The sequence below is a fragment of the Bufo bufo genome, chromosome 1 (assembly GCF_905171765.1).
Source record: "Bufo bufo chromosome 1, aBufBuf1.1, whole genome shotgun sequence".
Lineage (NCBI taxonomy): Eukaryota > Metazoa > Chordata > Amphibia > Anura > Bufonidae > Bufo > Bufo bufo.
Window position 1 is genome coordinate 20,180,648 of NC_053389.1, and position 274,357 is coordinate 20,455,004.

Consider the following 274,357-nt stretch of genomic DNA (forward strand, 5'->3'; position numbering starts at 1 on the left):
CTGCTCTATTTGGGGCCTGCACCTGTTTAAACCAATGTGTGAGAAAAGAAACCCCAAAGGTCACCTAGCTCATTATCGAGTGTGAAAGAGACATTCATTTGTAGCAAAGGAAGTTGATCATTATGAGTCAAAACGACTTACTAGATATTCGTACTGATCTAGAAGTAGTGATGGAATATCTCTCCAAGTTGCCGAAACATCTGAAGCATTGCTGGAGATCCGCCAAATTCATACCAGATTTTCAGTAATTTACACAAGTCACTTCCCCAAATGTCTGATACAGGAAAGAGATCCGAGCCTCATTGTGCTGCCTTCTGAGATATCAAGATAAGAGAAATTTCATGTAAGTAACTAAGAAATGTGGTATTCTGTCTTACTTTAAATATATTTTCAGCTGCATCCCCCTCCCCTTTCCCCACCTCTCCTCTCCTCTCTGTCTTCTTTTTAGTGTTTTTCTTAATTTGAGGTTTTCTGTAAACCAAGGCTGTGTCTGAATATTTACAATGAGAGTGCCAATAAGGGGAATGACAGGCAGCTAGAAGATACATGACAAACTGGGATATCTTTTCATGTCCTACTTATTTATATGAAGCATAAACACACAGATACTGTAGGTACAGTAGGTACGCTTCCATGTCACAATAGCAGCAGAGTCTTACTAGTCACAAATATTACTGACCTTATGGTGTTCATCCTCCTCAGGAGTTACAGCACTTACCATCAGTACACCTATTGCTGATACTTGCAGTGGTGCTAATTACTTAACTTCTATCAAAACTTTAATGTACAAATTAAGAACAAGAGGAATATTATTTTATTATGTATGGCGTTGCATGGAAATTTCACTGCTTGCAGCCTATTCCTCATCGATTTTGATACAAAAGGAGGCACCCATGAGGTAGAAAGCACGTTTTCTCAATTTTAGGGCAGTTGCAAGGGTTAAGGTGTTCTGATGAGCTGGACAGGAGATTATACTCCACCCCTATAAGTACTTAGAATCGGGTGGCAACATTAAAGTTGGATATTCTTGCACTGAGACCGGAGAGCAAGTGCATGCACAAAACTGAACGAAAACCACAATGTGATGTGAAAGCCCCTTTGCTCTGTTAAACCCCGTAGGCCGAGTTTACATCAGCGCTCAGCCTTTCCGTTTTCCTGCTCCATTATAGGAGCAGGAGAACGGAAAGGACAGCTTTGGCACACATCTGAGCAGAACAGAGCCTATGGGCCCCGTAGACTATAATGGGGTCCGTAAGATTACCACTCAGAGGTAGATTTTTGAAGCGGAGAAAAAAGTCCTACATGCGTTCGGCTCAGTTAAGTGCCGAGTCCGTCCTTTTCATTCTCCTGCTCCTACAACGTAGCAGGAAAACGGAGAGGCTGAACGCTAATGTGAACTCAGCCTTAGATGCTACAGTCACTATTTCAGAAGTGGATGGCTCCAATTAGAGAAGATGCAGTGTAACTGCACTGTAAACACATGATGCTAATGCTGCATGAATGGATCACCTGAGAGGCCCAGGAATGCTGATAAAAGGTGCGGACAGGCTGCAGCTGCCGAGCATACGGAGAAGTTCTAGTGGGGGGCTGAAGCAAAATTATTTTACCGGGGCTTTCCATCACACCAAATGCAGAATGATTATGAAAGTTACCAGGACAATGCGACATCTTCTGTAGTGTTGAGCGCGAATATTCGAATATCGAATTTTGTTAGCGTATATCGTCACTTCGTTAATTCGCGGATATTTCGAATATTCGTTTTTTGTTTTTTTTGTTATATTTTTTTTTCCCCTAAAGTTGTTCTTACCTGTCCTTAGTATTCCTGACTTCCTGGCTGCTCCAGTCAGTGCCTGTTGCCGCTTCTGACGACTTCCGCGCTCATGCAGCGTCCCCATCACGTACTGTCGGATTTGAGAATTACGTTGAAATCGCAATTCAATTAATACAAGTTATAATAATCGAATTGCGATTTCAACTTGGACCTGGTTTACTATGTTTAGCTTGATAGAATTAGCGAATATGACGAATGTATTCGTCATATTCCTCTAAACGAAGATAACAAAGTATTCTCCATCTTCGTTTTAGCTCCATATTCGTCAACTTCGCTAATTCTAGCAATCAAATAGGAAAGTTGACTATAGAGACAGCTAAGTATAGAGTAAGTATAGAGACAGCTGTTTTTAATTCGCTATGCGATTATATTATTATTATTTTTTTTATAAATAGAATAATTATAATAATTATCAAGTATTATAATTATTCAATTTTTTTTTTAAAAAGCAGTAATATAATCGCATAGCGAATTAAACACAGCTGTCACTATAGTCAACTTTAATATTTAATTGCTAGAATTAGCGAAGTTGATGAATATGGAGCTAAAACGAAGATGGAGAATACTTTGTTATCTTCGTTTTGAGGAATATGACGAATACATTTGTCATATTCGTCATCTTCGCTAATTCTAGATATCAAACCAATAGGAAAGTAGCCTTAAGTTAAAATCGCAATCGCGATTATTTAAATCGCATAATAATCGCAATAACTAAAATAATGACGAATATTCGATTTCGACGAATATTAAACGAATATTCTATTGAATATTTGCAAATTTCATCGAAATCGAATATGGCACCTGCCGCTCATCCCTAATCTTCTGTCTCGTCTTAATATGGTGATGGCTTATCCAGGCACAGTACTGTAGTAGGTGGACTGGACATAGACCCAACAGGGACATTTCCTGGTGGGATGATGCTCAGGTGCCTGCCCAGGCCTTTCTCACTGCCGCTGGCCAAGAACATATTGATTTTAGGGTCTCAGTCATCATTTTTTTTTTTTTTCAGGGCAATTTTCTATGATTGCATTTTACTCATATTGGGCTTAATTTTTTTTTTCCGATTGATCTTTAAAAAAATATTCAGCAGCTTTGTCATAAAGGGTTAACTTCTGTCTTACTGTGGGATTTTTTTTTTTACTTTGTGCTGGTCAGCTAATAGCCTTAATCGCTAAGTTCTAATAGCTTTAATTTAATTTAAGACACATTCTTATCAGTAAGATTAGAACTGAGCTATAATGAGTGTTTGTAAGGTCAGAGATCAGAGATAGGGAGCCGTCAGCTGAGATGCTTGATGAAACACAGTAAAATCACAGAGCATGCTACTAGAGAACCTCAAGGCTGTGCAGAGAAAGGGGCTCCAAATTTTTAGTAAAGACCAAAAAAATCTTTTAGCTCAAAATTAGTACAATGCAATAATAAATAAAAAAAATCCCCCAAAGGTGTCCATAGCCTTAAACTTCCCAATCAGTTACACTGATGTCAGGCAGAGATGCGATGATGAAGAGAAGTACCATGATGATATGAAATATAGATGGTAGACACAGTGGCATACTTACAATAGAGGTAGACCATGTGGCGGGGGCCAAGGGGAGGGGGGCCCAGTCCTGAACACCTTCTCTTACCAACTGAACACTGTATTTTCATGCAGTCACCACAAGGTGGAGCTCAGTGCAAATATATTATTACATCTTCCATTGCTGACAATGGTTTGCATGTAACTGTATGAATTCCTATGCTTTGAGCTCCCCCTAGTGGTGGCTTCCGGCAGACACTTTTATAACACACTGTATTAGGGAAATGGTAGACATAGATCTGTATACGGGAGATTCATTAACGTACTCATCAGTGTGGTCTAAGTACACTGAGAAATATGGTGTTCAGATTGAGCGTCCTATTTATGAATCACTTGTACAACTCTTAGAGGTCGAATAAAGTGGGTAAGGCTGAGGATGACTTTTTTTTATATAACAATTTTATCTGGGGAGTTGCTCTTTGCACGCAGCTTTTCCCAGGAGTGATTGACCCGCATATTGGAAAACTGGGGGGGGGGGGGGGGGGGCTAGGGTACTAAGTATTACTATGGGGCCCCATGAGATCTGTGTATTCCCCTGGGTGGAGATATTTGAGATTGATATCATGAAGTTTTGCACCCAATGTACAAGGTGTACATATGAAGAATCAAGGTCATAGTGAGGTGTGGATATGGCAAACATTGTACCTACGTAGGCTCAGGATAATAAATATAATTTCCGCAGGTTTCTCCATTAATGCACGTATAGCATCAATTGGCTGTTAGGGACCATTTATGGTTATAACTAGAGATGAGCGAATTTCTCAAAAATTCGATTTGGCCCGTTCGCCAAATTTTCGGAAAAAATTTGGTTCTATCTGAATTTATTTGTGGCGAATCGTGTTAAAAAATTTATATTTCCTGGCTGCAGAGAGCATTTATAGTGGTGTGAAACACTGTGCCTTTCAGGAACACGCATAGGGAGTCTGCTGTGGTAGTGAAACAATACTGTCAGTCACTATGACATGTAGAATACAGGTGTCGCTCTTAGAATCACTGCACACTTCACTTATTTGGGTAGTCACGGGGCCAAAACTGACCAAATAACTCGTGTGAACTCAGCCTTACAGATCAATGTTAGCGTCAGGTATAAAGCACCGTGCAGAGGCCCAAGATTCTACTATAGCGTAAAAGAGCGCACTCCATTTACACCAATTCACTGATTCCACATAGATTTCTACAAAACCTGTTCTATTAAACGCTTATACAAGTAAAGCCCCCCGACAGAGTGGAGAGGGTGTCAGCAGTAAGTTTGTGTTGATGTCACTGATTATTTTGCCCTTCCTCTGATCCGTCATTACAATAACCCCCAAAAAAATGGATCCTGTCTGTGGAGCATCCGCCAAAAAAAACAGGAGTGGATCCAAAACAGAGATGGCACGTGAATGGAATATTTGCATGTCTTCTGTGTTTTGTACCCACTCCTGCTGTTGGCTACCAAATCATAGGCCAATTCTGATGCCAAATAGGGACCATGTCATGCAGGCCTTACAGCTGTTACATAGACAGGATCAGTTGTGCGGCTCATTTTTCCTTCCTTCTGACAGATCAGAAGAAGGCTCTAATAAATCACATGAAGGACATGAAGCAATGGAATGATGTTGTTCCGTAGTCCTGGTGACTGACAAATAACATGGCCTCCTCAAAGGGCCTGAGCAAACAGTGTGTGTCTTGCATGAGCTGCCACTGGCTGACATCGAAGTTACACAGGGGAGTACTCCTATCCTCTTGGATCATCAGGAAATCATTTATGGCATTTCTCTGTTCATATAGTTAGTCCAACATATAGAGAGTGGAATTCCAATGGGTGGAAGCATCGCATATCAGCTGCTGTAGCTCAAGGAGGGTGTGCTTTGCAGTGTATGAGTTGCTGAAGTGCATGCAAAGTGTTCTGGTCATTTTTAGGATGTCTTGCAGATGGGTGGAAGACTTCAGGAACCACTTGACAACCAGATTGAACACGTTTGCCATGCAGGGTGCATGGCTCAGCCCTCTTTGACGCAGCGCCGACACCATATTCTTCCCGTGTTCACCATTGTTCCGATTTTGAGTTGTTGCGGAGAAAGCCAGGATTCAATTTCTTGATGAAGGACACAGAGTAGTTCCTCCCCTGTGTGACTCCATTTGCCCAGGCAAACGAGGTGCAGAACAGCGTGACACCTCCGTGCCCTGCACATGTGTTATGCTGGAGGGGCACTGTGAATTGTCCCTGCAGTGAAGGCTGAGGACACTGTGGAGGAAGAGGAGGCAGAGGCGGACATTGTCGCAGGACTAACAGCGTGAAAACATGGAGGCGGAAGCGGCGTCACCTGGCCAAGTTGCTGGTGTGGCTGTGCAGGAACCACATTCACCCAGTGGGCCGTAAAGGACTTGTATTGACCCTGACTGTAGATACAGCTCCACACATCGGCGCTGCCGTACACTTTGGCAGACACCGTCAGGCTCAAGGATTGGGCCACCTTCTGTTCTACATGTGTGTGCAGGGCTGGTACTGCCTTTTTGGCAAAGAAATGACTGCTTGGGACTCTCCGCCTTGGCTCGGCACAAGCCATCAGTTCTCTGAAAGATGCAGAGTCCACCACTTGAAAAGGGGGGACAGCAGTACCAGCAACTCTGCCAGGAGCACATTCAGCTTCTGCACCTTTGGATGAGTGCACACATACTGTTGTCTCTTGGCAATCGCTTCGGTGATTGATTGCTGGCGGAATGACTGACGAGTAGTAGGTGGAGGAGCAGGAGCATCAGGACCAGCAGACGATGGAAACGACAGACAGCTCCCTTCGGCTGAGGTGGTGGAGCCTTGACTGCCTGAAATCGGGTGCGTGCCACTGGGTGATGCAGCGGTTGATGCGGCAGGCTGGACCACCACATCGGAGCCATGGTTCTCCCAGGCCACTTTATAGTGACGCTGCATATGTTGACACAGGGCCGTGGTGCCAACATTGGCACCCTGGCCACGCTTCACCTTCTGCCCACAGATTCTACAAATGGACATGTTCACTTCTTTTGGCAGCTTAACAAAAAACTGCCACACCGCCAAGTAGGTGATTTTACACCCAACACTCTGCACTGACTGACTGCTACCGCCGCTGCATCCATGAAGCCCTGCACCGGTACTTTCCAGGCAGGTAGGCTTCTGCGAAGCGGTTGGTCGACCCCGGGCACGTTTGGCTCCTCATCTTCCACTGCTGCCACCCTGACACTTACCGGCCACGCAAGCGACTTGCTGGCTCTGCCGCTGCCTCACGGAAAGCTGCCACCCTCTTCTCCTTATGATGATAAAGCCCCTAATTCACCCAGCTCCCAAGTGCGATCAGCTACATCATCATCATCGAGAATTGTCTGCACGTCACTGATGTCCTTCTCAACGGCCTCTGGGTCAGGAGCTTGACTGCTCGCAACACCTGCTCCTACACCACTCTCCTCATCACTACTTGCCCGCCTACCGTAGAAAGCGGCAAATGTCTCCTCCACATCTTTGCTGGCCAGTAGCTGCTGACTGTCCTCTAGTAGCTCGTCCTCGCTGTATAGTGGAGCTGAGCCCACAGCATATAATACTTTTCTGGCTGAGGGAACAGAAAAGGACAGAGGCAGGTTGAGGTCAGGTGGGGGCACAGGGCCTGCTCCCGGGCCATGCCAACTAAGGGTTGTGTCTGACGAACCCACCGACTCTTGACTGGGGGTGTCTGATGTCACTTAGGACGAAGTAGATGACCGAGCTCAGGCCTCTCGCTGTGACCCCTGCTGCCACACCCCCCTGACCCCTGCTGCGACCTGTGCCTGCACCAGAAACAGTTAGGCCTCTGCCCCTCCCCTGTTCAGGGTCTGGCACTTCTCTGTCTGACATACTGTTAGATTAAATAAATTAAAGGAAATTAAAACACCCCAAAAAAGTCAGTAATTTCCTCACTTCACCACACAATGGCAAATAAGCCCCTTTTTTTCTACTAATACACGCCAAAAAGGGCTTTAGAACATATAACTGCACCGCTGAACAGCAAATGTATATATTTTTTTTGCCACTAATACACGCCCAAAAGGGCTGTCATTTTCTCACTTCACCACACAACAGCTAATTCTTTTTTTTGTGCCACTAATACACGCCAAAAAGTGCTTTAGAACATATAACTGCACCGCTTAACGGCAACTAATATATATTTTTGTGCCACTAATACACGCCCAAAAGGGCTGTCATTTTCTCACTTCACCACACAACGGCTAATAAGTCCTTTTTCCCACTAATACAAGACAAAAAATGCTTTAGAACATATAACTGCACCGCACAAGGGCAAATAAGACGTAGAAATATTTCCTTGTAATAAACCCTGGTAATGCCTGTATCAAACAGCACTTGCACCCCAATAACAAGAACGATTTGCTGGAATTACAGAGCTGTATAATGGCAATTTGGATCCGCAGTCAGTGCAGCAAGGTGTGATAGGATTGTTCCTATTACCCAGGCTGTAACCTCCCCGACTGAACCCTGTTCTACACAAATGCTGTGGAATGATTCCTCCCTATCCTTTCCCTGCACTTGTAAATCGTTTCTTCAGCACAATGAAGTCTTTCCTAGCACTGTCCCAAGCGCCTGCTGATGTCTCTCCCTGCACTAAGTACACTGAAAAATGGCTGAACCCAAGATGGCTGAGGCTATTTATAGGGCTGTGACATCACAGGGCTGGCTGGCTGCTGATTGGCTGCATGCATGGCATTGTGGGTGATCCCTCACTCCCAGAGTTCCTTGCTCCATGTCCTCACACGTTCAGCAGTCATTTTAGGAAAAAATGCAATTCATTACCACGAAGCGTGAGGAAATTTGGATTCGGTGTGAATCAAATTTTTCCTGAAATTCGGATCGAATTCCACTTCATTAACTTTGATTCGCTCATCTCTAGTTATAACTTTGCATGTTTTGGTTATTACTTAAAAGTTATCGGCTGATTGGCTTTGCTGTCACCGCAGTCGGTTTAGATTAATGGAGATCTTTCACTTATTCAGTACCCTGAGGACTCGGCTGAACATTTCCTGCTCCGTTGTAACACACTGTACCTAACTCTGAGCAATTAAGGCTACTTTCACACTTGCGCTTGTAATTCCAGCATTTAGATTAGGCGGAGGATATCAATACCGGAATTAAACTGATCCGTTTTGATTTTACACATCAGGATACATCCGTTCCGTTAGGATGCGGTTGTGTGAAATCAAAACGGAAAATAACAGATCCGTTGCTAAATTCATTGAAAAGTCAATGGTTGACGGATCCATTTTTTTAGGCTCCTAAAAAAAACGGATCCGTCACCATTGACTTACATTGTTTTCAGGGGTGGATCCGTCTTTTTCCATTTTTATGACCGGACACAAAACCACAGTTTGCAAAACGGAAGACATCCTGATGCATCCTGAACGGATTTCTTTCCATTCAGAATGCGTGAGGACTAAATGGAAACCTTTTTTTTCCTCCGGTATTGAGATCCTCTGCCGGATCTCAATACTGGAAAAACACAACGCAAGTGTAAAAGTCGCCTAAACCACCAGCGAGAAAAAGAACATTATCCGGAACTGCTGTGCATGGCCTGAGGGGAGGAGCCTCAATAAGTGGGAGGAGCCTGGGCACTAGAATAACAGAGGCACTTTGTATATACACTGCTCAAAAAAATAAAGGGAACACTTAAACAACACAATGTAACTCCAAGTCAATCACAATTCTGTGAAATCAAACTGTCCACTTAGGAAGCAACACTGAGTGACAATCAATTTCACATGCTGTTATGCAAATGGGATAGACAACAGGTGGAAATTATAGGCAATTAGCAAGACACCCCCAATAAAGGAGTGGTTCTGCAGGTGGTCACCACAGACCACTTCTCAGTTCCTATGCTTCCTGGCTGATGTTTTGGTCACTTTTGAATGCTGGCGGTGCTTTCACTCTAGTGGTAGCATGAGACGGAGTCTACAACCCACACAAGTGGCTCAGGTAGTGCAGCTTATCCAGGATGGCACATCAATGCGAGCTGTGGCAAGAAGGTTTGCTGTGTCTGTCAGCGTAGTGTCCAGAGCATGGAGGCGCTACCACGAGACAGGCCAGTACATCAGGAGACGTGGAGGAGGCCGTAGGAGGGCAACAACCCAGCAGCAGGACCGCTACCTCCGCCTTTGTGCAAGGAGGAACAGGAGGAGCACTGCCAGAGCCCTGCAAAATGACCTCCAGCAGGCCACAAATGTGCATGTGTCTGCTCAAACGGTCAGAAACAGACTCCATGAGGGTGATATAAGGGCCCGACGTCCACAGGTGGGGGTTGTGCTTACAGCCCAACACCGTGCAGGACGTTTGGCATTAGCCAGAGAACACCAAGATTGGCAAATTCGCCACTGGCGCCCTGTGCTCCTCACAGATGAAAGCAGGTTCACACTGAGCACATGTTACAGATGTGACAGAGTCTTGAGATGCCGTGGAGAACGTTCTGCTGCCTGCAACATCCTCCAGCATGACCGGTTTGGCATTGGGTCAGTAATGGTGTGGGGTGGCATTTCTTTGGAGGGCCGAACAGCCCTCCATGTGCTCGCCAGAGGTAGCCTGGCTGCCATTAGGTACCGAGATGAGATCCTCAGACCCCTTGTGAGACCATATGCTGGTGCAGTTGGCCCTTGGTTCCTCCTAATGCAAGACAATGCTAGACCTCATGTGGCTGGAGTGTGTCAGCAGTTCCTGCAAGACGAAGGCATTGATGCTATGGACTGGCCCGCCCGTTCCCCAGACTTGAATCCAATTGAGCACATCTGGGACATCATGTCTCGCTCTATCCACCAACGTCACGTTGCACCACAGACTGTCCAGGAGTTGGCAGATGCTTTAGTCCAGGTCTGGGAGGAGATCCCTCAGGAGACCGTCCGCCACCCCATCAGGAGCATGCACAGGCGTTGTAGGGAGGTCATACAGGCACGTGGAGGCCACACACACTACTGAGCCTCATTTTGACTTGTTTTAAGGACATTACATGAAAGTTGGATCAGCCTGTAGTGTGTTTTTCCACTTTAATTTTGAGTGTGACTCCAAATCCAGACCTCTATGGGTTGAAAAATTTGATTTCCATTTTTTAATTTTTGTGTGATTTTGTTGTCAGCACATTCAACTATGTAAAGAACAAAGTATTTCAGAAGAATATTTAATTAATTCAGATCTAGGATGTGTTATTTTTGTGTTCCCTTTATTTTTTTGAGCAGTGTATATATATATGCACAGTTCTAGCAAGGTTTTCATATTTTCTGTGTTTTATGACTTTGTCAAAGGGGTTGTGCTGTCATTAAATGTTATTTTTTTATATTGAGCTTAAAAAATCTATTTTTTTAATTTACTTTCTGTTACAGAAATGCTCCAGTTGGAAGACATTCTCTTTAGCTCAATATAATGGCAACCGTTATTGTTTCATCTGTATTAGCAATGTTCACGTCCATCTACTGAGGTGGTCGGTCATGCTCAGTTCTGTCCTTCAACTGTCACCAGCCATATCTACTGTTAGAAGCTGTGACACTTACAGGGAGAGAGCTGCTGCGGCAAGGACACACTCATGAGGAAGGGCACACCCCATGGGCTGCAGTAGAATAGGCACACCATTTTAAAAAGGACACACCTAGTAAGAAAGGCCAAATTCCCCTGAGAATGGACACTCCCTTTGAGCTGCCAGCCTTAAGAGAATCCAGCAGAGCAATTTGAGCAATAGAGGGGAACTCTGGATCCATGTGAGGTCCAGGGCTGGTTCTAGCTTTGTTAGAAATAGATTGTCATGTCCTAGATGATGTCTGATTTTAATTTTTACGCTAATCACGGGATATCCCCTTTAATCTTCAGAACTGGTAGGAGATGTGTCCATGATTTGGTCTGAATACGTTTAGTGACCATCTAACAGAAGAGAATGGCGGGTGGAAAGCCGATCTTTCTTCTCATCGTCTTTCAAGGTAACATAATCCCAATATTTCAATGTAAGAAGATAGAATGAAACATTGTAACTAGTGATGAGCGAAGTTATGAAAGATTCGATTGGGCTGCTTCGTCGAATTTCATAAAGAAATGGCATTTGTGAAGAATTACTTTGCCATGAAGTGCATTCCTTTGTATGTAGCGGACTCAAAGACGGGGAACGGCGATCATGCCGCCCCCCCCCCGTCATTAAACCCCTCAGACGCTGCATTCATCACGGCATTTGATGCTACATTTCAGGGTTTAATCCGCTAAACAAAAAAATAACATACTCACCTTATCTATTTTCTTGTGGAGAGGCAGTTGCGGCCATCTTGATTGAAGACACCAGGCAAGATTTTGTCATCACGCTGGCCGGGCGCAGTGACCTTATCACCGATGATGTCACCGTGCCTGGCCAGTGCATTGGCGTGGTTATGTCACACGAGATTTTGAGCAGTATCTTCAATCACGATGGCCGCTACAGCTCTCTGCGAGCAAATGTATGGTTTTTTGGGTTTTTTTTAGCTGCCATTTCAGGAAAAATAGATTAGTTACCATGAAGCGCTAGGAAATTTGGCTTTGTGGCCAATCAAATTTTTCTTGAAATTCCGATCGAAGTCAATTCATTTGACTTCAATTTGCTCAGCACTAATTGTGACTCCAGCCTCTTGTCCTGCTGATTGTTTCCAGGCTTCTATCTGGGTTCTGTGTGTCAGGAGTGGACGTTCCCTTCTATAATTACTGCTCTGAACGGCTCCTGCGTGGAGATTCCTTGTACATATCATCCTGCCAATACCTCAGGGACGTCCAGCACTGTATGGTACTTATACAAGTATATGCATAGAGATCCAGAGATCCTAAACACCAGGGACTCATCTTCAGTAAAGGCGGATTACAGAGACCGGACCTCACTGGTACCAGGAGAGAATAGCTGCACCCTGAGGATAGACCCTGTGAGAGGAGAAGATGATGAAGAATATTATCCAGGGATCACAGAAGATATTAATATCAATGCAAATAAGAAATATTCTACAACAGTTTCTCTCTATGTCACAGGTAATTATGTAAATGATAATATTTGTTTGTATGGAGCAGGAATAGAAACAAACCCTGTGTGGTCGGATCGTACAACCACATTGTCCTCCGTCTGTCCTCTACTTCTTGCTAAACTTCTAAATATATAGAGGTAGTGTGCTGGTAAAATATAGGGCCCTCTGCAGGTTGTGTGTGGTACTGCTGGGGTGCTCACCAAAGTTATAGATTTGATTAGGCACTATCAATAACCAGGCAGAAATAACACAACTCGAGCAGACGTTCCCTCGGAGAGGGTTGCAAACTCAGTCTAAAACAAGGTTCAAAGCTTAATGGTTTACTGTAGAAATTGGGGGCACCATACCTATAACACATTACTGCTGCGGTTACCATTTCTCATACTCATGGACCTGTGGGGCTGCTTTCTACATAAAGGTTCAGTTAGGACCTACTGCTTCAGATCAGTTCTCAGGACCCCCTGCATGTCTTCTGAACCAGTGACACTCCACCAAACCCTCTTTTGCTTAGGTCAACATCAGTGAACTCACGCTCCTGGGACCTCAGACTCAACTCAGACTCATACAGGCTGCAACCAGGACATCACTTGTCAGCCTCCTATCAGTGTAGCTACAACATACATGACCATTTGGCGGGAGATGCCCCTTTTTTTCAGCGCTATTAGAAGATCCGCCTCAATTACATGTTCTTGGTGCAGCCATCCTATTCTTAGCAGCATTACACTGCACATCTGTTTCAGCAGTACAAACACAACACATAATATAGAATCTGAAGAGAGATTTTGTACTCGCTCTACCCCAAAAAGCAGTATACTGGAAAAAATACAGTATAAGGGGGATTTTGGAAATACAATATTGATGACCTATCCTCAGGTTATCCACATTTGATCGGTAGGGGTCCAACTCTCTAGTCCCTCCATTGATCGGCCGTTTGAAGAGGCCGTGGTGCTCAGGTGAGCGCTGTTGCCTCCTCACAGTTTACTAAGCACAGCATGTACATTGTATAGTGGCTATGGTTGGTACTGCAGTTCTGCCCCATTGACTGTAATGTGACTGAGCTGGAATTATGACATGTGGCCGATGAATGTGACGGGCCATCCTCTCTTTAAACATCTGATAGGAGAGTCTTCGGGGAGTTGGACCCCCATCGACCATATATTGACCTTTCCTAAGGATAGATTGTCAATATGTTATTCCTGGAAAATCGATGCTCATATTTTGTAGGGATATTTTGTAATAGCTCTGCCCACTTTCAGCTTGGCAGAGCCCAAATTTTCTACGACTGCCTCTGAAAATCAGGGACATTTTTGCCATATTTGGGACAGTTGGCAACCTCCTATAGGATAACTGAAAAGTCAGAGTATGTGGTGGTTTGTAGTCTATCACCAGAGAGACACATAGTCCTCTATAGGGGCTTCAGAAAAATAAATGCAAAAGTGAAGTTGGTTAATTCTTTTCTTTAAAAATCCAATGAAACAAACAAAATGGAGTTAAACACGGATCCTCAAATTTTTAAGGACTATTTTGATTGACCATATGCTTCAGTAGTCAGTTTTCCTGTGGCAGGGGAGGAGGGGGGGGGGGTGCAGAAAAGAGCTCCTCATATCCCAGCTTCCTAAACATGTGCCAGGGTGGGAAAGATATTAATGTTAACTGCGTTCATATCTGAGTTTCACATTTCTTGTGGCTTCAGGCTGTAAGCTCAGTGTTAGGTGTTAATGATTTCCAATGGTAACCCCTTTTTGCGTTTTTTCCCACTAACAATGCTTATCCCCAACCTACAACAAATGTAGAACACAAGGCATCCCCACAGAAGTGAATGGAGTGGTCACAATGTGCACCACCGCTCCATTCTTATGGAATAGGAGATGTGTTGTTATTGTGATAACTCTTTAAAAGGGGTTTTCAGAGTCTATGAAAGTAAAAAAAAAAAAACACTGCAGTTACTTATTATATGACAGACTAAAGCTTAATGAGAACCTTACTGCATTTTTGATAAGGTATAGCTTGGCTAATTTCTCCCATGTAGCTCCTTTTTTTCTGCTTGTACACTTTCTGGCTGTGTGAGTGTCATTAGTGATGAAAGCAGCCCTTCTGTGCATCTACTTACCTACTGTATCTCCCAGCAATGCTGCTCCATGTCCAGCACTCCTCTTTCTCTCATACTTCATCACCTACTACAACAACTCAGTCAGCTGATCCCACCCACTAAACCCATTACATCCTCATTCATAGTCCAAAAATTGTCCTTTATTTGGGGAAGTTTATACACACATAGTAGTATTGAAAAAAACAAGGGCTTGTTCTGAACAAGCGGTCCAAAAATTATATCTTTTTGTGAACAGCAGCAGTCAGTTTGAAACTTAATGGACAAGACAGAAGGGGTGAAATGGGAAGCTTTGTAGGGGTAGTACTAGAAGCAGTAGTAGCCGCAGTAGTAACAGCACAGTATAGAATCTGACAGACAAGGCAGGAGATGTGAGGCTGTGTAGAGGTAGTAGTAATGGTAGAAGTAGAGTCAACAGTAGTGCAGTGTGCCAGCAGGACACTGTGTAAGGGGTTAAAAATTTATTTTTATGTGAATCCCATTTTAAAGGCTGTGGTTAACCAGCCCACTTAGTTATAGCTGTTAGGAATGGCTTCTCCACTCTCCCCATAGAAACGGTTGTTAATGCTAATACAGTATAGTAAAAGGCTGTGAAAAGAGAATCACCTGAGAGCATTCCTGGGAGAATAACCAGCCAGCTTGGGAGACAAACCAGCCTCTGAGGAAGAAAATGAGGATACATTGTGGATGCAAACCAGCCTTCTGAGAGGATGTGCGGCAACAACATTTGTGAAGAGAGCTTGGGTGAATCTTATGGACCCCCCAAGAAAATTTGTCAGATAGAGATAAGGCTTCAGGAGCCTGGACATACTTTGGAGACAAACTGTTGATTTTCTAAACCTGCAGTGGGAAAATTTGTACTGCTGCATTTTGAGGAGAGAATTAAAGGGATATAGAGAGACCTTGGCTTGGACACAGAGAGAGATGAATAACACTACACTCAGCAGCAAATGCATTGCTACAGTACCACATTATCTTGCACTGCTCTGGGACCCTTCCTTGAACTCCAAAAATCCACCACAATGAAGGGCACCTGAACCACCACCAGACAGGAGAATCCCAATACCAGAGTGTGCCCCCGAAGGGATGAAAAGGTGTGCCCTTCCCATCACTGCATGGCCCCAGGGAGCACCAGATTGTGGACTGCCATCAGTAGCAATACAGTATAGAACAGGATGAACAGTCAGGCAGTGGCAGCAACGGCATAACTAATAACTAGCATCAACCGGAGGTGTGTGAAATTCCTCACAGATCAATGTCTAATTCATTTTCACAAATGTAATGTTTTCCATACTTGTGGAGGAAGATTATGCACTACAACCACCCACATTCTCAATTGCAAATGACATGGCACAGGTCTTTTTTTTCTTTACCCTGCCCATTGTCACCCTCTGATTTAACATACAGTACAGACCAAAAGTTTGGACACACCTTCTCATTCAAAGAGTTTTCTTTATTTTCATGACTATGAAGGCATCAAAATTATGAATTAACACATGTGGAATTATATACATAACAAACAAGTGTGAAACAACTGAAAATATGTCATATTCTAGGATCTTCAAAGTAGCCACCTTTTGCTTTGATTACTGCTTTGCACACTCTTGGCATTCTCTTGATGAGCTTCAAGAGGTAGTCCCCTGAAATGGTCTTCCAACAGTCTTGAAGGAGTTCCCAGAGATGCTTAGCACTTGTTGGCCCTTTTGCCTTCACTCTGCGGTCCAGCTCACCCCAAACCATCTCGATTGGGTTCAGGTCCGGTGACTGTGGAGGCCAGGTCATCTGGCGCAGCACCCCATCACTCTCCTTCATGGTCAAATAGCCCTTACTTTCAAAGTTTTCCCAATTTTTCGGCTGACTGACTGACTTCATTTCTTAAAGTAATGATGGCCACTCGTTTTTCTTTACTTAGCTGCTTTTTTCTTGCCATAATACAAATTCTAACAGTCTATTCAGTAGGACTATCAGCTGTGTATCCACCTGACTTCATCTCAACGCGACTGATGGTCCCAACCCCATTTATAAGGCAAGAAATCCCACTTATTAAACCTGACAGGGCACACCTGGGAAGTGAAAACCATTTCAGGGGAATACCTCTTGAAGCTCATCAAGAGAATGCCAAGAGTGTGCAAAGCAGTAATCAAAGCAAAAGGTGGCTACTTTGAAGAACCTAGAATATGAGATATTTTCAGTTGTTTCACACTTGTTTGTTATGTATATAACTCCACATGTGTTAATTCATAGTTTTTATGCCTTCAGTGTGAATCTACAATTTTCATAGTCATGAAAATAAAGAAAACTCTTTGAATGAGAAGGTGTGTCCAAACTTTTGGTCTGTACTGTACATATTATTATGAAATCTATTTAAACTGTGAGAAGTCACAGATCTGATTACTAAAAGAGGAAATTTTGTAACAGATTGCTTGGGGAAAAAAAAGTACAATTTCACAACCTCTATGGGGAAAATATGTGTGGCTAGTCACACAGTAAAATATGCTTATTTCTATACTTATTAACAGTAGAAAATGCCTGTCACAAAGTGAAAGTAAGAAGCCTGGGAACACAAGATCACTCATAATGTTGTGCAGACAGCCAATCAGCAAATAGCCAGCCCCTGTGATGCCACAGCCCTTTAAAAGCCTCACCCCGCGTCGTCTCTACCATTGTCCTGTGAGCTGAGCATAGGGAGAGACGTGACAAGCGCTAGGGACAGTGTTGCTAAAAGCTTTTAATTGTGGAATATTGGATAGGGAGTGAGCAGGGACATTGTAGGGACAGTGTAGGGAGATTGTAGGGAGAGTTTTACACACTGTAGGGAGAGCATAGGGAGACTGCAGGGGCTGTAATCTGAAGCTGTCTCCTATGGAAAGGAATCCATACGAGACAGTGAAGTTTGCACCAATCCCTGTATAGGGCACTGAGTTATGTAATTAAACAGTGTCCTCCATGTTTAATAAATAAGCAATACTATTAGGCCTGGATTCTCAAATTGGCGTGTATAAACTTTGTAATTTTACTGGTTTTGGGTGTCCACCTTGTTTATTACATAAGCAATTCTATTAGGCCTTGATTCTCAAATTAGGGTGAATAAGCTGCCTACTTCTACTGTTATTGGGGTGTCCACCTTGTTTAATGGATAAGCAATTTAAGAGATTTAAGAGATAATATATTAATTGATAAGCACAACATGGCTTAAAAGAGCCTTTTTTCCCTCCACTACTTTTTTGGTGCTGCCTCCATGTCCTTCTTTTGTTCCACTAAAGAGTTATTGGGACACAGCTTCTGCAAGGGCGCACATTTATTTTATTTTTTCTTTTACTAAAGACTGCTGTATGCTTTACTTTTGGTTTAGCTAGAGGTTAGCTAGGACTGTTGGCCTGGACGACGATGCACACGTCCATATACTGTATGAAAACTCCCTGTCATACTGATGCACTGTAACTGTTTCACTACCAGAAAGGACTAGCTAGTCAAGTTGCTGCAATGTTCAATGATGTACACCAGGATACACTCTCCCTGCAGGTCGGGATTAGAGATGAGCGAATTTCACAAAAATTAGATTCTGCCAGTTTGCCGGATTTTTTTCCGGACTGAAAAGAGCCTTTATAGTGGTGTAGAACAGTGATGGCCAGTTCGCCGTGTTCGCCCGCGAACACATGTGGGCTGCCATCTTGACTCACAAGACCGGCGATGCACAGGTAATCCCTTACCTGTGCCGCGAGCCGGTCTGAAATCAAATGCGGTCACCGGGAGCAGGCAGTTCCGAGAACAGCCGCCGGGGGCCTTCATCGGGCTGTTCTCGGAACTGCCTGCTCCCGGTGACCGCATTTGTTTCAGACCGGCTCCCGACACAGGCACAGGTAAAGGCTTACCTGTGCATCCCCGGACTTGTAAGTCAAGATGGCAGCCCGCATGTGTTCGCGCGTGAACACTGCGAACTGGCCATCACTGGTGTAGAACACTGTGCCTTTCAGTAACACGCATAGGGAGTCTGCTGTGGTAGTGAAACAATACTGTGAGTCAGTATGACATGGAGATGACAGGCGTCTCTCTTAGAATAACTACACACCACTTATTTTGGCACTTATGGGGCCAAAACTGACCAAATAACTCAATTATGAGCTCAGCCTTACAGGTCAATGTTAGCATCAAGAAGAATCACACTCCTTTTACACCGTCGGGAGCTGATACCACATAGATGTCTACAGAACCTGTTCTGTTAAACGCTTATACAAGTACTACCAAATCATAAGCCAATTCTAATGCAAAATAGGGACCTTGTCATGCAGGCCTTACAGCTGTTAAATAGATAGGATCCGTTGTGCGTCTCATTTTTCGTTCCTTCTGACAGATTAGAAGAAGGGTCAAATAAATGATGATGTTAGCCAGGCCGAAAGGCAAAATAGTGGCCCAGTCATGAAGTGGGGAGGGTAGGAACAGCAAAATAGCACTATGACATAGTGGTGAGGTGGAAGAAGCATCAGGAGACCACAGAGTGGCCCAATGACAGAGTCTGGAGGTGGCAGCAGCATCAGGAGGAGGCCAAAGAGTGGCACAATGACAGTGTGGAGGTAGCAGCAGCAGTATCAGGAGGAGGTCACAGGGTGGCACAATGACAGTGTGGAGGTGGCAGCAGCATCAGCATCAGGAGGAGGCCACAGGGTGGCACAATGACAGTGTGGAGGTGGCAGCAGCATCAGAAGGCCACAGAGTGGCACAATGACAGAGTGTAGAGGTGGCACCAGCAGGAGCATCGAAAGGAGAACACAGAGTGTCACAATGACAGAGTGTGGATGTGGCGGCAGCAGCATCAGGAGGAGGCCACAGGGTGGCACAATGACAGTGTGAAGGTGGCAGTAGCATCAGGATGCCACAGAGTGGCAAGGTGACATAGTGTGGAGGTGGCAGCAGCATCAGGAGACAAAAAAGTGGCAAGGTGAAATAGTGTGGAGGTGGCAGCAGCATCAGGAGACCACAGAGTGGAAAGGTGACATAGTGTGGAAGTGTCAGCAGCATCAGGAGACCACAGAGTGACCTGGTGGCAGAGTGGGGAGGTGGATGGCAATACCAGTACCAGCTGAAGATGGTGGGTGAAAGAAGGAGCACTTGATGTGTGGTATCAGGCAGGTGGCAGCATCAGAATAGTAGCTGAGGCAGGTAGCCAGAAGAAACCAGTCTCTTTTGTCAAAGTGTTGGTGTGGCACCATGAATGATCTAGTCTGATGCATCAGGCATTGGTGGGTGAAAATCCTGGCTGATCCACACCTTATTCATCTTCACAAAAGTCAGTCTCTCCACATTTTGGGTGGACAGGCGAGTTCTTCTTGGGGTAACTATGGCCCCCGCCGTACTAAACACCCGCTCTGATGCCACACTACTGGCCGGGCAGGACAGCTTTTCCAGGGCAATCTCTGCCAGGTGCGGCCACCCATTTCGCTACACATTTCTTGTGCTCCAATATTCTCCTCCTCTTCCTGTCCCCACAGGGCTCATGTGGCCATGAGATCTAGGCGCCACCTCTCCAGTCCCTTGACCAGTCAGATTTACCAGCATCTGTTCCAGGACATAAAGCAGTGGAATAACGTTGTTTATTCCGTAGGCATGGCAACTGACAAATAACATGTCCTCCTCAAATGGCCTGAGCAAACGGCAGGTGTCACGCATGAACTGCCACTGGCTGACATTGAAGTTACACAGAGTAGTACTCCTGTTCACTTGAATCATCAAGAAATTGTTTATGGACTTTCACTGTTCGCATAGTCCGTCCAACATAAGCAGGGTGGAATTCCAATGGGTGGAAACGTCGCATATCCGCCTATGTTGGGGGATGCCGTTCTGCCGCTGCAGCTCAAGGAGGGTGTGCTTTGCGGTGTACAAGTGGCTGAAGTGCATGCAAAGTTGAGTTGTCGCGGAGAAAGCCAAGATTCGATTTCTTTATGAAGGACACGGAGCAGTTCCTCCCCTGTGTGACTCCATTCACCCAGGCAAATGAGGTGCAGAACAGCGTGACACTGCCGTGTCCTGCACATGTAGTATGCTGGTGGGGCACTGTTAATTGTCCCTGCAGTGGTGGCTAAGGACACGATAGAGAATGAGGAGGCAGAGGCGGACATTGTCGCAGGACCAACGGCGTGAGAATGTAGAGTTGCTGGTGTGGCTGTGCAGGAACCACATTCACCAAGTGATCCGTAAAGGACATGTATTGTCCCTGACTATAGTTACAGCTCCACACGTCGGCACTGCCGTGCACTTTGGCAGACACCGACAGGCTGAAGGACTGGCCCACCTTCTTTTCTGTCCACTTTGAAAGGGAGGGACTGCAGCACCAGCAACTTGGACAGATATACATTCTGCGCCGTTGGATGAGTTCACGCATACTGTTGTCTCTTGGCAATTGCTTCGGTGATCGATTGCTGACGGAATGAGGGACAAGGAGTAGGAGGAGGAGCACCTGGACCATCAGATGATGGGAAGGACAGACAACTCACTTCGGCTGAGGTGGTGGAGCTTTGACTGCCTGAAATCGGGTGTGCCTCTAGGTGATGCAGCGGTTGCTGCCGCAGGCTGGACCACCACATCGGAGCCACGGTTCTCCCAGGCCACTTTATGTTGATGCTCCATATGTTGACGCAGGGCCGTGGTGCCAACATTGGCACCCTGGCCACGCTTCACCTTCTGCCCACGGATTCTACAAATGGCCATGGTCACCTCCTCCGGCGGCTTAACAAAAAACTGACACCCCGCCAAATAGGTGATTTTACACCCAACACTCCGCACTGACTGATTTGTACTGCCGCTGCTTCCGTGAACCCCTGTACTACTACTTTCTGGGCAGGCAGGCTCCTGCGAAGTGTGTGGTCTACCCATAGGCGCGCACACAGGGTGTGCCGGGTGTGCCTGGGCACACCCTAATCAAGCCCGCTGGTCGTCGAATACTAATGAGCGCTTCCATTTTGGAAGCACTCATTAGTACCGGAGGACCAGGAAGCGATGAGCGCTATGTACTTACCGCTTTCTGGTCCTCGGCTTTCAGCTGTGCAGGGCTGCGCAAAGCGTGAGGCCCTTTGTGATGTCACGCTGTGAGCGCCAGTTTAGAGCACAGCCGACAGCAGTAGGAAGAGGATCGCAGGCGGCGAGGAGCGGCGGCGTCCAGGAGCAGAGAGTTAAGTGTTTTTTTATTTTATAAAAAATGAGGCTGCCGGGGGCATATGGGGGCTAATGAGGCATATGGGGGCTAATGAGGCATATGGGGGGCTAATAAGTCATATGGGGGCTAATGAGAGGCATATGGGGCGAGAGGCATAATGGGGGTTAATGAGGCATAATGGGGGCTAATGAGAGGCATAATGGGGGCTAATCAGGCATAAGGGCTGATAATGGGGGCTAATGGCATAAAGGCTATATATATATATATATATATACATACATACAGTGCTGCCCATAATTATTCATACCCCTGGCAAATTTTGACTTAAAGTTACTTTTATTCAACCAGCAAGTAATTTTTTGACGGGAAATGACATAGGTGTCTCCCATTAGATAATAAGACGATGTACAAGAGGCATGATTGTGTAAAAAAAACATTTCTCAGCTTTTATTTACATTTGAGCAAAAAGTGTCCAGTCCAAAATTATTTATACCCTTCTCAATAATCGATAGAAAAGCCTTTATTGGCTATTACAGCAATCAAATGCTTCCTATAATTGCAGACCAGCTTTTTGCATGTCTCCACAGGTATTTTTGCCCATTCATCTTTAGCAATGAGCTCCAAATCTTTCAGGTTGGAGGGTTTTCTTGCCATCACCCTGATCTTTAGCTCCCTCCACAGATTCTCAATTGGATTCAAGTCTGGACTCTGGCTGGGCCACTCCAAAACGTTAATGTTGTTGTCTGCTAACCATTTCTTCACCACTTTTGCTGTGTCTTTTGGGTCATTGTCATACTGAAATGTCCACTGGTGCCCAAAGCCAAGTTTCTCTGCAGACTGCCCGATGTCGTTGAGAATCCTCATGTATTGCTCTTTTTTCATGGTGCCGTTTACTGTGATTAGGTTCCCTGGTCCATTGGCTGAAAAACACCCCCAAAGCATTAGGTTCCCACCACCATGTTTGACAGTGGGGATGGTGTTCTTTGGGTTCAAGGCTTCTCCCTTTTTACGCCAAATGAAGGAAACATCATTGTGACCAAACAATTCAATTTTTGTTTCATCTGACCATAACACAGAAGACCAGAAGTCTTCTTCTTTGTCCAGATGAGCTTTTGCAAAGGCCAAGCGAGCTTTTATGTGCCTTATCTGGAGAAGTGGCGTCCTCCTTGGTCTGCATCCGTGGAACCCAGCAGTGTGCAGTGTCCGTTGGATTGTCTGCCTTGAGACATTGCCACCAGCAGAGCACAGATTCACCAGGATGGCCTTGGTGGTGATCCTTGGATTCTTTTTAACCTCTCTAACTATCCTCCTGGCTAGCACGTGTCACTTTTGGGTTCCGACCACATCCTCTGAGATTTTCCACAGTGCGGAACATCTTGTATTTTTTAAAAATACTTTTCACTGTAGCCACTGGAACTTGAAAACATTTAGAAATGGCCTTGTAGCCCTTTCCTGACTTGTGAGCAGCCACAATGCGCAAATAAAAGCTGATAAATGTTTTCTTTCCACAATAATGCCTCTTGTACATCGTCTTATTATCTTTTGGGAGACACCTATGTCATTTCCTGTCAAAAAATTACTTGCTGGTTGAATAAAAGTAACTTTGAGTCAAAATTTGCCAGGCGGATGAATAATTATGGGCAGCACTGTACACACGAGTGCGCTCGCACGGTGTGTGTGTTTGTGCTTTAGGGTGCACACCCTAATGCAATAGGCTAAGCACACCTATGGGTCTACCCCAGGCATGTTTGGCTCCCGACCTCCCACTGCTGCCTCCCTGCTGACTCCCGGCCACGCTAGCAACTTGCTGGCTCCACCGCTGCCTCACGGGCAAGCTGTCACCCTCTTCTCTCGATGATGATGAAGCCCCTATTTATCCCGGCTCCCAAGTGCGATCAGCTACATCATTATCATTGAACACTGTCTGCACGTCACTGATGTCCTCCTCAATGGTCTCTGGGTCAGAAGCATGACCGCTCGCAACACCAGCTCCCACAGAAAAGGACAGAGGCAGGTTGAGGAAAGGTGAGGGCACAGAGCCTGCTCCCGGGCCATGCTAATTAAGTTGTGTCTGACGAACCCACCGACTCTTGGCTGGGGGTGTCTGATGTCACTTGGGACGAAGTGCATGAACGAGTCAACCATTCAAGAACTGCTGGGTTGCTGGTCAAGACACAACTGCTAGATGACACCAGGAGCTCAGGCCTCTCCTGCTGCCACGCCCCCTTACTCTGCTGCGACCTGTGCCTGCGCCAGAAACATTTAGGCCTCTGCCACTCCCCTGTGAAGGGCCTGGCACTTCTCTGTCTGACATACTGTTAGATCAAATAAATAAATCAAATTTCTATTAAAACACCCCAAAAAAGTCTGTAAGTTTTTCGAATCACCACACAACGGTTAATAAGCCCTTTCCCCCCCCCCCACTAATACATGCCAAAATAGGCTTTAGAACATATAACTGCCCTGCTGAACGGCAAATAGGCCTTTATTTTTTCCAATTATACATGCCAAAAAGGGCTTTAGAACATATAACTGCACCACTTAACGGCAAATAATATATATTTTTTTGCCGCTAAAACAAGCCAAAAAGGGCTTTAGAACATATAATTGCAGTGCTGAACCTCCAATATTATATATTTTTGTGCCAGTAATACACGCCAAAAAGTGCTGTAATTTTGTCACTTCACCACACAACGGCTAATAAGCTTTTTCTTCACCACTAATACAAGCCAAAAATGCTTTAGAACATATAACTGCACCGCACAAGGGCAAATAAGATGTAGAAATATTTCCTTGTAATAAACCCTGTTAATGCCTGTATCAAACAGCACTTGCACCCCAATAATAAGAACGGTTTGCTGGAATTACAGAGCTGTATAATGGCAATTTGGATCCGCAGTCAGTGCAGCAAGGTGTAATAGGATTGTTCCTATTACCCAGGCTGTAACCTCCCCTACTGAACCCTTTTCTGCTTCAATACTGTGGAATGATTCCTCCCTATCCTTTCCCTGAACTTCTATACAGCAAAATAACAGTTTTAAAGTCTTTTCTACCACTGTCCCTAGCGCTTGCTGACGTCTCTCCCTGCACTAAGTACACTGGAAAATGGCTGAACCCAAGATGGTTGAGGCTATTTATAGGGCTGTGACATCACAGGGCTGGCTGCTGATTGGCTGCATGCATGGCATTGTGGGTGATCCCTCATTCCCAGAGTTCCATGCTCCATGTCCTAACACGTGCAGCAGCCATTTTAGGAAAAAATGTGATTCGTTACCACGAAGCGTGAGGAAATTCAGATTTGGTGCAACATCATCAACTTTGATTCACTCATCTCTAGTTTTGATATAGCTGATTTAACGGGCTTCGTGACAGATGAATTTGGAACGAAGCAAATTTTATAAAAAAATTTGGCAAAGCGTCCAAATCAATTTTTTTTAAATTTCGCTTATCTCTTCTATCCAATATCCTTCGTCCTGAATGGCTGCCAGTCTGACTGTGGGCCATAGTGGGCATGCCCACCGGCCAGGGACCCACTCACGGCGATATCATCCTCTGACTTCATTTTCCCCATCTTTATTCCCTCAACATTGTACTGAATTTTGTATGTAAAATGGTGGGTCGCTCTTCATTCAAGGCAGGGTCCAGTTCTTGAATAAAAGAGAGTTCCAGAAGTACATCCACTTGATATTTATGGTATATCCCATCAAAATACCATAACAGTCCAGATGGGACAACTCCTTTAACTCCTTTTTCACCATAAACCTTTCTTTCGTTGTTTTTTCCTCCCTATCTTCTAAGAGCCATAACGTTTTTTTACCTTTTTTAAAAAAGAATCTGTTCACATTGCTGTATTAGGGTTTGCTTTTTGCAGGACCAGTTGTATTTTTTATATTGCTGAATTTAAATAGAAAAATTTAAAGAGGTATCCAGGACTTCCAGGACCATATCTTAGGTAACCAATATCCAATCAGTAGTGGTCCAACACCCAGAACCTCCAATGTTTAGCCAAAAGATCCAGAAATTATACAGTGAATGAAACCAGATAAAGAAGACTCCGCATTCTGACACCCACAACTTTTTATATTTCCATCTACAGAGATGTGTCAGGACTTGTTCTCTCCAGGGTGAGCTGTAGTTTTTTGGTCCCATTTTGGGGGTAAATGCAACTTTTTTATTTATTTTATTCAATTTTATTCAGGGTGAAGGTTGTCAAAAAACATCACTTTGGACATTATAATTTTCCCCCCTATTATGGTTAAACATTTTATTAGTTCACACTCTGGTGGTGGTAGTAGTACTCACAAATAAAAAAGTGACAATCCTTACATCAGCACTCCCTAGGACTGTGCCGTGACTGTTGGGCACACCCTTTCTTCCAACAGGGTACACCTTGCCCTTAGTGTTAAGTGTTGATCTGGGTTCAAATCATGAGAGTAGGTGCAATGGCTGGAGTATAGTGGAGTCAGTAACCAGGCCAGGTTGTAGTAATAAATAAGTTTAGTTTTACTAAAGTGCTGGATAGTAGAAGAATATCCAACGGTAACACAAGGCACAGTTCTAAAGTAGATCATAGTGCAATTCCTCCCCCAATAGCAACATATGGACAGTAATAATGGAAGTTGTAGTACTCCATCTTTCTGTCTCTCTAAAGCCTCTCTGCAGAACTATAGACATGCAATTAGGTTCTTGCTAGTTGTTCCCTGGATTGAGGGGGGGCTGGCTAAAGATTAGTGAATCGTTTCAAATTTCACAAAAAAATGTGTCCTCCAAATTAATCTGAAGTTTTTGCAAGTCGTTTCAGATTAATCGCATAAAACGTTGTGCAGCCCCATTTTACTGACAGAATTGGTGGGGGAAATAACAAAGGAGGAAGAAGAAGGGTGCTCTCATGACGCTGGGAGAAAGTAGGGGGAGAGCTTGCCCTGATTGGCTCAGAGACTAACAGGCAGCCTCGATCAGCCTATCAGGGGGCTGCAGGCAGGGAGGTGCCTGTGCAGAAGGCAAAGAACGTCATTCTGCGGTGTACTTGGCAGGAAGCTGTGCTGTGGCTCTCCCTCTGCAGACTGAAACACTCAGCTAGGGACAGTATAAGATTATAGGTAGAGAAAATGTGATAGGGGGGCAGTATAAGGGGATTATATAAAGAGACAATGTGCGGTACATTAAGGGGTGTACTGGTCACTATCAGGTGTGTTTTCTGGCAGACTACTGTAAGCTAAGCTTCTGGCAACTAGTTCTACATTTCAGAATCCTAATACACCTAGAAAAAGGGCCAAGATTGTACCTCATCGGCAGATGTAATTAAATGATAAACACCAAAGAAACACCCCAACACGTGTTTCGCGCCAGCTTCCTCAGGGGAAATGAATGAAGTGCAGAAAGGCTGAGATTTTTAACTCTGTTCCAACCAATAAGAAATACAGCTGATTTTCCCCTGAGAAAGCTGACGCGAAACATGTGTTGGGGTGTTTTTGGAGGAGCAAACTTCTTGGTCTGTATACTATTATGTATTATTTGCAGTGCCACTCTTTGGTTTATACTTTACTGTCTGTGCAACCTATGTTGTGGCTCCTCCATGTGGCTGATCTGTCGATATCATATAATATGTTTGTAAATTTTAACTTATATTTAATAAAATATTAATTTCTTTTCATATAAATCTGTGTATGCCGTGTGCTTGATATTTATTCCTGCCAAAAAACGTTTTTTTTTGTTTTTTTTTTGGGAAAAGTTTCTTTCACAACTGTGTAAATGAAAGCATACTGCATCACAGTGTCTTGTTGAAAAGGCATGTCTTGTATCAAAAATATTGCCAGTGTTAGTTAATTGTGTTAGGCTACTTTCACACTTGCGGCAGTGTGATCCGGCGGGTAGTTCCGTCGTCGGAACTGCACGCCGGATCCGCCGATCTGGATGTGACTGAAAGCATTTGTGAGACGCATCCGGATGCGGAGCCGTCTCACAAATTCATTGCAAGAACGGATCCGTCTCTCCGCTTGTCATGCGGACAGACAGATCCGTCTTGTATCTTTTTTCACATTTTTACTGGAAGGACGGATCCGGCATGCGCAGACCGGAAGGACGGATCCGGCATGCCGGTATTTTGAATCCCGGATCCGGCACTAATACATTCCTATGGGAAAAAATGCCGGCATTCTGGCTAGTCTTCAGTTTTTTTCGCCGGAGATAAAACCGTAGCATGCCTGATCAGTCAAAATGACTGAACTGAAGACATCCTGATGCCTCTCCATTCAGAATGCATAGGGATATGCCTGATCAGTTCTTTTCCGGTATAGAGCCCCTGTGACGGAACTCTATGCCGGAAAAGAAAACCGCTAGTGTGAAAGTAGCCTTACTCTGTGAAAAAAGCATTTAATAATTGTACCACATTTCACATCTGTAACACTAATTACAACTGTGTTAGTGAAGGCATCACTACATCTAGTTAAACAGACATTTATCATCACTGCCCAAAAATTGCATTGTCACACCCAAATGTTACTGAAGGGCTGGTATTACTACATCAGCATGTCTAAACAGGTTTGAATGCATAATTGCATTATTACCATTGTAAATTCTCAATACCAGTGTGTGGTGTGTTTGTGGAAGGCTGAGTTCATATCACCATTTAGCTTTCCGTTCTTCTGATCCATGAGAAGAAGAGAAAGAGAGATAAAAAAACAGGATTCTGAAAATAAAAAGGTTTCTGTTGCATCAGTTGTCATCCGTTTGAGCCATTTCCGTCTGAGATCCGCTTTTTAGATGGAAAAAATGTCCTGCATGCAGTACTTTTTTTTCCCGTCTAAAAAACGGATCTTAGATGAAATGGCTCAAACAGATGACAACAGATGCAACAGGATCATTTTTTTTTTTACAGGATCCTGGATACAGGGCAGGTCTTTGTTTTCTGTCCTGCATAATGGAAACCAGACTGTCACGCCCTGCCCTGTGAGAGGCCTGAGAAGATCTGACAGACAGTCAGTGAGAGGCCTGACAGTTCTGCTTCTCTTTGTTGTGGTTTTGGGCAGGATCCCACCTTCCCACAGGTTCTGCTTATTAGCTATTTAGTGGTGCTATTTATACCCGCCTCTCACTATAGCCATTGCGGTTTATATTTTCTTCTGGATCTCCTAGCTGGTGTTTGGTGGATCTCCTGCTCCCCGTCCGTCTTAAGCTAACTCCTACTCTTTCCCTTTTGTTGTGTGTTCTGGCTAGGCCTCAGGAAGATGCCGGTTCCTGCACCCTGCGCTAGGAACCGGTTGTCTTATCTCCAGCAACCTAACTAAGGTTTGCTTCAGTTTCAGCTCGGCTTAGGTTCCAGTGCATGAGCACTTCCACCCTAAGAATTTGCTCATGTTGTCAGCAGTCAGGGAAAGGCTCAGGGATTGTCAGGTGGTGACCTTTCCCTGTTCCCTAGCTTTGGGGCCTAGCCTGGTATTTTGTTGCTTTTATTGTATTTGGTTTGCTTCCCTTCCCTCACCTACCTTGACATTATAAACTGCCCATACCGTCATTTTATTTTTTACTGCTCTGTGCAAAATGGAAGCTGTTGATGCACTGGTGGATCGCTTGCAGGAATTATCTTGGGAGGTAGCTGACCTCTGTAATTCTGTGGTACTATGTCAGAGATTCCTGGCGTTTGGCTCCGCTGGTGGGAACCAGGCCAGCCGTGAACCTAAGGTCGCTCTCCCAGATAGGTTTTCTGGGGAAAGTGATAACTTTGTTTTCCTTTCAGGGAATCTTGTAGATTGTATTTTTCGTCTACGTCCGATCTCATCTGGAGACAAAAATCAAAGAGTGGGGATTATCATTTCTCTGCTAAAAGGTGATGCTCAGTCTTGGGCCTTTTCTCTGCCGATCAGTTCTCAGTCCCTCCGATCGGTGGATGAATTTTTCAGAGCCCTGGGCCTGATTTATGATAAACCAGACCGGGTCTCTCTGGCTGAATCTAAGCTGTGTAGCTTGAGTCAGGGAGAACGTTCTGCTGAGTCATATTGTGCTGAATTTAGAAGATGGGCAACTGACTCGGAGTGGAATGACCCAGCTCTCCGTAGTCAAGTCTGTCCGGGCTGTCTGAGAGACTAAAAGACGCCCTTGCCTTTATGAAAACCCTGCTTCTTTGGAGGCAGCCATGTGCCTATCCGTACAGATTGATAGACGCCTGAGGGAGAGGTGCAAGGTTCCCCTCAACCAGGATGCACTATCATGTGGGCAAATTGTTCCTCCTGTCCATCGGGGCACAGTGACACTTGAACCAGTGCCTGGGGATGAACCTATGCAGTTTAATTCAGGTCTCTTCTTGCACTGGTAATGGGAACTCTAGAGGTCAGAGAAGATTCTGTTTCTTCTGTGGTAAAGATGGACATTTCATTAATGTGTGTCCTTTTAGGAAGCTTCAAAGTGGAAAAGAAAAAAAATGGGTTCTTTCCAATAAAACAAGTTCTATTACCCTTGGTAGTGTGAATGGGGAGTCATAAAAGGTATATTTGTATTCTACCTGCAGTACCCAATTTCTCCTGCCTGCCATGGTGGCGCTAGACACTGAAAATATTGAGTTAGAAGTTTTTGTAGACAGTGGTGCAGGGGTTAACCTTGTTGATTATCAATTTGTTCAGAGTCATGGTTTTATAACAAGCGCATTAAGCAAAGGGATATCAGTATTTGCTATTGATTCTGCTCCTCTCTCGCAAAAGTATCTAACTCATATTGTGCAGGATATTCATTTGAGAGTGGGTGATTCTCATGTTGAGTCCATTTCTTGTTTTGTTCTGAAAGGTTTGCCTGCTTCTCTGGTACTGGGTTTACCATGGTTGATCAAACATAACCCTACCATTGATTGGCAAACTAGACAAATCAGTAATTGGAGTGATTTGTGTATGGACAACTGTCTGGCTAATCTATTTCTTTGGTTTCCACTAAGATGTTCCCTTTGTTTCTTTCTGATTTTGCTGACGTTTTCTCTGAGGGTGGAGATCAGGAGTTAGCCCCCACACAGAGAGTTTGATTGTCCGATCAATCTTATTCCCGGAGCTCAATTGCCAAAATCTCGACTATATTATCTTTCCTAACCCGAAAGAGTAGCTATGTGGGAGTATATTACCGAAAGTTTGTCAAAAGGGCATATTAGGCCATCTAAGTCACCTATGGCAGCTGTCTTCTTTTTTGTAAAAAAAAAGACGGGACCCTTAGACCATGTCTAGATTTCCGGGAACTGAATCTCATTACTGTCCGTGATCCTTATCCTCTTCCCTTGATCCCGGATTTATTTGATCAGATTGTCGGAGCCAAGGTGTTTTCTAAGTTGGATTTAAGAGGAGCTTATAATCTAATAAGAATCAGGGAAGGGGATGAATGGAAGACAGCCTTCAATACCTCTGAGGGACACTTCGAGAGTCTTCCAGCACATTATCAATGACATTTTTCATCATTTGGTGGGGAGGTTAGTTGTTATTTACCTCAATGACATACTAATTTACTCACTCGATATGGAGACTCATCAGGATCATTTAAAACAAGTATTATCAATCTTTCGAGAGAATAAATTGTATGCTAAGTTGGAGAAATGTGTGTTTGCTGTCCAGGAGCTGTAGTTTCTGGGTTACTTACTTTCTGCCTCAGGTTTTCGCATGGATCCTGAAAAGGTCCGTGCGATACTGGAATGGGATCGGCCGGAGAATCAGAAAGCTCTGATGCGGTTTTTGGGTTTTACTAATTACTACAGAAAATTTATCCTGAATTATTCCATTATTGTCAAGCCTTTTACTGATATGCCTAGAAAGGGTGTGGACTTCTCAGTCTGGTCGGAAGAAGCATTACTTCCCATTCTGATGCAACTCGAGGTGTCTCAACTCTTCATTGTGGAGGTTGACGTGTCAGAAGTGGGAGTCGGAGCAGTTTTGTCGCAGGGTCCCTCTCCTAGCAAATGGCGTCCGTGTGCTTTTTTTCAAAGAAACTTTCTGCTGCCGAAAGAAATTATGATGTTGGGAATAGAGAGTTGTTGGCCATCAAATTGGCCTTTGAAGAATGGCGTCATTGGCTAGAAGGAGCGATTCATCAGATTATGGTAATTACTGCCCATAAGAATCTGGCTCACCTGCAATCAGCAAAGCGTCTGAACCCTAGGCAGGCCAGATGGTCATTGTTTTTTTAACAGATTTAATTTTGTGGTCACCTATCGCCCTGGGGTCAAAAACGTCAAAGTGGATGCTTTGTCATGTAGCTTTCCTGGGGGGGGTGATTCGGAGGATCCCAATCTGATTTTGGCTGATGGGGTGGTTGTATCCGCTCTTTATCCTGAACTGGAGGCAGAAGTGTTGGGGGCTCAAGGTGAGGCACCTGATTCCTGTCCTTCAGGGAAGTTGTTTGTTCCTTCTGAACTTCGACACAAGGTGTTTAAGGAACATCATGATACTGTCCTTGTGGGACACCCTGGGAGTAGATCCACAGTGGATCTTATTTCCCAGAGATTCTGGTGGCCAGGTTTGCGTAAATTTGTTGAGGGCTATGTAGCAGCTTGTGAGACCTGTGCACGTGCTAAGGTGGCTCACACTCGGCCTTCAGGATCTCTTCTTCCTTTGTTCATCCCGTCTCGTTCTTGGACGTATTTGTCCATGGACTTCATCACTGATTTACCGAGTTCCTCTGGGAAAACTGTGATTTTGGTGGTGGTGGACCGCTTCAGTAAAATGGCACACTTTGTACCATTGTCGGGTCTGCCCGAATGCTAAAAATCTCGCTCAGGTGTTTGTTGATAACATTGTGAAATTACACAGCATCCCCTCTGATGTTGTCTGATAGGGGAACGCAATTTGTTTCCAGGTTTTCGAAGGCGTTTTGTACTCGTCTGGGTATTCAGTTGTCTTTCTCTTCAGCTTTCCATCCTCAGTCGAATGGACAAACAGAACGCACTAACCAGAACCTGGAGACTTATTTGAGGTGTTTTGTCGCCGAGAATCAGGAAGAGTGGTCTTCATTTTTGTCCTTGGCTGAGTTTGCCTTGAATAACCGTAGACAGGAGTCCACTGATAAGTCGCCATTTTTTGGCGCATATGGTACTTTTTCTGGGACTGAATCTTCTGGTATACCTGAAGAGGAGAGATTCTCTTCTTCGTTGTCTTCTATCTGGCGGAAGATTCAAACTAATTTGAAAAAAATGGGTGAAAGATATAAACGGATGGCTGACAAGAGACGTATGACTGGTCCGGACCTGTGTGTGGGTGATTTGGTGTGGTTGTCCACTAAGAACATTAAGTTGAAAGTGCCTTCTTGGAAGATGGGCCCAAGATTTATTGGTCCTTACAAAATCTCGGCCATTGTTAATCTGGTTGCGTTTCGTCTGGAACTTCCGCAGACCTGGAAGATCCATAATGTGCTTCACAGGTCTTTGTTGAAGAAGTATGTTGAACCTGCTGAACCATCTTCTTTGCCACCTCCCCCTGTCTTGGTAGATGGTAATCTGGAGTTTCAGATCTCCAGAATACTCAACTCGCGTGTTCTTCGAGGCTCCCTTCAGTACCTTGTGCATTGGAGGGGATACGGAAAGAATGTGGGTTCCTGCGACTGTTGTCAATGCTAGTCACCTTGTGAAAGCCTTTCACAGGGCACACCCGGATAAGGTTAGTCCTGGGTGCCCAGAGGTCACCCGTAGAAGGGGGGGTACTGTCGCGCCCTGCCCTGTCAAAGGCCTGAGAAGATCTGAAAGACTTGCTACATGTGAGTCTATCTGACTGTTCTGTTTCTCTTTGTTGTGGTTTTGGGCAGGATCCCACCTTTCCACAGGTTCTGCTCATTAGCTATTTAGTGGTGCTATTTATACTCGCCTCTCACTATAGCCCTTGCGGTTTATATTTGCTTCTGGAGTTCTCAGCTGGTGTTTGGTGGATCTCCTGCTCCCCGTCAGTCTTGAGCTAAGTCCTACTCCTTCCCTTTTGTTGTGTGTTCTGGCTAGGCCTCAGGAAGACGCTGGTTCCTGCACCCTGCGCTAGGAACCGGTTTTCATATCTCCAGCTCCCTAGCTGAGGGTTTTAGTAACATAGTACATAACATAGTAACATAGTAACATAGTACATAAGGCCGAAAAAAGACATTTGTCCATCCTGTTCGGCCTGTCATCCTGCAAGTTGATCCAGAGGAAGGCAAAAAAAAACTGAGGTAGAAGCCAATTTTCCTCACTTTAGGGGGAATAAAAAATTCCTTCCCGACTCCAATCAGGCAATCAGAATAACTCCCTGGATCAACGACCCCTCTCTAGTAGCTATATCCTATAATATTATTACACTCCAGAAATACATCCAGGCCCCTCTTGAACTCTTTTATTGTACTCACCATTACCACCTCCTCAGGCAGAGAGTTCCATAGTCTCACTGCTCTTACCGTAAAGAACCCTCTTCTATGTTTGTGTACAAACCTTCTTTCCTCCAGACGCAGAGGATGTCCCCTCGTCACAGTCACAGTCCTGGGGATAAATAGATGTTGGGAGAGATCTCTGTACTGACCCCTGAAATATTTATACAAAGTAATTAGATCTCCCCTCAGTCATCTTTTTTCTAACGTGAATAACCCTAATTTTGATAATATTTCAGGGTACTGTAGTTGCCCCATTCCAGTTATTACTTTAGTTTCCCTCCTCTGGACCCTCTCCAGCTCTGCTATGTCTGCCTTGTTCACTGGAGCCCAGAACTGTACACAGTACTCCATGTGTGGTCTGACTAATGATTTGTAAAGTAGTAGGAATATGTTCTCATCACGGGCATCTATGCCCCTTTTGATGCAACCCATTATCCTATTGGCCTTGGCAGCAGCTGCCTGACACTGGTTTTTGCAGCTTAGTTTGCGGTTTATTAAAATTCCTAGATCCTTTTCCATGTCAGTGTTACCGAGTGTTTTACCATTTAGTATGTACGGGTGACTTGCATTATTCCTTCCCATGTGCATAACTTTACATTTGTCAGTGTTAAACCTCATCTGCCACTTATCTGCCCAAGCCTCCAGTCTATCCAGACCCCTCTGTAGTAGTATACTGTCCTCTGTAGTATATATACAGTATACTGTCCTCTGTAGTATATATACAGTATACTGTCCTCTGTAGTATATACACAGTATACTGTCCTCTGTAGTATATATACAGTATACTGTCCTCTGTAGTATATATAGTATACTGTCCTCTGTAGTATATATACAGTATACTCTCCTCTGTAGTATATATACAGTATACTGTCCTCTATAGTATATATATACAGTATACTGTCCTCTTCAGTGTTAATTACTTTACACAGTTTAGTGTCATCTGCAAAAATTGATATTTTACTATGCAAGCCTTCTACAAGATCATTAATAATTATATTGAAGAGAATAATGCCCAATACTGACCCCTGAGGTACTCCACTAGTGACAGTGACCCAATCTGAGTATGTACCGTTAATAACCACCCTCTGTTTTCTATCATTGAGCCAGTTACTTACCCACATACAGACGTTTTCTCCCAGTCCGAGCATTCTCATTTTATATACCTAGGCTTAGGTTCCAGCTCATGAGCACTTCCACCCTAAGGATTTGCTCATGTTGTCAGCAGTCAGGGAAGGTGGTGACCTTTCCCTGTTCTCTAGCTTTGGGGCCTAGCCTGGTGTTTTTTTGCTTTTTGTATTTGGTTTGCTTCCCTTCCGTCACCTACCGTGACACAGACAGATCCGTTATGCTTGCCCATTGACTTCTATTGTGACGGATCAAAAAGGAATGCCTCTTAAAGGCTTCCGTTTTGCATTCCGTCCTGGAATTCCGTTATATTCCTTTATAAACGGAACCTATTACGGAATGCCATAATGTAAGTACTAACCCACCCTAACTGATGCAACAGGATTTTTTTTTTTTCCCTCTTCTTCTGATGGATCAGAAGAACGGAAAGCTAAATGGTGATGTGAAACTAAGTATAGTACAGCAGCACTACATACAGATGTAGCAGAGTTAACCAACACAATTAGTGAGTTATCACTAGTGTTGATCGCGAGTATTTTAATCGCAAATTTTTATCGCGAATATTGGCACTTCGAGAATTTGCGAATATTTAGAATATAGTGCTATATCTTCGTAATCGAGAATATTCTAGATTTTTCTTATCGGTGCCCATGATCCCTCACTGCTTCTTGTTTGTGGGCCAATGAGAAGGCTGCAATATCTTTGACTTTAGGAGTAGTGTTGATCGCAAATTTTCGTATCTCAAATTTATTATCGCTAATTTGTATCACAAATTTTCCTATTGCCAATTTTCACAATCAAGAAAATAATGACTGGAGATCACCAATTCCCGAATTCTTGAATATATGACGAATATTCGCACAAATATTTGTGAAATATCGCGAATTCGAATATTGCACCTGCCGCTCATCACTGGTTATCACATCTACTTAACGTGTTATGACTGTTAACTCTGCTGCATCTGTATCTATAGAATTTTTTTTTACTACTGCTACACAAAAAAAATCTAACAAACAATTTATTTTTGTGTTGCCATATTCTGAGAACCCTAACTATTTTGTTTTTCAACCAACTGAGTTTACAGAGTTTTTTTTTGTTGTTGGAATAATTGGCCTTTTCATGGGTACCTATTTGAGATACACACAACTTCTTACTTTTTTTGACATAAAAAACATTTTAGTTTTTGTTACATGTTTTTGTCCCACTAGGAGACGTCTAATTAACTGAGCATTGGTATAACTCATTACATTTCCTTTCTTCTAAGTTGCAGTGTTTTATACTCGTCAGTATTATATTGACAGCTCGCCTATTATACACTGCCTCTAGCAGGACTCAATTGGCTTCCATACAAAATTTGTCTGGAGCCCATTTTTAGACTATAGCTACCTATAGGCACCTGGACGATCATGTTGAGGCGGTAGGATAAGATCAGTCACTGTGACAAATCCTTTATTTGTCATTGTCGTTATTGATAGCTGCATCTAGGAGGTTAAAGAGCAAAGATAGAAGTCATGTCTGGGCTCAGCCATTGTAGCGGCACCTCAGCTGTCACAGCCTGGCTCCCACAGTGATAGTGGTAATGGCCCGCACAATCACCATGCCATATGTGCAGGGTTGCCAACCATCCAGAAATTTCTGGACAGTCTGTAAAAATAGGCAATCTTTTTTCCTCTGGTGGAAAAAAAAATATGTCCGTGATTTTTTGAGGATGTTGGTACTTGCCTATGCTATTTTGGTGGTATTTATAATCATTTTACTGTGACAGTGAATGCTGGTAATGAGTTATTATCAGTATATGGAGCTATAGACCTGGATCTGCTATAATCTTTATCATTCATTATGGTTTTACAATTTATACGTAAAAAATGTTGACTGTCTGTGATTTTGGGATAAGTTGTCTAGAAAAAAGAAAAATTCTGGTTGGTAACCCTACACTGACCAAAATGAGTCAACCGACTTAATTCCCTGACATACATGTACGTCAAAAAAACACAAGGGGAAGTTAAACTAAAAACAATAAATGTGTTCAAATTTTGATGTAGTCATTTATCATCCAATTTTTCAGATTCTCCAAGAATTTTTGGCTTTTATGTTCTTACATTTCTAAGAGAACGAAAAGCCACCATTATGCAATGTGCTGCAGATCACACGTGCGGCTCCAGTCCTCCTTCTCTAAAATGGAACAAACCTGGGCGGATTACGAAGAAGTCCGTGGAGATTTCTGCAGGATCCTGGAGAGAAGAGTCAGAGCTTACTTATATTCCTTCATATGTGGATGATGGGACCCGTGTTCAGTGCACTGTTATATATCCCAATGGGCAAAAAATTAAGAGATCAGACAAACTGAACATTGAATGTACGTATTATACCGGGCTAAGTACATTTTCAATTATGTTCAAAAATTAAAGGGGAATTCCAGTTTGTATCAACAGCCTTTAAAATAATGATTTATGAAGGTAGCAATCATTTAGTGATTTATTTATTTTGCCTTTATTGCTCTTATCTTTCATTCTGGATTGTGGTCACAGGGCCAAGTCCACTCTGCTGTTTATTATATCCTGAGATGCCAGGTCCATGGGTGGGATATTGATATGGAAATGCTTATGTAACTAGCTGGGTGGGAGGAGCTATACACTATCTGGGCGTTGTTAGGGGCGGTGCTAAAGCTGTAACAGAGAAAAGAGAAGTGCATCATGGGTTTTATTGGATACAGCAACAAGAAATGCTACATATAGGATGGAAACAAACCAGGGTGATTAGATACATGGAGAAAATGCGTAAGGAGAGTCCAAACTGGAGAAAAAAACATGGTGAAGATGTACAAAAGGTAAGCAAGTACATGGGCATATCTCCTGAAAAGCACAGTAATCTTGTAAAACCCCTTTAAGGCTACTTTCACACTAGCATTTCTATTTTCCGGTATTAAGATCCGTCATAGGGTCTCAATACCGGGGAAAAAAAATGCTTCCGTTTTGTCCCCTTTCATTGTTATTGGGGACAAAATGTAACTGAACAAAATGCATTCTGTTCCATTTGGTTGCATTCCCATACTGGAGAGCAAACCGCAGCATGCTGCAGTTTTCTTTCCGTCATGGGATGCGGAGCAAGACGCATCCGTCATGACCCACAATGCAGGTCAATGGGGACGGATCCATTTTCTCTGACACAATAGAAAACAGATCCTTCCCCCATTGACTTTCAATGGAGTTCATGACAGATCCGTCTTGGCTATGTTAAATATAATACAACCGGATCTGTGGCAGATGGTTGTATTATCAGTAACAGAAGCGTTTTTGCTGAGCCCCGCCGGATTCAGCAAAAACGCCAGTGTCAAAGTAGCCTAAGGCATACAGGTGAAACTCGAAAAATTAGAATATTGTGCAAAGTTCATTTATTTTAGTAATGCAACTTAAAAGGTGAAACTAACATATGAGATATTTCAAGCCTTTATTTATGGCTTATAGCTTATGAAACCCCAAATTCACAATTTTGAGGTACCCTTTGCTCAGGGGGTATGGATTAATTTGCTGACTAGTGTGACACTTTGAGCCTAGAATATTGAACCTTTTCACAAAATTCTAATGTTAAGCTGCATTAATGCAATTCCTTTTAATTTGCATTACTGAAATAAATTGGACTTTTGCACGATATTCTAAATTTTCCAGTTTCACCTGTAAAAGTGTTGAGATGAGCAGTAGATGACTGGAAGATCATGGAGCCTTCTGTTAAAAAATGCTTCTGTTGGAAAAAAGCATCCTACAAGATTTTTGCTGCTAATAATTAAATATACATCACAGAAAACCATCCACTGCATATTACTGTAAATGCGAAACTCCAAATTTTACCAACAGCCATTTTTCAATCTAAGATTTTGTGGACTTCTAAGTAGAGATTAGCAAATTTATTTGAAAATTCGAAAATTCAACTAATTTTTTTTTAAAAGTTCGAGAGAATTCAACGTTTTCATTGATTCACTTCATTTTTTTTTTTCAAGAAAAAGAGACTGGCTTGCGATTGGGTACATTTTTCTTTTACCTGAATGGTATCAGATGACCAAACTGAATTTTAAGAAATTTGCTCCATTTCTAAATAAGTATATCTGAAATAATTCCCGTATAGAGCTCTACATACATTGAAAAGATGCAAAAAATTTTCAACCAGATTAACATTTCAGAAAAATTCCGACCACAACAGATAGGGCCTATCTTACACCTAGCCCTACTTAGGGCGGGTTCGCATCAGCGTTAGTAATTCCGTTATAGTGTACTGTTCTAGGACGGAATGCAAAACAGAAACCTTTAAGAGGCATTCCATTTTGCTCTGTCCTGATACATTTCTATGGGCACAAATGACGGTTCCATTTTTTTTTTCCCGTTATGTATGACAGAAAAAAAGTCCTGTCGACAGGACTTTTTTTTTCTGTCATACATAATGGAAAAAAACACATGTGACGGTGTCTTTTTAAACACGGTTGTATGTTAACACCGTCAAATAATAGCTATGTTTGTCAGTGTCACTCAGACATCATTTACTATTGCTGTCTCTGTGTTCCAGAGCTTGGGCAGAGGAAAAATTTATAACAACGAAAAGAAAATATATAATACGTTTTACTAAAAAATTATGAGTCCTAAGAGGCTAGAGCGGGTTATATGCCAACTTTCAGGGCTACTGGAGGAACTTTTTCAAAAATTTGTCGAACCGGACCTGAAACGATTCTTGACTAATTGGCTCATCTCTAGTAGAAAGGGTGGAAAATTTTGCACATATTGGTTATAGTCTCTTTCCTTCTGAAATACTGGGGAAATGGATCATTACAGGTATTGTTCTGATGAAGAACATACCTGAATTAAAAAGTTGTTTGGAGAAGGAAAACATATAGAGAATTACAGCAAATTACAGACAGCTCAGCTAAAAAGATTTTAAATACAGTAGTTTGAAGTGGCAACGAAAACCTGTAAGACGCAGAAGGAAGCAAGGAACTACCGTTTAAATGGATTAAAGAATAACCAAAATCGCAAAGGCTCAGCCAATGATCAGCTCCAGAAAGACGAAAGAAGATCTGAAATTCTGAGTGAAGCGACAATCAGAAGATGATGAAGTAAAGCCAAGCTACCAGTAAGAACTCCCAGCAAAGTATCGTTTTTGAAAAACGACGTACTGAAGAGGTTAAAATTTGCCAAGGAACAAATTAAATGGCCCAGAAGAGATGGAGCAACATTTTGTGGACTGATGAAAGCAAAATTGTTCTTTTTGTGTGGTGCAAAAATCAGGATACAGTATGGGGATGCTTCTCATACCATGGTGATGGGCCTATTTATTGCATTTAAGGAATCATGAATCGTTTTTAATGTATCAACCAGAAACTAGAGATGGCCTTGCTTTTCGCCCGGGGGTTGTTTTGCGGCGAACTTTGCGCGTTCCCGATTCAACGAAGACGCATACATATGGCGATGTCCACCCCCCGCCATATTCTTTTGCATTGCGCTGAACTTTGACCCATGACACATCCATCAGGTGGGACAGGACAGCCAATTGAGACGTCTCAGCATATGGACACATCCCCACCCTATAAAAAGAACCCAATCTGGCAGCCATTTTACATTGTGTCTTTTGCCAGTGTAGGGAGAGGTTGCTTTGTGGAGCAGAGACAGGCTGTTAGGGACACGAAATGTTAGCTAATAGGGCCGCAAAAGTCCTTTTAAGGATTGGTATAGGTGTGCTATCGATAGGTGTGATATACTAAGGGGTGTGATATACTTATAATATACCTTCTAACATAGAAAGTATATTATAGTGCATTTGTATGTGCAGCAGTTGTGTGCGGTTCTGCACATACAAACACTATTGGAACAATTAATTGCAACGGGTGTGATATACCTGTTTCCACTAAATATTGATTGAGGCCTACGATATACCTGCTTCCACAAAATACTGATTAAGGGGTTTTATATCCCTGCTTCCAAAAATACTGATTGAGGGCTGCGATATACCTGCTTCCACAAAATACTGATTAAGGGGTTTGATATACACGCTTCCACAAAATACTGATTAAGGGGTTTGATATACCTGCTTCCACAAAATACTGATTGAGGGCTGAAACATACCTGCTTCCACAAAATACTGATTAAGGGGTTTGATACCCCTGCTTCCACAAAATACTGATTGAGGGCTGCAATATACATGCTTCCACAAAATACTGATTAAGGGGTTTGATATACCTGCTTCCACAAAATACTGATTGAGGGCTGCAACATACCTGCTTCCACAAAATACTGATTAAGGGGTTTGATATACCTGTTTCCACAAAATACGGATTGAGGGCTGCAACATACCTGCTTCCACAAAATACTGATTAAGGGGTTTGATATACCTGCTTCCACAAATAATTATTGAAGGCTGCGACATACCTGCTTCCACAAAATACTAATTAAGGGGTTTGATATACCTGCTTCCACAAAATACTGATTGAGGCCAGCGATATACTGCTTCCACAAAATACTGATTGAGGGCTGCGATATACCTGCTTCCACAAAATACTGATTGAGGGCTGCAATATACCTGCTTCCACAAAATACTGATGCAGCATCTAGGGCCTTTCAAAAAAGGTGTGTATATGTAATGACAGATCATGTGACACTTAGATTGCACACAGGTTGACATCATTTCACTCGCTCCACCGCTTCTAATTTAGTGCAAATGTGGGCCTTCATGCTCAAGTGTTTGAAGAGGGACCCACGTATAAAAAGCATAAAGGGCAAAGACCAGTACTGGGTGGCAACGTACTTAGATCCCAGGTACAAACACAAAACGGCGGACATGTTACCAGCCTCACAGAGGGCTGTCAGAATGCAGTATTTGCAGTATGTGTTCGTCACTTCGAATATGAGATCATTCTTGCATCCAACCCATCGACAGCCGTCCTCCGGATCCAGCCTTAGGGAACGCCTAGACCGACAGTTGTCCAACTACATCGGGTTAACGGCCGTTGTGGACGCTCTGAGAAGCGAGGAACCCCTGGACTACTGGGTGTGCAGGCTTGACCTTTGGCCAGAGCTGGCACAATTTGCCATGGAACTCTTGGCTTGCCCCTCGTCGAGTGTCCTGTCCGAAATGATATTCAGCACAGCAGGGAAGATCGTGACTGATAAGCGCACTCACCTAGCTCACGACAGTGTGGACTACCTCACACTTCTAAAAATGAATGAGACATGAATCTCAGGGGGAATCAACACCTGTGATGACCACGTGTAATTGAATTTTCTCATGTCAGCCCACACATATCTGCCACTACCCAGAACAAAGAATTTTCCTTTTCTTATGTATATACAGCGGCATAAAAGGCCTTTTCTGTCAGGTGAATGCCTAATTTTTGGCGCCTCTACTCCAGTGGCCTACAGTAAAAAAAAATTTGAGTGACCGCCTAATTTACCTCCAGCCACATCATCACAAGTTATTTTCTGTCAGGTGAATTGCTAATTTTTGGGGCCTGTACTCCAGTGCATAAATCACTGCAAAGGGTGCACCACAATGATATGCAACTGACAATACTGGCTAATCCCTCAGGCTGATGGTAAAAACGGAGACTTTAGCCAATGTATTCCAGTCAGGAACACAACGGAACCCTTTTGCACCACTGTCAAGGGGTCCTACCACTAGACTACCTATGGTGTATGAACACGGTCTGAAAGGTGCTAAGATCCAACTCGCAGCCAAGCTCCCACATACCTCCATAGTGAGATCACTCATGCAGTGGGAGAAGGGATAAGGCTGCAAGCCCCACCTATAACAGGCCATGTGACACAGGCTACCAGGTGCACTCGAATGTTACCAGCATTACGCAATGACATATTCCATACATATAAAGAAAAATCACAATAATGTTGGCAGCAGACCACATGCACCACCACCTTTGTGGTGCACGTGGTCCACTGCCGATATCCTCCGATGTAGGCATTTTTGCTGGGGATTGCTGCTAGTAACGGATCACATGCAGAGAAATTGCTCCCTCGGTTATAAACACACTACATTGTTTGGGGTTTTTGACCATTTCCTCCCATTTAGACCACATTATTTTAGTGATTTGTTTGTACTCCAGTAGCCTACAGTAAAATTTGTATCCAGTGACTGCCTAATGTACCTCCAGCCACATCATCACAAGTTCTTTTCTGTCAAGTTCATGCCTAATTTTTGGGGCCTGTACTCCAATGGCCTACAGTAAAATATTTATCCAGTGACCGTCTAATGTACCTTCAGGCAAATAATCACAATGTCACGTGCCGGTGGTGCCAGGGGTACCTCCAGGATGCAATGCGAGCAAGGTGTGGACATGGCATCGCAAAGAAAGAGCATTCCCCCTCCGGGGAACACATGGAACCCTCTTTTGAAGGTGAACCTGGAGCCAACTGGAGCCGACTAGGAGCACAGCATTCATGACATGAACATAGCATAGAAACATGAACAGGCCAAGTGAGGTACAAGACATGGAACGGAACAGATGACAACAATGCAGAACCAGGCGGCCCATACCGAGATGTAGATGGCAGGACAAAGGCAAAGGCAAAACCTGGCAAAGCAAAACATAGAAAGACATGACAGAGACAAAAGGGCATGACAACCACCGGGCATGGACAAGGATAGACATGAACAAAGACATAGCAGGGTACAGACACTCTCAAGGCATGGCAAGGCATGGCATGACATGGAATGGACAGGAAGAGCAGAAACATAGCAGGGTACTGGACAGTCTGAATTAACAGTACTGACCCCCAGAATGCACACAAGAACAGGAACAGACTGAATTAACAGAACTGACCACAAGCTATGCAGACTGAGCCCTGAACCTCCACGCCCAAAGATAGAAGTAGCAGCTTAACGAGCGCACCTGAAAGGACACACCCAGGAACCGAAGAGGGAGATTAACCCCATCAGAACCAAGCAGGGAGGTACCTAATCAAGTCAGGGGTAAACAAGAAACTGCAGGAATGAAGCTGCGATACAGGACATTGCCCCTAGCAACCAGCAAGCAGGGAATGCCGCAGCCAGAGCGCAAGGCCACAACAGACCTATATGCCCACAGGGAGACGATACTGCCTGAGAGGGGGCACAAACCACGTCACGGCGAACCACATTGTGACACACAAGTTTTTTTTCTGTCAGATGAATGCCTAATTGTTGGGGCCCGTACTCCCGTGGCCTAAAATAAAAAATTTCTAGGCTCCAGCAGGGCACATTTTTGAGAGTTTCCCTTTTAAGATGCATAAAAATGGCCCCTGATTAAAATACATATTTTTTATGGGAATTATTGCCAATTATCCCTCTCTAGTATGTCACTGTCCATGTTGTGCACTTCTAGTAAGTATTTAGTGGCTGCAAATATGACCTGAAGGTTTTTAAGGTTCGCCTGCCATTAAAGTCAATGGGGCCCGCCGCGAACGTGCGGTTCGCGAACATATGATCGCGAACACGCGTCGGCCGATGTTCGTCACTTACTACCAGAAACCCAGCAGAAAATTAACGACATCTTAGTTACAGATAAACAGGATTGAGGTAATAGAGCAGCCAGCAAAATCTGATGACCCCTATCCCGTAGAAAACCTGTAGAGAGACATCAAAAATGGGGTTTATGAGGCAAAGCCCAAAAATGCAGAGGGACTGGGGATTCTAGTCCAATCATCCTGGACTGGAATACCTGTTTAAAGGGGCTAGAAGTTGTTCGAAGACCTGCAGCACAGATGTCAAGCAGTTCTCAGAAGCAATGGTTATCTCACACATTTTTTTTTTCAGTTTATACATTAAATGTTTGAGTTTTTACTGAAAAATGCAGGAGCTGCTGTTTTTTAACAGCCTAATATTTCACTATTACTGTCAATAACAGATTATCGCACACTGGATACATTGTGCAATTTGGAATTGAATGCGTCCTATCTCCAGTGCATTTGAATTTATGGAAATAAAAGTTATTATAATGATTTTTCACTATAGGCCGGTAAGTGTAACATCTGTTGTGGGTAAACTGTTTGAAGGTTTTCAGAGAGATGCTATCTTAGAGCATCTTAACAGAAATAAGCAAATAACGCCATATCAACATGGCTTCGTGAGGGATCGGTCATGTCAGACTAATTTAATCAGTTTCTATGAGGAGGTAAGTTCTAGACTTGACAGCAGCGAATCAATGGATGTCGTATATCTGGACTTCTCCGAAGCATTTGACACTGTACCGCATAGAAGGTTAGTATATAAAATGAGAATGCTCGGACTGGGAGAAAACGTCTGTATGTGGGTAAGTAACTGGCTGAGTGATAGAAAACAGAGGGTGGTTATTAACGGTACACACTCAGATTGGGTCACTGTCACTAGTGGGGTACCTCAGGGGTCAGTATTGGAGGGGTCACTGTCACTAGTGGAGTACCTCAGGGGTCAGTATTGGGCCCTATTCTCTTCAATATATTTATTAATGATCTTGTAGAAGGCTTGCATAGTAAAATATCAATTTTCACAGATGACACTAAACTGTGTAAAGTAATTAACACTGAAGAGGACAGTATACTGTATATATACTACAGAGGACAGTATACTGTATATATACTACAGAGGACAGTATACTGTATATACACTACAGAGGACAGTATACTGTATATATACTACAGAGGACAGTATACTGTATATATACTACAGAGGACAGTATACTGTATATACACTACAGAGGACAGTATACTGTATATATACTACAGAGGACAGTATACTGTATATATACTACAGAGGACAGTATACTGTATATATACTACAGAGGACAGTATACTGTATATACACTACAGAGGACAGTATACTGTATATACACTACAGAGGACAGTATACTGTATATATACTACAGAGGACAGTATACTGTATATATACTACAGAGGACAGTATACTGTATATACACTACAGAGGACAGTATACTGTATATATACTACAGAGGACAGTATACTGTATATATACTACAGAGGACAGTATAGTGTATATACACTACAGAGGACAGTATACTGTATATATACTACAGAGGACAGTATACTGTATATATACTACAGAGGACAGTATACTGTATATACACTACAGAGGACAGTATACTGTATACATACTACAGAGGACAGTATACTGTATATATACTACAGAGGACAGTATACTATATATACACTACAGAGGACAGTATACTGTATATATACTACAGAAGACAGTATACTGTGTATATACTACAGAGGACAGTATACTGTATATATACTACAGAGGACAGTATACTGTATATATACTACAGAGGACAGTATACTATATATATACACTACAGAGGACAGTATATTGTATATATACACTACAGAGGACAGTATACTATATATATATACTACAGAGGACAGTATACTGTATATATACTACAGAGGACAGTATACTATATATATATATACTACAGAGGACAGTATACTGTATATATACTACAGAGGACAGTATACTATATATATATATACTACAGAGGACAGTATACTGTATATATACTACAGAGGACAGTATACTGTATATATATACTACAGAGGACAATATACTGTATATATACTACAGAGGACAGTATACTGTATATACACTACAGAGGACAGTATATTGTATATACACTACAGAGGACAGTATATTGTATATATATTACAGAGGACAGTGTACTGTATATATACTACAGAGGACAGTATACTGTATATATACTACAGAGGACAGTATACTGTATATACACTACAGAGGACAGTATACTGTATATATATATACTACAGAGGACAGTGTACTGTATATATACTACAGAGGACAGTATACTGTATATATACTACAGAGGACAGTATACTGTATATACACTACAGAGGACAGTATACAGTATATATACTACAGAGGACAATATACTGTATATATACTACAGAGGACAGTATACTGTATATATACTACAGAGGACAGTATACTATATATATACACTACAGAGGACAGTATACTGTATATATACTACAGAGGACAGTATACTGTATATATACTACAGAGGACAGTATACTGTGTATATATATACTACAGAGGACAGTATACTGTATATATACTACAGAGGACAGTATACTGTATATATAATACAGAGGACAGTATACTGTATATATAATACAGAGGACAGTATACTACTACAGATGGATCTGGATAGATTGCAGGCTTGGGCAGATAAGTGGCAGATGAGGTTTAACACTGACAAATGTAAAGTTATGCACATGGGAAGGAATAATGCAAGTCACCCGTACATACTAAATGATAAAACACTCGGTAACACTGACATGGAAAAGGATCTAGGAATTTTAATAAACAGCAAACTAAGCTGCAAAAACCAGTGTCAGGCAGCTGCTGCCAAGGCCAATAAGATAATGGGTTGCATTAAAGGGGCATAGATGCCCGTGATGAGAACATATTCCTACCACTTTACACATCACTAGTCAGACCACACATGGAGTACTGTGTACACTTCTGGGCTCCTGTGAACAAGGCAGACATAGCAGAGTTGGAGAGGGTCCAGAGGAGGGCAACTAAAGTAATAACTGGAATTTTGAAAGATTATTGTAACGGATCACCTGGCACCCCGACCGGGTACCTCCGTTGAATGAATGCTCCTAGTGCTTTCCGAGGACTCCAAGCACTCCACTTGACACCGTACGCACTGCAGACCCCACGAACTGCCGAAGCTTGGTTGAGGTCTTACCGTCTCCTACCCACCCTGGACCTACGACAAGGCTCCAGGCTCCAGTGGGTGGACCTCTCCTAAAACCAGAGATCAGGAACAGCCCTTAAAAGAGCTAGTAGTTATAGCCAGGGGAGTATACACGTATAGCAATCCCCACACACATGAGACGAGGCTCTATGTTGAAGGTGAAACAGGAACTGACTGTACTTCACGTACAGCCTCTTTTATTCACAAACCAAAAACATAGTACTGCCCACAGGGGTTTGAAATACAACCAATCAGTAATTAACAACACATACAATGTAACTACAGCAACCAATCGTTCACGCCCCCAGAGGACCAGAATGAAGACTGGGACATAGGACAACATATCCCCACAATGCATCATGGTCTCCTCCCCTCTGTCTGGAGACAACCTGAGGAGCAATCCAATTATCTCTCAGAACAAAGGGAGATCGCCAATACACATGTAGATACAACAGGACAGACATCACCATTTAAACACACAATGGGACAATGGCACAATAGAAACACACCCAGCATTTTCCTCCCAAGCTGACAAGTTACAATTATTATAGATTGTTACAATTTTGTGAGTTTACATTGGCCATACATATAACTTACATTAATTCAAACAGTATAACGTGGGGACAAACCTATCCAAAATTCACTTGAATCGGTTCAGGGGTTTAAAAGTTAGTATATGGCCCATAATCCTGGGGCAAAAAGCCAGCAGCCAGTCCTCTCCAAAACCCAGTGGCGAGGTCGGTTTCGCCACACATCTCCCCCTCCCAGGGAAGACTAACCAGATACCTGACCTCACGGTCAGTACCTGAGTTAGTCTGGCAGTCCAACCACAACCCAATACTGGACCTGTTGAATCTTGGGGCCTGGCTCTGTTCTGTATGTCCCCAGCTGTTGAGTGGGCATCTGCTACTCCTCGCTTCCTTGTGGTTCTCCAGCTTGGAACTGTAGGTACTTGGTGGGCAGAGGCCGACTGCGCTCTGCCCAGATGCCAGCTCTTCCGCTGGGGTAGCCTGTGGGAAGTCCGGCTCTGGAGAAGAGGATAGGGGAGGGCAGAGGCCGACTGCGCTCTGCCCAGATGCCAGCGCTTCCGCTGGGGTAGCCTGTGGGAAGTCCGGCTCTGGAGAAGAGGATAGGGGAGGGCAGAGGCCGACTGTGCTCTGCCCAGATGCCAGCGCTTCCACTGGGGTAGCCTGTGGAAAGTCAGCCTCTGGAGAAGAGGATAGGGGAGGGCAGAGGCTGACTGCGCTCTGCCCAGATGCCAGCTCTTCCGCTGGGATGTGGTCAGGGAATCCTATCCCCAGGACCTTGTTGCAGATCGGCTGTGGAGAGGAGGAATCGCTTACCTCCTCCTCCTGGCATTCCTGCAGTGTTGGTGGGGGATCTGAACCGGCCGTCCAGCATCCCGGTAGGCCTGGTGCAGAGACCGCGGTCCCATCTGCACCATCGGAGTTAGGGGTGCTGTCCCCCTCCTCCTCCTGGTATCCCTGCGGAGATGGCTGGAGATCTGGACCGACCGTCCAGCATCTCTGTAGGACTGGTAGAGAGACCTCGGTCCCATCTCCACCTGCCATCTGTGGGTCCTCCCAGGACCAGTCTGTGAGGTCCCTCAACATTTGCGAGTAAGGACCACCTGCGTCCACACCTGGCAACTCCGGCTGCTGTTGAGGGTCTGGGCCAGCTGCCCAGCATCCCGGTGGAGAGACCTCGGTCCCGTCTCCCCCTGCCTGTTGTGGTTCCTCACAGGACCAGTTTATGAGGACTTCTACCTCTGTAGCTGGTACTGAAGCAGGGGATACTTCAGTCGGGTCTTCCCAGCTGTAGGGTTGTAGGTCTGGGACTGCCACCCAGCTCTCTGGCAGTGTATATTGGGACCGAATTGAGCTGAAGAAGTATTGGTAGTCCTGCTCCAGCTCCCACTCCTTTGTCACTAGAGATGCCAGGTCTTGTCTCACCTCTCTCGCTGTAGCCCAATCATGCATAGCCTCCCTGTAGTCATAGATATCCCAGAACCGGGACGCTCCAGCATCTCCGAACTCCGGTTCTGCGAAGGCCTCAAACAACAGGCCAGGGCCATCAGAATTCTCACCCTCGGGTCTGTCGTGCTCAGCCATCCAGGGGGAGTGCCGAATCACATACCACCAGAGTGCCTGGTAGGCGTCATCTAGCCAAAGCTCCTTCCATACCAGGCTCTCCAGTTCTGTCACCCACTCATTCAGGGGCTTCTCTCCCAGAAGGGGCATTCGCAGGGCCACTCGCATCCGCAACTGCTGTTCCTCACTGGGGAGACACTCGCCCCGCCGCCGCTGGGCATTTTCCAGGGCATCATACCAGACGCCTTTCCGGACTGCATCCCTCCAGTCCGGGTCATCCTCATCCTCGTAGTGGAACGCTGTTTGAAGACTAGCCGATTCCATCCTGCTGTAGCCAGGGGCGCTGTACGGATACTAGCGTTACCCTCAATTTAGTAAATCCACGAACGGTGTCTCCGAGCTGCTTCTCCTCACACTAGGACGCCATCCCACTGCTTGCCACCAATGTAACGGATCACCTGGCACCCCGACCGGGTACCTCCGTTGAATGAATGCTCCTAGTGCTTTCCGAGGACTCCAAGCACTCCACTTGACACCGTACGCACTGCAGACCCCACGAACTGCCGAAGCTTGGTTGAGGTCTCACCGTCTCCTACCCACCCTGGACCTACGACAAGGCTCCAGGCTCCAGTGGGTGGACCTCTCCTAAAACCAGAGATCAGGAACAGCCCTTAAAAGAGCTAGTAGTTATAGCCAGGGGAGTATACACGTATAGCAATCCCCACACACATGAGACGAGGCTCTATGTTGAAGGTGAAACAGGAACTGACTGTACTTCACGTACAGCCTCTTTTATTCACAAACCAAAAACATAGTACTGCCCACAGGGGTTTGAAATACAACCAATCAGTAATTAACAACACATACAATGTAACTACAGCAACCAATCGTTCACGCCCCCAGAGGACCAGAATGAAGACTGCGACATAGGACAACATATCCCCACAATGCATCATGGTTTCCTCCTCTCTGTCCTGGAGACAACCTGAGGAGCAATCCAATTATCTCTCAGAACAAAGGGAGATCGCCAATACACATGTAGATACAACAGGACAGACATCACCATTTAAACACACAATGGGACAATGGCACAATAGAAACACACCCAGCATTTTCCTCCCAAGCTGACAAGTTACACTTATTATAGATTGTTACAACTTTGTGAGTTTACATTGGCCATACATATAACTTACATCAATTTAAACAGTATAACATGGGGACAAACCTATCCAAAATTCACTTGAATCGGTTCAGGGGTTTAAAAGTTAGTATATGGCCCATAATCCTGGGGCAAGAGGCCAGCAGCCAGTCCTCTCCAAAACCCAGTGGCGAGGTCGGTTTCGCCACAATTATCAAAATTAGGGTTATTCACGTTAGAAAAAATACGACTGAGGGAAGATCTAATTACTATGTATAAATATATCAGGGGTCAGTATAGAGATCTATCCCATCATCTATTTATCCCCAGGACTGTGACTGTGACGAAGGGACATCCTCTGCGTCTGGAGGAAAGAAGGTTTGTACACAAACATAGAAGAGGATTCTTTACGGTAAGAGCAGTGAGACTATGGAGCTCTCTGCCTGAGGAGGTGGTGATGGTGAGTACAATAAAGGAATTCAAGAGGGGCCTGGATGTATTTCTGGAGTGTAATAATATTACAGTCTATAGCTACTAGAGAGGGGTCGGGGATCCAGGGAGTTATTCTGATTGCCTGATTGGAGTCGGGAAGGAATTTTTTATTCCCCTAAAGTGGGGAAAATTGGCTTCTACCTCACAGTTTTTTTTTTGCCTTCCTCTGGATCAACTTGCAGGATAACAGGCTGAACTGGATGGACAGATGTCTTTTTTCGGCCTTATGTACTATGTTACTATGTTACTATGTTACTTTTTTTTTTTTTTTAACTCGCTGCTATTTTTGAACTCTACTAGATATCTAACAAACCAAATGTGGGGCTGTAGCAAGCCTAGCATCACTCATGTTGATTTGCTACTTTTCGCCATATGCAGGATTGATATACAGTAAGTCATAGCACCTCTCATTTAATTGCACAGATGCCCCAAAAAATGTGTCCGTCATCGTGATGGAGGAAGTGATGGAAGGAGGTGATGTGACTTTACAGTGTAAAAGCTTCTCCAAGCCTGAGGTAGATGATTATGAATGGTACAAAGGAAAAACCAAATTACCAGACAGAGGACAGAAGATCACAGTGAGGAATGTGACCAGGAACATGGAGCCCTATTCCTGTGCTGTAAGAAATTATCTGGGTAGAAGAAAATCCGCCCCGACAGAGATACAACCTGTTACCTGTATACAATCTGCTACATGCAGTATATACAACCAGATGTCTACACCAGGTATGTATACAACCCATCACCTATATGCAAATATGGTATCTGTACTATGTTACGTATACAACCTGTAGGAACAAATAGAGAAATTTGTATATTTTACATTAGTCACAATATAGTATTACCTCACCTCTTGACTCAACATATCCCAAGAAATATGATGCAAGAATCAGGGTAAGACTGGTCCACCGGAGTACTAGAGGGTCCTTCCGAGGGCCCAGGCTTTGATATCATAGTGAGCCCTAAAGATCCAGGAGAAAAAACTAAGAAGGACAGACATTAGAGCCAATCGCCTATTATAAGGGTGTATTCTTTAAATGCTATTAGACTTTTTTCATGATATAGAGGTTGGACCTCAAGAATAATTTCTTCTGGTGGGCCCAAGAAAGCCCAGTCCGACACTGCATGAGACGACCAACTTTTAAAAAGAAAAACATGAGTTTGTGATTTTATGTCAGGTGATATCTTTCCTATATGTGTTGATGTGTTGCCGGACGCCTAGTGGTTGCATTATGCATTGCAGCCTGTTAATTGTGCTAGATTTTTTAAATATTATGTTGACTTTGTTTCATGCAAAATGACTCCTTAATCAAATTCAAGCGAATGTAAATGTGGACACATCTGTTTCCTTTGTTACCATAAGCAGTAAGAACTCACTGGGGTGACAGGGTGCACTCCAAGTATGCCGCCACCTGCTGGTTCAGGTTCTGCACCATGTCCTGCTGCTGCTGGCTGGTTTCTTCAGTAGGCGGGTGAAAAAATTGCTCATTAGAGACTCAAGATTTACGTTGCTGCTGATGGAGCTCATGTTACTCCTGCCATCCACCCCTCTCCATCAGTCATGGTAGTAGAGCATGAGCGCAAAGGGTTCCCCTAGCCAGACCTTCGTGATGACGGGTGGAGCCACACATAGGCAGCAACTAACCGACTACATAGGATGTCTCGATAGTAGTTATGTTTATCTTCCCACTCAGAAGGGGGGAAAAAGGCCTCCATTTTGGCCCGGTAGCGAGGGTCTAACATCATGGAGAGCTAGTAGTCATCCCTATGCCAAATGGTGATAATGAGGTTGTCACTATGCAAGAAACTCAGCATGCATCTGGCCATTTGCACAAGGGAATCTGAGGGACTCCCTGCCTCCATCTCCACTCAGGGCCGCACCTAGCCTTACTGCTGCCTGAGGCGAAAACTTAAATGGCGCCGCCCCCACCCCATGCCAATTTCTTAACCTAACCCCTTCCCTCCAGCCCTACTGTTAAATACATACTTGGAAAACATTACATGCAAAGCTACAAAACAAACAGTGGAAAACAGCGCCACATACTGTACCTCTTACATCCAGTGATGTCTCCTCTGAAGTAGACGTTATCTTTCTTTATCTTCTCCTCTCCATTCAGACCAGACCCCCATGATGATTCCTTTCAGACATCTCTTGTCTCTGCAGAGTTTGACAAACAGACATCTTAGTTTCCTACTTTTTCATCCTCCTTACCACCTTCTGAACACCTAATCCTGCCACCTCTAATACTGAGCCCGCTGTGCTCCCCAATACTATACTGCAGAAACTGATGCCCCTGAAAATGCTATTACCACACAGATAGTTCCCCTTCAATAAGAAATAACTGCGCCCAGCAAATAGTGCCCATGAAACTTATAGTGCCTTAAACATAGTGTCCTCTAAAAATAATTGTGCTAAGCTGATACTGTGTAAGGGTGCCTCCTAATGTAACGGTACTCCCTAAAGTCCGACCAATGGTAATAATTCTCTGCCAGAGTGCACTATGTGGTAACAGTAAACCCAATAGTCATAATGTCCCTCATTTTTCCCTCAAAAAATCCCACCTTATAATGTGTGCCAGTCCAAAAAAAATCCCTTTTAGTGCCCCCTGTAGAACAACTGTGGACACCCTTTGAATATGTGCCAGTACAAAAATGATCCCTTATAATGTGCGCTAACTACAAAAATGCCCCCTTATGTGCCAGTACAGAAAATGCTTTCTTATAATATGTGTCAACAGAAAAACTACCAACTTTTAGTACCCCCAGTAGAACGGATGTCCCCATATGTGGTCCCCCCTTATAATGTGTGGAGACGTCGCTCCTATGCCTCACCGCAACATCTATTTCATAATTGGTGGTGCCCCCTGGCGTAATGGCCCAGTTGCAATTGTGACTTCTGCAAACTTTCTTGTTATACCACTGGGATAAGGGAAATTTCAGACGAGCATGTTCAGTGTGTAAAACATGCTCCTTGTGGGAGCCTGATTTCCTGGTATGGACAGTGCTCCTTTCACAGGACTGCACTATGTCAGTGTGATTCAGTAGTTGCAGCAAGCTCTGGCAGAGACACACAGCATTATAGATCACTATAATGCTGTGCGGTCCTGTGAAAGGAGCAGTGTCCATAACAGGAGATCAGGCTCTCACTGGACATGCTAATGTGAAATTATCATAAGGGATCTGTAGAGTCCCACTCGTGTACGTGGGTACTGCAAAGTTGTTATATTATATGTTAAATCATGCTGTATTGCCCCCTTATGTAAAATCCCTGTTAACAGGCTGACAGGTGTAATTCACACATTCCACCACTAGATGGGGATAGCACCATAGTATATATAGTACGGGTCAAGCCTAGTTAGAGAGAGAAAGTTGGGGGAGTAGTGAAGTGAGGAGCAGGGGGGAGAGGGTTCCCTTTCCTCTCAGCCCTCTCTTGGGCTCCACAGCCCGGAGGAGCCAAGACCCATCTCAGTTACCAAGCCAAGAAAAAGCAGAGGTGAGACCTACTTCTACAGTACATCCTTCTGGGGTGACCAGTGAAAGAATATTAATATTTTGGATGCAAAATCACAAATGAGGACATTAGCCATTTTCCTTGGCTTTCAGGCACCTTTGTATACAGGTGAAGGACGTATAGCTTCCGGCAGCCTCTCCATTATTTACTACAAGTACAGAGAGTTCAACTGTTTGTTACACTGAAGTAGAACAGTAGGGTCAGAAGCCACCGTTTACTGAGGTTGGGATCAGGCAAGGAGCTGCATATCGGAAAAGCACCTATCTCTCTACACAGCCTGAAGTTCTAGCCACCCATACAGCCTGTTACCTGGATTTACAGCATACCACCCTCAGCCTGCATATAAGACTGTTTATTGTCGGATGTCAATTGCTGTTAAAAACCCTGCGTACAGTAAAGTTCCTGGTTGGAGTTCACTACTGCCTTCTTCCTCATTTCCACACCAACTACCCTCATCATTTTGCACCACCAAGGTGCTGGCATCACAATTTTACTCACTTCAGGGGCCCAGCCGCACAAGCACGCTGAAATCCAGTCACCATCAAGGGCACCTCAATCACCACCTGGCCGGTGTCCCCTGTAGAAGAGTGTGCCCCGGAGATTTGGTGCTGTTCTCCCCTTCACTGCAGCCCGGTCCAGGGAGCGTCAAAACTGTGAGTAAAGAACTAGCTGCCACTATTCCTCGGTCCACCGTCACCTCACAAGTTGTACCCCTGTGGCCTGTGTTGCAGATATTCACCAGGGTCCACTGTACGGCAGGGTGGACTTGGGTCCAAATTGTGTCTGTGGTGTAAGGCTAAAATTAAGGCAGTAGGGTGGCTCAGTGGTTAGAACTGCAGCGCTGGGGTCCTAGGTTTAAATCTGACCAAGGACAACATCTGCATGGAGTCTGTATGTTCTTCCCATGTTTGTGTGGGTTTCCTCCCTCACTCCAAAGACATACTGATAGGGAACTTAGATTGTCAGCCCCATTGGGGACAGCTTGATGCTAATGTCTGTAAAGTGCTGCGAAATATAGTAGCGCTATAAAAGTGAGTAAAAAACAAATTAATTTCCTCTTCTGGACTCTAGTCTGAGGCTTCTTTAGAATATGTTTAATGTGATCTGAGTTCATTGTCCTCCTCGCATTGTTCATATTTTCATTCATTCCATCTGCTTTATATTTGCCTCCAGCTGAAGGCTCTCATTCTAGAAAGGTTATCCTCCCAGCCACGATTGGTACAATCTGCTCACTGCTGCTTGTATTGCTCGTCTACTTCTGTTGGAGGTAATGTATATTATTTACAAATGAATTTCCTGAAAATCATTTCGGTCAGATTAATCCATATTGGGCACGAATCGATTCTACCCAAATTAAAAATCCTCTTTCTTTCTTTTTCTCTTTCTCTCTTTTTTTTTTTAAAACATTGTCCCTAAAGGATTACGAAGAAATTATGATTCTATGGAATACAATTTTTTTCGGCATCAAGCTGAGAGGCGGTCGGACAAAAAGCGCCGCATGTTGTAGTTTTATTCTGGCCGCCTCTCGGCATGTTTGTTTGGGGCCGGAGCGGACTTCCGGCGGCACGAGGGGCACTAGTGGCAGCACAGATCTGCTGGAACAGCCTGCCGGAGAAGTCTTCCGCTAAAAACGTATCAGGCGCCCATTGACAGGCTAATTTTACATCTGCATTTTTAATTCAGGTTTTGAGATCCGACAGAGAAACTCAAAACCTGAATTAAAAGGATCCATTCCATTTAATACATCCTGATGGCTCAGTTTCGGAGGGATCCGGTTGTATTAAGGCTACTTTCACACTAGTGTTAAAATTTTCCGGTATTGAGATCCATCATAGGGTCTCAATACCGGAAAAAAAAACTCTTCCGCTTTGTCCCCTTTCATTGTCAATGCGGAAAAAAACGTAACTGAACAGAATGCTCCAAAATGGTTGTGTTCTCATAGCGGAGAGCAAACAGCAACAAGCTGTGGTTTACTTTCCGTCATGGGATGCACAATCTGACACAATAGAAAACGGATCCGTCCCCCATTGAATTTCAATGGAGTTCATGAAGGATCCGTCTTGGGTATGTTAAAGATTAGAAAAACAGATCCGTTCATAACAAATGCAGACGGTTGTATTATCAGTAACGGAAGCGTTTTTTGCTGAGCCCTGCCGGATCCAACAAAAACACAAGTGTGAAAGTAGCCTAAATCAAAACTGACCAAACTGATCAGGCATGAAAATCATTGTGAGGCTACTTTCACACTTGCGGCAGCAGGGTACGGCAGGCTGTTCAGGCAGGTGAACAGCCTGCCGGATCCGTACTAAGGCTAGCCCATGTGTGCCGCCTGAAGTCCGCTCTGGCCCCATTCACTATAATGGGGACAGGCCAGAGATCCGGACGCAGCACGGCAAACATGCCAAGAGGCGGCCGGACAAAGACTGACGGATCCAGCAGGCTGTTCACCTGCCGATACAGACTGCCGGACCCTGCTAGCGCAAGTGTGAAAGTAGCTGATCCATTTTTTTCTGTAACAAAAATAACGGATCAGGCACCATTGACTTACATTGATTTTCATACCTGATCAAGTTTGTTCAGTTTAGCAAACAGGACACAAAAACGCTGCTTGCAGTGGTTTTGTGTCCGGCTCAAAAACGCAACTGAATTCCGGCATGGGAACGCAACCAAAAGTAACAGAATGCATTCCGGTGAACTCCATTCTGGTTTGTTCAGTTTTGTCCCCATTAACATGAATGGGGACAAAACCGAAGTGTTTTCCTCCGGTTTTGAGATCCTCTGACGGATCTTAAAATCGGAAAGGAAAACGCAGATGTGAAAGTAGCCTAACTTGGTTTTATGTTTACATGTTCTAAATGCAAGAAAAGAACCATTTCTCAGGACCAGTGTTAACGTCAGGCATACCTGGGAAGACACCAGGGTCCATTGGGACTGAAAGTACCCGGTGAAATGGGTAAATGTGCTCAGACAAGTCAAACCTCTACTAAGGAACAGGCTTACTGTTGACAGGTGACTCTGTTCTATCACTATCTACTGTTTTGTGTATGGGTGCAAGTTCTTAAAGGGGTTGTCCAGAATCAACCAAAAACGTGGCAATGGTCGAAGCATTATTTGCTGCTCCAGTTGTCCAGGCTGATCTTTGCTTACAGTGCTACACGATAGTGGCCTCATAGACATGTATGATAGCGGTGGATAGTGATTGAGGCCAATGATTGTCTGTAGTAGTCACTCATGTTGATGTGATATCAGTCCTGTCGTGCATTAAAGGGCTTGGCCACTTTCTGGTAACTGTTGACCAATGTGTTTGTGAGATGACTATATGACACTTACTAATATAGCCCTTGTTGAAATTCTGCACCATTTTCTAGATTTCATAAGGTATGTCCCTTGTTTACAAGGTCTTTTCTGCTGTCCACACAGAGGTCCTGTCCATAAAATGGCTGATGATGGAAGGTCATGTGATCAGGCAGATCACCGCCATGTGATGTCTCCTCCATTCAAACATTTGCATTGGTTCTTTTGGGAGTTTAGTGCAGGTGCAGATATCTGAATGGAGAAGGCATTGCGTGGAGGTGATTTGCCTGGTAACATGACCTATCCTAAGCAGCCATTGTATGGACAGGACCTCTGTGTGGATAGCAGAAAAGACCTTGTAACCAAGGGGCATACCTTATGAAATATAGAAAATGGTGCATCATTTCAAAAAAGGCTATATTAGTAAGTACCGTATAGTCATCTTACATACACATTGATCAACAATCACCAGAAAGTGACCAACCCCTTTAAATAAAGACCACCAAGGAGCACCACTAAGACTCTGTTGCCCCCAGGAGCACACATAGGGTCAGCACTGCCAACATTCCTGCTATTTAGGGAGTGCTGACCATCAAACTTTGTCCATATTATTTCCATACACTGAGCTCTATTGTCTTTTCTTCTAGATTGTTCCATATACTCATTTACAAACTAATAGCTGATAACTGACAATTGTGACATATTTTCTGTTTTCACAGAAGAAGATCCCAGATGAACCAGACAAGCCATAAGGTATGTGACTGGACATTCTCCCAATCTTATTGTATGGTAATCACAGCTTCTACCCTAGGAGGTACCAGTGATAATACACCCTCCATGTTCAAATGAGGAACCTTTGTCATCGATCCCTGTTCACAACCTTGATGAAGAGAAGTTTGTATGAAGCAGAGACCTATTTCTGTAAAGCCCATGAAGTTATATAGAACAGTAGTGCTCATGCTCCACCGCTGCTCCATAGACCCTCCTCTTCACCGTGGTCATGTTGGTGGGAGGAGGGACCTTCAGTCCCCTTTTAGCTTTCAGTGGGGTCTTCAGTGGTTGATACCGACAATCTAATGTTTATCACCTTATCACTGTCTTTTACCATTGCCTCTTATGTAGACTGCTGCATCCTCGACTCCTACATACAGTATTCTGACCTCAAATGTATGACCCAGCAAAGTGACCAAGAGGGAGATCAATGACAAAAAGAGAGAAATTCTATTATAATACATATATATTAAGAATGAGCGAACTGATTCTACCGGTTTGGCATTCGTTTCAAATTTCTCAGAAAGTTTCTATTCACACAAAGCCGATTTTTTTTGTGATTCATTTAAAAAGAGAGAGAAAGAACCTTGTATACTTACCAGTGTTGCTCAACAATCCTCTAGGTTTCTAGCAAGAGTACTGTATGAGCATGTCTTATCTGCTGGCATGAAATTATCTTAATTTGGCTGGCATGAAAAAAGATTAGTGTTCTTTTCTATTTGTGAAGAAAAGATAACTTAAATATATTTCCCAGAAAGACAAATATATGCAAATTCGCTTGTTTCTCTCTCCTTACGAATTGATTTGTCTATGTAACAATTTTGTTTTCAAATTGGCGAACCTGAAAGGAACCGAACTTCGGCAAGTTCGGTCATCTCTAATGTATATATTGTATACGAACAAAACATCACACTTTCCCTTATAGGTTAAAAAAAACATAGAACAGCTGCAATGTAAAGTTTATATTTTTTTATGTGTTTCTTCTTTTACTGCTCCTCTAGAGGTTTACTACATCTATTTTTCTTTATAAAAATCCAATTACTAGTTCTGGATGAGATAAGGGATGACCTGGTGCAACTGCTGCCAAGTTGTTTCCTAGACGTGTTGATCTAGCCATACACTCCCAAAAATTACAAAATTGTGTTTTTTTATTCTAGACCACAGAGTCACCAGATGCCACATATACTGATCTTTTAAAAAATGACGTTGGACAAAATTATGAACAATTAAAGGTAATGAAATAACATCCTCTGACTGCCGCCTGCAAACATCAGTTTGAAAATCTGTTTATTAAAGTTATTCTTAAATGACTTTACTTTTAAGAAAATCTACTTACTAATGTACTTTGAAATGGATCACATTGTGATTTCCGTCAATAATGCTCCGTAGTGAGCAGCCAATGGGGAGGGAGGATATTGGCCGGTCTGTCAGGCTCTGTAGTAGATCTGAACTACAGACGCCATAGTGAGCTGATGTGATAGGACGTGTCTGCCATGTCTCTGACAGACAACAATTAGGGCTTTAGGAGGAGTATATATTCAGTTAGGTAGATTGAATTACTAGGTAGAAAGTCAGGTTTTATCATTAGGGACAGGATAGGGTGATTTAGTGTTGTGCATCTTACAGTCGGGGCTCGAGCTGTTCACAAATCACATGTATACAGGCAGCTGCACATAGATTCTTAAAGATACAGTACACTACAGTATTTGTTTTTATGTGTAGAAGCAACCCTTTTTTTTAGCAAAGCTGTTGCAAAACTTCTACAGTTCATAAATGTGCAATACACATACTGACCAGCATCACTAGCTGCATATATTATATCGCAGATGTTGAGCAGTTGCCCTTTGCTCTTTCCAAAAACCTGTGGTCATTTTTCTATAGTTTGTCTATTAGCCTGTGAATATAACAGTGCAAAAACGTGCATTTTTGTTGCACTCAGGGGATGTTCAATTGCACCTATATTTAAAATTTTTTAATACTTCTACAGTTTTTATAAGGTCTCCAAGTGTCTAATTTGCATATTTTAGTGTATCTATAGCAGTGTATATTTTTGTCTTAGACAAGGGATGTCTAATTGGGCCTTTTTCTGTTTCCCAAAAACCTGTTGCAATTTTTCTACTTTTCATAAGTGTGCAAATAAGCGTATGTTAGAGCATCAATAGCTGATTATATTTTGGAGGCAGCAAGGGGACATTCAATTTTTGCACCATTTAACCCTTAGGCTACTGGAAATTTTTCATCACTTCTTGCCCCTCCGGTAGGTGGGCAAGAAGTGATGAGGAGAGTGGTGTGGGAGCTGGTGTTGCGAGCGGTCAGGCTCCTGACCCAGAGACCATTGAGGAGGACATCAGTGACGTGCAGACAGTATTCAATGATAATGATGTAGCTGATCGCACTTGGGAGCCGGGTTAAATAGGGGCTTCATCATCAAGAGAGAAGAGGGAGGCAGCTTGCCCGTGAGGCAGCGGTGGAGCCAGCAAGTCGCTAGCGTGGCCGGGAGTCAGCAGGGAGGCAGCAGTGGGAGGTCGGGAGCCAAACATGCCTGGGGTAGACCCATAGGTGTGCGTAGCCTATTGCATTAGGGTGTGCACCCTAAAGCACAAACACACACACCGTGCGAGCGCACTCGTGTGTACAGTGCTGCCCATAATTATTCATCCCCCTGGCAAATTTTGACTTAAAGTTACTTTTATTCAACCAGCAAGTAATTTTTTGACGGGAAATGACATAGGTGTCTCCCAAAAGATAATAAGACGATGTACAAGAGACATTATTGTGGAAAAAAAACATTTCTCAGCTTTTATTTACATTTGAGCAAAAAGTGTCCAGTCCAAAATTATTCCTACCCTTCACAAACTGTCACAGTCTGTGGGAAAATCAAAAGTTCTATACCATTCCAAATAGTCCAAGCTGTTCTAAAGCATCCTAATTACCCTGATTAATTGGAAACAGCTGTTTTAATCAACTCAACAGGTGAAAAACAGCAGCTCTCTGCAGTTGGTTTGTTGACAGTCATGGCTAAGACAAAGGAGCTCAGTGAGGACCTGCGGCTGCGCATTGTGGCTGCTCACAAGTCAGGAAAGGGCTACAAGGCCATTTCTAAATGTTTTCAAGTTCCAGTGGCTAAATTGCAAAGTATTATTGAATACAATACAAAATACAAGATGTTCCGCACTGTGGAAAATCTCAGAGGACGTGGTCGGAAGCCAAAAGTGACACCTGTGCTGGCCAGGAGGATAGTTAGAGAGGTGAAAAAGAATCCAAGGATCACCACCAAGGCCATCCTGGTGAATCTGGGCTCTGCTGGTGGCAATGTCTCAAGGCAGACAATCCAACGGACACTGCACACTGCTGGTTTCCACGGATGCAGACCATTGAGGACGCCACTTCTCCAGATAAGGCACACAAAAGCTCGCTTGGCCTTTGCAAAAGCTCATCTGGACAAAAAAGAAGACTTCTGGTCTTCTGTGTTATGGTCAGATGAAACAAAAATTTAATTGTTTGGTCACAATGATGTTTCCTTCATTTGGCGTAAAAAAGGAGAAGCCTTCAACCCAAAGAACACCATCCCCACTGTCAAACATGGTGGTGGGAACCTAATGCTTTGGGGGTGTTTTTCAGCCAATGGACCAGGGAACCTAATCACAGTAAACGGCACCATGAAAAAAGAGCAATACATGAGGATTCTCAATGACATCAGGCAGTCTTTCAGCATGACAATGACCCAAAACACACAGCAAAAGTGGTGAAGAAATGGTTAGCAGACAACAACATTAACGTTTTGGAGACTTGAATCCATATGAGAATCTGTGGAGGGAGCTAAAGATCAGGGTGATGGCAAGAAGACCCTCCAACCTGAAAGATTTGCTAAAGATAAATGGGCATAGGTGTCTGTACCTGTGGAGACATGCAATAAGCTGGTCTGCAATTATAGGAAGCGTTTGATTGCTGTAATAGCCAATAAAGGCTTTTCTATTGATTATTGAGAAGGGTATGAATAATTTTGGACTGAACACTTTTTGCTCAAATGTAAATAAAAGCTGAGAATTATTTTTTTTTTCACAATAATGCCTCTTGTACATCGTCTTATTATCTTTTGGGAGACACCTATGTCATTTCCTGTCAAAAAATTACTTGCTGGTTGAATAAAAGTAACTTTAAGTCAAAATTTGCGTGGGGTATGAATAATTATGGGCAGCACTGTGTGTGTGTATATATATATATATATATATATACACTCACCTAAAGAATTATTAGGAACACCATACTAATACGGTGTTGGACCCCCTTTTGCCTTCAGAACTGCCTTAATTCTACGTGGCATTGATTCCACAAGGTGCTGATAGCATTCTTTAGAAATGTTGGCCCATATTGATAGGATAGCATCTTGCAGTTGATGGAGATTTGAGGGATGCACATCCAGGGCACGAAGCTCCCGTTCCACCACATCCCAAAGATGCTCTATTGGGTTGAGATCTGGTGACTGTGGGGGCCATTTTAGTACAGTGAACTCATTGTCATGTTCAAGAAACCAATTTTAAATGATTCGAGCTTTGTGACATGGTGCATTATCCTGCTGGAAGTAGCCATCAGAGGATGGATACATGTTCTCATTCTGTTTACGCCAAATTCGGACTCTACCATTTGAAAGTCTCAACAGAAATCAAGACTCATCAGACCAGGCAACATTTTTCCAGTCTTCAACAGTCCAATTTTGGTGAGCTCGTGCAAATTGTAGCCTCTTTTTCCTATTTGTAGTGGAGATGAGTGGTACCCGGTGGGGTCTTCTGCTGTTGTAGCCCATCCGCCTCAAGGTTGTGCATATTGTGGCTTCACAAATGCTTTGCTGCATACCTCAGTTGTAACGAGTGGTTATTTCAGTCAACGTTGCTCTTCTATCAGCTTGAATCAGTCGGCCCATTCTCCTCTGACCTCTAGCATCCACACGGCATTTTTGCCCACAGGACTGCCGCATACTGGATGTTTTTCCCTTTTCACACCATTCTTTGTAAACCCTAGAAATGGTTGTGCGTGAAAATCCCAGCAACTGAGCAGATTGTGAAATACTCAGACCGGCCCGTCTGGCACCAACAACCATGCCACACTCAAAATTGCTTAAATCACCTTTCTTTCCCATTCTGACATTCAGTTTGGAGTTCAGGAGATTGTCTTGACCATAATAAATTTACATATATTATAATTATATATTCTGAATATATAATAATATGTGTCATTATATTATGGCTAAAAACTTTAGTTTACCCTCTATTTCTGAAAAAAATTGTGACAGGATTTGAACTCACTGCTTCTGCATCATAGCCCCGAACTTTAATCACTACACTATATAGCTGCATAGCCAGTCATTTTAAAAAAAAACTATATATATATGCATAGGTCTCAGTAGATGTCTCTTTTTGCCTTGCCTCTAGTACAGAAGGTTGTGAGTTTGAATCCTGGCAGAAACTTTTCTGAAATACTGGCTAAATTAGATTTAAATACACTGGGGTGTCCCCAAGCACTGACTCCATATATGGACATAGCTATATATGGAGTCGGAGCAGGGACTTCTAAGCCAAACTAGAGTCCCGACACCCTCCCCTCTTCAGAGCAGGGGGTGCCTGGTTTATTGCTCAGGTTCTTCCATTGTGCTCGGGTGCTCGGTAGAGCACCCGAGCATCTCGAAGTGTTGCACACAAGCACTTTGGTGCTCGATCAACAGTAATCCTCTTTCCTCAATAATAAACAGGGAGAACTGTGGACTGCTGTTGCTACTACTGGCCAAACAGCTGGTTTGCTGCTTGCACTACTGTCGACACCTACATTCTCACTTGTGGATGACGTGGTATCAGTCTTTCTTTCCTTTTGCCACTTTATTGTTGAAGCCTATTTAAAAAATGAAAAGTAATAGGGTTTGATACACTTCTTATTGGCTGTCTAAAACAATGTACTTATTGCTCATTTATAGAGTGTAGAAAAATTGTAGGTTTTTGAAAAAAAAACGGCACAACTTAAGATCCCTTTGGTGTGCCAAATGTATACACTGCTTTTGACACAGTAAAATATGCCTATTGCTTACTTGGCTGTAGAAGCTTTACAGGTTTTGTGGAAAGAAAAGGGTTCAATTGTGCAATGCTTGTGGCAAAATATAGAGTTTGCTTCCGGTAAGGCTGGGAAATATCCTTATTGCATACTTATTAACCATAAATGGTTTGCAATTTTTTTTTGGGGGGAGGGAGCAAATAAACACATAAAAATAAATAGTGTATGTCTCTTTGAGGACCTCTATGCAGCACGCTTTATACAAGTGATTTGTGAACAGTTCCAGCAGCTCTCTCTCACTAGAGATGAGCAAAGTTTGGAAAAATTTTAATTGTTACGAATCACTATAAATCAGGTATACTCAGGCTCTGCCTTATTTTCTTTTCGTGTCCGTTCCGTTTTTATGTGGCCCTTATGCGGAACCATTCACTTCAATAGGTCCGCAAAAAAATTACTCAGTGTGCATTCCGTTTCCATATGTCCGCATGGCTGTTCTGCAAAAAAGATAGAGCGCGTCCTATTCTTGTCTGTTTTGAGGACAAGGATAGGCGTTGTTACAATGGATCCTCCCAAAAAAAAAAAACGGATGCAGTACGGATGTCACACGGATGTGATCCGTATTTTTTGCAGATCCGTGTTTTGCCGATTGTAAAATACATGCGGTCATGTGTGAACCCTTAGAGTACGGCGACACGGAGCGGCCATGCTGTGGGCGGGTTGCGTTCATGCTGAGGTGAAGAACCGCGCGGCCAATTAGCCTACTGCTGTTTTCATTTTAATAACGAAGACCGCACTGTATAGTCAGTCTTCATTGTTAATGGCCGCGTGGCACCTTTAAACAGGAACTTGCCACGTCTCTCCCTATGCTCAGCTCACGGGACAATGGCAGAGACTTTGATAGGACTGTGACATCACAGGGGATGGCTACCTGCTGATTGACTGGCTGCACGGCATTCTGTGTGATCTCACGTTCACTGTCGTCTTATTTTAACTTTGTAACGTGTGCAACCACCATTTTAGGAAAAACTGATTCATTACCACGAGCGCAAGGAAATTCGGATTTGTTGCTTTGCTCAACACTAGCTCTCTCTGTAAGACACACAACATTAAATCAGCGTATTCTGTCCCAAATGATAAAATCTGATTATTTCAGGCTAGCTAACTGACTATATTTTCTTCCCAATCTCTACACTGTCCCTTCAAGACCCTGGATGCCTGGCTTGTTTGCCTAATTGGCAGTGGCGGATTACAATAGGGACATTCGGGTCGGCAGCCCCGGGCCCAGCACCGCTGGAGGGCCCAACGCCGACCCGAACGCCCACATACTGCGGCGGGGCACGGGAGCGCATAGCTCCCTGTCCCGTCGCCGATCACCGCCATAGGCTTCAGGCCGCACATAGGCCTGAGGCCTATGCGGTAGTGAAATCCCGGCGCAGGCGTGCATGATGACTGCCTCATGCCGCCTTCCTCTGTGAGCCTGGCCCTGGACATAGCCTAGGTGAGTATTTAGCTTTTCATTTTTTTTCTTTTTTTCTTTTTTTATTTCATGTGCCTACTTTGGGGGACATGTGGGGGGTGGGGGACAAACAGTAGGACATATTAAGAGACATCGAGTACAGGGAGGGGGAGAATGTGGGGGCTATGGGGCCAAATTATTATGGGAGGGAATACTATGTGGGGCCAAATTATTATGGGAGGGACTACTATGTGGGGGCAAATTACTATATGGGGCAGTGTGGGGGCAAATTACTATATGGGGCAATGTGGGGGCAAATTACTATGTGGGGGCAGTGTGGGGGAAACTATTGTGTGGGGACAGTGTGGGGAAATTTCTATGTGGGGACAGTGTGGGGTAATTTCTATGTGGGGACAGTGTGGGGTAATTGCTATGTGAGGACAGTGTGGGGTAATTGCTATGTGGGGACAGTGTGGGGTAATTGCTATGTGGGGACAGTGTGGGGTAATTGCTATTTGGGGACAGTGTGGGGTAATTGCTATGTGGGGACAGTGTGGGGAAATTGCTATGTGGGGACAGTGTGGGGTAATTGCTATGTGGGGACAGTGTGGGGTAATTGCTATATGGGGACAGTGTGGGGTAATTGCTATGTGGGGACAGTGTGGGGAAATTGCTATGTGGGGACAGTGTGGGGAAATTGCTATGTGGGGACAAATGACTATATGTGGGGGCCACTATTGTGTGGGGACAGTGTGGGGAAAACTATTGTGTGGGTACAGTGTGGGGAAATTGCTATGTGGGGGGAAATTACTATGTGGGGGCAGTGTGGTGGAAATTACTATGTGGGGGCAGTGTGGTGAAAATTACAATGTAGGGGCAGTGTGGGGCAAATTACTATGTAGGGGAAATTACTGTGTGGGGGCAAACTACTATATGGGGGCAGTTTGGGGGGAAAATTACTGTGTGGGGGAAAATTACTATGGGGGGATTACTATATGGGGCAGTGTGGTGGAAATTACTATATGGGGCAGTGTGGTGGAAATTACTATATGGGGGTGTTGCTATTGGGGAGGCACTGTAGGGGCAATTCTATTATTTTTGGGGACACTATACAGGGATTATTGCCTGGAGCACAATAGAGGGTGGTATTACTCTAGGGGACATTATAGCTGCTGTGGACACTATAGGAACATTTGGGGTAATTTATCAAACTGGTGTAAAGCAGAACTGGCTTAGTTGCCCATAGCAGCCAATCAGATCTCACCTTTCATATTTGACAGCTCTTTTGGAAATCCAGTTCTACTTTACACCAGTTTGATAAATGACTCTAATTATGTCTATTAGGGTCACAATTTTTTCAGCAGTATAGTTCCTGGGGCATTGGGAAGCACAATGGGCACAGTATTGGGGGTGGCAGCAGGATGACACTGTGGGGACACCAGGATGAGGAGGTTGATGGAAAAATTGAGAAATCTAACATGTCTGTGTTACAAACTGTAGAGACGAGATGCGGCTGAAAGAATTTGCCATGGTGGTCTGGGTCAAATGGAGGAGAAGAGGAAAGAGAAGGTCTACATGACAGGAGATGTCACTGGATGTAAGAGGTATGTGGTGCTGTATTCTCCTCCATGTCTTTTTTATTATAATTATATGTATTTTAAATTTGGCGACCAAATTTTTCAGTTTAGGACCCAATTTGGGGTATTTTTTTTAGTCTGAAGATGTCATATGGCCTAGGAAGAGACTGTGGCGCTCATGAAGCACCGCAGCCTCTTCATACAAAAAAAAACTAAACTAAAATAGAGGGGGGGGGGGGGCCCAAGTTGGGTAGACAGCCCCGGGCCTATCCGCCCCTGCTAATTGGTGCCTGTCACAAATACAACACATCCTCAAACATCAATGGCTGATTTCAAAATCTCTCTGAATGAAAACTCAGCTTCAAATCTAACCTAGTACCTGACAGACCAGCCAATATCTTCCAGCCTGATTGTCTGTCATGCTCATTGCTAGGCATTATGGGTAAGCACCCCATCCAAGGTCATGTGATCCTCCATATTTATCTTCCCTGCCCTGTTTCTTTACCAATGTACTGAATTTCAAACGTAAAATGGGAGGCACAGTTTTGCATGATTAGTCTGAACTGTATCGCTAAAACCTCAGGTTTGTCTGGTAGTAGAATTTTTGTGAAATTTGTAATGAACCTGATTCATTTAGAATTGATTTGCTCATCTCTAATTAGCAGGCATTTAGAGTATGTGAACAGTTGGAGCAAAATGCACATACATGAGAAACAAATTACAATCATCTTAGTTACCGTATATTGTCGGATAATAAGACGCACCTTTTTCCCTAAAAAATGGGGGGAAAGTGGCATTGAGTCTTATAGTCTGAATGTTAATGACTCTTCTTCCATGTACCGCTGTGTTTGTTCTGACCGTGCACAGCGGCAGGACGTAGTGCATGCAGGGGTGCACTATGACCTGACACTGTGCGCCGTCAGGTCAGAGTACACAGTGGCACCTGGAAGAAACGATGTGGGGAGCGGTGTGTCCTGGATATGTGGTGCCATCCGGAGCATGTGAGGTAAGTCTATTTTTTTAATCGTTTGATCTGAGGTCTGATGGGGGCTGGGGTGTGATTTGAGGCTGTGGGGATTGGGGGGGGGGGGGGGGTCCGACCAGATACTGATAGAGTCTTATTGGAGGTCTGATCTGAGTCTGATTTAGGCTGGGGGGGTCTGATAGGGGCTGGTCTGAGGCTGATGGGAGCTGGGGGATTTGATCTGAGGCTGAGTGCGGCTGGGGAGGTCTGATATGAGGCTGATAGGGTCTTATTGGAGGTCTCATCTGAGTCGGATGGGGCCCGGTGATATGATGGGGGCTGATCTGAGGCTGATGGGGGCTGTGGGGTCCCATCTGAGGCTGATTGGGGGTCTGATCTGAAGCTAATGGAGGATAGGGGTCTGATTGGAGGCTTGAGGGTCTTATCTGAGGCTGATGGAGGTTGATGGGTCTGATTGAGGCTGATGGAGCTTGAGGATCTAATTGTGGGGTCTGATCTGAGGTCTGATGAAGAATAAGGGTCTGATTTGAGGGTCCGATTAGGATTGGGGTCTGATTTGAGGGTCTGATGAGAACTGGGGGTTTAAATTGGGGGGTCTGCTCTGAGTCTAATGACAAATATATATTTTTTAATTTTCCTCCTCCAAATCCTAGGTGTGTCTTATAGTCCAGAGCATCTTATAGTCTATTTCACAGATTTCATCTAACATATACAGTAAGACTAATTCATCTGTATTTCTGTACATATAATCGAAACCTTATACATGAATATCTGCACATATTTTCTTTCCCTTATCTTAATACACATTTCCAAATCCTAATCCTAGTGAATGTGTCCTGGCGGGAGCAGGGAGAAGTCGCAGATTAAAGCGCTGTGCCACAATCTGCGCCGTAGACCCCCTACGTTGATGCAGTTTGAAATCTAAACAAACCTAATTTGTACTTTCCCACAAATATACTAAAATATCTGATGTCACACTTTGATTAATGTTTTTTGTATGCTGCATACAATTTGTCTTTGAAGTCTTGCAGTTTTCACTCTCGCCGCTGAGCCTCATAGCTGGCTAATGCCTGCTGTTCTAAAGAGATCACTTTTTATCACAGACAGCTGGGGTCATCTAAGGGTTAACCAAACATCTCCTCCCTCTCCCTGCCTAGGGCTTCTGCATATATCGCCGAGCATGCCCACTACACTCTTCCACTGAAGTCATTCAAGTATCTGCTGGAAAGCAAATCTCTGACCTACTGTTTACAGCTCAGCATGCAAACAAAGACAAAAGGATTATTCCAGTGCCATATACAGAAAATAAAATATGTTTGATCAAAAATACAAAAAAAGATTAGACAACTTTCACATCTGTATTTTCCTTTCTGGTTTTCGAGATCCTGCAGAGAGAGGAAAATGCTTCAGTTTTCTCCCCATACATTGTCATTGGGGACAAAACTGAACAAACCAGAACAGAGTGCACCAGAATGCATTCCGTTCCGTGTTGTTGTGTTCCCGTGCCGGATCCGGTACCAAAAAACATGTACGTCGATGGTGCCGGATCAGTTTTTTTTAAGAAATGAAAAAAACTGTGTGTTTCTTTTTAAATGCTCCTCTAAAAGTTTACTACCGACATCTCTTTTTATAAAAATCTAATTACTAGTTCTGGATGAGATAAGGAATCACATGATCTGCCAAGTTGTTTTCTAGGAGTGTCAATCTAACCATACACAGTGTAAATAATTACAAAATTGTGTTTTTTCTCTAGACTGCAGAGTCGCCAGAGGCCACATATGCTGTTCTTATAAAAAGTGATGTTGGACAAGATTATGAACAATTAAAGGTAATCAGAACATTATCTAAATGCTGCAAAGACCATCTTGAAAACAGTTTTTTAAGACCTTTCATGACTTGACTCGTGTATGTACGGAGGAAACCATGACTTTAGAGATGGCACCTACTCAGAAGTTGAATAGGACAGTAGCCGCTAGGTGTCTGCTGTTTTGATTGTTGTTGACACTTCCAATGCATATTTAACCTAGATGTTGTGGTCCATTGTGACCACGACATCTGAAAGATCTTACCCTGGGAACAGTGTGCGGAGATCAAGTGAGCCATTTGCTTGCTATGGCAGCCTCTGGCCTTCTGAAGGCTCCAAGACCTGTCATATCGAAGTTTCTATGGAAAAATAAAAATAAAAAGTTATGACTCCTGGAAGGTAGGGAGCAAAACATGTAACCCTTTCCCGACTGACCACTGTGTATATACATCCTATCTGCACATGCCCTGTGCAGATAGCACATATATACATGTGCAGGCAGCGCTTTAATCCCAGTGCTGAATAGTGTTGAGCGCGAATATTCGAATTGCGAATTTTTATCGCGAATATCGCAACTTCGAGAATTCGCGAAGAATAAGAATATTTGCCTCTATATTCTTTAAAACGAAATTTCGTTTCCTTTTAAGCTAATAAAATAATAGAAATATAATTTATTAGGCCCAATGCATTTAGAACAACTCACATATTATAAATCACACACAAGCTGTAAGCAAAAGCAGCTAACAGTAGTTTGGATGAGCCAGCTAACCATTACACGAACAGAATTTTTTTAGGAATTTAATGGTAGCGAATTTTCGCATAGAATATAAGAAAGAGTCAAAATTATATGAGTAACTGAACGCTTTTTACATGTCAAGTGAATTCTCGGCACGGTTGCTTGTCATGGAACATAGAAAAAAGGGTGGTCGATCTGGAGATGTAGTGGTAACCTCCTAGAATACTGCTAAAGTACAAGAATCAAAAAACTATGAGGGGCAGTATACTGAGACTAAAATGTACACTTTAATGAAATATAGGAGATAAAACAACGGCCCCACAGACAAACAACACGTAAGACCTTTGCACACTCAGCAGGGATGCTGAGCGGTCAAAAAACTGTGTATAGCGAAAACCAAAACACACAAAATGAGGTGATGGACTAGACTGGTGATAACAGTAGACGGGCAGATCAGTGTGGGTACCTAATAGACTGGCCCTGATGCCTCCCTGCTTGTCCTATATCACCCTGAAAACTATATCCAGAGGACGGGGTCCAAAAAGCCCCGCAAGGGGTGGCCCAGACAGGATCTCTCACCCTGTTATATGACCCTAATGAGGCCCTAACAAGGCAGAGAGAATCCGTCCAAAGGATTGGCAAAATGCATACACAAAACAAAACAAAAAATTAGTAAAGAGGTGACCCCACTCAGACACCCCAGGAAGGGTAAGTAAGGTGGGCAAATACTCATGTGTCCCGACGCGTTTCCTCACAGGAAGCCCCAAGATTCATCAGGGGACACGGGGCGAGAATGATAACTATCCCTTCAGGCAAGTTAGCCCAGAAGCAGTCCTGGTGAGTCTAAGGATAATGCAAAAAAACAACAGAACGCCAAAGTCAGTCGCATAACATAGACGCACCTCCATTTAACCACATATAAAGGGCTCTGGAGGGAAGGTACTCACATATTGTTGGCAGCGGTCGGCTTTCAGCTGTACATCCACCTTCTCAGCAAAGACCCAGGGTGATGGTGTCCGCTGAGGTGGGGTGACCGGCAACAAGTGGGGCGCAAGCCGCCCCCTTATAAAGGTTGTGGGGCCCTATTCAGCGTCCCATAGCCACCTGCGCCATACACATAACGTCAAAGGAGGCAAATCCCGGCGCACCCGTGTGATCACACGGGCGCACATTCGCGCATGCGCATAGAGTCACCCATGCGTTTCATGGGGCCCAGGGTGGAACGCATAGCTGTGCTTCCTTACCACGTGACCGCCGCGGAGCCCCGCCCACCGGGCTGACGCGTCACAGCGGCGGTCACGTGATCGGAACACAGACACAACAGAAAGAGGCGTCCCTGGTGATTAGCTGGCCGGGTAAGGCACTATACTGAGTCAGTATCCTATCATCCAGGGGCGTCATAGAGTGCATGCAGAACCGCTCCCCCGGTCCGCATCCCTCATGGCTGGGTCATACCCACTTTGAGATTATATTAATGGGGGAGACACAGTGCTCATAATAACTTAAATTAAATTTCTCCTTTAGGGTAAAGGAGAAAATGCACCAAAGGGGAGGAAAACACCTCAGCGGTCTATTAGGACCAAAACCCCCTTGTCCCTATTATGTAGTGGGGACATGACGGAAAACGTTTAGCGTCCCACACATGTGAAGACCAAAGGTACAGGGGTTAAATGGCCGTACATCTCGACCACGGGTGCGAGACACGAACAACCAGCACTCAGAGAAAACAGCTATAGTTAATTTGTTCGTTCAGACCATGGGGGGCAACCGTATTGAGGGTGAACGTCCACCAACATTCCCTCTGCAGGATGTGTCTATTCCAGTCACCTCCCCGTATTGGTTTGGGCACACGTTCAATTGCCAAGAAACTGATTGCCGAGACACGTCCACCGTGAGAAAGCTGAACGTGACGTGCTACGGGGGTATCCCTATTATTCCGGATATCCCCGAGGTGTTCCCCCATACATTTCCGCAATTCCGTGGTGGTCTTGCCCACGTATCGAAGCCCACAGATGCATGTCACGAGATAAATCACACCCACTGTGCGACAGTTAATAAAGCCCTTCACCTGGTAAACCTTACTGTTAGGTTCCCCAGTGAAGGTTTTGGCTTGTGACAGTATACCACAGAAGCTGCATGAACCGCACCTGTGGCATCCCGTCACGGGTGTGCCCAGCCACGTCCGTGGCCTAGCTGGTGGAGTGAAATGGCTATGCGGTCCCTCAAATTACTGCCTCTCCTGAAAGTAAGAGAGACTGTGGGACTTAGAACGTCTACAAGATCTGGGTCCATAAGGAGGGTATCCCAGTGTCGTGCCAGGATTCTTTTTACCTGAGAAGCCGCGGCGTCAAAGGTACCTACCAACCGGACAGTACCCTCAGGCTCACTTGCCCCACCAGTTGTGGGGTGAAGAAGCTCGGTTCTCGTCCGGATTTTAGTTTTTTCATATGCCAGTCTCAGGGTCCTGTCTGGATATCCCCTTTCCTGGAATCTCGATCTAAGATCCCTAGCCTGGCATTTAAAATCGTCGGGTTCCGAGCAATTACGTTTAAGCCTAAGGTACTGTCCGGTTGGGATCCCTCTCTTGAGGGGGACCGGATGGCAACTGTCCCACCTCAGCAAAGAGTTGGTGGAAGTTGGTGGACCCTTAAGGTCCCTACAGATGACCACGTCATGGAACATAACCTAGCCTTTGCCTTTGCGAAAAAAAAAACGTCTTTACAACATGCGATCCGCACACAAGCTTTAAGCATTAGCAATAAGCATAGTAATACTTGACTGATGAAATGACTCGAAATTTTTTGAAAATAGTGCTATATACGAAAATCAAGAATATAGCACTATATTCGAAAAATACGGCATATTCGTAATATTCTAAAAGACGGAGTTAGAGCAATATTACGAATATTCTAAAAGACGAAGTTAGAGCAGTATTAAGAAATTTCGTAAAATACACATATAGATTGTAATTTAGCTAATATACTGCTAAAGTAATTTTTTTAATAGTGTACATATTTTCCAAAAACTGAAGTTCAGAAGAGGCCAAAAAAATTAGATAAGAAAAAAAAAGGATTATAGCACTATATTAGCTAAATTACAATCTATGTGTATTATACGAAATTTCTTAATATTGCTCTAACTTCGTCTTTTAGAATATTCGTAATATTGCTCTAACTCCGTCTTTTAGAATATTACGAATATTCTAAAAGACGAAGTTAGAGCAGTATTAAGAAATTTCGTAAAATACACATATTAGCCTAGCCATAGTCATAGGAACGTTGCCTTATACAGGAAAAAAATTCGTACGAAAAATTTATTCGCATATTATTCGCAAAAAAATAAAATAATTACGAATATTCGATTTCGACGAAAATAATGAGAATATTCATTCGAATATTCGCGAAATCGAATATGGTACCTCCCGCTCATCACTAGTGCTGAACAGCGCTGGGATTAAAGCTCCTGCTCCTGCAATCTAGCAGGAGCAGGTCGGGTCCCGGCTGACAGACACAGCAGGGACCCTGAGAAGACAGGAGCGGTTTATTACTGCTTCTGCCTTCTCCTGTGCTTCCTCTTTTAGTCCCGGCAGTCAAGGGACCGCCGGGGGTGTCTGGACCAGGGGCAGGAGCAAAGCTGCAGGGTCTAAGGAGACCCTGATCAGCTCTACCTGTGTGTCATGCCCCCATGCCAAAAATAAAATAAAAGTAAAAAAAAATTTACAAAATTTTTCTTTTTTAAATGCAGTCGCTAACCGAAACCATCACCATAGTAGCCCCGTTCTCTCAAACCTATACATGTTATATATGAAAACGATTGTCACAAAATAGAGAACCCATTGCAATAATTAATTATTGTGTCAGTTTTAATATTTAAGAAATAAAAAGCTATATTTTAAAAATATATACTTTTTAACCACCTCAGCTCCCCTAGCTTAAACCCCCTTAATGACCAGACCACTTTTTACAATTCTGCACTACACTACTTTCACAGTTTATTGCGCGGTCATACAACTTACCACCCAAATGAATTTTACCTCCTTTTCTTCTCACTAATAGAGCTTTCATTTGGTGGTATTTCATTGCTGCTGACATTTTTACTTTTTTTGTTATTAATCGAAATTGACCGAAATTTTTGCAAAAAAAATACATTTTTCACTTTGTGTTGTAATTTTTTTCAAACAAAACTACATTTCTATATAAATTTTTCTCTAAATTTATTGTTCTACATGTCTTTGATAAAAAAAAATGCAATAAGTGTATATTTATTGGTTTGCGCAAAAGTTATAGCGTTTACAAACTATGGTACACAAATGTGAATTTCCGCATTTTGAAGCAGCTCTGACTTTCTGAGCACCTGTCATGTTTCCTGAGGTTCTACAATGCCCAGACAGTAGAAACACTCCACAAATGACCCCATTTTGGAAAGTAGACACCCTAAGGTATTCGCTGATGGGCATAGTGAGTTCATGGAAGTTTTTATTTTTTGTCACAAGTTAGTGGAAAAAGATTTTTTTTTTTTTTTCTTACAAAGTCTCATATTCCACTAACTTGTGACAAAATTTTTTTTTTTACATGAACTCACCATACCCCTCACAGAATACCTTGGGTGTTTTCTTTCCAAAATGGGGTCACTTGTGGGGTAGTTATACTGCCCTGATATTTTAGGGGACCTAAAGCGTGAGAAGTAGTTTGGAATCCAAATGCGTAAAAAGTGCCCTGTGAAATCCTAAAGATACTGTTTGGAATTTGGGCTACTTTGCGCAACTAGGCTGCAAAAAAGTGTCACACATGTGGTATCACCGTACTCAGGATAAGTAGGGCAATGTGTTTTGGGGTGTCTTTTTACATATACCCATGCTGGGTGAGAGAAATATCTCTGTAAAAGACAACTTTTCCCATTTTTTTTATACAAAGTTGTCATTTTACTTTTTTGTATGTATTAGTGTGAAAAAAGGGATTATTAGCCGTTGTGTGGTGAAGTGAGAAAATTACAGAAGTGGCTGAGGCCTAAATGTTTCTGGCGCAGGCACAGGTCGCAGCAGAGTAAGGGACCGTGGCAGCAGGGGTCACTTCGAGAGGCCTGAGCTCCCAGTGTCAGCTAGCGGTCGTGTCTTGACCAGCAACCCAGTGGTTCTTAAATGGTTGACTCGATCTTCGACTTCGTCGCAAGTGACATCAGACACCCCCAGCCAAGAGTCAGTGGGTTCGTCAGACACAACCCTTAGTTGGCATGGCCTGGAAGCAGGCCCTGTGCCCTCACCTGTCCTCAACCTGCCTCTGTCCTTTTCTGTTTCATCAGCCAGAGAAGTACTGTATGCTGTGGTCTCAGCTCCACTATACATTGACGACGAGCTTCTCTAAGACGGTCAGCTGCTACTGGCAAGCCAAGATGTGGAGGAGACATCCGCTGCTTCATTGACTAGGCTGGAAAATAGTGATGAGAAGAGTGGCGTGGAGGCTGTTGTTGCGAGCAGTCAGGCTCCTGACCCAGAGACAATTGAGGAGGACATCAATGAGGTGCAGACAGTACTCGATGATGATGATGTAGCTGATTGCACTTGGAAGCCGGGTGATGAAGGGGCTTTATTATCATTAGGAGAAGAGGGTGGCTGCTTGCCCGTGAGGCAGCAGCGGAGCCAGCAAGTCGCTAGAGTGGCCGGGAGTCAGCAGGGTGGCAGCAGTAGAAGGTCGGGAGCCAAACATGCCAGGAGTTGACCACCCACTTCGCAGCAGCCTACCTGCCCGGGAAGTAGCGGTGCACGGGTTCACGGAGGCAGCGGCGGTAGTAGTCAGTCAGTGAGTAGTGTTGGGGGTAAAATCACCTACCCGGTGGTGTGGCCATTTTTTGTTAAGCTGCCGGAGGAGGTGAACATGGCCATATGTAGAATCTGTGGGCAGAATATGAAGCGTGGCCAGATTGTCAATGTTGGCACCACGGCCCTGTGTCAACATATGCAGCATCACCATACAGTGGCCTGGGAGAACCGTAGCTCCGATGTGGTGGTCCAGCCTGCCGCAGCAACCGCTGCATCACCCAGTGGCACGCAGCCGATTTCAGGCAGTCAAGGCTCCACCACCTCAGCCAAAGGGAGCTGTCTGTCCTTCCCATTATCTGCTGGTCCTGATGCTCCTGCTCCTCACCCACCTACTCCTTGTCAGTCATTCCGTCAGCAATCGATCACCGAAGCGATTGCCAAGAGACAACAGTATGCGTGCACTCATCCAAACGGCACAGAAGCTGAACATGCTCCTGTCCAAGTTGCTGGTGCTGCAGTCCCTCCCTTTCCAAGTGGTAGACTCTGCACCTTTCAGAGAACTGATGGCTTGTGCCAAGCCGAGGTGGAGAGTCCTAAGCCGTCATTTCTTTGCCAAAAAGGCAGTACCAGCCCTGCACACACATGTAGAACAGATGGTGGGCCAGTCCTTGAGCCTGTCTGTATCTGCCAAAGTGCACGGCAGCGCCAACGTGTGGAGCTGAAATTATATTCAGGGACAATACATGTCCTTTACGGCCCACTGGGTGAATGTGGTTCCTGCACAGCCACACCAGCAACTTGGCCAGGTGATGCCGCTTCCGCCTCCACGTTCTCACGTCGTTGGTCCCGTGACAATGTCTGCCTCTGCCACCTCATTCTCCACCGTGTCCTCATCCTCCACTGCAGGGACAATTCACAGTGCCCGTCCAGCATACCACATTTGCAAGGCAAGGCGGAGTCATGCTGTTCTGCACCTAGTTTGCCTGGGCGAACTGAGTCACACAGGGGAGGAACTGCTCTGTGTCCTTTATCAAGAAATTGAATCCTAACTTTCTCTGCGACAACTAAAAATCGGAACCATGGTGACCGTCAAAAGGAAGAACATGGTTTTTGCACCTCGTCAAGGAGGGCTGAGCCGTGTGCCCTGCATGGCACACGTGTTCAATCTGGTTGTCAAGCGGTTCCTGAAGTCTTCCACACATCTGCAAAAAAATGGCCAGGAAACTTTGCATGCATTTCAGCCACTCGTCCACCGCAAAGCACGCCCTCCTTGAGCTGCAGTGGCACTACGGCATCCCCCAAAATAGGCTAATATGCGACGTTTCCACCGTTGGAATTCCACCCTCCATATGTTCGACCGACTTCTTGATGATCCAAGCGGACAGGAGTACTCCCCTGTGTAACTTTGATGTCAGCCAGTGGCAGCTCATGTGTGACACCTGCCATTTGCTCAGGTCATTTGAGGAGGCCACATTATTTTTCAGTCACCAGGACTACGGGATGAACAATGTCATTCCACTGCTTCATGTCCTGGAACAGATGCTGGTAAATCCGTCAGGTCAGGGGACTGGAGACGTGGCGCCTAGATCTCACGGCCACATGAGCCCTCTCGGGGCTGAACTGGAGGAGGCGGAGGATGACATTGGAGCACAAGCAATGTGTAGTGAAATGGGTGGTTTTTACACACAGGTGACAGGAGAGGATGAGCAGGAGCAGCCATAGGAGATACAGGGCGATGAGGAAGAGGAGGTAGAGGACCCAGAAACACTGTGGCAGTATGCACTGGAGATAGAGGCAGGGAGTCCCTCCGAGTCACTTGCACAAATGGCCCGATGCATGCTCACTTGCTTGCGTAGTGACAGCCGAATTGTCACCATTCAACAGAGGGATGACTTCTGGCTCTCCACCTTGTTGGACCCTCGCTACCAGTCCAAAATGGGGGCCTTATTTACACTCGCAGAGGGAGGACAAACCTAACTACTATAGAGACATCCTATGTAGTGAGTTGGCCGCTGCGTATCTGCGCCATCGTCTATCCTCTCGCAAGTCTTCTACTCTCAGGTTCCACTGCCATGGCTGCTGGGGAGGGGTGGGGTGGAGCAATAGTAGCTTCATCAGCAGCAGCCTGAGTCTAGAGTCGCTGATGAGCAGCTTTCTTTACCCGCATAGTGAAGAAACTACTCACCAGCAGCTAGATATAGAGCAGGACCTGAACCAGCAGGTGGCGGCATACCTGGACAGCACCCTGTCACCCCACATTGAAGATCCATTTGACTACTGGGCAGCCAAAATGGATTTGTGGCCGCAACTTGCAGAGTTTTCCCTGGAAAAGCTGTCCTTCCAGGCCAGTAGTGTGGCATCAGAGCGGGTGTTTAGTGCAGTGGGGGCCATAGTTACCCCAAGAAGAACTCACCTGTCCACCCAAAATGTGGAGAAACTGATCTTTGTCAAGATGAATCAGGCATGGATCAGCCAGGATTTCCACCCACCAATGTCTGATGCATTAGACTAGATCATCCATGGTGCCACACCAACACTTTGACAAAAGAGACCGGTTTCTTCTGGCTACCTGCTTCAGCTACTATTCTGATGCTGCCTCCCCACTCTTTCACCGGGTCACTATGTGGTCTCCTTATGCTGCTGCCGCCACCTCCACACTATGTCACCTTGCCACTCTGTGGCCTCCTGATGCTGCTGTTACCTCCACACTATGTCACATTGCCACTCTGTGGCCTCCTGATGCTGCTGCCACCTCCACACTTTGTCATCTTGCCACTCTGTGGTCTCTTCATGCTGCTGCCACCTCCACATTATGTCAACTTGTCACTCTGTGGCCTCCTGATGCTGCTGCTACCTCCACACTCTATCATCGGGTCATTCTGTGGTTTCCTTATGCTGCTGCCACCTCCACACTATGTCATTATGCCACTATGTGGCCTGCTGATGCTGCTGCCACCTCCACATTCTGTCACTCTGTGGCCTATTGATGCTGCCGCCACCTCCACACTGTCATTGTGCCACTCTGTGGCCTCCTGCTGATGCTGCTGCCGCCACCTCCTGTAATGACCGGCGTCACGCAAAAGGAGGGAAATGGGAAGGCCCTGTCCAAGGGAGATGGAAAGGTGGTGACCCCTGACTCACCTTGCGGCTGGCACCTGACTGCCCTGACGTCCCTAGACGGGTTCCTCACCCGTACGCCGATCACGTGCCTAAACCCTGGCTTTCCCTAAGATGAGCCCTATGTAGTGAACGGGGCGGTAGGATCACTAGTCCGCACCACTGACACTAAGAGGAAAACACCAAGGAGAGGACAGACAATACAGACAAACATATAATCCCAGGTTGGCGACAACAGCAGACCACAGGGATCCGGAGGGTAACGTTCTGGAACAACAACCAGGGAACACAGCTACACAGCTCCAGTGGGTCAGTATAGAAGTCCAGGCAGGAAGCTCTATATCTGGCAACCAGAGAAGTGGGAGAGGGGAATATAAGGAGGTTGGGAGTGCTGGACAAGAAACAGCTGAGGAGAAGGAGCTACGGATCTCTGAGTGAGCCAAAAAGGGTTGCAAGGCAAACCCAGAAAGCTACCATAAAGAAACAGCACTTATCTTTCTACATAGAGCGCGCAGCCACCCGCTGCGACTTCCTGACCCCGGGTATAACGGAGTCAGGCGTGGCTCTTGACACCCTCGTGACACCTCCACACTTTGTCATTGTGCCACTCTGTGGCCTCCTTATGCTGCTGCTGCCACGACCTCCACACTGTTATTGTGCCACTCGGTGGCCTCCTCATGCTGCTTCCACCTCACCACTATGTCATGGGACCAGTCTGTGGACTTCTCATGCTGTTCCCACCCTCCCCACTTTATGACTGGTCCACTATTTTGGCTTTTGGCCTGGCTGACATCATGATTTATTTGACCCTTCTTCTGATCTGTCAGAAGGAAGGAAAAATGATACGCACAACGGATCTTGTCTGTGTAATAGCTGTAAGGCCTGTATGGTCCCATCAGAATTGACTTGTGATTTGGTTGCCAAAATCAGGAGTGGGTACAAAACACAGAAGACATGCAAATATTCCATTCACGTGTCATCTCTGTTTTGGATCTACTCCTGTTTTTTTGGGCTTTAGCAATACTGATGGATTACTGACCAAATGCTGACCGAGTGAAGGTGGATGCTCCACAGACAGGATCCATTTTTTGGGGGTTATTGTTCTGACAGCATAGAGGAAGGGCAAAATAATCAATGACGTCAACACAAACTTACTGCTGACACCCTCTCCACTCTCTCAGGGGTCTCTACTTGTATTAGCGTTTAATAGAACAGGTTCTGTAGACATCTATGTGGAATCAGCTGACGAGGGTGTAAAAGGAGTGCGCTTCTTCTTAACGCTAACATCAACCTGTAAGGCTAAGTTTATACTTCAGTTATTTGGTCAGTTTTGGCCCCGTAACTGCCCAAATAAGTGAAGTGTGCAGTGATACTAAGAGCGACGCCTGTCATCTGCACAGTATTGTTTCACTACCACAGCAGACTCCCTATGCGTGTTACTGCAAGCCAGAGTGTTCTACACCACTATAAAGGCTCTCTGCATCCAGAAAATAGGCGTTTTTAAACGCAATTTGCCGCAAATAAATTCAGATCGAACCAAGTTTTTTCAGAAAATTTGGCAAACTGGCCGAATCAAATTTTTTAAAAAATTTGCTCATCTCTAGTAGTGGTGCCATACCAAGCTCACTACATAAGTACAGGACCACATCCAAGTAAATTTCATAAATACAGCACCAGAAACATGCTCATTATATAAGTACAGCACCAGAACAAAGCCGATTACATAAATACAGCACAAGTGTCACGTGCTGGGGGTCCCAAGGGGGACCTGCAAGATGTCAGGCGAGCAGGATACAAGGAAAACAGGCCAAGGACCACGGAACACATAACTATTACAAAGGAACCAAGACACGTGACATTGACTATAACAGAAGACCTCAATGTACTGAAACGGATTAGTGGGTGTGAACCCACTGCGCCACTCACTAGCAATACTCTGGAAGGGCATAACTAAGCAGCTACCTGGTCTTCACTAGAGCCTCAGATGGTGAGGATAGGCTTGGGCCGTTAGGGTAGTTGCCAGGGGCTACACCAGAGCGTAAACTCAGTCAGTGGCAGCAGGATCAGGTGGCAAGGAGATACCAGACAAGGTACCGACAGTACATAGAGCCCACAGACAAGCAGGCAGAACGGAAAATAGGCAAAAGCAGGTACCTGCGCCCCAAGCACAATAGAAGCAAGGCGGCCCAGGAAAAGCTGCACAGAACAGGCAGAGCAGAGACAGAAGCAGTTACCTGCGCCGCAAGCAATAGAAGCTAAGCGGCCCCAGGCAGAGCTGCACATAGACAGAGAATGGGCATTCCTCCTCCGGGGAACACAGGAACCCTCTTCCGAAGGCGGACATGGACAGACATGAACGGAACACCAGAAGCAGTAAGGACCGCCAGACAAACAATAACAGGAACATAGATCAGACGCAGATAAGCTCTGCTAGGTTATACATGAACGGAACACCAGAAGCAGTAAGGACTGCCAGACAGACAATAACAGGAACATTGATCAGACGTAGATAATCTCTGCTAGGTTATACATGAACAGAATAGAACAAGGCAGGGTACATGGCCAGAAGACAATACACAACCAGGTGGAACACACCAAGGTGTAGATGGCAGGACCCCATTGGTCAGCAGCAAAGGGCAAAACCTGGCAAGACAAACGTAGACAGACAGACTACACTGAGTAGAAGGGTGAAACACCCACAAGACAAGACTGAACAGACTGACCTCAACACTCCACGCTCAAAGGCAGAAATAGCTGCGGGACAGGTTATGCGTGTCTCTGATGCACCAGCGCTGACCCCTTTGCGAGTCAGTGCGGGGATGCGTTCGCGTGGACATCGGAGGGGAGGACCGTCGGAGTCCCGGGGACAGAGTGGCCAGGCGAGTGACAAGACGCCGCGGCCAGGGTTGTCTCCGGTGTCTCCTGCGACTTCCGTTTCCGCATCTGGGTCCACGCGCTCGCATACTCGCGCTGAGTCAATCATGCGTCCGTGCGTACGCACGAGGGCAGGTTCACAAAGGGATACACGGTCGCGAGTACGCGCTTCTTATGCGCTTCGTCGACCAGTGGCGCATAATATACTGACTCACAAGAGCAAAGTGGATTAGGGAGCCAGCCACGGGTTAATCAACTTGTGATTGCCTTAGGCCATGTAGTCAGGTGCAGGGCAATTTGTTCACCTATGGTAGTGGACACTTGGCACCCTGGGATTGGTCAGCAGGCATTTAAAAGGAGGTCTCTCAGGGTGATCAGTGCCCACTGTTATTTTCCCTCAACCAGGTATAGGTCACAACTGCTAGTGACTGAAGACTGCCAGGAACTTTGTCCTTTGCAGCGGACCCAAGATCTGGAGTGACTCGACTGCCAAGTGCACAGCATCATTCAGCACAGGTTGGGACTATTCCTGGAATCTCCTTGCCTGGTTTTTGTTATTATTCCTTGTTACCAGCAAGTGTCCTGGACGTTTATGTTTCTGGTGAATAAACACCTTTTTGCTTTCATCACTGGTCTGTTTGTTGGTGCCTTGCATTACAGCGCACCTGAAAGGACCCACCCAGGCACCGACCAGAGGAGGTTAACCCCCCTCAGAACCAAACAGGGGGGTACCAAATCAGGTCTGGGATAACCAGAAACCACAGCATACCAAGCTGCAATACAGGACGTTGCCCCTAGCAACCAGCATACATGGAACACAACAGTCAGTAAGCAAGAGCGCAACAAACCTGACATACCCACAGGGAGACGATACAGCCAAAGGGAGTACACACACACACACACGGACAGGTTCACACTAGATACCGCAGCCAGCAGGCAGCCAAAAGCAACCAGCCTACACGGAAACACCGGAAGCCAGTACGCAAAAGGCGTGCAGCCAGCCTGCACAGCAAACCACGTCATGGTGAACCGCACTGTGACAACAAGAGCCAAGCTTATTATATAAAAACAGCGCCAATACCAAGCTTAGCGCATATATCCAGTACCAGAACCAATTACTTTACAGAAATACAACACCAGAATCAAGCTCAATACATAAATACAGGACCAGAACCAAATACTTTACATAAATAGAGCACCAGAACCAAGCTCATTACATAAATACAGCAGCAAAACCAAGATTATTACATATTTACAGCACTAGGACTAAGTATATTACATAAATACAGCCCCAGAACCAAGCACAGTACAGTGTGAAACTACAGCTAGGAATTGTTGTTTTACTAAAGAGAATGTTATTACCCAACATCACGTTCTGTGCCCCTTATGCTCTGTGCCCCTTATGCTCTGTGCCCCTTATGCTCTGTGAACCTTATGTTCTGTGCCCCTTATGTTCTGTGCCCCTTATGCTATGTGAACCTTATGTTCTGTGCCCTTATTCTCTGTGCGTCAATGATCTGTGTCTCATATATATATTTACCTTTCCTCGGTCCCAGGACATCCTGTAGTAAGGACAGCATCAGCGGAATGAGGCAAGATGTGCGATGATGTCATCATGCCACGTGCATCGCATCGGAGCTCCGAATGGCAGGGCAGAGAAGCAATGGTTCCCTTGTCCTGCCAAGGCTGTAGCGGATGCTCTATTTTATCTGCCTCCTATAGACACAGATACGTATAATTGAGTGTAGAAGCCCCTGAAAATGGACCTGCTGAGTGGGTGGCCAGGAGAATGCTCTCTCTGGTGTCCACTTCAGGAGTGAAGGATGTTGCATCCTGTGTGGTCACACAGGTCACACACCTAAAATACTGGCCCTCAGTGTGACTGCTGTCAAGCAATGTTCTCCCAACTCAGATGCAAGTAGATTGTCTGTCTAGTAATATGAGACAGTCTGGTTGTCAGTGACTATTCTCCAAGAAAAAAGCCTGACTCTGAATTCTGAGTGCTTTAGCTTAAAGGGGTTTTCCAAGACCTATAATGCTCCCTCATATACTCAGCCCCCTCACAGAGAGTGTACTTACCTTGCTCCACTTCGCTTCTGATGCCTGCATGGCTGCCGCTGCATTTCCCCATCGCGTGGATGAAAACATCCGGCGTCAGAGGGGTTCATGGGGGGGCAGCCAATAGCAGGCTGCGACGAGAACGAGCCTCCCTAGCATTGTAGGTGCTGCCTCTCTGCAGATCCAGGTCTCACCACTCCCTGGTCTTCGTCCGACCCAAGCTGCACTGTGACCTGACCGTCGCACAGAGTCAGGCAATAGTGCGCTCCTATAGGCACTACGTCCTAATGCTGTACACAGTCAGGACACAGTGCACCACCCGACCCAGAAAAAGACTAGTGAGCGGTAAGTACAGCCTGCGCCTCCTGTATACTAATGACCATTTCCATAATGGAGGCGGTCATTAGCATTTGTACCATAAGACGCACTGCCATTTTCCCTCAGTTTTGGGGGGAAAAGTGCATCTTATAGTCCGAAAAATACGGTATAAGATTTATGTGATTTTGCTACTTTAATTAAATCAAATTTCAATCTGTTTTTATATTTTTTATTTTTTTTTCATGTTATCCTTGATAGTTTATATATTGAAATTTGTTTAACTTTTTTAGTTGCCCTTAGAGTATTTTATTTTTAATTATTATTTTTTTTAGAGCATCTATAACACCCTTTAACAATGGCAGCTGTTTTTTCTGGATGTCAATATAACAGAATTCTGATACAACATAACTCTGACTTGACAGTCCTGGGGCCTTTTCCATGATTTTGTACTCAGCCATCTTGTTACCAAAGCTGACAGGAGAAAGGGACCCCCTATCAGCACTGAGGGTAATGAAACACCCAGAATATTTTTTTTTGAAGAAGTGTGTTTATCAAGCACAGGCACACTTTCACCCTGATCAGAAGGGTACCACTGCTGTTGTAATAACTTCCCCCCCTTGTCTTTTTAAGAAAAAGGGTTAAGGGTTTGCCTAGAAAACTCTCAAGTCAACGAGGTCCACTCTGGTCTACTGTGTCCGTGGCCCATGGTGGCTGTTGTAGAGCCAGTCTAAACAAGAAGTCTATACATATTACTAAGTCTAATGGAAAGTGTGGAAAGTGTATGATTTTATGATATTTCTTTTCATATAGTTCATGAAATGGAAAATTTTCAAAAAAGAAGTCACCAAAAAACAAATGTCTAACATAAAAACTTGATTTAAACAATGACACATTCCCTTTAAATTCATACAAAATGTTAATCCGTAAATAGAAAAAGTCAATGGTATAATCTATTATATTGTTTTATATGATGCCCTTGTGCATAGATAATCTAGATTATTCTCTATCTTCTATCACTTTACAGCCTGGGATCATCAGAAGAGGACATGAAGGTGCAGTTCACCAATATGAGAACATTTACAAGTAAAACCAGTCTAAGAATGAATACAATAGGGCAGAATTATGTTTTATACCATATTGTCTTAGAGAGAAGAAGAAGCTACATAAACGGCTGGGAGTAATGACAAGCCAATGCTATTGGACATCAATGTTGGACTTGGGTTCCTAAGACTTTCCAGAGGAAATTATTCTCGAAGGCCCAACCTCTATATTATCAATAAAGTTTAATAGATTTTGAATCAAAGAAATAGACCATAGTGGCACATGATTAAATCTAAAAGCAGCCAGATGAGTTTTTTTCTTCTGGCTCTTTTGGGCCAATTATCGTACCAGAGCCTGAGCCCACAGGAGGATGTTCTGGTGCTTCGGTGGGCCTGTTGGACACCCTTCTCTTTTTCTTTCACTGTTATGGGTGGAGGTTTGGATGCCTACCTGAAACTTTTATTCTACAGTTTTTACATTTGCCTCCTGTTTAATCAAATGCTCAGATAGGTTCTTTCATAGGTACTTCTTTGAGAAGACCACCGGATTAGGGGTCCAGTTTTTATCTTTCCCTGGGCCCTCTCTTCTGTGTATGCTACTGTTTAGAAATGTAATAATTAGCATGTTTTTGTTGAAATCATTATGTTGTGAACTATATTTTCTGGCTTATGATTATATATCATTGATTATATTTGTTCCATTCCAGTAAAAATAAAAGTTTTTAATACTCAAAAACTGTTATAAAAATTTGATTTTAATACATTCATTTTATTAAACAGGTATGCCTATCTAGATATTTATGACATATCGATAGATGCAGGGCAATTACAGTAGAGATGAGTTATTAGAATTAAAATTCAAGCCAATTTTATTTAAATTTTTTTCAAATTCAGATTCAGTAGAATTAGAATTTCTTTACATCCGTTTGGGTAGAATTTTGAAAGAGATAGAGAGAGAGAGAGAGAAAGAGTGAATCGGGTCTCAAAGTGAATGAAGAGGAAGTTGTTTGAGCATGGCATGGCCACGAGTTTGTTCATCCCTAGCGGACCTCTGACAACAGCCGAGTGCACTTACTTAGTGTAATGACCGGCGTCACGCACAGGGAGGGAAAAGGGAAAGCCCTGCCCAAGGGAGAGGGTAAGGTGGTGACCCCTGACTCACCTTGCAGCTGGCACCTGACTGCCCTGATGTGTTCCTCACCCGTGCGGCGATCACGTGCCTAAACCCTGGCTTTCCCTGAAATGAGCCCTAGATAGTGAACGGGCCGGTGGGATCGCTAGTCCGCACCACTGAACTAAGAGGGAAACACCAGGGAGAGGACAGACAACACAGACAAACACATACACCCAGGTGGGCGACCACAGCAGTCCACAAAGGTCCAACAGGGATCCGGAGGGTAGCGTTCTGGATCAACAACCAGAGAACGCAGTAACACAGCTCCAGAGGGTCAGAATAGATGTCCAGGCAGGAAGCTCTATATCTGGCAACCAGAGAAGTGTGAGAGGGGAATATAAGGAGGTTTGGGAGTGCTGGACAAGGAACAGCTGAGGAGAAGGAGCTACGGATCCCTGAGTGAGCCAAATGGGTTTGCAAAGCAAACCCAGAAAGCTACAATAAGGAAACATAAGGAAAGCTACAATAAGGAAACCGCTGCGACCTCCTGACCCTGGGTACAACGGAGTCAGGCGTGGCTCTTGACACCCTCGTGACACTTAGCTATTTTTGAATGGTTCATATCGGTGAATGGAAAGGATGCCGTGCTATCTATTCGTGGCTGGGCTCTGTTCTTGAGATAGGAGAGGATCCCAGGGCTGTAACCTGCATCTGTCAGATGTTTATGGTCACAATTGACCTTGACATCCAAGAGGTAAAAAATTTGTGATTAGAGTTGTCTCTAATCACAGATTCTGCCACCAGGTGTCTGCTGAGTAAAGAGTAGGCACCCATCGGCATTGGTGCATGCTCAGCTTCCGAGCAGGTGCCAACTAAAAAGCTGTCGATTTCTTGTCAGGAAGGGTTTAAAATATAGAAGAACCCAAAAATGTTAAACATTTATATTTGTGGTCGGGGCTATGTGTGAAAGAACCTACCCCCTAATGTACGCCCCAACAGAACTAGCGGCTTGAGTTGTGCCATAACCGCTTCTGTCGAGAGTACACCTGAAAGAGGGCATACCCTGTAGGAGAGTGAAAAGAAAAGGGCGGGCTGGGAGGGGAACACTGCTGCCGTCCGTCCCCTCTGGAGAAAGGTGCGTGCCAGATATAGGGCAGGGCGCCCCTCCCACAAATACAGGCCAATTAAATCGGCCTTAACACTTGTGGTCGGGGCTATGTGTGAAAGAACCTACCCCCTAATGTACGCCCCAACAGAACTAGCGGCTTGAGTTGTGCCATAACCGCTTCCGTCGAGAGTACACCTGAAAGAGGCCAAAAACCCAGCATGAAAATACAAAGCGTGTTCATTGACGTATTACAACGCCAAATTCTGAAAGGCACAAGAAATCTCACTAACGGGGTTCGGAACATAACGGCTGTAACAAGACGAGCGCCACCGGCCCAACTTACGGATAATGTGTGCTGGCACCTGATTCCTGAAGCGGCCGAGGCTGCCCCAATCCTGAACGAATGCCCTGACACCGTGAGGGGGTCAAAACCTAGATTGACCGCCAGTATACGCGCATGCGCTATGAATTGGGAGGTGGACAACGCTGCTGTCCCGAAGGGTAACAGTGGGGTGTTAGTGCCGCGACCGGCCAGTGCCCTTGACAATCCCTGCATGACGTGGACCGGACCCCATTTGTGAGACGTGGGGGAAGAATTTGACCTGGGTAGGGGGACCTGACTGGGAGGTCTTGGTCATTTAGACCACAGTACGGCCTGTCCAATGGTTACCCTAAACCTGCGCTGCTGCAACCACGGGATACAGGTCCCTAGCCTCCGTTGACTGGAAATTCCCGTGGCCTCGCAAAACTCCTCCGGCCACGCCCCATTCAGCCAATGGGGGCCAAAAATAGCAGCGAAACCAGTGCTGACCCTGCTGTTGGAGAATATGACGGGGGAGTTGTGGGAGACCGCCGGGACAAACATGGACACGCCATTCCAATGACTCAAGAAGTGGTCCCACATGCTCAAATCCGCTTGCGCTTGACTGTCCAGGAACACTGGACTATCCTGACAGGGAATAACTGAGACATGGCTGGATGATAGCTATGACAGTGGGAATAACTGAGACACGGCTGGATGATAGCTATGACATAGTGGGAATAACTGAGACATGGCTGGATGATAGCTATGACAGTGGGAATAACTGAGACATGGCTGGATGATAGCTATGACATAGTGGGAATAACTGAGACATGGCTGGATGATAGCTATGACAGTGGGGATAACTGAGACATGGCTGGATGATAGCTATGACATAGTGGGAATAACTGAGACATGGCTGGATGATAGCTATGACAGTGGGTATAACTGAGACACGGCTGGATGATAGCTATGACAGTGGGAATAACTGAGACACGGCTGGATGATAGCTATGACAGTGGGAATAACTGAGACATGGCTGGATGATAGCTATGACAGTGGGAATAACTGAGACACGGCTGGATGATAGCTATGACAGTGGGGATAACTGAGACATGGCTGGGTGATAACTATGACTGTGGGAATAACTGAGACACGGCTGGATGATAGCTATGGCAGTAGGAATAACGGAAACATGGCTGGATGATAGCTATGACAGTAGGAATAACTGAGACACGGCTGGGTGATAACTATGACTGTGGGAATAACTGAGACACGGCTGGATGATAGCTATGGCAGTGGGAATAACTGAGACATGGCTGGATGATAGCTATGACAGTGGGAATAACTGAGACACGGCTGGATGATAGCTATGGCAGTGGGAATAACTGAGACATGGCTGGATAATAGCTATGACAGTGGGAGTGGTAACAATCTGGCTACGAAAACCTACCCTGAGGAATGACGCGCATCGCAAAATTTATATGCCTAACAACGACTGCAGTTCCACCTTGGTGGTGACCCTACCAGTGACGAAACTGAGAATGACTGCGCGGACCCTAACCAACTTGTCTTCCGGCAACCTAGCTGACATGCTCTCTGTGACTGTAAAGCAAGCAAAAAGACGGACCGTCACTACCACTGTTTAGCAACAATTTGACTACCACCCGTGCCTTGACACCACCACCGCCACTGCAGAAACCATCATGCAGAGGGAACCGACCCTGGTGACCACCTGACAGGTACGGAGAAAGAGGAGACGTGCGACAGTGGAAAATAAATTGGAGACAAAGAAGGAGGACCTTACCGGAAGCAGGACACGGAGAAGAACACAAGGAACCAACCATGGAAATAGACCTATCCGCATGAATTAAGCAGAATAAGTATTTTTTTTTTAACAACGCTTGCGCCTTGCGTTCAGGTGGCCCGAAGCTGGGCGACGAGACACGATTGTCAGATTGCCGGGGTTCTCACGGAGTTAGCTGAACGGCTGACGTGCATATGCCAAAAATAAAAACACAGCTATCTATGTAGCAAGCAAATGAGAAACCTGCCCATCTGAAACAGAACAATGAAATAAAATGCCATACAATGTGAAGGGTCTGGCGTGCCCCTGCTGGCCTACGTCTAGGGGCGCCTGTTACTGGGGGTACTACCCCCAACAACTCATCACCATCACGCTGTATGGCATTAACCCCCTACCTAACTGACAGCACGGCGGCCCGTGCCAGACTTTGCCCCCCATATAACAGTCATGGTGATTATACAAAATTCGTCTTGACAGAAAAGTTAAAAACAGCTAGGCTGTGATTAATCAGGCAGATTGAAACTCCGCCCTCAAAGACTAGCCTTCTCATAGACATTCCACCCCCTCCCCCCGTCCTTACTCCCTTACAAGCCTCCCCCAATGCAGAAAGATAGAGCCTAATGAGAGTAGCCCCAGCAAATATACGAACGGAGTCCCGCTGACTCCTGCTACCTGCGTGCAAGTCACGTGGGAGCGGGGTGTGCTGCCAGACTGCCGTTCCGGTGTGGGGATGTCCCTCTCATACCTTAGAGGGACCGACCCCACCGACCGGACTAAGGAGCCGACACTGCGCTGAGGCAGCAGCTACTCACGCGCCGCACGAGGAGGAACAGGACGCCGGAGTGCAGGAGGAAGCGCGAAACCGGAAGTGACGCTCTGTCGCCTAGGAGATGCTGACGCCGCCGGCTGTAACAGGAACACTGCTGCCGTCCGTCCCCTCTGGAGAAAGGTGCGTGCCAGATATAGGGCAGGGCGCCCCTCCCACAAATACAGGCCAATTAAATCGGCCTTAACACATATTTTTTTACATTCCTTATATTAAAAAACAATAAAAAAATTGGAGCTGCTAATCACAATTGGTATAGTAGAATGGAAAAATGTCCAAAGTATTAAAATATCATGCAGTTTGTCATGAATGTTGTGCACGGTAAGGAAATTCTCCAATGCCAGAATCGTCATTTTTTTGGTCAAAAATGGTATCAGTAACAAATATAGCTCACCTTGCAAAAAGTTTGTCATCAACACAACTCTGCTGAATAAATTAAAAGTTATGGGTATTATAAGCATAAAAAGTTGTTTTTTATTAAAAATAAATAAATAAATAATAAAAGTAGTAAAACATGACAAACAATATATAGATAGAACGAAACGAGTACTAAAGAAAAGGATAGCGGAACACATGACTAATATCAAGAAAGGTTTAGAACAGCACTCCGTCTCAAAACATTTTAGGGACTATCACAACAAGGATCCCACACAACTCACTTTTGTAGCTTTTGAGAAAATTTAAAGACAGTGGAGAGGTGGTAATCACACAGCAAACATGTCTAGAGCAGGGTCAAGGAGGATTTTAGAATTCGTCACCATAATTCCTGCTGGCCTTAACGCTGAGATGGAACTTTTTGGATTCTTGTGATTTGGGGTGGGTGCCAATCTGGAACGGGACATCGAGGTCCGGCTGTTATACCAGTACCTCGATCTCCCCTCCTTGGTAGGCCCCCACCCCCTCAACTTCTGAGGATTCCAATCAGGATCTCCACACCTGTAAAATAAAAATAGAAGAAGAACAAAATACAAAATATAACAAAACAAAAACAAGAGAATAATACAGCAGAAATAAACTACAATAAAGAAGAAACAGAAATAAAAAGAAATAGTATAAAGGTAGAAAAAACAATATGGTGCATACCATTGAATATATAGCATCATCAAAAGAAATTTATAGTATGAAACAAGCAGAAAAAATAATATGGTACATACTATTTAGTATGTAGCAAAAGTATGCACATCTCACAGAAAATGGGAGATTTTGACACTATATTTTTTTAATAGTATTTGTTTATTCACTTTTTAATTCACCAATGTTAATGACAATTTTTTATTTATTTTTTTAACCGGCCTACTAGGTATAGCAGTGGTACTATACACCCAAAACACCAGAAAATGTAAATGACAAAGTAGTGAAATGATAAAAAATAAAACACGTACAAAAAAAAAAATGGATTTATGAGGTGGAGTTCCATATGGAGTAGGAGTTTGAGGAGGCGGTGGACGTAGCAGTGTAGGTGGAAGCGATGGTGGAGGAGGACGAGGTAGCCAACACAGGTTTTTGGAGTGTGAAATATCCAAAATACAAACATGAGCAATTGCGCTGCAGTATAACAATGGCTGCTTAGTGCCGGTATACATGTCTATTCTGCACAAGGTACGGCCAAGTCCTGGGGGATCCATGCCTGGTTCATTTTAATGAACGTGAGCCTGCCGACATTGGCTGTGGACAGGCGGCTGCGCTTGTCTGTGATGACGCCCCCTGCCGTGCTAAACACACGTTCAGATAATACACTGGCTGCAGGGCAGTCCAGCACCTCCAAGGCGTAGAGGGCAAGCTCAGGCCATGTGCCCAATTTGGAGACCCAGAAGTTGAAGGGGGCAGACCCGTCATTCAGTACGTGTAGGGGTGTGCACACATACTGCTCCACCATGTTGGTGAAATGCAGCCTCCTGCTAAGACGTTCCATATCAGCTGGTGGTGCTTGTTGTTGTGGCGTGCTGACAAAGCTTTTCCACATTTCGGCCATGCTAACCCTGCCTTCTGAGGTGCTGGCGATGCCCCAGCTGCGTTGGCGACCTCTTCCTCGTCCTCTGCCTTCGCCTTGTGCCTCCACTGTGCCCCCGGTGTCAGGTGGGAATGCCACCAGCAGCGCGTCTACCAGCGCGCGCTTGTACTCGCGCATATTATGATCACGCTCCAGTGACGGAATTAAGAATGGTACGTTGTCCTTGTAACGGGGATCCAGCGGCGTGGCCACCCAGTAATCAGCACAAGTTAGAATGTGGGCAACTCGGCGGTCGTTGCGGAGACACTGCAGCATGTAATCGCTCATGTGTGCCAGGCTGCCCAGAGGCAACGAAAAGCTGTCCTCTGTGGGAGGTGTATCATCTGTGTCCTATGTATCCCCCCATCCACGCAGCAGTGATGGCCATGAGCTGGTCTGGGTACCACCCTGCTGTGAACATGGTTCCTCCTCCTCCATCTCCTCCTCCTCATCCTCCACCTCCTCATCCTCCAGAACTGTGCCCTGGCTGGACAATTGTGTACCTTTGGTTTGTGGGTGCAGGAACCCACCCTCGGAGCCACTTGGGAATGACCAGCCGGAAAACCCTACGAAATGATCCCTCTTCCTCCTCCTCCTCCTGTGCCACATCCTCCTCCATCATCGCCAGGATCGTTTTTTCAAGGAAGCATAGACGTTGGATAATAACGCTGAGAACTGCGTTATCGGCACTGGCCATGTTGGTGGAGTTCTCGAAACAGCGCAACAAGGAACACAGGTCTCGCATGGAGGCGCAGTCATTGGTGGTGAAGTGGTGCTGTTCCGCAGTGCGACTGACCCGTGCGTGCTGCACCTGAAACTCCACTATCGCCTGCTGCTGCTCGCACAGTCTGGCCAGCATGTGCAAGGTGGAGCTCCACCTTGTGGGCACGTCGCATATGAGGTGGTGAGCGGGAAGGCTGAAGTTGCGCTGCAGCACTGACAGGCGAGCAGCAGGGTGAGAACGCCGAAAGCGCGCACAGACGGCCCGCACTTTATACAGCAGCTCTGACATATCGGGGTAATTTTTAAGGAAACTCTGCACCACCAAATTCAGCACATGCGCCAGGCAAGGAATGTGTGTCAAACCGGCTAGTCCCAGAGCTGCTACGAGATTTCATCCATTATCGCACACCACCAGGCCAGGCTTGAGTCTGACTGGCACAAACCACTCATCGGTCTGTTGTTCAAGGCCTGTCCACAGCTCCTGCGCGGTGTGGGGTTTGCCCCCCAAACAGATAAGTTTTAAAACTGCCTGTCATTTACCCCTGACTGTGCTGAAGTTGGTGGTGAAGGTGTTATGCTGACCGGAATTGGAGCTGGTAGAGGATGAGGAAGCAGAGTAGGAGGAGGAAGAAACAGGAGGCAAACTGAAGCGCTCTGCAATCCTCGGTGGTGAAAGGACATGCGCCAAACTGCTATCCGCCTCAGGCCCAGCCACCACTGCATTTACCCAGTGTGCTGTTATGGAGATATAACGGCCCTGACCGTGCTTACTGGTCCACGTATCCGTAGTGAGGTGCACCTTTCCACAGATGGCGTTGCGTAGTGCACACCTGATTTTGTCCCCCACTTGGTTGTGAAGGGAAGGGATGGCTCGCCTTGAAAAGTAGTGGTGGCTGGGCATGACGTACTGTGGGACAGCCACCGCCATAAGGCCTTTAAAACTATCCGTCTCCACCAGACAGAATGACAGCATTTCAAAGGCCACTAATTTTGAAATGCTGGCATTCAGGGCCAGGGATCGCGGGTGGGTAGGGGGGTACTTCCTCTTCCTCTCCAGCGTTTGGGAGATGGAGAGCTGAATGCTTCCGTGGGACATTGTGGAGATGCTTGGTGACCCAAGTGTTGGTGTTGCTGGCAGATCCTCTGTTTGCGGGGTGCCAGGTGGCACTGTCACTCCAGAGGTGGATGAAGAGGCCACGACTGCAGCAGAAGAGGAAGCAGGAGGAGCCAGAGAACTTTCTTGGTTTTTGAGGAGTCTACTCCACTGCAGCTCGTGCTTTGCGCTTAAATGCCTGGTCATGCAGGTTGTGCTCAGGTTGAGAACGTTTATGCCTCGCTTCAGGCTCTGATTGCACAGCGTGCAAACTACTCGTGTCTTGTTGTCAGCACATTGTCTGAAGAACTGCCACGCCAGGGATCTCCTTCCAGCTGACTTTGGTGTGCTCGGTCCCTTGCTGCGGTGGGCAGTAGGAGGCGTACTGTCTAGAGGACGGCCGCTCCACTTTTGCACCTTGCTCCCTCTTTTGCTGTGCTGGTTGCTCTGTGCGACCACCGCCTCTTCTGTGAACTACATCGGTCACTAGCATGACCTTGATTCCATGTGGGGTCGAGGACCTCATCGTCCTCCACATCATCTTCCACCCAGTCTTCACCCCTGACTTCCTTGTCGGTCTGCACACTTTCGAAAGCCCCAGCAGTTGGCACCTGTGTTTCGTCATCATCCGAGACGTGCTGCGATGGTCCTCCCATGTACTCATCTTGAAAGATAAGTGGTTGGGCATCGGTGCACTCAATCTCTTCCACTTCTGGGGCAGGGCTAGGTGGGTGGCCCTGGGAAACCCTGCTAGCAGAGTCATCAAAAAGCAGAAGAGACTGCTGCATGACTTGGGGCTCAGACTGCTTGGCTGATTTGCAAGGGGGTGAGGTGAAAGACTGATAGACATCGGCTGCAGGTGCCAACTGTGGTCTTTCAGCAGGAGACTGGGTGGGAGACAATGTGAAGAAAGACGAGACAGAGGGGATATGATAGAAACTTTTAAATACATAAAGGGAATAAACAAGGTAAAAGAGGAGAGAATTTTTAAAAGAATAAAAACTAATACAAGAGGACACAGTTTTAAATTAGAGGGGCAAAGGTTTAAAAGTAATATAAGGAAGTATTACTTTACTGAGAGAGTAGTGGATGCATGGAATAGCCTTCCGGCAGAAGTGGTAGCTGCAAATACAGTGAAGGAGTTTAAGCATGCATGGGATAGGCATAAGGCTATCCTTCATATAAGATAGGGCCAGGGGCTATCCATAGTATTCAGTATATTGGGCAGACTAGATGGGCCAAATGGTTCTTATCTGCCGACACATTCTATGTTTCTATGTGAAGGAACTGGATCCACTGTCAGAAACCTAATCTACTATCGCCTGTACTTGTTCAGACCTCACCATTCGTAGAGCCGCATTAGGCCCGATCAAATACCGCTGCAGATTCTGTCGCCTACTCGCACCTGAGGAAGGGTTTTCACTTGTGCGTGTAGCTGGCACAGATCGACCACGTCCTCTCCCTGCAACAGGAGCTCCACCAGCAGCACCACGACCTGGGCCACGTCCCTTATTTGATGCTCTCCTCATATTTTTTTAATTTAGGATCTTGCCCTAAATGGGTGTTTAATTAATAGTAGAATAGAACGACAGTATGTAGAGGGTGTATCTCACACGGTCTGAACCAGTGTAGGCCTGAATTCAATATTTCTTTGCACAAAATGGCTGTATTTCAAATGCCTGAATCAAACCCCTGTATGTAGAGGGAGAATCTCACACGGTCTGAACCAGTGTAGGCCTGAAGTAAATATTGGAGCACCAAATGGCGGTATTTCAAATCTCTGAATGTAACCCAAATGTATTAAGGGTGTATCTCACAATGACATCTGCATCAAAGGCAGCCAACTACATTTTTTGTGCCCAAACGAGTGTTTATTTAACAACTGAATTTGACAGCAGTATATAAGCCTGTAATTTCACACGTGCTGATGCTGCAAGGCCTGAAAGTAGTGTTTTTTGTCAAAAAAAAGTGTGTTTTTCCAACCCCAGAAAATGATGGGTGTATTTCTAGCTTAATTGCACACTGACTAATACAGAGGTTGTAGATTGCCAAAAAAGTGTTTTTTTGGTAACAGAATATGAAAGCTGTATATATTAAACTTGAATTTAACACTTGCAAATCTAGAAAATACTGTTTTTTGAAAAAAAAAAGTTTGTTTTTAAAACCCCAGAAAATGATGGGTGTATTTCTAGCTTAAATTGCACACTGACTAATCCAGATGTTGTAGTTTGCCAAAATAAATGATGATTTGCAATGTCTCAAAAGCTCAGATGCAGTGCTGGTGCACTGAGCTTGCATAAAATGGCCGGCGCCGCCACCCACCTAACAAACAGAATTATAAAAGTTATTATTTTTTTGGTCAATGAGCTCAGGGCAGGGTAAAACGATTGTGTCCTGCACCCACACAACTATTTGTCTGTAGATCGCTGAGTTAGATTCTCTCCCTGAAATCACAAGTCCAGCTGCAGCCTCTCCCTACACTACTAACAGCAGAGTGACGTGCGGCGCTACGTGACCCAAGCTTATATAGAGCCTGGGTCACATGCTGCACTGGCCAATCACAGCCATGCCAATAGTAGGCATGGCTGGGATGGCTTCTATGGTCAGACAGTTAATCGCTTGTTGATTGCCTGCTCTGCAGCCTTTCAAAAAGCGCCAAGAAAGCGCCAAACACCGAACCCAAACTTTTACGGAAAAGTTCGGGTTCTGGTCCGAAGTCCAAAAATCATAAAGTTCGGTACGAACCCGAACTTTACAGTTCGGGTTCACTCAATCCTAGCTAGGAGCTAATCAGCCGGAGGGGAGGTGCGCGCGTCACCTGCGCACTCCCGCACACATGCCTGGGGCTAAAAAAAAAGTTAAATAAAGTTTAATAACATGTGCACCAAAAGTATTCTTGTTTTAAAAACAAATAAAACTGAAGAAAATAATTTCCACAGTGGAGTGGTGGATAAGGATGAGTGAGCACTACTATGACTCCTGGAGCTCAATAGGTACTAAATGTTGCTTATGGGAAAACCACTTTATTTTACATCCAATACTGTGGATATTGTGAACATTTCTGCTGTTTGCGGCCTGCACAGGGGCATAGCTAAAGGCTCATGGGCCCTCAGTGCTTTGTGGCCAGGGGCAAGGATGTACATAGCCTTCATGCTGCCCGAGGCAAGAATTGAAACTTGTTTTAGCTTAAACTGACTGGCGAAAAGGAAGACACAGAAAGAGTCGTCATTTCCTCAGCAAACTTGAAATAGCTCATTATAGAGCGTGATGAATATACATTCGTTTGCAGGAAAGGATGTTACGTAAATAACTATTTCTAAGCCTCCACATAGTTTGACTTCTATGTACTGCTGTTGAGGTTGCAGTGGAATATGTTTCCCAGCTACACAGACCGAGGAAGCACAGCTGGAGATTATACAAATTTTATAACACATTTTCAGGAAGTAACTTACACAAGTCACTTCCCTAACAGCCTAATACATAGAAGAGAGACGTTTCTCATTGTGCTGCTTTCTGAGATGTCACAGTAATGGAAGCAGCGTGTAAGTAATACTGCAATTCAATGTGATTTCAGGTCTTATTTCAATGAATTCTATGAACAGCTGCGTCCCCCTCCTCCTCTCCACACCTCTCCTCTCCTCTCTGTTATCTTTTTACTGTTTTATATTAGATTGCTTTTTTGTAATGTAAGGTTTCTGCACTTTTACAGGAAGAGTGCAGGTAAAGAAAGTGGAAGCATAGGTTGCTAAAATTATAATGCATTACAATCATTCATATGTTCATATGTAGTGTTGGCGTGAATATTCAAATTGCGAATATTAGTCGCGAATATCGGCACTTCGAGAATTCTTGAATATTTAGAATATAGTGATAATACAGTACAGACCAAAAGTTTGGACACACCTTCTCATTCAAAGAGTTTTCTTTATTTTCATGACTATGAAGGCATCAAAACTATGAATTAACACATGTGGAATTATATACATAACAAACAAGTGTGAAACAACTGAAAATATGTCATATTCTAGGTTCTTCAAAGTAACCACCTTTTACTTTGATTACTGCTTTGCACACTCTTGGCATTCTCTTGATGAGCTTCAAGAGGTAGTCCCCTGAAATGGTTTTCACTTCACAGGTGTGCCCTGTCAGGTTTAATAAGTGGGATTTCTTGCATTATAAATGGGGTTGGGACCATCAGTTGCGTTGAGGAGAAGTCAGGTGGATACCCAGCTGATAGTCCTACTGAATAGACTGTTAGAATTTGTATTATGGCAAGAAAAAAGCAGCTAAGTAAAGAAAAACGAGTGGCCATCATTACTTTAAGAAATGAAGGTCAGTCAGTCAGCCAAAAAATTGGGAAAACTTTGAAAGTAAGGGCTATTTGACCATGAAGGAGAGTGATGGGGTGCTGCGCCAGATGACCTGGCCTCCACAGTCACCGGAAAATAACGGAATCCATAAGACGGAAGTCAAAACGGAAGCCTATAAGGGGCATTCCGTTTTGATCCGTCATAATAGAAGTCTATGGGAATCATAACGGATCCTTCTGGTTCCCGTTATGCAAGAAGGAAAACATTGTTGACAGGATTTTATTTTCCGTTCTGCATAACAGAAACCAGACAGATCGTTGTGATTCCCATAGACTTCTATTATGATGGAAAGAAAAACTGAAGGCTTTTTAACCTCCTCAGGACCGCCGTACGCAGGATTGCGTCTTTGCGGCGGTCCTGTTGTTCTGGGTGGACGCGCCGGTGAGTCCTCTCGCGAGACGCGAGATTTCCTGTGAACGCGCGCACACAGGCGCGCGCGTTCACAGGATCGGAAGGTAAGCGAGTGGATCTCCAGCCTGCCAGCGGCGATCGTTCGCTGGCAGGCTGGAGATGTGATTTTTTTAACCCCTAACAGGTATATTAGACGCTGTTTTGATAACAGCGTCTAATATACCTGCTACCTGGTCCTCTGGTGGTCCCCTTTGTTTGGATCGACCACCAGAGGACACAGGCAGCTCAGTAATATGTTGCACCAAGCACCACTACACTACACCCCCCCCCCCTGTCACTTATTAACCCCTTATTCACCCTTGATCACCCCTGATCACCCCATATAGACTCCCTGATCACCCCCCTGTCATTGATTACCCCCCTGTCATTGATCACCCCCCTGTAAAGCTCCATTCAGATGTCCGCATGATTTTTACGGATCCACTGATAGACTGATCGAATCCGTAAAAATCATACGGACGTCTGAATGCAGCCTTACAGGGGAGTGATCAATGACTGTGGTGATCACCCCATATAGACTCCCTGATCACCCCCCTGTCATTGATCACCCCCCTGTAAAGCTCCATTCAGATGTCTGCATGATTTTTACGGATCCACTGATAGACTGATCGGATCCGTAAAAATCATACGGACGTCTGAATGCAGCCTTACAGGGGAGTGATCAATGACGGAGGTGATCACCCCATATAGACTCCCTGATCACCCCCCTGTCATTGATCACCCCCCTGTAAAGCTCCATTCAGATGTCCGCATGATTTTTACGGATCCACTGATAGACTGATCGGATCCGTAAAAATCATACGGACGTCTGAATGCAGCCTTACAGGGGAGTGATCAATGACTGTGGTGATCACCCCATATAGACTCCCTGATCACCCCCCTGTCATTGATTACCCCTCTGTCATTGATCACCCCCCTGTAAAGCTCCATTCAGATGTCCGCATGATTTTTACGGATCCACTGATAGACTGATCGGATCCGTAAAAATCATACGGACGTCTGAATGGAGCCTTACAGGGGAGTGATCAATGACTGTGGTGATCACCCCATATAGACTCCCTGATCACCCCCCTGTCATTGATTACCCCCCTGTCATTGATCACCCCCCTGTAAAGCTCCATTCAGATGTCCGCATGATTTTTACGGATCCACTGATAGACTGATCGGATCCGTAAAAATCATACGGACGTCTGAATGCAGCCTTACAGGGGCGTGATCAATGACTGTGGTGATCACCCCATATAGACTCCCTGATCACCCCCTTGTCATTGATCACCCCCCTGTAAAGCTCCATTCAGATGTCCGCATGATTTTTACGGATCCACTGATAGACTGATCGGATCCGTAAAAATCATACGGACGTCTGAATGCAGCCTTACAGGGGAGTGATCAATGACGGAGGTGATCACCCCATATAGACTCCTTGATCACCCCCCTGTCATTGATTACCCCTCTGTCATTGATCACCCCCCTGTAAAGCTCCATTCAGATGTCCGCATGATTTTTACGGATCCACTGATAGACTGATCGGATCCGTAAAAATCATACGGACGTCTGAATGCAGCCTTACAGGGGAGTGATCAATGACTGTGGTGATCACCCCATATAGACTCCCTGATCACCCCCCTGTCATTGATTACCCCTCTGTCATTGATCACCCCCCTGTAAAGCTCCATTCAGATGTCCGCATGATTTTTACGGATCCACTGATAGACTGATCGGATCCGTAAAAATCATACGGACGTCTGAATGCAGCCTTACAGGGGGGTGATCAATGACAGTTGGGTGATCACCCCATATAGACTCCCTGATCACCGCCCTGTCATTGACCACCCCCCCTGTCATTGATCACCCCCCTGTCATTGATCCCCCCCCCCTGTAAGGCTGCATTCAGTCATTTTTTTGGCCCAAGTTAGCGGAATTTTTTTTTTTTTCTTACAAAGTCACATATTCCACTAACTTGTGACAAAAAATTAAATCTCACATGAACTCACCATACCCCTCACGGAATCCAAATGCGTAAAATTTTTTAGACATTTATATTCCAGACTTCTTCTCACGCTTTAGGGCCCCTAGAATGCCAGGGCAGTATAAATACCCCACATGTGACCCCATTTCGGAAAGAAGACACCCCCAGGTATTCCGTGAGGGGCATATTGAGTCCATGAAAGATTAAAATTTTTGTCCCAAGTTAGCGGAACGGGAGACTTTGTGAGAAAAAAATAAAAAATATCAATTTCCGCTAACTTGTGCCAAAAAAAAAAAAATTTCTATGAACTCGCCATGCCCCTCATTGAATATCTTGGGGTGTCTTCTTTCCAAAATGGGGTCACATGTGGGGTATTTATACTGCCCTGGAATTCTAGGGGCCCCAAAGCGTGAGAAGAAGTCTGGTATCCAAATGTCTAAAAATGCCCTCCTAAAAGGAATTTGGGCCCCTTTGCGCATCTAGGCTGCAAAAAAGTGTCACACATCTGGTATCGCCGTACTCAGGAGAAGTTGGGGAATGTGTTTTGGGGTGTCATTTTACATATACCCATGCTGGGTGAGATAAATATCTTGGTCAAATGCCAACTTTGTATAAAAAAATGGAAAAAGTTGTCTTTTGCCAAGATATTTCTCTCACCCAGCATGGGTATATGTAAAAAGACACCCCAAAACACATTCCCCAACGTCTCCTGAATACGGCGATACCAGATGTGTGACACTTTTTTGCAGCCTAGGTGGGCAAAGGGGCCCACATTCCAAAGAGCACCTTTCGGATTTCACTGGTCATTTACCTACTTACCACACATTAGGGCCCCTGGAAAATGCCAGGGCAGTATAACTACCCCACAAGTGACCCCATTTTGGAAAGAAGACACCCCAAGGTATTCCGTGAGGGGCATGGCGAGTTCCTAGAATTTTTTATTTTTTGTCACAAGTTAGTGGAAAATGATGATTTTTTTTTTTTTTTTTTTTTTTTCATACAAAGTCTCATATTCCACTAACTTGTGACAAAAAATAAAAACTTCCATGAACTCACTATGCCCATCAGCGAATACCTTGGGGTCTCTTCTTTCCAAAATGGGGTCACTTGTGGGGTAGTTATACTGCCCTGGCATTCTAGGGGCCCAAATGTGTGGTAAGGAGTTTGAAATCAAATTCTGTAAAAAATGACGAGTGAAATCCGAAAGGTGCTCTTTGGAATATGGGCCCCTTTGCCCACCTAGGCTGCAAAAAAGTGTCACACATCTGGTATTTCCGTACTCAGGAGAAGGTGGGGAATGTGTTTTGGGGTGTTATTTTACATATACCCATGCTGGGTGAGAGAAATATCTTGGCAAAAGACAACTTTTCCCATTTTTTTATACAAAGTTGGCATTTGACCAAGATATTTATCTCACCTAGCATGGGTATATGTAAAAAGACACCCCAAAACACATTCCCCAACTTCTACTGAATACGGAGATACCAGATGTGTGACACTTTTTTGCAGCCTAGGTGGGCAAAGGGGCCCACATTCCAAAGAGCACCTTTCGGATTTCACTCGTCATTTTTTACAGAATTTGATTTCAAACTCCTTACCACACATTTGGGCCCCTAGAATGCCAGGGCAGTATAACTACCCCACAAGTGACCCCATTTTGGAAAGAAGAGACCCCAAGGTATTCGCTGATGGGCATAGTGAGTTCATGGAAGTTTTTATTTTTTGTCACAAGTTAGTGGAATATGAGACTTTGTATGAAAAAATAAATAAATAAATAAATCAGCATTTTCCACTAACTTGCGACAAAAAATAAAAAATTCTAGGAACTCGCCATGCCCCTCACGGAATACCTTGGGGTGTCTTCTTTCCAAAATGGGGTCACTTGTGGGGTAGTTATACTGCCCTGGCATTCTAGGGGCCCAAATGTGTGGCAAGGAGTTTGAAATCAAATTCTGTAAAAAATGACCTGTGAAATCCGAAAGGTGCTGTTTGGAATATGGGCCCCTTTGCCCACCTAGGCTGCAAAAAAGTGTCACACATCTGGTATCTCTGTATTCAGGAGAAGTTGAGGAATGTGTTTTGGGGTGTCTTTTTACATATACCCATGCTGGGTGAGATAAATATCTTGGTCAAATGCCAACTTTGTATAAAAAAATGGGAAAAGTTGTCTTTTGCCAAGATATTTCTCTCACCCAGCATGGGTATATGTAAAATGACACCCCAAAACACATTCCTCACCTTCTCCTGAGTACGGAGATACCAGATGTGTGACACTTTTTTGCAGCCTAGGTGGGCAAAGGGGCCCATATTCCAAAGAGCACCTTTCGGATTTCACAGGTCATTTTTTACAGAATTTGATTTCAAACTCCTTACCACACATTTGGGCCCCTAGAATGCCAGGGCAGTATAACTACCCCACAAGTGACCCCATTTTGGAAAGAAGAGACCCCAAGGTATTTCGTGATGGGCATAGTGAGTTCATGGAAGTTTTTATTTTTTGTCACAAGTTAGTGGAATATGAGACTTTGTAAGAAAAAAAAAAAAAAGAAAAAAATCATCATTTTCCGCTAACTTGTGACAAAAAATAAAAAGTTCTATGAACTCACTATGCCCATCAGCGAATACCTTAGGGTGTGTACTTTCCGAAATGGGGTCATTTGTGGGGTGTTTGTACTGTCTGGCCATTGTAGAACCTCAGGAAACATGACAGGTGCTCAGAAAGTCAGAGCTGCTTCAAAAAGCGGAAATTCACATTTTTGTACCATAGTTTGTAAACGCTATAACTTTTACCCAAACCATTTTTTTTTTACCCAAACATTTTTTTTTATCAAAGACATGTAGAACAATAAATTTAGAGCAAAATTTATATATGGATGTCGTTTTTTTTGCAAAATTTTACAACTGAAAGTGAAAAATGTCATTTTTTTGCAAAAAAAACGTTAAATTTAGATTAATAACAAAAAATGTAAAAATGTCAGCAGCAATGAAATACCACCAAATGAAAGCTCTATTAGTGAGAAGAAAAGAAGGTAAAATTCATTTGGGTGGTAAGTTGCATGACCGAGCAATAAACGGTGAAAGTAGTGTAGGTCAGAAGTGTAAAAAGTGGCCTGGTCTTTCAGGGTGTTTAAGCACTGGGGGCTGAGGTGGTTAAAGGCATACGTTTTGACATCCGTTATGCTGCCCATAGACTTGTATTATGAAGGATCAAAACGGAATGACTCTTGAAGGCTTCCGTTTTGACTTCTGTCTTATGGATTCCGTTATTTTTTTATTATAACGATGTTATAATGGAAAACAAAAACGGAATCCATAATGTTGATGTGAACCCGCCCTAAGAATGTCTATTTAATGCCATTCAGCTATGTTTGAAGAGGTTTAAAGCATTATGTAACGATAACCCCACTGTAAAGTATTTAGTATCAAAGTGAAAGGATGCAAAGCTTCTGGATTGCACCCTGAACCCCTTTGCAGACATATGGAGATTCCTGCTGAGATTCTTGGTAGACAGAAGTTGAGAGGGGCAGACTGATGATCCTAATTGTACTCAATAGACAGACGATATCATGGAGGTCAACAGCCACGGTACGAGGCTTAAGTATATGAGTAGTGTTGAGCGCACCCAAACTGCAAAGTTTGGGTCCGTACCAAACTTTGCAAGTTCAGGTACCTGGACCCAAGCCCGAACTTTGTCACAAAAGGTTTGGTATTTGGGCATTTAATAAAGCTTGTTGAAAAGCTGCAGAGCAGCCAACCAACAGGCTTTTAAGTTGTGGGCACTTAGAAGCCATCACAGCCATGCCTAGTAATGGCATGGCTGTGATTGGCCGATGCATCATGTGACTCAGCCTCTATACAAGCTGGATCACGTGTAGCTCCGCCCATCTGTGTCATCTACGCTCCCAAATGAAACACCTTCCTCAGACTCACGCAGGCGACAGCACATTCTGCGTCATTTTGTATGCCCGAATACCGGTGTACTAATGGTGAGGCCAGAACAAGTACAGGCGATAGTAGATTGGGTTGCTGAGAGTGCCTCCAGTTCCTTCACATTTTCTCCCACCCCGTCCTCTGCTGAAAGTGCAGAGTTGGCACCTGCAGCTCATGGGCATCTGTCTTCTACCTCATCCCCTTGCAAATCAGCCAATCAGTCTGAGCCCCAAGTCATGAAGCAGTCTCTTATGCTTTTTGATGACTCTGCTGGTCGGGTTTCTGTGGGACATCCACCTAGCCCTGTCCCAGAAGTGGAAGAGATTGAGTGCACTGATGCCCAACCACTTATGTTTGAGGATGTGATGTAGGAAGACTACCGCAGCACGTCTCTGATGATGATGACAAAATACAGGTGCCAACTGCTGCGGCTTTCTGCAGTGTGAAGCCCGGCCAGGAGGGCAGGGGTGAGGAGTGGGTGGAAGATGATGTGGTCCTAGACGTAACATGGAATCAAGGTCATGCGAGTGACATGTGCAATGCAGAGAAAGAGGGTGCAAAAGCAGAGCAACCAACCCCTAGCCAGTACACCTGCTACTGCCCACCACACCCAGGGACTGAGCACACCAAAGCCAGTGCAAAGGAGTTCCCTGGCATGGCAGTTCTTTGTGACAAGATGTGAGTGGTTTGCACGTTGTGCAGTCAGAGCCTGAAGCGAGGCATAAATGTTCTAAACCTGAGCACAACCTGCATGACCAGGCATCTACATGCGAAGCACAAACTGCAGTGGAGTACACACCTGAAAAACCACTTCTGCTGCAGTCTCGGCCTCTTCCTCCACCTCTCGAGCAGCAAGGCCAACATGCTCCCCGCAAACAGAGGATGTGACAGCACCACCAGCGGTGTCACCGAGAATCTTCACACTGTCCCATGGAAGCGTTCAACTGTCCATTCCCCAAACACTGGAGAGAAAGAGGAAGTATCCCCCCTACTCACCCGCAATCCCTGACCCTGAATGCCAGCATTTAAAAATGCTGGCCTTTGAATTGTTGCCATTCCGTCTAGTGGAGGCTGACAGTTCAAAAAAAAATGTCATGATGGCAGCTGTCCCACGGTGCGTGGTTCCCAGCCGCCACTACTTTTCCAGACGGGACATCCCTGCTCTGCATGAAGAAGTGGCGGAAAAAATCATGTGTGCGCGGCGCAATGCCATCAGTGGCAAGGCCCACATAAGCACTGACACATGGACCAGTTAGTACAGGCAGGGACGTTATATCTCCCTAACTGCACACTGGGTAAATGCAGTGGCTGCTGGGCCAGAGGTGGACAGTGGTTTGGCGCATGTCCTACCACCACTGAGGATTGCTGGACGTTTCTCATTGCCTCCTGTTGCCTCCTCCGGTCAGCTTAACATCTGCACTACCAACTTCAGCACAAACAACAGCAGGCTGTTCTGAAACTCATCTGTTTGGGGGGAAACCCCCCACACCGCGCAGAAGCTGTGGGCGGGCATCGAAGAACAGACCGATGAGTTGAACCTTAAACCCGCCTAGTGGTGTGCGATAACGGGTGAAATCTCATAGCAGCTCTGGGCCTACCTGGTTTTACACACATCCCTTGCCTGGTGCTGAATTTGGTGGTGCAGAGGTTCCTGAAAAATGAATCCGATATGTCAGAGCTCCTGCAAAAAGCTGTGGGCCGTCTCTGCTCACCTGTCTGCACTGCAGCATAAATTTGGCCTTCCCGCTCACCGCCTCATATGTGACATACCCACAAAGTGGAACTTCACCTTGCACATGCTTGAGAGACTGTACAAACAGCAGCAGGCGATAGTGGAGTTTCACCTGTAGCACGCACAGTTGCTCTGCGGAACAGCACCACTTCACAACCACTGAGTGGGCCTACATGCGGGATGTGTGTGCCGTGTTGCGCTGTTTCACCAACAAGGCCAGCAGTGATGGCGCCGTCCTCAGCATTACTATCCTACTTCAATGCCTCCTTGAAAAAACACATCAGGCGATGATGGATGAAGATTAGGGTCGAGCGAAACCGAACTGTAAAGTTCGGGTTCGTACCGAACTTTATGATTTTTGGACCCCGGACCCGAACCCGAACTTTTCAGAAAAAGTTCTGGTTCGGGTTCGGTGTTCGGCTATTTTATGGTGCTTTTTGAAAGGCTGCAGAGCAGCCAATCAACGAGCGTTTAACTCTGTGCCCTTAGAAGCCATCACAGCCATGCCTACTAATGGCATGGCTGTGATTGGCCAGTGCAGCATGTGACCCAGCCTCTATATAAGCTGGAGTCACATAGCGCTGCACGTCACCAGTGATGGCCAGTTCGCAGTGTTCGCCATCAAACACATGCGGGCTGCCATCTTTAGTAAGGTTAGACTCAACCGTCCGGCGATGCACAGGTAAGCCCTTACCTGTGCCGCGAGCCGGTCTGAAATCAAATGCGGTCACCAGGAGTTCCAAGAATAGCCCGATGAAGGCCCCCGGCGGCTGTTCTCGGAACTGCCTGCTCCTGGTGACCGCATTTGATTTCAGACCGGCTCACGGCACAGGTAAGGGCTTACCTGTGCATCGCCGGACGGGTGAGTCTAACCTTACTGCGAACTGCCCATCACTGCACGTCACTCTGCTGTTACTAGTGTAGGGAGAGGATGCTGCTGCTGTGAGGGAGAGAATAGGAAAGAATCTTTAATCAGAAGTGCTTGTTAAGTCAGCGATCTACATAGATTTAGTTTTGTGGGTGCAGTGCACAATATTTTAACCCTGCCCTGAGCCCAGTGACACAGAAAAATAACTTTTATCCGTCTGTTAGTTAGGTGGGCGGCAGCGGCGGCCATTTTATGCAAGTTCTGTGCAACAGCAGAGCATATGTGCATTTGTGACAGTCAAATAGAAGCTTGAACTACTGCAATTATATTCAGGGTTTAAAAAAATCACCCATTTTTGGCAAGACCCTACATCTGTGACCTTTGCAACATTAGTCAGTGTGCAATTTAAGCTAGAAATACAGCTATAATTTTCTGGGTTTTAAAAAACACAGTTTTTGGGCAAAATACTAAATTTTACAGCCCTTGCTGCATCTGTCAGTGTGAGATACACGCTTTAGATACTGCTGTCATATTCTGCTATTAAAAAAACACCCTTTTTGGGCAAAGTACTTAATATTGCAACCTTTGCTGCATCTGATTGTTAAAAACAAGCTTGAAATACTTGAATAATTTTCTGGCTTTTAAAATACACCCATTTTTGGCAATACCCTACATCTGGGGCCTCTGCCGCATTAGTCGGGTGCAATTTAAGCTAAAAATACAGCTATAATTTTCTGGGTTTTAAAAAACACAATTTCTGCCGATGGCCTTATCCGATCATAGTGCTGTGGTAATGGAATTGGACTTGAACAGAAAACAAAATTTGCCAATGTTTAAGTTTAATCCTCATTGGTTATCATTAATCCCAGATATAGAAAGTATATTGGTGGAGTTAAAAAAAAAAACTCTGTTAATAAATTGATATTCTGGGATACCACCATTTCTCCCGGTTAGCCAGAATCCTACTCCACACTGATGAGGGGCAACACCCCGAAACAGCTGTCTGTGGATGGATAACTGGCTTAGGTTTTCCCCGTCACATCCTTAAAGCTTGTAAAAGAGCGGGATCTTGACATAGGGGCCACTTAATATAGTGGATTTGGTGATCTCTGTAATGGGGACACCCCTTTGCTCGGTTTTCCTTCCTTTGAGGGATATCTGGCTTTCACTGTGTTGAAGACCCATAACTGGGGCTCCACGGTTATTTTGCATTTCACTGTTTCCCAGGGAGCTTTGCACTTTGGATTGCTGGGTTGAGACACTTAAATGAGGCTCCACAGTGTTTTCTGTAGCTGGTCTCCCTAAGATCACCTATTGTTTTGTTTGTTACGTCCCCTATCAGGGGACGTGTATATGGCATCAATTTTAGGAACGGGGAGATGGAAAAAGATGCTTGGTCAGGCCTCCTACTTCAAATTTGGGGCACTGCGCGTGCAATCTAATGTGCCACCAGATATGAGTGGTATGTTAAGTAGTTCTATTCTTATCAGTTTAATCCCTGTTACGTCCCCTATCAGGGGACGTGTATGGAATAGATTTTAGACAACCGCAAAGAGTTGTCAATAGTTGACACACTCATGACATAAATTTTATACCTCTATGCGTCAATCTTGGTGTAGTTATGACTGTGCTCGTGCGCATGTTTGGGAGATTGCAGGCGATGGGGTTTTTTAAAGCCTATGGTTGTGCTGAGGGAGTTCAGTGACAGTTAAGTGACCCAGAAAACAATGATTCTGCAGTGTGGGCCCATTGTTGGCCTAGTAGGCTTTAATGATCACCTTAGATGATCACAAAGAAAATTAATGTTTTTTCTATGCAAAATTATCCAGCCGATCGCTTTTGGTCTGTTCACAATGAAGCAACGACCTTATTATCAGGGGTGTGCCAACATTGCCATTGCCAACACACTCATAGAGGTGATCGCTTCATTGTGATACGCAAGCCCCTTCACCACGACAAGGTAATGATCACGAAGGGGAATTGACACATGTATGTGCCTTTTTTTTTGTTTGGTTTTTGAAGCCACAGTGCAGCATCAGAGGCCAGAAAAATTAGGCATGTACACATGCCTGAAAAATTTGGTATTGTTGCAGCCGCTGCTGTAGCAGTGGCCAGAAAAATGTATGTTTGTTTCCCAGGCAGAAAGTGCCCTAAAACATTGCGGCGTGAACCCTAGTTGGTGGCGGATAAGTCACGCAAGTCATCCGGCATTCAGAGATAAAATACAGCAGCGTGTGGACCATTTTTAGCCCAAGGCAGCTCATCTCATCAGGCCTTTTTTAGTCGAATGTATCGCCCACTGTCAGTCCCTTCGGGATCCATCTTCGGGATGCCCTTCGGGATGCCACTAGCTCCTTGCGACGACCTCCCCCTGCTTCCAACTCGTCTCCTCCTCCTCTCTGTCTCCCCATCTGAACTTTCCCCCTGTTCTTCTTCTCTTCGAGCGGGCACCCACGTGACATCCACGGACACATCGTCATCATCAACCGCTTCACTTGTATCTGACAACTCAGCAAAGGAAGCAGCAGCGGGTACAACATCATCATCATCACACCGTACGTCCATGTGTGTAATGCTGCTTGACTGAGACATATCCCTGTTATCTACATCCTCTGGCAATAATGGTTGTGCATCACTCATTTCTTCCAACTGATGTGTAAATAACTCCTCTGACAGATCAAGTGAAGCGGCTAGTGTTGGTGGTGGCGGCAGGCGGGCGAGTGGTAACTTGAGAGGTGCCCAAAGCTGAGCTGGAGGAGGATGGTGCGTCAAGGTTCCGAGCGGAAGCTGTAGAAGATTGGGTGTCCTGTGTTAGCCAGTCAACTATTTCCTCAGAACTTTTTGAGTTCAGGGTACGTGGCCTCTGAACACTGGGCATTATTCTAGGGCCAAAGGGAATCACAGCACCATGACCACGACGGCCCCTGCGGGGTGGGCTGCATCTGCCTGTCATTTTTTTTTAGATTAGTTAAGTTGTACTATGCGTGCAAGCTACTGTGACACCAGATATGAGTGGCACTGTGCACTGGCAGAAGTTGGTAGAGTAGACGCTGGAGGACTGACACACATGCTTGCAGACAATTAACTGCTATTCAATCTATTACAGTCAAAATTGTATTTTTTTTTTAAATGTGCACCACTATTACACCAGATATGAGTTGCACTGGTGTGACACTGTGCCCTGGCAGGCCCTGAAACGCACACATGTGAAGGAAAATGACTGCTATTATATTACAGTCAAAAAAGTTTTAGTTTTTTTTTTAATGCAAGCTATTGTGACGCCAGATATGAGTGGTGGCACTGGGCAAGTGGGCACAGTATACGCTGTGAGCCTGACACACACGCTGGCAGGCAGGCAACTGCAATTAGATTACACAGGGGAAAAAAAAGCAGACTGATTATTACAGTCCAAAAAGTTTTTGTTTTTTTTATAAATGCAAGCTATTGTGACACCAGATATGACTGGTGGCACTGGGCAAGTAGGCACGGTATACGCTGTGAGTCTGACACACACGCTGGCAGGCAGGCAACTGCAATTAGATTACAAAAAAAGCAGACTGATGTTCTAGCCCTAAAATGGGCTTTTTGGGGTGCTGTCCTTACAGCAGAGATCAGATGAGTCTTTCAGGACTGTAGAGGACACTGAATACACTGGCCTAGCTAACGCTTTCCCTATTGAATCAGCAGCAGCAGCACTGTCCCTCCTCTCACTAAGACTGCAGCTTCCGAATTAATCTAAAATGGATGCTGTCCAGGAGGTGGGAGGGTCTGGGAGGGAGAGTCTGCTGCTAATTGGCTGAAATGTGTCTGCTGACTGTGAGGTACAGGGTCAAAGTTTACTCAATGATGGTGTATAGGGGGCGGACCGAACATCGCATATGTTCCCCCGCCGCAGCGAACGCGAACAAGCTATGTTCGCCGGGAATTATTCGCCGGCGAACTATTTGGGACATCTTTAGCGATGATGGAAGAGGATGTGGCACAGGAGGAGGAGGAAGAGGGATCATTTCGTAGGGTTTCCGGCCAGTCATTCCCAAGTGGCTCCGAGGGTGGGTTCCTGCACCCACAAACCCAAGGTACACAATTGTCCAGCCAGGGCACAGTTCTGGAGGATGAGGAGGTGGAGGATGAGGAGGAGGAGATGAAGGAGGAGGAACCATGTTAACAGCAGGGTGGCACCCAGACCAGCTCATGGCCATCACTGGTGCGTGGATGGGGGGATACAGAGGACACAGACGATACACCTCCCACAGAGGACAGCTTTTCGTTGCCTCTGGGCAGCCTGGCCCACATGAGCGATTACATGCTGCAGTGTCTCCGCAACGACCGCAGAGTTGCCCACATTCTAACTTGTGCTGATTACTGGGTGGCCACGCTGCTGGATCCCTGTTACAAGGACAACGTACCATCCTTAATTTCCTTCACTGGAGCGTGATCGGAAGATGCGCGAGTACAAGCGCACGCTGGTAGACGCGCTGCTGGTGGCATTCGCACCTGACAGCGAGGGCACAGTGGAAGCACAAGGCGAAGGCAGAGGACGAGGAAGAGGTCGCCAACGCAGCTGGGGCACTGCCAGCACCTCGGAAGACAGGGTTAGCATGGCCGACATGTGGAAAAGCTTTGTCAGCACACCACAACAACCAGCACCACCAGCTGATATGGAACGTCTTAGCAGGAGGCAGCATTTCACCAACATGGTGGAGCAGTATGTGTGCACACGCCTACACGTACTGAATGACGGGTCTGCCCCCTTCAACTTCTGGGTCTCCAAATTATCCACATAGCCTGAGCTTGCCCTCTACACCTTGGAGGTGCTGGCCTGCCCTGCAGCCAGTGTATTATCTGAACGTGTATTTAGCATGGCAGGAGGCATCATCACAGACAAGTGCAGCCGCCTGTCCACAGCCAACGTGGACAAGCTCACGTTCATTAAAATGAACCAGGCTTGGATCCCTCAGGACTTGTCTGTACCTTGTGCAGAATAGACATTTATACCACCATCAAACATACATTCTTGTACTCAAGTCAAGTGCAATGATTCTTTGTTTTCTTTTTTTTTATTTGTCACAATATTTTGGGGGCTACCTACCCCAATAAAAAAAAAAAAAAAAAAAAAAAAAAACATTGTTGGCTACCTCCTCCTCCTCCATTGCTGCCTCCACCTACAACACCACATTCACCGCCTCCTCAACCTCCGACTCCATATCCACCTCCTTCTCTGAGTTGCATTTTAATAATTTGTAATTTTTAGTTATTTTATTTTATTATATGTTATTTCCCTATCCACATTTGTTTGCAGAGCAGTTGCCATGCTCTTAAGCACATTTTACTGCCTTTTACATCCCTTTACCCTTTTCAAGGACTATTTTAGAGCCATTTTAATGCAAAAAAGTTCAAATTTTAGTGCCCTAAATTGAAAAAAATCTTATTTTGAATTGTCGGGTGACATTTTACCATTTTTTGCGTATACAAACACCTGCTGTGCCTGGGTGACAGGAGCCTTAGGCCTCTTTCAGACGGGCGTTGCGGGAAAATGTGCGGGTGCGTTACGGGAACACCCGCAATTTTTCCGCGCGAGTGCAAAACATTGTAATGCGTTTTGCACTCGCGTGAGAAAAATCACGCATGTTTGGTACCCAAACCCGAACTTCATCACAGAAGTTCGGGCTTGGGATCGGTGTTCTTTAGATTGTACTATTTTCCCTTATAACATGGTTATAAGGGAAAATAATAGCATTCTGTTCAGAATTCATAGTAAAATAGCGCTGGAGGGGTTGATAAAAAATAAAAAATAATTTAACTCACCTTAGTCTACTTGATCGCGATGCCGGCATCTCCTTCTGTCTCCCTTGCTGAACAGGACCTGTGGTGAGCATTCATTACAGGTAAAGGACCTGTGGTGACGTCACTCCGGTCATCACATGATCCATCACCATGGTAAAAGATCATGTGATGGATCATGTGATGACCGGGGTGACGTCACCACAGGTCCTTTACCTGTAATGAATGCTCACCACAGGTCCTGTTCAGCAAAGGAGACAGAAGGAGATGCCGGCATTGCGATCAAGTGGACTAAGGTGAGTAATTAATATTATTTTTTTTAACCCCTCCAGCGCTATTTTACTATGCATTCTGTATTCAGAATGCTATTATTTTCCCTTATAACCATGTTATATGGGAAAATGAAAATGATCGGGTCTCCATCCCGATCGTCTCCTAGCAACCGTGCGTGAAAATCGCACCGTATCCGCACTTGCTTGCGGATGCTTGCGATTTTCACTCAACCCCATTCACTTCTATGGGGCCTGCGTTGCGTGAAAAACGCACAATATAGAGCATGCTGCGATTTTCACACAACGCACAAGTGATGCATGAAAATCACTGCTCATGTGCACAGCCCCATAGAAATGAATGGGTCGGTATTCAGTGCGGGTGCAATGCGTTCAACTCACGCATCGCATCTACGCAGAATACTCGCCCGTGTGAAAGGGGCCTAAATCCTTCAAAATCCTCTGTTCTATTGCTGGGTGACATGAACCCCCTGTTGCCGTGAATGAACCCCTGCTCTGCATTGCTGACAGGGAAATAAATTTAGTGAAAACATCTGTTACTGATCGGAAGATGCGCGACTACAAGCGCACGCTGATGATGGCATTCCCACCTGACAGTGGGGGCACAGTGGAAGCACAAGGCGAAGGCAGAGGAGGAGGAAGAGGTCGCCAACGCAGCTGGTGCACCGCCAGCACCTGAGAAGGCAGGGTTAGCATGGCCCAAATGTGGAAAAGTTTTGTCAGCCTTGGAGGTGCTGACCTGCCCTGCAGCCAGTGTATAGTGTGAACGTGTGTTTAGCACGGCAGAGAGCATTATCACAGGCCGCAGCCAATGTGGACAAGCTAACGTTTATTAAAATGAACCAGGCATGGATCCCACAGGACTTGTCCGTACCTTGTGCAGAATAGACATTTATACCAGCCTCAACTTTTTATTTTTTCTGGTTTAAACATTAATTGGGGGAAATCCCATATGATGTTATTAAAGAATGGGCAATCACAGAATGGTTTAAGGGTGCATGTGCTTGAGAAACACGAGAGTTTTAAATATTTAGGTATGCAAATTTCTAGAAATGTAGAAGAATACGAAAAGTTAAATGTACTCCCCTTAATAAAAGAACTTAGAACTAAAACACATATTTGGAAAAGATTATCAGGGTCAGGTGAATTTAATAAAAATGATTTTTCTCCCAAAAATACTGTATGTTTTAGAGAATGTCCCAATGAGGTCGCCGAAGAAACTTTTTAGGTTATTAGACAGTTTAATGGGGGATTTTATTTGGAAAGGTGCATCTCCTAGGTTAAAGAGAGAAGTGCTTCAGCTCCCAGTAAGAGAGGGTGGATTAGCAGTCCCTAATTGTTTTTTTTTATTATTTAATAACACAATATAGTCAGATAAAGGGAAGTTTAAATGGTTTAGTGCGTAGGGAAGAATAATTGAAAATGGGTTGGAGAGGGGAAACAAATCACTTAGAGGTTTTGGAGTCAGGTACACTGGGGAAAATACCACAGATAATCGTATATTGAATTCAATGGAATATACACTCACCTAAAGAATTATTAGGAACACCATACTAATACGGTGTTGGACTCCCTTTTGCCTTCAGAACTGCCTTAATTCTACGTGGCATTGATACAACAAGGTGCTGATAGTATTCTTTAGAAATGTTGGCCCATATTGATAGGATAGCATCTTGCAGTTGATGGAGATTTGAGGGATGCACATCCAGGGGACGAAGCTCCCGTTCCACCACATCCCAAAGATGCTCTATTGGGCTGAGATCTGGTGACTGTGGGGCCATTTTAGTACAGTGAACTCATTGTCATGTTCAAGAAACCAATTTGAAATGATTGGAGCTTTGTGATATGGTGCATTATCCTGCTGGAAGTAGCCATCAGAGGATGGATACATGTCTCATTCTGTTTACGCCAAATTCGGACTCTACCATTTGAATGTCTCAACAGAAATCGAGACTCATCAGACCAGGCAACATTTTTCCAGTCTTCAACAGTCCAATTTTGGTGAGCTCGTGCAAATTGTAGCCTCTTTTTCCTATTTGTAGTGGAGATGAGTGGTACCCGGTGGGGTCTTCTGCTGTTGTAGCCCATCCGCCTCAAGGTTGTGCATGTTGTGGCTTCACAAATGCTTTGCTGCATACCTCAGTTGTAACGAGTGGTTATTTCAGTCAACGTTGCTCTTCTATCAGCTTGAATCAGTTGGCCCATTCTCCTCTGACCTCTAGCATCCACAAGGCATTTTCGCCCACAGGACTGCCGCATACTGGATGTTTTTCCCTTTTCACATCATTCTTTGTAAACCCTAGAAACGGTTGTGCGTGAAAATCCCAGTAACTGAGCAGATTGTGAAATACTCAGACCATCTGGCACCAACAACCATGCCACGCTCAAAATTTCTTAAATCACCTTTCTTTCCCAGTCTGACATTCAGTTTGGAGTTCAGGAGATTGTCTTGACCAGGACCACCCCCCTAAATGCATTGAAGCAACTGCCATGTGATTGGTTGACTAGATAATTGCATTAATGAGAAATAGAACAGGTGTTCCTAATAATTCTTTAGGTGAGTGTATATGGGTGGAAGTTAAAAACATATTAGATATTAAAGGTTATTTGCAGTATGCACCTATTTGGAAAAATATCAATTTTAAGGAATTGCAAATGATTAGGTCCTATATAGACTGGGATAAAAAGGGGATGAAATATCTAGGTCAAATATTTGAGGAAGATAAACTGAAGGATTTTGGCACTTTGACAGGGGAGTTTGGGATCCCCCAAAAGGATATCTATAAATATTTTCAGCTTAAAAATGCTATGAGGACATCGGTGAACTTAGATAAATATAGAAGGGAACAATCAGATAGAATACATAAATTTACTAATGGAGGAGAAAAAAGAGGAACAATGGCAAAAAGATATGGGATTTTGATGGAAGGAAAAAAAAAAACGGATTACAATACTTGCCAGAGGAAAATGGGAAAAAGAGCTTCCGTCTTTTACAGAAGAAAAATGGAACGATGCTCTTAGACGTTATACTATGGTATCGGAAAGGGCCTCACATAAGATCTCTCAGTTTTTTATAGTTCATAGGCTACACCGATCTCCTTGGGCGTTAAAGAGAATGGGTGTGAGAACCTCTGATAAGTGCACAAAATGTAGGGGAGAGAAGGCGGATCTCATACATTGTTTTTGGAGATGCCCCAAACTTTTTAGGTATTGGAAAGAAATTGCAAAGATTGTATTAGTATTTCTGGGTGTTCAAGTTTTTGAAGACCCAGTAGTTTGTATATTAGGGGCTATAGAACATCTTAAACTAAATAAAAAGATTTGATTGGTTTTAGGTAAAGTATTATTTCAAGCCAGACTTCTCATACTTCGGAAATGGGTAAATCGAGATCCCTCTACAGTGAGACAGTGGCAAGAATCAGTCGCTAATTTGATTAAATTGGAACAGGTGTCTGAGAGATATAGTGAGAGAGCAGAAAAAATTGATAAAATATGGAAAAAATGGTTGAACTAGGGCCGGATGCGTGTGTTTTTTTTTTTTTTTTTTTTTATATATTTTTTTTCCTCTCTCTCTCTTCAAAGGGTGGGGGGGTGGATATTTGGGGTCAAATGTTATTATATTTTTGATTTATGTAATATAGATTTTTGGAATTTTCTGATTTTGTATACGTTTCTTATATAATTGAAATAAAAGATTGAAGAAAAAAAAAAAAAAACACCACCACCTGGGTTACCAAGCATCTCCACAATGTTCCACGGAAGCGTTCAGCTCTCCATCTCCCAAACATTTGGGCGGAAGAGGAAGTACCCCCTTACCCACCCGCGATCCCTGGCCCTGAATGCCAGCATTTCAAAATTAGTGGCCTTTGAAATGCTGTCATTCCGTCTGGTGGAGACGGAGAGTTGGGGGGCTGGCTGTTCCACAGTACATCGTGCCCAGTCGCCACTACTTTTCCAGGCGTGCCATCCCTTCCCTGCACAACTAAGTGGGGGACAAAATCAGGTGTGCACTGCGCAACGCCATCTGTACCAAGGTGCACCTGACTAATGGATACGTGGACCAGTAAGCAAGGTCAGGGCCGTTATATCTCCATAATAGCCCACTGGGTAAATGCAGTGGCGGCTGGGCCTGAGGCTGATAGCAGTTTGCCGCATGTCCTTCCACCACCGAGGCTTGCAGGGCGCTTCAGTTTGCCACCTGTTGCTTCCTCCTCCTACTCCGCTTCCTCATCCTCTACCGGCTCCTCATCCGGTCAGCCACACACCTTCACCACCAACTTCAGCACAGCCAGGGGTAAACGACAGCAGGCAGTGTTAAAACGTATCTGTTTGGGGGACAAACCCCACACCGCGCAGGAGCTGTGGACGGGCCTTGAACAACAGACCGATGAGTGGTTGCTGCCAATGAGCCTCAAGCTTGGCCTGGTGGTGTGCGATAATGGGCGAAATCTCGTAGCAGCTCTGGGACTAGCCGATTTGACGCACATCCCTTGCCTGGCGCATGTGCGGAATTTGGTGGTGCAGAGATTCCTTAAAAATTACCCCGATATGTCAGAGCTGCTGCAGAAAGTGCGGGCCATCTGTTCGCGCTTTAGGCGTTCTCACTTTGCTGCTGCTCGCCTGTCAGTGCTGCAGCGTAACTTCAGCCTTCCCGCTCACCGCCTCATATGCGACATGCCCACAAGGTGGAACTCCACCTTGCACATGCTGGACAGACTGTGCGAGCAGCAGCAGGCGATAGTGGAGTTTCAGCTGCAGCACGCACGGGTCAGTCACTCGGCGGAACAGCACCACTTCACCACCAATGACTGGGCCTCCATGCGAGACCTGTGAGCCTTGTTGCGCTGTTTCGAGTACTCCACCAACATGGCCAGTGCCGATAACGCCGTTCTCAGCGTTACTATCCCGCTTCTATGCCTCCTTGAAAAAACGCTCCTGGCGATGATGGAAGAGGATGTGGCACAGGAGGATGAGGAGGAGGAAGAGGGATCATTTCCCAGGGTTTCCGGCCAGTCATTCACAAGTGGCTCCGAGGGTGGGTTCCTGCACCTACAAACGCCAAGTACACAATTGTCCAGCCAGGGCACAGTTCTGGAGGATGACGAGGTGAAGGATGAGGAGGAGGAACCGTGTTCACAGCCGACTGGCACCCAGACCAGCTCATGGCCATCACTGGTGCGTGGATGGGGGGATACAGAGGACACAGACTATACACCTCCCACAGAGGACAGCTTGTTGTTGCCTCTGAGAAGCCTGGCACACATGAGTGATTACATGCTGCAGTGTCTCCGCAACGACCGCAGAGTTGCCCACATTCTAACTTGTGCTGATTACTGGGTGGCCACGCTGCTGGATCCCCGTTACAAGGACAACGTACCGTCCTTAATTCCGTCACTGGAGCGTGATCGTAAGATGCGCGAGTACAAGCGCACACTGGTGGCATTCCCACCTGAAAGCGGGGGCACAGTGGAAGCACAAGGCGAAGGCAGAGGATGAGGAAGAGGTCGCCAACGCAGCTGGGGCACCGCCAGCACCTCAGAAGGCAGGGTTAGCATGGCCGAAATGTGGAAAATCTTTGTCAGCACACCACAACAACCAGCATCACCAGCTGATATGGAACGTCTTAGCAGTAGGCAGCATTTCACCAACATGGTGGAGCAGTATGTGTGCACACGCCTACACGTACTGAATGACGGGTCCCCCCCCTTCAACTTCTGGGTCTCCAAATTGGGCACATGGCCTGAGCTTGCCCTTTACGCCTTGGAGGTGCTGGCCTGCCCTGCAGCCGGTGTATTATCTGAACGTGTGTTCAGCACGGTAGGGGGCGTCATCACAGACAAGCGCAGCCTCCTGTCCACAGCCAATGTGGACAAGCTCACGTTCATTAGGACTTGTCCGTACCTTGTGCTGAGTAGGAAATAATAAAATAATTAATGAAAACAACACACCTCAGCTTACACCTACACCGCCATGTCCACTGCCATGTCCAACCTCCTACTCCACTTTGACCTCTGCCTCCTAGTTCAAGATTATTAATTTTTGTTTTTTTGTATTCTACGTTATTTTAAGTAATTTTCCTATCCACGTTTGTTTGCAGGCGAACTGTCCTGCTCTTACCCCCATTTTGCTTCCTTTTGCAGCCACCTAGCCCTTACTACGACTATTTTAGGCTACTTTCACACTCGTCTTTTGTGCGGATCCGTCTTGGACAGATCCGTTCAGATAATACAACCGTCTGCATCCGTTCAGAACGGATCCGTTTGTATTATCTTTAACATAACCAAGACGTCCTGAACACCATCGAAAGTCATTGGAGGACGGATGTGTCTTCTATTGTGCCAGATTGTGTCCGTGAAAACAGATCCATCCCCATTGACTTACATTGTGTGCCAGGACGGATCCATTTGGCTCAGTTTCATCAGACGGACACCAAAACGCTGCAAGCAGCGGAATGGAGACTGAACTGATGCAAACTGATGCATTCTGAGCGGATCCATTTCCATTCAGAATGCATTAGAATGCAAACTGATCCGTTTTGCACCGCTTGTGAGAGCCCTGAACAGATCTCACAAACGGAAAGCCAAAACGCGAGTGTGAAAATAAACTTACAGTCATTTTAGTGCACCAAAGTTCCGGTCTCCATTGACTTTAATGGGGGTCGGGTTTAAGTTTGGGTCAAGTTCGGGTCCTGAAACCGAACTTTGACCTGAAGTTCGGCTGAACTCGGCGAACCCGAACATCCACGGGTCTGCTGAACACTATATATGAGCAAAGCAAAAATACAGCCAGGGTGTATTGAGGTTTGGAACCAGATTTGGGAAGTCAAAAATGTAATGAAATAATGCACACAGGCAGGGAACCCAAACTAGAGACAAGGTGTGTGGACTGATGTTTCTGGATATATGCAAATTGCAGCGACGTAATAGGCCTGTAGTAGCCACTGAAGGTAGCCAAACATGAAGATCGAGAGAACCCCAACACAGAAGAAGAGAGCATAGCTGAAGCACAGGGAGGTGAGTAACAAAACTACGAGCAACTAATCCACCAATGAGAAAAGAAGAATATTAGCAGGAACTGCTGTACATGGCATGAGGGGAGGAGTCTAAAATTGTGGGAGGAGAGAATGGAGATAATTAGCATAATTCACCTCTAATTACATATGAAGCATGTATGTCTCATCCAATAGTCTTTACAAAATGTGTAGCTTTCATACCATATCTCATGCTTTGTAATTTACTTATTCTTCTGAACTGGCAGGAGATGGGTCCCTGTTTTTTTTTTTTAGCCCCCAACTAAAAGTAGAGAATGGCTGGAGTAAAGCAGATGTTTCTTCTCATCACCTTCCAAGGTAACATAATCCTAATATCCAAATGTATCCAGATAGAATGTAACATTGTGACTCCAGCCTCTTGTCCTGCTGATTGTTTCCAGGCTTCTATCTGGGTTCTGTGTGTCAGGAGTGGACGTTCCCTTCTACAATCACTGCTCTGATCGGCTCCTGCGTGGAGATTCCTTGTACATATCATCCTGCCAGGACCTCAGGGACGTCCAGCACTGTGTGGTACTTATATAATGCTATAAGATATCCAGAGATCCTAAACACCAAGGACTCATCTTCAGTAAGGGCAGAATACAGAGACCGGACCTCACTGGTACCAGGAGAGAACAGCTGCACCCTGAGGATAGACCCTGTGAGAGGAGGAGATGGTGATAAATATTATCCAGGGATCGCAGAAGAAAAAAAAACAAATACATATGATAAGCAATCCAGAACAGTTCATCTCCGTGTCACAGGTACACATTTTAAATATTATTGACAATGATTTACAGTTAATTCGTTTATACAGAATAAGGGCTCATGCACACAAACGTATTTTCTTTCCTTGTCCATTCCCTTTTTTTTGCGGACCGTATGTGCAACCATTCATTTTAATGGATCTGCAAAAAAAAAACAGAAGTCACTCCATTCTGCAAAAAAATAGAACATGTCTTATTATTATCCGCATTATGGACAAGGATAGGACTGTTCTATTAGGAATGCACGAGGACGTCATTCGTATTTTTTGAAGTACCTTTTTTGCCAAATTGAACATAATTCGTCTGAATAGTAAGATTACAGTACGGTTTGTATCATAGACCAGCATTCTACTCAGGTCTGTGATATCTCTGAGCGCTGCCGTAATGTAACAGTTCCCCTGCAATATTCCCCTGCTTACTGCCTGCTTACTAGCCCTGCTGCACATATATAAGTGGCTCAGCCCCCTTCCCAGGTGCCTGAGTGTCAAAGTCCTTTTGTTCTGCAAAGCAATTATGGCAAAAGAGAAAAGGGAGAGGCGCTCATAGGGTAGTAAGCAATGATACGCAGATAAACATGATGGATAGAATGTGCTCACCTTTGGGTGTTGTGCAGGTGTAAGCGCACAACAGGTTTAGACACACAATAGGTTGGGAGGGTGAGGGAGGTCCGTGCTGCCGGTACCCGTTCAGTCCCTTTGGATGGAGTTGCCAAAAACTCCTAGGGATTGTTAGGGGCGAGAAGAGTGATTTGTGTCCGAAAACACACAATAGGGTACCTCTTTGGCGCACAGGGACGACCACAGTTTAAGGTTTTTAGGCATAAATACTATTTATTGTTCAGTTGACAACGCGTTTTGGAGTTTATAACTCCTTTTTCAAGTCTTGGGGGCGCCAACAGCAAGGGGCAACAGGCAGAAGGTGGCCGGGTGGCTGGGGACTCCTTCTGATGTGTGCTGCTGCTGTATCTGGCGTTGCTCCGAAACGCGTTGTCAACTGAACAATAAATAGTATTTATACCTAAAAACCTGAAACTGTGGTCGTCCCTGTGCGCCAAAAAGGTACCCTATCGTGTGTTTTCGGACACAAATCACTCTTTGTTCTGCAAAGGTTACTGTTATCACTGCCTGTGTACCTGACCCGTGGTTGTGTTTCTGGACTTCGCTACCTGTCTGATCCCTGCCTGCTTACCTTGACTCTCCTGTTGCCGATCTGGACTGCCTGACCCGTACCTGTGCCACCTGCCCTGACCTATTGATTGTTTGACTTTGGCTCTGCCTTATCCTTTGGTCCTGCACTGTTGCTCCGAGTTATGACTCGCCCTGCTCACTAAGGCTACTTTCACACTAGCGTTCGGAGCGGGTCCGTCTGATGTTTCATCAGACGGATCCGCTCCTATAATGCAAACGCTTGCATCCATTCAGAACGGAACCGTTTGCATAACAGTTTATTTCAGATCTGATTTTTCACTTCGGAAAACTCAGATCCGACAGTATATTCTAAACACAGAAGCGTTCCCATGGTGATGGGGACGCTTCAAGTTAGAATATACTGAGAACTGTGTACATGACTGCCCCCTGCTGCCTGGCAGATGCTGCCAGGCAGCAGGGGGCAGACCCCCCCCTCCTGTATTTAACTTATTGGTGGCCAGTGCGGCCCCCCCTCCCTCCCCAGTATTAATTGTAACCAGTGCGGCCCCCCTCCCTCTATATTCATCGGTGGCCAGTGCGGATATTAAATATGACCAGTGCGGTCTCTCCCTCCCTCCCCAGTATTAAATATGAGCAGTGCGGTCTCCCCCTCCCTCCCCAGTATTAAATATGAGCAGTGCGGTCTCTCCCTCCCTCCCCAGTATTAAATATGAGCAGTGCGGTCTCCCCCTCCCTCCCTCCCCAGTATTAAATATGAGCAGTGCGGTCTCCCCCTCCCTCCCCAGTATTAAATATGAGCAGTGCGGTCTCCCCCTCCCTCCCTCCCCAGTATTAAATATGAGCAGTGCGGCCTCCCCCTCCCTCTATTCATTGGTGGCCAGTGCGGATTCAAAGTATTGTGATCAGTGCGGCCTCTCCCCCCCCCCTTCCCATCATTGGTGGCAGTGGAGAGTACCGATCAGAGTCCCAGTTTAAATCGCTGGGGCTCCGATCGGTTACCATGGCAGCCAAGACGCTATTGCAGTCTTGGCTGCCATGGTTACTTAGCAACAAATAGAATCATTATACTTACCTGAAGAGCTGCGATGTCTGTGACCGTCCGGGAGCTCCTCCTACTGGTAAGTGAAAGGTCTGTGCGGCGCATTGCCTATAGACCTGTCACTTACCAGTAGGAGGAGCTCCCGGCCGGTCACATAGATCGCAGCTCTTCAGGTAAGTATAATGCTGCTATTTGTTGCTAAGTAACCATGGCAGCCAAGACTGCAATAGCGTCTTGGCTGCCATGGTAACCGATCGGAGCCCCAGCGATTTAAACTGGGACTCCAATCGGTACTCTCCGCTGCCACCAATGATGGGGGGGAGAGACCGCACTGATCACAATACTTTGAATCCGCACTGGCCACCAATGAATAGAGGGAGGGGGAGGCCGCACTGCTCATATTTAATACTGGGGAGGGAGGGAGGGGGAGACCGCACTGCTCATATTTAATACTGGGGAGGGAGGGAGGGAGGGGGAGGCCGCACTGCTCATATTTAATACTGGGGAGGGAGGGAGGGGGAGACCGCACTGCTCATATTTAATACTGGGGAGGGAGGGAGGGGGAGGCCGCACTGCTCATATTTAATACTGGGGAGGGAGGGAGGGGGAGACCGCACTGCTCATATTTAATACTGGGGAGGGAGGGGGAGACCGCACTGCTCATATTTAATACTGGGGAGGGAGGGAGGGGGAGACCGCACTGCTCATATTTAATATCCGCACTGGCCACCGATGAATATAGAGGGAGGGGGGCCGCACTGGTTACAATTAATACTGGGGAGGGAGGGGGGGCCCGCACTGGCCACCAATAAGTTAAATACAGGAGGGGGAGGGTCTGCCCCCTGCTGCCTGGCAGCACCTGTTAGGCAGCAGGGGGCAGTCATGTACACAGTTCTCAGTATATTCTAACTTGAAGCGTCCCCATCACCATGGGAACGCCTCTGTGTTAGAATATACTGTCGGATTTGAGTTTCACGATGTAACTCAAATCCGATGGTATATTCTAACATAGAGGCGTTCCCATGGTGATGGGGACGCTTCAAGTTAAAATATACCATCGGATTGGAGAAAACTCCGATCTGATGGTATAATCCTGACTTTACATTGAAAGTCAATGGGGGACGGATCCGTTTGAAATTGCACCATATTGTGTCAACGTCAAACGGATCCGTCCCCATTGACTTGCATTGTAATTCAGGACGGATCCGTTTGGCTCCGCACGGCCAGGCGGACACGAAAACGCTGCAAGCTGTGTTCGGGTGTCCGCCTGCTGAGCGGAGCGGAGGCCAAACGGTGCCAAACTGATGCATTCTGAGCGGATCCTCATCCACTCAGAATGCATTGGGGCAGTACGGATCCGTTCGGGGCCGCTTGTGAGAGCCTTCAAACGGAACTCACAAGCGGAGCCCCGAACGCTAGTGTGAAAGTAGCCTAAGACTCTACCTCTGGTACCTTGCTCAGGTACCTCTTGGTCCATCTGGACCTGCTGCCCTCTGTGCTAATCCTCCTATTACTGGTTTCTTTATAATGATATATTGTGCATGTGTAAAAAACTTATAACATGTAATGACTTTCAAGCCTACATAACCTATATTATAAACATGGTAAGGCTATAGTAAGTATTGTATATGATAAGTACATGCTAGAACACAGCACTGGCCTCCGCATGCTGATGTCTAGCCCTGTCGGTCAAGGTAAGCAGGGGGTGTGCAGAACATAGGAGTGTTACAGAGCAGTGCTTCAGCCCCTATGAGGATGCAACATGCTCCTTTGCATATGAACAAACATGCAGATATCTCTGCCACTGTTTAACATGCAGATAAAATAATGGTATTGTTTTAATCAGCATGATCAACCATACCAGGCAGTATGTCTGGTTTAATAGTGTTGATTATGTCTGCAGGAAAAGGATATGTGTATGCAGTTTCTTTAAACTCAGTTCTAGTTGATAGTGGTTTCTAATATTAATCTAAAAACAATACATTTATAACTAATTTATGATAACATGTTTAGACATTCTAGGAAAATTTGATCTTCATGTTCCTCAAATTCTAACTGAAGGAGAAGCCACCAATATACGCTGTACTGCAGAACACACATGCCCCTCCAGTCCTCCTTCTCTACAATGGAACAAGCCTGGTCAGATTCAGAACAAGTCAGTGGATATTACTGGAGGAATCTGGAGAGAAGAATCAATGCTTACCTATATTCCATCATATCTGGATGATGGGACTTCAGTTCAGTGCACTGCTACGTATCCTAATGGACAAAAAACGGAGAGACCAGAAATACTAAACATCAAATGTACGTATTATAGGGGACTGCATACAATTACACTTTTAAGGGTTTTCTGAGACTTTTATACTTATGACCTATCCTATAGGTCATCAGAATCTGATTGATGGAGGTCCAACACCAGGGAACCAGGTCGATCAGATGTTTGAGAAGGTACCAGCTCTCACAGCTGACCAAGCACTGTGCAGTACATTGTACAGCAGCTATGTTAAGTAGTACAGCTCAGTCCCATTCACTCCAGTGGGGCGGAGCTGCACCTAGGCCATATGACCGATGAACATGATGTCACATGGCCTAAACTAAGCTGTGAGAAGGCACCAGTGACTTCTCAAACAGCTGATCGGTGGAGGTACTGGGTGTTGGATTCCCACCAATCAGATATTGATGATGTATTCAAATGATACGTCATCAGTATAAACGTCTCAGAAAACCCTTATAGTATTAGGGTATGCTGATGCTGCCACCCGCCTGATGCCACACAAATCTGATGCCATGTGCTCATTCTTTCACCTACCTTCGTCAGTGGGTACTGGTATTACCACCCACCGCCCCACTCTGTCACCGGGTCATTTTGCGTTCTCCTGATGCTGCTGCCATCTCTACACTATGTCACTTTGCCACTCTGTGGTATCCTGATGCTGCTGCTGCTGCCATATCCACACTATGTATGGACTTGCTGGCTCTGCTGCTGCCTCAAGCGAAAGTTGCCACCCAAATCTCCTGATGATGACGAAGCCCCTTCTTCACTCGGCTCCCAAGTGTGATCGGCTTCATCATCATCTAGTACTGTATGCACGTCACTGATGTTATCCTCAATGGTCTCTGGGTCAGGAGCCTGACCGGTCGCAAAACACCAGCTCCCACGCCATGAGGAAGCGGCGGATGTCTCCTCCAGATCTTGGCTGGGCAGTAGCGGCTGTCTGTCCTCTAGTTGCTCTTCCTCGCTGTATAGTGGAGCTGAGCCCACAGCATACAATACTTCTGTGGCTAAGGGAACAGCAAAGGACAGAGGCAGGTTGAGGACAGGTGAGAGCACAGGGCCTGCTCCCGGGCCATGCCAACTAAGGGTTGTGTCTGACGAACCTACCGACTGTTGGCTGGGGGTGTCTAATGTCACTTGGGATGAAGTGGATGACCGAGTTAACCAATCAAGAACCGCTGGGTTGATGGTTAACACATGACCACTAGATGACACCGGGAGCTCAGGCCTCTCACTGCGACCCCTGCTGCCACGCCCCCTTAGTCTGCTGCGACCTCTGCCTGCGCCAGAAATATTTAGGCCTCTGCTACTCCTCTGTGCATGGCTTGGCACTTCTGTCAGACATACTTTTAGCTGAACTAAATAAATGAAAAGTAAGTTAAAACAACCCTAAAAGCATCAAATATATTTTTCTTTTTGTACTGAAATAGGCCAGTAATCGCTTTCACCACAAGTAACTGCAACAGTGAAATGCGTATATATATATATTATTTTTTTTTCCCCATAGATATAAGCCACTAAAGGCTTTTCAACATAGCACTTGCAGCCCAAGAACAAATAGCTTGAATGACAGAGCTGTATAATGGCTATTTGGAACCCCAATTAATCTTTCCCTGCACTTGTAAATCGCTTTCCTATCACTGTCCCTAGCGCCTCCTGTCATCTCTCCCTGCACTAAGATGCTGTGAAATGATTCCTCTCTATCCTTTCCCTGCTCTTATAAATAGTTTTTTCAGTTTTCTTTTCACAATCAGTTTTTTCCTATTGCTGTCCCTAGTTCCTTCTCACGTCTGTCCCTGCACTCAGAATGCTGTAAAATGTCTGAATACAAGATGGCTGCCGTATGTGTAGGGCTGTGACTAGGGATGAGCGAACCCGAACTGTATAGGACTCGAACCCGAACATTTTCGTAAAAGTCCGGGTTGGGGTTTGGGGTTCGGTGTTCGGCGCTTTCTTGGCGCTTTTTGAAAGGCTGCAAAGCAGCCAATCAACAAGCGTCATACTACTTGCCCCAAGAGGCCATCACAGCCTTGCCTACTATTGGCATGGCTGTAATTGGCCAGTGCAGCATGTGACCCAGCCTCTATATAAGCTTGGGTCACGTAGCGCTGCACGTCACTCTGCTGATTCAAGCATAGGGAGAGGTTGCTGCTGCGACGTTAGGGCGAGATTAGGCAGATTAACTCCTCCAAAAGACTTCATTCTGTGATCGATCTCCAGCTGTGGATCATTGAAGTGCTGATATTGAATTGCTCACTTTTTTTAGGCTGCACAGAGCATTTTTATATCACTTTTTTCTGGGGTGATGGGCGGCCATTTTGTGGCTTGTGGTGCGCCAGCACAAGCTACCACCAAGTACATTTAACCATCAATAGTGTGGTTATTTTTTGGCCATATACTACATCAGGTGCAGGCTGAGCCTGTGTCACCCAAGTGCATTTAACCATCAATAGTGTGGTTATTTTTTGGCCATATACTACATCAGGGGCAAGTTGAGCCTGTCACCCAGCGCCTAAAAAATAGGCCTGACATTTCTATTCCTCCAAATCAGTACAGTTTTAGCTGGTCAAGTTATATTTAGTGACCGTAAAAGCACAGTTTTTGTTCTGGGTTGAAAAACTATTCCCAAATTTGCCATTCTCAAAATTAGCAGTTTCTGCTATATCAGGCCTACTTTAAATCTATCCCAAAAAGGATATCTTAGATTCAAGGTGCTGATAGTGTCATTCTGAAAAACTTAACACACACGCTACAGTGCAGATACAAGTCTAATTCTGTGATTAAAGGTATATCTGTCACACAGCATGTAAAAAATAGGCCTCAAATTTATATTCAGCTAAATCTGTCATTACTGGTGTGCCTGTATTAGTGTAATACGGTACCTAAATAGATAGCCAGACAGTGTTAGGTGTCTGTAAAAAAAGGCCTGAATTTTAATTCAATACATTGGCCCGAATAATAATTTTCTTATTGTGGTGAACGGGAACAATGAGGAAAACATCTAGTAAGGGACGCGGACGTGGACATGGTCGTGGTGGTGTTAGTGGACCCTCTGGTGCTGGGAGAGGACGTGGCCGTTCTGCCACAGCCACACGTCCTAGTGAACCAACTACCTCAGGTCCCAGTAGCCGCCAGAATTTACAGGGATATTTGGTGGGGCCCAATGCCGTTCTAAGGATGGTAAGGCCTGAGCAGGTACAGGCATTAGTCAATTGGGTGGCCGACAGTGCATCCAGCACGTTCACATTATCTCCCACCCAGTCTTCTGCAGAAAGCGCACAGATGGCGCATGAAAACCAAGCCCATCAGTCTGTCACATCACCCCCATGCATATCACGGAAACTGTCTGAGCCTCAAGTTATGCAGCAGTCTCTTATGCTGTTTGAAGACTCTGCTGCCAGGGTTTCCCAAGGGCATCCACCTAGCTCTTCCCCAGGGGTGGAAGAGATAGAATGCACTAACGCACAACCACTTATGTTTCCTGATGATGAGGACATGGGAATACCACCTCAGCACGTCTCTGATGATGACGAAACACAGGTGCCAACTGCTGCGTCTTTCTGCAGTGTGCAGACTGAACAGGAGGTCAGGGATCAAGACTGGGTGGAAGACGATGCAGGGGACGATGAGGTCCTAGACCCCACATGGAATGAAGGTCGTGCCACTGACTTTCACAGTTCAGAGGAAGAGGCAGTGGTGAGACCGAGCCAACAGCGTAGCAAAAGAGGGAGCAGTGGGCAAAAGCAGAACACCCGCCGCCAAGAGACTCCGCCTGCTACTGACCGCCGCCATCTGGGACTGAGCAGCCCAAAGGCAGCTTCAAGGAGTTCCCTGGCATGGCACTTCTTCAAACAATGTGCTGACGACAAGACCCGAGTGGTTTGCACGCTGCTGCATCAGAGCCTGAAGCGAGGCATTAACGTTCTGAACCTTAGCACAACATGCATGACCAGGCACCTGCATGCAAAGCATGAACTGCAGTGGAGTAAACACCTTAAAAACAAAGAAGTCACTCAGGCTCCCCCTGCTACCTCTTCTGCTGCTGCAGCCTCGGCCTCTTCTGCTGCTGCTGCCGCCGCCTCGGCCTCTTCCTCCGCCTCTGGAGGAACGTTGGCACCTGCCGCCCAGCAAACATGGGATGTACCACCAACACCACCACCTGCTTCACCAAGCATCTCAACCATGTCACATGAGAGCGTTCAGCTCTCCATCTCACAAATATTTGAGAGAAAGCGTAAATTCCCACCTAGCCACCCTCGATCCCTGGCCCTGAATGCCAGCATTTCTAAACTACTGGACTATGAAATGCTGTCATTTAGGCTGGTGGACACAGACAGCTTCAAACAGCTCATGTCGCTTGCTGTCCCACAGTATGTTGTTCCCAACCGCCACTACTTCTCCAAGAGAGCCGTGCTTTCCCTGCACAACCAAGTATCCGATAAAATCAAGTGTGCACTGCGCAACGCCATCTGTGGCAAGGTCCACCTAACCACAGATACGTGGACCAGTAAGCACGGCCAGGGACACTATATCTCCCTAACTGCACTCTGGGTAAATGTAGTGGCGGCTGGGCCCCAGGCGGAGAGCTGTTTGGCGCACGTCCTTCTGCCGCCAAGGATTGCAGGGCAACATTCTTTGCCTCCTGTCTCCTCCTCCTCCTACTCAGCTTCCTCCTCCTCTTCTTCCACCTGCTCATCCAGTCAGCCACACACCTTCACCACCAACTTCAGCACAGCCCGGGGTAAACGTCAGCAGGCCGTTCTGAAACTCATATGTTTGGGGGACAGGCCCCACACCGCACAGGAGTTGTGGCGGGGTATAGAACAACAGACCGACGAGTGGTTGCTGCCAGTGAGCCTCAAGCCCGGCCTGGTGGTGTGCGATAATGGGCGAAATCTCGTTGCAGTTCTGGGACTAGCCGGTTTGACGCACATCCCTTGCCTGGCGCATGTGCTGAATTTAGTGGTGCAGAAGTTCATTCGCAACTACCCCGACATGTCAGAGCTGCTGCATAAAGTGCGGGCCGTCTGTTCGCGCTTCCGGCGTTCACACCCTGCCGCTGCTCGCCTGTCTGCGCTACAGCGTAACTTCGGCCTTCCCGCTCACCGCCTCATATGCGACGTGCCCACCAGGTGGAACTCCACCTTGCACATGCTGGACAGACTGTGCGAGCAGCAGCAGGCCATAGTGGAGTTTCAGCTGCAGCACGCACGGGTCAGTCGCACTGCGGATCAGCCCCACTTCACCACCAATGACTGGGCCTCCATGCGAGACCTGTGTGCCCTGTTGCGCTGTTTCGAGTACTCCACCAACATGGCCAGTGGCGATGACGCCGTTATCAGCGTTACAATACCACTTCTATGTCTCTTTGAGAAAATACTTAGGGCGATGATGGAAGAGGAGGTGGCCGAGGAGGAAGAGGGGTCATTTTTAGCACTTTCAGGCCAGTCTCTTCGAAGTGACTCAGAGGGAGGTTTTTTGCAACAGCAGAGGCCAGGAACAAATGTGGCCAGACAGGGCCCACTACTGGAGGATGAGGAGGATGAGGATGAGGTGGATGAGGATAAAGCATGTTCACAGCGGGGTCGCACCCAAAGCAGCTCGGGCCCATCACTGGTGCGTGGCTGGGGGGAAACACAGGACGATGACGATACGCCTCCCACAGAGGACAGCTTGTCCTTACCTCTGGGCAGCCTGGCACACATGAGCGACTACATGCTGCAGTGCCTGCGCAACGACAGCAGAGTTGCCCACATTTTAACGTGTGCGGACTACTGGGTTGCCACCCTGCTGGATCCCCAGTACAAAGACAATGTGCCCACCTTACTTCCTACACTGGAGCGTGATAGGAAGATGCGCGAGTACAAGCGCACGTTGGTAGACGCGCTACTGAGAGCATTCCCAAATGTCACAGGGGAACCAGTGGAAGCCCAAGGCGAAGGCAGAGGAGGAGCAAGAGGTCGCCAACGCAGCTGTGTCACGGCCAGCTCCTCTGAGGGCAGGGTTAGCATGGCAGAGATGTGGAAAAGTTTTGTCACCACGCCACAGCTAACTGCACCACAACCTGATACGGAACGTGTTAGCAGGAGGCAACATTTCACTAACATGGTGGAACAGTACCTGTGCACACCCCTCCACGTACTGACTTATGGTTCGGCCCCATTCAACTTCTGGGTCTCCAAATTGTCCACGTGGCCAGAGCTAGCCTTTTATGCCTTGGAGGTGCTGGCCTGCCCGGCGGCCAGCGTTTTGTCTGAACGTGTATTCAGCACGGCAGGGGGCGTCATTACAGACAAACGCAGCCGCCTGTTTACAGCCAATGTGGACAAGCTGACGTTCATAAAAATGAACCAGGCATGGATCCCACAGGACCTGTCCATCCCTTGTGCAGATTAGACATTAACTACCTCCCCTTAACAATATATTCTTGTACTCCGGGCATATCCTCATTCAATCCTATTTTTATTTTCATTTTACCATTATATTGCGGGGCAACCCAAAGTTGAATGAACCTCTCCTCTGTCTGGGTGCCGGGGCCTAAATGTGTGACAGTGGCCTGTTCCAGTGGTGGGTGACGTGAAGCCTGATTCTCTGCTATGACATGAAGACTGATTCTGTGCTGACATGAAGCCAGATTCTCTGTTACGCGACCTCTCTCCTCTGCCTGGGTGCCTGGGCCTAAATATGTGACAGTGGCCTGTTCCAGTGGTGGGTGACGTGAAGCCTGATTCTCTGCTATGACATGAAGACTGATTCTGTGCTGACATGAAGCCAGATTCTCTGTTACGGGACCTCTCTCCTCTGCCTGGGTGCCTGGGCCTAAATATGTGACAGTGGCCTGTTCCAGTGGTGGGTGACGTGAAGCCTGATTCTCTGCTATGACATGAAGACTGATTCTGTGCTGACATGAAGCCAGATTCTCTGTTACGCGACCTCTCTCCTCTGCCTGGGTGCCTGGGCCTAAATATGTGACAGTGGCCTGTTCCAGTGGTGGGTGACGTGAAGCCTGATTCTCTGCTATGACATGAAGACTGATTCTGTGCTGACATGAAGCCAGATTCTCTGTTACAGGACCTCTCTCCTCTGCCTGGCTGCCTGGGCCTAAATATGTGACAGTGGCCTGTTCCAGTGGTGGGTGACGTGAAGCCTGATTCTCTGCTATGACATGAAGACTGATTCTGTGCTGAGATTAAGCGAGATTCTCTGGGCCGGGACCTCTCTCCTCTGCCTGGCTGCCTGGGCCTAAATATGTGACAGTGGCCTGTTCCAGTGGTGGGTGACGTGAAGCCTGATTCTCTGCTATGACATGAAGACTGATTCTGTGCTGACATGAAGCCAGATTCTCTGTTACGCGACCTCTCTCCTCTGCCTGGGTGCCTGGGCCTAAATATGTGACAGTGGCCTGTTCCAGTGGTGGGTGACGTGAAGCCTGATTCTCTGCTATGACATGAAGACTGATTCTGTGCTGACATGAAGACAGATTCTCTGTTACGGGACCTCTCTCCTCTGTCTGGGTGCCGGGGCCTAAATATGTGACAGTGGCCTGTTCCAGTGGTGGGTGACGTGAAGCCTGATTCTCTGCTATGACATGAAGACTGATTCTGTGCTGACATGAAGCCAGATTCTCTGTTACGGGACCTCTCTCCTCTGCCTGGCTGCCTGGGCCTAAATATGTGACAGTGGCCTGTTCCCGTGGTGGGTGACGTGAAGCCTGATTCTCTGCTATGACATGAAGCCAGATTCTCTGTTACGGGACCTCTCTCCTCTGTCTGGGTGCCAGGGCCTAAATGTGTGACAGTGGCCTGTTCCAGTGGTGGGTGACGTGATGCCTGATTCTCTGCTATGACATGAAGACTGATTCTGTGCTGACATGAAGCCAGATTCTCTGTTACGGGACCTCTCTCCTCTGTCTGGTTGCCAGGGCCTAAATGTGTGACAGTGGCCTCTTCCAGTGGTGGGTGACGTGAAGCCTGATTCTCTGCTATGACATGAAGACTGATTCTCTGCTGACATGAAGCCAGATTCTCTGCTATGGCATGAAGAGACTGATTCTCTGCTGACATGAAGCCAGATTCTCTGCTATGGCATGAAGAGACTGATTCTCTGCTGACGTGAAGCCAGATTCTCTGCTATGGGACCTCTGTCCAATTGATATTGGTTCATTTTTATTTTTTTAATTTTTATTTTAATTCATTTCCCTATCCACATTTGTTTGCAGGGGATTTACCTACATGTTGCTGCCTTTTGCAGCCCTCTAGCTCTTTCCTGGGCTGTTTTACAGCCTTTTTAGTGCCGAAAAGTTCGGGTCCCCATTGACTTCAATGGGGTTCGGGTTCGGGACGAAGTTCGGGTCGGGTTCGGATCCCGAACCCGAACATTTCCGGGAAGTTCGGCCGAACTTCTCGAACGCGAACATCCAGGTGTTCGCTCAACTCTAGCTGTGACATCACAGGGCTGGCTGGCTGCTGATTTGCTGCATGCAGGCATATCAATCTGGGTGATCCTGCCTTCCCAGAGTTCCTTGCACCATGTTCTCAGTCCTCACACTTGCAGCAGCCATTTTAAGAAAAATGTAATTCGTTACAACGAAGCACGAGGAAATTCGCATTCGTCGCAAATCTAATTTTTCCTGAAATTCTAATCAAATTCCACTTTGTCAGTTTCGATTCGCTCGTCTCTAGTTATCTTGTCTATCATCTGCCGGTGTCAGATAGGTTTAGGAAAGCTAATTTGAAGAAAGCTATTTCTTGATGACCAGATAATGCCACAACTCCTGTCTGTCTGTCCACCATGTTACACACTGTAATTGCTGATGCAACAACTACTACTACACCTACTGCAACTGCTGATACTACTACCCCTACATAGATGTACATTTCCTGCCTTGTCTGTCCTTTTCCATACTGTTCTGCTGCTATGGATACTAATTGCTGCTCCAAACAAGGAAAAAATTTAGACTGCTTGTTTAGAACAGGCCATAGTTTTTTTTTTTTTTTTCAATTCTAACATGTGAGTATAAACATGGGAAGGCATATGCAAACAATAAGGGTTATTTTTTAGAATTGCAGTGTACAAAGACTATAAGGAGGTAAGTTCTAGACTTGACAGCGGCGAATCAATGGATGTCGTATATCTGGACTTCTCCAAAGCATTTGACAATGTACCACATAAAAGGTTAGTATATAAAATGAGAATGCTCGGACTGGGAGAAAACGTCTGTATGTGGGTAAGTAACTGGCTCAATGATAGAAAACAGAGGGTGGTTATTAACGGTACACACTCAGATTGGGTCACTGTCACTAGTGGAATACCTCAGGGGTCAGTATTGGGCCCTATTCTCTTCAATATATTTATTAATGATCTTGTAGAAGGCTTGCATAGTAAAGTGTCAATTTTCGCAGATGACACTAAACTGTGTAAAGTAATTAACACTGAAGAGGACAGTATACTGTATATATATATACTATAGAGGACAGTATACTGTATATATACACTACAGAGGACAGTATACTGTATATATACTACAGAGGACAGTATACTACTACAGAGGGATCTGGATAGATTGGAGGCTTGGGCAGAGAAGTGGCAGATGAGGTTTAACACTGACAAATGTAAAGTTATGCACATGGGAAGGAATAATGCAAGTCACCCGTACATACTTAATGGTAAAACACTCGGTAAAACTGACATGGAAAAGAATCTAGGAATTTTAATAAACAGCAAACTAAGCTGCGAAAACCAGTGTCAGGCAGCTGCTGCCAAGGCCAATAAGATAATAGGTTGCATCAAAAGGGGCATAGATGCCCGTGATGAGAACATAGTCCTTTTGACAAACACATAGTGCAACAGCACTCTACAAACCAAAAGTAGAGTACAAAAGTATATTACATTGTAAATGCTATGCTAATAACTTAGAGATGCTTAGCGAATACATTTTGTACAAAATCATTTGAGCCCGTCTGCCGCACGCCAAGGCAATCTCTATAAGACGGGTCCTAAAACTAAAGCTCACCTGTTGGGTGCCATAACAGCGACCATGAAATCCAGGAAGTGCAGGTCCCACATGCATGCTGGGTCCCTGTTGATCCATATCTGTGTGGAGTGAAAATGGCCTTCATGGAATCCAGGGACTACAAATGCCAGCATGCATGCTGAGCAGACTATATACTCATGCTAATTAAAATCAGCCTGTGAGGCAGAAGAGGCTAAGGGAGTGCACGACCCTGTCTACAGGAGTCAGCCACCACTCCCATATATAATACTACAAACACAAAAAGGGCGGAGGGGTCAGCACATCCCAATGCGCAGGTGCACGTCGCTAGTGTGGCTGCAAATATACATCTGACAAACACATAGTGCAACAGCACTCTACAAACCAAAAGTAGAGTACAAAAGTATATTACATTGTAAATGCTATGCTAATAACTTAGAGATGCTTAGCAAATACATTTTGTACAAAATCATTTGAGCCTGTCTGCCACACGCCAAGGCGATCTCTATAAGACGGGTCCTAAGACGCACGTGCGGCAGACGGGCTCAAATGATTTTGTACAAAATGTATTTGCTAAGCATCTCTAAGTTATTAGCATAGCATTTACAATGTAATATACTTTTGTACTCTACTTTTGGTTTGTAGAGTGCTGTTGCACTATGTGTTTGTCAGATGTATATTTGCAGCCACACTAGCGACGTGCACCTGCGCATTGGGATGTGCTGACCCCTCCCCCCTTTTTGTGTTTGAAGAACATAGTCCTACCACTTTACAAATCATTAGTCAGACCACACATGGAGGACTGTGTACAGTTCTGGGCTCCTGTGAACAAGGCAGACATAGCAAAGCTGGAGAGGGTCCAGAGGAGGGCAACTAAACTAATAACTGGAATGAGGGGACTACAGTACCCTGAAAGATTATCAAAATTAGGGTTATTCACTTTAGAAAAAAGACGACTGAGGGGAGATCTAATTACTATGTATAAATATATCAGGGGTCAGTACAGAGATCTATCCCATCATCTATTTATCCCCAGGACTGTGACTGTGACGAGGGGACATTCTCTGCGTCTGGAGGAAAGAAGGTTTGTACACAAACATAGAAGAGGATTCTTTACGGTAAGAGCAGTGAGACTATGGAGCTCTCTGCCTGAGGAGGTGGTGATGGTGAGTACAATAAAGGAATTCAAGAGGGGCCTGGATGTATTTCTGGAGTGTAATAATATTACAGGCTATAGCTACTAGAGAGGGGTCGTTGGTCCAGGGAGTTATTCTGATTGCCTGATTGGAGTCGGGAAGGAATTTTTTTATTCCCCTAAAGTGGGAAAAATTGGCTTCTACCTGACAGTTTTTTTTTTTGCCTTCCTCTGGATCAACTTGCAGAATGACAGGCCGAACTGGATGGACAAATGTCTTTTTTCGGCCTTATGCAATATGTTACTATGTATTTGTTACCACCAGCAAATATACATTTACTCATAGCTATATATGTCACTGTCACTTTGACATAACTAAGGCTGTCTTTACTTTAGAGAGTTTGGAAGGGGTTGGATACATTACAGTCTTAGGAGACCCCAGAGTGTCATAGACAACTTTTTAGGGAAATCTGAGTAATTTACATTGAATTTATTTGTACCTGAATGGAGTCATCCCTATGATTTGTTAGTATCAGACCCTAAAATAATTTCAAGGAATTTGCTCGTCTCTGCATGTAAGTCATTGCACTACTTTCACTTTAATCCACAGATGCCCCCAAGAATGTCACAATTACTGGGAACAGTGAATTAATGGAAGGAAGTGATGTGACGTTACAATGTAACAGCTTCTCCAAGCCTGAGGTAGATGATTATGAATGGTACAAAGGGAAAACCAAATTACCAGACAGAGGACAGAAGATCACAGTGAGGAATGTGACCTGGGACATGAAGCCCTATTCTTGTGCTGTAAGAAATTATCTGGGTAGAGGAAAATCCGCCCCAACAGAGATACCTGTACTCTGTATGTATTCAACCTGCTACCTGTATACTACCAGATACTTGTACTATATATGTATTCAACCTGCTACCTGTATACTACCAGATACTTGTACTATGTATGTATACAGCCCATCCCCTATATACAAGCAGATACCTGTACTATGTACAGTCCTGATCAAAAGTTGAAAAATGGCAAAAAATCCTATTTAGCATGGCTGGATCTTAACAAGGTTCCAAGTAGAGCTTCAACATGCAACAAGAAGAAATGGGAGTGAGACAAAACATTTTTTGAGCATTCAATTTAATGAAAACAACAAATAAACTGAAACAGGCTGTTTTTCAGCTGATCAAAAGTTTAGGACCACAGGCCTTTAAAAGGCCAAATCTGTGCAAAGATGTGGATTCATTGTCATTTTCTGTCAGGTAGTCACACGTTGTGATGGCAAAGGCAAAAAAACTCTCCCTTTTTGAACGTTGTCGGGTTGTTGAACTGCATAAGCAGGGTCTCTCACAGCGCGCCATCGCTGCTGAGGTGGGACGCAGTAAGACAGTCATTTGGAATTTCTTAAATGATCATGAGGGTTATGGAACCAAAAAGTCAAGTGGAAGACCCAAAAAAAATTCATCAGCACTGAGCCGGAGGATCCAATTGGCTGTCCGTCAAGACACTGGACGATCCTCGACCCAAATTAAGGGCCTTACTGGTGCTGACTACAGCCCCATAACCATCAGACGGCATCTGAGACCAAGCATTGTGTACTGTAGCGTTGTCCTGTTGAAAAACCCAGTCGTTACCACACATACGAGGGCCTTTAGTCATGAGGAATGCTCTCTGCAACATCTGGACATAGCCAGCGGCCGTTTGAAGCCCCTTGAATGCCACAGAACTGCTTGTTTGGACTTTGCAAGAGAGCACCAAACATGGGACATTCAAAGGTGGAAGAAAGTTTTATTCTCTGATGAGAAAAAATGTAACCTTGATGGTCCTGATGGTTTCCAACGTTACTGGCATGACAAGCAGATCCCACCTGAGATGTTTTCTACGCGCCACAGTGGAGGGGGCGCCATAATGGTCTGGGGTGCTTTTTGCTTCAGTGGAAAAATGGAGCTTCAGGAAGTGCAGGGGCATCAAACGACCGCTGGCTATGTCCAGATGTTGCAGAGAGCATTCCTCATGACTGAAGGCCCTCGTCTGTGTGGTAACGACTGGGTTTTTCAACAGGACAACGCTACAGTACACAATGTCCGGAGGACAAGGGACTTCTTCCAGGAGAATAACATCACTCTTTTGGCCCATCCTGCGTGTTCCCCTGATCTAAATCCAATTGAGAACCTTTGGGGATGGATGGCAAGGGAAGTTTACAAAAATGGACAACAGTTCCAGACAGTAGATGGCCTTCGTGCGGCCATCTTCACCACTTGGAGAAATGTTCCCACTCACCTCATGGAAATGCTTGCATCAAGCATGCTGAAACGAATTTTGGAAGTGATAAACAATAACGGCGGAGCTACTCATTACTGAGTTCTTGTTTGGAAGTTGGATTTCTGTTTTGGGGGGGTTTAGTTTTTTTTTGGAGTTGTGGTCCTAAACTTTTGATCAGCTGAAAAACAGCCTGTTTCAGTTTATTCGTTGTTTTCATTAAATTGAATGCTCAAAAAATGTTTTGTCTCACTCCCATTTCTTCTTGTTGCATGTTGAAGCTCTACTAGGAACCTTTTTAAGATCCAGCCATGCTAAATAGGATTTTATTTCAAGACACGGAGGCTTCATATTGCTTAACCCTTTCTTTACTTTACACAATTAGCAGCAAAGAATTAAACAACAAAATCCACCAATGGGCATACAGCCCTCCCCCTAGCCACAGTATAAAGGGAACACCCCATAAGTCCTTCCTCCTCTTTCTTTGCTGCTGCACAAGATAAGTATTCCACCCTCCTGCTTGCAGGGGTGGTGGTATTACGGTTATATATATAATTCTACTGTTTATTCCATTATAGGGTGATTTATTGCCCCCTTATGGTTTATTGTCTGTTCTGACTGTTTTGCTGCGCAGGTTTTTGTCTTGCCATTTTTCCTTACAGGCTCCGGTCTGTTTCTCCCACCTCCCCCCCCCCCTCTTTTTCCCTTCCCTTAGGATCGGGGGGTCTGTTGTGACTATTTTCTGTGTTTATCCTCTTTGACTCGATACCGGCGGTTACCTTATCTTCCGCCGCTCCGTCGCGTCCGAGATCTCGCGGCGTCTCGCGGGATCTCGGCCGCCATCTCATCTTCCCCTACCGTTCGTTCCCGCCACTCCGGCTGCTACGTCCGAGATCTCGCGTTACTTTAAGCGGGATTTCGGACGTCTTGGGACCCCCTCTCAAGGGGACTCCCCTGGTCTCCCACAGAACATGGATATTATCCCATGTACAGGAGAGGCTACCCCGGTACCATCTGACCCGCAGGCCCTGACTCTGCAGAGATCTATCTCTGAGGCCATTATCTCTGCCATGGGCTCTATGTCATCAGTGTTAACACACTCTATATCCCAGGTCCTAATAGCCAATACCTCATCTTCGGTGGCCCCTAATCCCATGCCTATACCAGCCCCTAATGCCTCCAGAACTGTTATGACTGATGGCCTGGTTCCATCCAATGACAGCGTGCCTCGGCCGCGCAAAAGGGCCTGTCCGCGCCAGGCAAAAAAAGCACGGCATTGGAAGTCTGCTCGGTCCCACCCCGAGCTAGATTCTGATTCCAACGGTGAATCTGAGGAGGAGGCTTTGATTGAATCCTATAATGATTCAGAGGAATTTGACGATGATGTGTCACCTGCTCAGGGGACATCTGTCTCCTTTTCATCCTTGCCTCGGCGACTGGTAGAGGTCGACCCGGCGGACTCGACCCATTCCGTTTCCCTTATGGATCCGGCAGGGGAGGCTCTTTTTGACCCGGACTCCTTACACCACCCCAGGTCCGCAGAATGGCTTCCAGCCCCCCACATCTCTAATTACTTAGAGTCTATGGTCCGTAAGCCCCTCAGCAAGGAGGCACGAAACAAGCTCCGGGCAGAATGCCCTCGCCCGGCGATACCCAATAAGGTATGCGAAACGCCGGTCGTGGACCCAAAGATGGTCCAATTCCTGTCCAAAACAGGATTTAGCCCCAAAAGAGGCCTAGACTCGGCCCTAAAAGCTTGCCAAGACAAGCTACTTGACATTATGGGGCCCTTAACAAAGATTTTTGATTTGGCGGAATCCGCCAAGGCTGAAGGCCAAATGGTCGACCCGGACGAACTCCGTGGTTGGGCCCAAAGAGCCATTTGCATGGCAGGTAATGCAAACACCTCCCTCAGTATTGAACGGCGCAAAGCCATTTTGTTAAAAATTGAGCCAAAATTGACCAATATGGCTTTGTTGGAGTCCGGCAAGGATGCCCAGGGTTTCCTCTTTGGGGATCCCTTTATTAAGGAACTAGGAAAGTTCGTAGGGACCTTTACCGCATTGGATAAAGCCCAAACGTCGATGCGTAGGGTATTCAGTGGTAGGGTTTCCACCAGGGCCGGCAGTACCAGGGGCCGCCTGTCCGGCCGTTCCTCTTTCCAGACCCGAGGTTCGGGTTGAGGCTCCTTCTCGTCATACCGACCGCCTACCCATGAACAGAGACATCAACCGTCCTTCTTCCCTTCCCCTGGTGCTTCCGGACGGGGAAGACCTTACAGAGGAAACCCAAACCTCAGACGCCAATTCGGTAAGTCTACCTCCCCTTCTTCCTTTTTCGGAAAACTGTGTAGGGGGCAGACTCCAACATTTTATTCATGCTTGGGCGCTCATTACCAACGACCCCTGGGTATTGTCCACGGTTCAGGGGTTCCACATAGAGCTAGTCGCCCCGCCGGTGCTTCCATCCCCACTGTATCCAACAGTCCGTTCACAGAAAACCCAAAACCTTTTAAATGTGGAGCTACGGGCTTTGTATCTCAAGGGGGCAGTAGAACCGGCCCCTCTCGATCACGAAGGGGTAATCAGCAGTATTTTCCTGGTGGAGAAAAAGGGAGGCCAGTTCCGTCCCGTTATCAATCTCAAGGCAAGGGAATGGTGGATTGCCAACCTCTCTGCCTGGAATGGCAGGGCCCTGTTCGGCCCTCGCCCGGATATAGTGATAGAGTCGGACGCCAGCCTTCACGGTTGGGGTGCCCATTGCGATGGTGTTTCCACGGGAGGTCCTTGGTCCACAGTAGAGTCCCACTTGCACATCAATGCTCTGGAGCTTCTGGCGGGTTCCTTTGCCATCCGCAGCTTCACCAGTGGGAGGGCCAAGGCCTGTATTCGCCTTCGCATGGACAATATCTCAGCAGTCCGGTACATCAATTCCATGGGAGGTACCCGTTCGAGGATGTTGACACACCTGGCCAAGGATTTCTGGGATTATTGCCTGTCCAATGGAGTTTCGGTAGTGGCGGAGTACCTACCGGGACTACACAACACGCTGGCCGATTGGAACTCTCGCTACATCTCAGACGCCAGCGACTGGAGGTTAGACATGGAGATATTTTCTATCATCGAATCTCTCTGGGGCCCGTTTTCGATCGACCTCTTTGCGTCACGCTGGAACGCCCAACTACCCAGATACTTCAGTTGGAGACCGGACCCGTCCGCGGAGGCAGTGGATGCTTTTCTCCAGCATTGGTCGGAGGACGTGATGTATGCATTCCCACCGTTCTCGATGATTCCTCGGACTTTGGCCAAGATACGTCTTCAATCTTCGGAGCTGGTGCTGATCCTTCCTTTCTGGAGCGCACAGTCTTGGTTTCCGCAACTGTTGGAAATTCTGGTGGAGATTCCCAGGTTACTTCCTCTCCGGTCATCGCTACTGCTGGATCCGCTGAACCATCCTCATCCGCTGGTACTGGAGGGGTCCCTACGTCTTCTGGCGTGCAGAGTGTTGGGTTGTCCTGGCAGACCGAGGGACTTTCGGAGACAGCTATTTTCCTATTGGAGAGCGCATGGGCCCCAGGGAACAAAAGAGCCTATCGGACAGCTTGGCGATCCTGGGCTGGTTGGTGCAGCCTTCGGAACTTGGATCCCACTACGGCCGCTGTAGGCAATGTGGTTCAATTTCTTAGTTCTCTTTATGAAGAAGGTAAAGCTTATCGGACTATAAATGTTTTTCGATCGGCTATTTCTTCCGGACATAGGGGCTTTGACGGTTGTTCTGCGGGACGTCACCCTTTGGTGTGCCGGTTACTTAAGGGTTCCCGTTTTGCGCGTCCTCCCAGGCCTCGGTTTTCTAGCTCATGGGACGTTTCGTCCGTTTTATCTTTCCTGTCATCTTGGCATTCCAATGAAGATTTATCCCTGCGCCAGTTATCGGCTAAATTGGTTACTCTTTTTTGCCTGATCTCTTGTAAAAGGGTTTCGGACGTCCGGGCATTAGATCATGACGCCCGGTCCTTTACTCCTGATGGGGTAATATTCAATATTTCCTAAAACAAATATCACTTCGGTATCTTATCCCTCTTTTCCTTCTGCTGTGGCGGTCTGTCCAGTTACATGTCTGAAGGAGTACGAGTCCAGAACTCGGTCTTTAAGGTCATCCTCTGCTTCCCAGTTGTTTATTTCTTTCCGTAGGCCCTTTGCTCCGGTTGCCGCGGTAACTCTGTCGCGTTGGGTGAAGAGGATTTTGTCTCTCTCTGGTATAGATACTTCCATTTTTACGGCACATTCTGTTCGCGGCGCTTCCGCAACTTCATTAACTCTGTCCGGTGCGCGCCTTGAGGACGTCATGAAGCTGGCAGACTGGTCGCGTGTCTCCACGTTTAGGGAGTTTTATTTTAGGCCAGATTCACATGTTTTCGCTTCTATTGTGAATCGACTTTAAACTAGCAATATGAAGCCTCCGTGTCTTGAAATAAAATTGAATGATTTTCCTAAAATATGACGTAAAGTCATGATTTTATGAAAGACACGGAGGCGAGTATTGCCCCTCCCATGTATTGTCCCTCCCTGGGGTTTATTTGTTATGTATATATTTCTTATATAAATGTTTTCTGTCATTATTGTTATTTATGACGATTGTGGATATTGTTGAATTATTAACTTTTTCTTACCTTGTCTGACGCTATGTCACATCAATAGGATTAACGCTTTGACGTTGCTGGAGATTATCTGTTTGTTTTCTATCTCTTTTTAAGGTTGATCTCATCAGACTCGTTGAAAAATGGAGAGGATCTTCTTCAATTTCTGTTTGCCGTCTTTTCTTCAAGTCGGTGGTTCAAGACATGTTGGTCTTCCGGTTAGAGTTCTCCTGGTTCCGGTTCCAGTTTGGTTCGTTGGTGGAGTTATGAAGACAAAGAAAGAGGAGGAAGGACTTATGGGGTGTTCCCTTTATACTGTGGCTAGGGGGAGGGCTGTATGCCCATTGGTGGATTTGTTGTTAATTCTTTGCTGCTAATTGTGTAAAGTAAAGAAAGGGTTAAGCAATACTCGCCTTCGTGTCTTTCATAAAATCATGACTTTACGTCATATTTTAGGAAAATCATTCAATTGTTTGCCATTTTTCAAGTGGTCTTAAACTTTTGATCAGGACTGTATGTATACAACCTGTTACTAGTAATGAGCAAATTATTAAAAAGTTTGTTTCGGCTGCTTCGCCGAATAAAAAATAATAATGCTTTGTGATTAGTTACTTTGTCACAAAGTGCATTTCTTTATAAGTAGCAGGGGCATTATGAGCATTATGAAAAATGTAAAAGTATCTCTAGGACTTGTATACAGTGGGATGCGAAAGTTTGGGCAACCTTGTTAATCGTCATGATTTTCCTGTATAAGGCTACTTTCACACCTGCGTTTAGGTCGGATCCGTCTGGTATGTGCCCAGACGGATCCGCACCTATAATGCAAACGTTTAGATCCGTTCAGAACGGATCCGTTTGCATTACCATGAACAAAAAAAAAAAAAAAAAAAAAAAAAAAATTATTATTATTTTTTTTTTTTGTTCATGATAATGCAAACGGATCCGTTTTGACTTTACATTGAAAGTCAATGGGGGACGGATCCGTTTGAAAATTGAGCCATACTGTGTCAACTTCAAACGGATCCGTCCCCATTGACTTACATTGTAAGTCTGGACGGATCCGTTTGCCTCCGCACGGCCAGGCGGACACCCGAACGCTGCAAGCTGCGTTCAGGTGTCCGCCTGCTGAGCGGAGCGGAGGACAAACGGAGCCAGACTGATGCATTCTGAGCGGATCCGCATCCATTCAGAATGCATTAGGGCTGGACGGATCCGTTCGGGGCCGCTTGTGAGAGCCTTCAAACGGAGCTCACAAGCGGAGCCCCGAACGCTAGTGTGAAAGTAGCCTAAATCGTTGGTTGTTACGATAAAAAATTTCATTTAAGTATATCATATAGGAGACACACACAGTGATATCTGAGAAGTGAAATGAAGTTTATTGGATTTACAGAAAGTGTGCTATAATTGTTTAAACAAAATTAGGCAGGTGCATAAATTTGGCCACCACAAAAAAGAAATGAAATCAATATTTAGTAGATCCTCCTTTTGCAGAAATTACAGCCTCTAAACGCTTCCTGTAGGTTCCAATGAGAGTCTGGATTCTGGTTGAAGGTATTTTGGACCATTCCTCTTTACAAAACATCTTTAGTTCATTCAGGTTTGATGGCTTCCGAGCATGGACAGCTCTCTTTAAGTCACACCACAGATTTTCAATTATATTCAGGTCTAGGGACTGCGATGGCCATTCCAGAACGTTGTACTTTGTTTCTCTTCATAAATGCCTTAGTGGATTTTGAGCAGTGTTTAGGGTCGTTCTCTTGTTGAAAGATCCAGCCCCGGCGCAGCTTCAGCTTTGTCACTGATTGCTGGACATTGGTCTCCAGAATCTGCTGATACTGAGTGGAATCCATGCGTCCCTCAACTTTGACCAGATTCCCAGTCCCTGCACTGGCCACACAGCCCCACAGCATGATGGAACCACCACCATATTTTACTGTAGGTAGCAGGTGTTTTTCTTGGAATGCTGTGTTATTTTTCGTCCATGCATAACGCCCCTTGTTATGGCCAAATAAGTTTATTTTAGTTTCATCAGTCCACAGCACCTTATTCCAAAATGAAGCTGGCTTGTCCAAATGTGCTTTAGCCGACCTCAAGTGGCACTTTTTGTGCTGTGGGTGGAGAGAAGGCTTCCTCTGCATCACTCTCGCATACAGCATCTCCTTGTGTAAAGTGCGCCGAATGGTTGAACGATGCACAGTGACTCCATCTGCAGCAAGATGATGTTGTAGGTCTTCGGTGCTGGTCTGTGGGTTGACTCTGACTGTTCTCACCATTCGTCGCTTCTGTGTATCCGAGATTTTTCTTGGTCTGCCACTTGGAGCCTTAACTTGAACTGAGCCTGTGGTCTTCCATTTTCTCAATATGTTCCTAACTGTGGAAACAGACAGCTGAAATCTCTGAGACAGCTTTCTGTATCCTTCCCCTAAACCATGATGGTGAACAATCTTTGTCTTCAGGTCATTTGAGAGTTGTTTTGAGACCCCCATGTTGCTACTCTTCAGAGAAAATTTAAAAAAAAGGGAAACTTACAATTGACCCCCTTAAATACTCTTTCTCATAATTGGATTCACCTGTGTATGTAGGTCAGGGGTCACTGAGCTTACCAAGCCAATTTGAGTTCCAATAATTAGTTCTAAAGGTTTTGGAATAAATAAAATGACAATAGTGCCCAAATTTATGCACCTGCCTAATTTTGTTAAAACAATTATAGCACACTTTCTGTAAATCCAATAAACTTAATTTCACTTCTCAAATATCACTGTGTGTGTCTCCTATATGATGTATTTAACTGACATTTTTTATCGTAACAACCAACGATTTATACAGTAAAATCATGACGATTAACAAGGTTGCCCAAACTTTCGCATCCCACTGTAAAGATGGTTAAATACTTACTTGACTGCTGAGCTGCTGCTATCTCCATTGCAAAAGCACAAGTTACAAGTTCTTCTACTCAGGTACGGAACAGATATGTGCGCTTCTTTTCCTGTTCTGCTGCATTTACTACCATGTAGCTGAAATGGAAAAGAAGCACAAACATCTGCTTGGGACACAGTCGGAAGAGCCTTTAGCCCGTGTGAGTACAGCAGAGACAGCGACAATGGCGGCGAGGAAGACGGGTAAGTATTAACAAAACTATCTTTCTTCAGCAGGTCCGAGGGATGATTTTATTTTTTTAATGCCCTGAAAATACCTACTTGGTAAGGTAATCTTGGTCTTTTTTTCTTTTTTTTGACGTGATTTTTATTTACGTAATTTTTTTTTTAAACGTGATTTTTTGATCTCTCATTTTACTGTTGGGTCACCAATAATATTTTTATGGCATTATGAAATGTAAACAATATAAAATATGTTCATACAAATATTTTCTCCCTTCTGCAGATGCAGCAATTGGAGTTCACATCACCATGAAGAAAGAACATGAAATCTCTGAATTGGTCTGTGACTTCCTGAGCAGCCGGCCTGATATAACCCACTACACCTGGATGAAGGATGGGTCTATATTACTGAATGAGATGGAGAAGACCCTGACCATAAATATCAATGAGGAGAACTACGGCCAGTATTCGTGTATCGCTCACAACATCGCTGGGAATTCCTCCTCGGAAGAGATCTGCATAAAACGTTAGTGATGATGAGAGTTGTAGTGGTCCATAATCCTAGTGGTAGTGGTCCATAACGTTAGTGATGATGAGAGTTGTAGTGGTCCATAATCCTAGTGGTAGTGGTCCATAACGTTAGTGATGATGAGAGTTGTAGTGGTCCATAATCTTTCTAATTGTGCAGTTCTTTTGGATGCTATATAAATTAGAAACATGCAGAAAAACAAAAGCAGAGAATGAACACTTGTTACATACTGTATAAAGGTCAAAAGAAGCAGCTGGAAACTAGCAAGTCCTAGTGTCACAATGTAGTTCACAGTGACACGGGTTGCCTTGTTGCTCACGTTTGCGCTCTGGCGTACTGGCTACGGTGGATTCCGTGTATGCTGGTGGCCAGGGGCGATGTGTAGTAACGGCAGCCTGTGTGTTTACTGTCTCTTCCTTGCCTTCCCCTCCATGTCCCCTGGTTCGTGTGAGGTTAAAGTCTTGGTCTGTGTGTGGCTACTAGAGGTTATGTTTTCCTGTTGGCTGTGGGTTTGGGTCAGTCTGACTCTAGCCTTACTGAGTGCAGGAGCTATGCACCTGACCTGGGGTTATTCCACCTGCCCTGTCTTTGTGGCCACCTAGTAAGACATCAAGGTCACCTTGCCTGGTACTGTGTTTTGGGGTTCAGCTATCTGTTTACCGGTGGATGAACTCTGCATGGGAAACAGGTATCTGCTAGTCCGGTTCTATGTCTTGTGTGCAGCTCTGACAGTTTGCCCATGGACTACCTCCACATGGGGAACAGGCATCTGCTAGTCCAGTTCTATGCCTTCGGTGAGAGAACTCCTGAGTTCTCCAGAGGGAGGACATCTAGTTTGTGAACAGCTCTGCCTTTGACCACCATGTGTTGTTCCGCATTGGGGTCCAGGCATTTGCTTGTGTTCTGGTTCCTGTTTGTCTTGTCTGAACTGTGTCTTGTGCAGTTATGTTTGGGTTTAAAGTACGTGTGCCTGGGTTCCAGGCCTTATTTTTGCGTGAACCGCTGGTGCTTTCACCGTCAGTCCCTGCAGGTAAGTGGCTAAGTGCACTGAGACCATCGTGTCCAAGATGCATCTAGACATGGTCCCCCTGCTGTTCCTGATCATTTCAGAGGTGTTTCCATCACTTTCAGACCTTTTCCTATGTTCCAGGCACCCTCCCCTCATCCGAGCAGGGGGTGCCTGGTTGTCTCCCATTGACTTCCATTATATTCGGGTGCTCGGCTGAGCGCACAAATTTCGCGATGTGTTCAGACCGTACACCTGAACACTTTGGTGCTCGCTTATCACTAGTGTAGAACACTGTGCCTTGCAGTAACACGCATAGTGAGTCTGCTGTGGTAGTGAAATAATACTGTCAGTCAGTATGACATGCAGATTGCAGGCGTCGCTCTTAGAATCACTGCACACTTCACTTATTTGGGCCGTCACGGGGCCAAAACTGTCCAAATAATTAAAGTGTCGATGTTACAAGTCGATGTTAGCGCCAGGTATAAAGAACCATGCAGAGGCCCAAGATCCTACTGTAGCATGAAAGAGTGCACTCCTTTTACACCAATTGACTGATTCCACATAGATTTCTATAGAACCTGTTCTATTAAACTTGGCATCAGATGTGTGGGATCAGGAGGGTGGCAGCATCAGAATAGTAGCTGAGGCAGGTAACCAGTAAAAAAGCGGTCCACGCCTGATTCATCTTGACTAGAGTTGAGCTAATCAAAGTTGTCAAAGTGGAATTCGATCCGAATTTCAGAAAAAATTAGATTTGCACCGAATCCGAATTTCCTCGCGCTTCATGGTAATGAATTGCATTTTTTTCCTAAAATGGCTGCTGCACATGTAAGGACATGGAGCAAGGAACTCAGGGAAGGTGGGATCACCCATAATGTCATGCATGCAGCCAATCAGCCCTGTGATGTCACAGCACTATAAATAGCCTCAGCCATCTTGGATTCTGCCATTTTACAGTGTACTTAGTGCAAGGAGAGACGTCAGCAGGCGCTAGGGACAGTGCTAGGAAAAACTTAATTGTGCTAAAAAAACGATTAACAAGTGCAGGGAAAAATTATTCAAGGTGTAGGGAAAGGATACGGAGGAATCATTAGCCGTTGTGTGGTGAAGTGCAAAAATTATAGCCCTTTTTGGCCTGTATTAGTGGCAAAAGAAAAATATATTTGCTGTTCAGCGGTGCAGTTATATGTTCTAAAGCCTTTTGTGTTGTGTATAAGTGGAAAAAAATAAGGGCCTATTTGCAGTTCAGTGTTGCAGTTATATGTTCTAAAGCCTTTTGTGGAGTGTATAACAGGAAAATAGATAAATATATTTGACGTTCAGCGGTGCAGTTGTATGTTTTAAAGCCTTTTGTGGAGTGTATAAGAGGAAAAAAGAAAAATATATTTGATGTTCAGCGGTGCAGTTATATGTTCTAAAGCCCTGTTTTACGTGGGCGTGCATTAGAGGGAAAAAGTACTTATTAGCCGTTCTTTGGTGAAATGAGAAAATTACTGACTTTTTGGGGGTGTTTTAATATCCTTTTTATTTATTTATTTGATCTAACAGATGGATTACTGACCAAATGCTCTTCGAGTGAAGGCGGATGCTGCACAAACAGGATCTGTTTTTTTTGGGTTTTTTGTTTTTTGTTCTGACGGATCAGAGGAAGGGCAAAATAATTAGTGACGTCTACACAAACTTACTGCTGACACCCTCTCCACTCTGTCAGGGGCTCAGCTTGTATAAGCGTTTAATAGAACAGGGTCTGTAGACATCTATGTGGAATCAGCTTTTTCTTGGCGCTAACATTGACCTGTAAGTCTGTGTACATACTTGAGTTATTTGGTCAGTTTTGGCCCCATAACTGCGCAAATAAGTGAATTGTCATCTGCATGTCATACTGACTCCCAGTATTATTTCTCTACCACAGCAGACTCAATATGCGTGTTACTGCAAGGCACAGTGTTCTACACCAGTGGTCCCCAACCTTTTTTGCACCAAGGACCGGTTTTATGCAAGACAATTTTCCCGGGGACCGGGTGGGGGGAGAAGGGGGCGGGGGTTCTGGGGCGGGGCTTAGGGGATGGGCGGGGTTGACTGATTCACGCGCATAACAAAACACAAGGTGCATATTAAAATATATAACACTATATAATGACTATATAAACTGACTATGGTCTCTGCTGCACTGGTCTCTGCTGCACTGGTCTCTGCTGCACTGGTCTCTGCTGCACTGGTCTCTGCTGCACTGGTCTCTGCTGCACTGTACCGTATTTGTCGCCCTATAAGATGCACCTAGTTTTAGAGGAGAACAATAAGAAAAAAATATTTTTCATTACACCTCAGGTCAGACCAGCAATCAGACCCCCAATGTTAATCAGACCTCAGATCAGACCCCCAATGGCTCAGATCAACCCCCAAACCTTTAGCCATCTATCAGCCCCCAATGTCAGCCATAAACCCCCCCAATGTCAGCCATAAACCCCCCCAATGTCAGCCATAAACCCCCCATTAGCCCCTCATGTCAGCCATAAGCCCCCATTAGCCCCTCATGTCAGCCATAAGCCCCCCATTAGCCCCTAATGTCAGCCATAAGCCCCCCATTAGCCCCTCATGTCAGCCATAAGCCCCCCATTAGCCCCTCATGTCAGCCATAAGCCCCCCATTAGCCCCTCATGTCAGCCATAAGCCCCCATTAGCCCCTCATGTCAGCCATAAGCCCCCCATTAGCCCCTCATGTCAGCCATAAGCCCCCCATTAGCCCCTCATGTCAGCCATAAGCCCCCATTAGCCCTTCATGTCAGCCATAAGCCCCCATTAGCCCCTCATGTCAGCCATAAGCCCCCATTAGCCCCTCATGTCAGCCATAAGCCGCCATTAGCCCCTCATGTCAGCCATAAGCCCCCATTAGCCCCTCATGTCAGCCATAAGCCCCCATTAGCCCCTCATGTCAGCCATAAGCCCCCATTAGCCCCTCATGTCAGCCATAAGCCCCCCATTAGCCACTCATGTCAGCCATAAGCCCCCCATTAGCCCCTCATGTCAGCCATAAGCCCCCATTAGCCCCTCATGTCAGCCATAAGCCCCCATTAGCCCCTCATGTCAGCCATAAGCCCCCCATTAGCCCCTCATGTCAGCTATAAGCGCCCCATTAGCCCTTCATGTCAGCCATAAGCCCCCCATTAGCCCCTCATGTCAGCCATAAGCCCCCATTAGCCCCTCATGTCAGCCATAAGCCCCCCATTAGCCCCTCATGTCAACCATAAGCCCCCCATTAGCCCCTCATGTCAGCCATTAGCCCCTCATGTCAGCCATAAGACCCCCATTAGCCCCTCATGTCAGCCCCATGTCCCTCATATCAGCCCCATGTCCCCCAGCTCAGCCATCAGGCCCCAGTGCAAATAAAAAATAAATAAAAAAAACACTTACCTCTCCTGCTCCTGGTCACCATCGCGATCCTCTTCATTCTGCTGTCGGCTGGCTGTGTATAGCGGCGCACAGCGTGAGGTCACAGAGAGACCTCACGCTGTGCGCAGCCCTGCACAGCCGATAGCCGAGCCGAGGACCAGGAAGCGGTGAGTACAGATCCTTCACCGCTCCCTGGTCCTTCTGTACTAATGAAGCGCTTCCATAATGGAAGCGCTTCATTAGTACAGAGTTAAAGACTGCCCTGATCGCCGCGGCCCGGCTAACAATCCTCCACGGCCCGGCGGTTGGGGACCGCTGTTCTACACCACTATAAAGGCTCTCTGCAGCCAGGAAATAATCGTTTTTTAACGTGATCTGCGGCAAATAAATTCAGATCAAACCAAATTTTTTCAAAACATTTTGTGAACCGGCTGAATCGAATTTTTAAAAAATTCGCTCATCGCTAATCTTGATAAAGATCAGTCTCTCCACATTTTGGGTGGTCAGGCGAGTTCTCCTTGGGGTAACTATGGTCCCTGCCGCACTAATATGATACCACACTACTGGCCAGGCAGGACAGCTATTCCAGGGCAAACTCGGCCAGTTGCTACCGCAAATCCAGTTTGGCTGCCCTGTAGTCCAGCGGATCTTTAATGTGGGGTGGCATGGTGCTGTCCAAGTATGTGACCACCTGCTGGTTCTGCTCCAGGTCTAGCTGTTGCTGCTGGTGAGTAGTTTCTTCACTAGGCGGGTTAAGAAAGCTGCTCATCATCAACTCTAGACTCAAGCTGCTGCTGATGGAGCTGGTACTGTTTCTACCCCCCACCTCGCCACAGCAGCCATGGCAGTGGAACAAGAGTGCACAGAACCCCCCCCCCCCCCCCGGTCAGACCGGCTAGAGGATGGACGATGGTGCAGATAGGCAGCGGCCAACATAGGATGTCTCTATAGTTGTTCAGTTTGTCCTCCCTCTCAGCAGGTGTGAAAAAGGCTCCCATTTTGGACCAGTAGCAAGGATCCAACAAGGTGGAGAGCCAGAAGTCATCCCTCTGCCGAATGGTGACAATTCGGCTGTCACTACCCAAAGCAAGTGAGCATGCATCGGGCCATTTGTGCAAGTGACTTGGAGGGACTCCCTGCCTCCATCTCCACTGCATACTGCCACGGTGTGCCTGGTTCCTCTGCCTCGTCTTCCTCATCTCCCTCTTGCTCTTCTGGCTGCTCCTGCTCTTCCTCTCCTGTCACCTGTGTAGAAAAACCACCCATTTCTCTAGATATTGCTTGTGCTCCAATGTCCTCCTCCTCCTCCTCAAGTTCAGCCCCCACAGGGCTCATGTGGCCTTGAGATGTAGGCGCCATGTCTCCAGTCCGCTGACCAGTTAGATGTACCAGCATCTGTTCCAGGATATAAAGCAATAGAATTACTATGTTCATCCCATAGTAATGGCGACTGACAAATAATATCCTCAAAGGGCCTGTGCAAATGGCAGGTGTCACGCATTATCTGCCACCAGCTGACATTGAAGTTATACAGGGGAGTACTCCTGTCCACTTGGATCATCAAGAAATCGTGGAAACGCCTCATATCAGCCTATGTTGGGGGACACCTTTCTGCCACTGCAGCTCAAGGAGGGTATGCTTTGTGGTGTACGAGTGGCTGAAGTGCATGCAACGTTTCCTGTCTATTTTTAGGATGTCTTGCAGATGGGTGGAAGACTTCAGGAACCGCTTGACAACCAGATTGAATACATGTGCCATGCAGGGCGCATGGTTCAGCCCTCCTTGACGCAGCGCCGACACCATGTTATTCCTGTTATCGGTCACCATGGTTCTGATTTTGATTTGTCAGGGAGAAAGCCAGGATTTAATTTCTTGGTGAAGGACACGGAACAGTTCCTTTCCTGTGTGACCTATTTTGCCCAGGCAAACGAGGTGTAGAACAGCGTGACACAGACGTGCTCTGAAAATGTGGTAATCTGGAGGAGCACTGTGAATTGTCCTTGCAGTGGAGGCTGAGGACACGGTGGAGGATGAGGAGGCAGAGGCGAACAGGACCAAGGGCGTGAGAACGTGGAGGCGGAAGTGACATCTCCTGGCCAAGTTGCTGGTTTGGTTGGGCAGGAACCGTAAAGGACATATATTGTCCTTGACCATAGTTACAGCTCCACACGTCAGAGCTGCCATGCACTTTGGCAGACACCGACAGGCTCAAGGACTGGCCCACCTTCTGTTCTACATATTTGTGCAGGGCTGGCACTGCCTTTTTGGCAAAGAAATGACGGCTTGGGACTCTCCATGTCGGCACAAGCCATCTGTTCTCTGAAAGGTGCAGAGTCCACCACTTGTAAAGGGAGGGACTGCAGCACCAGCAACTTGGCCAGGAGCACATTCAGCTTCTGCGCCGTTGAATGCGTGCACGTATACTGTTGTCTCTTGGCAATCGCTTTGGTGATCGATTGCTGACGGAATGACTGACGAGGAGTAGGAGGGTGTGGAGCAGGAGCATCAGAATCGGTAGATGATGGGAAGGACAAACAGCTCCCTCCGGCCGAGGTGGTGGAGCCTTGACTGCCTGAAATCGACTACATGCCACTGGGTGATGCAGCGGTTGCTGCGACAGGCTTGACCACCACATCAGAGCCATGGTTCTCCCAGGCCACTTTATGGTGACACTGCATATGTTGACGCAGGGCCGTGGCCATGCTTCACCTTTTGTCCACAGATTCTACAAATGGCCATGTTCACCTCCTCCGGCGGCTTAACAAAAAGCTGCCACACCGCTGAGTAGGTGATTTTTCCCCTAACACTATGCACTGATTGACCTCTACCGCCGCTGCTTCAGTGAACCCGTGGACCACTAATTTCCAGGCAGGTAGGCTCCTGCAAAGCGGGTGGTCTACCCTGGGTACATTTGGCTACCAAACTCTCACTGCTGCCACCCTGCTGACTCCCGGTCACGCTAGCGATGATGCCTCATGGGCAAGCTGCCACCCTCTTCTCCCGATGATGACGAAGCCCCTAATTCACTTGGCTCCCAAGTGCGATCAGCTACATCATCATCGATTACTGTCTGCACGTCACTGATGTCCTCCTCAACGGTCTCTGGGTCAGGAGCTTTACCAGTTCCCACGCCACTCTCCTCATCACTACTTGCCCACCTACCGGAGGAAGCGACGGATATCTCCTCCAGATCTTGGCTAGGCAGAAGCTGCTGACTGTCCTCTTGTAGCTCGTCCTCGCTGTATAGTGTAGCTGAGCCCACAGAATATTATACTTCTCTGGCTGAGGAAACAGAAAAGGACAGAGGCAGGTTGAGGACAGGTGAGGGCACAGGGCCTGCTCCCAGGCCATGCCAACTAAGGGTTGTGTCTGACGAACCCACTGACTCTTGGCTGGGGATGTCTGATGTCACTTGGGACAAGGTGGATGACCGAGTCAACCATTCAAGAACCACTGCGTTGCTGGTCAAGACACAACCACTGGATGACACTGGGAGCTCAGGCCTCTCGAAGTGAACCCTGCTGCCACGCCCCCTTACTCTGCTGCGACCTATCCCTGTGCCAGAAACATTTAGGGTCTGCCCCTTCCCTGTGCATTGCCTGTCACTTCACTCTCTGACATACTGCTAGATCAAATAAGTAAATAAAAAGGAAATTAATACACCCAAAAAAATGGCTGTAATTTTGTCACTTCACCACACAATGGCAAATAATACTTTTTTTTGCCACTAATACATGCCAAAAAGGGCTTTCATTTTCTCACTTCACCACGCAATGGCTAATAAGTCCTTTTTTTAACACTTATACACGCCAGAAAAGGCTTTAGAACATATAACTGCACCGCTGAATGGCAAATCATTTTTTTTTGCCACTAATGCACGGCACCACACAACGGCAAATAATACGTCTTTTTTGCCACTAATACACGACAAAAAAGCTTTAGAACATATAACTGCAATATAAATATTTCCTAGTAATTCACCCTGTTAAGGCTGTATCACACAGCACTTGAACCCTAATAAAAAGAACAGTTTGCTGGAATCTCAGAGGTATCATCTATTGCAAACCTAAACGCAGCAGTATAACAGCAATTTGGATCCCCAATCAGTGCAGCAAGGTATAATAGGATTTTTCCTATTGCCCAGGCTGTACACTACCCTATTGGACCATGTTCTGCTTTAAAACTGTGGAATAATTCCTCTCTATCCTCTCCCGACACTTCTAATGATCTTTCCATGAACTTCTATTCAGCAAAATAAAAGTTTTAAAGAGGACCTTTCATCAGAAAATAGTGTGTTAAATTCTTATACGACCTTATGGGGCTGCTCTCACTGATGTCTGGACACTTTTTATTTTTTTTAAATGGACCCCCCGTTCGGCCGCTACGCCTTCCGTTAGTTTTGTCGCCTCATATGCAAATGAGGCGACAAAGTTATATTAGGTGTTGTTCTCTAAGTTCTGGTGGGCAAGGTTATGTTCTCCCTTGCAGCGAGCGCATCAAATCGCAGCGCCCCGCTCTTAGCCAGGGACTCCAAGATGGCGCTCGGTCCGGATGTCTAGAAGCTCAAGTTCTCTCGAATCTCGCGAGAACTTGAGCTCCTTCTCCCTGGCTAAGAGCGGGGCGCTGCGATTGGATGCGCTCGCTGCAAGGGAGAGCATAACCACGCCCACCAGAACTTAGAGAACAATGCCTACTATAACTTCATCGCCTCATTTGCATATGAGGCAATGAAACTAACAGAGAGCGTAGCGGCCGAACGGGGGGGGTCCATTAAAAAAAAAAAAAAGTGTCCGGACATCAGTGAGAGCAGCCCCATAAGGTCGATAAGAATTTAACACACTATTTTCTGATGAAAGGTCCTCTTTAAAGTCTTTGTTATCACTGTCCCTAGCGCCTGCTGACGTCTCTCCCTGCACTAAGTACACTGGAAAATGGCTGAATCCAAGATGTCTGAGGATATTTATAGGACTGTGACATCAGGGCTGGCTGGCTGCTGATTGGCTGCATGCATAGTATTGTGGGTGATCCCTTGTTCCCAGAGTTCCTTGCTCCATATCCTAACATGTGCAGCAGCTATTTTACGAAAAAATGCAATTCGTTACCATGAAGCGTGAGGAAATTCGGATTCGATCTGAAACAAATTTTTCCTGAAATTCAGATCGAATTCCTCTTTGTCAACTTCGATTGGCTCATCTCTTTTGTAACCACGGAAATGAGCAGTGTATAATGCGATGGAAAAATGAATCCAGTGCCTTATATTAACATCCTCTACATGATAAATGCCACTTGCTGAAGAGAAAAAAAAAAACTTTAAGAATGGACAATTAATTGACCACTTGTGTAAAAAATAAAAAAATAAAAAATTAAATTACTTTTACATAGGGTGGTAATGAGGAATGAGCATTCTTTGGAAAGTTCATTCCAAATGCTGTAATTAGGCCAATAATCTTCCAACATAAATCAACCTTTACTCGGAATGGAAAGACTACACTGGATCTTTTTTGTAGTCCGCTACCATGGAAACAAATGCATATAAGCTGCGTCCACAAAACCAGAGGAGATTTTTTAATTAAGACCATTTGCAAAGAACTTTGGAGACTCTTCATGTAATAATGTTTTTTTTCCTGCTTTCGTATAGGTGAGAAGTTGGATTTGCCACTGATTTTGGGGACAGTTGCCGGATGTTTGTTTTTGATTCTTCTTATTGTGATCATCTACTTTTGTGTAAGGTAATAAAGTGTCCATGACACTGACACTGCAAGTTATAACTTGGTTAAAGAGCTCCTGTCAGCCCACTAAACCGTTTAGTTTTTTTTTGCTTAATAATAACCCCTACACTGCGATTTATCCATACATAAGTAAAATAATAATTTTGGTTCAGTAGAATTTGCTAAAACCCTATTTTTATAATATGTAAATTACCTTGCTACCAGCAAGTAGGGCGGCTACTTGCTGGTAGCAGCCGCATCCTCCGATGGTAATGACGCCCCCTCTGCTTGTTGATTGACAGGGCCAGCGGACGGGATCTTTCCCTGCTGGCCCTGCCTGTTTTCATTCAATATCTGGCGCCTGCGCCGCGGCCGTACCTATCTTCAATCGGCGCAGGCGCACTGAGAGGCGGCCACTCACTCGGCTGCTTCATCCTCAATGCGCCTGCGCCGGGTGTAGATGTGACGTCATCGGCGCAGGCGCATTGAGGATGAAGCGGCCGAGTGAGTGGCCGCCTCTCAGTGCGCCTGCGCCGATTGAAGATAGGTACGGCCGCGGCGCAGGCGCCAGATATTGAATGAAAACAGGCAGGGCCAGCGGAGATAGATCCCGTCCGCTGGCCCTGTCAATCAACAAGCAGAGGGGGCGTCATTACCATCGGAGGATGCGGCTGCTACCAGCAAGTAGCCGCCCTACTTGCTGGTAGCAAGGTAATTTACATATTATAAAAATAGGGTTTTAGCAAATTCTACTGAACCAAAATTATTATTTTACTTATGTATGGATAAATCGCAGTGTAGGGGTTATTATTAAGCAAAAAAAAAAAAAAACGGTTTAGTGGGCTGACAGAAGCCCTTTAAAGGGTTAGTCCAACTTTAAATTCACAATATTTTGATAAAGTTCTGACGGTATACGGTATAATTATTTATATCCGGCGTGTGCATGGCCGCATACGGCCATCACAGCGCCAGTGTTTGCACGTTTCATCTAATCTGACACTATTATGAATCGTGTTCGCTCCTGATGACGCATGACATACAAGAGTCATGTAGAAACGCGTAGAGCGAGTTCTTGTGTCTTGCACTGCTTTATGAATGGGGCAGCTTTAATAAGTGCTAGTTCACTTGCACTGGCTCCTTCAATCTGAGCGCATTTGAAACATTATATATCACTCACTTATCAGGGTAGCGCTACTCTGGTGCACCAGAACCAAGCATAGTAGCCCTAACTATACTGACTATCCACTGTAGGGCTCAAACACATGAGCAATTCTAGTTGGCAAGTGGATTAGTTCAGTAGTGTTAGCCCCTGTATAGTGTGTGGTGATATTAATACCTAGTGGGTACAGACTACACGCTGATCATTGTGCTCTAATACTGAGCGACAGCCTGACCCACGGGTTATTAGTCAGGCTTTCAGAGTGTCGGATGGTCTATTACCTGATCCCTCTCCGCACTTCTGATTCCCTGTATGCCTGATTTTATCTATACCCCCTTCCTATTGAGTTTAATAAAGAGTTTATTATTTTCCTATTTAACGTTCTATCAGGCTGAGAATTTATTCCAACTTTAATCAACTGTTCACATTTAGCCAGTACTGCCAGGAGTTGTTCCAAAGTTAATATTTTTGGAATTCTTCTTCCCCATCCTATCTGTTTAACTGTTTATCACAGTAGATGGAGATGAGCAAATTTCTTGACATTCTTTTCGTGCCTGATTTGGCAATCTTTAAAGGCTATGTACTCCTTTGGGGGCAATTTTTTTTATTATGATTGCATCATACTCATTTTAAGCTAAATATACTTTTTTAGATTGATTGTTGATTATTAAAAATATGGAGCCCTCTTCTCTGTACAGAGCTGAGATGCTCCATTAGCAGGATCCAAATTTTCTCTCTGCTCAGTTAGTCAGCTAATCTTACGGGCTAATTATCTCTGCTCTCTGACTTTATAAACACTCATTATAGCTCATTTCTTATCTTACTGATAATAATGTTCCTTAAATAAGTGTTTATGGCCTCTTAAAAAATTAGAAATAAGGGTTATTAGATGACTGGCACAAATTCAAAGTAAAAATTCACACAGATAGACAAACAGTTAGATGTCTTATTACAAAAAAAAATTATGATTATTTCATAGTGTCTACGTCCTTACAAAATTTATTTGTGACAGAAAGGCTCAATATTTTCAATAGAGACCAATTGAAGAAATTATTTTTAGCCAAAATGAGTAAAATGCTATTATAAAAAAATTTCCTTTGAAGGTGTACATAGCCTTTAAGCGTACGGCCACACAGTTTTTTTTTACATGAGATTTTGAGCCAGATCTGCCTGCAGGATTTTTCACCAAAGCCAAAAGTGGATTTGGAAGGAATCAAAAATATAAAGAAAGGATATACTCCTCCCACTTCTAATTAGGCTGAAAATCCTGCAGGCAGATCTGCTTTTTAATCTCATCAAAAAAAACTCTGTGAGGCCATGTCCTAATAATTGACCTAAGATAACAGATACAATCTCTTATATTGATTATGATGCTGACCTTAGAATTTTATCATTTTAATAGACAAATCTGCAAGTCATATTTTCCAGCCTTTAGAAAATACACACCAGCTGCCAGGAGTCCCTCCCATGTGAGTGTTTTTGTTTGTCTGCTTCCCGTCATATTCATTTTACTGTATATCATAGTAGACTAAATGTCTTATTAAAATAAAATGATAAATCTTTGATAGCTTCTACATCCTTACAGAATTTATTTATTTTTTAGAATACAACAGCGATAGATGAAGCATTAACAGAAGAAAATCAGTACGGAAACATTTGCAGTGATCACAATGCTCAACCAGATTCAATGTAAGTTTGTCCCAAAAATTTTACCTATTGTCAGTCACTGCTGTGTCCAATTGAAGAGAACACGAGAACGTCATTCTTGTTGTTCCACCCAAATTCTTATCCCCTTCCCCAATTTCAATGGACCCGTGGTTACGTATTGACAATTTCACTCCATACAACTCTGTTGCCAACTGCAAGTCCTAGGCTCCAGCAGTCCAAAACTTTTGAATGGAGAGACAGTGTGCATGCTTGACCACCGCTCTATTCAAACAGTGATTGGCAGAGTCCCCATGGGTCAGGCCCCTGCCGATCAGAGACGTATCTCCCATACTGTTGATTGGGGAAAAGTGTTTGAGCTGGTATAACCCTTTACAAAAATATCAATATTCCAAATATATAAAACCTCCACCAAAACTAAAATTGGACAACACCCATAGCCACCAATCAGATGTCAGATTTTAATATGTAAAGGCAGGACACCATAAACTACCCCTTACTTGGACTCTGTGCTAGTGATCTCCATGCTGTGGCTTTATGGAACTATACATTCAGGCAAGTTTAAAATTGTAGCATCATAAAAAACATTTTAAGAATCTACCACATGTCTTGTTTCATATCCTGCATTCAGTTTTATTTTTACACCATTTCTCTGTTTTCTATGGAGAACCACTATTTTTTTTACTTTTGTTATTTACGCAGGAGAAATTCTTATAGTAAATTTAACGGGTGATTCTATCTATAAACACAGTCACACACCTTATTTATAGAAATACTCTAGACAGCTGTATCACAAAGGATCTTTTTAGAGCTAGCATTCTGTCCCTGAAAGAGCTATTTTTTGTTTCTTATTTTTAGAGTAATATTCATTTAGAGGTATTTCTGATTAATTTTGTTCCATTGATTTAATGAATTTACAGTATTTTGTTTTGCATATTATTCTTTTTTATGTTCTTTCTATATATCTCTATTACTATGTATAAATATTAAAATTAGTATTAGTAGTTATTAGTAGAGTTGAGCGAACCCGAACTGTAAAGTTTGGGTTCGTACCGAACTTTAGGTTTTTCGGCACCCGGACCCGAACATTTACGTAAAAGTTTGGGTTCGGGTTCAGTGTTCAGCGATTTTTATGGCGCTTTTTGAAAGGCTGCAAAGTAGCCAATCAACAAGCGTCATACTACTTGCCCCAAAAAGCCATCACAGCCATGCCTACTATTGGCATGGCTGTGATTGGCCAGTGCAGCATGTGACCCAGCCTCTATTTAAGCTGGAGTCACGTAGCGCCGCCCGTCACTCTGCTCGGATTAGTGTAGGGAGAGGCTGCAGCTGCTGTGAGAGAGAGATCAGGGAGGAATCTTATGAAGAACAGCTTCTTTACTCAGCGATCTACAGCAAATGTGTTTTGTGGGTGCAGTGCACAATTGTTTTAAGCCTGCCCTGAGCCAACTACTACTGAAAACAAACTTTTTTTCCTTCAGTTAGTCAATATCAAAACATAATCGTCAGCCATTTTATGCAACGATAGTGCACCAGCACAGGCAATCTGCATGTCTGTAAGTCCAGAAATACTGCTTTGAGACACTGGGGTTAAAAAAAAACCTTTGTTTCATATAGTGCACATCTAGGATTATTGCTGCATAAGTGACTGTGAAATTTAGGCCAGAAATACAGCTTTCTCATACTGGGGCATACTAGGGTGAAAAAAAAACATCTGTTTCATATAGTGCACATCTAGGATTATAGGTGCATAAGTGAGTGTCACATTTAGGCCAGAAATACGGCTTTGGCATACTGGGGCATTCTGGGTGAAACAAACCCTTCTGTTTCATATAGTGCACATCTAGCATTATAGGTGCATAAGGGACTGTTCATTTTAGGCCAGAAATACGGCTTTCGCATACCGGGGTGGAAAAAACACTGTGTTTTATATACTGCACATCTGTGATTATAGGTGCACAAGTTACTGTGAAATTTAGGCCACAAATACCGCTGTCATATAGAGTTAAAAAAAATAAAAATTAGTGCAATACCCTATATCAGGGTTTTTATTGGCGGTTAATTATTTTTAACAGACTTAACCACTTTTTACTTTGCTTGGTGAATGCTAACTATGAGGCAAACATCTAAAAAGGGACGCGGTCATGGTCGTGGTGGTGGTGTTGGTGGAGCCTCTGGTGCAGGGAGAGGACGTGGCCGTTCTGCCACAGCTACAAGTCCTACTGAACCTACTACCTCAGGTCCCAGTAGCCGCCAGAATCTACAGCGATATTTGGTCAGGCCTAATGCCGTTCTAAGGATGGTAAGGCCTGAGCAAGTACAGGCGCTAGTCAATTGGGTGGCCGACAGTGGATCCAGCAGGTTCACATTATCTCCCACCCAGTCTTCTGCAGAAAGCGCACAGGTGGCGCCTGAAACCCATGCCCATCAGTCTGTCACATCACCTCGTACATATCGGGGAACCTGTCTGAGCCTCAAGTCATGCAGCAGTCTCTTATGCTGTTTGATGACTCTGCTGGCAGGGTTTCCCAAGAGCATCCACCCAGCCCATCCCCAGGGGTGGAAGACATAGAATGCACTGACGCACAACCACTTATGTTTCCTGATGAGGACATGGGAATACCACCTCAGCACGTCTCTGATGATGACGAAACACAGGTGCCAACTGCTGCGTCTTTCTGCAGTGTGCAGACCGAAAAGGAGGTCAGGGAGGAAGACGATGCAGGGGATGATGAGGTCCTAGACCCCACATGGAATGAAGGTCGTGCCACTGACTTTCAGAGTTCGGAGGTAGAGGCAGTGGTGAGACCGAGGCAACAGAGTAGCAAAAGAGGGAGCAGGGAGCAAAAGCAGAGCAGCCATCGCCAAAACAGTTCGCCTGCTACTGGCCACCGTCACCAGGGACCGAGCACACCAAAGGCAGCTTCAAGGAGTTCCCTGGCATGGCACTTCTTCACACAATGTGCTGACGACAAGACCCGAGTGGTTTGCACGCTGTGCCATCAGAGCCTGAAGCGAGGCATTAATGTTCTGAACCTTAGCACAACCTGCATGACCAGGCATCTACATGTGAGACACGGGCTGCAGTGGAGTAAGCACCTTCAAAACCAAGAAAGGGCTGCTCCTGCTCCCTCTTCTGCTGCTGCCTCGGCCTCTTCCTCTGCCTCTGGAGGAACGTTGGCACCTGCCCCCCAGCAAACAGAGGATGTGCCACCAACAACACCACCTCCGTCACCAAGCATCTCCACCATGTCACACGGAAGCGTTCAGCTCTCCATCTCACAATCCTTGGAGGGAAAGCGTAAATTCCAACCTAGCCACCCTCGATCCCTGGCCCTGAATGCCAGCATTTCTAAACTACTGGCCTTTGAAATGCTGTCATTCAGGCTGGTGGAGACAGACAGCTTCAAACAGCTCATGTCGCTTGCTGTCCCACAGTACATTGTTCCCAGCCGCCACTACTTCTCCAGGAGAGCCGTGCCCTCCCTGCACAACCAAGTATCAGATAAAATCAAGTGTGCACTGCGCAACGCCATCTGTGGCAAGGTCCACCTAACCACAGATACGTGGACCAGTAAGCACGGCCAGGGACGCTATATCTCCCTAACTGCACACTGGGTAAATGTAGTGGCGGCTGGGCCCCAGGCGGAGAGCTGTTTGGCGAACGTCCTTCCGCCGCCAAGGATCGCAGGGCATCATTCTTTGCCTCCTGTTGCCTCCTCTTCCTACTCAGCTTCCTCCTCCTCTTCTACCACCTCCTCATCCGGTCAGCGACAGACCTTCACCTCCAACTTTAGCACAGCCAGGGGTAAACGTCAGCAGGCCGTTCTGAAACTGATGTGTTTCGGGGACAGGCCCCAAATCGCTCAGGAGTTGTGGTGGGGTATAGAACAACAGACCAAAGAGTGGTTGCTGCCAGTGAGCCTCAAGCCAGCCTGGTGGTGTGCGATAATGGGCGAAATCTCATTGCAGCTCTGGGACTAGCCGGTTTGACGCACATCCATTGCCTGGCGCATGTGCTGAATTTGGTGGTGCAGAAATTCATTCACAACTACCCCGACATGTCAGAGCTGCTGCATAAAGTGCGGGCCGTCTGTGCGTGCTTCCGGCGTTCTCATCCTGCCGACGCTCGGCTGTCTGCTCTACAGCGTAACTTCGGCCTTCCCGCTCACCGCCTCATATGCAACATGCCCACCAGTTGGAACTCCACCTTGCACATGCTGGAGAGACTGTGCGAGCAGCGGCAGGCCATAGTGGAGTTTCAGCTGCAGCACCCACGGGTGAGTCACAGTGCGGAACAGCACCACTTCACCACCAATGACTGGGCCTCCATGCGAAACCTGTGTGCCCTGTTGCGCTGTTTCGAGTACTCCACCAACATGGCCAGTGGCGATGACGCCGTTATCAGCGTTACAATACCACTTCTATGTCTCCTTGAGAAAACACTTAGGGCGAAGATGGAAGAGGATGTGGCCCAGGACGAGGAGGAGGAAGAGAGGTTGTCTCTAAAACTTTCAGGCCAGTCTTTTAGAAGTGGCTCAGAGGGAGGTTTTTTGAAACAGCAGAGGCCAGGTACAAATTTGGCCAGCCAGGGCCCACTATTGGAGGACGAGGAGGATGAGGAGGAGGAGGAGGATGGGGATGAAGCATGTTCACAGCGGGGTGGCACCTAATGCAGCTCGAGACCATCACTGGTGCGTGGCTGGGGGAATATGGAGGACGCAGACGATACACCTCCCACAGAGGACATCTTGTCCTTACCTCTGGGCAGCATGGCACACATGAGCGACTACATGCTGCAGTGCCTGCGCAACGACAGCAGAGTTGCCCACATTTTAACGTGTGCTGACTACTGGGTTGCCACCCTGCTGGATCCCCGTTCCAAACACAATGTGCCATCCTTAATTCCCTCACTGGAGCGTGATCGGAAGATGCGCGACTACAGGCGCACACTGGAAGACGCACTCCTGAGAGCTTTCCCAACTGACGCCGGGGGACAAGTGGAAGCACAAGGCGAAGGCAAGGGAGGAGGAAGAGGTCGCCAACGCAGCTGTGTCAGCGCCAGCACCTCAGAAGGCAGGGTTAGCATGGCCGACATGTGGAAAAGCTTTGTCACCTTGCCGCAACAACCGGCCCCAACTGGTGATATGGAGCGTGTTAGCAGGAGGCATAATTTGAACAACATGGTGGAACAGTACCTGTGCACACGCCTACACGTACTGACTGATGGTTCTGCCCCATTCAACTTCTGGGTCTCCAAATTTTCCACATAGCCAGAGCTTGCCCTGTATGCCTTGGAGGTGCTGGCCTGCACTGCAGCCAGTGTACTCTCTGAACGTGTATTTTGCACGTCAGGAGGCGTCATTACAAACAGCCGCAGCCGCCTGTCCACAGCCAACGTGAACAAGCTCACGTTCTTTAAAATGAACCAGGCCTGGATCGCACAAGACTTGTCTGTACCTTGTGCAGAATAGACAGTTCTAACAGCCTCAACCATCCATCCTTGTACTCAAGTGCACTTATTCCTTTTTTTTTTTTTATATGTCCCAATATTTTGGGGGATACCCCTATGTAAAAATGCAAAATAACACACATCTCTGTTGGCTACCTATTCCTCTTTCGCCGCCGCTTTCACCTAGACCGCCACGTTAGCCTACACGGCCACATCCACAATTCACCGCCTCCTCAACCTCTTCCTCCTACATCATTCCTAATTTTTATTTTTTTAAGATCTTTTATGTTTTTTTATTAATTTCCCTATCCAAATTTGTTTGCAGAACATTTGCCATGCTCTTAAGCACATTTTGCTGCCTTTTGCAGCCCTCTAGCTCTTTCCAGGGCAATTTTAGAGCTATTTTAGTGGCCAAAAGTTTGGGTCCCTATTGACTTCAATGGGGTTCAGGTTCGGGTTCAAGTTCGGGTCAAGTTCGGGTTCCGAACCCGAACTTTTTTTTCAAGTTCGGCCGAACCTGCCGAACCCGAACATCCAGGTGTCCGCTCAACTCTAGTTATTAGTAGTTTTTATTTATTTATTTATAACTTAAAGTTACTGATATAATTGTGTCCATATTTGTTATTTACTTGCATTAATATTCATATAATATTTCAATTTGTTTAGTATTTCTTTCTTATTGGTTATTTTTTTTATGCATTTTATGTTTTTCTTTCATTTTTTATTTTATACTGTATTTGTGTTTTGGTGCTGCAGTTGAAGGGGTATTCCAAAAGGTAAAAGTTATCCTATAGACCCCCACCCATCATGATAACAGAGGCCCCGTCCCCCCTGGAGCTCCCCTTAAATGCCCAGAGCAGCCAGTTACACATGTGCTCTATTCATTTCTATAGGAGGTTTGGAAGCAGCTGTACCCAGCTATGTTTAGAACTCCCATAGAAATGAACAAAGAGGCTACATGCATGGGCGACAGGCCAATCCAATCATTTTAGAGGAGCTGCATTGGGGCTGCAGGGGGTACAGGGCTCCAATTCTCATCATTGATGGGCGTCCCCCACTAGTTTAATAGATATCCCCTATCCTGTGGATAGGTGGTAACTTTAAATAACTGGAATACCCCTTTAACAATAATGCTGTAGGTAACAGTCCACTATAAGTTTCCTGCTACAACACACTGAGAAGTAGGTGAAGAAAGCAAGCTAAAAAGAAAGTAACAGAAATCATAGAGCACAATGACGGCAAGCAAGGAAGAAAGAAGGAAAAAGGGGACAAAATCAGGAAATAAGGCTGCTGAAATTGTACACAAAGGATCTCGTTAGGGCTAGCTAAGTCTCCATGAAAGAGCCGCACTTGAACAGAACATGACATTTATATTTTTAATGTATAAACATTTATTTACACTTTATATTGTATTCATTTCTTTTGAGTTATTGCTTTTATTATTATTATTATTATTATTATTATTATTATTACTTTATTTATATGTTTATGTCATGTTACACATGCATGGTTTGCCTTTTCATTATGTGTGTCCCTTCTTTCTTCCCCTAGCTTTGCTCTCTCTCTTGTCTCCTCCCCTCTTCTTCATTCTAGCTTCACCCCTCATCTCTGCTACTTGCTCCTGTTAGCTGCTCACAGCATGATTTTTTAACCTATACATTTGTTCATCGGTGTATGATCTGCACAGTTTGGAATAAACTTCTTCACGATCTACAAGGTGTTGTTTGGATCGAGTCACTGTCAGCCAATTCACCTAAGGTTACGGTTATTGCCATCTCAGCAGAACTGTAAGTTCAGAGATCACATTGTAATGCTTCGACTGGAGAGAGGCAAAACAGTCAAAAAATCTGTAAAGGGATCTTACAAAATCTGCAAAATATCTTCCAAGGGATCCTTGCTAGGTATGCATGTGTAGTGAGATGTATATGGACACTGGAAGATAGCAGAATATAAGTATAAGCATGTATACTCCAGCCAGCAAGTAAATCTCAGCATAAGATTCATCAGTTTTCTGCACAGATTATTGAAGAAACTGTTCATGCAACTGTTATATAATCAGCTCCTAGACTGTCTGTATTGTCACATGCATTCTGCCTGAAAGTCAATCTAAGCTCTGTATGCAATCAAAACTAACTTTGCAGCAGCCATTGCTAAACTTCTCTCTGACTCCCCCTCCCACTGGTTGCCTAGGAAACCCTCTCCCAGAGCCAGAAGATTGATGCATTTCTATGCAAACACATACCTTGTGATTTAACCCTCTGTTTGTTATCACAATGCACCAGCAAGGCAATGTACAATCTGAGGAACCTAATACACAGAAAGAACCTGAACCTCTAACAGATCAGGAGTCAGATCCTCAAGGCCACATAAAACAAAAACGTTTAGTGAAGCCAACCTGGAAAGTCCAAGAGAACTATGAGGCTGACAAAGAAGAACTGCTGCAGAACATCAGCTACTCATGGTCTAAAACTATTGAATACATGTCAGCTCTGTCTCAACCAATTCATAAGGTATTGCACCTAGAGGGTGCTGTTAAGCAGTTGAATGCTGCCTATGAGAACTACCAAAGACTGTCTGCTAAATACAGGGAGTGCAGAATTATTAGGCAAATGAGTATTTTGACCACATCATCCTCTTTATGCATGTTGTCTTACTCCAAGCTGTATAGGCTCGAAAGCCTACTACCAATTAAGCATATGAGGTGATGCGCATCTCTGTAATGAGAAGGGGTGTGGTCTAATGACATCAACACCCTATATTAGGTGTGCATAATTATTAGGCAACTTCCTTTCCTTTGGCAAAATGGGTCAAAAGAAGGACTTGACAGGCTCAGAAAAGTCAAAAATAGTGAGATATCTTGCAGAGGGATGCAGCACTCTTAAAATTGCAAAGCTTCTGAAGCGTGATCATCGAACAATCAAGCGTTTCATTCAAAATAGTCAACAGGGTCGCAAGAAGCGTGTGGAAAAACCAAGGCGCAAAATAACTGCCCATGAACTGAGAAAAGTCAAGCGTGCAGCTGCCAAGATGCCACTTGCCACCAGTTTGGCCATATTTCAGAGCTGCAACATCACTGGAGTGCCCAAAAGCACAAGGTGTGCAATACTCAGAGACATGGCCAAGGTAAGAAAGGCTGAAAGACGACCACCACTGAACAAGACACAAAAGCTGAATTGTCAAGACTGGGCCAAGAAATATCTCAAGACTGATTTTTCTAAGGTTTTATGGACTGATGAAATGAGAGTGAGTCTTGATGGGCCAGATGGATGGGCCCGTGGCTGGATTGGTAAAGGGCAGAGAGCTCCAGTCCGACTCAGACGCCAGCAAGGTGGAGGTGGAGTACTGGTTTGGGCTGGTATCATCAAAGATGAGCTTGTGGGGCCTTTTCGGGTTGAGGATGGAGTCAAGCTCAACTCCCAGTCCTACTGCCAGTTTCTGGAAGACACCTTCTTCAAGCAGTGGTACAGGAAGAAGTCTGCATCCTTCAAGAAAAACATGATTTTCATGCAGGACAATGCTCCATCACACGCGTCCAAGTACTCCACAGCGTGGCTGGCAAGAAACGGTATAAAAGAAGAAAATCTAATGACATGGCCTCCTTGTTCACCTGATCTGAACCCCATTGAGTACCTGTGGTCCATCATCAAATGTGAGATTTACAAGGAGGGAAAACAGTACACCTCTCTGAACAGTGTCTGGGAGGCTGTGGTTGCTGCTGCACGCAATGTTGATGGTGAACAGATCAAAACACTGACAGAATCCATGGATGGCAGGCTTTTGAGTGTCCTTGCAAAGAAAGGTGGCTATATTGGTCACTGATTTGTTTTTGTTTTGTTTTTGAATGTCAGAAATGTATATTTGTGAATGTTGAGATGTTATATTGGTTTCACTGGTAAAAATAAATAATTGAAATGGGTATATATTTGTTTTTTGTTAAGTTGCCTAATAATTATGCACAGTAATAGTCACCTGCACACACAGATATCCCCCTAAAATAGCTAAAACTAAAAACAAACTAAAAACTACTTCCAAAAATATTCAGCTTTGATATTAATGAGTTTTTTGGGTTCATTGAGAACATGGTTGTTGTTCAATAATAAAATTAATCCTCAAAAATACAACTTGCCTAATAATTCTGCACTCCCTGTATGCTGATCTCTTAAAGCGGTACAACACAGAAAATTCCTTAAAAGAATTACAGGAATTGAATGAGCTCAATCTTGAAAGAGACGATCTAGTAATACAAACAAGGACAAAAACTGAAGTAAAAATCGCACATCTCCATGAATCTAGATCCCATCTCTCCACAACTTCTAAGCGCTCCACACGATCTTCCAAATCCTTAAGATCAACATCTTCTACTCTCAGGCGACACCACCTTCTGGAATAAGCGTGGAACAATGGAAATACTCTTTAGAATATTTATTCTGAGATATCACACATAAAAAATGGCCAATATTATAAAATAAAATACAATAAAACATTCAATTACAATAATACACTGGATAAAAATACAATTAAATCAATAAGGATGTGGTCTCCTGAAATAATGTCTCATGAGATAAGTTGCGGCAGAGAGCTGTAAAAATCCACCTGTAGGTGTTTGCCAAATGGGACTGTCTCTGTGAGACTCTTACCGCTCAGTAGTCCCGATGTTATTAGTATATGGTTAACTTCCACGGAGCGGTGGAGAAGTGTCGTCACCAGAACCCTGGATTCTCAACGCTGAATGATGAACAAGCGCGCAGCTTGCAGTAAGTAGTCACACCACGGTGCAGGATACAAACACCGGAGCGCAGGACGCTGAATGCTGAATGTTCAGCTCGGAGGGCGTGCTCTCGATCAGATGATCCCCACTAAGATGACGGATATCTGGAATGTTCAGTTGAAATGCTTTATTCCGCTGCTGTGCCGGTACTTTGAGTTCAGGGATATCACATATAAGTTTCGTTCCCCTCTCTGTCTCGTAGGCGCTGCTCTATCAGTAGAAGAGCCGGCGCTCGATGGTTAATGCAGGCTCCTTTTTTTTTTTTTTTTTCTGCGCTGGACTTGATTTGTAGATGAGGGTGTGATACTCCTCAGAGAAATCCTTTTGGAGTGCGCCTAAGGTCTGCAGTGAGACACAGTAGATCCGGGTATCTATGATACTTTAGCACGGAAAGTCAATGTCCATCAGGGGGGATCCTAGCACCAAACGCGTTTCGGGGTCTGTTATCACCCCTTCCTCAGTGGAAAGTAACCACTGAGGAAGTTACCACTGAGGAAGGGGTGATAACAGACCCCGAAACGCGTTTGGTGCTAGGATCCCCCCTGATGGACATTGACTTTCCGTGCTAAAGTATCACAGATACCCGGATCTACTGTGTCTCACTGCAGACCTTAGGCGCACTCCAAAAGGATTTCTCTGAGGAGTATCACACCCTCATCTACAAATCAAGTCCAGCGCAGAAAAAAAAAAAAAAAAAAGGAGCCTGCATTAACCATCGAGCGCCGGCTCTTCTACTGATAGAGCGGCGCCTACGAGACAGAGAGGGGAACGAAACTCATATGTGATATCCCTGAACTCAAAGTACCGGCACAGCAGCGGAATAAAGCATTTCAACTGAACATTCCAGATATCTGTCATCTTAGTGGGGATCATCTGATCGAGAGCACGCCCTCCGAGCTGAACATTCAGCATTCAGCGTCCTGCGCTCCGGTGTTTGTATCCTGCACCGTTGTGTGACTACTTACTGCAAGCTGCGCGCTTGTTCATCATTCAGCGTTGAGAATCCAGGGTTCTGGTGACGACACTTCTCCACCGCTCCGTGGAAGTTAACCATATACTAATAACATCGGGACTACTGAGCGGTAAGAGTCTCACAGAGATAGTCCCATTTGGCAAACACCTACAGGTGGATTTTTACAGCTCTCTGCCGCAACTTATCTCATGAGACATTATTTCAGGAGACCACATCCTTATTGATTTAATTGTATTTTTATCCAGTGTATTATTGTAATTGAATGTTTTATTGTATTTTATTTTCTAATATTGGCCATTTTTTATGTGTGATATCTCAGAATAAATATTCTAAAGAGTATTTCCATTGTTCCACGCTTATTCCAGAAGGTGGTGTCGCCTGCTTTTCTTTGCTATACATTTCACTTTCTTAATTGGGTGAGTGACCCAATCAGCAGTGAACCCACCGCTATCCGTTCATCTTTAGTGTTGAGCCTCCCTACTTTGCCTTTTTTCTGCTATATCTTCTACTCTCAGCCAACGACACATCCGCTGATGCAGAAGCTTCTAAAATTCAGGCAGTTTTCGCCCAAGAGAAAGCAAAAATGGAAGCTGAGGCTGCACAGAAGAAAGCGGAAATGGAAGCTTGAAGGCGTTTCTCTCAATGACAATCTTCTCTCGGGACCCAATCTGAACAACAACCTCTTGGGAGTCCTACTCCACTTTAGACAAGAGCCAATTGCCATTATGGCCGACATTCAACAAATGTTTCATTGTTTTATCGTCCGTGAAGATAACAGAAACTTCCTCAGGTTCCGATGGTATCGCAATAATGATGTCAACAACGAGGTCATAGACTATCGGATGAAAGTTCACGTGTTCGGCAATAGCCCTTCCCTCGCAGTTGCCATTTATGGACTGATAAAAACTGCCCAAGAAGGCGAACATGAGTTCGGGACGGATGCATGTCAGTTTGTGGAAAGGAACTTCTACGTGGATGACTGTCTTAAGTCCCTACCTACAGAAGAAGAGGCCATTGACCTTCTCACCAGAACCCAGAACATGCTCGCCACTGCCAACCTCAGACTACACAAAATCATCTCCAACAGCAATAAGGTAATAGGAGTATTTCCTTCCGATGATCATGCTGTCAGTGCCAAGGAATTCCAACCAGAGTCTGACCTTTCCCTCACACAACGCAGCCTTGGATTGCTGTGGGATGTTAAGCAAGACACGTTCACATTTCAAACATCAGCCTGCGACAAGCCCTTCACAAAAAGAGGAGTACTGTCTGCAGTGAACAGTATCTACGACCCTTTGGGATTCATAGCACCCTTTACTATTCAGGGTAAAATATTACTCAGACAACTCACCACAGAGAACACTGACTGGGATACCCCTTTACCCAAGGAGAAACAACAAGTGTGGGAATCCTGGAAGCAGTCCCTCCAGGCATTGGAACAGTTTAAGATACCACGCTCTTGCACTCCTGCGTCCTTGAAGAATGCCACCAGACTAGAGATCCATGTCTTTTCTGATGCATCCATGGAAGCCATACCTGCTGTAGCTTATCTCCGAGCTGTACGCTCTAACGGTGGAATAGGAGTAGGATTCGTCATGGGCAAAACCAAGCTAACTCCAAAGCCTGCACATACCATCCCAAGGCTTGAACTCTGTGCAGCCATGTTAGCTGTTGAAATTGCTGAGCTTATAGAGCATGAAACAAACTTTGACATTGATTCCTTTGACTTTTACACAGATAGCAAAATCTTGCTAGGATACATACATAATCAAACAAGACAATTCCATGTGTATGTCGGCAATCGAGTGGAACGCATCAGGAAATTCTCCACGCCAGAGCAATGGCACTATGTATCCACCGACCTTAACCCTGCCAACTTAAGCAGTCGTGCAGTGCCTGCTGCTACATTTCTGGATATATCATGGATATCCCCACCCAGTACTCTTGAATGAAGAATTCTTCTCAAGGCCTGTAGAGTCTATCTTTGAACTTGTCCATCCGGATTCTGATAAGGAAATCAAGACCATTGCAGTTACACTTAACACCTCTGTGGAAGCAAGGGTAAAACTGAATTCTCTTCGATTTGAGCGGTTTTCTAAGTGGTCTTCGGCTGTACGAGCGACTGCACGTTTTATTCACATTACTCACCACTTCGCAAACAAGGATGGCACAAATCAAGAGTGTTGTAAGTGGCACATTTGTAAAGGACTCCCCACTATTGCAGAGGTTGCTCAAGCGGAAAGAGTCATCATCCAATGTGTCCAACATGAAGTATATTCGCAAGAGATCCACAACTTGTCAAAAGGACTCAACCTATCCAAGGATAGCCCTCTATACCAGTTGAATCCTATAATTGATCAGAATAAACTACTTTGCGTTGGCGGTCACATTGCAAGGTCTACTGCGATTAGCGAGGAGCGACTATAAGAGCCTTCACAACGTTACTGCTCTTATAGTCAGACATTACCATGAGCAAGTTCAACACCAAGGCCGGCACTTCACCGAAGGCGCAATGAGGTCCAATGTTTAAAAACACCAATGGAAACAAGTTCAACATCTTGCTAATGCATTGTCACGGCTGAGGATGGGGGAAATCCTCAGCCGTGCGCTGGTGTGTGCTGTAGGCCTACTCGGCCAGGAGAACAGGATAGGGAGCAGGTCACCTCCTACAGCGTCCCTACCCTGACCCTAACTCCTAACTGCATGGGCCGACCTTAAAGGTAGGAGGACCCATGCGCAGGAACCTCGGATCCCTAACTCACCCTCCGTCCGGTCCCTGCGCTAGGAGTCTGGGTAAGACGACCTACTCCTTCTAGGCACGGAGGAGCAGGAGTCTCAATGGCCAAGCTGTTGGGAAAAGGGGAACTCATACAGCCTTACGGGAATGACAGGCAAACTATTAGTTCCACCAACCTGTCACAGCCTTGCTGACTGGATCCCTGAGCAAACAGGAATCCAGAACCGTAAGCTGCACCAAACACATAGAAAGGTCCCAACAGAACATAACATACAACATCAACACACAGCAGACATAAACATAAGGACAATATCTTTATGACCACAGGGGTGGCTCTCACTGGCAGATAGTAACACAGGAGGCTGCTCCAGCAAGCATGGCTGAAACAACCCCCAGAGCCATGCTAACAGTGAGGCTATATAGGCCAGAAAGCCACACCCCACAGTCGGACACACCCAGTGACACACACACACACACACTGGGAAGGAAGTTAACCCTTCCAACACCCGGGAAGGGAAAACACAACATTAAAGGGAAAGTGTCCAACAGTAGCAACCCACTGTGGTTGTTGCCACTGGCCAGGACATGGGTGGCAACTGTGTCCTGGGGAATAGCCCAGAGGCCGGGACACTGCCACCACATGTACAGACAGCCAAACGTTGCCACGGGCAACCACAGTGCAGGAAAAGTGTCAGTGCACACAACACACTACACAGAGTGCACACAGACAAACAACACAATGAACACAATACACACACACCTAACAAAGGGGTTGCTAGGTGCACCCGCATGCCCAGCAGGAAAGCTGCCACAAGCAAGCGTTGTCAGCGGCAACCACAGGTGAGGCAAATACCACTGCCCTCACCTGTGATTGACAACAAAACCAAACCGCTGACAATCGCATGCGGTTGAAGAGTCACGGTCATAGCCATGGCCGTGACATGCATTTTGGAGCCGTTGGAAGATGGAGTACCTTTGCAACCTTCCAGGTCGCAGAAAATGGCAAGTAAGCAAACCCAACCTGCAAGTTGGAGACATTGTTCTCTTCAAGGATAAGGACGTTCATCGTAATAATTGGCCTATGGGTCTTATCACAAAGACTATTCCAAGTAACGATGGCAAGGTACGTAGTAATGTTTTCTTGTTTAGCTGGTAAGGCTGATTAGTCAGCCTGCATTTGTGGGAGGGGCGGAGGCTCTTCATATACGAGCCACAGCCTCACTCACAGGCGTGTGTTCTCAGGTGCAAAGCTGCCGTTGGGTGTCATTAGCAAACTAGCTTCTCTGGTGGTAGGAGTCTTTCTTTGCAGCATGGAACCAGAATAGAGCTTGTTATTTTGCTCTCTGCTACCGTGGCATGCACGCGCCATACTACGTGAGTAGGTTGGGCCGGGCCGTCTCTCCTGGCTGGTCGGAACCGACTTTGCTAGCAAACGGGAGGCTTCGCCTCAGAATCTGCTACCTCAGGTTTGCTCGTTGGGGCTAAATACTTCTATTTCTTTTCAACTTTGTTTGTTGGTAATCAGAGTTAGTTCCTATAAATCTTACAAGTTTTACTTTGCTTTATTAATCTCCTATGAAAAGTTACTTCAGCCGGTTTGCTGTAAAGGAAAAGTTACCCGGGCTGCACGTGACATCATGTTTGGAGATCGGACGCAGCATTTATTGTTTAGGCCTCTTGCTGTAGCTGTTCCTTGCCACGTGTCTCCCCCTCCTCCCGCTACCACCATCCTAAGACTTCACGTATTTCACTGCTCCATGTACTTAAAAACCCTGCGGCACTTTTATGCTCTGCTGTTATCCTGAGCGGCATTTACACTTTCGGCTTTTATTTCATGTCTTTATCCTGCATCCGCACGTCTTTACTGTCCAGCACTTCCCTACTCTTGGTTCGCATTCACTCAGATTGGTCTCACATTCAAGCTGCGGTCACCTGTTGGCTGTTACATCTCATTCCGTACCCAGCCGACAGCCGGATCCGTATTACACGCCTGTTATTACATGTTGTGTACTCGGCTTACAGCTGCTACTGTTACTCCATTTTTATTCTCGGGACGCACCACCCTGGTGTTCACACCTTGCTCCACTCACAACCAGAGCTGCGTTCATGCGTCGACTGATATACCATGTTTGCTCTGCTCACTGTGAGAGCTGTGTTTAACGTCCGCTGTCACAACATGTTCATACTAGGCTTGTTTCAGAGCTGCATTCACTTTCACTGTTACATCCTGTTTATGCTCCACTCACATTTAGAGCTTCTGTTCTACCAATTTCATTCTCGGCCACACCCAGAGGTGCATTCACACTACGCTGTCAAATCATTTTTTGCACTCCACCCTCGACCAGAGTTGCATTCATCCGTCTATCGATATATCAGGTTTACTCTACTTGCACCCAGAGCTGCGTTCACACGTCCTATGCTACTACAGGTTCTTTCCATGTCTGCTGTCACATCAAGTTAATATTCCGTTCACACCCAAAGCTGCGTCCGCATGTCTGCTTTTACATCTTGTCCAATACTCCATTCCCATACTCAGAGCTGCTCCCCCATACCATGTTTTTTAGGTACCACTCACATCCAAAGCCCCATTTGTTGTTACATCATGTGTTGTACTCTGCTTCCACTCAAAGCTGCATTCTCCTGTTCATTGCTACGTCATGGTTTTACTCAATAATCTCACCGGGGCAGTCTGCACCCACCGCTCTGGTACCTCTCTCCCGACAAAGATAACTGCGTTCTTTTCAGGCTTACGTTCCTTTCCTCGGTGGTCTGTTACATTCCATAGGCCTATTTTTCTGTTCACCTCAGGGAGATTTTTTATATATTTTTTTGGTCTTCTTTAATCCTGGTTCATATTCACTCAGACTCGTCTCCTTTAAAAAAAATAAAATAAAATAAAAACTCGCTTTCCCTACTGCAGTCCGAGTCGTCCGCCGCTTGTACACCGCCTGTACGCGTCTCCAGGATGGGTAAGCTCCTTCCCTCAGTCCATCCCCTCCACACGGCTCCTCCGATCAGCGCTCATGTATTTCCCTGTTTCCGGTCGCAGGGTCGGCGTGCGTTCCAGCGTGGAACGCATGTTGAGAACCACTGCCGGACTTATGTGTTTTGAATTGCAGGTGGTGTCCTGGTTAGTACTGTGTCATTGCTGCCCAAACTTACCGGTGCTCGCTCCTCCTGGTTCCTCTATGCTTCCTACAGCGGCATTTTGCAGATCAGGTTCACACACGCTGACATCGCTCTTGATAGTGGCTTGCAACTAAACCAGCTCCTCTATTCCTTGTTGTGGTTGCTAGGAGCTGGTCATACAGTGCAAAATCCTCACGTTGGAGCGCATGCTGGGCTGTGTTTTACATGAATACGACTCACCTGGGTTGGAAATACACAGCTTCAGCCTAGACACTATGTACAGTCACTGCACGCTGACCATTTGCCTGCCGTCATCTGTACTGATATGTAGTGGTAGCAGGGCCGTTCTGTATGTGTATGTTCATTTTTTCATATGCTATGTTTTTTCCTGTTTCCCACTGGATCGCCCAGGCTCGTACCTTCCTCTGTCTCCTGGATCGCCCAGGCTCATACCTTCCTCTGTCTCCTGGATCGCCCAGGCTCATACCTACCTCTGTCTCCTGGATCGCCCAGGCTCATACCTACCTCTGTCTCCTGGATCGCCCAGACTCATACCTACCTCTGTCTCCTGGATCGCCCAGGCTCATACCTACCTCTGTCTCCTGGATCGCCCAGGCTCATACCTTCCTCTGTCTCCTGGATCGCCCAGACTCATACCTACCTCTGTCTCCTGGATCGCCCAGGCTCATACCAACCTCTGTCTCCTGGATCGTCCAGGCTCATACCAACCTCTGTCTCCTGGATCGGCCCCAGGCTCATACCTACCTCTGTCTGCTGGATCGCCCAGTCTTTCATCTCCTCAGTTATTCCTCCTTCTGACTCGACTAGATTTTGTTCTCCTGGGAACGGGTATGTTTGGTTTATTTTTTATGTATCATTACCCCGGGTCCGTCCAGGCCCTGTTCTTCCTTCTCTGCCTGGTACGTTCAGGTCTGGTCTCCCTGCATGTCTACTATTCCGGGTTTTTTCCAGGGTCTCCCACTGTCGGCGGATCTGTCCAGGCTTAGCCTCCTATCCATTACGATACTTCCCCATGATCAGCACAGGCCCACCTACTCTTTCACACTCGTCTCACCCATGCCTGTCCCTTCCTGGTTTACTTTTTCCTGGCACTGCCAGGTCGGTCCTTCACCGGGCTACGTGGTGCAGTATTTCTGGGTCACCCCCTTTTTTTCCAGGTGATGCCAGAAGCAGATCGCGCGGGGTTCCCTCTCCCAGCCTTCAATTCCCGGGTGATGGATTAGAGTCCCTCCTTTCTCACACCAGGAACCTGGTACAACATTCCCTCTCCTCCAACACGGCCAGGAATTATGAAGCCGGCTATAAAATATATAAAGAATTCTCGGTCCCATGGCTTCGGGGGCCCGATGATGGCTTCGGGGGCCCGATGACGGCTTTGGCCCCATGGCTTCGGGGGCCTGATGACGGCTTCGGCTCCATGGCTTCGGGGGCCCGATGACGGCTTCGGGGGCCCGATGACTGCTTCGGGGGCCCGATGACTGCTTTGGCCCATGGCTTCGGAGGCCCGAAGGCGGCTTTGGCCCTGGTTTTCAGTCCTGCTGGGCTGATTGCCTGGTTGGTTGTCCATCTGTGCATCTGGGCTGATTTGACCCGTATGTATCACATACATACCCGCTTCCCTAATTTCCTAATAATCCATGTTTATCACTCACTTTATGTTTTGACCGCAAACTGGTCCGGTTCGCCCTACAGCATCATTGTCATGTCTTACGCAGATATTTCTTCTTGCTTTAATTGTTCATGCTTTCGTTCAGGTCCTGCCAGAGGAGGAACAAGTAGGGTAATTCCCTCTAGTATTTCAGTCTCTGATCGTAGTCGATCATATCTTGCCAACCAGGTCCCCGCGCAAAGTCTTTGCCTTTTTACCACGACCAGGAATTAATTTTCGTCGGTAGCTTCATTGCAATTGCATTCCCTCACTCATGGGAGGGCATAGACAGAATCTTGTATATTATGGCTTCATAGCTTCTTTCCGCACTAACCTCAGACTCCCTACAACCACGTTGAATCGGGTTTTGGACAAAGTTCAGCATTTCCTCATGGTAGAAGGTTTAGATAGTAGGTCGGTCTTCTCATCTCAAGCGTTAAAACAATTCTCAGGGGCACACAGTAGAACAACGCGCGGACCACGGCTAGCAGATAGCTGTTGTCTGGGGAACTATTATGCTTAGACTGGAGAGGCAGAACAGTTTACTTATTTATTTAGGGTCGAACAGTACAGAACTTTGAAATGGCAGGAGCACTGAAAAATGCAGGAGATTGGGTGGATGGAGAAGGACTGCTGACCAGCAATCCTTCCTCCTATTGGTGACTGTAGAGATACCCTTAAAGCAGGAGCGCTGAGTAGCTTATCAAGGTGGCTGTTGTAAACCAGCTCCTTTCCTCCTATTTGCTCAACCCCCAAGTGAAGGAGCCATTATCCAATATTTTCCTGTGTTCCATCACTGCTCCAGCTTATCAGCGGCTGAAACTGTGATGGAGCAGGAGTGCTGACCAGGGTTGCCAACCGTCCAGAAATTTATGGACAGTCCGGCAAGTTTTTTTCCTGTGTCCTTAAAAAAAAATAGACGTGTCCATGAATTTTTTTGAGGATGTTACCGCCTGACTAGTTTATTTTGGTGATAATTATCATCAATTTACAGATCACAGTAAATTCAGGTAATACGTTCTTATCAGTATATTGAGCTATAGACATGGTTTACTTATAATCTTTATCATTTATTGTGGTTTTCTAATTTGTCCTGTGGCAGTGGAGCTGCCAGAGGGCCATATGAGGGCCAGCTGAGGAGCTCAGGTAAAGGTGGGCTGAGCTCCTCAATCAGGGCTCCCAGTCTGAGGAAGGAGCAGGCTGTGCCAAGGCCTGTGGGAGCCAGGACCCTCTAACCCTGTGTAGGGTAATTGTTTTGGGGAGCTGGGTGGTAGACCCAGATCCCGATAGAGAGGGAAACTACTGTGTAGTTTGTGGCCAGACGGCCGAGGATTTATGTTTATGGGTTATGTTGTGATCCTGTAAAAGTGACAATAAAGCTTGTCGTGAACAGTTTTCACCAAAATCTACAGTGTTGCAGTGGCTTCTTGAGGTGTGCCAACCGTCTAAGCTGAGAAGAAGGTGATCCCGGAGAGCTAATTGACCCCGAGTTGTCACAGTCCATAAAAAATAGTGCCTGTAAATGATTTTGGTATAAGTTGTCCAGAAAAAAGAACAATTCTGGTTGGCAGCCCTAGTGCTGACCGGCACTGCTATGGCGATTTTTTTCAGTTCTGCTTTCTCTCTTCAGACAGGGCTGTTTCAGTAGCTTGGCCGCAAAGCAGGTGCGTCAACCTTTATGTGCTGCTCAGTGCTCCTGCTTTAATGGTTCCTCTACATTAACCTAAGTAGAGGGAAGGATTGATGGTCAGCAGTCCTTCTCCATCCACTCGTTCTCCTGCATGTTTCAATGCTCCTGCCATTCAGAAGTTCTGTGCTGTTTGACCAAAAATAAAGTTAAGTAAACAAATAAATAAATTAAAAATAATAATAAAATAAATATATACTGTATCTAATAACACAAATAAAGATAGAAATACAATATAAAAACTGTAAATAAAGATTTATACATTACTAATATAGATGTCATGTTCAGTTCAATGGAATATTCCAAGTGTGGCTCTTTCAGGGACAGTTTGCTGGCCTTTGTGTATGATTTCAGTCGCCTCCTTTCCTGCTTTCTTCCCTTAGTCCTTCATTCTTCCATCTTGTTGCCATCAATGTACACCATGATTTCTGTCGCCTTCTTTCTTTACTGTCTTCTCCACCTTCTTCTCACTGTATTGAAGTACAGGGTGGGCCATTTATATGGATACACCTTAATAAAATGGGAATGGTTGGTGATATTAACTTCCTGTTTGTGGCACATTAGTATACGTGAGGGGGGGGAAACTTTTCAAGATGGGTGGTGACCATGGCAGCCATTTTGAAGTCGGCCATTTTGAATCCAACTTTTGTTTTTTCAATAGGAAGAGGGTCATGTGACACATCAAACTTATTGGGAATTTCACGTAACTTTATTCTTTCATGAGTTATTTACAAGTTTCTGACCACTTATAAAATGTGTTCAATGTGCTGCCCATTGTGTTGGATTGTCAATGCAACCCTCTTCTCCCACTCTTCACACACTGATAGCAACACCGCAGGAGAAATGCTAGCACAGGTTTCCAGTATCCATAGTTTCAGGTGCTGCACATCTCGTATCTTCACAGCATAGACGATTGCCTTCAGATGATACGAGATGTGCAGCACCTGAAACTACGGATACTGGAAGCCTATGCTAGCATTTCTCCTGCAGTGTTGCTATCAGTGTGTGAAGAGTGGGAGAAGAGGGTTGCATTGACAATCCAACACAATGGGCAGCACATTGAACACATTTTATAAGTGGTCAGAAACTTGTAAATAACTCATGAAAGAATAAAGTTACGTTAAAACCAAGCACACCATTGTTTTTCTTGTGAAATTCCCAATAAGTTTGATGTGTCACATGACCCTCTTCCTATTGAAAAAACAAAAGTTGGATTCAAAATGGCCAATTTAAAAATGGCCGCCATGGTCACCACCCATCTTGAAAAGTTTCCCACCTCACATATACTAATGTGCCACAAACAGGAAGTTAATATCACCAACCATTCCCATTTTATTAAGGTGTATCCATATAAATGGCCCACCCTGTACATGTAATGAATGAGATACCATATAGTACTTTTACTTTTGTTCTGTAACACTGCCATCTTCTGCCTTTTTCTTTCACAGTTTGGAACTAGCAGGGGACTCAATTTAGATTCTTTAACGCTTATCAAAAACCTTGAGCGTTACTCCTGCTAGATCTGTACATGTTTTATTAAACTGTCATTGTCTTTATGTCTTTGTATAGTTTTTATTATAATTTTCTTTCCCTATAAATTCTTAAAGGTATTTGAAGTTCTAATTGCAGTACAGTGCATTGAGCACATAAATTTACAAAACTAATAAATTTGTTTTTTCAATTGTTTATTCCCTTTTTGATTTAGATCTTTAAAGGATGTGAACTTTAAAGACAATTATGTCATTTACAGCAATAGTGAAGTAAGTAACAATTTAAAAAGTTATAATTAGGTAACTCATCTTCTGGACTGACTGAATTGTGGTGTACCCTCCATGGGCTTTAGAGAAGTTATACAGGCTGGCACTATAGTATATCGTTATTTGTCTCTCTGGACCTAAAACTATTGTGTAATAATAAAAGTCAGCAAAGAACAATGAGCTGTGAGACCTGTAGAGTCAAAAACCCCTTCAGAAAGTGTTAGAGTAAAAACTAGGGCCCTGATTTATAAAGTCCTATGCTACAATGGACTTCATGAGCCTTAGGCCTCTTTCACACTACCGTTTTTTTTTTTCGTTTTGCGGTCCGTTTTTTGCGTATACGGAACCATTCATTTCAATGGTTCCGCAAAAAAAACGGAATGTGTTCCGTATGCATTCCGTTTCCGTATTTCCGTTTTTCCGTTCCGTTGAAAGATAGAACATGTCCTATATTTGGCCGCAAATCACGTTCCGTGGCTCCATTAAAGTCAATGGGTCCGCCAAAAAAACGGAACACATACAGAAATGCATCCGTATGTCTTCCGTTTCCGTTCCGTTTCCGTTCCGTTTCCGTTCCGTTTTTTCTGAACCATCTATTGAAAATGTTATGGCCAGCCCAATTTTTTCAATGTAATTACTGTATACTGTATATGTCATACAGAAAAACGGAACGGAACGACGGAACGGAAACGGAAACACAACGGAACCAAAAAACAGAACAACGGATCCGTTAAAAACGGAACGCAAAACACTGAAATGGACATACTGTAGTGTGAAAGAGGCCTTACTCTGCCAGAAGAGGCATTACATTTCTGGTGAGGCACAGGCTGTTTCGGCAGTCCGTGTGCCATATTCTAAAATCTGCTCCAGCTCATAGTTTATTTCTGGTGTAAATGCTGATAAATCAGGGAAAAGGGGCCAATGGCCACACCCATGCACCACCCTCACCACCTCTTCTTTTTGGAAACTGATGAGGGTAGCATAAAAACTCCAGTTGCAACTAGTTTTAGTTGCAATGGGTTTATAATGATACAAAGCTTTCACAACATTTTAACTCCAAAAAACTGGTTTAGGAAGATGGTAAACTTCCCCCTTTGTGCCTCAGGACTGTCTACTGAGAATTTAGGTAAACCTACTGCTCATGGATCCACAACTGTTATTAGCACTTACTACTTATTCTTTGACTAATGTGAATACCACCTTCATCGAAATAGCAGATTCTTAGTACCGGTATCATGGAACTACATTATCATAGTCATTAGAGATGAGCGAATTTCTTCAAAGTTCGATTTGGCTGATTCGCAGAACTTCACAAAAAAATTTGCTTAGTGATGAATTACTTCGTCACGAAGCGCATTTTTTTGTAAATAGCGGGTGCAATGACAGGGAGCTGCGATAGCGCCACCCCCATCATTGTACCCCTCAGATGCCGCATTCATACATGATCGTGGCATCTGAGTGTAAAATTAACAATACAAAAAAACTTACTTACCGCCTCCATTTGCTCGCGACTGGCCAGGCGCCGGCGTGATGATGTAATCTCGCGCCCCATGGGATTTTGGCCGAGATCTTCAAGCAAGATGGAGGTTGGCGGCCTGTTGCGAGCAAAGAGAGGAGGTAAGTTTGAATTTTTTGGTTCTTTATACTATTTCAGGTTCAATCGATTCACTGACGCGAAGCACGAGGACATTTGGCTTCTAGGCTAATCAAATTTATCCTGAAATTCGTATTGAATTCCACTTCGTGGGATTCGATTCGCTCATCTCTAATAGAAATACCTGGAGCATCACCTGAATGTCTTTGACCAACCAGGAGACAATTCTCATTAAAATTCTTTAAATGTTATATTTCACAGGTCATGCAGCCAACAAATGAAGTGGAATATTCTGATATCTGCCATGTTCAACATGACCGTATGACTTCATCCAGGGTTGATTATGGACACAATGTGGAGTATGCAACTTTAAGACTTTAAAAAAATGACTTTTCTTGTAAAAGGAGGATCAATTGAATCAATTATGATATAATTTGAATATTGATTAAAGACCAAAAAAATAACAGCCCACTCTACGCAGAACAAGTTCTAACACAGCAGGAATCTGGGTCAAATAATCAAAGTTAATCAAAAAATGTAATTACTCTATTAAAACCATAAAAAACCATACACAAAAAAAAACTCAAGTCTAGGATAACAGATCCACACAATGCAACACAAAGTAGATACTTAGTGGTGCAAAAAGTAGCATACAAGTCACACAGAGATTATGAATAAACTCTCCGTAAAGGGGAGTAAATATTAAAATTAGTCACCATTAAAATGCAGTAGCTAAATCCAACCTTGATGAAGATGAAGACACTACTTCCAAAGCATTTAGTAACATTTTAACTAAATTTGCCAGAAGCGCTGGCATTTAGTGGTGGGTGTCGACCACCAGTTTGATTTCTTTCACCACATTTATGCATTTTAGGTGTTTTTATTGCGTTAATTTGCCAAAAAATGTTGAATATCCCGATAAAAGAAGCAAACAACTGCTCTCCAAAATAATTCTTTGATTTTCTACTAATCTCTAACTCGGCGAATTAACTCTACAACATCTATTGATGATGCTCCTAATGAAGGGAAAATACTTCACTGCTATAGATCATCATGAATTACGATCATCTTTCTAAGCTGGTTTGGATGGATGTCCATAGTCTGCTATGGTCTCATAATGAGTCTCTGTTTACGGTACCTTTTTGTTTGAAGATGAGAATCCACAAGACAAAATCTTGACATCCACCATTTTCTCAATTTTATTTTCTTTGCTTTACTCTTCTGGACAGTTTTGATAATTCCTCCAATTTTGCTTGAGTTTTGTTTTTTATAATAAAAAATAATGGCAAAAATAACACAATGACCTTATTCTGTGGGTTAAAATGATTACAGGGATAAAATAAACTCAAAGTTTCCATTATGTTTTACTTTTTTTATAAAATAAACAACCTTTTGTAAATAAATTGCATTGTGTGGTCATATTCTGGCACCAATAATCGTTAGATGGGGCTGTGTGAGGGATCATCGTTGGTGGTAAGAACTTTTGTTTTTATTGATATAATTTTGGGTAACATGCAACTAGGGTCGAGCGAATCGAAGTATCCAAAGTGGACTTCAATCCGAATTTCAGGAAAAATTAAATTTTCCGCAAAGCCAAATTTTCCCGTGCTTCGTGGTAACAAATAAAATTTCCCTAAAAAGGTGGTAACAAAAAACATACCTCATCCATTTGAGCACAAAGAGTTTGCCATGGCCATCTTGATTGAAGATCCATTACGAAATCTTGTGCTCGGTGACGTATGACGTCACGTCAGCCTGCATGACGACGTCATCGAGCCGCGCGCAAGGATCTTCATTCAAGATGGATAAGGTATTATTATTTTTTTAACAGATTAACCCCTGAAAGCCCTCAATATTATTCTGAGATGCCAATGTCAGAGATGAACGTGGCATCTGATGGGTTCAATGACATGGGGGGGCGGCGCAATTGCTGTTCCCATCATTGCGCTGGCTACTTACAAAGAAATGTGTTTTGTGACAGTAATTCGCCACAAAATTAATTTATTTGTGAAATCCGGGAAACAGCTGAATAACATTTTCCTAAAATTCGCTTAACATTACCTGCAACATTTTGATCATGTTTTATTAAATAGTTTTTTGGTGGGCATGGTCACAAAAATCAATTCTGGCTGCAGAAAGCCTCTATAGTGGTGTACAACACTGTGCCTTTCAGTAACACGCATAGGGAGTCTGCTTTGGTAGTGAAATAAAACTGGGAGTCTGTATGATATGCAGATGACAGGCGTCGCTTTTAGAATCACTGCACACTTCACTTATTTGGGCAGTCTCGGGGCCAAAACTGACCAAATAACTCAAGTATGAACTCAGCCTTACAGGTCAATGTTAGCGCCAAGAAGAAGCGCACTCCTTTCACACTGTCATCAGTGGAGTCAACATAGATGTCTATAGAACCTGTTCTATTAAATCTTATACAAGTAGAGCCCCCTGACAGAGTGTAAAGGGTCAATGAAAAAGACCGGCACTCGCTGTTGATAATTCTTTCTTTGTATTTATTCAGTCACATGTACAGGCAATAAGTGACGCGTGCGTTTCGGTGCTGCCGCACCTTCCTCAGACTTATCGAGTGTAAAGGGTGTCAGCAGTAAGTTTGTGTTGATGTCACTTATTATTTTGCCCTTCCTCTAATTTGTCAGAACAATAACCGGTTCCTGTATGTGGTGCATCAGCCTTCACTCGGTCAGCATTTGGTCAGTAGTGATGAGTGGCAGGGGTCATATTCGAATTCGCAATATTTTGCGAATATTTTGTAGAATATCCATCGAATATTTGCAGATTCGAATATTCGTTATATTCTACGATTTTTTTACTCGAAAAATCGGCAAGGTAATGATGTAATATGCAAATTTTTGCATTGCAAATTTTCGTAATGCAAATTTTTGTGCGAATTTTTCAATTTACAACTATGAGACAAAGAAGATTATAGCACTATATTAGCTAAATTGCTCTATATTGGTTTTTTTTTTTTGAATATTCGCTATATTGCTATAACTTCGTTTTTTCAAATATTCGTAATATTCTAAAACAAGAATATATAGCAATATAGCGAATATTCGAAAAAAAAAAAGCGAATATAGAGCAATTTAGCTAATGTAGTTGTAAGTTCGCAAACAACACTACTCCTAAAGTCAAATATACTGCAGCCTTCTCATTGGCCCACAAGCTAGAAGCAGGGAGGGATCATGTGTACTGATTAAAAAAAAAATTGAATATTCGAAATTACGAATATATATCACTATATTCAAAATATTCACAAATTTTCAAAATACCTATATTCGCTATAAAAATTTTAAATTCGAATATTCACCAACACTATTGGTCAGTAATCCATAAGTATTGCTAATGCCCAAAAAAAACAGGAGTGGACCCAAAACAGAGATGACACGTGAATGGAATATTTGTGTTCTGTACCCACTCCTGATTTAGGTTACCAAATTACAAGCCAATTCTGATGGGACCATACAAGCCTTACAGATGCTACACAGACAGGATCCATTGTGCATCTCACTTTTCCTTCCTTATGAGAGATCAGAAGAAGGGTCAATTAAATGATGATGTCAGCCAGGCCGAAATTCTAAATAGTGGCCCAGTCATGAAGTGGGGAGAGTGGGAACAGCATGAGAAGACCACAGAGTGGCCCAATGACAGAGTCTGGAGGTGGCAGCAGCATTAGGAGGCTGTAGAGTGGCACAATTACAGAGTGTGGAGGTGGCAGCGGCATAAGCAGAACACAGAGTGGCACAATGACAGAGTCTGGAGGTGGCTGCAGCATGAAGAGGCAGCAGAGTGGCACAATGACAGAGTCTGAAGGTGGCTGCAGCATGAGGAGGGCGCAGAGTGGAAGAATGACAGAGTCTGGAGGTGGCGGCATCATTATAAGGTCGCAGAGTGGCACAATGACAGAATCTGGAGGTGGCAGCAGCATTAGGAGGCCGCAGAGTGGCACAATGACAGAGTGTGGAGGTGGCAGCAGCATGAGCAGACCACACAGTGGCACAATTACAGAGTGTGGAGGTGGCAGCAGCATGAACAAACCACAGAGTAGCACAATGACAGAGTCTGGAGGTGGCAACAGCATGAGGAGGCCACAGAGTGGCACAAAGAAAGAGTCTGGAGGTGGCAGCAGCATGAGGAGGCCGCAGAGTGGCACAATGACAGAGTCTGGAGGTGGCTGCAACATGAGGAGGCTGAAGAGTGGCACAATGACAGAGACTGGAGGTGGCAGCAGCATGAGGAGGCCATAGAGTGGCACAATGATAGAATCTGGAGGTGTCAGCAGCATGAGCAGACCACAGAGTGGCACAATTACATAGTGTGGAGGTGGCTGCAGCATTAGGAGGCTGCAGAGTGGCACAATGACAGAATCTGGAGGTGGCAGCAGCATGAGGAAACCACAGAGTGGCACCAATACAGAGTGTGAAGGTGGCAGCAGCATGAGCAGACCACAGAGTGGCACAATAAGACAATCTGGAGGAGGCAGCAGCATGAGGATGCAGCAGAGTATCATAATGACAGAGTCTGGAGGTGGCAGCAGCATGAAGAGGCCGCAGAGTGACACAATGACAGAATCTGGAGGTAGCAGCAGCATTAAGAGGCCGCAGAGTGGCACAATGACATAGTGTGCAGGTGGCAGCAGCATGAGCAGACCACACAGTTGCACAATTACAGAGTGTGGAGGTGGCAGCAGCATGAACAATCCACAGAGTAGCACAATGACAGAGTCTAGAGGTGGCAACAGCATGAGGAAGCCGTAGAGTGGCACAATGACAGAGTCTGGAGGTGGCAGCAGCATGAGGAGGCCGCAGAGTGGCACAATGACAGAGTCTGGAGGTGGCTGCAGCATGAGGAGGCCGCAGAGTGGAAGAATTACAGAGTCTGGAGGTGGCGGCATCGTTAGGAGGCCACAGAGTGGCATAATTACAGAGTGTGGAGGTGGCAGCAGCATGAGCAGACCACAGAGTGGCATAGTAAAACAGTCTGGAGGTGGCTGCAGCATTAGGAGACTGCAGAGTGGCACAATGACAGAATCTGGAGGTGGCAGCAGCATGAGGAAACCACAGAGTGGCACCATTACAGAGTGTGAAGGTGGCAGCAGCATGAGCAGACCACAGAGTGGCACAATAAGACAATCTGGAGGTGGCAGCAGCATGAGGAGGCTGCAGAGTGTCACAATGATAGAGTCTAGAGGTGGCAGCAGCATGAAGAGGCTGCAGAGTGGCACAATGACAGAATCTGGAGGTGGCAGCAGCATTAGGAGGCCGCAGAGTGGCACAATGACAGAGTCTGCAGGTGGCAGCAGTATGAGCAGACCACAGAGTGGCACAATGACAGAATCTGGAGGTGCCTGCAGCATTAGGAGGCCGCAGAGTGGCACAATGACAGAGTCTGCAGGTGGCAGCAGTATGAGCAGACCACAGAGTGGCACAATGACAGAGTGTGGAGGTGGCAACAGCATGAGGAAGCCGTAGAGTGGCACAATGACAGAGTCTGGAGGTGGCAGCAGCATGAGGAGGCCGCAGAGTGGCACAATGACAGAGTCTGGAGGTGGCTGCAGCATGAGGAGGCCGCAGAGTGGAAGAATTACAGAGTCTGGAGGTGGCGGCATCGTTAGGAGGCCACAGAGTGGCATAATTACAGAGTGTGGAGGTGGCAGCAGCATGAGCAGACCACAGAGTGGCATAGTAAAACAGTCTGGAGGTGGCTGCAGCATTAGGAGACTGCAGAGTGGCACAATGACAGAATCTGGAGGTGGCAGCAGCATGAGGAAACCACAGAGTGGCACCATTACAGAGTGTGAAGGTGGCAGCAGCATGAGCAGACCACAGAGTGGCACAATAAGACAATCTGGAGGTGGCAGCAGCATGAGGAGGCTGCAGAGTGTCACAATGATAGAGTCTAGAGGTGGCAGCAGCATGAAGAGGCTGCAGAGTGGCACAATGACAGAATCTGGAGGTGGCAGCAGCATTAGGAGGCCGCAGAGTGGCACAATGACAGAGTCTGCAGGTGGCAGCAGTATGAGCAGACCACAGAGTGGCACAATGACAGAATCTGGAGGTGCCTGCAGCATTAGGAGGCCGCAGAGTGGCACAATGACAGAGTCTGCAGGTGGCAGCAGTATGAGCAGACCACAGAGTGGCACAATGACAGAGTGTGGAGGTAGCAGCAGCATTAGGAAGCCATAGAGTTGCAAGTTAACATAGTGTGGAGTAGTGATGGACGAACATCTGCCGGGACGGTTCGCGAACGCGATTTATTTTAATGGCTGGCGAACCTGAAAAACCTTCAGCTCATATTTGCAGCCAAGAAATAATTACTAAAAGTGCACAAATAGTCCCACAACATGGACAGTGACATACCAGATGTATCATTCGAATCTGCGATCTCCATTCATTATTTTTTTAAATGCAAAATATCGGCAATATAATTTTCGCGTATGCGCACACCAGTTATAATTATTTTTTTCCAATACCGTTTGTCACTGTGTGTAGCAGAGGGAACGCAGCAAAACAGCAAACAAATGCTGCAGTACCTAAATGCACTATATAGAAAGTATATTATTTGTATATACCCCGCTTCTATCAGTTTTTTTGGGGGGCGACTAGTATATCACACCAGCTATAATTATTTTTTCCAATACTGTTTGTCACTGTGTGTAGCAGAGGGAACGCAGCAAAACCGCAAACAAATGCTGCAGTACCCAAATGCACTATAAAGAAAGTATATTATTGGTATTGTGATAGTCTGTTATTGAGCTATTCTCAATCCACCCAAAATAAGCACGCTGTCTGAACAGCAACCTGTGATACTTGCAGTTTGCAGGCTCTGGACCTTCAGGGTCCCTCAGTGAGATGTGGCTTCTCTCACTCCCAGGAAGTTCTGAGCAAGTGTGTTGTCAGCCCAGTTTTCTAGCAACTCCCCAGGTGCAGCTCATCAGGACCCAGGCTTATTTTTTTTTAAAATCCTTTCCTAAATAACTTTCTTCAGCATATGCTAAGAACCTGGGAGACACATATACACCCTCAATTACTTCACCCTGTGAGACACCACAGTATATAACACCCCGCTTTTATCCGTTTTTTTGGGGGGGGCGACTAATATATCACACCAGTAGAGTTGAGCGGACGCCTGGATGCTCGGTCAATGGAGACCCGAACTTTTGAGCACTAAAATGGCTGTAAAAATGTCATGGAAAGGGCTAGAGGGCTGAAAATTGTATCAAAATGTGGTTAAGAGCATGACAAATGTGGATAGGGAAATGACTTTAAAAAACATAAAATAGGTAAAAATATAAAATAATAATCTTGATCTAGGAGGACGAGGTCCATATGGAGTAGAAGGTTGAGGAGGCGGTGGATGGAGGAGGTAGCCTACACTGCTTTTTGGTTTTAAATTTTATTTTTAAAATTAGGGTACACCCCAAAACATTGGGAAATATAACCTGTGATAACCCCCTCCAGTCATGCTAAACACACGTTCAGACAATACACTGGCTGCAGGGCAGGCCAGCACCTCCAAGGGGTAAAGGGCAAGCTCAGGCCATGTGCCCAATTTGGAGACCGAGAAGTTGCAGGGGCTGACCCCTGTCAGTCAGTTCGTGTAGGCGTGTGCACACTTAGTGCCCCACCATGTCGCACGTCCCCGTGATGTTCACGATCCAATTTGATATCTGCTCTATCAACTTTCGATGTTCTTTTATGAGCCTACCATGGTGATCACGGGTGGCGGGGAATCAGGGTTCCAGGTCAGAGAGGGAGCGTGAGAAAGAGGGAAAGTTTAAGCATTGAATAAAAGGATGCGGCGCACATTAATTACTGAATAATTTATTAAATTTTATTCCCTGTCACCTACCCATAACAGGTGTTTATTCACGTCTAAAATTGTATAATGTTAACCCAAGAATGTAACAGAAAAATTATTGAAATTTATTAAGCTGTCAACTAGGTAGAGGAGGGGTATATTACACCCAAAAATTGGTGAATTTCACCAAAAAATGTAACTGACAATTTTTTTTTTTTTAAAACCTGTCTACTAGGTATAGCAGTAGTACATCGCACCCAAAAATTGGTGAATTTACAATGTAAGTCAATGGGGACAGATCCGTTTGAAGATGACACTATATGGCTCAATCTTCAAATGGATCCGTCCCCCATTGACTTTCAATGTAAAGTCTGGACGGATCCGTCTGAACTACTTTCACACATAGAATTTTTTCTAAGCTATAATGCAGGCAGATCCGTTCTGAACGGATCCAAATGTCTGCTTAATAGGAGCGGATCCGTCTGTGCAGACAGCAGACGGATCCGCTCTGAATGCTAGTGTGAAAGTAGCCTAACATGCGTCACTTTATGTGGTAATAGCTTTGGAACACTTTTGCTTATCCAAGCCATTCTGAGATTGTTTTCTCGTGACACATTGTACTTCATGACAGTCATAAATTTGAGTCAATATATATCACCTTTATTTATGAAAAAATCCCAAATTTACCAAAAAATTTTTAAAATTTGCAATTTTCAAAATTTCAATTTCTCTGCTTCTAAAACAGAAAGTGATACCTCATAAAATATTTATTACATAACATTCCCCATATGTCTACTTTATGTTGGCATCATTTTGGAAATGTTATTTTATTTTTTTAGGATGTTACAAGGCTTAGAAGTTTAGAAGCAATTCTTAAAATATTTAAGAAAATTTCCAAAACCCACTTTTTAAGGACCAGTTCAGGTCTGAAGTCACTTTGTGGGGCTTACATAGTGGAAACCCCCCAAAAATTACCCCATTGTAGAAACTACACCCCTCAAGTTACTTAAAACCAATTTTACAAACGTTGTTAACCCTTTAGGTGTTCCACAAGAATTAAAGGAAAATGGAGATGAAATGGAGGCGGCTCAGGAATGGAGCCGCCGCCATCACACACAGAAGGGGGACCGATCGGGGGCAGCGCTGGAAAGGGGGAGGGGGGGCAGCATTTTACAAATTACAGATCGGGGCAGGAGGGGGCGGACCGCATCGGGGGCAGGATAAGAAGAAGGACAAGGACAAGAAGGGGGCACAGATCAGAGGCTTCATAAAGAGGGCACAGATCAGAGGCTTCAAGAAGGGGGCACAGATCGGGGGCTTCAAGAAGGGGACACAGATCGGGGGCTTCAAGAAGGGGCACAGATCGGGGGCTTCAGGACACATTACCTGATTTCAGGCTCTGATCTGCAGAGCGCAGATCAGAGCCTGAAACCGGCATTTTTTCATTGCCGCGATCCGATTGGTTAGTCTGCACAGACTAACCAATCGGATCGATTGCCGGCAAGGGGCCACTCTAATTGGTCCCTTGCCGGCATTACTGCACTGTATGCTGTCCGTGATAGCAGCAGGGCAGGGGCAGAAGCTTTAATCCAAGCGCTTTGCAGCGCTTGGATTAAAGAGCTGCCAGACTGTTTATATACGTGGTAGCTGAACGGGGTATGTGCAACTATCACGTATATATACAGATTGCAGTCGTGAAGGGGTTAACCTGTCTACTAGGTATAGCAGTGGTACAGCACACCCAAATATTGGTGAATTAAACCGGAAAATGTAAATGATAATTTTTTTGTGTTTAAACTGTCTACTAGGTATAGCAGTGGTACTATACACCCAAAAAATTGTTAATTTCACCAGAAAATGTAACTGACATATTTTTTTTTTTAACTGGCCTACTAGGTATAGCAGTGGTACTATACACCCAAAAATTGGTTAATTTCACCCGAAAATGTAAATGACAATTTTTTATATATTTTTTTTAACCGGCCTACTAGGTATAGCAGTGGTACTATACACCCAAAAATTGGTGAATTTCACCCGAAAATATAAATGACAATATATATTTTTTTTAACTTGCCTACTAGGTATAGCAGTGGTACTGTACACCCAGAAATTGGTTAATTTCACCCGAAAATGTAAATTATAATTTTTTTTTTTAAACTGGCCTACTAGGTATAGCAGTGGTACTACAGGGAGTGCAGAATTATTAGGCAAGTTGTATTTTTGAGGATTAATTTTATTATTGAACAACAACCATGTTCTCAATGAACCCAAAAAACTCATTATTATCAAAGCTGAATATTTTTGGAAGTAGTTTTTAGTTTGTTTTTAGTTTTAGCTATTTTAGGGGGATATCTGTGTGTGCAGGTGACTATTACTGTGCATAATTATTAGGCAACTTAACAAAAAACAAATATATACCCATTTCAATTATTTATTTTTACCAGTGAAACCAATATAACATCTCAACATTCACAAATATACATTTCTGACATTCAAAAACAAAACAAAAACAAATCAGTGACCAATATAGCCACCTTTCTTTGCAAGGACACTCAAAAGCCTGCCATCCATGGATTCTGTCAGTGTTTTGATCTGTTCACCATCAACATTGCGTGCAGCAGCAACCACAGCCTCCCAGACACTGTTCAGAGAGGTGTACTGTTTTCCCTCCTTGTAAATCTCACATTTGATGATGGACCACAGGTTCTCAATGGGGTTCAGATCAGGTGAACAAGGAGGCCATGTCATTAGATTTTCTTCTTTTATACCCTTTCTTGCCAGCCACACTGTGGAGTACTTGGACGCGTGTGATGGAGCATTGTCCTGCATGAAAATCATGTTTTTCTTGAAGGATGCAGACTTCTTCCTGTATACTGCTTGGAGAAGGTGTCTTCCAGAAACTGTCAGTAGGACTGGGAGTTGAGCTTGACTCCATCCTCAACCCGAAAAGGCCCCACAAGCTCATCTTTGATGGTACCAGCCCAAACCAGTGCTCCACCTCCACCTTGCTGGCGTCTGAGTCGGACTGGAGCTCTCTGCCCTTTACCAATCCAGCCACGGGCCCATCCATCTGGCCCATCAAGACTCACTCTCATTTCATCAGTCCATAAAACCTTAGAAAAATCAGTCTTGAGATATTTCTTGGCCCAGTCTTGACGTTTCAGCTTGTGTGTCTTGTTCAGTGGTGGTCGTCTTTCAGCCTTTCTTACCTTGGCCATGTCTCTGAGTATTGCACACCTTGTGCTTTTGGGCACTCCAGTGATGTTGCAGCTCTGAAATATGGCCAAACTGGTGGCAAGTGGCATCTTGGCAGCTGCACGCTTGACTTTTCTCAGTTCATGGGCAGTTATTTTGCGCCTTGGTTTTTCCACACGCTTCTTGCGACCCTGTTGACTATTTTGAATGAAACGCTTGATTGTTCGATGATCACGCTTCAGAAGCTTTGCAATTTTAAGAGTGCTGCATCCCTCTGCAAGATATCTCACTATTTTTGACTTTTCTGAGCCTGTCAAGTCCTTCTTTTGACCCATTTTGCCAAAGGAAAGGAAGTTGCCTAATAATTATGCACACCTGATATAGGGTGTTGATGTCATTAGACCACACCCCTTCTCATTACAGAGATGCACATCACCTAATATGCTTAATTGGTAGTAGGCTTTCGAGCCTATACAGCTTGGAGTAAGACAACATGCATAAAGAGGATGATGTGGTCAAAATACTCATTTGCCTAATAATTCTGCACGCAGTGTATACACCCAAAAATGTGTTAATTTCACCAGAAAATCTAACTGACAATTTTTTTTTTTTTTAAACCTGTCTACTTGGTATAGCAGTGGTATTATACACCCAAAAATTGATGACTTTCACCAGAAAATGTAACTGACAAAGTAGTGAAATGATATAAAATAAAATACGTACAAATAAAATTTTTTATTTTATTTATGAGTTGGAGTTCCATATGGAGTAGGAGTTTGAGGAGGCGGTGTAGGTGGAAGCGGCGGTGGAGGAGGACGAGGTAGCCAACACAGGGTTTTGGTTTAAATTATATTTTTTTTTATTAGGGTACACTCTAAAAGAGTATTAAATATCCAAAATTGCGCTGTAGTATAACAATGGCTGGTTAATGCCGGTATACATGTCTATTCTGCACAACATACGGACAAGTCCTGAGGGATCCATGCCTGGTTCATTTTAATGAACGGGAGCTTGTCCACATTGGCTGTGGACAGGCGGCTACACTTGTCTGTGATGACGCCCCCTGCCGTGCTAAACACACGTTCAGATAATACACTGGCTGCAGGGCAGGCCAGCACCTCCAAGGAGTAAAGGGCAAGCTCAGGCCATGTGCCTAATTTGGAGACCCAGAAGTTGAAGGGGGGGGGGACCCGTCATTCAGTACGTGTAGGCGTGTGCACACATACTGCTCCACAATGTTGGTGAAATTCTGCCTTCTGCTAAGACGTTCCATATCAGCTGGTGGTGCTGACAAAGCTTTTCCACATTTTGGTCCTTGCTAACCCTGCCTTCTGAGGTGCTGGGGTGTGCCCCAGCTGCGTTGGCAACCTCTTCCTCGTCCTCTGCCTTTGCCTTGTGCTTCCACTGTGCCCCTGCTGTCAGGTGGGAATGCCACCAGTGTGTCTACCAGCGTGCTCTTGTACTCGTGCATCTTACGATCACGCTTCAGTGACGGAATTAAGGACGGTATGTTGTCCTTGTAAAGGGGATTTAGCAGTGTGGCCACCCAGTAATCAGCACAAGTTAGAATTTGGGCAACTCGGCGGTCGTGGCGGAGACACTGCAGCATGTAATCGCTCATGTGTGCTAGGCTGCCCAAAGGCAACGAAAAGCTGTCTTCTGTGGGAGGTGTATCGTCTGTGTCCTCTGTATCCCCCCATCCACGCACCAGTGATGGCCATGAGCTGGTCTGGGTGCCACCCTGCTGTGAACATGATTCCTCCTCCTCCATCTCCTCCTCCTCATCCTCCACCTCCTCATCCTCCAGAACTGTGCCCTGGCTGGACAATTGTGAACCTTGGGTTTGTGGGTGCAGGAACCCACCCTCGGAGCCACTTGGGAATGACTGGCCTGAAACCCACCGAAATGATCCCTCTTCCTCCTCCTGCTGTGCCACATCCTCTTCCATCATCGCCAGGAGCGTTTTTTCAAGGAGGCATAGAAGTGGGATAGTAACGCTGAGAACGGCATTATCGGCACTGGCCATGTTGGTGGAGTACTCGAAACAGCGCAACAAGGAACACAGGTCTCGCATGGAGGCCCAGTCATTGGTGGTGAAGAGGTGCTGTTCCGCCATGCGACTCACCCGTGGTGCAGCTGAAACTCCACTATCGCCTGCTGCTGCTCGCACAGTCTGGCCAGTATGTGCAAGGTGGAGTTCCACCTTGTGGGCACGTCGCATATGAGGCGGTGAGCGGGAAGGCCGAAGTTACGCTGCAGCGCTGACAGGCGAGCAGCAGAAGGGTGAGAATGCCGAAAGCGCGCACAGACGGCCCGCACTTTATGCAGCAGCTCTGACATATCGGGGTAATTTTTAGGGAATCTCTGCACCACCAAATTCAGCACATGCGCCAGGCAAGGGATGTGCGTCAAACCGGCTAGTCCCAGAGCTGCTACGAGATTTCGCTCATTATCGCACACCACCAGGCCGGGCTTGAGGCTGATTGGCACAAACCACTCATCGGTCTGTTGTTCAAGGCCCGTCCACAGCTCCTGCGCGGTGTGGGGTTTCTTCCCCAAACAGATTAGTTTTAAAACTGCCTGCTGTCGTTTACCCCTGGCTGTGCTGAATTTGGTGGTGAAGGTGTTACGCTGACCGGATGAGGAGCTGGTAGAGGATGAGGAAGCAGAGTAGGAGGTGGAAGAAACAGGAGGCAAACTGAAGCACACTGCAATCCTCGATAGGGGAAGGACATGCGCCAAACTGCTATCCGCCTCAGGCCCAGCTGCCACTGCATTTACCCAGTGTGCTGAGATATAACGGCCCTGACTGTGCTTACTGGTCCACGTATCCGTAGTCAGGTGCACCTTACCACAGATGGCGTTGCGTAGTGCACACCTGATTTTGTCCCCTACTTAGTTGTGCAGGGAAAGGATGGCTTACCTTGAAATGTAGTGGCGGCTGGGCATGACGTACTGTGGGACAGCCACCGCCATAAGGCCTTTAAAACTATCCGTCTCCACCAGACGGAATGACAACATTTCAAAGGCCAGTAATTTAGAAATGCCGGCATTCAGGGCTAGGGATCGCGGGTGGGTAGGGGGGTACTTCCTCTTCCTCTCCAGCGTTTGGGAGATGGAGAGCTGAACGCTTCCTTGGGACATTGTGGAGATGCTTGGTGACCCAGGTGTTGGTGTTGCTGGCAGATCCTCTTTTTGCAGGGTGGCAGGTGGCACTGTCACTCCAGAGGTGGATGAAGAGGCCGAGACTGCAGCAGAAGAGGAAGCAGGAGGAGCCAGAGAACTTTCTTGTTTTGTGAGGTGTCTACTTTACTGCAGCTCGTGCTTTGCACTTAAATGCCTGGTCATGCAGGTTGTGCTCAGGTTGAGAACGTTTATGCCTCGCTTCAGGCTCTGATTGCACAGCGTGCAAACCACTCGTGTCTTGTCGTCAGCACATTGTATGAAGAACTGCCACGCCAGGGAACTCCTTGGAGCTGACTTTGGTGTGCTTGGTCCCTTGCTGCGGTGGGCAGTAGGAGGCGTACTGTCTATAGGACGGCCGCTCCGCTTTTGCACCCTGCTATCTCTTCTGCTGTGCTGGTGGCTCTGTGCGAACACAGCCTCTTTCTCCGAACTACATAGGTCACTCGCATGACCTTGATTCCATGTAGGGTTGAGGACTTCATCGTCCTCCACATCATCTTCCACCCAGTCTTCACCCCTGCCTTCCTTGTCGGTCTGCACACTTTCGAAAGCCCCAGCAGTTAGCACCTGTGTTTCGTCATCATCCGAGACGTGCTGCGATGGTCCTCCCATGTACTCATTTTGAAAGATAAGTGGTTGGGCATTGGTGCACTCAATCTCTTCCACTTCTGGGGCAGGGCTAGGTGGATGGCCCTTGGAAACCCTGCTAACAGAGTCATCAAAAAGCAGAAGAGACTGCTGCATGACTTGGGGCTCAGACTGCTTGGCTGATTTGCAAGGGGGTGAGGTGAAAGACTGATGGACATCGGCTGCAGGTGCCAACTGTGGTCTTTCAGCATGAGACTGGGTGGGAGACAATGTGAAAGAACTGGATCCACTGTCAGCAACCTAATCTACTATCGCCTGAACATGTTCAGGCCTCACCATTCATAGAGCAGCATTAGGCCCGACCAAATACCGCTGCCGGTTCTGTCGCCTACTCGCACCTGAGGAAGGGGTTTCACTTGTGCGTGTAGCTGGCACAGATTGACCACGTCCTCTCCCTGCAAAAAGGAGCTCCACCAGCAGCACCACTACCTGGGCCTCGTCCCTTATTTGACCCTCTCCTCATATTTCTTGAAATTAGGATCTTGCCCTAAATGGGTGTTTAATTAATAGTAGAATAGAACAACAGTATGTAAAGGGTGTATCTCACACGGCCTGAACCAGACTCAATTAAAGATTTCTTTGCCCAATATGGCTGTATTTCAAATGCCTGAATCAAACCCCTGTATGTAAAGGGTGTATCTCACACTGCCTGAACCACTGTAGGCCTGAATTTAATATTGGTGCACCAAATGGCGGTATGTCAAATCTCTGAATCTAACCCAAATGTATTAAGGGTGTATCTGACAATGACATATGCAGCAAAGGCTTCCAAATAAACTTTTTTTGCCCAACTGGGTGTTTGTTTAATAACTCAATATGGCAGCAGTATATAACCCAGGAATTTCAAACGTGCTTATGCTGCAAGGACTGAAATATTGTGTATTTTAGCCCCAAAAAGGGTGTTTTATTAATAAAAGAATATAATTAGAGTTGAGCGAACACCTGGATGTTCGGGTTCGAGAAGTTGGGCCGAATTTCCTGGAAATGTTCAGGTTCGGGATCCGAACCCGACCCGAACTTCGTCCCGAACCCCATTGAAGTCAATGGGGACCCGAACTTTTCGGCACTAAAAAGGCTGTAAAACAGCCCAGGAAAGGGCTAGAGGGGTGCAAAAGGCAGCAAAATGTAGTTAAATCCCCTGCAAACAAATGTGGATAGGGAAATTAATTAAAATTAAAATAAAATAAATAAAAATTAACCAATATCAATTGGAGAGAGGTCCCATAGCAGAGAATCAGGCTTCATGTCAGCAGAGAATCAGTCTTCATGTCATAGCAGAGAATCAGGCTTCACGTCACCCAAAACTGGAACAGTCCATTGTCATATATTTAGGCCCCGGCACCCAGACAGAGGAGAGAGGTCCCATAACAGAGATTCAGGCTTCATGTCAGCAGAGAATCAGTCTTCATGTCATAGCAGAGAATCAGGCTTCATGTCACCCACCACTGGAACAGGCCACTGTCAGATATTTTTAGGCCCCGGCACCCAGACAGAGGAGAGAGGTCCCATAACAGAGATTCAGGCTTCATGTCAGCAGAGAATCAGTCTTTATGTCATAGCAGAGAATCAGGCTTCATGTCACCCACCACTGGAACAGGCCACTGTCAGATATTTTTAGGCCCCGGCACCCAGACAGAGGAGAGAGGTCCCATAACATAGAATCTGGCTTCATGTCAGCAGAGAATCAGTCTTCATGTCATAGCAGAGAATCATGCTTCACGTCACCCAACATTGGAACAGTCCATTGTCATATAATTTAGGCCCCGACACCCAGACAGAGGAGAGAGGTCCCATAACATAGAATCTGGCTTCATGTTAGCGACTCAGCAGAGAATCAGTCTTCATGTCATAGCAGAGAATCAGGCTTCATGTCACCCACCACTGGAACAGGCCACTGTCAGATATTTTTAGGCCCCGGCACCCAGACAGAGGAGAGAGGTCCCATAACAGAGATTCAGGCTTCATGTCAGCAGAGAATCAGTCTTCATGTCATAGCAGAGAATCAGGCTTCTCGTCACCCACCACTGGAACAGGCCACTGTCAGATATTTTTAGGCCCCGGCACCCAGACAGAGGAGAGGTTCATTTAACTTTGGGTTGCCCCGCAATATAATGGTAAAATGAAAATAAAAATAGGATTGAATGAGGAAGTGCCCAGGAGTACAATAATATATTGTTAAGGGGAGGTAGTTAATGTCTAATCTGCACAAGGGATGGACAGGTCCTGTGGGATCCATGCCTGGTTCATTTTTATGAACGTCAGCTTGTCCACATTGGCTGTAGACAGGCGGCTGCGTTTGTCTGTAATGACGCCCCCTGCCGTGCTGAATACACGTTCAGACAAAACGCTGGCCGCCGGGCAGGCCAGCACCTCCAAGGCATAAAAGGCTAGCTCTGGCCACGTGGACAATTTGGAGACCCAGAAGTTGAATGGGGCCGAACCATCAGTCAGTACGTGGAGGGGTGTGCACAGGTACTGTTCCACCATGTTATTGAAATGTTGCCTCCTGCTAACACGTTCCGTATTAGGTGGTGGTGCAGTTAGCTGTGGCGTGGTGACAAAACTTTTCCACATCTCTGCCATGCTAACCCTGCCCTCAGAGGAGCTGGCCGTGACACAGCTGCGTTGGCGACCTCTTGCTCCTCCTCTGCCTTCGCCTTGGGCTTCCACTTGTTCCCCTGTGACATTTGGGAATGCTCTCAGTAGCGCGTCTACCAACGTGCGCTCGTACTCGCGCATCTTACTATCACGCTCCAGTGCTTGAAGTAAGGTGGGCACATTGTCTTTGTACCGTGGATCCAGCAGGGTGGCAACCCAGTAGTCCGCACACGTTAAAATGTGGGCAACTCTGCTGTCGTTGCGCAGGCACTGCAGCATGTAGTTGCTCATGTGTGCCAGGCTGCCCAGAGGTAAGGACAAGCTGTCCTCTGTGGGAGGCGTATCGTCATCGTCCTGCGTTTCCCCCCAGCCACGCACCAGTGATGAGCCCGAGCTGCGTTGGGTGCCACCCCGCTGTGAACATGCTTCATCCTCATCCTCCTCCAGCTCCTCCTCATCCTCGTCCTCCTCGTCCTCCAGTAGTGGGCCCTGTCTGGCCACATTTGTACCTGGCCTCTGCTGTTGCAAAAAACCTCCCACTTCGAAGAGACTGGCCTGAAAGTGCTAAAAATGACCCCTCTTCCTCCTCCTCCTCCTGGGCCACCTCCTCTTCCATCATCGCCCTAAGTGTTTTCTCAAGGAGACATAGAAGTGGTATTGTAACGCTGATAACGGCGTAATCGCCACTGGCCATGTTGGTGGAGTACTCGAAACAGCGCAAAAGGGCACACAGGTCTCGCATGGAGGCCCAGTCATTGGTGGTGAAGTGGTGCTGTTCCGCAGTGCGACTGACCCTTGCGTGCTGCAGCTGAAACTCCACTATGGCCTGCTGCTGCTCGCACAGTCTGTCCAGCATGTGCAAGGTGGAGTTCCACCTGGTGGGCACGTCGCATATGAGGCGGTGAGCGGGAAGGCCGAAGTTACGCTGTAGCGCAGACAGGCGAGCAGCGGCAGGATCTGAACGCCGGAAGCGCGAACAGACGGCCCACACTTTATGCAGCAGCTCTGACATGTCGGGGTAGTTGCGAATGAACTTCTGCACCACCAAATTCAGCACATGCGCCAGGCAAGGGATGTGCGTCAAACCGGCTAGTCCCAGAGCTGAACGAGATTTCGCCCATTATCGCACACCACCAGGCCGGGCTTGAGGCTCACCGGCAGCAACTACTCGTCGGTCTGTTGTTCTATACCCCCCCACAACTCCTGTGCGGTGTGGGGCCTGTCCCCCAAACATATGAGTTTCAGAACGGCCTGCTGACGTTTACCCCTGGCTGTGCTGAAGTTGGTGGTGAAGGTGTGTGGCTGACTGGATGAGCAGGTGGAACAAGAGGAGGAGGAAGCTGAGTAGGAGGAGGAGGAGACAGGAGGCAAAGAATGTTGCCCTGCGATCCTTGGCGGCGGAAGGACGTGCGCCAAACAGCTCTCCGCCTGGGGCCCAGCCGCCACTACATTTACCCAGTGTGCAGTTAGGGAGATATAGCGTCCCTGGCCGTGCTTACTGGTCCACGTATCTGTGGTTAGGTGGACCTTGCCACAGATGGCGTTGCGCAGTGCACACTTGATTTTATCGGATACTTGGTTGTGCAGGGAAGGCACGGCTCTCTTGGAGAAGTAGTGGCGGCTGGGAACAACATACTGTGGGACAGCAAGGGACATGAGCTGTTTGAAGCTGTGTGTGTCCACCAGCCTAAATGACAGCATTTCATAGGCCAGTAGTTTAGAAATGCTGGCATTCAGGGCCAGGGATTGAGGGTGGCTAGGTGGGAATTTACGCTTTCTCTCAAATGTTTGTGAGATGGAGAGCTGAACGCTGCCGTGTGACATGGTTGAGATGCTTGGTGACGCAGGTGGTGGTGTTGGTGGTACATCCCATGTTTGCTGGGCGGCAGGTGCCAACGTTTCTCCAGAGGCGGAGGAAGAGGCCGAGGCGGCGGCAGCAGCAGAAGAGGCCGAGGCGGCAGCAGCAGAAGAGGTAGCAGGGGGAGCCTGAGTGACTTCCTTGTTTTTAAGGTGTTTACTTCACTGCAGTTCATGCTTTGCATGCAGGTGCCTGGTCATGCAGGTTGTGCTAAGGTTCAGAACGTTAATGCCTCTCTTCAGGCTCTGATGGCACAGCGTGCAAACCACTCGGGCCTTGTCGTCAGCACATTGTTTGAAGAAGTGCCATGCCAGGGAACTCCTTTAAGCGGTCTTTGGGGTGCTCGGTCCCAGATGGCGGCGGTCAGTAGCAGGCGGGTGTTCTGCTTTTGCGCACTGCTCCCTCTTTGTCTTTTGCTACGCTGTTGGCTCGGTCTCACCACTGCCTCTTCCTCCGAACTGTGAAAGTCAGTGGCACGACCTTCATTCCATGTGGGGTCTAGGACCTCATCGTCCCCTGAATCGTCTTCCACCCAGTCTTGATCCCTGACCTCCTGTTCAGTCTGCACACTGCAGAAAGACGCAGCAGTTGGCACCTGTCTTTCGTCATCATCAGAGACATGCTGAGGTGGTATTCCCATGTCCTCATCATCAGGAAACATAAGTGGTTGTGCGTTAGTGCATTCTATTTCTTCCACCCCTGGGGAAAGGCTAGGTGGATGCCCTTGGGAAACCCTGCCAGCATAGTCTTCAAACAGCATAAGAGACTGCTGCATAACTTGAGGCTCAGACAGTTTCCCTGATATGCATGGGGGTGATGTGACAGACTGATGGGCTTGGTTTTCATGCGCCATCTGTGCGCTTTCTGCAGAAGACTGGGTGGGAGATAATGTGAACGTGCTGGATGCACTGTCGGCCACCCAATTGACTAATGCCTGTACCTGCTCAGGCCTTACCATCCTTAGAAATGCATTGGGCCCCAACAAATATCCCTGTAAATTCTGGCGGCTACTGGGACCTGAGGTAGTTGGTACACTAGGACGTGTGGCTGTGGCAGAACGGCCACGTCCTCTCCCAGCACCAGAGGGTCCACTAACACCACCACGACCATGTCCGCGTCCGCGTCCCTTACTAGATGTTTTCCTCATTGTTACCGTTCACCACAATAAGAAAAATATTATTCGGGCCAATGTATTGAATTCAAATTCAGGCCTTTTTTTACAGACACCTAACACTATCTGGCTATCTATTTAGGTACCGTATTACACTAATACAGGCACACCAGTAATGACAGATTTAGCTGAATATAAATTTGAGGCCTGTTATTTAGGCGCTGGGTGACAGGTATACGTTTACGGACAGAATTAGACTTGGATCTGCACAGTAGCGTGTGTGAAGTTATTGAGACTTACCCTATCAGCACCTTGAATCTAATATACCCTTTTAGGGATAGATTTAAAGTAGGCCTGATACAGCAGAAACCACTAATTTAGAGAATTGCAAAATTGGGAATTGTATTTCAACCCAGAACAAAAACTGTGCTTTGACGGACACTAAATAACTTGACCAGCTAAAGCAGTAATGACAGATTTGGATGAATATAAATGTGAGGCATATTTTTTAGGCGCTGGGTGACAGGTATACGTTTAATCACAGAATTAGATCTGCACTGTAGCGTGTGTGTGAAGTTATTGTCACGACTGTGACTGATCCAGACAGGTCTGGGAGGAGAAGGTCGCAGCGACTTGCTACTCGCGATAGCTTGTGAGTTTGCTCCGTGGTTCAGCGTATGTCATCTGGGTTTTGCCTTGTGAACCTTTTTGTCCTGACTGGGAGTTTGTAGGCATCCTTCAGGTGAGTCCTTTCTGCCACTCCCAGCTACTATATTAGTTTCACTTTCACTTGCAGTCATTGCCAGATATAGTCCTTACTTCCAGTTCTATTCTGACCTTTGAAGGAGATCGTTTGATGGTGTTGCTGTGGAGCTCTTTTTCGGCGTGGACTGTCGTGATTGGGATCGCCTTCTCTGCTCGTGACTGTATAAGTCTATCTCTGATATAGTTTGTTTGTTGCTGTCTTCCCCTGCTGTTCTCCTGGACATGAGTGATGGTGACTAGCGCTCCCATCGGCCTTTCCCCACTCTAGGCTTTAGGGTGACTGAGGGTTTAGGCATCCTGCTCGCCGCACGGGTTCACACCCCGTCTAGGGTATCAGGGCAGACAGGTGCCAGCTTAGGGTTAGTCAGGGATGGCCATACTATTCCTATCCGTAGATAAGGGTCCCCCTTCCCCTCCGTCTGGTGCGACACGACTGCTGCTGGGGTAGCGGTCGTGACAGTTATTGAGAATAACTTGGTGACAGGCTCAGCTTGACCCTGATGTAGGATATAGCCAAAAAATAACCACACTATTGATGGTTAAATGCACTTGGTGACAGGCTCAGCTTGCCCCTGATGTAGTATATGGCCAAAAAATAACCACACTATTGATGGTTAAATGCACTTGATGACAGCTTGACCCTGATGTAGGATATAGCAAAAAATAACCACACTATTGATGGTTAAATGTACTTGGTGATAGCTTGTGCTGGTGCACCACAAGCCACAAAATGGCCGCCGATCACCCCAGAAAAAAGTGACTGAAAAACGCTCTGGGCAGCCTAAAAACAATGAGCAATTGAATAGCAGCAGTTCAATGATCCACAGCTGTAGATCGATCACTGAATGAAGTCTTTTGGAGGAGTTAATCTGCCTAATCTCGCCCTAACGTCGCAGCAGCAACCTCTCCCTACACTTGTAACAGCAGAGTGACGTGCAGCGCTACGTGACCCAAGCTTATATAGAGGCTGGGTCACATGCTGCACTGGCCAATCACAGCCATGCCAATAGTAGGCATGGCTGTGATGGCCTCTTGGGGCAAGTAGTATGATGCTTGTTGATTGGCTGCTTTGCAGCCTTTCAAAAAGCGCCAAGAAAGCGCCGAACACCGAACCCGGACTTTTACGAAAATGTTCGGGTTCGGGTCCGTGTCACGGACACCCCAAAATTCGGTACGAACCCGAACTATATAGTTCGGGTTCGCTCATCCCTAAATATAATCCCTGTATATACAGGGTGTATCTCACACGGCCTGACCCACTGTAGACCTGATTTAAAGATTTCTTTGCACAAAATGGCTGTAATTCAAATGCCTGAATCAAACCCGTGTATGTAAAGGGTGTTTCTCACACGGCCTGAACCAGTGTAGGCCTGAATTTAATATTGGTGCACCAAATGACGGTATTTCAAATCTCTGAATCTAACCCAAATGTATTAAAGGGATTCTGTCACCAGGTTTGACCCCTGTCAGCTAAACATATGCTGATGTTCAGGGCGTCTTCACGATTCCTAATGTGGGCTTATAAATGTTATCTGTGGGCTTATTTAGCTAAAAAACAGCTATTACTAACCTGTCAGTCAAACAAATAAGGTGCCCAAGGGGATGTTAATGGGAGCAAGATGCCCGGCGCACCCACCGCCGTTCGTGCCCAGCGCCGCCTTTCCAGACTTCTGCGCCGCCTCCTAATCCTCTGTGTCGCCTCTCGCTCTCCCTCCCCCCTCCTCCTGCTGTAAGATCTCGCGCATACCGGGGATGAGCGATGTGTCGGCGCATGCGCACTTCGCTGTAAGAAGCCAAATGGAGAAGTCCGCACGGGCGTATCAGGCAGAGCCCTGTGCGCAAGCGCGAGATCTTACAGCAGAAGCACGGGGGAGGGAGGAATTAGGAGGCAGCGCAGAAGTCTGGAAAGGCGGCGCTGGGCACGAACGGCGGTGGGTGCGGCGGGCATCTTGCACCCATTAACATCCCCTTAGGCACCTTATTTGTTTGACTGACAGGTTAGTAATAGCTGTTTTTTAGCTAAATAAGCCCACAGATGACATTTATAAGCCCACATTAGGAATCGTGAAGACGCCCTGAACATCAGCATATGTTTAGCTGACAGGGGTCAAACCTGGTGACAGAATCCCTTTAAGAGTGTATCTCACAATGACATATGCAGCAAAGGCTGCCAAATAACCTTTTTTTGCCCAAACGGGTGTTTGTTTAACCACCTCAGCTCCCCTAGCTTAAACACCCTTAATGACCAGACTACTTTTTACACGTCTGCACTACACTACTTTCACCGTTTATTGCTCGGTAATGCAACTTACCACCCAAATAAATTTTACCTCCTTTTCTTCTCACTAATAGAGCTTTTATTTGGTGGTATTTCATTGCTGCTGACATTTTTACATTTTTTTATTATTAATCGAAATTTAACAAAAAAAAAAAAAAAAAAATGACATTTTTCACTTTCAGTTGTAAAATTTTTCAAAATAAAATACATCTATATATAAATTTTTCTCAAAAATTATTGTTCTTCATGTCTTTGATAAAAAAAAATGTTTGGGTAAAAAAAAAAAATGGTTTGGGTAAAAGTTATAGCGTTTACAAACTATGGTACAAAAATTTGAATTTCCGTTTTTTGAAGCAGCTCTGACTTTCTGAGCACCTGTCATGTTTCCTGAGGTTCTACAATGCCCAGACAGTAGAAAAACCCCACAAATAACCCCATTTCGGAAAGTAGACACCCTAAGGTATTCGCTGATGGGCATAGTGAGTTCATAGAACTTTTTATTTTTTGTCACAAGTTAGCGGAAAATGATGATTTTTTATTTATTTTTTTTCCTTACAAAGTCTCATATTCCACTAACTTGTGACAAAAAATAAAAACTTCCATGAACTCACTATGCCCATCATGAAATACCTTGTGGTGTCTTCTTTCCAAAATGGGGTCACTTGTGGGGTAGTTATACTGCCCTGGCATTTTAGGGGCCCTAATGTGTGGGAAGTAGTTTGAAATCAAAATGGGTAAAAAATGCCCTATGAAATCCTAAAGGTGCTCTTAGAATGTGAGCCCCTTTGCCCACCTAGGCTGCAAAAAAGTGTCACACATGTGGTATCGTCGTACTCAGGAGAAGTTGGGTAATGTGTTTTGGGGTGTCATTTTACATATACCCATGCTGGGTGAGATAAATATCTCGGTCAAATGCCAACTTTGTATAAAAAAATGGGAAAAGTTGTCTTTTGCCGAGATATTTCTCTCACCCAGCATGGGTATATTTAAAATGACACCCCAAAACACATTGCCCAACTTCTCCTGAGTACGGTGATACCACATTTGTGACACTTTTTTGCAGCCTAGGTGGGCAAAGGGGCCCACATTCCAAAGAGCACCTTTCGGATTTCACAGGGCATTTTTTACACATTTTGATTTCAAACTACTTCTCACACATTAGGGCCCCTAAAATGCCAGGGCAGTATAACTACCCCACAATTGACCCCATTTTGGAAAGAAGACACCCCAAGGTATTTCGTGATGGGCATAGTAAGTTCATGGAAGTTTTTATTTTTTGTCACAAGTTAGTGGAATATGAGACTTTGTAAGGAAAAAAATATATATAAATCATCATTTTCCGCTAACTTGTGACAAAAAATAAAAAATTCTAGGAACTCGCCATGCCCCTTGCTGGGTGAGATAAATATCTTGGTCAAATGCCAACTTTGTATAACTACCCCACAAGTGACCCCATTTTGGAAAGAAGACACCCCAAGGTATTCCACCTTGGGGTGTCTTCTTTCCAAAATGGGGTCACTTGTGGGGTAGTTATACAAAGTTGGCATTTGACCAAGATATTTATCTCACCCAGCATGGGTATATGTAAAATGACACCCCAAAACACATTCCCCAACTTCTCCTGAGTACGGCGATACCACATGTGTGACACTTTTTTGCAGCCTAGATGCGCAAAGGGGCCCTAATTCCTTTTAGGAGGGCATTTTTAGACATTTGGATCCCAGACTTCTTCTCACGCTTTAGGGCCCCTAAAATGCCAGGGCAGTATAAATACCCCACATGTGACCCTATTTTGGAAAGAAGACACCCCAAGGTATTCAATGAGGGGAATGGCGAGTTCATAGAATTTTTTTTTTTTGGCACAAGTTAACGGAAATTGATTTTATTTGTTTTTTCTCACAAAGTATCCCTTTCCGCTAACTTGGGACAAAAATTTCAATCTTTCATGAACTCAATATGCCCCTCAGCGAATAACGGCACAGATTTCTTCATTCGCATCGATCAATGTGGATGAAAAAATCTGTGCCAAAAAAAAAAAGGAAGGGAAAGGCGTCTGCCAGGACATAGGAGCTCCGCCCAACATCCAAACCCACTTAGCCCGTATGCCCTGGCAAACCCGATTTCTCCATTCACATCAATCGATGTGGGTGAATAAATCATTGCCGGGATTTTTTATTTTATTTTTTTATATACAAAGTGTTTGCCAAAGCCCCCGCAGCTCATATGCCTCGGTAAACGTATCTTTTACTGCAGAGGAGAAATCTCGTCTTGCAGCGCCGCATACACCGACTTTTGTGCAATCTGACAGCAGTGCAATGCTTCTGTCAGAATGCACATCAGTGCTGCAGCTAGTCGATCGGTTGGTCCACCAGGAAGGTAAAAAAAAACAAAAAAAAAAAAAAACAGGCCACAACGCAATAAATTTATTAACTTTATAATAACATTTGAACGGAACATATAAACTTTATTTAAAAAGCTTCTGTCAGCCCACTCAACCGTTTTGTTTTTTTTTGTTTACTAATAATCCCTATACTGCGAGCTCTGCATACATAAGTTAAATAATCATTTTGGTTCAGTAGAATTTGATAAAAAGCTATTTTTAAAATATGAAAATTACCTTGTTACCAGCAAGTAGGGCGGCTACTTGCTGGTAGCAGCCGCATCCTCCGATCCTAAAGATGCCCCCTCCGCATTGTGATTGACAGGGCCAGGGAACGGAATCGTTCTCTGCTGGCCCTGCCTGTTTGCATTCAAAATCTGGCGCCTGCGCCGCGGCCGTATCGTCAATCTGCGCAGGCGCACTGAGAGGCGGCCACTCGATCGGCCGCTCCATCCTCAATGCGCCTGCGCTGATGACGTCACATCTACACCCGGCGCAGGCGCATTGAGGAGCGAGCGGCCGCCTCTCAGTGTGCCTGCGCAGATTGAAGATAGGTACGGCCGCGGCGCTGGGGCCAGATTTTGAATGCAAACAGGCAGGGCCAGCAGAGAACGATTCCGTTCCCTGGCCCTGTCAATCACAATGCGGAGGGGGCGTCATTAGGATCGGAGGATGCGACTGCTACCAGCAAGTAGCCGCCCTACTTGCTGGTAGCAAGGTAATTTGCATATTTAAAAAATAGCTTTTTATCAAATTCTACTGAACCAAAATGATTATTTAAAAAAAACGGTTTAGTGGGCTGACAGAAGCCCTTTAACTTTTTGAACAGAACGTTAACTTTTTTGCTTACCGGTAGGGATGAGCGAACCGGGTTCGTACCGAATTTTGGGGTGTCCGTGACACGGACCCGAACATTTTCGTAAAAGTTCGGGTTCGGTGTTCGGCGCTTTCTTGGCGCTTTTTGAAAGGCTGCAAAGCAGCCAATCAACAAGCGTCATACTACTTGCCCCAAGAAGCCATCACAGCCATGACTACTATTGGCATGGCTGTGATTGGCCAGTGCAGCATGTGACCCAGCCTCTATTTAATCTGGAGTCACGTAGCGCCACACTTCACTCTGCTCTGATCAGTGTAGGGATAGGATGCAACTGCTGCTGTTAGGGCGAGATTAGGCAGTGATTTATTTACTGAAGTGATCGATATACAGCTGTGTATCATACAACCTCTGCTATTCAATTGCTCACTGTTTTAAGGCTGCCCAGAGCATTTTTCTGTCACTTTTTTCTGGGGTGATCGGCGGCCATTCTGTGTCTTGTGGTGCGCCAGCACAAGCTGCCACCAAGTCCATTTTTAACCATCAATAGTGTTTTTTTTTTTTTTGCTATATCCTACATCAGGGGCTTGGCTGTGCTTGCTATTTTATTGAGGGGTAAAATACAATTGCCAAAATAGCAGTACCCTAAATCTGGTGTTTCAGCTGTGGCTAGCCAATTGTAATACTGTCTGCTGTCTGCCGAAGCACAGTTTTTGTTCTGGGTTGAATACAATTCCCAACTTAGCAATTCCCTAAATCAGTGGTTTCTGCTGTATCAGGCCAAGGTTAAATCTATCTATAAAAGGGTATATTAGATTGAAGGTGCGGATAGGGTCATCCTCAATAACTTCACACGCTACCGTGCATTTCCAAGTCTAATTCTGTCCGTAAAAAGGATACCTGTCATCCAGGGCCTAAATACTAGGCCTACAATTTATATTCAGCTAAATCTGTCGTTACTGCTGTGCCTGTATTAGTGTAATACGGTACCTAAATAGATAGCCAGATAGTGTTAGGTGCCTGTAAAATAAGGCCTGAATTTGAATTCAATACATTGGGCCAAATAATTTTTTTCTTATTGTGGTGAACGGTAACAATGAGGAAAACATCTAGTAAGGGACGCGGACATGGTCGTGGTGGTGTTAGTGGACCCTATGGTGCTGGGAGAGGACGTGGCCGTTCTGCCACAGCCACACGTCCTAGTGAACCAACTACCTCAGGTCCCAGTAGCCACCAGAATTTACAGCGATATTTGGTGGGGCCCAATGCCGTTCTAAGGATGGTAAGGCCTGAGCAGGTACAGGCATTAGTCAATTGGGTGGCCGACAGTGGATCCAGCACGTTCACATTATTTCCCACCCAGTCTTCTGCAAAAAGCGCACAGATGGCGCATGAAAACCAAGCCCATCAGTCTGTCACATCACTCCCATGCATATCAGGGAAACTGTCTGAGCCTCAAGTTATGCAGCAGTCTCTTATGCTGTTTGAAGACTCTGCTGGCAGGGTTTCCCAAGGGCATCCACCTAGCCCTTCCCCAGCGGTGGAAGACATAGAATGCACTGACGCACAACCACTTATGTTTCCTGATGATGAGGACATGGGAATACCACCTCAGCACGTCTCTGATGATGACGAAACACAGGTGCCAACTGCTGCATCTTTCTGCAGTGTGCAGACTGAACAGGAGCTCAGGGAGGTAGACTGGGTGGAAGACGATGCAGGGGACAATGAGGTCCTAGACCCCACATGGAATGAAGGTCGTGCCACTGACTTTCAGAATTTGGAGGAAGAGGCAGTGGTGAGACCGAGCCAACAGCGTAGCAAAAGAGAGAGCAGGGGGCAAAAATAGAACACCCGCCGCCAAGAGAGACCGTCTGCTACTGGCCACCGCCATCTGGGACCGAGCACCCCAAAGGCAGCTTCAAGGAGTTCCCTGGCGTGGCAGTTCTTCAAACAATGTGCTGACGACAAGACCCGAGTGGTTTGCACGCTGTGCCATCAGAGCCTGAAGCGAGGCATTAACGTTCTGAACCTTAGCACAACCTGCATGACCAGGCACCTGCATGCAAAGCATGAACTGCAGTGGAGTAAACACCTTAAAAACAAGGAACTCACTCAGGCTCCCCCTGCTACCTCTTCAGCTGCTGCCGCCTCGGCCTCTTCCTCCGCCTCTGGAGGAACGTTGGCACCTGCCGCCCAGCAAACAGAGGATGTACCAAGAACACCACCACCTCCGTCACCAAGCATCTCAACCATGTCACACGGCAGCGTTCAGCTCTCCATCTCACAAACATTTGAGAGAAAGCGTAAATTCCCACCTAGCCACCCTCGATCCCTGGCCCTGAATGCCAGCATTTCTAAACTACTGGCCTATGAAATGCTGTCATTCAGGCTGGTGGACACAGACAGCTTCAAACAGCTCATGTCGCTTGTTGTCCCACAGTATGTTGATCCCAGCCGCCACTACTTCTCCAAGAGAGCCGTGCCTTCCCTGCACAACCAAGTATCTGATAAAATCAAGTGTGCACTGCGCAACGCCATCTGTGGCAAGGTCCACCTAACCACAGATACGTGGACCAGTAAGCACGGCCAGGGATGCTATATCTCCCTAACTGCACACTGGGTAAATGTAGTGGCGGCTGGGCCCCAGACGAAGAGCTGTTTGGCGCACGTCCTTCCGCCGCCAAGGATCGCAGGGCAACATTCTTTGCCTCCTGTTGCCTCCTCCTCCTACTCGGCTTCCTCCTCCTCTTCTTCGACTTGCTCATCCAGTCAACCACACACCTTCACCACCAACTTCAGCACAACCCAGGGTAAACGTCAGCAGGCCATTCTGAAACTCATATGTTTGGGGGACAGGCCCCACACCGCGCAGGAGTTGTGGCGGGGTATAGAACAACAGACAGACGAGTGGTTGCTGCCGGTGAGCCTCAAGCCCGGCCTGGTGGTGTGCGATAATGGGCGAAATCTCGTTGCAGCTCTGGGACTAGCCGGTATGACGCACATCCCTTGCCTGGCGCATGTGCTGAATTTGGTGGTGCAGAAGTTCATTCACAACTACCCCGACATGTCAGAGCTGCTGCATAAAATGCGGGCCGTCTGTGCGCGCTTCCGGCGTTCACATCCTGCCGCTGCTCGCCTGTCTGCGCTACAGCGTAACTTCGGCCTTCCCGCTCACCGCCTCATATGCGACGTGCCCACCAGGTGGAACTCCACCTTGCACATGCTGGACAGACTCAGGCCATAGTGGAGTTTCAGCTGCAGCACGCACGGGTCAGTCGCACTGCGGAACAGCACCACTTCACCACCAATGACTGGGCCTCCATGTGAGACCTGTGTGCCCTGTTGCGCTGTTTCGAGTACTCCACCAACATGGCCAGTGGCGATGACGCCGTTATCAGCGTTACAATACCACTTCTATGTCTCCTTGAGAAAACACTTAGGGCGATGATGGAAGAGGAGGTGGCCCAGGAGGAGGAGGAGGAGGAGGAGGAGGAAAAGGGGTCATTTTTAGCACTTTCAGGCCAGTCTTTTAGAAGTGACTCAGAGGGAGGTTTTTTGCAACAGCAGAGGCCAGGTACAAATGTGGCCAGACAGGGCCCACTACTGGAGGATGAGGAGGATGAGGAGGAGGTGGAGGAGGATGAGGATGAGGATGAAGCATGTTCACAGCGGGGTGGCACCCAACGCAGCTCGAGCCCATCACTGGTGCATGGCTGGGGGGAAACGCAGGACGATGACGATACGCCTCCCACAGAGGACAGCTTGTCCTTACCTCTGGGCAGCCTGGCACACATGAGCGACTACATGCTGCAGTGCCTGCGCAACGACAGCAGAGTTGCCCACATTTTAACGTGTGCGGACTACTGGGTTGCCACCCTGCTGGATCCCTGGTACAAAGACAATGTGCCCACCTTACTTCCTGCACTGGAGCGTGATAGGAAGATGCGCGAGTACAAGCGCACGTTGGTAGACGCGCTACTGAGAGCATTCCCAAATGTCACAGGGGAACAAGTGGAAGCCCAAGGCAAAGGCAGAGGAGGAGCAAGAGGTCGCCAACGCAGCTGTGTCAAGGCCAGCTCCTCTGAGGGCAGGGTTAGCATGGCAGAGATGTGGAAAAGTTTTGTCACCACGCCACAGCTAACTGCACCACCACCTGATACGGAACGTGTTAGCAGGAGGCAACATTTCACTAACATGGTCGAACAGTACGTGTGCACACTCCTCCACGTACTGACTGGTGGTTCGGCCCCATTCAACTTTTGGGTCTCCAAATTGTCCACGTGGCCAGAGCTAGCCTTTTATGCCTTGGAGGTGCTGGCCTGCCCGGCGGCCAGCGTTTTGTCTGAACGTGTATTTAGCACGGCAGGGGGCGTCATTACAGACAAACGCAGCCGCCTGTCTACAGCCAATGTGGACAAGCTGACGTTCATAAAAATGAACCAAGCATGGATCCCACAGGACCTGTCCATCCCTTGTGCAGATTAGACATTTACAACTACCTCCCCTTAACCATATATTATTGTACTCCAGGGCACTTCCTCATTCAATCCTTTTTTTATTTTCATTTTACCATTATATTGCGGGGCAACCCAAAGTTGAATGAACCTCTCCTCTGTCTGGGTGCTGGGGCCTAAAAATATCTGACAGTGGTCTGTTCCAGTGTTGGGTGACAAGAAGCCTGATTCTCTGCTATGACATGAAGCCTGAATCTCTGCTATGGGACCTCTCTCCTCTGTCTGGGTGCCGGGGCCTAAAAATATCTGACAGTGGCCTGTTCCAGTGTTGGGTGACATGAAGCCTGATTCTCTGCTATGACATGAAGCCTGATTCTCTGCTATGGGACCTCTCTCCTCTGTCTGGGTGCCGGGGCCTAAAAATATCTGACAGTGGCCTGTTCCAGTGTTGGGTGACATGAAGCATGATTCTCTGATTCCTATGCTTTAGGAACTCTTTTTTATTAGAAAAATACAAAACTTTACAGACGAGAAAACAAACACAACAGCTTCTCAGCTGGCCCAGCCTCACTCATACTCACATTCATACCAATACCCTATAAAAACTATATACAAACTATATACAAATGCTAAAAAAGAAATGAAACTTACTTAGCCGGTTCAGCTGTAAAACCCAAAAAGAAAAACTTGACTACTTGTCAATAAAACAAAAACGCAAATAAGACTAATAAAACAATAATAATAATAATAATAATAATAATACAAAACAAACAAAAATGTTTTTTGTTTTTTTTCCCATCACCAATTTTATTTTTATTTTTTTATATATATTACCTTTTTACTAAAATAACACATAAAGCAAAACAAACCTTTTTACCTCCCTAATCTAGCCCTAACCCCCACTACCTACTCCATCACCCTTCACCCATCACCCAAGGCTGACCTCCGCCTCACGTCTCTTTCGTGTCCGCATAGTCCGAGGCCAGCCCTACCTCCACCACCCACATCTAGCCCCTTGCCCCATGTCCTCCCATGCCCGCATAGTCCAGGGCTAGATGCAGGCCTCCCCACTTCAAAACACACATAAAAGCACAAATAAAAGACCCCTTCCCTCACCCACCCAACCTAACTAGCCCCAACTCATCCTATCGTAATAAACAACATAAACAACATAACTATTTAACACACACTGCAAAATATTCTAATATACAGAACTACCCGAAGGCCCAAGCTCGGTCTCTGTAAGCCTTTCTTCAAAGCTCAACATCCAACAAAACAAAAATCTACGGTGAAAGCGTCAGCCCACCACCGGGAAACGTATGACTAGGCTAGGGTACGCTAAAAGCAAAGCCTCTCCAGAGGAGAGAGGCCCTACTGGTACCCAGTTTCTCATACTCCAAAGAACGCACCTTCACCAGGTCACCCAGAATGTTCCTACATACCTCGTCCACTGGGAGGACTTTCTGCTGCGTTGAAACTAAGCACCATGCATTCCACGTGTAGAACCTAACCACTATACTAACTAAAAAACATGTGCACAGGTCCCTTCTACCAATGTCTCTGAGCACTCCATAGGCCCACTCCACGTAGGAGAAGCTGGCTAGCCTAGGCCAGCCAATGGAAGCTCCCACCCGTTGGTATACCTCTGTATTAAAGGGACACTGAAGCAGGAAGTGATCCATACTTTCCAGTATGGAGCCACACTCCTCCCGGGGACAACCCCTTTCATCAGAGTTCCTGTACTTCAAGTTGTCCCTCACATACAGCCTCCCGTGAAAGCAGCGCCAAGCCAAGTCCCAAAACTTCAAGGGGATCCTTGCAGAATTTAGCAACTGTAACCCCTTGTTTAGATCCCGGCTTGGGCAATCCCTGAGGGCCAGGGGCTTCTGGAAGTGGGACAACAAGACCCTCTCGTCAAGGGACCTCCTTCACAGAGTTCTGATCTCCCTTACCTCCAAACCCCACCGGCGGATCACCTTCAGAATCGGGGAGACGTAAGTCGGAAGATATCCGTGAGGCGTACGTAAGTCCTTCACTTGCCCTCCTGTCTCCCATTCCTGGAAGAAAGGCCAAAACCACCCCCGGCAGGAGACTACCCACGGAGAAGCCCTCTCCATCCAGAGGTTTGCCAGATTCGCTTTAACAAAGGTGTTTACAAGAAACACCACGGGGTTGACCATAGATAACCCCCCTAGTCTCCTCGTGCGGGAAGTCACTTCTCTCTTGATCAGGTTCAGTCTTTTCCCCCATAAGAGCTGGAAGAACAGACTATAAACCCGAGTCCAGAGAGGCTCTGGCAAGATACACACGCTACCCAAATAGATAAGCAAAGGGAGTAAGTAGGCCTTGATCAGGTTTACCCTTTCCCTGAGGGTCAAAGACCAACCCTTCCACTGGTCGACCTTCTAAGCGGCGATCTTAAGCCTGTCATCCCAATTTTGAGTGGGATAGTCCCCATGGCCAAAATGGATGCCTAGGACTTTGGCTGACGACTGGGGCCCTGGGAGGGTGTCCGGGAGATCAAAAACTGGATCACCCCCTCCCTGCCAGAGACTCTCACACTTATCCCGATTGATCATGGACCCGGATGCCTCCGAGTAGCGATCCACTTCAGACATCACGTACTCCGCCTCCCCTCTTGAGGATACGAAAATGGTGACATCGTCAGCGTACGCTACTACCCTCAGAGTGGCTTCCGGCGCCGCCCGATCCATCCCGACTCCCGCCAACGGTCCACGATCGATCCGCTTAAGAAAGGGATCAATCGCGAACACGTATAAAAGCGGGCTCAAAGGACAACCCTGGCGAACGCCAGACCCAACCTCAAAAGAGCAGCCAGACCAACCGTTCACAAGCGGAAAACTCTCTGCCCCTGCATACAAGATCTTTAACCAATCGACAAACCCCCCCGGCAGGCCATATTTCAGAAGGACCGACCAGAGGTACTCATGGTTCACCCGATCAAACGCCTTTGCTTGATCTAAGGACAGCATGTACCCCCTCCAGTAGCCTGCTCTACTCTGTGTTCCACTGCCTCTCGGACACCGAGTACAGCACTAAAAGTGCTGCGGCCTGGAACCGAGCAATGCTGAACCACCAAAAGGAGCTGGGGTGCAAATTTCACCAGCCTATTAAAAAGTATCTTGGCCAGAATCTTTCTGTCCGTATTAAGAATCTTGGCCAGAATCTTTCTGTCCGTTCTGTTCTCGGAAGGTCCGAACGCCATGTCTGTTGAACCAGAATGAACATTCCACCTTCTTCCCCTCTACGGAAAAGGAGCTCTCCCCCTTTTTGAGGGCCTCCAGCAGTCGCCGCTGCAAGTCACCATTACCAGACCCTGAGAGCTAGGAAGCCAAGGAAGCCAGCCCCTCCCCCCTTACAGCCGCAGCCACACTGGCATAACTTCTGCCAGATGTTACGGCCGCAGGAGGGGCAACCGAACCCCCCCCCCCCCCACTATACTAGTACCGGACGCCACGCTGGATCCCTCCGGAAGGTGAACACCAGGAGCTGCAGCCGCCACTTTTTCAGCGACAGCCCGCCGACTCCCAGCATCCATCCCACCTTTGGGACCCAACGCAGCACCCTCACTAACACCCCTACCTACACCCTGCACACATACACCCTCTCCCCCTGCTGGGACAGCTGGTGCGGCAGGTGCTCTATTTTCCTTAACTTTATTATTTACTTTATTGTTATTTACACTATTGCTATTTACACTGCCACTTCCATCGCCACCGGCCAAGCCCTCCCCCTTCCCTACTACCCTTAAGACCTGGGCACTAATGACCAAGGTCCCCCCCTCCCCAGCACTTAATTCAGCGCTGGAGGAGGAGGCAGAGACAGAGGGGGCGTGTCCAGCGGCGATGTACATCCCCACATGTTTTGGCGCAATAATGCCTCTCTTAGCGGAGGACCGGAGCGCCGCAGACTTCTCTTTTCCGGCAGCTCCGGCCCCTGGTTCTTCAATGCGCAGGCGCTTGTTCGCCGCGCCTGCGCATTCTTTCTTCACCCCGGGAGTGCGTCCAGAGGCACGGCCGGGCACCCCCCCCAGCCACGCCAACATGCGCGCCAATAGGAGGATGCCCGGACACACCCCCAGATACACCCCCAGTCACGTCTCCAACCTCGCTCACCGCTGCGTCCCCCGATCCCCGCCGCACACTTACGACTGCAGACGGAGACTCAGGGCTATCACCGCCCCATGTGGGAGGGATGGCGACCCCATCACACCGCCCCAGCACCACCCTACATACCGGAATGGCAGGAAGGGCAGCGGGCAGAGCGGTGGATGAAGCGACAGGCGGAGTGGCGGGCGGGGCCTCCCGAGGCTTCCGCCCGCCCCCTCCACCTCCAATAGGTAACTGCCGGCTTCCTTTCCCCGCCGGCACCTTCTCCCTGCCTCCGCTAGCAGGGACGGCATCCGGCGCCATTTTGGATCGGGGTGCACGCCTGGTGCGGACTTTTCAGTCCCCACCAGGCGTGTATTGGACACATAAACATAATGTATTTCCACATTATCTGTGCTTTTTTTTTTTTTCTTTTTTTCCTTGCCACAACTCTCATCCAGCAAATCGTCTCCAAAAACAAAGTTCTGGAAGTCCATTTTAGGCGATTCCAACATTTTAATCTCCTTCAGAAGCCCACCACCGCCCTCCTCACTGCCTTCCTCCTCCATGGCTGAGGCCTCATCTGATGAAGGCAAACACACTTGTTCTGGTGGAATGTCACTGTATGTCTCCTGCACCGGGGTCACAGGTGGGGGGGCCGTTTCATGCTGTGAGGTTTGGGGACCTGCCTGGGGTGTTTGAGACTCAGAGTCTTTCAACTCTTCATTCTCACTCTCCACACCCCCGCATGGCTCCCCTCTCCTCACGGCCTCCATTTCCCTGAACCGGTCACCATTTAACAGTTTCTCCCTGAAGGAGCCGCTGCCTTCCAGCAGCTGCTGCTGCCGCCTCAGGGAGACCTCCAAACTCTCCTTTAACCCCCTAATCTTTTCATTAAGGGGGGGGCCTCTTTTTCTTTGCAGAAATGGTGGCTTTAGCCCGCGTCTCTTTCAGCTCCTTCCTCAGGGCTCTGAGGTGCCATCCCAGCTCATAATATTCCCGCAGGTGGGCGGCCAAGCGAGAGCTGTAGGCGGAGGTATTTTCTCCCTCCCGCCGAAACCCCCAACCTACCTGGGACGACACCTCCCGGCCCTCCGCAGGTTGACTCCTTCTTCCTTGGGTCCTCAGGGGGGACTCGGCTGCCACTACCGCGTCCAGGTGTAGTTACCCCCTCGCCATCATCCTTCAGGGTCGGTTGCTGAGACCCCTTACTCCCCACCGACCCAAGCCGGGGAGCAGGGGCATCCTTCTGTGAGGACATGGCCACAGGACCCTACCAGCTCCCTAAGGAGAGGCAGGGCCTGGGCTGGGGAGAGATGGAAAAGCTCCCCGCAAGCCTGGAACTCCTCCTGGGGAGCAGATGGCAGGAAACTCCCCGGAGAGGCCTGTGCTGTGGAGGTTCAGGAGCTGCTGCTGACACACCCTTCCACCTCAGCTGCAGACACCAGACACGCCCACGCCTGATTCTCTGCTATGGGACCTCTCTCCTCTGTCTGGGTGCCGGGGCCTAAAAATATCTGACAATGGCCTGTTCCAGTGTTGGGTGACATGAAGCCTGATTCTCTGCTATGGGAACTCTTTTTTATTATAAAATTACAAAACGTTACATAAATAATTACAAGTATAGACATACAAAACTTAAACATAGACAGCATTCCAGCTGCCCCAGCCACATTCACACACACATTCATACCTACACATAAAACTACAAACCTACAATCTACAATAAATAACCTAAAATAAATAAAACTTACCCAGCCGGTTCGGCCGAAATAACCTAACCCAAATAAATTGAAATAAAACACAGAATAAAATCAAACTCAAACGAAAATATGGCTACTTCGCCGTAACTCAAATCCAGGCAACTTGCCCTTAAGCAAAAAAATAATATATATACTTTTATTTTTTTTATTATTATTATTATTATTATTTTTTATATATATATATATATATTTTTTTATATATATATATATATATATAAATACTACAAACTACAAAACTACAAACTTACCCTAACCTAACCTGTCCCTAGCCATTCCCTATCCTAAACTAAAACTAAAACCCCCAGGACTGACCTCCGCCTCATGTCCTCTGCATGTCCGCATAGTCCGAGGCCAGCCCTACCTCCACCACCCACATCCAGCCCTCGCCCCTGGTCCTCCCATGTCCGCGTAGTCCAGGACTAGATGTAGGCCTCCCCACACTTTGTAAGTGTCCCCCCCCTCACCCTAACCCACCCAACCTAACTAACTAACCCCCGCTTACCCTATCCTTCAACATAATATACACAATATATACAATATACCATACAATAAACATTACTATAACCACACATAACCACTCCCGAAGGACCAAGTTCAGCCTTTGCAAGCCTTTCAAAAAACCATACACTTTATCCAAAACAAAAATCTAGGGTGAGAGTATCAGCCCACCACCAGGAATAGTACTACTAGGCTATGGTACACTAAAAGCAAAACCTCTCCAGAGGAGAGAGGCCCTGCTGGTACCAAGTCTTTCGTACTCGAGAGAACGTACCTTCACCAGGTCTCCCAGAATGTTCCTACACACCTCATCCACTGGGAGGACTTTCTGCCTTGTTGAAACTAAACACCGTGCGTTCCACGTGTAGTACCTAACCACTATGCTAACTAAAAAACATGTGCACAGGTCCCTTCTGCCCAGGTCTCTGAGCACTCCATAGGCCCACTCCGCATAGGAGAGGCTGGCTAGCCTAGGCCAGCCAATGGAAGCTCCCACCCATTTGTACACCTCTCTATTAAAGGGACACTGGAGCAGGAAGTGCTCCATACTTTCCAGTATGGAGCCGCACTCCTCCCGGGGACAACCCCTTTCATCAGCGTTCCTGTACTTCAGATTGTCCCTTACATACAGCCTCCCGTGAAAGCAGCGCCAAGCCAAGTCCCAAAACTTCAAGGGGATCCTTGCAGAATTTAGCAACTGTAACCCCTTGTCTAGATCCCGGCTTGGGCAATCCTTGAGGGCCAGGGGCTTCTGGAAGTGGGACAACAAGACCCTCTCGTCAAGGGACCTCCTTGACAGAGTCCTGATTTCCCCTACCTCCAAACCCCACCGGCGGATTACCTTCAGAATCGGGGTGACGTAAGCCGGAAGATATCCGTGAGGCGTACGCAAGTCCTTCACTTGCCCTCCTGTCTCCCATTCCTGGAAGAAAGGCCGAAACCACCCCCGGCAGGAGACTACCCACGGAGAAGCCCTCTCCATCCAGAGGTTCGCCAGATTTACTTTAACAAATGTGTTTACAAGAAACACCACGGGGTTGACCATAGATAACCCCCCTAATCTCCTCGTGCGGTAAGTCACCTCCCTCTTGATCAGGTTCAGTCTATTCCCCCATAAGAGCTGGAAAAACAGACTGTAAACCCGAGTCCAGAGAGGCTCTGGCAAGATACACACACTGCCCAAATAGATAAGCAGAGGGAGCAGGAAAGCCTTGATCAGGTGCACCCTTTCCCTGAGGGTCAAAGACCAGCCCTTCCACTGGTCGACCTTCTGAGCGGCGATCTTAAGCCTGTCGTCCCAATTTTGAGTGGGATAATCCCCATGACCGAAATGGATGCCTAGGACTTTGGCTGACGACTGGGGCCCTGGGAGGGTGTCCGGGAGATCAAAAGCTGGATCACCCCCTCCCAGCCAGAGACTCTCACACTTATCCCGGTTGATCATGGACCCGGATGCTTCCGAGTAGCGATCCACCTCAGACATCACATATTCCGCCTCCCCTTTCGAGGACACGAAAATGGTGACATCGTCGGCGTACGCTACTGACCTCAGAGTGGCTTCCGGCGCCGCCGGATCCATCCCGACTCCCGCAAACAGTCCAAGATTGACCCTCTTAAGAAAGGGATCAATCGCGAACACGTATAAAAGCGGGCTCAAAGGACAACCCTGGCGAACGCCGGACCCAACCTCAAAAGGGCAGCCAGACCAACCGTTCACAAGCGGGAAACTCTACGCCCCCGCATACAAGATCTTTAACCAATCGACAAACCCCCCCGGCAGGCCATACTTCAGAAGGACCGACCAGAGGTACTCATGGTTCACCCGATCAAATGCCTTTGCTTGATCTAAGGACAGCATGTACCCCCTCCAGTGGCCTGCTCTACTCTGTTCCACTGCCTCTCGGACACCGAGCACAGCACTAAAAGTGCTGCGGCCTGGAACCGAGCAATGCTGAGCCACCGAAAGGAGTTGAGGCGCAAATTTCACCAGCCTGTTAAACAGTATCTTGGCCAGAATCTTTCTGTCCGTATTGAGAAGTGCTATGGGATGCCAGTTCTCAATACGGCTCGGATCTTTACCTTTTGATAGGAGGATCAGGGCTGACCTCCTCATTGACTGAGGCAGAGTGCCCGAGGATAGACACTCATTGAATACCTCAGTCAAGAGGGGACATAAAGAGTCCTTAAAGGTCTTATAAAACTCGGATGTTAAGCCATCCGGGCCTGGCGACTTCTTCAGAGCTAACCCTTCCACCGCCAGGATAACTTTCTCCTTCCTGATCTCTTCTACCAAACCGTCAAAAGAGAGGTGAGCTTCTGACTCAGGGGTGATTTCAGCCAGGAAATCCGACATCTTGTCCCGATCCAGATCCCTCTTTCCCAAGAGGCACGAGTAAAAGGATCTGACGACTTCCAGGATCCCTGATCTGGACCTGTTCAGGGAACCCGTACTGTCAACCAGTCCTGTCACTAACTTACTCTTCACTGACATCTTACAGTTTCTGTAGGGGTCGGGCGAGCGGTATCTCCCGAAGTCCCTTTCAAAAACTAAAGATGTGTGCCTATCATACTGGCACCTCTTGAGCAAAGATTTCACCCTGGAGATATCCTCGCGGCTACCTCCAGTCGAGACCAGATCTTCGAGTTTCCTCCTCAGACCCTGATACAGGCGGTACCTGTCCAGGGACCTGAGGCTCGAGAGCTGGCGGAAGAATTTTGCGGCCCGGTCTTTGAATATCTCCCACCACTCTGACTTAGTGTCACAGAGATCCAGCAAAGCTACCTGACTCTGAAGAAAGTCCTCAAAGGATTGTCTTACCTCTGCTCCCTCCAGGACTCCCGCATTCAGCTTCCAGTAACCTCTTCCCATTTGGGGGGATTCTGAAATATTCAGAGAGAACATAATCAGACAGTGGTCGGAGAATTCTACCTCCACAACCCTCAAGGGCGAGAAAGTAGCGTCCTCCTTCAAAAAAAACCTGTCTATTCTAGACCTAATCCTATCTCCTCTATAGAAAGTGAAACCCCCGTGGTCTGGGGTGTGCCTAATGTGGACATCCACCAGACAAGCCTCACTAGCTATGCTATTTAAAGCTATACTATCATAAGCCAGCGGGTTTCTGGTGCCTCCCCTATCTTGGGACCTTATGATGGTGTTAAAGTCCCCACCAAAGACCACTTGCCGGCTTGTAAAAAGGAAAGGCTTGATCCTCATAAAGAGACATTTCCTGTCCCACCTGGACTGGGGCCCATAGATATTGATCAGGCGCAGTTCCTGTCCCTTCATGAGGATATCCAAGATCAAACACCTCCCCATTTCCAGCTCAACCACCCGTCGGCATTCTACCGGTACGGTGAAAAGAACCGCCACTCCGCTATACGACTCAGCCGCAAGAGACCAGAAGGAGGGCCCAGATCTCCACTCCCTCTTCGCCTTGTGGACTTCTGCCAAGTTTGACAGTCTGGTCTCCTGCAAAAATAAAACATCAGCTTCAACTCGGCTGAAAAAATCAAAGGCTGTGTAGCGAGCCGCATCAGATTTAACGCTGGCGACATTAATGGTCGCCAGTGTCAGCTGAGTGGGTACCGCCATACTTGGTGTTTAAGCTGAATGTCCTCCTTTCTTCCCGACCCTCTTACCCCTCCCGGGGCTATCCTCTAAGGCGGCGCGTCCTCTTTTGAGAGAGACGGTGGTGTCCATTCCATCTGTCACCACCGCTCCCTCTTGCGTACCGCCCCTGTCTTTCTCAGTTCCAGGAATCAGATTTGCCTCCTCTTCTGGGGACCTTACATCCACACCAGAGAGGGGCACGGGGCCTCCTGGAAGCCCTCCCACCTTCGCCCCCGGTACCCCACTTCTTACCTCCTCCCCGCATGAAGAGGAGGCAGAGGTCTCATCCAAAGTGAGATACCGGTTGGAGAGCTCAAGAGGGGAGCCAGTTACGCCTTCCCTGGCTACTTTGGTCGGGCTCTTTTTTTTTGAGAACCGTTTCCGTCTATTGATATTAGACCCAGTCTCACTACCCTCTGCACTTTCGTAGTTTGAAGACTGGGTCTCATCGGCCCGGTCTAGTCTCCTGATCTCCACACTTAGCTCCCTGTCCCCTAGGGTCTCCGAACTACGGGAGCCCGCCACTTGGGGAGGGGCAGACATCACCCCATTTTGGTGGGGTTCCTTCTGTTCCCTCTCCGCCTGGCGCCTCTCCCTCCGCCTCTGCCGGGACGGACCGCTCTTGGTCTTCACTGACCCCTTAACTCGATTGTCTCCGCCAGCACCCGCCTCAGCCGAAGAGACCTCCCGGCCCACTCTTGCGTGAGCTCGGGCCGCATTGACCTCTGAGAGGGGACAGCGACTAAATGGGTGTCCGAGCACACCACACAAGTTGCACCTAATTTCCACACAAGATGCGGCAAGGTGACCTGTCCCTCCACACAACGCACACTTCTGCACTTGGCAGCTGGCGCTGAAGTGTGAAGGGCTGCCGCACTTGTGACAGAGCTTAGGCTGCCCCCTGTAGAAAACAAGAATCCTATCCCGGCCGATGAAGGCAGAGGATGGAATGTGGGAAACCGTGCTTCCTAGACATTTCAACTTCACATTGAAAGTCCAGGCTCCCGACCAAATGCCAAATTCGTCCAGGTTTTTCGATGGTACACCCTGGATGTCCCCATACCTACTTAGCCACGTCAGAATATCAACGCAAGAAAGCGATTCATTACGGGTCAAAACGGTCACTTTCTTGACGTTGTTCTGCCGGGTTATCGCCTGAGCGAAAAAACCCTTCCAATCCGGTAAGTTCTTCACCAGCTCATACCCGGACCAGAAAAGCTCTAGGCCCTCCGGCCGGGCAAAGCTGATGTCAAACTCCCTGGAACCATAGGGATGTATCAGGGCGAAGATGTCAGCCACCCTGAAACCCATCTCAAGCAGGAGCTCCACCACCCTCTTTCTCGTAGGGCAGGCATCATTGCTTCTCCACTTGAGACAGACTACATTCCGTCTGGTCCCAGGGCCGGTTGTGGGCAGGGACCAGGTGGTCTCGCCCCCCCTTTCCTCTCGGAAAGCTCGCAGGCCGTGCCTGTCTATCCATAAGGATAGGTCCACCTTCTCACCCTCTACTGTCATTGAACTCTCCCCCTTTTTCAGGACCTCCAGGAGCCGCCGCTGCAAGTCACCAACCGCGACTCCTGGGAATGAGGAAGCCAACGAGGATAGCCCCTCCCCCCCCACGGCCGCAGCCACACTGGCATAACTTCTGCCAGGTGTTACGGCCGCAGGAGGGGCAACCGAACCGGCCCCCCCCACTACACTAGCACCAGACACCACACCGGACCCCTCCGGAGGGCGGACACCAGGAGCCGCAGCCATCGCTTTCTCAGCGACGGTCCGCTGACTCCCAGCATCCATCCCACCTTTGGGACCAGATGCAACACCTCCACCAACACCCCTACCACTACCCTGCTCACATGCACCCTTTCTCTCTGCTGGGACAGCTGGTGCAGCAGGTGCAGCAGGTGTCATTTTACCTTTTTTTTTTTTATTATTATTTGCCTTATCATTTTTTTCTCTAATATGCTCCTTGCCACCCTCATTGCCACTGGTCAAGCCCCCCCCTGCTGCCCTTGAGACCTGGGCAGTGATCATCACACTCCTCCCCTCCCCAGCACTTAATTCAGTGCTGGAGGAGGAGGCGGAGACAGAGGGGGCGTGTCCAGTGGCAATGTACATGGCCACCTGTTCTGGTGCAACACAACCTTTCTTAGTGGACCGGAGCGCCGTAGTCATATCCTCCCCGGCAGCTCCGGCCCCCGACTCTTCAATACGCAGGCGTTTACTGCCTGCACCTGCACTTTCTTCAGCTACGGGAGTGCGTCCAGAAGCACCTCCAGACACACCCCCAGCCACGCCTCCTGCTTCATTCACCGCCGCCGCCTCCCTTGATCCCCGCCGCACGTTGGCAGCTGCAGGCGGGGACCCAGAACTATCACCGCCCCGGGTAGGAGGGACGGTGACCTCATCATCACACCGCCCCAGTACCACCCCACATACCTGAACGGCAGGCAGGGCGGCAGCCAGAGCGGTAGGCGGAGCGGCTGGCAGAGTGGTGGGCGGGGCCTCCCGATGTTTTTGCCCGCCCCCCCCACTTTCAATGGGTGACTGTCGGTTCCCTCTATCTGCCAGCACCTTCTCTCTGCCCCCGCATGCAGGGACGGCGTCCGGGGCCATTTTGGGCTGCACAATCTCCCCGCTCCTCTGCTCAGGCACCACCTCAGATGCAGAGCCAGGGAGTTTAGCGGGATACACGCCTGGTGAGGACTTTTCAGCCCCCACCAAGCGTGTATAGACATAACGTGTCTGGATGTTTTCTTCACTCTTTTTCTTGTTCTTCTTGTTCTTTTTCTTCTTGCCGCAGCTCTCGTCCTCGTCCAGCAGGTCTTCTCCGAATGCAAAACCCCGAAAGTCCACCGCGGGCGACTCCAACATCCGGATCTCTCTTAGCAGACCACCATCCTCATCGCTGCCCTCCATAGCTGATGCCTCATCCGAAGATGGCAATGCTGGTAAGCGCAATTGTTCTTGCTCTGGCAGAATGCCACTGTATGCCTCCGTTACTGGGGTTACCGGGAGGGCCGGTTCAGACTGCGAGGTTTGGGGACCTGCCCGGGATGCCAGAGATTTGCAGTTTTCCATCTCCTCCACCTCGCTCTCCACACCCCCGCACGGCTCCCCTCTCCTCGCAGCCTCCATCTCCCTAAATCGATCCCCGTTTAATAACTTTTCTCTGAAGGGCCCACTGCCCTCCAGCAACTGGTCCTGCCGCTTCAGGGAGGCCTCCAGGTCCTCTTTCAGGACCCTAATTTTTTCTCTGAGTGGGGGCCTCTTCGAATTAGAGGAGATAGTGGACCTGGCCCTCGTCTCCTTCAGATCCTTCCTTACGGCTTTGAGGTGCCGTCCCAGCTCATCGTATTCTCGCAGGTGGGCAGCTATACGAGAGCTGTAGGTGAGGGTACTCTCTCCCTCCCACCGAGACCCCCAACCTACCTGGGACGACACCTCTCGGCTTCCTGCTGGTAGCCTTTTTCCTTTTGATGTCTTCGGGTCCTCAGGGGGGACTTGGCTACCACCGCGTCCAGATGTTTTCACCCCCTCGCCGCCATCGCTCAGAGTCGGTCGCCGCCCGTCCATGCTCCCCTCCGACCCAAGCCGGGGAGCAGGGGCACCCTTCCGGGAGCTCATGGCCACAGGACCCCACCAGCTCCCTAGGGAGAGGCAGGGCCTGGGCTGGGGGAAAAGGTGTCACACTCCCCCGCAAGCCTGGGACTCCTCCTGGGGAGCAGATGGTAGGAAACTCCCCGGAGAGGCCTGTGCTGTGGAGGTTCAGGAGCTGCAGCAGACACACCCTTTCACCTCAGCTGCAGACACCAGACACACCCAAGCCTGATTCTCTGTTATGGGACCTCTCTCCTCTGTCTGGGTGCCGGGGCCTAAAAATATCTGACAATGGCCTGTTCCAGTGTTGAGTGACATGAAGCCTGATTCTCTGCTATGACATGAAGCCTGATTCTCTGCTATGGGACCTCTCTCCTCTGTCTGGGTGCCGGGGCCTAAAAATATCTGACAATGGCCTGTTCCAGTGGTGGTTGACATGAAGCCTGATTCTCTGCTATGACATGAAGCCTGATTCTCTGCTATGGGACATCTCTCCTCTGTCTGGGTGCCGGGGCCTAAATATCTGACAATGGCCTGTTCCAGTGGTGGGTGACATGAAGCCTGATTCTCTGCTATGACATGAAGCCTGATTCTCTGCTATGACTTGAAGCCTGATTCTCTGCTATGACATGAAGCCTGATGCTCTGCTATGACATGAAACCTGATTCTCTGCTGTGGGACCTCTCTCCTCTGTCTGGGTGCCGGGGCCTAAAAATATCTGACAATGGCCTGTTCCAGTGGTGGGTGACGTGAAGCTTGATTCTCTGCTATGCCATGAAGCCTGATTCTCTGCTATGACTTGAAGCCTGATTCTCTGCTATGACATGAAGCCTGATTCTCTGCTATTGGACCTCTCTCCTCTGTCTGGGTACCGGGGCCTAAATATCTGACAATTGCCTGTTCCAGTGGTGGGTGACGTGAAGCCTGATTCTCTGCTATGACATGAAGCCTGATTCTCTGCCATGAGACCTCTCTCCAATTGATTTTGGTTAATTTTAATTTATTTTATTTTTATTTTTATTCATTTCCCTATCCACATTTGTTTGCAAGGGATTTACCTGCCTTTTGCAGCCCTCTAGCCCTTTCCTGGGCTGTTTTACAGCCTTTTTAGTGCCGAAAAGTTCGGGTCCCCATTGACTTCAATGGGGTTCGGGTTCGGGGCGAAGTTCGGATCCCGAACCCGAACATTTCCGGGAAGTTCGGCCGAACTTCTCGAACCCGAACATCCAGGTGTTCGCTCAACTCTATTGTCTTTATCACGGCACAGATTCTGTCATTTTTGTTCATCGTGAAGGTGACTGGCTTCCCCCTTTAGGCGATTATTTGGGCGAACTAACCAGCGAAATACCAGATAACACATACATCACAGAATTTGTATCTACGGGTACAAAATCGTACGGGTACAAACTGAATACAGGTAAGACGGTTTTAAAGGTTAAGGGGATCACACTAAACGTTGCTAATGCTAGGGATATTAATTTTGACAGCCTAAAGGATTTAGTTCTGGATTACATCCTAAACAGTGATCTTGAATGTCAGAAATTTATATCTGTGGTGCAACCAGGTTTTATTAGAAATAAGCAGTTGTGGCAGATTGAGACAAAACCATTGCGCAAAACGCAGCGGTGTGTATACACAAAAAGGCGTCTGCAAGACGATTTTATTACGCTACCTTTCGGGTTCTAATAACGTTATGACACAGTTACACCATTCTTTTTTCAGGTCAATTAGTTGCTCTTTTTAAGAAGGTCCTGGATCCTGTTTTTGAAAGGCCGCCATCACGTGATTTTACAACGAGAGCGATCGGTTTTTAATTCAATGGACACACGCCTACAACACCCTTTTTCATGCATTTTAGCAGGACCGTCCAACTCTGAAAAGAGTTATTTTGTAAGAAAACTGTTAGAAAATAATGACACGCATTTATCACACAAGCCCGATAATATTGTTTGGTTTTATGCTTGTTGGCAAAAACTTTATGACGAACTTTCTCTATGCTTTCCACACATCAGGTTTATTGCAGGCCTGCCGCATACATTTGTAGATGATGAGTTATTCCCACCTGACAAGGTAAATTTGACTATTGTTGATGATTAGTGTTGAGCGAACAGTTCGAGCATAGTTCGGGTCCGTACCGAATTTTGGGGTGTTCGTGACACGGACCCGAACCCGAACTTTTTCGTAAAAGTTCGGGTTCGGGTTCGTCGTTCGGCATGTATTTTGGCGCATTTTGAAAGGCTGCAAAGCAGCCAATCAACATGCATCATACTACTTGCCCTAAGATGCCATCGCAGCCATGCCTACTATTGGCAAGGCTGTGATTGGCCAAGTGCAGCATGTGACTCAGCCTCTTTATAAGCTTGTGCGCACGTCGGGACGTGCTCACTCCCGATGTGAATAGAACAGGGATAGACGCAGCTGATGCTAGGGCGAGAATAGGCAGGGATAATTGAATAACTGGAAGCAAATTTCTCTCCTCCACCTGTGATTCATCTGAACAACTGCAGCTGAGCTGCTTTTTTGATAGGGATTGGCTATTTTTAGAGTGGCCAGAGTGATTTTTCCATCCACATGTACCTGGGCTGACCGCCGGCCGCCATTTTGCGACTTGTAGTGCTGCAGCAGAAGCTGCCACAGTGTGCATTCCAAAGCTCCAAACAAGTCAGACATCTACACCTGGGATTCAGACCAATAGCGATTTAGCAGCACAGTCCAAGGCTATTTTTTTTAAAGGTTGTGCAGACCATTTTGTGGCACATGTTACTGGGCTGATAGGAGGCGGCCATCTTGGGACTAGTGCTGCAGCACAATCTCTCCCAACGTCCATTAATCACTTGTAATAGTGGTCTGTGCCATAGAAATCCTACATCAGGGACTTGGGTGTGCTTGTGTCACCCCTACTAATACCAGTCCACCTGTAATCCATACAGTGAAAAGCCATAAAGTATTCCAGTGAGGGAATTTTTTTTTTATTTAAAAAAGGCCAAGTTAGTTTATCTGGCGTTCAATATACTAGATACAGTTAGGCCTGCGTTTCATACATCTGGAATTAGCAAACTAATGTGCTGGGGTTGGGAAAACATATATGTACCCATACTAGAATCTGTCAAAGAAAGCGGTACTCACATATAACAGTCATTTCATCTGTAATCCATACAGTCAAAAGACTGAAAGTATTCCAGTGAGGGGATTTTTTTTATTTAAAAAAGGCCAAGTTAGTTTATCTGGCGTTCAATATACTAGATACAGTTAGGCCTGCGTTTCATACATCTGGAATTAGCAAACTAATGTGCTGGGGTTGGGAAAACATATATGTACCCATACTAGAATCTGTCAAAGAAAGCGGTACTCACATATAACAGTCATTCCATCTGTAATCCATACAGTCAAAAGACTGAAAGTATTCCAGTGAGGGAATTTTTTTTTTATTTAAAAAAGGCCAAGTTAGTTTATCTGGCGTTCAATATACTAGATACAGTTAGGCCTGCGTTTCATACATCTGGAATTAGCAAACTAATGTGCTGGGGTTGGGAAAACATATATGTACCCATACTAGAATCTGTCAAAGAAAGCGGTACTCACATATAACAGTCATTCCATCTGTAATCCATACAGTCAAAAGACTGAAAGTATTCCAGTGAGGGGATTTTTTTTATTTAAAAAAGGCCAAGTTAGTTTATCTGGCGTTCAATATACTAGATACAGTTAGGCCTGCGTTTCATACATCTGGAATTAGCAAACTAATGTGCTGGGGTTGGGAAAACATATATGTACCCATACTAGAATCTGTCAAAGAAAGCGGTACTCACATATAACAGTCATTCCATCTGTAATCCATACAGTCAAAAGACTGAAAGTATTCCAGTGAGGGGATTTTGCTTATAAAAAATAATATATTTCATTGTGGTGCGAGTTGAATCGCAACAATGAAGAAAAATACTATTAAGGGACGAGGACGCGGTCGTGGTGGTGTCCGTGGAGCCTCTGTTGCTGGTAGAGGACGTGGCCGTTCGGCCCCAGGCGCACACAGTAGGGAACGAACTCCCTCAACTAGCCGGCAGAATGTACCGCAATATCTCGTGGGGCCCAATGCCGCTCTTAGGATGGTAAGGCCTGAGCAGGTACAGGCATTAATCGATTGGGTGGCCGACAGTGCTTCCAGCACGTTCACCACATGGTCTTCCACCCAGTCTTCTGCGGAAAGCGCACAGGTGGCACCTGAAAACCAAGCCCATCAGTCTGTCACATCACCCCCAAGCATATCAGGGAAACGGTCTGAGCCACAAGTTATGCAGCAGTCTCTTCTTCTGTTTGAAGACTCTGCTTCCAGGGTTTCCCAGGGGCGTCCACCTAGCCCTTCCCCAGTGGAGGAAGACATACCATGCACTGACGCACAACCACTTATGTCTCCAGATGAAGAGGACATGGGAATACCACCACAGCAGAGTCACCGACTCTCTGATGATGACGAAACACAGGTGCCCACTGCCGCGTCTTTTTGCAGTGTGCAGACTGAACAGGAGGAGGTCAGGGAGGGAGACTGGGTGGAAGACGATGCAGAGGACGATGAGGTCTTAGACCCCACATGGACTGAAGGTCGTGGCGATGACTTTCACAGTTCAGAGGAAGAGGTAGTGGTGAGACCGAGACAACAGCGAAGCCAAAGAGGGAGCAGGGGGCCAAAGCAGACGAGCCGCCGCCCCCAGAGTTCGCCTGCTACTGGACATCGCCAACAGGGACCCAGCCCCACAAAGGCAGCTTCAAAGAGTTCCCTGGCATGGCACTTCTTTAAACAATGTCCTACCGACAAGACCCGAGTGACTTGCACGCTCTGCCATCAGAGCCTGAGGCGAGGCATTAACGTTCTGAACCTCAGCACAACCTGCATGACCAGGCATCTACATGCAAAGCATGAACTGCAGTGGGGTACACACCTTAAAAACCAGGCACTCGCTGAGGCTCCCCCTGCTTCCTCTACCGCTGCTGCCTCGGCTTCCGCCTCGAGAGGAATGTTGCCACCTGCCGAGCAGCAAACAGAGGATGTGCCACCGACACCACCACCACCGCCAACGTCAACTAGCGTCTCCACTATATCACACAGCAGCGTTCAGCTCTCAATATCTCAAACCTTAGAGAGGAAGCGCAAATTCCCCCCGAGTCACCCTCGAGCCCTTGGCCTGAACGCCAGCATTTCTAAACTGCTGGCCTTTGAAATGCTGTCATTCCGGCTGGTGGACACAGACAGCTTCAAACAGCTGATGGCCATGGCTGTCCCGCAGTATGTGGTTCCCAGCCGCCACTACTTCTCCAAGACAGCCGTGCCTTCCCTGCACATGCAAGTGTCCGATAAAATCAAGTGTGCACTGCGCAACGCCATTTGTGGCAAGGTCCACCTAACCACAGATACGTGGACCAGTAAGCACGGCCAGGGACGCTATATCTCACTAACTGCACACTGGATGAATGTAGTGGCGGCTGGGCCCCCGGCGGACAGTTCCTTGGCGCACGTCCTTCCGCCCCCTAGGATCGCAGGGCATCATTCTCTGCCTCCTGTAGCCTCCTGTAGCCTCCTCCTCTTACTCGGCTTCCTCCTCCACTGCTTCCACCAGCTCATCCGGTCAGCCACACACCTTCACCACCAACTTCAGCACAGCCCGGGGTGAACGTCAGCAGGCCATTCTGAAACTCATATGTTTGGGGGACAGGCCCCACAGCGCAAAGGAGTTGTGGCGGGGTATTGAACAACAGACCGACGAGTGGTTTCTGCCGGTGGGCCTCAAGCCAGGCCTGGTGGTATGCGATAATGGGCGAAATCTCGTGGCAGCTCTGGGACTAGCCGGTTTGACGCACATCCCTTGCCTGTGCTGAACTTGGTGGTGCAGAGGTTCATTCACCACTACCCCAACATGTCAGAGCTGCTGCATAAAGTGCGGGCCGTCTGTGCGCGCTTCCGCCGTTCACATCCTGCCGCTGCTCGCCTGTTTGCGCTACAGCGGAACTTCGGCCTTCCCGCTCACCGCCTCATATGCGACGTGCCCACCCGGTGGAACTCCACCTTGCACATGCTGGAGAGACTGTGCGAGCAGCAGCAGGCCATAGTGGAGTTTCAGCTGCAGCACGCTCGCGTCAGTCGTACTGCCGAACAGCACCACTTCACCACCAATGATTGGGCCTCCATGCGAGACCTGTGTGCCCTGCTGCGCTGTTTCGAGTACTCCACCAACATGGCCAGTGGCGATGACACTGTTATCAGCGTTACAATACCACTTCTATGTCTCCTTGAGAAAACACTTAGGGCAATGATGTTAGAGGAGGTGGCCCAGGTGGAGGAGGAGGAGGAGGATGAGGGCTCGTTTCTAACACTTTCGGGCCAGTCTGTTCGAAGTGGCTCAGAGGGAGGTTTGTTTAAGCAGCAGAGGACAGGTTCACAAGTCGCCAGCCAAGGCACTGTACTGGAGGACGAGGAGGATGAGGAGGAGGAGGTGGAGGGGGACGAGGATGACGCAAGTTCACAGCGGGGTGGCAGCCCAGGCCCATCACTGGTGCGTGGCTGGGGGGATACGGTGGACGATGACGATATGCCTCCCACAGAGGACAGCTTGTCCTTACCCATGGGTAGCCTGGCCCACATGAGCGAATATATGCTCCAATGCCTGCGCAACGACAGCAGAGTTGCCCACGTTTTAACGTGTGCAGACTACTGGGTGGCCACCCTGCTGGATCCCCGGTATAAAGACAATGTGCCCACTTTAATTCCTGAACTGGAGCGCGACCGTAAGATGCGCGAGTACAAGCGCACGCTGATAGAGGCGCTCTTGAGAGCATTCCCACATGTCACAGGGGAACAGGTGGAAGGTGAAGGCAGAGGAGTGGCAAGAGGTCGCCAACGCAGCTGTGTCACGGCCAGCTCATCTGAGGGCAGGGTTAGCATGGCAGAAATGTGGAAAAGTTTTGTCTCCACGCCACAGCTATCTGCACCGACACCTGATACGGAACGTGTTAGCAGGAGGCAGCATTTCACTAACATGGTTGAACAGTATGTCTGCACACCCCTCCACATCCTGACGGATGGTTCGGCCCCATTCAACTACTGGGTTTCGAAATTGTCCACGTGGCCAGAGTTAGCATGTTATGCCTTGGAGGTGCTTTCCTGCCCGGCGGCCAGCGTTTTATCTGAACGCGTATTCAGCACGGCAGGGGGCGTCATTACTGACAAGCGCAGCCGCCTGTCCACAGCCAACGTGGACAAGCTGACCTTCATAAAGATGAACCAGGCATGGATCCCACAGGACCTGTCCCTCCCTTGTGCAGAGTAGTCCTTATTAACTGCCTAAAACATGTCTTGTTGTGCTACGGGCCACTTCTTTATTTGATACAAATTTTATGAAACCCACAGTTGAATGAAACTCTTCTCTGTCTGGGCGCCGGGGCCTAACCAGATGAAAGTGGCCGGTTAAACTAACGGGTGACATGAAGCCATAACCTCTGCCATGCTACCTCTGTCTTCTGTCTGGGTGCTGAGGGGATATGAAGCTAATCTCTGACCTCTCTCCTCTGTCTGGGTCCAAAGGCCTAAATCACTGAAAGAGGCCTTCTCCTGTGGTGTGTGATATGATGCCAGAATATGTGCTGTGGGGCCTCTCTCCTCTTCCTGGGTGCAGGGGTCAAATAAACTAAATTGTGGCCTACTCCTGTGGTGGTTGATATGATGCCTGATTCTCTGATGTGGAACCTCTCTCCTCTGTTTGGGTGAAGGGGTCAAAGTAACTAATGGTGGCTTCTCCTGTGGTGGCTGATATGATGCCAGAATATGTGCTGTGGTGCCTCTCTCCTCTTCCTGGGTGCAGGGGTCAAAGTAACTAAATGGTGGCTTCTCCTGTGGTGGCTGATATGATGCCAGAATATGTGCTGTGGGGCCTCTCTCCTCTTCCTGGGTGCAGGGGTCAAAGTAACTCAATGGTGGCTTCTCCTGTGGTGGCTGATATGATGCCAGAATATGTGCTGTGGTGCCTCTCTCCTCTGTCTGGGTCCAAAGGCCTAAATCACTGAAAGAGGCCTTCTCCTGTGGTGTGTGATATGATGCCTGAATATGTGCTGTGGTGCCTCTCTCCTCTTCCTGGGTGCGGGGGTCAAAGTAACTCAATGGTGGCTTCTCCTGTGGTGGCTGATATGATGCCAGAATATGTGCTGTGGTGCCTCTCTCCTCTTCCTGGGTGCGGGGGTCAAAGTAACTCAATGGTGGCTTCTCCTGTGGTGGCTGATATGATGCCAGAATATGTGCTGTGGGGCCTCTCTCCTCTTCCTGGGTGCAGGGGTCAAAGTAACTCAATGGTGGCTTCTCCTGTGGTGGTTAGTATGATGCCAGAATATGTGCTGTGGGGCCTCTCTCCTCTTCCTGGGTGCAGGGGTCAAAGTAATTAAATGGTGGTTTCTCCTGTGGTGGCTGATATGATGCCAGAATATGTGCTGTGGTGCCTCTCTCCTCTTCCTGGGTGCGGGGGTCAAAGTAACTCAATGGTGGCTTCTCCTGTGGTGGCTGATATGATGCCAGAATATGTGCTGTGGGGCCTCTCTCCTCTTCCTGGGTGCAGGGGTCAAAGTAACTCAATGGTGGCTTCTCCTGTGGTGGTTAGTATGATGCCAGAATATGTGCTGTGGGGCCTCTCTCCTCTTCCTGGGTGCAGGGGTCAAAGTAACTCAATGGTGGCTTCTCCTGTGGTGGCTGATATGATGCCATAATATGTGCTGTGGGGCCTCTCTCCTCTTCCTGGGTGCAGGGGTCAAAGTAACTCAATGGTGGCTTCTCCTGTGGTGGCTGATATGATGCCAGAATATGTGCTGTGGTGCCTCTCTCCTCTGTCTGGGTCCAAAGGCCTAAATCACTGAAAGAGGCCTTCTCCTGTGGTGTGTGATATGATGCCTGAATATGTGCTGTGGTGCCTCTCTCCTCTTCCTGGGTGCGGGGGTCAAAGTAACTCAATGGTGGCTTCTCCTGTGGTGGCTGATATGATGCCAGAATATGTGCTGTGGTGCCTCTCTCCTCTTCCTGGGTGCGGGGGTCAAAGTAACTCAATGGTGGCTTCTCCTGTGGTGGCTGATATGATGCCAGAATATGTGCTGTGGGGCCTCTCTCCTCTTCCTGGGTGCAGGGGTCAAAGTAACTCAATGGTGGCTTCTCCTGTGGTGGTTAGTATGATGCCAGAATATGTGCTGTGGGGCCTCTCTCCTCTTCCTGGGTGCAGGGGTCAAAGTAACTCAATGGTGGCTTCTCCTGTGGTGGCTGATATGATGCCAGAATATGTGCTGTGGTGCCTCTCTCCTCTTCCTGGGTGCGGGGGTCAAAGTAACTCAATGGTGGCTTCTCCTGTGGTGGCTGATATGATGCCAGAATATGTGCTGTGGGGCCTCTCTCCTCTTCCTGGGTGCAGGGGTCAAAGTAACTCAATGGTGGCTTCTCCTGTGCTGATTGATATAAAGCTGATGGTTGTGCCATCTGACATGGTTGCCAGGGTCTGATTCAATGGGGGCCTACTCCTGTGGTGGGTGATCTAAATGCCTGATTCTCTGCTGTGAAACCTCTCTCCTCCGTCTGGGTGTAGGGGTCAAAGTCTTTCAAAGTCGCCTTCTCCTGTGCTGATTGATATGAAGCTGATGGTTGTGCCATCTGACATGGTTGCCGGGGTCCCATTAAATTGTGGCCTACTCCTGTGGTGGTTGATATGATGCCTGATTCTCTGATGTGGAACCTCTCTCCTCTGTTTGGGTGAAGGGGTCAAAGTAACTAAATGGTGGCTTCTCCTGTGGTGGCTGATATGATGCCAGAATATGTGCTGTGGGGCCTCTCTCCTCTTCCTGGGTGCAGGGGTCAAAGTAACTCAATGGTGGCTTCTCCTGTGCTGATTGATATAAAGCTGATGGTTGTGCCATCTGACATGGTTGCCAGGGTCTGATTCAATGGGGGCCTACTCCTGTGGTGGGTGATCTAAATGCCTGATTCTCTGCTGTGAAACCTCTCTCCTCCGTCTGGGTGTAGGGGTCAAAGTCTTTCAAAGTCGCCTTCTCCTGTGCTGATTGATATGAAGCTGATGGTTGTGCCATCTGACATGGTTGCCGGGGTCCCATTAAATTGTGGCCTACTCCTGTGGTGGTTGATATGATGCCTGATTCTCTGATGTGGAACCTCTCTCCTCTGTTTGGGTGAAGGGGTCAAAGTAACTAAATGGTGGCTTCTCCTGTGGTGGCTGATATGATGCCAGAATATGTGCTGTGGGGCCTCTCTCCTCTTCCTGGGTGCAGGGGTCAAAGTAACTCAATGGTGGCTTCTCCTGTGGTGGCTGATATGATGCCAGAATATGTGCTGTGGTGCCTCTCTCCTCTTCCTGGGTGCGGGGGTCAAAGTAACTCAATGGTGGCTTCTCCTGTGGTGGCTGATATGATGCCAGAATATGTGCTGTGGTGCCTCTCTCCTCTTCCTGGGTGCGGGGGTCAAAGTAACTCAATGGTGGCTTCTCCTGTGGTGGCTGATATGATGCCAGAATATGTGCTGTGGTGCCTCTCTCCTCTTCCTGGGTGCAGGGGTCAAAGTAACTAAATGGTGGCTTCTCCTGTGGTGGTTGATATGATGCCTGATTCTCTGCTGTGAAACCTCTCTCCTCCATCTGGGTGTAGGGGTCAAAGTCTTTCAAAGTCGCCTTCTCCTGTGCTGATTGATATAAAGCTGATGGTTGTGCCATCTGACATGGTTGCCAGGGTCTGATTCAATGGGGGCCTACTCCTGTGGTGGGTGATCTAAATGCCGGATTCTCTGCTGTGAAACCTCTCTCCTCCGTCTGGGTGTAGGGGTCAAAGTCTTTCAAAGTCGCCTTCTCCTGTGCTGATTGATATGAAGCTGATGGTTGTGCCATCTGACATGGTTGCCGGGGTCCCATTAAATTGGGGCCTACTCCTGTGGTGGGTGATCTAAATGCCTGATTCTCTGCTTTGAAACCTCTCTCCTCCGTCCGGGTGTAGGGGTCAAAGTAACTAAATGGTGGCCTACTCCTGTGGTGGGTGATATGATGCCTGGTTCTCTGCTGTGGGACCTCTCTCCTTTGTCTGGGTGCTGTGGTCAAAATAATAGTAAGTGACCTTCTCCATTGGTGGGTGACTTGAAGCCTGATTCTGTGCTATGGGACCTCACTCCAATTAATATTGTTTAATTTTTATTTATTTTATGTTAACTCATCATTTCCCTATCTACATTTGTTTGCAGGGGATTTAACTACATTTTGCTGCCTTTTGCAGCCCTCTAGCCCTTTCCGGGTGTGTTTTACAGCCTTTTTAGTGCCCAAAAGTTCGGGTCCCCATTGACTTCTATGGGGTTTGGGTTCGGGATGAAGTTCGGGTCGAGTTCGGATCCCGAACCCGAACATTTTTCGAAAGTTCGGCCGAACTCGTCGAACCCGAACATCCAGGTGTTCGCTCAACTCTATTGATGATCTTATGGATTCCGCTAGTGAAAACAGCGAGCTTGAAAAGGCATTCACCAAGTACGTGCATCATAGAAATCTAAGTATATTGTATCTGGTGCAGAACATATTTTGTCAGGGTAAAAAGAGTAGAACGATAAATTTAAACACCAAGTACATGGTTCTCTTTAATAATCCACGTGATAAATTACAAATTCTAACATTAGCGAGACAAATGTATCCTGGGAAAACACACTTAGGGATCCTTATGGCCACCTGCTAGTAGATTTAAGGGCTATTACACCAGAGCAACTTCGTTTAAGGTCGGGGTTCTTACCGCCAGCATTGCCGGCTGTGTATATCCAGAAGAGAAATAGTTTAAAAAAAGTGAGATTTAGGACGTTTAGACAGCCGTGACAAGATGTCGGAGAGATTACGCCGTAATTGGGCTCTCTTAAAAACGCTTGTAACAGCGACACCATCTGTCAGAAAATCTATTTTGCGCCATGCGAGCGATGATTTAATAGCCGCCATAGGTGAGATCACCTTAAACATCAGGGTAAAAAGAGTAGAACGATAAATTTAAACACCAAGTACATGGTTCTCTTTAATAATCCACGTGATAAATTACAAATTCTAACATTAGCGAGACAAATGTATCTTGGGAAAACACACTTCTTCTTAGGGATCCTTATGGCCACCTGCTAGTAGATTTAAGAGCTACTACACCAGAGCAACTTCGTTTAAGGTCGGGGTTCTTACCGCCAGCATTGCCGGCTGTGTATATCCAGAAGAGAAATAGTTTAAAAAAGTGAGATTTAGAAGGTTACGCGCATTCTAGGACGTTTAGACAGCCGTGACAAGATGTCGGAGAGATTACGCCGTAATTGGGCTCTCTTAAAAACGCTTGTAAAACCGACACCATCTGTCAGAAAATCTATTTTGCGCCATGCGAGCGATGATTTAATAGCCGCCATAGGTGAAATCGCCTTAAACATCCTAAAAGGACGAATTCCGCTAAAGGAACGTCAGAAAAAGATACTAAAGAAGTGGCGTAAGGCTATAAGGCTATAATGAAAAAGAAGCGCTTAGTGAATCAGACAGGTGGTTTCATAGGACCGCTATTGGGGTTTGCAATTCCATTAATAACGAGTTTGCTTTTTAACAAATAATGGATCATGCGGAGAAAATGTACTTGGTTCCAAAACACGAGCTCAAGAGGATGAGTCAGGTCTTTACACCACCGACCGGTGTAAGGCAGAGCGTGATACAACGCTTGGATGATGAAATTAACGGTATTTTACACAGCTCTGGCTTGCCGGATGATGTGAAAATTAAAAGATACACCGATATAATGCAAAGATACTTGGTTCTAACCAAACAGGAGACTAAAGAGCTAGCGACTTTCAACCTTGTTAACCAATCTGATCCTGATCATCAACAACTGCCAAATACAACCGCTGATAAATACGATTCTGTCCTTGAAATTGTAACACATGTCAACCCCCGTTTTAAGAAAAATGCTGAACTGCTGAACACTGACATTTCCATTTCAGTGTGTGGCACTATGTGCTCTGAGTTCTATTTTGGGTTTTCATGTGGATCCGCTCTAAATTTAACTACACCGAAGGGAGTTAAACCCAAGCAGGCTCCTGTTTGCAAGTGGTCAGTTCGGTAACTGTGCCAAGAATTGACCTGTGCATTCTTGATGCATTCATGAAAACCACGCGGCAAAAAACCTCGGAAGCATGAGCTGCGGCGCATCCTCCCTTTGAAAACAATGAGAGGGGGTTTCAGCGGAGATTCAGACTGATTTTTAACAAGGAATCTGTTTCTAAAACCCATTCTGAAAATCCTCCTAAACTAAAAGCTTTTAGCCTTTAGCTTATGTCCCTCTAGTTCCTTATAGATTGCAAGTCCTTGTGAGCAGGGCCCTCGCCACTCTTTTTTTACTTATTAATTGGCATGTTATATACACATGTACCACCTGAAATGTAAAGTATTGAATTCTACATGAATAAAGATTATTATTATTATTATTACAATTAATATTATTATTAGTGACACATAATTATCTCTGTCCACATTGTTTCAAATATGCATTTGAAGCTACAAGTGTGTTTAAAACTGCCACATTCTTGCTGAATAAAGGGATAACTCATTTTGCACAAGTGTCCCACTGACACCCTTATGTCTATGCAGTATCCCACACCTGAGGGTACTACAATTTTTTAATAGTTTTGTAATATTTTATAATGTTATGGATTTCATATGTATTTTTATATCATTTAGAGGATTCTACCAGTAAGATAATGGATGGAAAGGCTTGCAAGATAAATGGTTAGCCATGCTGTTTCTCCCTTCTTGGTGGGAGTGGGATGAAAAGGTTATGAAATGCAGCCACAATCCGGCTCTGAGAGGAACAAACAACCCACTATTACATTTCTTTACTGTGCTTTTGTTGCTTGCACAATTATACCAGAGAATCCAGCCCATACATAATCTCACTGATTGCAAGTTCCACCCATCAGATCATGCAAAGTCACTAGGTCCTAATCTTCAGATGCGATACCTCAGATATCGTAATAAATCTCAATGTGGTTGACACATTGTCTTTGCCATTGGACAAGTACCAAAAACATTCTCAGAAAGACAAACTACAGACCAAAAACTGAACTTTTGGAAACCGCTAAAGGACTCTTATGAAAGAGGAAGTTGTGGAACTTGGATGTTACAGCCTTGTAGTTCACTAGTTTCTGGAAATCTGTAACAATTAAAAAGCATAACAAAATGTTTTACCTAAAATAAATTATTGTGTCACTGATTCAACTGCTTAGATACATATACATTTATTGTCTGTGTTATAGAACACTAAGAGAATGGAGCGAGACATATTGTGTATACATTGAGGGGAGCCATGATGTCATGACACCTATCATTGTATATTAAACATTCATTAATTTTATATATACTTACCTGTTTCAAAGGATGAGATGGTCTGCTCCAGGGTAACTGCAATACTTGGCAGGTGGTAAATTATAGCAGCTGGATTAGTGGAAGAGAATTAACGGCTGTTCTGGACCTATAAAAGTAAAGGATCAACAGTTAATGCGCATTCACGTAAGTATATTACACAAATCCTGTCCTGAACTTACCTTCACGATGGAAGAACTATTGAAACAGCTGATCTTCAAGGTGGAATCACAAGGAGGTGAAGCATGGCTGCGCAGATGCCTTCAAATCGGACAGGAACCCGAAGAAGAAGTGGAGAATCGGCAAGAAGCTAATCCAGTCCTATGCGCAGTACCCAGCGCGAGCGCAGATAACATCGATTCCCGATCTATCACTGGCACAGGCTTGTGCGGTGATAGTGAAGATATTCAACCTATCAAAAGAAAAAGAAAAAACAAGAGAGCTTATTCTCCATCACATTTTAATCCAGCTCAAATGAATAAGAGGCAGAAGAAATCCGGCAGTTTTTACTGACAAGGATCTCATGTCAGATCAACGGTCAAACAGACTCTCAGTTAAAAAGGTGTCATTACAGCCTTCAACTATCACTACAGCATCGCTGACTTCTGATATAGGTGAAACAAAGTGACTGTTCACAACAGTGCACTATTACAGGAAATTCTTCAATTGTTAATGAATATTCTTCATTAGACAAAGACATGTTATTCAATGAATTTCTAAAAATTTTGTCCAAAAAAGAAGCTTCTGATCATACAGGTTTTGTATGGCAGGATCCTTCTGATATGGAACATAGTACAAAAATAGTTAATAGTTGTAGTTCTGAAATTGCTAACCAAAAATTTTCTTTATTGAATGTGACACAAGAAAAAATCGGTAATGATAGCAATACTATCCCAATGTTGGAACTTGGTACAGGAATAAAAGAAACCTCAGTCAAGGAGGCTCTATCATGCCAAGTTTCACAACTTGGATTCCATCTAACTCATAATAAAAAAGAAAAAATATGGAATAAAGAATAATATAGATATTTTTAATCTTTTACCTTCAGCTAGAGATAACTTGAAATTAGAATCTGACAAAGATAAAAAATTGGATGAAGATAAAAAGAAACATCAAAGGTCTATATTTAATTGGATGCAAGCATTTTGCATTTATGCTGCAGTATTAGGGGAAAAACATCCCGATCTTTGTTCTGGTTTGTTTTTTCATGTAGACACAATTCTTGAAGCATATAAAAATTTTGGAGGTTACGGATGGTTCCTTTATGATGAATCTTTCAGACAATTTACAAAAATCTTAATTGGGGTAGCAAAGACGTAGGTTTATGGTTAAATTTAATGTTGCCTCAGAGGAGTCATTCTTTTCATCAGCAAACAACCAATTATAACACATATAGAAAAGGAATCTGTTTTGCATTTAACGACAACTTTTGTAAATGGCAGAACAATTGCAGATACAGACATGAATGCTCATTCTGTTACGGAGCACATCCAGTATCAAAATGTTTCAAGAAACAAGGCATTAATTTCACGCATCAACATGCAAATAAACAAAGTGACTCCTCTGAATACAACAAAATTAATACATTGGCTAAAAATGTATCCAAACACACAGATGTCCATTCTGTTAACTGAAGGGTTTTCTTATGGTTTCTTCATACCTGAATTCAAAGGTCCGGGATGTAAAATAGTTGATAATCTTCTTTCTGTAAAAAATAATTTGGATATTGTAAGGGAAAAAATTCAATCAGAAATTGTTGCAGGCCGTATCGCTGGCCCATTTAATACCCCTCCTTTTAAAAATTTCAGGATTTCCCCTTTAGGTTTAGTGCCGAAAAAAGAACAAAATTCATTTAGATTAATTCACAATTTATCTTACCCAAAAAATGATTCGTTAAATGACTCAATTGATAAGAAAAAAGCTAGTGTAAAATATGCTTCTTTTGACCAAGCTTTGTCTTATCTTCAAAAAGCGGGAAAAAATGCTTTACTTGCTAAAGCTGACATTAAGTCAGCATTTAGACTTTTACCAATTAACCATATTGGGTACAATTCTTTAGGATTGAAATTTTTAGATAAATTCTTTTATGATATGGCACTCCCCATGGATTTCACTCTTTCTTGCCAATACTTCGAGGCATTTTCAACATTTCTACATTGGATGTTGGATATACATTCTAAAGATGGTTTTACTTTACACTACTTGGACGACTTTTTATTCATTGGGAATAATGATTCTAATGCTTGTTCAGTATTGCTCGATACTTTTTTTAAGATAGCACATTATTTTAATATTCCATTGGCCATGGATAAGACAGTTTACCCGACTAAACAGTTAAAATTTTTGGGCATTCATATAAACACTTTGAATATGGAATTCAGCATTCCAGAGGAGAAAATTAGTCAAACTATTAGTTTATTATCTGAATTAATTAAAAAAGAAAAAACAACACTTAGGAAACTTCAATCACTTTTAGGTTCATTAAATTTTATTTCAAGAGTGATCCCTATGGTAAGAGTTTTTTCTAAAAGAGTGTACGCAGCAACAGCAGGTAAAAAATTTCCAAATTCTCATATACGTGTGACAAAACAAATAAAAAATGATATTGGTATATGGTTAAAATTTTTAAGTGAGTTTAATGGTCATACAATATGGCAAAAAGATTTCATAGATTCGGACACTCTATCCTTATATACGGACGCTGCAGGAGCGGTAGGATATGGAGCCTTCTTCAATTTAAATTGGTCAGCAGAAAAATGGCCTATAGAATGGGTTTTAAATAATTATACAAAAAATCTAGTTTTTATAGAATTATTTCCAGTTTTCGTGTCACTAGTAATTTGGTCTCTCAAATTTCAGAATAGAAGAATTCTTTTACACACGGATAACACCGGTGTAGTATATGCTATCAATTGTCTTTCTTCAAAATCAGAAATAGTAAACTTACTATTGCGAAAATTAGTATTATTTAGTTTAAAAAACAACATATGGATTAAGGCAAAACATATTCAAGGAAAAAATAATATACGTGCCGATGCTTTATCTCGACAGCGTTTCAGGGATTTCTTCGAGATGGTACAACAAGCACCAAGAATAAGAATTCCTTGCCCGATTCAACTCAGCCGCATGGTTAGAGTGGAGTTCTTTTTGCAAACTGCAAAATATCAACAATTCAATTCTGCATACTGAGAATGTCATATCTTTTATTTTATATCTCTACAAAAAAGGTTTAAAAGCTGGTGCCATTTCGAAAAAATTATCTGGTATATCATTTTTTCTGAAATTGGAAGGCTTCAATTCATTTATTAGTAATTTTAAAATAAAACAAATTTTAAAAGGTATCAGTAAGACTTCAGTGATTGGAGAAAGAACTAGGCCTATTTCATTACAAATATTACAAAAAATAATTACTCAGTTATCCATTGTTTGTAACTCTACTTCAGTTTATTCGTTAGCATTTTTTGCAGCACTAAGAATTAGCGAAATAGCTGCAAAAAACAAACAGAATCTCCTTTATTAATTTCTGATGTAATTTGTAATAACAGTTCATTGAAAATTAATATTAAAAAGTCTAAAACAGATCAGATGGGAAAAGGAACAAGCATACATCTTAATAAATTTCATATTAATTCAGTTTGTCCAGTAGAAAACATGAAAAAATGGTTACAATCTAGGAAGAATATTAATAATTCATTATTTATTCATTTGGATGGAACACCTTTGACAATCTACCAATTTAATTATATTCTCAATTTGTGTTTAAAAAATATTGGTTTAGATAAACACAAAATAACAGCTCACTCGTTTAGAATCGGAGCTGCCACTTATGCTGCACAACTGGGAATTAATGATGGTGTTATAAGAAAAATAGGTAGATGGAAATCCAATTGTTTTAAGTTATATATTCGTCCTAATTTAATTGTTTATTAATTTTAGGAAAATTGAGAATAATTTGGATACTAGGAAATGACACTATTGCATTGGCTCAAAGACGTTCAAATGTCAGAAAGTCTTCCAATAATTTAGGATTTCCTGAGAACTATTATTTATTTTGGAGGTCGTTTCAAGATGTAAAGTGTATCAATATGGTACAAGAATGTAAAGGCCTGTTAGTTAATTGGCCGAAACCTAATCTAGTCATTTTACAGTTTGGTGAGGATGTCATTGGGAGAATAAAAACACATGAAATAATAAGCGAATTGAAAGAAAATATATTTCAAATTCGAAACATACTTGGAAAAGTAATATTTTCAGAAATTATTCCAAAAATTACTTGGTCTTATAAGGATATGGCATTCAAAGAAAAAATAAGAAGAAGAATAAATAAGCAGATGGAAAAATTTATGGAGAAGATTGGAGAAAATTCTTACAGGCACTGGGAATTAAATGGTTTTACCAGGGGTCTTTATCACCCACGGAAAGAACAGTTATCTGATATTGGTTTTGATATATTTATTGTGGATATTCAAAATATGATTGATAAAATATTTAATTAGTATGGATTTAGGCTGCAATGACTTGGGCCATGTCGCTTTGCGATGTGGCGGTGGGGTTAAGTCACTCCGTTGAGTGGACTTTTAGCTTACTTGGTTGATATACAATTGGAATTATTATAATTGAATTGGAGAATTAATAAATTAATTAATAGTATAACATAATAAGCATTGCGGCCTATATATCCCAACAGTTTATTTGTTCAAATTATTCAATAAAATGAAATTTGTTTACAATTTATTAAGTGTTTTGGAATTTAATTTAAGATTAATTGTGGAGAATATGACATCATGACCCAGCTTCACATGGGTATATTTTCACTATTTCATTTAATGTTTGTGAGCATGGTTAAAATATATCCACAGTGTTCCCCATAACGGTAACCTCCACAGTGCCCTGTCCCTTAAAAGTGACCTCCACAGTGCCATTCCCTCTTAACAGTGACCGCCACAGCATCCCCTCCCTTATGTGACCTTCAAACCCCCTTCACAATGCCCCACTACATTAACAGTGACCTCATCAGCAGTCTACCCCCTTAACTGTGACCTCCACAGCACCCCGGCCACAGCTTCACAGTGACCTCAACAGAGGCCCATCCCCTTAACAGTGACCTCCACAGCACCCCACCGCTTCACAGTGACCTCAACAGAGGCCCATCCCCTTAACAGTGACCTCCACAGCACCACTTCCCCTGTATAGTGACAACCACAGCATCATGCCCCTTAACAGTAACCTATAACAATGAAGAAAAATGCTATGGAAACACTGTGTAAAACTGTGTGTATGTCAAGACTGAAGGACCTGCAAGCTTCTATTGGCTAGTACATTTTTTAGGAATATCTCAAGAACAGTATGTCCTAGAGAGCTGAGACCTTTATGAAAACCTTCCTGGACACAAATTTGGTGCAGATCAGGCCAGTCATTTGACCATGCATAAAGAACAGACAGACATATAAACAGATGAACAGACAGATATACATATATATATATATATATATATATATATATATACACTGCGTGCAGAATTATTAGGCAAATGAGTATTTTGACCACATCATCCTCTTTATGCATGTTGTCTTACTCCAAGCTGTATAGGCTCGAAAGCCTACTACCAATTAAGCATATTAGGTGATGTGCATCTCTGTAATGAGAAGGGGTGTGGTCTAATGACATCAACACCCTATATCAGGTGTGCATAATTATTAGGCAACTTCCTTTCCTTTGGCAAAATGGGTCAAAAGAAGGACTTGACAGGCTCAGAAAAGTCAAAAATAGTGAGATATCTTGCAGAGGGATGCAGCACTCTTAAAATTGCAAAGCTTCTGAAGCGTGATCATCGAACAATCAAGCGTTTCATTCAAAATAGTCAACAGGGTCGCAGGGAAGCGTGTGGAAAAACCAAGGCGCAAAATAACTGCCCATGAACTGAGAAAAGTCAAGCGTGCAGCTGCCAAGATGCCACTTGCCACCAGTTTGGCCATATTTCAGAGCTGCAACATCACTGGAGTGCCCAAAAGCACAAGGTGTGCAATACTCAGAGACATGGCCAAGGTAAGAAAGGCTGAAAGACGACCACCACTGAACAAGACACACAAGCTGAAACGTCAAGACTGGGCCAAGAAATATCTCAAGACTGATTTTTCTAAGGTTTTATGGACTGATGAAATGAGAGTGAGTCTTGATGGGCCAGATGGATGGGCCCGTGGCTGGATTGGTAAAGGGCAGAGAGCTCTAGTCCGACTCCGACGCCAGCAAGGTGGAGGTGGAGTACTGGTTTGGGCTGGTATCAAAGATGAGCTTGTGGGGCCTTTTCGGGTTGAGGATGGAGTCAAGCTCAACTCCCAGTCCTACTGCCAGTTTCTGGAAGACACCTTCTTCAAGCAGTGGTACAGGAAGAAGTCTGCATCCTTCAAGAAAAACATGATTTTCATGCAGGACAATGCTCCATCACACGCGTCCAAGTACTCCACAGCGTGGCTGGCAAGAAAGGGTATAAAAGAAGAAAATCTAATGACATGGCCTCCTTGTTCACCTGATCTGGACCCCATTGAGAACCTGTGGTCCATCATCAAATGTGAGATTTACAAGGAGGGAAAACAGTACACCTCTCTGAACAGTGTCTGGGAGGCTGTGGTTGCTGCTGCACGCAATGTTGATGGTGAACAGATCAAAACACTGACAGAATCCATGGATGGCAGGCTTTTGAGTGTCCTTGCAAAGAAAGGTGGCTATATTGGTCACTGATTTGTTTTTGTTTTGTTTTTGAATGTCAGAAATGTATATTTGTGAATGTTGAGATGTTATATTGGTTTCACTGGTAAAAATAAATAACTGAAATGGGTATATATTTGTTTTTTGTTAAGTTACCTAATAATTATGCACAGTAATAGTCACCTGCACACACAGATATCCCCCTAAAATAGCTAAAACTAAAAACAAACTAAAAACTACTTCCAAAAATATTCAGCTTTGATATTAATGAGTTTTTTGGGTTCATTGAGAACGTGGTTGTTGTTCAATAATAAAATTAATCCTCAAAAATACAACTTGCCTAATAATTCTGCACTCCCTGTATAGATAGAAGAAAAATGGCGGCACTGACTGTAATGAAAAAGATGGGTGCACGTTCCAGGGGAATCGACTTCTTACCCCAACCAATGGATCCAGAAAAAGGACGGCACTCCAGCAGGATGAAAGTGAGGTTATTCTTTATTCAACCATACGGTGCAACGTTTCGGCTCCAAAACTGAGCCTTTCTCAAGCAGAGGTACAAATCAAGTGAAGGCAAATATATAGGTGACTTAACAAATCATGTGATCACGCCACACCCAGTGGGCGTGTTACAAAAGTGACAATTACAAAAACATGATGAAATACATGGTATACGTGCAAAATAAGGCAAATGAAAAAATTACATGTATCCAGTGTTAGCATATCTAACTATAAAAACATCAATCAGGTATACATATTTGGCATTTGCGTACATATGTGAGGGGGCGGACACACCGATCAGGTACATAAAAAAGTAGACAATCGATGGATGCGTCCAGTGAATCTAAAAACAGACAGAGGGAGGAGCAGAGGGATGATCCAGAGGATACATATTAACGGCGAGGGGCCCAAACTATGCGATCGTTGAACACTGTAAACATACCACTGGTCTGGAGCGGCGTAGCATCAATCAGGGGGCGGTGGCAGCTGGAGGACGCCGAGCATCATCAAAACCGGCCTCTGCTCTTGCGTCACTGCAGCGCCACACAGATCAGCCTAGGTGCGTTGCGCGCATGCCCAGTATGCATCCAATCCCAGGACGCCATCTTAGAAACTGGAGAGATGCCCATATCCTGTAATCAGACACCAAACCTGTTGTAAAACAGGGTATTGCGATACAGACCAGTACAGACGGCCCGGAAACCAGATCGTCCACATACTATATCCTGACCAGAGCCCACTAGCATCACGGAAAACCACAATGTAAAGGGCAATATCTGTCAAGAGTGTCTGATTGCGCTCATACCTAAGAGGGTTCTCCTCCAGCAGGTACCCAGGTATCACAGGGAGCAATCTGCCGTTGGCTGGCGTGATGACGTAATCTCGTGCCGCGTGAGATTTTGCACCAGATCTTCATGTATGAATGCAGGATCTGAGGGGTACAATGACGACGGGGGGGGGGGGGGGGGGGACTCTATTGCAGCTCCCTGTCATTGCACCCACTACTTACAAAAAAAATTGTCACAAAGCGAATCAGCCGAATCGAACTTTTGAAAAATTTGCTCATCTCTAATTGTGAGCCCTATTGGGGACTGCGTGAGATTAATGTCTGTAAAGTGCTGTGGAATATAGCAGCGATATAAAAGTGCAAAAAATTAATAAATATATGAAGTATGATACAGGGATGTCAAATGGAAAGTATGATTTATTCTATTTTAATTTTTAATAGATAGTTAAGCATATTCTTTTTATAATGTTTTATTTTGGTATCACCATATTGGGACATAGCAAGGGGTTTTGTTTGGGAAGGCAGGTATTTTCCTCCTAACATGGGCGGCTGGGCTGATTTCTAGCCAGGTGAGATCAAATACCGGACCGGAGTTTAATTGCCGATCCGGGTTTTGGCAGCACCTGGCTGTCCTTTAACCACCTCAGCCCCCAGTGCTTAAACACCCTGAAAGACCAGGCCACTTTTTACACTTCTGACCTACACTACTTTCACCGTTTATTGCTCGATCATGCAACTTACCACCCAAATGAATTTTACCTCCTTTTCTTCTCACTAATAGAGCTTTCATTTGGTGGTATTTCATTGCTGCTGACATTTTTACTTTTTTTGTTATTAATCGAAATTTAACGATTTTTTTGCAAAAAAATGACATTTTTCACTTTCAGTTGTAAAATTTTGCAAAAAAAACGAGATCCATATAGAAATTTTGCTCTAAATTTATAGTTCTACATGTCTTTGATAAAAAAAAAATGTTTGGGTAAAAAAAAAAATGGTTTGGGTAAAAGTTATAGCGTTTACAAACTATGGTACAAAAATGTGAATTTCCGCTTTTTGAAGCAGCTCTGACTTTCTGAGCACCTGTCATGTTTCCTGAGGTTCTACAATGGCCAGACAGTACAAACACCCCACAAATGACCCCATTTCGGAAAGTAGACACCCTAAGGTATTCGCTGATGGGCATAGTGAGTTCATAGAACTTTTTATTTTTTGTCACAAGTTAGCGGAAAATGCTGATTTTTTTTTTATTTTTATTTTTCTTACAAAGTCTCATATTCCACTAACTTGTGACAAAAAATAAAAACTTCTATGAACTCACTATGCCCATCACGAAATACCTTGGGGTCTCTTCTTTCCAAAATGGGGTCACTTGTGGGGTAGTTATACTGCCCTGGCATTTTAGGGGCCCAAATGTGTGGTAAGGAGTTTGAAATTAAATTCTGTAAAAAATGACCTGTGAAATCCGAAAGGTGCTCTTTGGAATATGGGCCCCTTTGCCCACCTAGGCTGCAAAAAAGTGTCACACATCTGGTATCTCCGTACTCAGGAGAAGGTGGGGAATGTGTTTTGGGGTGTCTTTTTACATATACCCATGCTGGGTGAGATAAATATCTTGGTCAAATGCCAACTTTGTATAAAAAAATGGGAAAAGTTGTCTTTTGCCAAGATTAGGAACTCGCCATGCCCCTCACGGAATACCTTGGGGTGTCTTCTTTCCAAAATGGGGTCACTTGTGGGGTAGTTATACTGCCCTGGCATTTTCCAGGGGCCCTAATGTGTGGTAAGTAGGTAAATGACCTGTGAAATCCTAAAGGTGCTCTTTGGAATGTGGGCCCCTTTGCCCACCTAGGCTGCAAAAAAGTGTCACACATGTGGTATCGCCGTATTCAGGAGAAGTTGGGGAATGTGTTTTGGGGTGTCATTTTACATATACCCTTGCTGGGTGAGAGAAATATCTTGGCAAAAGACAACTTTTCCCATTTTTTGATACAAAGTTGGCATTTGACCAAGATATTTCTCTCACCCAGCATGGGTATATGTAAAATGACACCCCAAAACACATTCCCCACCTTCTCCTGAGTACGGCGATACCAGATGTGTGACACTTTTTTGCAGCCTAGATGCGCAAAGGTGCCCAAATTCCTTTTAGGAGGGCATTTTTAGACATTTGGATACCAGACTTCTTCTCACGCTTTGGGGCCCCTAGAATGCCAGGGCAGTATAAATACCCCACATGTGACCCCATTTTGGAAAGAAGACACCCCAAGGTATTCAATGAGGGGCATGGCGAGTTCATAGAAATTTTTTTTTTTTGGCACAAGTTAGCGGAAATTGATATTTTTTATTTTTTTCTCACAAAGTCTCCCGTTCCGCTAACTTGGGACAAAAATTTCAATCTTTCATGGACTCAATATGCCCCTCACGGAATACCTGGGGGTGTCTTCTTTCCGAAATGGGGTCACATGTGGGGTATTTATACTGCCCTGGCATTCTAGGGGCCCTAAAGCGTGAGAAGAAGTCTGGAATATAAATGTCTAAAAAATTTTACGCATTTGGTTTCCGTGAGGGGTATGGTGAGTTCATGTGAGATTTTATTTTTTGACACAAGTTAGTGGAATATGAGACTTTGTAAGAAAAAAATAAAAAAATTCCGCTAACTTGGGCCAAAAAAATGTCTGAATGGAGCCTTACAGAGGGGTGATCAATGACAGGGGGGTGATCAATGACAGGGGGGGTGATCAATGACAGGGGGGTGATCAATGACAGGGGGGTGATCAGGGAGTCTATATGGGGTGATAACCACAGTCATTGATCACGCCCGTGTAAGGCTTCATTCAGACGTCCGTATGCGTTTTGCGGATCCGATCCATCTATCAGTGGATCCGTAAAAATCATGCGGACGTCTGAATGGAGCTTTACAGGGGGGTAATCAATGACAGGGGGGTAATCAATGACAGGGGGGTGATCAGGGAGTCTATATGGGGTGATCACCACAGTCATTGATCACGCCCCTGTAAGGCTTCATTCAGACGTCCGTATGCGTTTTGCGGATCCGATCCATCTATCAGTGCATCCGTAAAAATCATGCGGACATCTGAATGGAGCTTTACAGGGGGGTAATCAATGACAGGGGGGTGATCAGGGAGTCTATATGGGGTGATCACCACAGTCATTGATCACGCCCCTGTAAGGCTTCATTCAGACGTCCGGATGCGTTTTGCGGATCCGATCCATCTATCAGTGGATCCGTAAAAATCATGCGAACGTCTGAATGGAGCTTTACAGGGGGGTAATCAATGACAGGGGGGTAATCAATGACAGGGGGGTGATCAGGGAGTCTATATGGGGTGATCACCACAGTCATTGATCACGCCCCTGTAAGGCTTCATTCAGATGTCCGGATGCGTTTTGCGGATCCGATCCATCTATCAGTGCATCCGTAAAAATCATGCGGACATCTGAATGGAGCTTTACAGGGGGTTGATCAATGACAGGGGGGTGATCACCACAGTCATTGATCATGCCCCTGTAAGGCTTCATTCAGACGTCCGGATGCGTTTTGCGGATCGGATCCATCTATCAGTGCATCCGTAAAAATCATGCGGACATCTGAATGGCGCTTTACAGGGGGGTGATCAGGGAGTCTATATGGGGTGATCACCACAGTCATTGATCATGCCCCTGTAAGGCTTCATTCAGACGTCCGGATGCGTTTTGCGGATCCGATCCATCTATCAGTGCATCCGTAAAAATCATGCGGACGTCTGAATGGAGCTTTACAGGGAGGTGATCAGGGAGTCTATATGGGGTGATCACCACAGTCATTGATCACGCCCCTGTAAGGCTTCATTCAGACGTCCGGATGCGTTTTGCGGATCCGATCCATCTATCAGTGGATCCGTAAAAATCATGCGGACGTCTGAATGGAGCTTTACAGGGGGGTAATCAATGACAGGGGGGTGATCAGGGAGTCTATATGGGGTGATCACCACAGTCATTGATCACGCCCCTGTAAGGTTTCATTCAGACGTCCGGATGCGTTTTGCGGATCCGATCCATCTATCAGTTGATCCGTAAAAATCATGCGGACATCTGAATGGAGCTTTACAGGGGGGTGATCAATGACAGGGGGGTAATCAATGACAGGGGGGTGATCAGGGAGTCTATATGGGGTGATCAGGGGTGATCAGGGGCTAATAAGGGGTTAATAAGTGACGGGGGGGGGGTGTAGTGTAGTGTAGTGGTGCTTGGTGCTACTTTACTGAGCTGCCTGTGTCCTCTGGTGGTCGATCCAAACAAAGGGGACCACCAGAGGACCAGGTATATTAGACGCTGTTATCAAAACAGCGTCTAATATACCTGTTAGGGGTTAAAAAAAACACATCTCCAGCCTGCCAGCGAACGATCGCCGCTGGCAGGCTGGAAATCAACTCTCTTACCTTCCGTTCCTGTGAGCGCGCGCGCCTGTGTGCGCGCGTTCACAGGAAATTTCGGCCATCGCGAGATGACGCGTATATGCGTGACTGTGCGCAGCGCTGCCACCTCCGGAACGCGATCCTGCGTTAGGCGGTCCGGAGGTGGTTAAATAGGCAGCTGGGCTCAGAATCAAAGTCTCTGTTTTGGGATCTGAAGCATGGTGCTGTGCTGGAAGGCTGAGAGCCGCAGGAGGGCGGCACGCTGAAAAACAGGCCCCCTAAAGCCTGCTGTGGACTGCCGGGGCTAAAACGGCTAGCAAGGTGACGTGTCTGTTCTATGGACTTTTCATTGTGTGAATTAACACTAAGACTGTAATGAGTCGTTTTTCTTTTGCCTTTTGTGTGAATAAACACTGACATTTTGATTTGCAAACTTGTTTTTCCTCTGTACTGCGTCCGCTTACCCTGCCTACCAGAGCAAATCCTCACAATATTTACAGTAAATCACTGCAAACTATGAGATCACATTATTAATCCCAAATGGCGAATAGTGTAAAAAATGCAATTTTTTTGGGGAAAAGCATGCAAATAGCAATCGAAAGTTACGGACCCTTAAAATTATATAAAAAAAAAAAAAAAGAACTCATCCTGCAAATAATAAAAAGAAAAGGAAAAAAATAAAAAAATAAAAATAAGTTCTAGTTCTTGGTGACAATGCAAAAACAAACGCTTAAATTCTAACTGTCATATTTTTTTATTTGCTAGTTTATTAGAGCTAGGCATGTATACCTGAGTTAGTCTGTCAATGATTGTCAAAAGAGCTGTAATTACCTAATAATAACAGCTTTCATTAATGTCCTCCTGTCCCTTTCCACTGCTCCCTTAAAAGACCATTGCTAGGGCTTGTCTGTCTCCGGCTAATCGTAAACAGAAGACAGAGGGGCGGTCCTTCACACTGCATGCCTGCAATAGGCTTCAGATTGTGATTGGCTGGCAGGGAGCTCCTGTATGTAAAGTGGGGGAAAGCAGTTTTGGCCCCAGCGAACTGGCAGAGGAGCCACTTTGAGAAGATCCTCAAGGAAAACAGTGGTATGTGAAGAAACTAAAGATTGTTTTATGTATAATGCTGCAGCAGCTGTAACATATGTTAAAATAGATTTTTTTATGAAAACATGACTGTTACACGTAAAACATTTTTTATTAAAGAAAGTTTTTTTATTGTTCTAAAATATTAAAACATAAAAAAAGTAAGTTTGGTATCATCGCAATCACATTGGCCCAAAGAATAAAATGATTATGCTATTGATAGTGTAAGGTGAACGCCACACAGGCAATACAAAAGAAAATGGTGGATTTGCTGTTTTCCCATCATCCCTAATCCAGATTTGTTGGCAGAAAAATAAAAAAGTTAAAGCTCTTGTAACAAAATGTTTGCTGGTCATTAAGAGGTTAATTGTTCAAAATGTCAGGAAATAACCTAGTCACTTCCTCAAAAGCATAATGCCGACAGTAAAGTTGTGTCTCCATGAACTTGGACATGTAAGTAACCATACATTCATTGTAACTATCGATCTATTTTATTATCTGTACATTATCTACCAGTTCTTCAAGCAAAGCTAATGCCCCGTGGTGTCCTCCATATCCGTAAATACCGACTGCTAATACAGTGTAATTCATGTGTGCCGTATATCCATTGTATTTAATTTATAACCGATGTAAAGAAAAGGGGCACACTGAGAAATGTTCAATAAATGTTTAAAAAACATTCTGTATATAATAAATGCCTTAGCCAGAGTGACATTGTCATTAATGAGACTTAAAAAAAAAAAAAAAAAAAAAAAAAAAAGAGAAACTCCAGATCACAATCTACTAAATTTCTGAGAAGTAAAACTGGAAGGTTTAACCTGAAAAGTTTTTTTTTTTGTTTTATTTAAATTTGTTTCACAAAATTTCCGTACAAATTATTTAAGTAACTAATATGTGAGAAGTTGTCCTTTTTCTTTTATGAATAACATCTCATTCTTTACTTTGTAAATGGCTTGTTGATTAATCTCCATAAATTTGGACAATGATTACAGGATAGAACGATGCACCATTGTGTGCCACAGAACGATACACTTCTGACTCAAGCTAGAGTTCTGACGCAGAATTAAAGTGCAACTGCCGTTCTATTTTTATTTGTGTAATGTATCAGGGCAGTGATGCTGACCATTTTTTTAATATACTTTAATCACCGGATTACTGTTTCTCTGCTGTCCATACATACATGCTACAGACATAGTGCTGTGATGTCACAACAATACTTAGTGCACCAATCAGTGATATCTACTCAGACCTGATAAAATATGAAGATGCATGTATTGCGCAAAAAATATGCGCATCATTAGTGACGATTTTCGCAATCGTGAAAATAATGACTGGAGAGTACAAATTCTATTTATTGTGAATATTATGCGAAAAATTTGCAAAATATCACGAAAACGAATATTGCATATGCCGCTCATCACTATCAGCAGTAAGTTTGTGTTGATGTCACTGATTATTTTGCCCTTCCTCTGATCCGTCAGAACAATAACCCCCAAAAAAATGGATCCAGTCTGTGGAGCATCCGTATTCACTCGGTCAGCATTTGGTCAGTAATCCATCAGTATTGCTAATGCCAAAAAAACAGGAGTAGATCCAAAACAGAAATGACACGTGAACGTAATATTTGCATGTCTTCTGTGTTTTGTACCCACTCCTGCTTTTGGCTACCAAATCACAAGCCAATTCTGATGGGACCATACAGGCCTTACAGCTGCTACACAGACAGGATCTGTTGTGTGTCTCATTTTTCCATCCATCTGACAGATCAGAAGAAGGGTCAAATAAATGATAATGTCTGCCAAGCCAAAAAGGCTAAATAGTGGACCAGTCATAAAGTGAAGAGGGTGAGAACAGCATGAAAAGTCCTCAGAGTGGCTCTATGATATAGTGGTGAGGTGGAAGCAGCATGAGAAGTCTACAGAGTAGCCCAATGACAGAGTCTGGAGGTGGCGGCAGCACAAGGAGGCCACAGAGTGGCAAGGTGACATATTATGGAGGTGTCAGCAGCAGCATGAGGAGGCTACACAGTGGCAAGGTGAGATAGTGTTGAGGTAGCAGCAGCATCAGGACACCACAGAGTGGCAAGGTGACATAGTGAGGAGGTGTCAACAGCATGAGGATACCACAGAGTGACCCGGTGACAGAGTGGGAAGGTGGGTGGCAATACGAGTACCAGCTGAAGATGGTGGGTCAAAGAAGGAGCACTTGGCATCAGATGTGTGGCATCAGGCGGGTGGCAGCATCAGAATAGTAGCTAAGGCAGGTAGCCAGAAGAAACCGGTCTCTTTTGTCAAAGTGTTGGTGTGGCACTATGGATGATCTAATCGGATGCATGAGGCTTGGTGGGTGGAAATCCTGGCTGATCCACGCCTGATTCATCTTGACAAAGGTCAGTCTCTCCACATTTTGGGTGGACAAGTCAGTTATTCTTGGGGTAACTATGGCCCCCGCCTCACTAAATACCCACTCTGATATCACACTACTGGCCAGGCAAAACAGTTTTTCCAGAGTAAACTCTGCTAGTTGCGGCCACAAATCCAGTTTGACTGTCCAGTAGTCCAGCAGATCTTCAATGTGGGGTGGCAGGGTGCTGTCCAAATATGCCACCACCTGCTGGTTCAGGTTCTGCTCTATGTCTAGATGCTGGTTAGTAGCTTCTTCACTAGGCGGGTGAAGAAAGCTGCTCATCAGCGACTCTAGATTCAAGTTGCTGCTGATGGAGCTGGAACTGCTCCTACCCACCCATCCTGCCACATCAGCCATGGCAGAGGAACGTGAGCGCAGAGGGGCCCCCCCGGTTAGACCTGCGAGAGGATGGACGATGGCGCAGATAGGCAGCGGCAAACTGACTACATATGATGTCTCAATAGTAGTTCAGTTTGTCCTCCCTCTCAGCGGGTGTAAAAAAAGGCCCCCATTTTGGACCGGTAGCGAGGGTCCAACAAGGTGGAGAGCCAGAAGTCATCCCTCTGCGGAATGGTGACAATTCGGCTGTCACTAAGCAAGCAAGTGAGCATGCATTGGCCCATTTGTGCAAGTGATTCGGAGGGACTCCTTGCCTCCATCTCCACTGCATACTTCCACGGTATGTCTGGGTCCTCTGCCTCATCTTCCTCATCGCCCTGTAGCTCCTCTGGCTGCTCCTGCTCCTCCTCTCCTGTCACCTGTGTGTAAAAACCACCCATATTGCTACACATTGCTTGTGCTCTAATGTCCTCCTCCTGCAGATCAGCCCCCACAGGCCTCATATGGACGTGAGATCTAGGTGCCATGTTCCAGGACATAAAGCAGTGGAATGACGTTGTTCATCCCGTAGTCCTGGTGACTGACAAATAACGTGGCCTCCTCAAAGGGCCTGAGCAAATGGCAGGTGTCACACATGAGCTGCCACTGGCTGACGTAAAAGTTACACAGGGGAGTACTCCTGTCTGTTTGGATAATCAAGAAATAATTTATAGCCTTTCTCTGTTCATATAGTCGCTCCAACATATGGAAGGTGGAGTTTCAATGGGTGGAAACGTTGATTATCAGACAATGTTGGGTAACAACATTCTGCCTTTGCAGCACAAGGAGGATGTGCTTTGCAGTGTAAGAGTGGCTGAAGTGCATGCTCATTTTCCTGGCCATTTTCAGGATGTCTTGCAGATGGGTGGAAGACTTCAGGAACTGCTTGACAACCAGATTGAACATGTGTGCCATGCAGGGCGCATGGATCAGCCCTCCTTGATACAGTGCCAACACCATGTTCTACCCTTTGACGATCACCATGGGTCCAATTTTGAGTTGTCACGGAGAAAGCCAAGATTCAATTTCTTGCTGAAGGACATGGAGCAGTTCCTCCCCTGTGTGACTCTGTTCGCCCAGGCAAATGAGGTGCAGAACAGTGTGACACCGCCGTGCCCTACATATGTGGTATGCTGGAGAGGCACTGTGAATTGCTCTTGCAGTGGAGGCTGAAGACATGGTGGAGGATGCGGAGGCAGAGGCGGACATTGTACCAGGACCAACCGCATGAGAACGTGGAGGCGGAAGCGGCGTGACCTGGCCAAGTAGCTGGTGTGGCTGTGCAGGAACCACATTCATCCATTGGGTCGTAAAAGACATGTATTGTCCCTGACTGTACTTACAGCTCCACACGTCAGCGCTGCCGTGCACTTTGGCAGACACCGACAGGCTCAAGGACTGGCCCACCTTCTGTACTACATACAGTACAGACCAAAAGTTTGGACACACCTTCTCATTCAAAGAGTTTTCTTTATTTTCATGACTATGAAGGCATCAAAACTATGAATTAACACATGTGGAATTATATACATAACAAACAAGTGTGAAACAACTGAAAATATGTCATATTCTAGGTTCTTCAAAGTAGCCACCTTTTGCTTTGATTACTGCTTTGCACACTCTTGGCATTCTCTTGATGAGCTTCAAGAGGTAGTCACCTGAAATGGTCTTCCAACAGTCTTGAAGGAGTTCCCAGAGATGCTTAGCACTTGTTGGCCCTTTTGCCTTCACTCTGCGGTCCAGCTCACCCCAAACCATCTTGATTGGGTTCAGGTCCGGTGACTGTGGAGGCCAGATCATCTGGCGCAGCAACCATTCACTCTCCTTCATGGTCAAATAGCCGTTACTTTCAAAGTTTTCCCAATTTTTCGTCTGACTGACTGACCTTCATTTCTTAAAGTAATGATGGCCACTCGTTTTTCTTTACTTAGCTGCTTTTTTCTTGCCATAATACAAATTCTAACAGTCTATTCAGTAGGACTATCAGCTGTGTATCCACCTGACTTCTCCTCAACGCAACTGATGGTCCCAACCCCATTTATAAGGCAAGAAATCCCACTTATTAAACCTGACAGGGCACACCTGTAAAGTGAAAACCATTTCAGGGGACTACCTCTTGAAGCTCATCAAGAGAATGCCAAGAGTGTGCAAAGCAGTAATCAAAGCAAAAGGTGGCTACTTTGAAGAACCTAGAATATGACATATTTTCAGTTGTTTCACACTTGTTTGTTATGTATATAATTCCACATGTGGTAATTCATAGTTTTGATGCCTTCAGTGTGAATCTACAATTTTCATAGTCATGAAAATAAAGAATCGTAAATAAGATTCAGCGGCTCACCCCTATCTCGTATGGATAGGTGCTCACCCTCCGGTCCTACCCTCAGGACCTCAAGGAATAATAAAACGTATAAGAAGTGAGGGGGCACACACAAGAGGAGAACACTAAGTGGATGAATAATTGATATTTAATACTTTAAAAACAAACCCCTAAAACATACATAAAATATACATCCAATTACATATACTGTGTGGCAGCCTAAAATACACTTTGGCACACTGCCCAATGTAGTGGCTGTGCAGGTGTGCGCACTAGCCAATCCAATGTATGTTATGCAGCTGCCTGCACAATGCTGTGGGTACGATGTGGTCACACACGCTGAGGAAGGGGCGTAAGACCCTGAAACGCGTCTGGCATTACAGAGTGAGCGTGGATTCAAAGAAAAGAATAAAGAAATTGGATATCAAGTTGTAAGCGCAAGAGATCTACTTCCAGATTTGAAATTACCGCCGCATAGCAGTGACGTCATCCAAGCGTCCGCCCGGAACCCCCGATCACCAGGTCACGTGGGACGCCACCGTCGGCCGTGTTTGGCCACCTGGGAAACCAGCGCTGCGGCCAGGCAGCAAGGAGGGGTGAGACCGGGATATCGTCAGCGGCTGGATATTGTAAGTAACCTGGAGGCTAGTTCATATGCGCTTCACCAGTACGCATCTCTGAACACCGGACATTGGTGTATTATCACCACCATTGCCCCATCTCATTTGGACATAGTACACCCGTACATTAGTGCTATTTTCGGGACAATCCATACAACCAGCACTATTGGGACATTGCTACATCCTTTATTCAGTATTGTATAGGTTGTCAATACACCGCATCTATAATTGTACAATTGGGACATTGTTTGCACGAACTTTGTGTGACCACATCGTACCCACAGCATTGTGCAGGCAGCTGCATAACATACATTGGATTGGCTAGTGCGCACACCTGCACAGCCACTACATTGGGCAGTGTGCCAAAGTGTATTTTAGGCTGCCACACAGTATATGTAATTGGATGTATTTTTTATGTATGTTTTAGGGGTTTGTTTTTAAAGTATTAAATATCAATTATTCATCCACTTAGTGTTCTCCTCTTGTGTGTGCCCCCTCACTTCTTATACGTTTTATGAAAATAAAGAAAACTCTTTGAATGAGAAGGTGTGTCCAAACTTTTGGTCTGTACTGTACGTGTGCAGGGCTGGTACTGCCTTTTTGGCAAAGAAATGCTTGGGACTCTCCACCTCAGCTTGGCACAAGCCAACAGTTCTCTGAAAGGTGCAGAGTCCACCACTTGGAAATAAGTAGACGCTGGACCTTTTGAGCCGAACATATGGACAGCCGGAGGTGCACTCTCACAACCGGTTGTTTAACAATTTTCCACTTGGAAAGAGAGGGACTGCAGCAACTTGGCCAGGAGCACATTCAGCTTCTGCGCCGATGGATGAGTGCACGCATACTGTTGTCTCTTGGCAATCGCTTCGTTGATCGATTGCTGATGGAATGACTGATGAGGAGTAGAAGGAGGTGCAGGAGCGTCAGGTTAGCAGATGATGGGAAGGACAGACAGCTCCCTTCGGCTGAGGTGGTGGAGCCTTGACTTCCTAAATCGGGTGCATGCCACTGGGTGGTGCAGCGGTTGCTGCGGCAGGATGGACCACCACATCGGAGCAATGGTTCTCCCAGGCCACTTTATGGTGATGCTGCATATGTTGACGCAGGGCCGTGTTGCCAACATTGGCACCCTGGCCACGCTTCACCTTCTGCCCACAGATTTTACAAATGGCCATGTTCACCTCCTCCCTTAACAAACAACTGCCACACCACCGAGTAGGTGATTTTACCCCCAATACTCCGCACTGACTGACTGCTACCGCCTTGCTTCCGTGAACACCTGCACCACTACTTTCTGGGCAGGTAGGCTCCTGCAAAGCGGGTGGTCTACCCCGGGCACGTTTGGCTCCCGACCTCGCACTGCTGCCTCCCTGCTGACTACTGGCCACGCTAGCAACTTGCTGGCTCCGCTACTGCCTCACGGGCAAGCTGCCACCCTCTTCTCTTGATTATGATAAAGCCCATAATTCACCCGACTCCCGGGCCATGCCAACTAAGGGTTGCGTCTGACAAACCCACCGACTCTTGGCTGGGAGTGTCTGATGTCACTTGGGACGAAGTGGATGACCGAGTCAACCATTCAGGAACCGCTGGGTTGCTGTCAAGACACGACCACTAGATGACACCGGGTGCTCAGGCCTCTTGCTGCGACTCCTGCTGCCACGCTCCCTTACTCTGCTGTGATCTGTGCCTGCGCCAGAAAAATTTAGGACTCTGCACCTCCCCTGTGCAGGGCCAGTCACTTCTCTGTCTGACATACTGTTACATCAAATAAATCAATAAAAAGGAAATTGAAACACCCTAAAAAAGTCTAATTTTCTCACTTCACCACACAACAGCTAATAAGCCCTTTTTTATTTTCCACTTATACACGCCAAAAAGGGCTTTAGAATATATTACTGCACCGCTGAACTGCAAATAGGCCCTTACTTTTTTCCACTTATACAGGCCACAAAAGGCTTTAGAACATATAACTGCACCGCTGAACGGCAAATAATATATATTTTTTTGCCACTAATACATGCCAAAAAGGGCTGTAATTTTCTCACTTCACCAAACAACGGCTGATAAGCCCCTTTTTCCCACTAATACAAGCCAAAAAATGCTTTAGAACATATAACTGCACCGCACAAGGGCAAATAAGAAATATTTCCTTGTAATAAACCCTGTTAATGGTTATATCAAACAGCACTTGCACCCCAATAACAAGAACAGTTTGCTGGAATTACAGAGCTGTATAATGGCAATTTAGGTCCTCAATCAGTGCATCAAGGAGCAATAGGATTGTTCCTCTTACCTAGGCTGTAACCTCCCTTACTGAACCCTGTTCTACTTCAATACTGTGGAATGATTCCTCCCTATCCTTTCCCTGAACTTCTAGACAGCAAAATAAAAGTTTTAAAGTATTTTCTACCATTGTCCCTAGCGCCTGCTGACGTCTCTCCCTGCACTAAGTACACTGGAAAATAGCTGAATCCAAGATGACTGCCGTTATTTATAGGTCTGTGACATCACAGGGCTGACTGGCTGCTGATTGGCTACATGCATGACATGTGGGTGATCCCTCGTTCCCAGAGTTCCTTGCTCCATGTCCTAACACGTGCAGCAGCCATTTTAGGAAAAAATTTGATTCGTTACCACGAAGAGTGAGGAAATTTGGATTAGGTGCAAATGGAATTTTTGATGAAATTCGGATCGAATTCCACTTTGTCAACTTTGATTCGCTCATCTCTACTGTCTTTGGAGCATCCGTAAGGCCTGTAAAGGTGGTCCCTATTTTGTATCAGTATATGCTCATGATTTGGAAGCCAAAAGCAGGAGTTCTTTGCACAGGCCTCTGCACAGTTCTTTATACCTGGCGCTAACATCGACCTATAAGACTGAGTTCACACTTAAGGTATTTGGTCAGTTATGGCCCCGTGACTGCCCAAATAAGTGAAATGTGCAGTGATTCTAAGAGCAACGCCTGTCATCTGCATGTCATACGGACTCACTACCACAGCAGACTCCCTATGCGTGTTACTGAAAGGCACAGTGTTCTACACCACTATACAGTCTCTCTGCAGCTGGGAAATAGCTGATTTTAACATGATTCATAACAAAATAAATTCAGATCAAATCAAATCTTTTTGGGAAGTTCAGAGAACTGTTCGAATCAAATTTTTTAAAAATTCGCTCATCTCTAATTATATTGTTCTATATAATGTAATGAGATATACACTCACCTAAAGAATTATTAGGAACACCATACGAATACGGTGTTGGACCCCCTTTTGCCTTCAGAACTGCCTTAATTCTACGTGGCATTGATTCAACAAGGTTCTGATAGCATTCTTTAGAAATGGTGGCCCATATTGATAGGATAGCATCTTGCAGTTGATGGAGATTTGAGGGATGCACATCCAGGGCACGAAGCTCTGGTTCCACCACATCCTAAAGATGCTCTATTGGGTTGAGATCTGGTGACTGTGGGGGCCATTTTAGTACAGTGAACTCATTGTCATGTTCAAGAAACCAGTTTGAAATGATTCGAGCTTTGTGACATGGTGCATTATCCTGCTGGAAGTAGTCATCAGAGGATGGATACATGTTCTTATTCTGTTTACGCCAAATTCGGACTCTACCATTTGAATGTCTCAACAGAAATCGAGACTCATCAGACCAGGCAACATTTTTCCAGTCTTCAACAGTCCAATTTTGGTGAGCTTGTGCAAATTGTAGCCTCTTTTTCCTATTTGTAGTGGAGATGAGTGGTACCCGGTGGGGTCTTCTGCTGTTGTAGCCCATCCGCCTCAAGGTTGTGCGTGTTGTGGCTTCACAAATGCTTTTCTGCATACCTCGGTTGTAACGAGTGGTTATTTCAGTCAACGTTGCTCTTCTATCAGCTTGAATCAGTCGGCCCATTCTCCTCTGACCTCTAGCATCCACAAGGCATTTTTGCCCACAGGACTGCCGCATACTGGATGTTTTTCCCTTTTCACACCATTCTTTGTAAACCCTAGAAATGGTTGTGATTGAAAATCCCAGTAACTGAGCAGATTGTGAAATACTCAGACCGGCCTGTCTGGCACCAACAACCATGCCACGCTCAAAATCTCTTAAATCACCTTTCTTTCCCATTCTGACATTCAGTTTGGAGTTCAGGAGATTGTCTTGACCAGGACCACACCCCTAAATGCATTGAAGGAACTGCCATGTGATTAGTTGACTAGATAATTTCATTAATGAGAAATAGAACAGGTGTTCCTAATAATTCTTTAGGTAAGTGTATATTGCCTCAAACAAAACTGGTGTAAAAGAAGATACATGTTCCAGGACTGCTGGCCCCTTCCCCTCACTTGCCATGCTCCCCTATTGGAAAAGTGGAGAGGGTGGTGGAGAAACATCACTTGCACAAATTTTTTTGTGCGGTTAATTATCTAGTCCATATTATCAGGCTCAATATCTGTCCAAATGATAGATAACAAGGCAGGATCTCTGTCCATCACTATGAGAGATTGGATCTCAGGAGATCCACCAACATTTCTTAAAGGGGTTGTCTCATCATGGACAATGGGGGGCATATACTAGCAATATGCCCCCCATTGTCCATGATGAGACAACCCCTTTGTACTTTCACACTTGCCGCAGAGGATTCCGGAAGGCAGTTCCGTCGCCGGAACTGCCTTCCAGATCTGTCAAAACGTATGCAAACTGATGGCATTTGTCAGACGGATCAGGATCCTGATCCGTCTGACAAATGCATTGATATGCCGGATCCGTCTCTCCGGTGTCATCCGGAAAAACGGACCCGGCATTTATTTTTTGTGGTTTGAGCATGCACAGACCGCAATGCCGGATCCGTTTTGCCGGAACATTCGTGGCCGGATCCAGCATAATGTAGTTCAATGGGATCCGGCATTCCAGCAAGTGTTCCGGAATTTTGGACGGAGATAAAACTGCAGCATGCTGCGGTATTATCTTCGTCCTGAAAAGGCAAAAAGACTGAACTGAAGACATCCTGATGCATCCTGAACGCATTGCTCTCCATTCAGAATGCATTAGGATAAAACTGATCAGTTATTTTCCGGTATTGAGCCCCTAGGACGGAACTCAATGACGGAAATTAATAACGCTAGTGTGAAAGTACTCTTAATACCAGGGTGTCTTATTTGTCTACAGTAGAGCAAAATACAAGTTGGGCAAATTTCTTCACCTCAGCTGAAGCAGAAATTGTCCATCTTTATGTACAAAGGGAAGGGAGGAGATTTTACCAGGCCAGGCCAACTGTCTACGTCTGCAGGTTGCTCCAACATCTTGTTTCTGAGGAGATGGAAGAACAAGTTACAATTTCTATTCCTGGTGAGATTCAGGAAAACAATGAAACATGGCAGTTGGTGAATCAGATACTTATTGTAGTGGCTGGACACCAGAGTATTTTGTTTCAGGCATGACCTCTGGTCAACTGTAAGGGCATCATTCATATTGTGGAAAACCTCAAAGAAAAAAACTTGCAACAGACGATCGTCCCTCATCCTCTGAAACCAGATTGAAAGAGGTTCAGAAATCTACTTTCCACAGCTGCCCTTTTCTACTTATTATTGCAAATTTCCTCTTTAGATGAGGGGGGAGATAAGAAGGAGGAAGAAAGGAAACTTTTAGAACGTGTTTCACAGAGAATCTGCTGTATTGCAGGCACCTTCCTCCATTGCAGCTGAAAAATTTCTGCTTTAAAGGGAGTCTTTCACCTAAAATCACCATTATAGAACACTAACATCAGGATCTTCATTACATTCCCCATATTAGAATGCTACTTACCATATTGCTGTCCATCTCTGATTTTCTCAGAAAAACACTTTTATTCAATATGTTAATTAGCTTCTGAAGGTGCCCAGGGGTGGCGTTCATGTGGCCGGTGCCCAGGCCCCTCGGTGCTTTTCATCCAAAACCTCTCCCCTTTCACCATCTGACCCGACATAGGTTCTTCTGATTACGTCCTCCTCTTAGTGAGAAATCCAGCACCAGCGCCGCTCAACAGATTTGCCGCGCCTGGGCACTTCATTCCCCATTATGGGCAGAGGCACAAGAGCGTTTAATGCGCATGTGCCGGCCCGTACATCCCGATCTAGCCGGCGTTGTGCCTCTGTCCATAATGGGGAATGAAGTGCGCAGGGGCTGGCGCTGTTGAACGGCTGGATTTCTCAGTAAGAGGAGGACGTAATCAGAAGAACCTAGGTCGGGCCAAAGGGGTGAAAGGGGATGGGTTTCGGATGAAAAGCACCGAGGGCCTTTGGAAACGGCCACATGAACGCCACCCCTGGGCACCTTCAGAAGCAAATTAACATATTGAATAAAAGTGTTTTTCTGAGAAAATCGGCGATGGACAGCAATATGGAAGGTAGCATTCTAATATGGGGAATGTAATGGAGATCTTATGGTAATTTTAGGTGAAAGACTCCCTTTAAGCATTTGCAGTCTTGTGAGATCATGCCATCTGACTACGGGCACTTCCAGTGGACCACTATGAAGCGGTCTTGATCATCTACAAGTGAAATGGGGAGGTAGCCCCATAACCAAATAACTGATGCTAGGAGAACAAAATGCATGGGCAGGGCTTCCTTGTTCCTGTGCGGGAGCTGAGAGAACAGGGTATCAGCATTTAGATGTCACCAGTTTGGATGAGCGGACGGCTGGATGTCTGGGTTCGAGGGGTTCAGCTGAACTTTGCTTCAAAGTTTGGCTCTGGTTCTGAACTTGTCCCCAACCAACGAACCCTATTGAAGTCAAGGGGGACCCAAACTTTGGGGCTGAAAAATGGCTGTAAAAAAAGTCATAGAAAGGGCTGCAAAAGAATCCAAAATAGGGGTAAGAGCAGTATAATTGTCCTGCAAACAAATGTGGATAGGGAAATGACTCAAAATAACATAAAACACATTTTTTTATTAATATGTCTGTTGAATTGTTGATTCTGGTCACAAAAGGAATCAAATAAAATTTTATGGGTCAAGGGTGACGGTTGGGTGGAAAGTTTTATTTTTTTTCTGCCATTCCAGCCCTGAAGGAAGGAGCCTCTAATGAGTATTCATGAGTAGTTATTTGCATTGTGACACATAGACAATACTAGTTAAATCATAAACTGAGTGTGCCTTGTGAGATCTAATAATACATACGGTAACTTTTATTATTCTCGTTAAAATAAGTGAGACAGTGTTACTAAAAATTCTTTCAGACGCACTACTGTGCGTGTAGCTCTTTGACAGGAGAGGAAAATTCCTATGGTCTTTTGCCCTAGTTAGGGCTTTGCGGTTGGCGGTGGGGGTTGCTTCTTGGGTGAGTTCTGCGCAAATTGCTCACTAGATACTATTCAGCTCAGTCTAATTATCTCTGACCCTAACTCTAGTCTTGAGTGGGGAGATAGGCTAACTGGCTGTAGTCGGAGCACTCGCCCTGAAAAGAGCGACCCCCCAGCTGCTGGAACCTCGGGCCTGACCTATATAACCCTTCTCCTAACAGCTGCCTACAAGCACCATCCGACACGTTTCGCCATAATACAATGGCTCATGAGGGAGCGATCTGTGCAGTGGCAGAGCTTCTTCATACAGAACGGCAGTGGCAGCTTGCTAAAAGACTCTTGTCTCCCTTTATGCTTCTGGCTCCGCCCACTTGAGTACCGCTCACCAAACCCTAGGGAGCAGAGGAGGGCCGAAGGGCAGTACTCTGCTTTCCTGGCCCAACCCGCCTTCTGGGAGTGACGCACACCAGTAAGCGGTATTGTTTCCAGGGGATTTTACCATTTTATCCACATAAATACCCGCATTTTGTCCTAGTCCCCCTACTCCTGACACAATGGTGCTCCCCTTCAACGGTGTCGTCCCCTTATGTATTTTGGGCAGGGAGTAAAACGCTCCCTGCCCAAAATACATAATGGGACGACACCGGACAAAATGCGGGTATTTATGTGGATAAAATGATCAGACCATTTGTGGAGGCTCTCCCGTCATACATACAAGATACAGCAGATGTGCTCCTGAGACTTAATGGTATATGTATTGACGAGACAATTATTTTTGCCTCCATAAATGTGGAAGCTCTTTACAGCTCAATTCAACATCATCTAGACCTGAAAGCTGTGAAGAGCTACCCTGTTTCCCCGAAAATAAGACAGTGTCTTATATAAATTTTTGCTCCAAAAGATGCGCTAGGACTTATTTTCAGGGGATGTCTTATTTTTCCATGAAGAAAAATACGGTACACATTTATTGTTGAACAAAAAAAAAGGAAATCAGGGTGGGGAGGGGGATCACTTAAAATGGCACAGGGGGATCAGAAGGGGGAATCAAAATGACACAGGGGTATCAGGGTGGGGAGGGGGATCACTTAAAATGACACAGGGGGATCAGAAGGGGGAATCAAAATGGTACAGGAGAATCATAGGGGGGGGGATTACTATAGCATTTTAGTACCCCCTTCTGATCCTCCTGTGTCATTTTGATTCCCCCCTCTGATCCCCCTGTGTCATTTTAAATGATCCCCCTCCCCACCCTGATCACCCTGTGTCATTTTAATTACCGTTTTTAGTCTCCCCCCCCCATCTTCACCAGACATCCCCCACCTTCCATCACATATTCCCCCCCCTACCTGTCACCCCGTCCCCTGTGTGTCCGTGCCAGCCAAGTTGTGAGACTCCATCAGGGCAGAGCGAGCAGCAGGCGGAAGAAGGCAGCAGCTTGTCCTGGCGGCGGCTGCGGCCAATCAGTGAGCTCCTTACATTCTGGGGTGGCTTGCTTTATAATCGGGGAGGCATTATGTCCGGCCGATGCTTTATAATCGGGGAGGCCTTATTTTCGGGGGATGCTTTATTATCGGGGAGGCCTTATTTTCGGGGGGATGCCTTATATTACAGCGATAGGCAAAACTAGAGCTAGGTCTTATTTTCGGGGGATGTCTTATTTTCGGGGAAACACGGTACCTATTATCCAGGGATGCAAGACTGGCATCACATAATACATTTATACTGGATCTCTTACAATTTTGTCTAACCAGGAACTATTTTACTTTCAATGACCACTATTACCAACAGCTCAGGGGTACCGCGATGGGAAGTCCCTGTGCGCCATCTTACGCAAATTTACTCCTGGGCTCGTGGGAGGCCAATTACATCTGGTCTGAGTCTTTAAATCAGTGGCATGAAAGTATAGTCCTTTGGTATAGATTCATAGATTACGTGTTCTTACTTTGGAAGGATACAAAACAGTCATTCATGGAGTTTGTGAAAATTATTAACATCAATGACCTAGGATTGAGATTCACCTCCGTGTGTGACCAAATATCCCTTCCATTTTTGGATGTACTAATTGAGAGGGGCCCGGACAACAATATTAAGACATCAGTTTTTCTTAAAACAACTGCGACAAACAGCCTACTCCGCTGGGAGAGTGCACATCCTTACTCCCTGCGTAAAGGTATACCAAAAGGCCAATATTTAAGGCTATGTCGCAATTGTTCTAGTATGAATAAATTCATATCGCAAGCAAATTAAGAACTAGGTTCAGGGACAGAGGTTACCCTGATGGTATCCTCGGGTCTGCGTTCGAATCAGCCTGCAGAGCAAAAAGAGAGTCACTCCTGGTCCCCAAAAAAGTAGATATAGAACCGTCATCAAATAGTCAGATCTGAATTATTGGCACATATGACAACGCACATGCGCAAGTCAGACACTCACTAATTATCGGGATACTCTTTGTGTGGATCCAGACCTTGAAGAGGTTATTGGGACTTATCCTCAGATTACCTACAGAAAAGGGCGGAGTTTAAAGGATAGGCTGGTTAACAACCACTTCTAACCCCCACAACCCACGGGGAACTGGCTGTCTAGAAGACTACTAGGTATGTTCAAATGCGGCAAATGTGCGCCCTGTAGCCAGGTAAATTCCACACACACAGGAGTGGAATACGATATCCGTGACTTTATAAACTGTGTGACAGTGGGAGTAGTTTACCTGGCACAGTGTACCTGCCCTCTAGATTACGTGGGAAAGACCAAGAGGGAGTTTAGACGCCGTATGAGAGATCATTATAATGACATCGCAAATGAAAAGGACACCTCAGTGTCGAGGCATATAAACCAAGTACATAGAGGGGATGCATTGTGCCTTAAATTTGTAGGCATTCAACATATTCCCCAATTGAGAAGAGGGGGAAGGG

General features: G+C 45.7%; 2 protein-coding genes and 1 long non-coding RNA gene across 6 annotated transcripts; 2 read left to right on the forward strand and 1 right to left on the reverse strand.

Moving 5' to 3' along the window:
• Positions 1-210: 210 nt before the first annotated feature.
• On the forward strand, positions 211-87,448 carry LOC120986794 (Schwann cell myelin protein-like). Of its 3 annotated transcripts, none has more exons than XM_040415499.1 (10): positions 211-343; positions 11,251-11,357; positions 12,052-12,417; positions 37,200-37,490; positions 52,023-52,325; positions 56,284-56,377; positions 59,124-59,157; positions 60,333-60,407; positions 70,986-71,060; positions 86,919-87,448. In XM_040415499.1, exons 2-10 carry the CDS (start codon positions 11,315-11,317, stop codon positions 86,979-86,981), a joined length of 1,344 nt encoding a protein of 447 aa, XP_040271433.1. In that variant the 5' UTR covers positions 211-343; positions 11,251-11,314; the 3' UTR covers positions 86,982-87,448. The 3 variants fall into 3 exon arrangements, with proteins under 3 accessions (XP_040271433.1, XP_040271434.1, XP_040271435.1); XM_040415500.1 differs by having other exon boundaries at positions 59,127-59,157; XM_040415501.1 differs by lacking the exon at positions 37,200-37,490.
• An 11,922-nt stretch (positions 87,449-99,370) lies between these two features.
• Positions 99,371-186,599, forward strand: LOC120992188 (B-cell receptor CD22-like). 2 transcript variants are annotated; one of them, XM_040420992.1, is made up of 11 exons: positions 99,371-99,438; positions 122,505-122,595; positions 122,679-123,041; positions 127,245-127,535; positions 139,243-139,494; positions 148,910-149,152; positions 159,193-159,283; positions 161,824-161,890; positions 162,025-162,110; positions 184,207-184,261; positions 186,114-186,599. In XM_040420992.1, exons 2-11 carry the CDS (start codon positions 122,553-122,555, stop codon positions 186,231-186,233), a joined length of 1,611 nt encoding a protein of 536 aa, XP_040276926.1. In that variant the 5' UTR covers positions 99,371-99,438; positions 122,505-122,552; the 3' UTR covers positions 186,234-186,599. The 2 variants fall into 2 exon arrangements, 1 of the variants encoding a protein (XP_040276926.1); XR_005776936.1 differs by lacking the exon at positions 186,114-186,599 and having other exon boundaries at positions 159,193-159,278.
• On the reverse strand, positions 186,492-197,789 carry LOC120992199. Its single transcript, XR_005776937.1, has 3 exons — positions 197,779-197,789; positions 196,542-196,543; positions 186,492-186,614 (listed from the first exon to the last, which is right to left on the reverse strand). It is a non-coding gene; the product is annotated as an uncharacterized LOC120992199 (long non-coding RNA).
• Positions 197,790-274,357: the final 76,568 nt, after the last annotated feature.

Bases quoted from the DNA above. Each gene is read 5' to 3' on its own strand.
- LOC120986794 (XM_040415499.1), top strand. From the start codon at position 11,315: ATGGCGGGTGGAAAGCCGATCTTTCTTCTCATCGTCTTTCAAG. The intron at 56,378-59,123 runs GTAATGTATATT...CTGTTTTCACAG, and splicing joins CTCGTCTACTTCTGTTGGAG to AAGAAGATCCCAGATGAACC. The intron at 59,158-60,332 runs GTATGTGACTGG...TTTTTATTCTAG, and splicing joins TGAACCAGACAAGCCATAAG to ACCACAGAGTCACCAGATGC.
- LOC120992188 (XM_040420992.1), top strand. From the start codon at position 122,553: ATGGCTGGAGTAAAGCAGATGTTTCTTCTCATCACCTTCCAAG. The intron at 123,042-127,244 runs GTACACATTTTA...TAACATGTTTAG, and splicing joins AGTTCATCTCCGTGTCACAG to ACATTCTAGGAAAATTTGAT. The intron at 159,284-161,823 runs GTAATAAAGTGT...TCATTTTAATAG, and splicing joins ATCATCTACTTTTGTGTAAG to ACAAATCTGCAAGTCATATT.